Here is a 251,287-nt window from a genome sequence, read left to right on the forward strand (position 1 = left end):
CAACACTTGCCCAGATGCTCCTTGGGATTTTTCAAACTTGCTCATTCCAAGGAGGAATTTAAAAATCGGCAAATACATAATGTTGACATTCAAGAACTCCTATTAGAAGGCCCTATTATAATAACTTCATGTTATTGTCCCAAGTAGAGATCAGGAATGTGGTAATGATTGGGCTGCTTGTGCTCACTAGGTGGTTCCCCAGAAACTTGGACTATATGCATTGTGGACTTGAAATTGTGTTTGTGGATGTTTCAAGCACATTTGTGATTATTAATATAAAGTTTATTTATTTAATTTGCTTTAGCTTTCTTTCTTTTTTTTTTTTTAGTATCTTTTAGTTGTCTTTTGATATTTAATTTGACATCTTTTAGTCCAATGTGAAATTCCTACAGGATACCTGTGCCACAATATGGAACAAGGTAAATGGTGATTTGGAGATTCACAATTTCAATATCCCTCCAGATGAATAATTCCTCTGGGGGAAACTGTGTACTAAAGTACTAACTTGACTTCTCTGCTGTGCTCAGGGGCGTATTAGCCGCGAGGCAAACAAGGCATTTGCCTTGGGCGGCATTTTCCAGGGGGCGGCAAAAAATGCCACCCCCCAAATGCCCAAGGCAAATGTCTTGTTAGCCTCGCGGCTAACAGACATGCTGGGCTGCTGGGCGGTCGGGCGGCGCTGGTGGGCGGCTGGCGACGGAGCACTTCCTCTGAGCTGTCTGCTCAGCTCCCTCGCGCGCCGCACAGTGAGGCTGGGAGCCGGAATATGACGTCATAAATCCGGCTCCGCCTCCCAGCCTCACTGTGCGGCGCGCGAGGGAGCTGAGCAGACAGCTCAGAGGAAGTGCTCCATCGCCAGCCGCCCACCAGCACCGCCCAAACGCCCAGCAGCCACTGGACCACCAGGGAAAAAAGATGACCCCCCCAGCATTCCCAAAGGTAAGGAGGCTGGGGGGGGGGTGGTTAAAGTAAAAAAAAAAAAAAAAGTGTTAATGTGAGTGAGTGTGAGTGTCTGTTAGTGAGTGTGAGTGTCTGTTAGTGAGTGTGAGTGTGTGTGTGTCTGTTAGTGAGTGTGAGAGTGTGTGTCTGTTAGTGTGAGTGTGTGTCTGTTAGTGAGTGAGTGTGTGTCTGTTAGTGAGTGAGTGTGTGTCTGTTAGTGAGTGTGTGTGTGTGTGTGTGTGTCTGTTAGTGAGTGTGAGTGTGTGTCTGTTAGTGTGTGTGTGTCTGTTAGTGTGTGTGTGTGTCTGCTAGTTTGTGTCTGCTAGTGACTGAGTGTGTGTCTGTTAGTGAGTGTGTGTGTCTGTTAGTGAGTGTGTGTGTCTGTTAGTGAGTGTGTGTGTCTGTTAGTGAGTGTGTGTGTCTGTTAGTGAGTGTGTTTGTCTGTTAGTGAGTGTGAGTGTGTCTGTTAGTGTGTGTGTTTCTGTTAGCTAGTGTATGCGTATCTGTCAGTGAATGTGTGTGTGTGTGTATTTAGAATGCGGGGCGGGGTAAAGGTTGGGTGGGGGTGGCGCGCGGGGGTGGGGGCGCCTGAGTTTTGTCCTGCCTAGGGTAGCACAAAACCAGGATATACCACTGGCTGTGCTTATTCCAGAGGGCCAACTGCAGTTTACTTTTCCTGAATGATTGTCTTGTTCCAAATTGGGCCTTACTATGGCCTGTATTGGATATGCAGTGTCTATCATACCCCATAACATGTCTGCAACTTTTTTATGGAAATTATGGCGACTGCATAACACATTGATTGCTCTCAGGACCTGTTTGAAATTGTAGGACAATAAACCCCACTTCTCGCACTAGCCCTATTACAGCTGATTCAAAACAAGGTACATAATCTAAAACAAACAGGCAGAGAATTCTGCATCATTTTCATGTTTACTGTATAGAGCCCTTTAATTTGCAGTAGGTGTTACTATATTTTCATATGTAATCATACTCCATTGAGATGCATTTTCTTTTCTAGCAAACGTTTACATTCCTCTAATTCATGTTGCTGCTTGCATCTGCACTTTTACTTGATCTTTAATATTTTTATTTTAAAAATATATATATTTTTGGGGTGGGGCTTGATAGCCAAGATGGCCAGATGCGTTTCTACTTAGCTCTGACCTGTTGTGCACAAAATCTGTCTTCACTGCTCAAAAGCTCCAGGATTTAAGCCACACGAGTGATCTGGCCTGACATGTACCGAGTGGGAACAAGATAATGCCTGATTTCAGCCAGTACTCTGCGTCGTCCGACCGAGAGGCCTGGTACTAGTTTTCTTTTACATGTGTTTTATATTAAGTACTAGCTTTTTCTATTACTGTACTTTTATTCATCCCATTTTTTATAAATTATTTTGGTTGAAATGCTTTTATGAAAATATTTTTTTTATTTTCAAAAGAATCTCATGTTTATTTTATGTATTTTTAGCTTTTCTTTTAAACATATAAAGCATTCATTTGTTTACTTTTTAATACCCATGTGTCAGGTCATATCTATCGGCATCAACTTTTTCCAGGCATTTCCGCATAGACGGAGCGTAGCCATGCCCCCTTCTCTGACGCGGTCTCCTCTCGCTACATAACGAGACCGCGCCAGATTCAAAATGCTGGATTAATGAAGAGACTTTCACCAAGTACCTCTTGCCGGCTCCAACAACTACAAACTAAAAAGATACCGAACCGGACTGGACATCGTGACCTACCTTCTCCACTCCTTGACCTTGGACTGAACAGGATCTCTGCTTGCTACATAAGGATCTCCTCGTGCTGCATACAGCTCAATTAAGAACTCCGGAACTCCTCCATTGAACGCTAAGTATCATTCAAAAGTTATTTTGGAATTGCCAACGCACTGCTTTCCTTTGCAATATAAGCTTGCAATCTCTCCCCTGCAAAATTATTTCACCTAAGGAGCATTGGATCTATCATCCACTAAACGCTGAGTTTCACTTATGTAAATTGGGACTTTGTCTGCTTGCTTTTGCAACCGCTAACTTGCTACTGTCAAATAAAATTCTTACTGTTTCCTGCTAATATAACAATACTGGAAATCACTCCTTACAATTAGAAGTGTCTTTATTACTACTGCTACTCTGTAACAAATCCACTTCTGCTTGCACTATTTCCATCAGCAACGCCCAAGCTAAGATTTAAAGCTACAGTAACTGCTCAAACCAATTGTAATTCCTTTGGCAATTAATTAAAATATCTAATCAATATTTCTGCAGTTGTGTTCCATCCATTAATTGAATCATAATAAGAGGCATTACAGATTAATCCAGCCTTTATTTTATATGGATCCAGCAGAAATCAACTCACAAATGTCTGTTTTAACTCAGAGTAGATACAATTGCCCAAGGCTTGCAAGATTTACAGATTACCAATGAAAGAATCCTGGCTTATGTCAGAGACTTACAAGGTCAACCCCCACAACCTGTTCTGCAATCTACTAGCGATCCTGCTGTCTGCAATCCTGAAAAATTCTATGGAGACCGAACCAAATATAGGGAATTTTTGAATTCCTGTAAATTATTAATATCCTTAAAACCCAGATCTTAACCCACTGAAAGATCCAAAGTCTGTTCTGTAATCTCTTTTTTAAGGGGCGAGCCTATGGCCTGGGCTCACTCCTTTCTAGAGAGTGATGACCCCATTTTAAACTCACTGGATGAATTTTTGAAGCTATGTCTCTCCTATATGAAGATCCAAATAAACAAGCTACAGCAGATCTGACTATCAGAACCTTACAACAACAAAAATAGACCTGTAGAAGATTATATAGCTGAATTTAAAAGATGGGCACCAGAAACCCAATGGAACGACATAACCCTACGCAATCAGTTTCGTCTTGGATTATCTGAACCAGTAAAGGATGAACTTTCGAGAACTGAACTCCCTCCTACTTTAAACACACTGATTCAACTTTCCATCAGTATAGATAGACGTCTTAGGGAAAGAAAGGCTGAAAAGGTCCTTTCCTGTTCATCATGGAAAAAAATAATGTACTCCTCCAAAACTACCTGAAAAGACATCCCCACAAACAGAACCTATGGAAGTAGGTATAATAAGAAGTCCTCTTACTCCCGAAGAAAGAACAAGAAGAAGAAATCTAAACCTCTGCATGTATTGTGCCTCCCAAGAACATCTAATTCCAGAGTTTCCTCTACTGAAACGATCAAAAGGCGGTAAGCATAATTCTATAACATCTGTATTGAACGTACTCCCCTCAAAAAGAAAATCCACTCACTTTTCCTTATCTCTCATATTACAGTGGGACAAAGAAAGAATTATGACTGAGGCCATTATCGATTCTGGTGCTAATGGGGTGTTCATTGATTCATCCTTTGTAACAAATAATAAAATCCCTTGTGTTCGAAAAAGAACTTCCGCCTCTGTTAGAGTTATTGATGGATCCCTCATATCCTCTGGACCCATAAGAAATGAAACAATCCATTTAACAGTGACTTCCAACAACATTCATTTCTGAAGTTTTTGATGTTATCAATTCTCCTCTTTAATCCAATTATTCTAGGAATTAATTGGTTAAAAACTCACAATCCATTAATTAAATGGTCTCCTTTCTCTCTCACTTCCATCTCTAAATATTGTAAGAAAACATGTTTACAACATATTCCCATTCTACAAATTACTACAGAACCGGTTATACCTATACACTATTCAGAATTTGCAGATGTTTTTAGTAAAAAAAGAGGCTGAGACACTTCCACCTCACAGGATATACAACTGTCCAATAGATCTCATACCTGGTGCTCCTATTCCCTATGGACACATCTAACCTTCTCTTGGAAACAGAACTAGAAACCCTAAAAAATTACCTGGATGACCACCTACGTAAGGGGTTCATTAGACCCTCCACCTCACCAGCTGCTTCTGGCATATTTTTTGTAAGAAATAAAGATCAAACCATACGTCCTATCATAGATTACAGGGCATTAAACAAAATAACTGTTAAAAATCGATACCCACTCCCTCTGATAAGTGAACTAATTGAAAGATCAAGAACTGCCACTGTGTATACTAAACTTGACCTCTGTGGGGCATATAACCTGATTAGAATAAAAAAGGACGATGAATGGAAAACCGCCTTCAGGACCCGTTACGGTCTTTATGAATATCTTGTCATGCCATTTGGGCTCTATAATGCCCCCGCTACCTTCCAACATTTTATAAACGATGTCTTCAGGGATTTACTGGACATTTACGTTATAATATATCTGGATGATATCCTGATATATTCCGACAATCTTGAAGAACATCGGAAACCCGTACGATTGCTATCTAGACTGAGAACTCACAAATTATATGCTAAGCCAGAAAAATTTATTTTCGAAGTCAATGAAATCACTTTTCTTGGATATGTTATTTCACCCAATTCCATAAGGATGGATGACTCCAAAATAAAATGTTTACTTAATTGTCCTACCCCTCATAATACTAAGGAATTACAATGCTTCCTCGGGTTTGCCAACTTCTACAGAAAATGTATTAAAAACTCTGACATAACTCATCATCTCAACCTCCTTAACAGCAATAAATGTCCATTTAACTGGAATGAAAAATGCTCAATCAGCCTTCAACGAATTAAAAATATTTACATCTGCTCCTATCCTTCAACTACCTAACCCTGACTTCCTATATGTCCTAGAAGTGGATGCTTCAGAAACAGCTATTGGAGCAGTCTTTTTACAACACAAAACACCTCAAGATCCTCTGCATCCAATTGCTTTTTTTTCACGAACACTGACATCTGCTGAAAAGAATTATCCTATCGGTGAAAAAGAATTACTAAGTATGAAGGCAGCTTTTGAAACTTGGCGTCATCTTCTTGAAGGAACAAAACTCCCCATAGTGGTTTATACAGACCACAAGAATCTCAAATATATCTACTCTAACAAAACCCTTTCAGCTAGACAAGTAAGATAATATCTCTTCTTTAATCGGTTTAATTTTCAAATCATATATAGACCAGGATCCAGAAACAAAAAGGCCGATGCTGTTTCCAGAATCAATCAGAGCCTCTCTCCAGATGATCCTCCTGAGTCACATAATCCTCCCAATAAAATTATTGGGATTATTTCATCCCTATGTGAGGACATAAAAAATCTAAAGGAAGAAGATCTCGAACTCCCCACTTCACCTAAATTAACAAAAAACAAATGGGTTCTACGATTTTAAAAACAGAATTTACGTTCCCCCCCAGATTTAGGGAAAATTACTTAAATGATTCATAATTCTCCTTTGGCTGGACATCCTGGTATGAAGACCCTTGAATTATCTAAACGACACTATTGGTAGCCACGTCAGGACAAAACCATTGAATCCTATGTTAAAACATGTACAACTTGTCAGAGATCCAAACCCGAACATCATCAACCTTTTGGACTATTGATTAATTTACCTATTCCAGAAAGACCATGGCAATCCATCTCTATGGATTTCTTAGTAGAACTCCCTCCTTCCCAACATCATACCACCATTCTTGCTGTAGTAGACCGCTTCACGAAAATGTCCCATTTTATTCCTTTAAAGAAATTACCCTCATCTTCTGAACTTTCTAAAACCTTCATCAATAATATTGTGAAACTTCATGGACTTCCTAATGAAATCATTTCAGATAGAGGAACTCAATTTACCTCCAAATTCTGGAAGGAGATGTGTTCTTCCCTTCAAATCCAATGCAAACTTTCCTCTGCTTATCATCCACAAACCAATGGACAAACAGAGTCAATCAATGTCTAGAACAGTATCAAAGATGTTATTGTTCATACCTGCAAGATGATTGTATTACATGGTTACCTATGGCTGAATTTGCTTACAACAATTTTGTTCATACCAGTAGCAAAATGACTCCATTCTTCTCAAATTATGGATTCCATCCTTCTTCATTCCCCAACCAAACTATTCCATCTTCTAACCCCTCTGTTTCAGATCGTAACACTTTCATGTCCTCTCTATTCCTCAAATTACGGAAAAATCTTAAACTTGCTCTGGAAAACCAAAAGAAATTTTTTGACACCAAGAGAAAATCTCCTCCTAGGTACAAAATTGGTGATCTTGTATGGCTTTCTTCTAGGAATATAGCCACCAATCGTCCCTCAAAAAAATGTTCCCTCTTCCTCATTCCTTTCCAAATAATATCAGTTATCAACGACAACGTTGTTAAATTGAAACTACCTCCAACTGTCAAACTTCATCCTGTCTTCCATGTGTCCTTACTAAAACCTATCATAGTTCAGGGTGAAGAGGAATATGAAATCCAGAAAATTCTAGATTCACGTCTCCATAGGGGCTCTTTACAGTACCTAATTAGATGGAAATGTGGTGGAATCTTGGTAAAAATAAATTTAGTAGGCCGAGATTGCCACGTGTTATGTGTGCGCGCATATACTGATGTATCGGTCGGTTGGTTGCACGTGGCAAAGATACAATCAGTAGTGTACGGAGCATGTGCAAGGAGACAGGATATAGTATTCCCCTCCTCCATTGTGCTGGGCAAGCCATGTGGTCAAACAGGAAGTTAGTCTTTGTTCGGTTGATTGGGTAAGAGTATGTGTGGGTGGAGCTTATTATGGGAGGAGTTACATGCCTATATAAGGGACCAACACTGTTGTTTGGGGCTCAGATCTTGTTGTATTTTGGTGACATTAGTCCCTCTGAGTCCCGGTCGGTGAATCGAATAAAGAATCTCTTCCTTCCTGAAGAAACCTGTGTCCGTCTCTCTGTGCTCGGCTTCCATCAGTTTCTCCGGTATCAGAAAGGGTATGGAATCGATGAAGACACATGGGAAGATTCTTCCGTTGTTCATGCAGACAGATTAGTTTCTGCATTTCACAGACGTTACCCATCCAACCAAGATAATAGCACCCAGAGGTTGCTCCTTGTGAGGGGGGTACCGTCAGGTTATATCTATCGGCATCAACTTTTTCCAGGCATTTCCGCATAGACGGAGTGTAGCCATGCCCCCTTCTCTGACGCGGTCTCCTCTCGCTACATAACGAGACCGCGCCAGACTCAAAATGCTGGATTAATGAAGAGACTTTCACCAAGTACATCTTGCCGGCTCCAACAGCTACAAACTAAAAAGATACCGAACCGGACTGGACATCGTGACCTACCTTCTCCACTCCTTGACCTTGGACTGAACAGGATCTCTGCTTGCTACATAAGGATCTCCTCGTGCTGCATACAGCTCAATTAAGAACTCCGGAACTCCTCCATTGAACGCTAAGTATCATTCAAAAGTTATTTTGGAATTGCCAACGCACTGCTTTCCTTTGCAATATAAGCTTGCAATCTCTCCCCTGCAAAATTATTTCACCTAAGGAGCATTGGATCTATCATCCACTAAACGCTGAGTTTCACTTATGTAAATTGGGACTTTGTCTGCTTGCTTTTGCAACCGCTAACTTGCTACTGTCAAATAAAATTCTTACTGTTTCCTGCTAATATAACAGCACTGGAAATCACTCCTTACAATTAGAAGTGTCTTTATAACTACTGCTACTTTGTAACAAATCCATTTCTGCTTGCACTATTTCCATCAGCAACGCCCAAGCTAAGATTTAAAGCTACAGTAACTGCTCAAACCAACTGTAATTCCTTTGGCAATTAATTAAAATATCTAATCAATATTTCTGCAGTTGTGTTCCATCCATTAATTGAATCATCATAAGAGGCATTACACCATGTTTTTATTTATTATTGAGGGAATTCGTTGGTGTGTGGGTTATTTTCTTTTTTAACTGTCTACTAAGGTGGTACTGGATTGTGGGGGAGGTGGCTATCGAGTGGAACGCATCCATTCCTGAGTGCGTTCCACCCGCGGACTACATTGTTACTTATAGAACAAGTTATGCCCAGTACTTTTTCGGCATTATGCCGTTAAATAGATTCAATTAGGGTGCCGTGTACACACGGGTTAACACGCCGCCCAGCCTACTTATGTTAGATAGCTAAGGGGGCGTGCCTTCTCATGCTGACCCCCTTGCTCAGCAATACATCTCCCAAAGATCATTGGGGCATAACACGTGATCACGGCAGATCACGATCACGTGACCAAAGTCTTTTTTTATTTTTTTAAATAGTTCTTAAAAGAAAATACTTGTTTTTTTAAGATGTAAGTATATTACAACTATACAGTTAGCCTTCACAATACTCTGTTCCTATTATATCTATAAAGCAATAAAGGTACCCAACCACTAAAATACAGAAAGCAGCAAACCTACTAAATAGTGTGCCCTCTAAAACACCAAAACAATAATACAACAAATAAGGTAGGTAGGAATGCAAACAGGAACGCACTACATGACTTTGGTGCTTTTACAAGCACAGTTTCCGCAATGAAAGAAGCCTTTCTGTTTCTTAGACCAATCTTCTAAAAATGTATGTTTGTTTTTCTTCAGCATTAATAAAACTTGAAGTAAAAATTTGTTTTACATTTCTGGCACCTCTAAAAATGAATTTTGTTTTTTCCCCTAAAAATTCTTTAATATCATGTTCTTGGTTTAAGAATGTGCCAGTTTTTGCCGATGGTCTTTTTTAAAACACCAATATTGCTTGCATAATTAAAGAGGAACGGAATTTGATTTGATTTTGGGCTTCCTTTTTTCTCTTTATATTTAAGCAAATCAGACCTTTCCATAATGTCTACATTTTTAAAATCTCTCTCAAGTGCATCCTCATTGTAACCCTTACTTAAACATTGTTGTTTTAAAAATTCTGATTGTTCTTTAAAATCCTTTCGTTCTGTACAGTTACGTTTTAAACGTAAAAATTGCCCTTTTGGTATATTCTGCAACCAGGGGTCATGATGACAACTTTTAATATCAATAAAACTGTTGATATCAACTTGTTTAAAAAAAGTTTTCATTTTAACCTGATTATTGCTAATAAAAATTTTAAGATCTAAGAAATCTATAGAAACCGGATTAATATTTTTAGTCAATTTGATCCCCCAATTATTAGAATTTAAATGGTTAAAAAAAAATTGGTAAAATAATTTTCCGTTCCCTTCCATATAATAAAAATATCATCTATATATATTTTGTAGAGGACCAAGTTTGCCCCAAATTCATGTCCCTGGTACACGAACGTATTCTCCCAAAAGGACATGAAAAGATTAGCGTAACTTGGGGCAAACTTGGTCCCCATAGCTGTGCCTCGTATTTGAAGATAAAAATTGTTTTGAAACCAGAAGTAGTTGTTAGTTAAGATCATTAAAAAATACCTTGAGTTAAAAACGTAACTTGTGCTTCTGTAAATTGTTTGGATTGCTTAAGATAAAATTCTACCGCTTCCAATCCCTTTTGGTGTATAATAATGGTATATAGACTAGTTATGTCACACATGACTAAAAAATATCCCTCTTCCCATTTAAAATCGGCCAGAATATTTAAAAGGCTCATAGAGTCCTTTAGATAAGCTGGACATGACTTTACTAGAGGTTGTAAAAAATAGTCTATATATTGGGATAATTGGGTTAAAACTGAATCTATTCCTGAGACTATTGGTCTTCCAGGTGGGTTTTCTAAACTCTTGTGTATTTTAGGTAGGACATAGATTACCGGTATACGTGGGTGTTCTACTTTTAAGAAGGAGTATTCGTTTTTATTTAAAACATTGTTATCAATTCCTCCTTTGAGAAAAATATCAAATTTTGTTATTATTTCCATCATAGGATTTTTAGTTAATTTCTTATACGTATCTGTATCATTAAGCTGTCTTACAATCTCGTTTACATATGTGTCTTTATCCATGATAGCTACGCCCCCACCCTTATCGGCTGGTTTTATTACAATAGAATTATTTTGTTTCAGATCCTTAATGGCTTGTCTTTCTTTAAAGGTTAAATTCTGCTTATATTTATTAAGAGGTTTTATTTTATACAAATCTTCCAAACATGCTTTTTCAAACACCCTCATGCTTTGGGTTTTTAAAAACTGAGGATAAAAAGTGGATTTTTTCTTAAAATTAGTGTGTTGTATTATGGTCTCCTCCTCATTATGATCTACTACTTCCTGTTTCTCTTTAAAAAAAAATTTAAGACACAATTTCCTGGTGAAACGGTTAATATCAATAAAAGCTTCAAACTTATTTATTGGGCAACTCGGTGCATATTTAAAACCTTTACTTAAAATTTTAGTTTGTGTCGGGGATAAATTAATTGTAGATAAATTAAAAACCCTTATCTCATTACTGTCTTTTTCTTTTTCTGACTTATTTCTCCCTCCTCTATTTCCTCTTCTAGTATTCTTTGTCTTTTTGGTGTTTTGAGGGTTTCTTTCCCCCTCCATCCCTGATCTAAAAAAAATTTCCTCATCATTATCATTTCTCAGTTTTTCAAATCTATTCCTAATTGGAAGACGGAAAGATTTTTCTTCAGCTCTATAATCTCTATTACTCCGCTGTTCACGTCTTGGTTTAGGGTCGGATTTAGGTGAAGCCCTTTGAAAAATTTTGGGTCTAGTTGATCTGGGCATTTGGGAGCTTTTCAACCCTCTTTGTACTGCATTTGAATACGTTCTACTCTCAGCCCTGACTGGAGTTTTGGGTTTCTGTTGTGTATACTGGATTATGTGGTTTATAGTACACAATTGTATTCGCATAATCAGGTTCTATACATGCAAAATATTATGCCTAACCATGTTGTCACAGCTTATTACTACTGGAATACTTTGATTTGAACAGTTACCTTTACTCTGCGTAGGATACTTCATCTTTTATATACTTGTATCAATAAAGATTTATTTCACACACATATACACACACTTGCAAACATGATACGATGGCAAATACCTACATCTATACCCACACATACACAGATTCATACATATGCCCAAACACAGGTACATATACTCCCTTACAGACAGACACACAGGCATAGACAAGCACAGTGGGATAGATACACAAATTAATTGTGGTGGTGGTCATTCATTCAGCCCCTGCTGGAGTCCACCATAGATGTTCCAGAGCTCTCAGAGAGAGCTCTGTTAAAGCTCGCTATTCATGTGGAATTTTCTCATATGGACTAAGACATTATTGCAATGTGATTCACAGAGTACAAGAAGCTTAATTGTTATGGTTGGCACATTAAGTTATACAATATCTGAATGTTCATATAAGTGCCTTTATATTTTTCACCTTTTGCATTCTCAATAGCCTCTCGATCTTAATCCACTGCAAAACATTAAATTCATATTTAAGCTGCAATAAATATGCTCATAATTTTCTTCAAATTAATACAATGTGTGACTTTAACAAAAATGGTCTACTTAAACATTTAAAATGTTAGAGGATATTAATTATAGGATTACCTGCACAAACTGACCTGTCAAACTGCATTTTAAGGATCTAAAACAGATCCCCAAATTAGGCATTACAAATTAACCACTTTTAGTCCAAAATATGTATGGCAACCACAATGCCACATGTATGGCAACCACATGCCTATATTTAAATAATTAATAACAACAATACATGAAATGTATTAGGAGGGCTGTCCCTTTCCAGCGCGCTTTTAATTCTTTCGATAAAGAAATTTGGTTTTTATTTAACATTTTTAGCTAATGCCTGAATGTTGCACTGTTGGATTTTTTTTATCTTACTTTTGTAGAAAAGATGGGAGGGCGAGCGAGCTATGGGGAGAAGTAATATATAACAGGAAGCCTATAGCAATATTTTTAACTAGTAAGCTATTTTGTTGATTTTATATACATTTGTTTAACCCCTTAAGGACACATGACATGTGACATGTCATGATTCCCTTTTATTCCAGAAGTTTGGTCCTTAAGGGGTTAAAGTGGCAATGGATACCTCTCTTTCTTTAAATGCATTTTTAATGTATAATTTTTAGCCAAGTATCTCCACCTCTCCTACCTTCTAATCTAATTCTAAGTGAGTCACAATCTTTCCTTGCCAGAGACCCCCTGGGCAGAAGTTGTACTTTGAAAACCTAAGTGAGTATTTAGGACTTCTGTATTTTATCCTTTTTGTTTTTAATCTGTTGTCGGTGTAATTAATTTGTATATCATATATTTTTATATGCACTGTGACTATTTTTGCTCATAATAAACATTCTTTTTTTAAGTTCTGCCTTTGTCTGGTTAAGAATCACGTTACCTGAAGAGACTAGTAAGTATTTTTGCAATTCCTTAAATATTGTGCTAAGTAATATTTGGTGGGTTTTATTATTGATTTACCTGGGGGACCAAGGCACCCCATTTATAAATTGTCTTGGTGGTGGCAGCGTTAAAATAGTTATATTATTATGTTTAAGTGTGGGTGGTGTTGAAGGGGGATTTTGTCATTATTTCCGGTCTAGTGCAGACAAATAGTGTACTTTAACCCTTTCATCATCACAACTACGTCACGCACACCCTTGAAGTAGGGTGCGTTCGTGACTAATTGGTGGCATAGCGGTGGGATAACTAAAAGATTTTTCATCTTTTTGTACCAGATTTTAGTGTTGCTGGATTTGTTAATTTATCTAAAAGAAATTGTGTCTCAATTTCCAAAGGCTGAACTGAATATAATATATTTACACCTCAACAGTCCCCCCCACAATCTCTGTTTTTTCTTTGCTTTCTTTTATTTACCAAATGGAGTACCAGGCGCAGTCCAAGGCAGTGCTAGATCAGCTTTGCCGGGAGAGATATATTCCATGTCGGGGGGAAAACCAAAGAGGAGCTATTACAAGCACTGGTTACTATGATATGCAACAAGGGGGATTTTGTCATTATTTCCGGTCTAGTGTTGACAAATAGTGAACTTTAACCCTTTCACCACCACAACTACGTCACACACACCCTTGGAGTAGGGTGAGTTCGTGACACTCTTGACTTTGTCTTTTTCACTCTAGCTTATCCTTTTAATTTACATATTTTTCTAATGTTTTTATCTGACCCTTATTTAGTGTAGGTTTCCCTGCAACCCATATAGCTAGGATTTTCACCTGAATCTTCACAGGCACTTTACCACATAGTACAACCTGCTCATTTTAAGATAAGATTCTTTACATTTTTTTTTTTTTTGGTATACAAGTGTCGGGAATGGCATTACTAATACCAAATCTACAAAATGTATTTAAAAGAAAAAAGGCAAAGTTTTATAAATACATTTTTCATTCAAAGTTATTTATGAGGTTCTACTCTCTTTGATATGTGAGCTTGCATAGAGACTTCTAAAAAATACAATTTCAATGCATAAGGGTAATTTGAATTTTATTTCCTTCTTGTTGTCTCTCCAGTCACTTCTCCATTAATTCCATGTGGGTTCAGTTATTATCACTTTTTATGAGCTGCAAGTTGTCTGGACAATTTTGCGTTCAAAGATCCAGTGTGTAGTAGTACATGAGAATTTTACCAAATGTGAATTCTGTAAATTCAGCACTGTTCTTCCACAGTCTCTGGGATTTCTCCAAAGTTGCCTGAAGCCCCGGTTAGAATAGACTGCTTTGCATTTTTGACAACTGCCTCTGATATTTTCAGAGAGTAAGAAACTGAATTGACTGGTTTATCTTCTAGATACTTACATGAATCCATGGATATTTGCTCTTGTATGACTTGCTCAAATATTTTATGCTTGTTTCCAAATTCTATGACAGTTTTAGTATAAGAGTTCAGTGTAGTAACAGAAGCTGCCATACAGCAAGTGAAGGAGCACCATGCAAGGCTGGAAATGGAGAAAAAATAAGTATATTAGATATAAATTTGCAAACAGACTTTCATTTTTTACACCATATAGCAATTCACATCATGCAACACTTGAAACAGTCCCTTGTTCCTTCACCCCAGTAAATATTACATTGTGAATAATGCAGTGTATGTAACGACAAAACATACTTACCTCCGCTGCATCTCTGCAGGAGTGGGCCCTCTGCCATCCCATAATACTTCAGGTGTACACATGCACATTTGCAGATTATTTCAGCAGTGCTTTTACTACCCATGTGCTTTGCGTATTGCACTGCAAGAGTTAACTAATTTACATAATTTACACAAACTGGGGCAAGTATTCTAGCTGCCTCTTTAACAGCTCGGAGGGTGGTAGCTGTTTTACAAACCCCTGCATTTGCACATTTTAGATCTGATTCAGCCATCAGATATTATTACTGTTCACAGAGCTATTTTGCTAATGACACATACATTGAGCTGTAGTTGGTGTGGTGACTATAGTGTCCCTTTTATTGTGAGCTTATTTTGGCAGGTCCCTCTTCACCTACTGTTACGGTATGTTATACATGTTTTGTTATAATGAAATGTTTGTCTTGTTTCCTATTGCATAGCGCTGCAGAATATGTTGGTGCTATATAAATAATTGTAATTGGTATTTTGTAACCTATGACCTTCAGCTTGTTCCTTATGCTTACTCTGCAAACAATGTAATACCTTTTGGACGTTACTCTCACCTTTCTTTTTTATTACATTCAGAACCCAGCAGTACATGTATAGTGAATTGTAATAGTAAACTCACTTGAAAGACCCCTGATTTGTATCATACTGCATCTCCTGAGTACTATTGCCAATACATATACCATTAAGGCAAATTTTGTGTATTTGAATGTTATATATTTATAAAGTGGCTCGCAGACAAGTAGTGGATATAGGAGTTCTCCTTTACTTCAGCACACACACAATAATAAGAGTACAACATAAGACACACTAATACAAACAGGAACCAAGTGCATAAATTCACTATGCTGCCATCTGCTGGGAGGTGGACTGCATAACACCTCAATACATAACACTCCTCCCCCCAAACCTCAAAGTCTTTGAAATAACTGGGAGGGTGTATATTTCCTCTTGGGTGCCCAGGGGGCAAGTTTGAAACTGCTTCACTTGGACCTTCAGTTGTGCCCATTCCTTCTTCCTGTTATCTGTCAGATGACCCGCAAGGAAGTGGTTCTGCAACAACAACTCCTGGAGAACTGACACCATTATCCTCCAGTGGTTCACCATCATCCGGCATCACAGAAAACATAGTATGACTTGGACCGGCAGCAGACACAATCTCATCACTCCGTTCCCGGATCTGATCAACATGCCTTCGTAATATTCTACCATCAGGAATTTGTACTTTGTATGACAAAAGTCCTGTGGCCACAAGTTCTTTTGCAGGTATCCATTTAGGCCCAGAAACATAGTTTCTGACATAGACAGCACTGTCAAGTGCAAATACTCTCACAGTAGAAGCATTATAGTTCTTATTGAATTGCAATTCTCACTTCTCTTGTAAATCAGAAGTCAAATCAGGATGTAAACGATCCAGACAAGTTTTAAGACGCTGGTTCACAAGGAACTCTGCTGGGCTACTACCAGTGCTTGAGCATGGTGTTACATGTTGTTGCAGAAGGAAATTTGCAAGTATACGATTCCAATCTCCTTCAGTGACTGCTTACCCATATTCAGTGAAAATGGTGTTCAGACTTTAGGATGCCATCTTGTCCTAGGTTAGTGTAATTCCCCCAAGTCAGGGAATTTCCCATGTTGTTTGCACCCGTACATTTTAGTCTAAACATAGATAAGATGTTCCCATTTGAAATGACCAAGTTATGGCCTCGTATCAAGTTATGGTCAAGTTAAGGTAGATCCTAAAATTACCTTTTAGAACATATAAGGCATAAATATGTGTACTTATTAATATTAGGACACAGAGGAGAGATTTTGGAGACAGAGACGCTGCTTCATTTTATCATGACTGAGAGAGGTTGACATTTACAGGAGGGTATGTTATTCTATTTTACTGATATTGCAAGCATATACTTTAATCTTATAAATTCTGCTATAAATTATTGTAATGGATTTTAAGTCTATATTTATATTTTTATTTAGTAAAATATTTAAAAAGACAAAACGTTATTGTTTCCAAGACACTCCCTATTTTATATTGTATTCTCAATTATTTATATATTTTAAATAGGGGAACTGGCTTCGGTTACAATTGGCGTCCAACATGGGGCTGGTACTTTGGAAACTTTAACTATAAAATACACCTAGGTAACCTCTTATATGTAAGAGAAGACCCAATACGTTGTCATGGCACAAGTCTTGAAATATCAAGAATTTAATTAGCTATTTGTAACCCAGACACAAAGAGTGATCTTCATCAGGGAGAGCTGATTTTATATAAACTTGCACAAGGCACTTGGAATTCAGGTTCTAGGTACATTGTAATTAGCATACAATGCTGCAATTGTGGATTTTAATGGATATGACAAGAGAGACATATATAAATATTTGGTGAATTCCCTAATATGTCTAATACACCAGCACAGCATTAGTTCCAAAACAGTTGGTTGTAGGCAGGGGGTCATGTTCTCTCTGTAACTGCATAGTTTGCACTCTCAAAAAGACTTATTAATGCAAGATATTGTTGTCATGAGAAAAGTGATAAGACATCCTTGTTATACATCCTTTACTTTACTAAATGCTCTGCAAAAATAAATATTTATAAAATAATTAATAATGAGGGGCGGGGCCTGACAACTGAGAGCAGAGGACCCATACCTGGTTAGCTCCTGCTCTGCAGCAACAAACAAGCTATTTTAAGCCACAAAATCAGGACCTAATCAGCCCAAAAAGACCACCAGCCAGAAGGTGACAAGCAGTGGCACACAACGATGCCAAACAAGCAACAAATCTGGTACACTGCACTAGCCCTGCCTGAGAGGCCTACACACGTGGTCGGCGTGCGGGAGACTGCCGCACCCCCGCTGACAACCACGGCTGACAAGCGGGGACCAGACCCTCGTTGCCCCCCCCCCCCTGGACCGGTGGGGGTTATCCCGGTCTACCTTCGGGAGACCCTGAGATGACCTGGCAAGACTGCTGAAGCGACACAGGGGCCTGTAACAAACGGAGGCACTACACCCAAAATGGCGGAGGCAGCTTGCTCCCACAGTACCCACAGCGAGCAGCCAGGAATAAAGCATGGGCTGGACAGGGCCTTCCAAGCTTTCTGGGACAAGCTGGAAGCTCTAATGTTCCTGGAGAATTCAAAGGCAGTGCCTGTCACCAAGCCACACACTCACCCAAGCGGGATTAAACAGGTGAAGGCACAGACACCTCGAGTACCAATCCGCCCGGAGAGTCGAAAGCAACGAGACACCCACAAGCGGCAGGAGACAGAAGACCCACCGTTGCTGCAACAGGAGCATGCCGACAGCCCCAGGGAATCAGCAAGTAAACCGACGGACGCACATCAGCCGGACCTCCCACCAACCTAACAGCGAGGGCTTACCCACAAGAGGTCAGAACCACCTGACACACAGTCTGCCGGTGAAGACCTGATCCCTACCCGTTCAAGGCATAGGCTGACCGGCAAAACAGGAGAGAGGATGGCCCTAATGGAACAACGGTACCCACCATTCACACAAAAATTGGACACTCACGCACTCTGTTATGCAGATACATCCTAGGGGACTCACCTTTTGTTGACTAGACTGTCTTTTGCTACCGCATGCAAACACCCCCCCTGGAAAGCCCAGTTAAGCCCCTTGTAACACAGCATTTTAGCAATCCTTTGGGACATGCTACACCAATTGCCCTAACTTCAGGACTAAGCCTATCAATATCCACCAAGCGGTAAACCTAACGATTTGTCTACTACGTAAATATAAATATAAAATTGTGCATGTACTTTAATTATCCCAATTGTTCTAGCTATGTACTAAACACGCTGGAGGATTGCCGTTGGGGTACCTCATGCGTAGATGTAAAACGAATATGCACTCAAAAAAAATAATAATATATATGTAAGATCAGGGTAAAATAAAATTGTAAGAATGGGGGTCAAGGGCTGCGCTTGAACAAAAGAAGTAAAAAGTGTATAAAAATATATATAGATAAAATAAGCAATAATAATAAAATCAAGTAAAGTTCATCCGGATGTATAGAAAAATAAATATAAATGAAATTGAAACAGTCTCACTGGTGTGTAATGATACGGTAATAATCCTCAAGTGTTGCTCCGTCCGTATGGTAGGTAGTCCATATATGTGAAAATAAAAGAGAAAAGAAAAAGCTGCCAATGGTGAAATATTGTATGACATACAATATTTCACCATTGGCAGCTTTTTCTTTTCTCTTTTATTTTCACATATATGGACTACCTACCATACGGACGGAGCAACACTTGAGGATTATTACCGTATCATTACACACCAGTGAGACTGTTTCAATTTCATTTATATTTATTTTTCTATACATCCGGATGAACTTTACTTGATTTTATTATTATTGCTTATTTTATCTATATATATTTTTATACACTTTTTACTTCTTTTGTTCAAGCGCAGCCCTTGACCCCCATTCTTGCATTTTCTTGTTTTCAATAAAGGGTTTCCCAAGGGATCTCCCTTTTAGGGTTGCTGCTTAATTGAATTAGCGCAGACTCTTCCTCCTTTTTGTTTTAAAATAAAATTGTAAATATACAGGATCTCTAAAAACGTTTAATACTACATTTACAGCTTTAAATGTAACCAAAAGATACTAAATGATGTGTTAAGCAGCCAGCCCAATTAACTAGCTCAATTTACTAGAATAGCACAAGTATTCTACTATTAAAAGTGCACATCTCCTGCACATAATGACCTTGCTTACTCGGGTACAGAATTGAGTCTATTGCAATGGCAGAAGGATTAAAGATGACTATTTGAAAAGGGAAAGCTTACTTAAAGCAGTGGTACTATACCACTGTACCTGCAGTGGTAGCAGTAAGAACATTAGAGCAATGATACTGTACTATACTGACTGCAATCAGATCAGACACATGTAATCTCAGTGGATTGCTCAAGCATAAAATAAAATATCAATGTTGCATTTCTTTAAAACAAAAGAATTAATAAATATGCGGTACCAGGCTGCATTCGGAAGCCTGCTGTCTCAGAGAAAAGAACTGAGTTTAAAAGTCTAGTGAAAAGCCCACAGTCAACCACACATGATGGGTAAAATAATTGCTTCTATAAAAGCCATATGCTACAACAGTTATGTATATAAATACAGATTAAGGAACAGCACACAAATAAAAAAAACTTTTCAAAATTTGTGAGGATGCTAAAGATAAGCTATTTCAGCAAACTAATATGGGGATTCAGTTCCACCATATGTTCATATATGTACAGTATCCCAATATCGGTGGGTCCTACAGTAATTCTAACAATAGAGGTAGTGCTAATGCTAAAAATTTAATTTTAATGATATGTTAGAGCATTTGTGAATTCAAAATTAATGGGATAAAAATCTGCAATATTGTAAAAGCAATTAAAAAGAAAATGCAGTGTTAAAACTAGTAGACATGTGTAATTCGTTTCGGTCCGAATGTTAATTCGGCCGAATTTTGGGAAATTTGGACATTCGGATACGGATAGCTGAATTGCCAAAGTGCTGAATTTCGGGAGTGGCAAACCAAACCAAACCAAACTGCCGAAGCGCTGAATTTCGGATTTGCTGAACCTAACTGCCGAATTTCAGATTTACCAAAGTACTAATATACCCAGTGGAAGAATGAGGAATGTTACACTGTCTACCAGTTTAAATATAAAGGTAGCCAGGATTCAGCTGTAAGCATTTGCAACACTTACAAAAATCAAGTAACACGTTCATATAAAATGTAAGTTACTTAGCCAGTCAATGGATGGGAATGAGTAAGTAGATAGCTCCCTAATACCATGGGAATTAGGGAGTTATCCACCAAAGGATGCTAATTAACGAAATTAACGAATGCTGAGTAAAAATTACTTGGTATTAGTAAACTCTGCCCCTACTCGCTATACCACAAGTAGGGGCATGTCTAGTAAACAGTGAGCAGCCTGAGAGGTGGGTGCCCTAAAGTAAAATAAGGGGGGGTCCTCCCCCCCGACCCGCACCCCTGAGCGTAGGGTGGGGGGCCCTAAAGTAGAATAAAGGGGGGGACTTATTGTCCTCCCCACCCCTGAATGGCAGGTGGGGGTCCTAAATAAAAATGTTACCCCCCCAGGTGACTAGTGGTCCCCAAACCCCTAGTCACCCCCTCCCAAAAAAAATGAATAAACCCCTACCTACCTCCCTCACCCTAAAAATAGTGAGGGGGAACAATAACTAAGTACCTGGAAAAAAAAATACAAATTACCATTTGATGTCATCTTTTTTTCTGAAATCTTTTTTCAGCCCCCAAAAAGGGCAAATAAAATACAATACCCGTCAAAAAAAAAACCAGAGCGCAAAAAAAAAAATCCAAAGAAAAAAATAAACCAGACACTGAAAAAGTAATCCATCTTCACTCATGGAGGGCACCATGCCGCCTGAGTTCCGCATGGTGGGGGAAGGCTTATAAAGCCTTGCCCTGCCCTGCAATTAGGCTCAGAGCACTCTGATTGGTTGGCTTAAGCCAACCAGAGTGCTCTGACAGGTAAATGAAGAGACTGACAGGTAGGTCTCTACATTTACCTGTCACAGCACTCTGATTGGTTGGCTTGAAATCTGATTTTCCCATGCTGTGTAATTTGACTCATAACACTGATTGGTTGATTGAAAGCAACCAGAGTTATGAGTCAAATTACACAGCGAGGGGAAATCCCAAAATAACTTTCCCATGCTGTGTAAAATGACACAGAGCACTCCGATTGGTTGGATTGCAAGCCAACCAATCAGAGTGCTTTGACAGGTAACTGTAGATACCTACCTGTCAGTCTCTTAATTTACCTGTCAGAGCACTCTGGTTGGCTTAAGCCAACCAATCAGAGTGCTCTGAGCCTAATTGCAGGGCGTGTCAAGGCCTTATAAGCCTTGCCCCACCCTGTGGAGCTCAGTCTGCGTGGTACCCTGCATGGGTGAAGATGGATTACTTTTTTAGCTACTGGGTTTTTATTCTGTCTTTTTTTTGCGCTCTGTTTTTTGATGTTTTTTTCAAAGTGCGACGGGTATTATGTGTTTTTTTTTTGCCTTTTTGGGGCTGAAAAAAAGAAGATTTTAGAAACAAGAAGGCATCAAATAGTAAGTTTTATTGCTTTTTTACAGGTACTTAGTTATTGTCCCCCCCTCACTATATTTAAGGTGAGGGGGTAGGTAGGGGTTTATTATAATTTTTTGGGAGGGGGTGACTAGGGCTTTGGGGACCCCTAGTCACCGGGGGGTAACATTTTTTTTAGGGCCCCCACCCGCTGCTCAGGGGTGGGGGGGGAGGACAATAGGTCCCCCCTTATTTTAATTTAGGGCCCCCATCGCCACTCATGGGTGGGGGCCAGGGGGGAGGACAATAGGTTCCCCCCCTTATTGGTATTTAGGGCCCCTACCCGCCGCTCAGGGGTGGGGGCTGGGTGGGGAGGACAATAGGTTCCCCCTTATTCTAATTTAGGGCACCCACCCTCATTCTAATTTAGGGCCCCCACCCGCCGCCCAGGGGTGGGAGTCGGGGGGGGAGGGCAATAGGTCCCCCCCTTTATTCTAATTTAGGGCCCCCACCCACCGCACAGGGCACGGGGTGGGGGCTCGGGAGGGCAGGACACTTGTTTTTTTTTTTTAATGGTGAGCACATTCGATTGCACGCGCAGTGCCCCAAATTTGAAGTAGGAGGACCGACCAAGCATCTTTTTCCATCTCCCGCTTCCTAAAATCGATGCCTTATATACACGTCCCCTGATAGGGGATGTAACAGGGATTAAACTGATAGGAATAGTACTACTTAACACAACACTCCGATCTGGTGGCACATTAGATTGCAGGCGCAGTGCCCCAAATTTGAAGTAGGATGACCGACCAAGCATGTATTTCCATCTCTCGCTTCCTAAAATCGATTTTAGGAAGCGGGAGATGGAAAAAGATGCTTGGTCGGTCCTCCTAGTTCCTTGACTGGGTTTCGATGTGGACCTACAAGGTCAACTGCTACCTGACTGAAGGGTTCGTCAATGATAGGCATAGATACGAGATGGGCTTTAGGGTGGTCTCCTCTTTTCCTTAATCTTTGAGAGACATTGCAGGTCCTGCAGTATTGTCGCACATCCCCAGAGACCCCCGGCCAAAAGAAGTTCTGAGTCACTCGGTGGGAGGTGCGCTGTACTCCCAGGTGTCCGGCCAGAGATATGTCGTGTCCGATCCGCAGAAGCTCCAACCATTATTTCCTAGGAACTAATAGTCGCTTCTGGGATGGGGCGGCTCCTGTTTTGTGAGTCTCACTTAGGCTGCATTGCCTATCTTGTTCCCAAATAAACCTTTCTCCCTCCAATCCCCCTTGCTCGGTCTCTGCCTTGGCCCTATACTGGAGTAGGGATGGGTCCCTGGTCTCCCTTCCAAACTCTCCTGGGATGTCCCAGTCTAATGGGGTGATTGTCTTACCTGTGTCTCCCTTTTTTTTTTTCATTTCACATTTTTTTTTTATTAGTACCAAACAGCAGTACATCACAATATTACATGTTATCCAATGCTCCTGTAGCAGTTAAATCTACATGCAGTTTACAAAAACTAAAACCAGCTTTCTTGCTTAATGGAGTACTACTTTATCGCCATATTGCTTTATACATTTATCAAACTAAGGATAGGGGAAATGGGTACAGAAAAAAAGGGGAGGATTAGGAGTAGGGGAAACCCTCTTTTACTCTCTGTTAACTTAACATTTTCCATTTTCCGTTTTTAAAGGAATATCCCTCTTTTACAATGATCCCAGTTCCACCAAAGCTTTTGCCCTTTATAGTCCTATTGAGTTGCTTTTCCTTAGGGCGTCCTAACTCTAAATGTCCGTTCTGTAACCTAAAATTAAACTTAAACACATCTTTCATCTTAGTCAGACCGTCCTACATTATGTGCTTATGTTGCTTGTATTGGACCCCTTTGAAGCCGAATGATTGCTAGTCCAACTGAGCCATTCTTCCTGATATCTATCTATATATCCATTTGCTTCGCTAGCCATCTTCTCGTATGCGCTTATACAATTCATCCTAGTATATATTCCCTCTAATAAGGGTATTACTTTGCTCTTCCAATTACTAGCCAGGGCTATTTTTGCGACCTTTCTATGAGGGTGTACATTAATTCCGGAGATAATATGAAGTAAATATTATTCTACATCCAATGGTATTAAAAACTCTGTCTTATAGAAAATTGTGCTTTGGATACTTTTCCAAGGCACAGTCCCAGAACACATGCGTCATAGTTCCTGCTGCTGTATCACACCTCCAACATAGCCCTGTTGTACCAGCGTACATTCGTGCTAACCTTTGAGGCACCAAATACCACCGCATTGTTATTTTGCAGTAGGCCTCCCATAGCGAGAGGTTTCGTGAAGCTGGCTAAGTACTAGTCATGGCTAAGTACCAGTCTGCTCTGGGGATCTCTTTCCCTATTTCCCTCTTCCATTGTGTCATGTATATTAATTTTTCAGGAGCTACACTTTCTGTCAGTACAGTATAGCACAAGGATAGTGGTTTAACATTTGTGTATGATAGAATACCTCTAGGCGTAAGTGAATTATTTACATTAAGGGGTGGGTTATCAGAGGCGTGTGCTTGCACAATATTCTTAATTCTTAAAAATAAGTACATATCTCTAGGTTCCAACTCTAGTTCAGTTTGGAGGTCTGGGAAAAGCTTTAGTTGTGTCCCATACATAAGTCACCTACTTGTCTTGCACCGTTATTCTGCCATCTCTTTACTTGAAGGCCTGGGGAGAGGGCCGCTAACGCGTAATTGGTGCGGCTCTAAGTAGTTAGGTCGGATTTATCACATATGAGCACCACTCCTTCCAAACCTTTAGTAAAGTCTTTGTGCTATGTAAGATGAATTTAGTGGGAGTCTTTGGAACCGAACACGTCCATAAGTAGTGTATTGCATTATTTGTATCTAGACTTATGTTTTCTAAAGATAGCCAAAGTGGGTATTGGGCAGCTTTCCTAAGTCTCAGTAGCCTAATTGCCTGTGCTAAAAAGGAGAATGTATAATAGATTTTTATATCTGGTAACCCTAATCTGCCTTTTTCGTAAGGTAATCCTGAACTTCCCCGTGCTACTCTAGGAGGCTTCCTCTTCCAGAGCACACGCTGAAGGCCTGACACCCACTTTAAGGACACTGACTGCTATTAGCTTACACTGAAAAACTTTTTTTCTTTGTAAAGGCACGCTATAGAGACACCAGATATGAGTGGCAAAGTACACTTGCTGAGGTTGGCAGAGCACACGCTGAAGGCCTGACACCCGCTTTAAGCACACTGACTGCTATTAGCATACACTGAAATACTTTTTTTCTTTGTAAATGCGCTATATAGACACCAGATACGAGTGGCAAAGTACACTTGCTGAGGTTGGCAGAGCACACGCTGAAGGCCTGACAGCCGCTTTAAGAACACTGACTGCTATTAGCTTACACTGAAAAACTTTTTTTCTTTGTAAAGGCACGCTATAGAGACACCAGATATGAGTGGCAAAGTACACTTGTTGAGGTTGGCAGAGCACACGCTGAAGGCCTGACACCCGCTTTAAGGACACTGACTGCTATTAGCTTACACTGAAAAACTTTTTTCTTTGTAAAGGCACGCTATAGAAACACCAGATGTGAGTGGCAAAGTACACTTGCTGAGGTTGGCAGAGCACACGCTGAAGGCCTGACACCCGCTTTAAGGACACTGACTGCTATTAGCTTACACTGAAAAACATTTTTTCTTTGTAAAGGCACGCTATAGAGACACCAGATATGAGTGGCAAAGTACACTTGCTGAGGTTAGCAGAGCACACGCTGAAGGCCTGACACCCGCTTTAAGGACACTGACTGCTATTAGCTTACAGTGAAAAACTTTTTTCTTTGTAAAGGCACGCTATAGAAACACCAGATATGAGTGGCAAAGTACACTTGCTGACGTTGGCAGAGCACACGCTGAAGGCCTGACACCCGCTTTAAGGACACTGACTGCTATTAGCTTACAGTGAAAAACTTTTTTCTTTGTAAAGGCACGCTATAGAGACACCATATATGAGTGGCAAAGTACACTTGCTGAGGTTGGCAGAGCACACGCTGAAGGCCTGACACCCACTTTAAGGACACTGACTGCTATTCGCTTACAGTGAAAAACTTTTTTTCTTTGTAAGAGCACGCTATAGAGACACCAGATATGAGTGGCAAAGAACACTTGCTGAGGTTGGCAGAGCACACGCTGAAGGCCTGACACCCGCTTTAAGGACACTGACTGCTATTAGCTTACACTGAAAAACTTTATTTCTTTGTAAAAGCACGCTATAGAGACACCAGATATGAGTGGCAAAGTACACTGGCAGAGGTTGTCAGAGTACACGCTGAAGGCTTGACACCCAGACGCTTGCAGACAACTAACTGCTATTCAATATATTACAGTGAAAACATTTTTTTTTCTTTTTAAATGTCAAGCTTAAGCTATTGTGACACCAGATATGAGTGGTGGCACTGGGCAAATGGGCACAGTATCCAATGTGAGCCTGACACAGAAGCTGGCAGGCAACTAACTGCTATTCAATCTATTACAGTGAAAACATTTTTTTTCTTTTTAAATGTCAAGCTTAAACTATTGTGACACCAGATATGAGTGGTGGCACTGGGCAAATGGGCACAATATCCACTGTGAGCCTGACACAGAAGCCTGCAGGCAGGCAACTGCAATTACATTACACAGAAAAAAAAAAAAAAAAGCAGACTGATGTTCTAGCCCTAAAAAGGGCTTTTTGGGGTGCTGTCCTTACAGCAGAGATCAGATGAGTCCTTCAGGACTGTAGTGGACACTGAATACCCTAGCCTAGCTATACATTTCCCTATCTAATGAGCAGCAGCTACACTTTCCCTCCTCTCACTAAGAATGCAGCTTCAGAATGAATCTAAAATGGATGCTGGGAGGGAGGTGGGAGGGTCTGGAAGGGAGGGTCTGCTGCTAATTTGCTGGAATGTGTCTGCTGACCGTGAAGCACAGGGTCAAAGTTTGCTCAATGATGACGAATAGGGGGCGGATCCAACCGCGCATGTGTTCGGCCGCGGCGGCAAACACGCTATGTTCACCGGGAACTATTCGCCGGCGAACAGTTCGGTACATCACTAATCAGAAGACATAACCATTGATAAATTAGAAGAAATTATGTTAAAATATTTTGAAGCCCTAGGAATAGAAGTGTCAAAATACAATTCTACAATGGCATGCCAAAACTGCACCTACGATTTCAAGAGATGTCATTATTAATTCTCAATCTTTCAAATTTAAGGAGATTATATATTCATCAATTAAAGAAAAAAACTCATAGAAGAATAATTCAGTTCAATAAAAACCTTTTCAGATTTTTCCTGGATCACAAGATTGATCTAAAAGATCAATTACAACTATTTTAAGATCACGTGAGATCAAATACAGATGGGGATTTCCTACAAAACTATTATAATTTCAAAACAAAATATTGTTAAAAACCCTAAAAACTAAAGAAACATTATGAGATATAATTGCTAATGACTAGAAGGGAGGTGAAGTTAAGAAATTTTTTCTTCTCCCCTCTCTTTTTCTTCCTTTGGCCCTCTTCTTCCTCATTTCTCATTGGTTGTGGAATATGGTGACGTGAGGGAAAGAGAAGGAGAGAAGAAAAACTATCCTATAATAGAAATTAAGTTTGGCATAAGCTGCTTAAATTTTTTTTTTTTATTAATATTATTTTTTTTTATAGAGGCTAGATTAATTATTTTAATTTGTAAACTGAATGATTATATCTTCACTTTGATAAATTTGTACGCCCCAAACATAGGTCAAATAACATTTTTAGAAAAACTCTTTAACAAAGTAGATAAGATTGCTAAGGGCAAGTTAATATTAGCTGATGACTATAACTGCGTAGTAAATGTGTTATTCGATTAGAAGCTTAAAGCGAGACAAAATAGATAATAGAACAGCAAGACTTTCCAGATCTCTGCTAATGCTACTAAAAAAGTTTGGATTCTTCGATATTTGGCTTCCACTACACACAAAAACACCCGCAAGACAAGGACTACACGCACTTCTCAGCCAGCCATTGCTCCTATGCAAGAATAGACATGATTATGTGTAACTTCATTTCAACACAGACTATAAGAAAAGCTTTAATAAACACGATCACATGGTCAGATCACAATGCCATCATATGGTCTCTTAAAGAAAATTTGACAACTAAAGCCATATCAGATTGTAGGATAAATTATTACATACTACACAATGCTGATAACATAAATCAATAAAAAAAAATGGTAGATTCTAATTTGGTTCTCTGGGCGGCTTATAAGTGTCTTATACGAGGACATATTATCAAAATGAGTGCAATCGAAAATAAAAAAATATTGATTAATATGTCAAACTTATTGGTTTCCTTATATCATTTAGAGAATACTAATAAAGAAAATCCGTCAAAATACAATTTCGCCAGGATTAAAGCTCTAAAAAAACAAATAAATAGTCTAAATATTGAAAATATAAGCAGAAATCTGGAAATTCTAAAGCAAAAATGGTACCATAAAAGTAAGAAAGCAGATAAAATACTAACAAATAAGCTAAAAAAAGGAATTTGTAAATAAAAGAATGTATAAGATAATTGATGATAATAACAAGAGTTACCTTTCCTCAGAAGGTATTGGCAGTACTTTAAATAAATATTACTGTAACGGAGCTCCGCGTACTCCGACCGAGTACCCTCCGTTGATGGACGCTTCCTAGCTTGCGCCGAGGACCACAAGCACCGCACTGGACACCACAGCCACCGCAGACTCCACAACCGCCGTAGCTTAACTTGAGCCTCGCCGTCTTCTGTCCACCCTGGATCGGCTTCTGTCCTCCAGGACCATGTGGGGAAGACCTCTCCTCCAGGAGAGTGTAACAGGAACAGCTCTTAAAAGAGCTGAGTGATTAAAGCCCAAGGGAGTATGTAAAACATAGCAATCCCCAGTGTGATATAGCAGTTCCCTCCAATAACGAGACAAGGCTACGTATTGACGGTCAAAAAGAACTGAACTCTAGATTTATTCACACACTGTCTTATAAAGGATTCTCCCATGTAAGGATGGGATTTACAGTACACCAATCAATCCGTACAATACACACAGACACTCCCACACAAAATCCTCCCCTTTGCCTGTAATATGATTACTGAACACAATGGGTAATCTCATTATCACAGGCAGAGGAATACAGTTTTATAAAACACATCACAGGGACCCCAGAACATGCAATAACCCCATATAAAGTATATCCTCAGACCCGGGGGATCTGGGTGAACCACATATCCAAAGTTAACCCAGATCCATTCAGTAGTTTGGAAGATACAGTTTAATGCAGATTCCGCAGAACATATACAGATTATATAAAAAATAATTACTGTATAATGTGTCCCCTGTCTGTGAGTTAAAATGGCCGCCATCCATTGTTCTCACCATGTGCTTCATCCATTGTTCTCACCATGTGCCTCTGATACATGAAATGATGGCCACCCAGTAACTCCACAGTATGTCCCCAGATGGTTCTTAAAGGGCAATGCATCCCAGGGCCATAGTCGCAGGGCAGGAGGCTAGCAATCAGTCCTCTCCAATACCCAGTGGCAAATGGCAGTTTGTCACAATTACCAAGACCTATATAATCTCTCGCAGGCTCATGAGCATAAGGATATAAAACAATTTCTGAGCAAAATTAACACCCCTACAATCAACGAAAATGACCTAATTAATATGAATAAACATTTTGAAGTTGAGGAATAATTTTTTTCAATTGATAAACTAGACAAACAAAAAACGCCAGGCCCAGATGGATATAGCGCAACATTCTATAAGACCTTTAAAAATTAAATCTCGGAACATCTTATTTCCACATTTAATGAAGCTAATAATACTTAAAATTTTCCTAGTGAAATGCTTAAGGCAAATATAATTCTAATACCGTAGCCAAATAAAGATTTAACAAAAATACAAAATTATAAGCCATTATTTATGAAAGACTAAAGCAGGTCGTTTCAAACATTCTACATTATCAAATTGGCTTTCTCCCAAATCAAACTTCATACAACAACTTCAGAAGATTAATAGATCTTCTAGATATAACTGATAAAGAATAAAGACAAATGCTGATTATCTCTCTTGATGCTGAGAAAGCATTTGATCGGGGTAAGTTAGGACTTCATGTTTCAGTCTTTAGAAGCAATAGTTTTAAAAGGTTTCATTTTTAACTCAAAAAAGCCCTATATTCCAATCCATGAGCAAAAACAATCGGCCAAAACATAAAATCAGACTGGTGATAAAGATCCAAATATTGATCTTTCTTATATTCAGAGGAAGCCAAATTATTATTATTTCAAGTACACTTGGAGGAGTGTGAATTCAGACACCAGACAAACTGTCGGTATTCAAAATAAGCCTCTGACCTTTATTTTGTTAGTTGTGTTTTTATACATTAAAAAAGTAAGTGCTTATGTGCAAATACTCATAGGACAGTAGTATGAAGGGAGTGAAATGGTGAAAGGAGTACAGATAAGACATAGGGATGATCATCATGTACATATAACAAATAAGTTCAAAGAAAGAGAAAGAAGAGACTGATTGAGAAGAGAGACAGCTCAGGAAGGGGGTATCTGCTCCTGGAACTAAACATAGATGGTCTTAAGTGCCGTTTTAAGCATCAAGCATTTCCTGAGTCCAAGTTAGACAATTTTAATATCGGATATTTAATATGACACCTATAAGCTTGAACCTTGGAATCAGAGTAAATTCTATCAAACTGGTTCGATATTCACAATGGATATATATATAATATATTGTTATATATTATATCCATGGAAATATTAGCAATATACATAAGATCAAACACCTCAATCAAAGCATATCCCATTAAACAAGAGGAGTACAAGATCAGCTTACATGCTGAAGACATACTAATAACAATTACAAACCCAATATCCTCATTACCAAATCAAATGGAGGTTATCGAAGATTATTCATTTGTTTCAAACTACAAACTTAACATAGATAAGTCCTCAGTTATGCCCAAAAATTTAGACTACGTTTCTTTAAACTCTCTTAAATCTCATTTTAATTGCATCTATGTAGACAAGTTTTCTTATTTAGTCTTAATAATAACCAATAAAGTTGAAGAATTAATGGAAAGGAATTTCATGATTCTTTAAAAAAAAAGAAACTAATCAATTATTAAATAATTGGAAACCCTTGGAAATTTCTTTGATAGGTAGAATTAACACAATAAACTCTTATATTATCTCTAAATGGTTATATTTATTCAATAACCTACCACTTAAAGTTTCAACCCATTGGCTTCATTTATTCCAGACTTCTTTTTCTAAATTCGTCTGGTTGGGAAAGAGGGCTAGATTTTCTATCTTAACTTTGTCTTAAAAAAAGGAGGACTAGGATACCCAATTATTAAAAAGATCTATAGTTTTGCTTTAATTAAACATTATTACTCAATTTGAAGCTTCTTTTTCTCAACCTTGGTTCAAGATGGAAAGTGTTTGTTCAAAAATCTATAACCTATCAAGTATTTTTTTGATTTGTCACCCTCACGGAGAGAAATTCAGATATATAGGAAAAAATTGTTCTGGATAATATCGTAACTTGGCGTAGCTTGGAATGGAATTAGGAAATTAGAGGGGTTTGATGATTAAATCTTAAAATTTAAGGAGATCGAGGTGTTGCGATATAACCTGCAAGATAATAACCTCACCTCGCAGGTATCGCAAACATTGATGACCTTTTAATTGATAATGTCATCAAACCGGGACAAGAAAATGAGGGGGGATCCCCCCACGATCAATGGGTGGAAACCACTCTCATTCACAAATACCTCCTAATAGAAGTCACATACATTAACGTAATAGGAACCTTTATTAGTACAAAATACAGAAAAAAATACCAAAAACCCATCCCCTACACACTTTAAATGTGTATAAAATGTGATAAGGTGAAAAAACAGGGTCCCCTTAAAAAACCTGAGTAATAGATCATTAAATACAACAAACGAGTCACGGAGGCCAAAAAGGCGAACAGTATATGATCCTTCTAATGAGGACCAAATTTCAATCAGAAGGGGGCCCTAGGTCAGTGGTGAAAGAGCTAAAGTTAATGGAATATAATGAAGTCCATACAGGACTATTAACGTATAGAAATGGTCTGTGAATAGAAAGTATAACTCACTGGGACCAGCAGGCATATAGCGGTAAACACAGTTCCAGTACCCACTGTGGCTATAGTAGAATAATATCTACAGACACAATATAAGAGGTATGCCCATAATCAATAAATGTGTCCAGATTATTCCCTTAAATAATCTGAGCGATCTGGTAAAACATAAAAAAAGTGTATAAAAGTGCCAAGTAGTGGCTAGGTGTGCTCACTACAGTCGCTAGGAAGGAGACTCATAAAGTCAAAGACAGATAACATTCCCTATAAGATCCCTCAAGCAGTAGGAACAGTCCCACCAAGTAAATCAGCCACCCCCCTTACTTGAAAATAGGAGAGGTGGGCAAGGATACTGTGGAAAATGTCCTAAAAAGAGCGTCCCCCAGTCACAAGTGAATGGGGTAATGGGGACAAGGAGAGGAGGCAGAGCATAACTTAGATAAGCAAAGTAGATAAGCAACACCCTAGTGCGCCCTAGACTGGCTATCTAGCCCAGAGGTAAACTGGAATAACTGACTGCTGCTTCAAGGCAGCCCGACGCTGTCCCTATAGATCTAACGATCTATCGAAGTGCAAACTGGAGTCACAGACATCGGGGGTGAATTTTTTTTGGTGGATCAGCTAAACAGCAGACTAAACAGCAGACTTAGATAGTAGAAGTCTAACGCAGAGATGGCCTCTAAAACACAGGAGAAAGTTACTGTAAAAAGGGATAAGAAAAACCTTAAAATGGGAAGAGAAGTAACTAATTTTTTCTCACCAGAAAGTAAAAAAAAAGCAGAAGAGGATGTTTTAACAATTTCAAGATCAGACCAGACACTAAACAGCTCAGAAATCTGCGCGAATAATCAAATTTCGGCGGAATTTCTGGAGAGTTGTCTAAATTCTCAGTCAGAAACACTAATGAAGCAAATAAATAAGAATTCAGAGGAGATTCTAAACCAAGTGAAACTCCTAACTGAGAAAATAAATATGGCTGAAGAAAAAATAAATTGTCTGGAATTTCAAGAGAAAATATTGAAAGATCAACATACCCATATGGAAAATAAAATTAAAAATTTAGAGACAAAAGTAGGAGATCTAGAGGATCGCTCTAGACGAAATAACCTGCGATTAAGAAATATCTCAGAAAAAATCACCCAGGATAAGATCCCAGAATTTCTGGATAATTTATGGAAAGCCTGGGGGATAGAGAAAGAGAAATTCACCCATTCCATAGAAAGGTGTCATAGGCTGTACAGAGCCAAAAATATCCCAGAAACAAAACCAAGAGATATAATCTGCTGTTTCCAATCATTCCAATTCAAAGAGGAAATTTTAAAAACAAGCAGAGTCAGGAAACCACATGGGGAAGAATATAAGGATATAATTGTATTTGCAGACTTATCTTATTTCACCAGAATGCAAAGGAAAGCATTCGCCCCTGTTACAGAAACTTTGAGAGCTAAGAAGATCAAATATACATGGGGGTTCCCCACTACAATAAGATTATACATATACGATCAGCTAGTGGTCCTAGACTCTGTAGAAAAAGCAGTTATTTGGTTAAAAGATAAGAAGCTGATGGATTAGGTTAAAGCAAGAAGGATGGGGAAGAGAGGGGGGGGTGGGAGGAGATAGAGGGAAGGGATAACAAATGAGAGTTGCTATTTTTTTTTTTTTTTTTTTTACACATGTATATAGACTTTCACATGTATATAGAATAATATAGAATTAATTTCACCACATCAGGAAACTGAGCCAACATATAGAAGCAAGGGTAATTTGAAGCAATTGGTACACCTATAAACTATGTTACTTAGTAAGTACAACAGAGAGAGATGGTGATGAAAGGAGAGATATCACACTATTACACTCACCCATAATAAATAGAATCAGCTTAAATATATGGAAAGTAGACATGAGTAATTTGAACCAATAAGGCACATTTAAATAACAGGAGAGAGGCACTATCACCTGACTATAAATGAAATAGAATTAATTATAAAACCAAAAGGAGTGAGGCACTATAAGAAGTTAAGAAAGATTATCACTTGATTAATAATGAAATAGAATTAACTTTTAAGTTAAAAGTATAGAGGCACCACAAGAGGTTAAAGAAGATTATCACTTGATTAAAAGGAAATAGAATTAACTAACAAGTTAAAGTTAAGATTTAGTTGGGTTTTTTTTTTTTTTTTTTTTCTCCCCTCTTTCCTTCCAGTTACCCACACCACCACGGTGGCCCAACACAGCCCGCCCATAAGTTCTAAATAGAACTTAGTGATTGCCTTGATAAGGCAACCAAGTATGTGCAGAAGACAGTCCCTTATAATTAGAGACTCCAGTATAAAAGTTAGTATGAATGTGTGTGACTGGTGTAAGAATATGAAAGGTGTATTGCTACGAGTTTATAGAATCTTCCGGAAAAAAGGCAAAGAGTTAATGAACCAGAATAGAGTATGGTAAGATTTGCTACGATTAACATACAGGGCTTAAATATCTCACATAAGAGAGCGGCCTTCAGAGAATATTTAATGACAGAGAAAATACAAGTATTTTTGATACAAGAGACGCATTGGATATTAGGAGACAGTATTGGGTGGCTTGGCAATAACTTCCCTCTAATAGTAGCTGCCTCTAAGAAGGAGGAAAAAAAAGCTGGTGTGGCTATAGGTTTTTCCAAAACACTCCAAGTAGAAATCAAACATAAGGATATCGATATAGAGGGTAGATATATAATATTGATCTGTGAAATTAACGGGGAACTATATACAGTGATTAATGTATACTTACCGAATGTAAATCCGATGAGAGTGTTCTCTCACATATTAGAAAGAGCGGATAGAGTAGCCATGGGCTGTGTGATAATAGGGGGAGATTTTAACTGTGTTTTCGATTTTGAGTTGGATAAATCTAATATTAACAAGATCTGTGTGGATAAAAATGCCTTGAGAAACGCTAGGTCCTTTCAGAATATAATTCATAAAAATAATCTCTATGATATTTGGAGGGTCAGGAACCCGCTCGCAAAGGAGTTTACATTCTACTCTTGGCCGCATAATACTCATTCAAGAATTGATTTTTTTCTAGGAGATCCAAAAATAATAGATAAAGTAATAGACATACGTATAAATATAATGATTTGGTCAGATCATAATAGCGTTATAATGGATATAAAGGACGGGATACGTCCCTATCCTAGAACTACTTGGAAATTAGATGATTCAATACTTTATAACAACGAAAACCTAAATTCATTAAAATTAGGGTCACAACATTTTCTAGAAGATAACAGACCTGAAGACACCTCAGAATTAAATAATTGGTGTGCATACAAAGCCTTTATTAGGGGACAATGTATAAATATTAAGAGTAGAGTTAGGAAAAAAGACGGACCGGGTTTATCTGAATTATATATTCAGTTGTACAAAGTCTTCAGAGAACACAAATTAAATCCAGATAAAGAAGGACAAGTAAAGATCACTAATCTCAAACAAACTATTAAGAAAAAAATATTAGCAAACATCGAAAAGAAAATGATCAAATTAAAAATCAGATATTACTACCGACAAAACAAAGCAGATAAAATCTTATCAAATCAACTGAAAAAGAGAACGGCAGATAACCGCATAGATAAAATGGAATATGAAGGAAATATATATAGAGCCCCAAACGAAATTGGAGAGATCTTTAATCATTTCTATAGATCACTCTATAATTTACCAGACAGATCTACGGAGGAATCCATAGACAGTTATATAAAAGATCTTGAACTACCAAAAATATCCCCAGATCAGCTAGACTCAATAAACAAGGACATCTCAAAAGAAGAAGTAATTGAGGCAATAAATAACTTGGCGAACTATAAAACTCCGGGACCTGATGGTTTTAGTAATAAGTTTTTTAAGTTAATGAAAGATATAATTGCTGAGCCACTAACAAGATCATTTAATGAAGCCGTAAAAGAAGGAGCATTTCCACAAGAGATGCTAAGAGCCAACATCTTACCAATTTTGAAACCAGGCAAAATAGCAACAGATGTCAAAAGCTACAGACCGATCTCATTGATAAATGTAGATGTTAAGATCTTTGCTTCAATCATCGCAAAAAGATTAAAAACAGTTCTGCCTAAAATTATCAACCCAGATCAGGTTGGATTCGTTCCTGGCAGAAATTCAGGAAATAATGTCAGAAGGCTATTAGACTCAATGGACCTGTCTGATAAGACATGTAATCCCCTCCTGATCCTGTCATTAGATGCAGAAAAAGCGTTTGACAGGGTCAGTTGGGGATTCATGTTTAAAGCGCTGGAGGCCTTTAATATAAAAGGATGGGTCAATGAAGCGATAGGTTCCCTGTACAAGAAGCCAGTAGCAAGATCCATAGGCCAAAACATATGTGCAAATTGGTTTAGTCTGGAAAACGGCACAAGGCAAGGGTGCCCCTTGTCACCAATTCTGTATGTTATAACAGTAGAAATTTTTGCTTCAAAAATCAGACAAAATTTACTAATCAAGGGTCTACCAATCTCAAAAGGGGACTTAAAGATCTCTCTATACGCGGACGACACTCTATTGTATATCGTCGACCCAGAAAAATCCCTCCCACATGTCATAACAGAAATAGAACAGTATAGCACAGTATCTAATTATAAATTGAATCTCTCTAAATCTACCGCAATGTATAAGAACGTGTCATCAGATAAGATAATCAAACTACAAAATGAATATAACTTTGCCCAACCAGAAGAATTTACTTATTTGGGGATAAGAATAAATAAAAAATTAGAAAGAATTATGGAATCTAATTTTATCCATCTTTTGAAAAACACTAATAGAGATTTAAAGGAATGGCGTCAGGTAGAGATATCATGGTGGGGCAGAGTGAATACCTTGAGGTATTATGTGCTCCCTAAGTGGATTTACCTATTTAGGATGCTACCATTATCTATCCCTAAACCTTGGATAAAAATGATTAAATCTTCTTTTGCTAATTTTGTGTGGAGGGGAAAAAAACCTAGAATTAAATTAAAAACAATGAGCTGTAATATAGACAAAGGGGGACTAGGTTTCCCAGATATGGAAAAATTCTATGAAGCCGGAATAATCTACCACACTGTAATGCTACAAAGGGAGATATATCAAAAGGAGGCCTGGGGGAGGATAGAATTAGAAGTATGTCAATCCAAAAACTTATCTAATATCATATGGAACAACAAAGCATACGACTATTCGCTTTCATTCGTGTTAAATCAAATTATCCCTACATGGGAAAAAATAAAGAAGAAAGCAGATATTAGTAATAAGATTCTGGGGTTCCAAAATATAGAGAGCCTGGAAATAGACATAAGCAATATCTCTTTAAAAACATGGAGAGAAGTAAATACTAGGAAGGTAGAAGACTTAATGCAGAATGGTGAATTAAAAACTTTCGAGACATTGACAAGGATATTTCCCCTCCCAGATAGAGAGGTTTTCTCTTATCTAAGAGTTAGGAATTATATGAAGCATAAAATCTTTTTAAACAGCGGAGATACATACAATGCCTTAAAAGGGATATTCTCTCAAAAAGAGTGTAAAAACCTTTTCGCTAAATGTACAAAAGTATGTGATACAATACAAACAGAGAACCGCCCAACAGCAATAAAAAGCTGGGAAAAAACTCTGAAATGCACTATAGAGCTAGAAGAATGGTACGATGCTATATCAAAAACAAATAAACATGTACACTGTCTCTCTCTGTTGGAAACTCACTTTAAAGTGATCAATAATTGGTATCTGGTTCCTTCAAAAATATCAAAAATGTTTAATAACAATAATGATCTTTGCTGGAGATGTGGAAAAGAGAAAGGAGATTATCTCCACATCTGGTGGAGGTGTAAAAAAGTAACTACCATATGGTCTATGACAAATTCATTATTAATCAGTTTAAATGGAGTAGGATTAAAAGTCAATCCAGATATGATGTTACTCCATATAAGGTGGCCCGCTCTTAGTAGAATGAACCAAATTTTGACAACTCATGCCTTAATAGCAGCAAAGATCATTATTGCTAGGAATTGGAAAAAGACACAAATATTTACAAAGATACAGATTATTCAGCAATTAAAATACCAGATCCAAATGGAAATAGGGATGAATAAAATTAAAAACCAGCATAAAGAACTTGATAAATGGGAAGAGTGGCTCAAAAATTTGGAGAAACTAGAGATAGAACTCTCTTGGCAATAAGCCAGAAAAACGAAAGATAAGAGGACAAACTAATAAAAAGAAGGGCACAAGAAATAAGAAAGCTGAGAAGAGGAAAAGAGAGAAAGAAAAGGGTAAAGAAAAGGAGAAAGAAAGGTAGCAGTACTGTATGGTGTGAATGAGAGTATGAATGAGGTTAAGATGCTGTTTTTCTTTTGTTTTTGGCAGTTTTTTCCTCTTCGTTCTTTCAATTTCCCCTCGGCTGGTCCCGTCCCCTCTCTAGATAGAAGATCTCTGAATAAATAATGACAAATAATAGGAAAGGAAGAAGAGAGGGAGGCAGGGAGAGGGAGGAGGAGTAAGAGGGGGAGGGGAGGGAGGAAGAGGATAGGAGTAAATAATAAAAGCTCAACCTGGGTTATGTAGTTAATTGCTTGTTTTTATTAAGTAGAGTTGAGCCAGCAAATGTTTATGATGACCAAGATACCCGGCCATATATGAAGATATATCTGAATTACAAAGAGGCGGGTACAGTCTGAAACAAAAGAACAAAAAAAAAAAAAAATAAAAAAAAAAATAAATAAATAAAAGAAAAATAACTCTAAATCAAGTTAGTGCATCGGCATATTCGCGCTCAACGTGCGTTTCGGCGTTAACACACGCCTTTATCAAGAGCTAACTGGCATGCTGCGATAGGGGCTTCTAATAAAGGAACATTAAGACCCACCCCTTGTCACGATCGTAACTAATTCTCATTGGCGAACCCCTACGGGCTGACCAAAAAGCGGACAGGTGTACTCCCCTTAGCCCCTCAACCAATCAGGGAGGAGTAAGCGTGAAGATACCCCAGTCTAGCCAATGGGAAATATCAACACTATATTTAGTGATACTAAACACGTATTGGGGATAAGTGTGCTAATGATCATTTCATATGTCCAGAGGATATAGAGAAAAAAAAATGTGTGTGTGTGTGTGTATATATATATATGTATGTGGGGGGAGGAAAAAGAGACAGGATTCCTAGAATCATATGACTTCAGAATATGATTCTTCGGATACTGACTCCAGTACTACATCCCTTAACTCACCCTGACTCTGGCGGTCGGACTGCTATAGAGCGCGGTGATCCAGGTGAGCATACCCATGCCTGTGGTGCGTAGCGTTTCCAGCATAAAGACCCAGTCCACCCGGTCGAAGGCTTTCTCCGCATCTGTGGAGAGGAGCAGCAGTTGCGATGTCTTGCGTCTGGCCAGATGTTGGATGGCGAACAATCTCAGAGTGCAGTCTCTTGCCTCTCTCCCTGGTATGAAGCCTGTCTGGTCTGGGTGTACTAATCGCGACATCTGGGTTTGCAGTCTCAATGCCAAGATCTTAGAGAAAAGTTTTATGTCCGCGTTGAGGAGCGATATGGGACAATAGTTGCCTACAAGTTCGGTGTTTTTTCCGGGTTTGGGGATCACTGTGATGATAGCTGCCAGTGCCTCCCTGTGAAAGGTGTGTCCTTCTCTTATGCCATTGAGTGCCTTGGTCAGGTACGGTAGTGGTATATGTCCAAATTTCTTGAGGTATTCCACCGGGAAGGTATTCCACCGTCTGGTCCTGGGGCTTTGCCCGATTTTGCTGTTTTTAGTGCTCTTCGTACCTCTTCTTCGGTAATAGGTGCATCCAATTCCTCTGCGTCAGCCGGCGCAATGGTTGGTAGTTGTAGGTTAGTCAGATATTCAGTTGCGGCTGCCCGCCTCCTGTTCGGGGAGTGCCCTTCGTTCCCATCATGCACATTGTATAGCGTCTTGTAGAATCTCTCAAATTCATCTGCGATTTTCATCGGGAACTGTGTTGTGCCACCCTGTGCCGTTCGGATGGTGTGGACTTGTTCCCTACGTTGAGTGTCTCTCAGCATCCGTGCAAGGAGTCTGCCCCCTTTATTTGCGTGCCTGTAGAAAAATGCTCGTGAGCGTTGTATTGTTCTGGCATGTCTATGTTCAAGGAGATCAGCCAGTTGTCGCCTGGTGGATAGTAGTTCCCCGTAGGTGTGTTCCTGTTGGTCGCGTTTGTGCGTAGTTTCTAGTTCGCTAATTTTCTGTGAGAGGGCTACGATCTGGTGGCTAGCTTCCTTCTTTCTTCGGGTGGCAATTCTTATGAGGTGACCCCTGATGACGCTTTTATGAGCTTCCCACACCGTCATGTCCGATACTCCATCTGTGGCATTCTCAGCAAAGTATTGCGTGAGGTGGTCAGCTATCTGCGTTTGTATAGCCGGATCTATCTGCAGGGAGTCGTTTAGCTTGTAAGTGGGATGCCACTAAAATCGACGTCCCCGCCTTTCGTGAGGTCGGATGGTTGCTATAAAAGTTTGTTTGGTAACAGTTGTCCCTTAGCAGTTTGTTGGTTTCCGGTCTGAGGTGTGTTTCCTGTAGTAGGGCAACTGCTACGTGTTGTTTGAGGTTGCGTAGAAGGTGCGACCGTTTCTCCGGGGTGTTGAGTCCCCTGCAGTTTTGTGTTCGAATCACTAAGGGTGCTGGTGTGTACGCCATGTTGTCAGGGCCCCGGGCTTCCACCCAGTCGGCGTGGTGGGTTCTACCTCCCCAAGCGTTACTGGTTCCCCGTCGGGCAGGCAGGCACGGGCGCTCCTCCGAGTGTGGCTGTTTGGGGCGGGGAGACCAAGCAGGGGAAGGGGAGCTAAAAGTTCAGGAGCTGTGTATGGGTGTGTATGTGAGTGCTGAGACTATGTCAGGGTTGTAAGGTGTGTCAGCAGCCGTGTATGTTGTTAATCCGCTGATTGTTCTAAATTACGTGTTTCGTGTGGTCGATGTGTTGGGGGCAGGGTGGTGCCCCTCGATAAGGTGGCTCCGTGTGTCTGGGTGGATTTCCGGCTAGCCGGTCAGATTTCCGGCTAGGCTGCGGCAGTGGTCCCCCAGTGGAAAGTCTACACGGGTTGTGAGTTGGGTGGTGGCCTGTGCCTTTCTGGACGTATCTCTCCCGTTATATCACTTATTGTGATGTGTGATGAACTATTTGTGTTCCGCCAGTCTGCGGTCCCGCTATATTGGTAGCTTGTTAGATGCACTAATGTTGTCTTGTTATATTGTCTGAAGTATAACCTGGTGGGTGGGGTCGTCGTCTGGTACGTCCAGTGTGTGTGGAGGTCTGTCTCTGCCGTCAGAGGAGATCGTTAGTGAGGTGTCGCCACCCTCCGTGTCAGTTCGTCGTCACATGTGGAGCGCATGTTAAGTGGGTTACCTATGAGAGGCATGGGATCCAGATCGCATGGGAGGCGGCACTTATATGTGTGGGGTTTCCTTCGGTGCTGGCTGAGCTGTCCTGGGTGACGAGAAAGCTCATCCTTGGGCTACAGGAGTGTTAGGTGCAGAGTGACAGCTATTGCTCACGGGTAGTCGGTCAAGCTTCATAGGTGTGTCTGTGTCGGAGTTGGGTGGCAGCCCAGTGCGCTTACACTGTAAGAATTTGCATTAGTTTGTGTATACATTTCAGCAAATGGTGCAAATATTAAGTATGACATTCAAATACATTCCATGTTACATTCTCCCTCCCTCCCTTCCTCCCCCACCCTCCTTCTTCCCTCCCCTCCCCCCTAGCATTGGTACGTTGACCTTTCAATTTGTCGTATTATGTGGGTCCCCATTTCCCTGGTTCACTTTCTGCGTCCTATCAAATCTCTCCCCCCCCCCACCCACCGCCCCCTTCAGCTACTCAGGCAAACAAGATTAGTTACTTTTTGAGGTTCCATGTCTGGTCCTTTTTCCCCCCTCTGCCTACCCCTACCCCTAGCTCAGAGTCTACTCCCCATTCTCTTTCAAACTCAATGCGCCCTAACCAACGGCCGGCCGCCTATTTCAGGTGATGGGTATCCTTCCCTCATGTCCCCCACTCCCCTATCTCCTCGCCTCTCCCATAGCTGGCCTGATGCTGCTTGGGTCCCCGTCCTACCCCCCCACCCGCCTGCGTCTCTGGTCTCGGATCCCGTTTTGCACACGCTTTCTGTGTCTTCAGGCAATGTGGTAATGACACGTGAACCCTGCTCGGGGGTTATGTGTTCGATTCAGAGTGCAATCAGTGCATGCATAGTGTCCATCTGCAGCAGTCCCAATTTACCCCCCTGTCCCGTCCCCCCCAACCTGCTGAGGTTCCCTGGGGTAAGTCGGGGATTGAGAGTTCAAGGGGCTAGCCGTGGTTCAGTGTCCCAGTGTCTCTCTCCGCTGGGTGGAGGGTGGTGCTCATGGCTTCGTGCGTCTAGGAGTTTTTTTTTGTTTTTTTGGTTTTTTTTTTTGCGTGTTTGAGTCATATGTCATTGTCTCTGTCGTCGAGTGTCTATAGGTCCAAGCGTGTGTGGTACTTATCTGTGAGTCTTGCGTCGTGGTCCGCTGTCTGCTGCGGGAGAACGTATACCTCTGCTGATTGGAGTCAATAGATCAGACTCCTGTCCATCTCTGCGGTCTAGTCTGCTGCGGGACGTGCTTGGTGATGTACTGGCTGTGGAGGTCTGTGTGCCTGGCGTCCTTGCGGCAAATCTTCCCTGCGGCGTCTGTGTGCTCTGGGTGCCATTTGGCAGTTCACCTGCTCTGATGGTCCCAGGACCCAGTCTGTCACTTCAGTGTGAGGGAGACCCATGGTCTGTAGGAAGGCGGGTACCTCTTCTGGCCAACGTAGGGATTTCCAGTCATTGCCCTGCTTGGCGGTCAGGCAAAAGGGGAAGCCCCATTTGTATGGTATATTCCGGTCTCAGGGCTCTTCTGGCTTCGAGCGTGAGGGGTGACAGGTCTTGAAAAAGTGACACGTCTGCTCCTCTAAATCTCCATGTTTGTTTGGTTCTAGCTTTGTTCATGATAATTTCTTTTATCTTGTATTCATGTAGACAGCATATGACGTCTCTTGGTGGATTTTCAGCAGTGCGGGGTCTCAGGGCCCTATGCGCCCTGTCAAAGTCGAAGTGTTGTGGTGCGTCAGGACCCAGGATTTCCCTGAATAGGTCTGTCAGCATAGCACTGACATCTTCCTCCCCAGGGGCTTCAGGCACATTGCGGATTATTATGTTGGATCTGCGCCCCCTATTGTCCAGGTCTTCAGTCTGCCTTCTTATCTGAAGTAGCAGGGCTCCCTGTCTGGCAATGGCAGTGTTCGTGGCCTCCCTTCTAGCTGCAGCCACATGCTGTGTGTTCTCTAAGGCCTGTATGCGGCCATCTTGGGCTGTGAGGTCTCTCTGCAGCGTGGCCACCTCTGATCTAATGGCCTCATGCAGGTTGGCTGACAGGGCTTGGAGGTCTGATTTTGTGACCATGGCTGTGGTGAGTGCCCTAATATCTGCCCTGATGTCTGCTAGGGAGGGTTCTTGCGGTTCAGGTACCTGTGTTGTGGGACGGCCGTCAGCCATCTTGGAGCCCGGTACCGCGCGTGGTTGCCTGGCCGGTGTTCTCAGGTAGCCGTCCAGTGTACCAGCGTTCTGTGCCTGTTGGGGTCCTGTGTCCGTCGGGTGTGTGTCTGACTTCTTATTTCGGCCCATCGGTAGGTTATTCTGGCGTGCACTTTCAGTTTAGAATCTTAGCGGGACGGAGCTCCTCTGCTATGCGGCCATCTCCGTCGGCGTTCAGGCCACGCCCCCCAAAAGTAAAAAACTTGAATCTTTTCCTAGCGATAATATCGCTAGGAAAGAAGAAGCAGCACTTACATCACTTAGAGTCAACAGTGATCTCATTATTAAACAGGCGGATAAGGGGGGCATTCTCTAATTATGTGAGAATGGTTCAAAGAGTTCAGAGCAATGGGGATACTTATAAGATCCTGGACTCTGATCCAACTAATATCTTTTTGAACCAATACAAGGAGATCCTGGACGAAGGGCACAGTGGAGGGTTGCTATCCGATGAGGAATATGGATGTATCCTCAATCGCCACCCTAGGATAGCAACCTTCTACTGCCTGCCTAAAGTCCATAAATGCTTGCAGGATCCACCCAGCCGCCCTATTGTCACGGGGGTCGACAATTTAACTCAGAACGGCAGCCTTTACACAGACAAGATCCTCAGACTTTTTGTGGAATGTTTGCCCTCCTACATTAGGGATACAAAGCAGGCTCTCTCTTGCCTTCCGAGACTTTACATTGAACCCACAGCCAACCTTTGTAGCCTGGACGTTGAGGCACTATACTCGTCTATAGAGGGGGATTGAGCATGTTAAATATTTCCTGGCCAAAAGGGGTCCCGAGTACCAAGCACATGCTGCATTCATCCTGTCACACAACTATTTTTTGTTCCATAATAAGTTCTACCACCAGGTGAGAGGTATGGCAATGGGCACGGCTTGTGCACCATCGTATGCCAACCTCCTGGGTTGGTGGGAGGAGCACATCAGGACACTGAATGTTCTGTCCCCCTTTTTCACTAAGATAAAATCTTGGTACAGATACATCAATGATGTCCTGATTGTGTGGCAGGGGGACAGTGAGGACTTTAACAATTTTGTCTCGCTACTCAACACTAATGAAGATAACCTTAGATTTACCGCTGAGTTCGGGGGGTCATCCCTGAATTTTTTGGATCTTACTATCTCGATTTGTCAAGATGGCTCCCTTAAGGTTCCTCTTCAGAAGACCATCTGCCTCAAATTCCCTTCTCAAATGGGACAGTTGCCACCCACATACTCTGAAACAGGGCATTCCAACAGGGCAATATTTTAGACTGCGGCGCAACTGCACGGATTTACAGCACTTTCAAGTTTAAGAGAAAGCCCTGAAACAAAAGAGCCTTGACTACCAATAGGGCGGACCTCCTATCTGAGTTTCAAACACCGAAAAGTACCCCCAATAAAACCATCAGGATCATTGGGACTTTCAATGCGGGATGGGATGAGGTTAAAAGCTCTATACAAAAATTCTGGCCGATCCTACCTAGAGACACCCATCTCAAAGAGGTTTTGGGCCCCCAGGTTACCGTCACAGCACGGAGGGGAAGAAACCTCCGTGATATTCTTGTCCCCAGCCACTTCACGACCAAACAGAATCAAACAACCACCTGGCTTGGACACAAAGCCCCTGTAGGGTCCTACAGTTGTGGCAGATGCGTAGCCTGTAAACATATACTTAGAGATTCTTAGCGAGTGAGTGATAGTGAGGGGAAGCAGTCTTTCAATATCACTCATTTCTTCAACTGTAACTCTGCAGGATTGGTGTATCTCCTTTCCTGCAGCTGTAAACTAATGTATGTAGGCAAAACTTTCAGGCCGTTTAAAGAGCGAATTAAGGAACATGTTAGACCCATTAGAAATTGTCTGGACACTCCGGTTTCCAGACAAATTACAGAGTGTCATGGTGGCTCATCAAAGGATATACGTTTCTGTGGGTTGGAATAAGTCAAAAGGGATCAAAGACGGGGTGACTTTGACAAAATCCTACGCCAGAAGGAGTGCATGTGGATTTTTACTTAAAACGTTATCGCCTGGGGGCCTTAATGAACGTTTCTCCTTCTCCCCCTTTATTTAATAGTAAGGTTTTTTCTTCTGTTGTATATAGTGTAAATATAGCAATATGCAGTGTAAATACTTCTCCATATTGTTTAAAACATATTCTTTTTTCGCTAGCCTGCTAGATTCTCTTTTGACTGACACTCTTATGATGCTGTGACAACTTTGTAAACTTGTGATTTGATTATGCACACACTGCTTCAATATTTAGGAACCTTATGTAATAAGGCACTGACTTTAGGATAAGTTTTGTTCCTATTAAATTCCTAAGCATTATGTCTCAGGACATTTTACTGGTACCCCCTCCACCTCCACCTCCACCTGGGGACTTCCATTATGAACAATATGACTGTATTTTATATATATATATATATATATATATATATATATATATATATATATATATATATTCCACCTCTGTGGAGACCCTATTATCACCTCCTACACTATTTCCATGTACTTCCTTTCATAACAATGGGGGTCTCACCCCACTAGACTCCACCCGCCTTATCTCTCTTGGTGGGCTGGATATGAGCTATTGCAAAATAGGTTGGGAGTGATAATGAATATGCGTATCCCTTACAAGTCATTTGGAAATACTTTTCTTTACACACTAAAGCCAAGCCCCAATTTATTTTGATCTATTTACAGATTTCCCCATTTAGATAGGTCTAACCTCGTAGTATTCGGTTCACTAAATGTATGCCCGGGCTGTGTACTGTTCCCCACTGTAACGGATTGACAGGCACCCCGACTGGGTACCTCTGTTGAAGGATGCTCCTAGCACTTCCTGAGGACTCCAAGCACTGCAGCAGACACCACAACCACCGAACCGGAGCAGCATACAAATGCTCTCAAGCATAGGAATGCTGTAAACAGCTGAACAGAAAAAGCATACAATCAGCTTACACTCCTGGCAATCAGCATACAATCCAATTCCCCCAATAACGAGACAACACTTCGTTTTGAGGGTCAAGCAGAACTGAATGTACTGGCACATACAGCCTCTTTTATTCACAATCCACAAACATAGTACTGCCCACAGGGTTTTGAAATACAACCAATCAATCCGTACAATAGACACAGAAACTCCCACACAACATCCTCCCCTCTGCCTGTGATATGATTACTAAACACAATGGGTAATATAATTATCACAGGCAGAGAAATACAGTTTTATAAAACATATCACAGGGACCCAAAAACATGCAATGACCCCAAAAGGTCATCATTGGAACCGGGGGATCTGGGTGAACCACATATCCAAAATTCACCCAGATCCGTTCAGTGGTATGGAAGATACAGTTTAATGCAGATTCCGCAGAACATATACAGGCTGTATAAAAAATAATTACTGTATAATGTGTCCCCTATTGTATAGTTTAAAACTACTGCACGGTGTCTTTGTGACCCAAATACCGGTGAGATGGCACGGTGTAGAAAAGTCCAAACAGTGTCTGTGAGTTAAAATGGCCGCCATCCATTGTTCTCACCATGTGCTTCATCCATTGTTCTCACCATGTGCCTCTGATACATGAAATGGTGGCCACCCAGTAACTCCACAGTATGTCCCCAGATGGTTCTTAAAGGGCCAGCAGCAGCATATTAAAATACAATATGCCCAAATACTGTATTTAAAGGGCCAAATCTCCCAGGGGCCATAGTCAGCAGGCAGGAGGCTGGCAAACAGGCTTCTCCAATGCCCAGTGGCGAGGTTGGTTTCGCCACACCCACTTTATGTGGAGGGTTGTCTGTCCACACTAGACTCAGTTTCCGGAATCTGTTACTTTCTCTGTTGGTGAGACAATGTTATTCTTTTTTTTTTTTTCTCCTCTCCACGGGCGGCTTGTCATCATATTTGCTTACATTTGTGAACAGAGTTACCTGACCTTCCCCATTGGCTAGATGGGGATATCTGTTCACGCCCACCACTATCTGATTGGCCGATGGTGACAAGGGGAGGGATTAGCCTTCTGGTGCATTTCAATTGTGTATTTGAACTATTGACCTTATAGTTGCGGGGCATCTACGGCCCCCCTCTTTTATATATCCTCTGCACATATGAGACAATCATTAGCACACTTGTCTCCAATACATGTCACTAAATATAGTGTTGATATTTCTAGACCAGGGTATCTTCACGCCTATTTCTCCCTGATTGGTTGAGGGTCTAAGGGGAGTACACCTGTCCTCTTTTTGGTCAGCTAGGGGTATGCCAATGGGATTGGTTATGATCGTGACAAGGGGGCATGACGGTTAGCTCTTGATAAAGGCGTGTGTTAACGCCGAAACGCGCGTCGAGCTTATTCCGCGTTATTCCGGTTTACCAGTCTAGGGTGCACTAGGGTGTTGCTTATCTACTTTAGTACATTGGAAGTTACTCTCTCCCTCCTCTCCTTGTCCCCACTACCCCACTCACTTGCGACTGGGGGATGGACATTTTCCACAGTATCCTTGCCCACCTCTCCTATTTGCAAGTAAGGGGGTGGCTGATTTACTTGGTGAGACTGTTCCTACTGCTTGGCACTTGTATACACCTTTTTATGATTGCTCAGATTTATTTAGGGAACAATCTGGACACATTTATTGATTATGGGGATACCTCTTATATCTCTTGTTTATAGGTGTCTGTCGATATTATTCTACTATAGCCACAGTGGGTACTGGCACTGTGTTTACCGCTATATGCCTGCTGGTCCCAGTGAGTTATACTCTCTATTCACAGACCATTTCTATACGTTAATAGTCCTGTATGGCTGAGGCTCCATATTTAAACCCCGCAAGGCTGGTTCTCGTTGTCAGGTCGTGTTTCCTGTTCCTGTTTGGTTTCACTGCTATTAATTTGACTGCTGGTTTTGATCCCCTGCTCGTCTACCATTTTTGCCTGATTGCCGCCTGTCCTGACTTCTGATTCTGTTACTGACTACTCTTCTGGATATCCCTTGTCTGTACTGCGTTCCAGGAAGCACTGGTTATTTTAGCCCCAGCGTACTGTGTCACAGCTTTGGGGATTTCTGTCTTGAGTCCCCTCGGTCTTTGTCGATTTGCAAAGGGTGCTTTAACTCTGCGTACTGGACTCCCACTCTAGGTAAGATCCTTGACAGTACGATCTGACCATATGGAGTCTGCAGAGTTGAAGATTACCGTTGCAGCTTTGACCCAGCAAGTTTCCCAGCTCACCCAGGCTTTGCAGGGCTTACAGCAGGAGCTGGCATCCCTTAAAGGGAGAGTAACCTATGACTCTGGACTCTCTGAACCGCTGTTTGCTCTACCCGAGACATTTTCTGGGATCTGGTCTAAATATGATACCTTCAAAGTCGATTGCGAGGTCCTGTTCTGCCTGAGACCACTTATGGACGTCATTAAAGTGAGGACAGCGATTGCCTTGTTGTCAGGGCACCTTATGACTATAGACTTTTTGGACTTGACTTTATATATAGAAGTTTAGATTCTCCATACTAAAACTTTTTTTTAAAAAAGACTGACAGTAATACCGCTATAAAAAAAGACATCATCCAATATGGCTCAACAATGTTCCGAAGGGCCAAATAACCCAAATGAGGAGAAACTGTTCTAATGTTCAGATGTTCGAAGAACAATCTAAATGAATACAGAATAGATATGTAGAAAAAGGTTATAATGCAGACCAAATAGAAAAAGACATCATAAAAATAAGAAATAGAGAACGCACAGAATTTTTAATGGATAAAAATAAAAATAAAAATATTGGATGTAAAAATCGAACCATCGGCGGACATATGGAGTTTGCTTTCATTACTAAGTACAGTTCTCAGGCTAAGAAAATAGAAAAAATCCTTAAAAAACATTGGGCTATTTTAAAACAACAGAGAAAGAGAGAAAGAGAGAGAGAGAGAAAGAGAGTAAGCGCTAAATAACAAAAAGGCAGCAACACTATAAGGGAATCCCTCAAAAACCCTTAAGAGATAAGACAACGGAAATAACAAAAAAAAAAAAGGCTGCACCAGGGGAAATCAATATATAAACGACAATTAATAGTATAACAAAAGTGTTCTGTGTTTTCAGGCGCTTTGCATAAATTATATCAAGTGCTCTAATATGACAGCTGCTCCCACACAAAAACCAGGAACTCTCCAATCCTGTCGTAATTCAATGTGAAATAATACACTAATTTACATACACCGTATGAAATAGTGAGAGTGTGTAGCGCTTGATTTTGTGAACTTACTCCACAGGAGATCCCTCAGAGTATGAAGGGTTGATAATGTGGTTTAGAGCCTATTGAGGATTGGCTCTGATCACTTTCGCCTTGTGTCCTTTTAGGTGACACACACCTTACTCTCCAAGTGAAATTTTCCTCAAAAGAGAGAGAGAAAGACAGGGGAAAATCGCCCTAGTATTGAAATCTTCAATGTAATCTGACAGCAAATTTAAAAGCACATAGGTGAAGATTGCTTCTCACCTGAGAGAGAGCCTGTGACCTGGCTCAAAGTAGATCAGCATGTGAGTCCTTTTAGGGATGACTCCTTCCCTCTTTGGTAGGATGGAAAATGCACCAGATATGTATTCTAATAAAAATAACTATTTATTACATAAGCTTTAAAATCAAATGATACATACAATATAAGGTGAATCCGAAACGCGTTTCGCCGGTTCCGTCCGGCTTTCTCAATCAGTATTTTCCATCCTGCTTACTTCCTGATTATAAACCCCGCCTTTCGTCCTGATTGGATGCCGGAAATCCAGTGTCATCCAATCACGGGCGTCGCTGCGAGGGAGGGCAAAGTGTTCCAACTGTATTGCTTTATCCCTTAATGCGGACGTCGTCACGCACGCACATATGATCGTGCGGACGGCGTCACTTCCGGGAATGTGAAAGGGTAGTATTTCTCCTATTAGTCTTTGGGATCCAATCCGTTACTTTTTAGAACGATATGTGTCACTTCCGGTCTCGCAGGTTTTCTCCTTTAGTCTATTATGAAAGTTCAAACGTCCATTTTAAGTGGTGGCAAAAGTCCTGGAAGACCGGAAAGGTCATCCATAGCATTATGAATATTCTTCAATCCTAAAAATGTGCTCATAATGAGCATAGATAACAAACAATAAAGTGCATCAATAGACTATAAGTATACAAAGGTAACAATACACATCTATACATAGAGGGGAGCATATTATAGATTAAAAGATTAATAATATGGTACATATGTGTTAATGATGTTTTATAGATTTAAGCCACTAAAAATCTTAAAAATAGAAATATAAAATATATATAGAAAAAATGTATAAAAATGTATAAAATGTGCAAAATTGCAATTTCATATAAATAAATTATATATAAAAATTATAAAAAGTGGCATAGTTCGAAGTCATCATTAAGACCATATGGTTGCATAATGTTCAAGTTAAAAATCCATTTCATCTCTGTTTGTCCAATTTGTTTATTGAGATCGCCGCCTCTCCAATTACCTACTATTTTTTGAATTCCCATAAACTCCATTAATTGGGGATTACTATTATGTTGATTCTTAAAATGCAGGGATACACTATGATTTAGGAAACCTTTCCTGGTATTCCTAATATGTTCTTGAATCCTAGTGTTCAGAGTTCTATTGGTTCTTCCTACATAGGCTAATCCACAGGGACATGTAATCATATAGATTACTCTGGTTGTATGGCAGGTGATTATTTGTTTAATCTTGTAATTTTTGTTTTCATCTTGTGGGTGACAGAATTCACGTACTGTCCTCCTATTGTTATTGGAGCCCTTGCAGGCCCCACACATACCGCATCCATAGAATCCAGTTTTTTCTTTAAAAAACTGGTTTCTTAATTTCCTTGAAGGTATATGATTTTTTATCAATGTCCTTCTAAGATTCGGTACCCCCCTATAAACAATATCCGGCGTATCTGGGAGTATTGAGTTTAATACAGGGTCATTTTTTAGGAGTGGCCAGTATTTTTGGATGATTTTCTTTAAACGTCTGTTGTTATGGTTAAAATCACAAATGAACTTTACATTCTGTGGTTCTATATTTTCTTTTTTTCTTTTGTACTCTATCAATTTTGTTCTATCTACAATTTCTACTTCGCTAAGGGCTTGTCTTAGGAGTTCTTCTTTATAACCCTTTTCTCTGAAGTCTTCCATAATTTTTTCCGACTGTTCCTGAAATTTATGTGGATCAGTGCAGTTTCTCTTCATTCTCAGTAGCTGCGCCTTGGGGGCGTTTAACAGCCAAGGGGGGAAATGGCAGCTATTCTCCCCTATATAGCTGTTTACATCCACCTTTTTAAAGTGGGTGCAGGTCTTGAGTATATTCTGTTCAACATAAATATTCAGGTCTAAAAATTCCACAGAATTCCTATTAAAATTGCTTGTGAGTTTTATGCCCCACTCATTGTCGTTCAAGTGGTTTAAAAATGACGTAAGTGATGTCTCATCTCCCTCCCAGATAAAAAATATATAATCGATGTAGCGGCGATAGGTCACGAGGTTCGCATCCCATCTATGGTCACCATAAATAAATGTTTCCTCCCAGTACGCCATAAACAGGTTTGCATAGCTGGGCGCGAACCTCGTGCCCATCGCCGTACCGCAAATTTGTAAAAAGAATTGATCACCGTACCAAAAATAATTATTCGTTAAAATCAAATTGATCCCCTCTATGATAAAATCTATCTGTTTTTGTGGAAATTTTTTGGAGACTTCCAAAAAGTGCTTAGTTGCTTCACAGCCTTTTGTATGAGAGATTATTGTGTACAAGGAATTAACGTCTGCCGTTACTAAATAGTAATCCTCTTTCCATTTTATATCTTTAATTACTTGTAATATATTAATGGTATCCTTCAAGTAACTGGGACATGTGCAAACTATAGGCTGTAGACACCTATCTATATATTGAGATAGTTTGCTGGAGATTGACCCTATCCCAGAGACTATTGGTCTCCCTGGAGGTCTATCTTTATCCTTGTGAATTTTAGGTAAATAATAAAATACCGGGATTTTGGGGTATTGTACGTTTAAAAATTTATACTCCTTTTGATTAAAAATCTCCATACTTTTACCTTTTTCAATCAGATTATTGTAACTGAGTTTAATTTCTCTAGTAGGGTCTGTTGTTAAAGTGCAATAAGTGTGTTTATCATTCAGAAGTCTCCATGCTTCTTTATTATAATCTTCCATATTTAAAATTACAATCCCCCCCCCCCCTTATCAGCCGGTTTGATTACCAGAGATTCATCATCTCTCAGTTCTTTCAAAGCCTGTCTTTCTTGGATGCTTAAGTTATAGTTATTCATTTTAGGTTTCTTCTTCCGAAATGAAATGGTGAAATGGCGAGGAGTATACTGGAATCTCCTTGTGTCGGCCTTTCGTCTGTCTGTGCCAAAAATCCTCATCTATCTGAGGTGTAGAGAGGACTTGAAATCTATTGTGTATGGCACCTTCATCTTGTTTATGGGGAGGTCTATAGGTCATCCCACGTCTATCATTAGTGGTAGCCAAACTCGATCTAGGTGTTCTTGTTTTTTCTTTCGTTGGGGATGTAGGTTGTTTTCTTCTAACTACCCTTTCCCATCCATCAGTTGTACGTATGGGTGTTTTTTGTACCCTCCATGGTGGTCTTTCCCTCTGAGAGCGTTCTTTGCTCCTTCTACGGGTGGGAGTCCCTCTCATTTGGTCTCCATCTGCCCTTCTCTTATTTCTATGGAAATCAAATTTATCATTCCTATTCCATTCATTATTCCTGTTTTGCCTTATATTACCATAGGGTTGATTCTTCCCTTTCGCATATGATCTAATTTGGTTTCTTGCATAATCCTCTTTATCTCGTAAGTACTTCCTTTTCTTAATCTCGATAGTGTTTTTTTCCACTTTTTCTAAATTTATTTGAATTTCATTCATTGCACTAATATATTGTTCCTTTGTCATATTTTCAACTAGAAATTTTTTTATCTTAATTATCTCTGCATCTAATTTTGGTAGTGAGCCATTCCGTCTTTTGATAATCAGGCTCATCATCCCAAAGGAAAAACTCTCCAAGAGGTCCGTCCATTCTTTTATAAAGTCTTCCTCTTCCTGATCGAATGAGGGACTTTTGGTAAAACGTAGGCCTCTTGGAGTAATTTCTTCTCTAACATATTTATCTAGTGTGGCAACTTCCCACTTTATCTTAATTTCCCTCATTAATAATTTTTCCAATTTATAACATGAATTTCGTATTTTTACTCTTAATTCCTGTCCATTGTCCATATTAGGTGTCAAAGGATTATTAAATAGAGCATCTATATTTTGTCCATATTTGGACCTATTCTCAAACAGAGACATTTACAGTTTAGCAGCACACACAGAGATGAAGAGTTGTGACAATAATTAATAGTATAACAAAAGTGTTCTGTGTTTTCAGGCGCTTTGCATAAATTATATCAAGTGCTCTAATATGACAGCTGCTCCCACACAAAAACCAGGAACTCTCCAATCCTGTCATAATTCAATGTCAAATAATACACTAATTTACATACACCGTATGAAAAAGTAAGAGTGTGTAGCGCTTGATTTTGTGAACTTACTCCACAGGAGATCCCTCAGAGTATGAAGGGTTGATAATGTGGTTTAGAGCCTATTGAGGATTGGCTCTGATCACTTTCGCCTTGTGTCCTTTTAGGTGACACACACCTTACTCTCCAAGTGAAATTTTCCTCAAAAGAGAGAGAGAAAGACAGGGGAAAATCGCCCTAGTATTGAAATCTTCAATGTAATCTGACAGCAAATTTAAAAGCACATAGGTGAAGATTGCTTCTCACCTGAGAGAGAGCCTGTGACCTGGCTCAAAGTAGATCAGCATGTGAGTCCTTTTAGGGATGACTCCTTCCCTCTTTGGTAGGATGGAAAATGCACCAGATATGTATTCTAATAAAAAATAACTATTTATTACATAAGCTTTAAAATCAAATGATACATACAATATAAGGTGAATCCGAAACGCGTTTCGCCGGTTCCGTCCGGCTTTCTCAATCGGTATTTTCCATCCTGCTTACTTCCTGATTATAAACCCCGCCTTTCGTCCTGATTGGATGCCGGAAATCCAGTGTCATCCAATCACGGGCGTCGCTGCGAGGGAGGGCTTCCGGTCTTCCAGGACTTTTGCCACCACTTAAAATGGACGTTTGAACTTTCATAATAGACTAAAGGAGAAAACCTGCGAGACCGGAAGTGACACATAAAAAGAAACGGATTGGATCCCAAAGACTAATAGGAGAAATACTACCCTTTCACATTCCCGGAAGTGACGCCGTCCGCACGATCATATGTGCGTGCGTGACGACGTCCGCATTAAGGGATAAAGCAATACAGTTGGAACACTTTGCCCTCCCTCGCAGCGACGCCCGTGATTGGATGACACTGGATTTCCGGCATCCAATCAGGACGAAAGGCGGGGTTTATAATCAGGAAGTAAGCAGGATGGAAAATACCGATTGAGAAAGCCGGACGGAACCGGCGAAACGCGTTTCGGATTCACCTTATATTGTATGTATCATTTGATTTTAAAGCTTATGTAATAAATAGTTATTTTTATTAGAATACATATCTGGTGCATTTTCCATCCTACCAAAGAGGGAAGGAGTCATCCCTAAAAGGACTCACATGCTGATCTACTTTGAGCCAGGTCACAGGCTCTCTCTCAGGTGAGAAGCAATCTTCACCTATGTGCTTTTAAATTTGCTGTCAGATTACATTGAAGATTTCAATACTAGGGCAATTTTCCCCTGTCTTTCTCTCTCTCTTTTGAGGAAAATTTCACTTGGAGAGTAAGGTGTGTGTCACCTAAAAGGACACAAGGCGAAAGTGATCAGAGCCAATCCTCAATAGGCTCTAAACCACATTATCAACCCTTCATACTCTGAGGGATCTCCTGTGGAGTAAGTTCACAAAATCAAGCGCTATACACTCTCACTATTTCATACGGTGTATGTAAATTAGTGTATTATTTCACATATAAACGACAATTAGTCCAAATAAAAAAGAAAGTATTATCTAGAATATGCTCCTATGGAGAATGAGAAATCTGTAGATCCACGGTCAGGGGAAAGTTATTTTTTAGTTTTATTTCCCTGGACTCCAAGTAATCCGAGGTGGGGATAATACCACCAGCGCTATCTTCAAAGAGCAGTTGGTCTGCTCCTCTCTTGTGAGTACCATTTTATACGTATTTTTTATCACTATTTTACCCAGTGAGCACTATTGGTTGTTTCTCTTTTATCTTTGAGCGTGGAACACATCACTGACGGAGGAAATTTTCCCTATATCCCATAAGCGGGGATTGTACCGCTGTACAACAAAGAAGTGGAAACCTCATTCAATAAGCATACAAAAAATACAACCTGGAAAATATAACCAAAGTAGGTCTATTTTCTATAGGAATAGGATAAAGTCTAAAATGACAAAAAATAAATACAAATCATAGCGTAACACAATTAAAATATTAAGTGAAAAATGAGATGTTAGTAACAAACTCACAAACAGCGGTGATAATCAGGCCTCTCACCCCCTTGGGGTATATGGAATATGGAACTTGATAGTAGATTCAAGTATATAGAAGTCTTCAGAGAAATGGATAAAAAGAGCCATACATGGTGAAGTATGTAAAAAAATAGAAAAAGCACATTTATTGATTGCACTTACAAACAGAGAAGAATAATAAGCATGTCTCCACTACAAGTGGAACTGGATAGCAGCGTGGTAGATTGGAGCCAAATCCCAGCTTGAGAACTCAGCAAACAGATTAACAAATAAAATATTAAAATGAAACAACAAAAGTTCGATATCCAACGCGTTTCGTCAGACAATATCTGTAAGGGACTTCTTCAGGGATATGTGTGGAGCCTTGTGTAGAAGTGCTTCTTATACCCAACGTAATTCTTCATAATGCCATTCACCGGCAGTGTGCGTTCCAACGTGGAACGCAATAGTGTATTTCCTCTGACGTCTGTCCGGTATTCGGCACATGCGCCCGGGAAACTAAAGGTCCATAGCACTAGAGTACTAAACGTGCTGTGACATGTGGTACAGGAGATCAAAACACAGAAGAACAAAGTACACAACCAGCGATATGTCGCCAAATAGACATAGAAAAACTGAATCCTAGCAACAGTCTAGCACATACATATAGCAGCTAGAAAAATAAGTGATCATATATAATATAGAATACAGAATACAAGAAATTAATTAATTAATAAAATGAATACATTGATCAATAAACTAACTATCAATCTATCAGTATATATATAACTATTATTATATGAATAAACCAGTCAATGTATATATATGGAAAAATCCAAATATGTATAATATACAAAAATGGATTAGAAATGTATATTAAACTGTTATGCAAAGTGGAGGGAAAAAAAAGAGAATTAATATGTATAACAAAATTCAATTGTCTAAATGATTATAAAATGCAAGATGAGAGAGAAAAAAGAGGTAAAAATGAATATATATGAGATCCAAATAACAAATCCAATGTTCTAAAGTATGAATTCAAATCAGACCTTGTAGGTCTATTTCTGCATTGAGTCCATGCTGTAGAGTCTTAAGGGTGTATATCCAAAATGCTTCTTGGCGAATTAATTCCTGGAGTTTGTCACCTCCTCTAACACCTAATGTTATATGTGCTATGCCAAAAGCTAAAAAAATTTACCAACAAAAGAGGGGACATGTATTCCAAAACATTGCAATACATGTCCCCTCTTTTGTTGGGAATTTTTTTTAGCTTTTTTCTCTCTCATCTTGCATTTTATAATCATTTAGACAATTGAATTTTGTTATACATATTAATTCTATTTTTTCCCCTCCACTTTGCATAACAGTTTAATATACATTTCTAATCCATTTTTGTATATTATACATATTAGGATTTTTCCATATATATACATTGACTGGTTTATTCATATAATAATATTTATATATATACTGATAGATTGATAGTTAGTTTATTGATCAATGTATTCATTTTATTAATTAATTAATTTCTTGTATTCTGTATTCTATATTATATATGATCACTTATTTTTCTAGCTGCTATATGTATGTGCTAGACTGTTGCTAGGATTCCGTTTTTCTATGTCTATTTGGCGACATTGGTTGTGTACTTTGTTCTTCTGTGTTTTGATCTCCTGTACCACATGTCACAGCACGTTTAGTACTCTAGTGCTATGGACCTTTAGTTTCCCGGCGCATGCGCCGAATAACGGACAGACGTCAGAGGAAATACACTATTGCGTTCCACGTTGGAACGCACACTGCCGGTGAACGGCATTATGAAGAATTACGTCGGGTATAAGAAGCACTTCTACACAAGGCTCCACACATATCCCTGAAGAAGTCCCTTACAGATATTGTCTGACGAAACGCGTTGGATATCGAACTTTTGTTGTTTCATTTTAATATTTTATTTGTTAATCTGTTTGCTGAGTTCTCAAGCTGGGATTTGGCTCCAATCTACCACGCTGCTATCCAGTTCCACTTGTAGTGGAGACATGCTTATTATTCTTCTCTGTTTGTAAGTGCAATCAATAAATGTGCTTTTTCTATTTTTTTACATACTTCACCATGTATGGCTCTTTTTATCCATTTCTCTGAAGACTTCTATATACTTGAATCTACTATCAAGTTCCATATTCCATATACCCCAAGGGGGTGAGAGGCCTGATTATCACCGCTGTTTGTGAGTTTGTTACTAACATCTCATTTTTCACTTAATATTTTAATTGTGTTACGCTATGATTTGTATTTATTTTTTGTCATTTTAGACTTTATCCTATTCCTATAGAAAATAGACCTACTTTGGTTATATTTTCCAGGTTGTATTTTTTTTATGCTTATTGAATGAGGTTTCCACTTCTTTGTTGCACATTTTACTTCTTTGGGTGTTCGTGAGGTACACCTGGGACCCTTTCAATTTAGCAGATTTATTATCTGTGGTTAGTGTGTATACTATACTCTTTTTCACATTGTACCGCTGTACGCCTTCAACACTAGAGCGAGTTATAGCTCTTATAAATGTGAGTTTTATACCAGCTTTTAATTTTTTATCCACTTTACTACCAGACGTATTGCACTATCCTGTTTTGTATCTGCTTTTTCCACATACGAGCGAATTCCTAAGAAGGAGATCAGCGAGGAACTTTCCCCTGACCGTGGATCTACAGATTTCTCATTCTCCATAGGAGCATATTCTAGATAAGACTTTCTTTTTTATTTGGACTAATTGTCGTTTATATATTGATTTCCCCTGGCGCAGCCTTTTTTTTTTGTTATTTCCTTTGTCTTATCTCTTAAGGGTTTTTGAGGGATTCCCTTATAGGGTTGCTGCCTTTTTGTTATTTAGCGCTTACTCTCTTTCTCTGTTTTACTTTGTTTTAATTCCCTCTCGAGTCAGCTGCTTTTTAACTTTTTTAATATGTCTATTTTCAATTTTAGAAATAATTATATTATTGATGTAGAAAATGTTTTTGACACAGAAGTTATTAGTCCTGTCCAAATAAGTTACCCCAATGCTAATCAAGAAGAATTATTTATCAAATTGGAAAAAGCACTAAGTACAGAAATCAAGCTAAAATGGGAGATAGCCACTCTAAAAAAATACATTGATGAACAGATTACTCCCCGTGGTCTTAGGTTACTCAAACTACCCACCTCGGATCAAGATGATTTAGAGTTTATGGAAGAGTGGAATAACAAGCTTGAGCTCTGTACTTTGGGCCTTATGAAAACCATAACTATAAAAAAAAAGTAAAAAACTGTCCACTTTAGATATAGAGATCAATGGTCTCAAAGACAGACTTTTGCCATTCACTGAAACAAAAGCATATCAACAGAATTCTATATTAATTCAAAGTAAAATTGAAAAGGTCGAAATTGAAACAAAACATATAAAAATTAAGAAGTATATTAGAGACAAGACCGATTACTCCAATAAACAGGTCAGAACCTACCATCTAAATAAAAAATATACCTCGCAATATCAGAGTCAAAGATACAATTACGCAAGAACAAATACTCACCATGAGCCAAGGAATTACGAAAATTCCGAGGTACATTACTCAGAACACCCACCTCACCAGCACCAAAATCCTAACATTAAAAAGTTCTCACACTCACCACCAAACACACGTACATATAGGGCACCAACAAATCACTACCATGGCCCTCCACAAAGACCTCACAATCCCAATACCAATCAATACTGTTCATTCACACAAAGAAACCGCAACAATTCATACCGGAATCACCACAAAATTCCAACATCACCAATATATCGCAATACGTCAGGACCCCAACACAAATACCCATCCCCTAAATCACAAAGATCCAGATATATTAATGACCACAAGGAATATTCTAACTATTTTAAATCACCCACGATCCCTAATCACCAAAACAGATATCAATTGTTATCCTTAGATTAGAATTTGAAAATGAGGATCATTTTTTAGAGATCAGAACCCACCCCACTACACTAGCCCAAACACCATACCCCTCACGATCACAAAAAAGGATTTTAAATTTAGAGGAAGAAGAAGTGGCAGGCGCGAACAAAAAAGAAAGATTAGAAAGATAATAGTTCCTCAAGCAAATACGAATAATGGCATTTTTAACCTCTCACAAAAATGTTTAACTAGTGCACAAATATCAGTTTTAACAAAAGGTCTTAAATTTGCCCCAACTAATTCTTTTAAACCGTTTGAAGCTTTTCTCGATGTCAATAAATTTGTTCGATAAGCCACTCTTAAAAGATTCTTTATAGATAAAAATGAAGATAATCTTATTTTAAATCCCAATCCACCACCCCACACATCTCCCGAAAACCACTCTATTATCAATACACATTTAAGAGAAAAATCAACTTTCTATCCTGCCCATTTTAAATCCGCTCCAATCACTATGTTCGAAAAACTAGTAGTAAAAGATTTAGAAAAAATTAAGAACAGAAAATACGACCCTCAAAATCTCACACATACGGAAAAATTGGCACTAAAAGAACTTCAAGAAGATAAAAATATCGTAATTAAGCCAGCCGACAAAGGAGGGGAGATAGTTATACTATCCAGCCAGATGTATATAGAAGAGGCACATAGACAATTAAATGATATTAATGTGTATGAAAGACTCACATCAGATCCAACCGCAAAAATTCAAGTGGTTTTAACCCAATTTTTAAACAAAGGCCAAGGATTTTAAATAAACATGAATTCAATTTTTTAAACAAAAAATTTCCTATAATACCCGTCATATACTTCCTCCCTAAAATTCATAAAAATGAAACCTCACCACCTGGAAGACCTATTGTGTCTGGCATAGGCTCCCTCCTATGTAACCTCTCACAGTACATAGACACTCTTTTACAACCTTTAGTCAAACTCATGAGATCTTACCTGCAAGACTCTATGGCCCTTTTAAAGTTTTTAAACAATTTTATATGGAAGCCGAGTTATTTATTAGTTACATGTGACGTCCAGTCACTACACACAATTATCCCTCATGAGATAGGCTGTCAAGCTATTAGAGATATTTTAACAAAAGAGGGCAAAATTGCTGATATACAAATTGATTTTGTACTAGAAGGCATTAATATTATTTTAAAAAATAATTATTTTTGGTTTTTAAACTCTTTTTATCTGCAGAAAAGAGGCAATGCGATGGGGACTAGGTTCGCTCCCAGCTACGCCAACTTATTTATGGCGGATTGGGAATCCCAAGCTATTTTTAACGACCACCAGTGGAGAGCGGACCTAGTCTCATTTTTTAGATATATTGATGACCTTTTTTTTTATCTGGGAAGGTACTGAAGATGATCTTAATTCCTTTATGAATAATCTTAATATAAACAATAAAGGTATATTTTTAACTTACGAATACAGCAGGGAACAAATTAATTATTTAGATCTTAATATTTTTATAAAAAATGGGAAAATACACACTAAGACGTTTTTAAAAAAAGTTTGCGTGAACACTGTCATAGACAAAACTAGTTGCCATTATCAACCTTGGCTCGATAGCGCTCCAAAAAGTCAAATGTTAAGACTTCGGCGAAACTGTTCTGAAATAAGTGATTTTAACCAACAAGCCAAGCTTTTAAAAAACAAATTTATTGAGAAAAATTATTCTGAAACAGTACTTAGGGACACTATCGAAAATACCCCCAAAAAAGATAGAAATTAACTTTTAAAATACAAGTTGAAAAATACTGATAATCCTATGCCCTTGCCTATCATTTGTAATTATAATAATAAAAGCAACAATGTAAAAAAAGTTATAAAAAAACACTGGCATATTTTAAAGCAAGATGAAATTCTTAATAAAATCATACCAGAACGTCCTAACATAGTTTTTAGGGGAGCACCCAATTTTAAATCAATATTAACTAACTAAGAATTTTACTAAAGAAACAACCAATACAACCCCGTTATCTTTTTTCCCACAAATTAAAGGCTTCTGCAAATGTAAGATGTGTATTGTTTGTAGAAGTACTGATCCTACTGTTCCTCACAAAGTTACTCAATTTATTTCTAAAGTTACAAACCAGGTTTACAAAATCAATGATTTTATTAATTGTTCAACTAAAAAATTTATTTATCTGCTTGAATGCCCTTGTGGCTTCCAATATGTTGGAATGACCACTAGGTGCTTAAAGGGACACTATAGTCACCTGAACAACTTCAGCTTAATGAGGTTGTTTAGGTGAGTGCTACAGCTACCCGGAGCCTTTTTCTTGTAAGCACTGTATTTTCTGAGAAAATGCAGTGTTTACATTGGAAGCTTGGAACACCTCTTGTTGCAGTCAATCAGACGGCCACCAGAGGGACTTCCGAGTTCAGAGGCCCTAAAAAGGCCTCTCGTCCGATGCATTCTGGGTGAATGCATCAGACGGGCTATCAGCACACAAAGCACTGACAGCTGAAGCCCGAACCCACAGGGATGCTGTCTGGCCACAATAGTGGTTGAAGGGGGGGGGGGACCTACTCTCCTCCCCCCCCCCCCGGCCCCCACCCTGAGCGGTGGGTGGGGGCCCTAAAAATAAGGGTGGCACATACTGCCCCCCCGGCCCCCACCCCTGTGCGCACCCTTATTGTGAATTTTAGGGCCCCCACCCGCCGCACAGGGGTGGGGGCCGGGGGGGGACAGTAGGTCCCCTCCCTATTGTGAATTTTAGGGCCCCCACCCACCGCTCAGGGGTGGGGGCCGGGGGGGACAATAGGTCCCCCCCTATTGATAATTTTAGGGCCCCCACCCACCGCTCAGGGGTGGGGGCCGGGGGGGGGCAGTAGGTCCCCTCCCTATTGTGAATTTTAGGGCCTCACCCACCGCTCAGGGGTGGGGGCCGGGGGGGACAATAGGTCCCCCCCTATTGATAATTTTAGGGCCCCCACCCACCGCTCAGGGGTGGGGGCCGGGGGGGGGACAGTAGGTCCCCCCCTTATTTTTTATTTTAGGGCCCCCACCCGCCGCACAGGGGTGGGGGCCGGGGGGGGACAGTAGGTCCCCCCCTATTGTGAATTTTAGGGCCCCCACCCACCGCTCAGGGGTGGGGGCCGGGGGGGGTTCAGTAGGTCCCCCCTTATTGATATAGTTTTAGAAAGCGAGCTGAGCTGTCAGTCAGACAGCTCAGCTCGCGAACGCGCATTCCGCGCACATGCGCGGTAAAGCGCTCAGGTTCTTCATAGGGCGGCTGTCAATGCCGCTCTATGAAGAACGCGATTGGTGCAGCGCGAAGCCGCGCATGCGCACCACATCGCCCTCTCCATTGGGCCCCGCGATTTCGTCATTTTGACGAAAAAGGGGGCGCGGCCTGGCTGGGAGCTCGGCGCTGGAACGGAGGTAAGTTTTTAATATAAAAACACCTCGAATTTTTTTTTAATTAAATGTAAGTTCATATAAAAGCAAGAAGGAAGGCTGGGGGACCTGTCTTTCTTGCTTTTATATGTAGACTATAGAGTCCCTTTAAAAACACAATTAAGCGAACATTGCAGAAATATAAAAAATGGGTACCTAAATCATTCAGTATCCAAACATTTTATTAAACATAATAAAGATCCTAGATTGTTGAAATGTATTGGAATAAATAATAATGTACGATTCCATGGAGGGGCGGAAACATTAAAACCATTTTAGGGAAAACTGAAATGGAATGGGTTTACAAACTCCAAACCCTCACTCCTTAAGGTCTTAATGTTGACTTTGACTTGTTTAACTTTTTATAAGTATGTGACCCTCACATGTTTTTATCCCCTGTGTTCTTATGTATTGTTAACTTTGACTTGTTTTACTTTTTATAAGTATGCGCCCCCACATGTTTTTATCCATTGTGTTCTTATGCATTGTTACATATTCATCCCTCTGTCTTTATTTTGGTATTCATTTTTATCCACTTAGATTTTATTCCATTCTTCTGACTATGCCTGATGACACTTTTCAGTGTATCAGGCATAGTCATATTTTATTTCTTCGTCGGCCACACTCTGAGTGTGTTCTGACATCTATTTCTATTTCCCTGACGACGGCCGCAGCTTTGTGCTGGCCGTCGTTCCTTTGTATAGCTGGTTTCCATGACGACGACCGCGGCTTTTTCGCGAGCCGTCATCATGGTTTACTCCGCCCCTCCTATATCCTTGTCGGCCGCAATCATATGCGAGCCGACGTCCTCTTTCCCCTAGACGCCGGCGGCTGCGCAGTGCGCGCCGATGTCTAACTACACATCCCAGCATCCAATGCGATCTGATTGCCGGTCACGTGACCGCACTACTATTGTAAATTTTACGTTAAATACACCTCATTTTAAATTCTCTTTAGCTTAAAAAGCCCTAATAAGTGAATCTAATTGTATATTTATTATCACCATTCTATTTTTATATGCATACTTTTATCTGTTCATAATTTGTATTCTGATTGGTTGTCCCCAATTGTGGCGCCAATTTTAAGTTTCTATTTGTTATTTAAACCTTTCTCTGCCAGGTATCAGGCTCTTAATCCATATTGATAAAGCTGTATTGGCGAAACGCGTTTGTGGAATTTTACTGTGTATTTTAATATTAAAGATTTTTTGGACACTTTTTATTTAGTGCCATTTATCTTTTTTTACACTGTATATTATTTTGTTACCTGGCATTTTTATTTCCCTGTACTCCAAGTAATCTGAGGTGGGGATAATACCACCAGCGCTATCTTCAAGGAGCAGTTGGTCTGCTCCTCTCTTGTGAGTACCATTTTATACGTATTTTTTATCACTATTTTACCCAGTGAGCACTATTGGTTGTTTCTCTTTTATCTTTGAGCGTGGAACACATCACTGACGGAGGAAATTTTCCCTATATCCCATAAGCGGGGATTGTACCGCTGTACGCCTTCAACACTAGAGCGAGCTATAGCTCTTATAAATGTGAGTTTTATACCAGCTTTTAATTTTGTATCCACTTTACTACCAGACGTATTGCACTATCCTGTTTTGTATCTGCTTTTTCCACATCCGAGCAAATTCCTAAGAAGGAGATCAGCGAGGAACTTTCCCCTGACCGTGGATCTACAGATTTCTCATTCTCCATAGGAGCATATTCTAGATAAGACTTTCTTTTTTATTTGGACTAATTGTCGTTTATATATTGATTTCCCCTGGCGCAGCCTTTTTTTTTGTTATTTTTTTTTTTTTTTTTGTTATTCCCTTTATTTTAAAACAAGATGAAATCTTAGGAGATAGGATACCAGAAAAAAACGGTAGTCATATATAGAAAAGCAGACAGCTTAAAAAATAAATTGGCACCCAGTCTTTTACCCAAATTGATAAAAAGTCCAAAATCAAATTTTCTTCACTCCCAAAAAACTCCAGGCTTCCATAAATGTGGGGCATGTTCTACATGTACCCACCAAAAAAGAAGAACTATATCTTTCATAGGATCTTGCACTAATAAAACATATAACATAAAAAAATGTATACATTGCACATCCACATGTAATTTATCTCTTACAATGTGGATGTGGTGCCCAGTATGTAGGACGGACTACTAGAACTTTACATACTCAGCTTCGTGAACACTTTAATAATATTAGGACACATAAGGTGGAGCATAGTGTTCCTAATCATTGTAATTCTTGTAGTATGTTTAAATGGTCGACTTTTATTGCTATTAGTATAGATCAGGTCACAATAAATTGGAGGGGAGGAAGCAAAATCAACGACTTAGCTAAAAAGGAAGCCTTTTGGATTTATACATTGAAAACTTTAAAGACAGGCCTTAATCAGGATATTGATTTGGGGGGCTCTTTTAGTTAGAATCCACACCCCTTCCTATGGCCTAAGTGATTTCTTGTGTCTTTAGACATCCCATTTTTTAGATATCCCAATTTTTAGGTCACACTATTTTATATTGTTTTTTATTTTTTGCCCATGTGTGCCATCTGTGTTTTTTGTGGCATATATGTGTATATATTTGTCCATCGTGTGATTTATTTGCTATTGTATTGTTTATTGTTTTTTGGTTTAACGCTATGTATATGTTTGGGCAGAGTCCATGTGGTTCTGATGTATTTTTGATTATAGATAGCCTTTCTTTGTTCCGCTCTGTGACGCTCGTTTTTCTCTGCAACCTATTGGTTGCCGAGATTACCGTGCGTTCCACAGTGGAACGCGGAAGTGTCTTTTCAGGTAAAAGGACGGCATGCGTTCCAGAGTGAAACACGGAAGTAGCCCTCCCCTTCACAGACGACCGAAAACGTCATCACGTTCGGCCAATCAACAACTGGCAAAGACGGAACCCGGAAGTAGGAATTTCTTTTGCGGCAAATTCAAGATCTTCTGAGGCTTATATAAGGAAAGGACTGTTGAACTGTACGATATATCCCTGAAGAAGTCTTTAAGACGAAACGCGTTGGATACAAGCTAGAACTTTTTGTTTTTGGCTCTTCATTGTGTTTATTGTTTGTTTTTACCACAGAGGGACTTTTTTCTCCTGGGTACCACTTGTTAGTGGAGACAAGTTGTTTTAATCTTCCATTGATGTAAGTGTATTTTGTATCAATAAATCCTCTTTTTGTTACAATACTGCTCTATATATCTTTTTCCTTTGAGGATTGGATGTTCTGAATATATGCTGCTGTGTTACACCGCAAACTCACCTTGAAGGAGACGCTGTCCTAAATATATATACCCTATGGAAGGGAGACAGGCGCAGATCTTCAGCATGGTCTTGTAAGTTCTCTACCTTCGGGTCTGAACTATTCATTTCCGTATATACTTCACTATTGTGTGATTTTTTTATATTTTAGATCTCCTGGAGAATTGTGTTATTTTATACACAGGTTGTATTTTTCATGAAATTTGTTTGCTACCCCTTTTATTTATACTATTACTTGTTGGTGTAGTATAGATTTACTTCTTTGTCGCCTTAAGATTTGGGCCCACCAGCTGTTACTCGTCAAAAGCCCAGTCCTGGATTCCTGGGAGTCCTTTATTCGGTCCCTGGGTTTACAATGCAACAGGACACAAAAGTCCTATGTACATAGATCACCTCCTGTTGCTTCACATATATTGCAACCCGGACTGGAGATGGACTACACTACTCCTTCCACTCGGACTGATGTTACAGCTAACCCTACTGCTCCCAAGTCTCCCGAAGCACCTGAAACATCGTATACATCTGGCAGGGAGGCCGAGGAACCCATGGAGATTGGACTGGTAACGTTCCGTCAGTCATCTCAAGAAAGGGCAAGAAGGAGGACGCATGGACTGTGTTATTATTGTGGGGAGAGGGGACATTTAAGATAATTTTGTCCCATTCGTCCATCTAGGCCTCAGGTTCTCCGTCTGGGTACTACTCTGGCATATGCTATGAGGCCTGTCTGCCAACATGCTGCCTGTCCTTGCTTGACCACTCTGACCAATCCTCAGCCTTCTACAGTCATTGCTCCTGAGCAGGGCTCGAGTCCTGCAGGAACGCGTGGGAATGGCGTTCCTGCACTTTTTTCACAGGAGGAACGCCGTTCCCCCTGCAGGCACTCAGGGGGCGGCAAAAAATGCTGCAAAAAATATAGCATGTTACATTTGAAATTGAAATTTGCGAGATTGATTACGTTGCCTTTGAGACTGTATAGTAGCCCAGGAATTAAATTTACACCCATAATGGCCTACCATTTGCAATAGTAGACAACCCAAGGTATTGCAAATGGGGTATGTCCAGTCTTTTTTAGTAGCCATTTGGTCACAAACACTGGTCAAAGTTAGCGTATTTGTTTGTGTGTGAAAAATGCAAAAAACTCAAATTTTGGCCAGTGTTTGTGACTAAGTGGCTTCTAAAAAGGACTAGACATACCACATTTGCAATACCTTGGGTTGTCTACTATTGCAAATGGTATGCCATCATAGGGGTAATTTTCATTCTTGGGCTACCATAGGGTCTTAAAGCAACGTAACCAATCTGGCGAATTTTAATGTGAAAAAAATGAAACACAAGCCTTATATTTGACGCTGTAACTTTTGAATACACCATAAAACCTGTACATGAGGGGCACTGTTGTACTTGGGAGACTTCGCTGAACACAAATATTTGTGTTTCAAAACAGTAAAAAGTATCACAGCAATAATATCGTCCGTGTAAGTGCTGATTGTGTGCGTAAAAAGCAAAAAACTTCACTTTTACTGGCGATATCATCGCAATACATTTTACTCTTTTGAAACACTAATATTTGTGTTCAGCGAAGTCTCCCGAGTAAAACAGTACCCCCCATGTACAGGTTTTATGGTGTCTTGGAAAGTTATAGGGTTAAATATAATGCTAGCAAATTAAATTCCATATACTTTTGGCATGGGTTGTCAGGCAGGTCCCGCTAATTGTAATTAATTAAGATACCTAATTATGTAAAAATATTACATAAATATATATGTAGAATTAATATATGTATATATCAGTCTACGTGTAATTTGATATTAATATATATAATTATATATATATTATTAGTAAAATATACCTAGACAGTGTATGTGTGTGTGTATGTATATGTGTATATATATATACTTATATATAGTATATATTTTTTTTTACACAGATTTTAATTTCATTTTATTTCCAGCCAGCAAGGGGACTAACTGTCATTACAGGCAGTCCCCCTGCTGGCAATGCAGCAGCCAGCTAACCCGGCCATGTGATTGTGAGGTCCTTGCCAAGACCTCACTCTCACATGGCCAGGGGGGGGGGGCCGGAGGAGGCAGGATCGATCGCCGGCGTGGAATCGCCGGCGACCGGGTAAGTAACAAAAAACGGAGGGCGTTCTATTACACCCTGCGGCATTTAGAGCCACTTAGAATAGGGCGTAATAGTACACCCTCTGGTTTTAAGTGGTTAACAAGCTGAAAACATTTGCTAAACTCAACTTAGAAATAAGACCAGAGATTGCCTTGCTGCGATTAGATTTGTATAGAGTTTCCAAATTAGAAACAATGATAATTATGCATTTTTTTATTGTCATGATTTTGTTAAAAAAAATAATTTATTAAAGGTTATATATTTAAGAAAAAAAAAAGAATACTACCCTCACAGTATTGCAATAAAAAAAATTAATGGGTGAAGCAAGACTGGGGTTGCTGAGAACTCCTTCAACCTTTGACTACACTGCAATTCTCTCCTTCCAGGCAGGTATCATCCTCTCTGTCTTTGCATTTCCAGCTCTTTTCCTAGGCAAGTATCCACACTTCTTGCAGCACTGTAACCAGCTACTGCCTTTACACACATACTTAAGGACAAGTCAGCAAATGCTAGCATTTGTGGGTTTCAGGCCTAGCTCTTTTCAACTTGTGCTGGGATCCAAGGACCAAGCAGCCAGTCAACAGGTCCGAAGACTGTTACTAGGATCCTCAAATAAACCAACCAGGACACACAGTTCCAGATGAAACTAACACACTTTAACAAGTCCTAACATGGACTAGTATTTGCCGACTTGTCCTTAAGCATGTGGTAAAAATCATAAAAATATAAACAAATATACATAACTTGAAAAATAAACAACGTAATACTACATCAAATATATAATACAACCACAACTTTCCAAATTATGGAAAAACACAGATGTAAAGATGAACAACTGTAAAGTTTTTAGAATTGTCCTAATTTGCATATTATGATTTCTAGTTTAACCAACAGAGGGCAATGGAGAGTAATCGCAAGTCTGGAAAATTCCCTATTTAAAACAAGGGCATCCCAACTTTACTAACCTAATTAGGTGGGAAAGCAGTCCAAATGGCTCCTGTGTGCCTGCCTTCCCAAAACAGAATCTCATTACAGGCCAGGGCCCATAGGCAGTGGGAATGAGGGTGATTTGCAGTCCTCTCCAACTGTCAAGGTAAATGAGGATTCCGTTACAACAATGTATAGATTAAATTTAATTTTCTATCATTTAAATTTAATTTGTATTGTTATGACATGCACCGTTTAAGTTAGCATATTTTTTTGTATCTCCTTTTGAATGTTGATGGTAAGCAAATAACCAAATTATGTACTGCACTGAAGTGTTATGCTCCTGTATTTGTCAATAATAGTATTTAACTTACCAGAAGGACCACCCATAATCCCAAGAATGAGGCCTCCAATCTTCAGGACCCAGACTCACAGTAACTTGGAGAACTTGAGTATACATCATGTGAGCCACCATGCCTAGAAGACCTAGAAATGTAAACATACATTGGGTGAACAGAGTGTAGATTTTTATAAAATTATTAATGTCTTTATCCAAAGCACAATATGTGTGCTATTTTTAGGGTCATCAGTTTAACGTAATTTAGCATTTTGTATTTTTTTTATTGGATATGGGGCAGTTTATTGGGAACTTTTTGGCACTGATATTAAAGGGACTCTCCAGTGCCAGGAAAACATATCATCTGCAGTGCCCCTCTCCCTCCCACCCCCAACCCATGTTGCTGAATGGGTTAAAATCCCTTCAGTGAATTGCCTGAATCCAGTGCCGATGTCCCTCGGTGCTGTGTCAGGGTCCGCCCACGCTTCTCCCCCACCAACGTCAGCCGTCAAGGGAGACCTAATGCATATGCGCGGCAATGGCCGCGCGTGCGCATTAGACCTCCCTATAGGAAAGCATTATTGAATGCTTTCCTATGGGGATATTGGTGATGCTGGAGGTCCTGATGCATAGCGTGAGGACGTCCAGTGTAGTTTAAAACACTTTTCATGTTCTAAGAACACGGAAGTCCCTCTAGGAGGACTTAACCCTGCAAAGTAATTATTGCCGTTTATAAAAACTGCAATAATTACACTTGCAGCGTTAAGGGTGGTGGGAGCTGGCACCCAGACCACTCCAATGAGCAGAAGTGGTCTGGGTGCCTGGAGTGTCCCTTTAATAAAAGATGGAAAATGCAAACTGTTCTTATCTCCTTAACTAGTGCTCTTGCAGAGAGCAATGCTGACAAGACAGAATGTTTTAGCATTTTTTTTTTTAACAGCCTTAAATGTTATCTACCTTGTTTATTAAAGGGAAACTATAAGCTAATTGAAGTGGTCTGGCTGCAGTGTCCCTATTGCACTTGGTGTTGCAATGTTAAACACTGCAGTTCCAGAGAAACTGCAATGTTTACATTGCAGCACTAAGTCTGTCTCCCAGCCACACTTTAGCTGAGAAGGGGTTAGGGGGGAGGTGGGTAAGGGGGTAGAGGTGTGAGGCAGAGAGCTATAGTGCCAGGAATACAGCTTTGTATTTTGGTTTGAATCCCTTAAGGCTCTGTCCTTTGTCCCCTTCTATTTTTTCCTTATACTGCCTCTCTTGGCAAACTTATTACCTCATTTAAATTCCACTATCACCTGTACGCTGATGTCACCCAGATATCTCTCCTCCCGGAACCTTTCCCCTGCCTTCTTGCAATGTGTCACTGCTTGCCTTTCTTCCATCTTTGACTGAATGACCTCCCCCTTTCTCAAACTCAATCCCTCTAAAACTGATCTCCTTGTCTTTCCTCCTCCTAATACTGATCCTCCTCTGTTGCTCTCCCTTTAAGTTAGTGGGACCCACATTAGTCCATCCTTGCAAGTGCACTGTCTAAGCATTATACTTGATTCTGGCCTCACCTTTGAGCCTCACATGCTGTGACAAACGCTCCTTCCCACAAACGTCTGCCACGGACTCCTGGAGGAGTGTGGAAGCCGGTCTCCTGCCCAACGACTATGGTCGAGGTCTGGAACACCATTTGAGAGTTACCCTGTCCAGCCGCCATTAGCAACTTTTCCTGGGTGCCCCTGGTTCGGCACGGCCCCCAGGGAGCTAGTGTTCAGTTCCATTTGCAAGAAGGGAATGTGCCAAACCAGGGGCACCCAGGGAAAGCTGCTAATGGTGGCTGAGCAGGGTTACTCCCAAGCATGTCCCAGACCTTGACCATAGTCGGTGGGTAGGAGGCCGTCTTCCACACTCCTCCTGGAGTCCATGGCAAATGTTCGTAGGAAGGAACATCAGTCACCCAATTGGCCTGGGTCTGTGTTAGTCTGGTCACCTTTCCCAAAAGGTTCATTTGTCCAGAGGGCAATCCCAAGGGTAGATGCAGCCTTTCCTGGGTAAAACAGGAACTCAGCAGATCTGAGGGCTTATTCAACAGCTTGGTCTTTTATACAGTTTTCCCCACAAGGTTACTACCCAGGTGGACGTTGTGGGACAGGGACACAGGAACAACAAGCCAAAAAAAAACATAGTTTTAAATTCAGTCACTCCCATACAGTGTACAAAATCCCTCCCCTCTGCCTGTGATATAATTAACGAAGACAATGGACTAACTCAATTAACTCTAAGCAGAAAAAACATAAATTTTTACAAACCCCAAAAAGTACCCCAAAATACAACATATCCCCACACAGTCACATCCCCTGGGTGAATAACATATCCAAAAATCACCCAGATCAGCTCAGAAATTTCCTGGAAGTCTTATTTTTGCCCCACCGTGCACATGGTCCCATGTCCAAAACAGTTGCATACACTCGATGACAAAACACTGCTGGACAATTTAAGGTGGCTGCCGCCACAAGTTTGAATCTGTTCCAGTTAGAAGTCCAAGGGGCAGAAACAGTACTTTTGAACATGGGTTATCACAGGGCCCATTGTCACAGGGTAGGGAGGCTGGCAAACAGGCCCCTCCAAAAACCAGTGGCGAGGTTACTTTCGCCACACTTACAACTATTTATATTTTATTGAGAGCACTATTGCTACCTTTTACTTTTGTCGTTTTGGGTTCTCGACATCTTCATCTCTGAGAACACTCACATCATATCCTTTAAGTGGGGATTATACCACTGTATGCTATACACACCAGAGATAACTTAAGCTCTACTAAATGTGAGTGTAACCCTATTATTATCATTACCGACTGTTCATATTTTAATGAGAGCACTATCGTTGCCTTTTATTTTTGTCATTTTGGGTTCCCAACATCTTTACCTTTAAGAAACACTCACATCATATCCTTTAAGTGGGGATCATACCGCTGTATGCCACATGCAACAGAGCTGGCTTAAGCTCTACTAAATGTGAGTGAAACCCTATTATCTTATTATATCTATACCTAGTGAGATCAGCTTCTTCACCTTTTGTCACCCTTCTCTACATATATGGATATCAGAGAAGTAAAAAAAACTACCTCCTACTGGCTCCAAAAGATCCAAAGTACTTGTAGATACAAATATCCATTTTGCCATCTATCCTAGCTGTTCATATAAGGGTTAATTTGAAGCAAGAATAAATTTGGCATTTTATCTCCTATTCTCGTAAATAGGATTTATATAAAATCCTAGTTACGGGAAAAGTACTGATTTCAAAATAACTTGTTAATTGTTCAAGATATCGGTATTTATAAATATCTGGTTTTAATCAAATCTGTAATGCGTTATATAACGAAAGATTATAACTAGAAACAGCTGTTTATAACTTGTGAAAAACAAATTACGTAATTAATGCTCATGACCCCCACCGACATGAAAATGGGATATAAATGCTACTGACGTATAATTAAAATTTGAATTGGTTATTGAACACGTCTCTGCTATATATGAGTTGGCAAATATCCATCATCCACAAAGGGTCCGGGCTGATTTAATCCCCAACAATTTTGTGTCAGAAGTGGGATAACTGTATGGAGGTTCCACCATGTATTAAACATAATCACACACATACAGAACTGGTGGCTTTTTGGACATTGGGATCTATAAAAGGTTTCGGTTTCAATAAAATGTTATCGGGGTCCACAACATATTTGACAGAATTCAGCATTCCAATTCTATTAAAGTAATTAATTGGGATTATCAAATTAAGGTTTAAAGTTTAAGAACAGTATTTTATTGGGAATTATTCCAATATGTATATGTTAGTGTTTTAGTACTCAACAAGCATTTATATAGAATGAGTGCTTCTCTCATCCATGCAAAGGCATTCTAAAGGGAAATTATGTATTAAAATTGCATAAAGGACAATGCAATGAAATATAAGCAACACTGAGAGAAGTACATGTTACACAAGTTAAGGATTTAACTTTAGTCTCTAATTTGAGTTTAGCCTAGATAATTCATTTATTGATGTCGTACTGATCCTTGTGTTTGTATGATTATAGAGACCATACTGGAGTATTTGTGCCGCCTGATATTTGGGACTATACACCAATCTCTCTGGCTGACTTACCTGCCTACCTACCTGTTTTGCAATTAAATCTGTTTGGTCAAAATCCATGCTGGCCGAAGAAACCGAGATGCTTACTTAATGAGGACATAAACTAAGTTGGAAAGTCCAAAAGGTGCAGTGCTGTCTAATGCCGCTACTTCTTTATTAACCCTTTCAACATTTGGGGTGTTGCACAGAGCATTGTGGTGAACATCGAGCAAACAGAAGAAAAGAAAAAAAAAAAGGTGGAAGCTACAGGAAAGACACTCAAAAGATGGGGTTAACCCACAATGGACTACCAAGGTAGTAACCGGAAAGAGGAGACAAGCTATGAGTGCCCTTAGTGGATCAAAATAGCATTAAAATGTAACTTTTAATAGTACGAAAAATATAAAACAATTGGAGGAAAAAATAAAAAATGTTGAAAATAACTTTTAGTGAATTTACAGTAAGTGTAAATGTATGTACAGCAAAACAAAAGAAAAGAAGCAAAAATACGTGCTAATCAAAATCTGTAAGCTAGATAGTGAATACACTTATACCTATATTATAATTGTATATTTGTGCACATAGTATCGCAGCACATCTACCCCAAATTGCAATGTGGGTGACATTTGATACTTCAAGTAGTGTGCAATTCGGAGAACACTGAATTGGGGTCTAATGGGCAGCTGCTGCCGAGTTTCTGAGCATGAATCAGCCCTGTGACCTATGTAAAGAGAGACCTTCAATCGCTGATAAAATGTCCAGCGTATTTGACAGGTCTGTTATACGATCACAGTCAAGATGAGGATTAATCTTTCTAGTGATAAATCATAATTAAATGAAGTGCTGTACAAATATACACAGAAGATATGGTAGCTGTATGCAACTGATAGTCCAATAGCAATCAGTGTAACGTGTGAACGACCAATTAGACAAAAAAATCGAACACTGAAAGTGCTGGTAATCAACCCTGTGACCTATGTAGAGAGAGACCTATACTCGCTGTTAGGATATCCAGCATACTTATTGACAGGTCTACAATGGTCACAGTGCAGATATGGTTCCTTCTTTATAGTGATAAATTATACATAAATGAGGTGCTATACAAATGTTCACTAAAGATATAGTTGCTACATTCTTTATAGTGATAAATTATACATAAATGATATGCTGTACAAATATACACTAAAGATATAGCTACATTAGATACATAAAAACACAGAGGACCTGTTCATAAGTTTTCAGGATACCTCTGGCATAAGTAACTTGCAACAAAACAAAGTTGCAGTTAGCTTGCAACAAGACAAAGTTGCAGTAAGAACTGAAATAGTAACAGTAATAATTTACTTGGTAAACGGAGTGGAATGTTGCCACCAACTGCATATAAGTAATGGAGCTAAAATAGCCCAAACTAAACCACAATAACTGTTATAGCCAGCAGACACAGAGGAGGGGGGGGGGTCGATCTGAGGACCACACACTGAGCTGTTGCACTGAATCCGATGGCCCCTGACGCGCGCGTTTCATCACAACTCATCAGAGGGGAACCGATGTGAGGTGAGTATCAGCTATTTAAAGGTAATAGGTAGAGCTGATAGGTGGATTCAAACGAGACCCGCTGATTCTGATTGGTCGGTCACTAATTGTCATTAATGACGATCACTAATTGGATAAGTATCATCATTAACCCTGTAGTGTCTATAGAGGAAACAAATGAATATGATAATACATAGGAATAGATAAATGTTGCAGTTGAAGACTGATAAACTGCCACAAACTTATGAGCGAAAATGACTACAAAAAGTAGAGACAATTAAATATCGATGGAGGACTTAAGACATAGTAAAAACACTAAGAAATAGTGTATATAATGTCTATATCCCTGTGATCATGGAGGGCTGAAAAAAATCGGTTTTAACCCCTTCAATGCTGATCAAGGGGTGAAAAAACATAATACAGAAGAAAAACCAGACTAAGATAAAAGATAAGACCATATGTATAATATAATAGGGGATTCTTAGTCACAAGGGGCAAATCTTGTCATGAGCATTAGTATACAAAAATAAATACATATGCTCTATTGACTAAATAAATCCTAATGTGAATGAATAAATGGGGTGAAGTTGAATTCTTCATTTAGACCGCCTGGAGTGAGAGTTTTAAATTCATAAATCCACCTGGACTCTTTACGAAGAAGTATGTGATTGAAGTTGCCTTTCCTGGAGTTTCAATTAACTCTTTCCAAGACCTGAAAATAGATGATTAGGGTTTCCATCATGGAAATTTCTGACATGCATGGCCACTGGAGTACTCAGATGAAGATTTTTTTTTTTTTTTAATTCTTTATTTTTGCAGTGCATATATTAATCACAGGCATACATATGGTACCCCAACGGCAATCCATATGCAGGTTTCAAGACATTAGTTACAGTGGGGAATAGAGAAACAATGCACTTTTTTTTTTTTTGTATACATACGGTTTGACATCAGGTTGGATATAAACATGGCTTAAGAATAACTTGCTCATTCTTGCAATATGACATGTCAAAATAATTATGCATTTAACTTCGATAATCATAGATGAGCACACTGGTGCTCATATTGAGAATTGCAGGCCTCTTGTAGTACGTAGGAGGAAAAAATAAGAACAAAAAAAAGAATAAGAAACAAAAGGGAAAATAACAATATAGTCAAACGTACGTTTGTGACAGATTAAAGCTAGACACAGTGAGACCCCATTAGCAGTGCAAGTATACATCTCGCCAAAAATCTCAGACTAATAGGACCTGCTAAGATGAGCATGCGTAGGACCATTGGGTCTGCCTATGAATGGGGTGTAACGACTGGCATAGCTGGGCGATAAGTAATCATGCTGTGACTTAGCGTTAAGTACACTACCCGATTTAAAGTACCGTTTATGATTAAAGCTGCCTAGTTACTACATTATAATAAGGATCTTTAAGAACATCGCTTAAGATGCTTTAGCGTATCGAGCAACTGCACAGCTCATCAACAGTATGTGGCAGGAGAAGAGGATGCACAATAAATGCTGCAAAAAATAAAATCAAAAAACTTGTTGGACTAGGTGGAGAGACAAAAAAGCATATTAACTAGGTGACTTATACGTGTAACAGTTATATACATGAGTGGGTTGAAATATTTGAGCGTTATCGGGGCTTGCTAGGCAGGTTGATGATAAGATTTACTAAGAAGATATGCCTCCCTGCGCAAATTCTGTCTAGCTTATACTAACTGGACTCAATGATAATTATGTGCGAGTTTCGCTACACAATCTTGGCTCTGAGAGATTTTCATAGGAATAACATGAACTCAAGAAAAACATAGACATCGCTTATAGCAAACTGGTTGACAGTCTTATCTGGTAAACATTGAGCCTTAAGGGAGTCGCAGTAGGTATCCCAGCAGGTTCCGTGTGGTGTATGCTGCTTGGATCCGCTGCAGGAGGGTCGCCTGTACTGCTTCCGTGGGGCTGCCAGTCTTTTTTGATAGGGCGTTCAGCCGATGCCCTGGCTAGGCGTCATGTAAGCAGTGTCTCTGCCCCTTCGGGATCGGTAAGTGGGTAGATGGGGTGGGTTGGTCGTGCCTTGTTGCTGGTGTGCACCGATGTCCAGGGGGTTGTTTTATAGGTTCCACTCAGGGCCTCCTCCATGTTGCCGCCATTTTCCCCACAGATGAGGGTCAGTGTGCTGCGACATGTGTATTGCCTTCCTGGGTTTGGGCGTTGGCACCAAGGGGCCCCCTCTGCTCTGTTTAGCGTGGATGGTTTGCCTGAAGCTCGTGTGTGGGTTACTCTGCTGCCGGTGAGGCTTACTCGCCTTCCGCTGTGTTGCTCGGGAGTCCTGGCGCCGGGTCACCGGCCGTCCGGTCGGCCGCGGTTTCTGCATGAGCGGGTTGGTGCTGCGTGGCTGGGCAGGTTGGTGCAGCCTGCGCTCCAGCTGCTTCCAGAACCGCTCAAAGTGCCCGTTGATCCTTGCCAGGACATCAGATACCGCGTCTGTGGGGCTCTCAGCGCCTGCAGAGTCCGCCATCTTGGGCAAAGCTCTGCGCTCGACTGTCGTTTGCGAGATTTGGTTTGCTTTTTCTCCGCTGGGTGGACCGGGATCTCCCCCGCCGGTCCAGAGGGGGGGGTAACGAGGCTTGCTCATCCTGTCGCCTGAGCGTCTCCGGGTCGGGAGAGCGGCCATCTCTCCCGCCCGTTGTGTGCTAGGCCGCGCTGACTGTCGTCGTGTCGGCGGGTCTCGAGTGGGTCTTTCACCCTCACCCTCAGATGAAGATTTTTAACATAATTCACATGTTGCAAATTGCGCCTCCTGAGTTCTTGGTAGGTCTTTCCAATATATTGCATGCTGCAAGAGCATGTGATGACATATATGACGCCTGTAGTACTGCAGTTTATGAACTGGTTGATTTTAAATTATTTTTGTGTATTAGTGCACTTAATCAATTTGGACTGGTTTATGAAAGGGCATGCCTTACACAGTCCACATTTATACATTCCCACGGGTGCAGTGAGCCAGTTCTTGGAAGGTTTTTTTCTCTCAAAATGACTGTGTACCAGAAAGTCTCTGAGGTTTTTTGACCTACGAGCCGTGATGTTGGGATATTCCACTGCTTCTGATTTTAAGTCAGTGTCATGTTGTAGGATTGGCCAATGCCGAGTAAATATCTCTTTGATAGATTGCCATTGCTTGTCGTAGGTTCCTATACACCTAATCAATTGGTTGGGTGAAGTGACTTTAGTAGAATGAAGGCTGGAACTTCTGCCTTGAGAGAGAGAGCCCTCTGAAAGGCCTTTTTGAGGATCTTATTGGGATACCCTCTGCTCTTAAAGCGTGTCCTCAAAATATCTGCCTCGGCTTTAAATGACACTTCATTAGAACAGTTTCTCCTAGCTCGGAGATACTGTCCATATGGAATTCCAGCTTTCAGGCGGTAAGGGTGGAAACTGCGCCAGTGGAGAAGGTTATTGGATGCAGTGCTTTTCCTATACAGCTCAGTATATATTGTGCCATCCATGTTCAGTAAGATTCTGAGATCTAGAAATACCAGTTGTGTTTCATGGATGACGTGTGTCAGTTGTAAACCAATATCGTTGTTGTTTAACACCTTCACCATGTCAGAGAAGCTAGAACAAGAACCGGTCCAAAAGATTAAAATATCATCAATATATCTCAACCATTTGTGTATATATTGAGAAAATTGGTTAGTAGTTGTGTCTTTGAAAAGGTTTTCCTCCCACCATCCCAAATATAAGTTCGCGTAGCTGGGGGCACAAGCCGTGCCCATAGTCGTACCGCAAAGTTGTAGGTAGTACAGACCGTCGAACACAAAGTAATTATGTGTTAAAACGAACTCCAAAAGAGTTAAGATGAATTCAATTTGCTCGGGGTTGTACTTAGTAGATCTGTGTAAGAAGTAGGAAGTGGCATATAATCCCTTGTCATGGGGGATGTTATTGTACAATGCAACCACATCCAGACTGGCAAGGAGTGAATAGGGTGGAACCTCTAAGTTTTCCAATATCAACAAGGTATGTTTTGTGTCTTGTACATGCGACTCAAGTTTTGTAACAAATGGATGGAGGAGTTGTTCAAGAAATTTGCTAATTTTTTCAGTTAGAGAGTCATTCCCAGAGACAATGGGTCTCCCTGGTGGGTTAGTTAGGGATTTATGAACTTTGGGGAGACAGTAAAAGGTTGAGATAGTGGGATTGTTGGTCGGAATCATAAATTGATATTCCTCCTTTTTGATTAGTTCATCCTCCAAAGCTTGAGTGAGCAAGATTTTTAATTCGGTGAGGAAAGTAGCTGTAGGATCCTGAGGCAGAACTTGTTATTGAGTATTATCTTTAAGATGTTCAAGACACATATCGATGTACTTATCTTGGTCCATAAGTACTATATTTCCTCCTTTATCCGAAGGTTTTATAACCACATCATTTTTCTTACTGAGTTCTCTAAGTGATTCACGTTCGGCTTTGGTTAGGTTATCAGGAGCTTCTGTAGGAGGGGGGAGGGAGTCCAAGGCTTTGGTAGTCATTTTTACAAAGAGGTCTATATTTGATACATCTTTAAAATTAGGGGTGTACCATGAAGGGGGTTTACATGTAGTAAGGGGTGGGTTGTCATTTTGTTCCTCCAGGAGCGATATCATCGTTTGAACGTGTTGATAATCTTCCTGAGTGATACCCAATTCCCTGGCACGTTTGTGCTCCTGTCTTGTATGGATAATGTTAAGGGCGAGTTTGCGTCCAAAAAGATTTGTGTCTTTCGCCCAGTCAAACATATTAGTCGTAGGGGAAGGAACAAATGATAGGCCCTTGCTCAGGAGAAAATTATGTTTCTTAGTGAGTTTGAAGGTGGACAGATTGATGACAAGATTCTCATCAGTACTGTCGTGATTTATTGGTTTTTGTATCCTTCTTTGCTGGTCTTGTACCCCCATCTTTTTCTGTCCCTGAGTCTGCCTCTCTGGGGTAGAGGCCACTCCTGTTCTAAAAAAGAAGACGAGGAGGAGGAGGCTCCAGGTTGAGAAGAGGTAAGTAAAGTGGAGACGTTAGTATTAGTATTTGAGGGGGTGTAATTTTGTGGATCTGGAAATGAAACATTTCTCTCTGTTTGTTTTAGTATGCCTTTCCTTAGTATAGGGTTTCTATTCCTGGTCGAATATCTGTCCTTCCTCTCTAGGCTCTGATCTGAATTGGACCACTCTGTGTCCCCTGAAGTGGAACTCTGTCTGCTATTATAGCGTTTCCTAGTATTTCTCAGTCTAAAGATAGTTCCCTCCTTAAAGTCTCTATGATCTCGTTGATATTTGAGATGTTTTTTCTCTCTGAAGTATTTTTTGAAATTTTCCAAATTATTGTTCAATTTGGATTTCATTTGTTTCAAATCCAAGTGAGTTTGAAATGTTTTAATATTATTGATTTCTGTCTGCAGATTCTGATTTACAGTTTCCAGATGAGATTCCTTGAGTTTGATTAAAAACTCCATTAGTCTTAAAGAGCCATCAATCAAGAGGATATCATTCCACTCTTTTATTTGGGTGTCAGTTTTCACTTTGTCTGGTCTAGATATATCTGACCTAAGTCCTCTAGGGACTAGTCTGTCCTCTACATATTTCCGTAAACTAGTGATCTCCCAATGTCCCTTAATTTGTTGTTTATACATATTCTGTATTTCGAAAAAACTTTCATTAATGTCATTGTTGTTAGATAATAAGCTTCCTATGAATGGGAATTGAAACCCTGTTGAAATTAGAAGAAAAGAAAAAAACGTGGAAGCTACAGGAAAGACACTCAAAAGATGGGGTTAACCCACAATGGACTACCAAGGTAGTAACAGGAAAGAGGAGACAAGCTATGAGTGCCCTTAGTGGATCAAAATATCATTAAAATTTAACTTTTACTAGTATGAGAAATATAAAACTATTGGAGGAAAAATAAAAAAAATTGAAAATAACTTTTAGTGATTTTACAGTAAGTGTAAACGTATGTACATCGATATGTGTCTTGAACATCTTAATACTCAATATCAAGTACTGCCTCAGGATCCTACAGCTACTTTCCTCACCGAATTAAAAATCTTGCTCACTCAAGCTTTGGAGGATGAACTAATCAAAAAGGAGGAATATCAATTTATGATTCCGACCAACAATCCCACTATCTCAACCTTTTACTGTCTCCCCAAAGTTCATAAATCCCTAACTAACCCACCAGGGAGACCCATTGTCTCTGGGAATGACTCTCTAACTGAAAAAATTAGCAAATTTCTTGAACAACTCCTCCATCCATTTGTTACAAAACTTGAGTCGCATGTACAAGACACAAAACATACCTTGTTGATATTGGAAAACTTAGAGGTTCCACCCTATTCACTCCTTGCCAGTCTGGATGTGGTTTCATTGTACAATAACATCCCCCATGACAAGGGATTATATGCCACTTCCTACTTCTTACACAGATCTACTAAGTACAACCCCGAGCAAATTGAATTCATCTTAACTCTTTTGGAGTTCATTTTAACACATAATTACTTTGTGTTCGACGGTCTGTACTACCTACAACTTTGCGGTACGACTATGGGCACGGCTTGTGCCCCCAGCTACGCGAACTTATATTTGGGATGGTGGGAGGAAAACCTTTTCAAAGACACAACTACTAACCAATTTTCTCAATATATACACAAATGGTTGAGATATATTGATGATATTTTAATCTTTTGGACCGGTTCTTGTTCTAGCTTCTCTGACATGGTGAAGGTGTTAAACAACAACGATATTGATTTACAACTGACACACGTCATCCATGAAACACAACTGGTATTTCTAGATCTCAGAATCTTACTGAACATGGATGGCACAATATATACTGAGCTGTATAGGAAAAGCACTGCATCCAATAACCTTCTCCACTGGCGCAGTTTCCACCCTTACCGCCTGAAAGCTGGAATTCCATATGGACAGTATCTCCGAGCTAGGAGAAACTGTTCTAATGAAGTGTCATTTAAAGCCGAGGCAGATATTTTGAGGACACGCTTTAAGAGCAGAGGGTATCCCAATAAGATCCTCAAAAAGGCCTTTCAGAGGGCTCTCTCTCAAGACAGAAGTTCCAGCCTTCATTCTACTAAAGTCACTTCACCCAACCAATTGATTAGGTGTATAGGAACCTACGACAAGCAGTGGCAACCTATCAAAGAGATATTTACTCGGCATTGGCCAATCCTACAACATGACACTGACTTAAAACCAGAAGCAGTAGCATATCCCAACATCACGGCTCGTAGGTAAAAAAAACCTCAGAGACTTTCTGGTACACAGTCATTTTGAGAGAAAAACACCTTCCAAGAACTGGCTCACTGCACCCGTGGGAATGTATAAATGTGGACTGTGTAAGGCACGCCCTTTCATAAACCAGTCCAAATTGATTAAGTGCACTAATACACAAAAATAATTTAAAATCAACCAGTTCATAAACTGCAGTACTACACGCGTCAAATATGTCATCACATGCTCTTGCGGCATGTAATATATTGGAAAGACCTACCAAGAACTCAGGAGGCGCACTTTGCAACATGTGAATTCTGTTAAAAATCTTCATCTGAGTACTCCAGTGGCCATGCATGTCAGAAATTTCCATGATGGAAACCCTAATCATCTATCTTTTCAGGTCTTGGAAAGAGTTAATTGAAACTCCAGGAAAGGCAACTTCAATCACATACTTCTTCGTAAAGAGTCTAGGTGGATTTATGAATTTAAAACTCTCACTCCAGGCGGTCTAAATTAGGAATTCAACTTCACCCCATTTATTCATTCACATTAGGATTTATTTAGTCAATAGAGTATATGTATTTATTTTTGTATACTAATGCTCATGACAAGATTTGCCCCTTGTGACTAAGAATCCCCTATTATATTATACATATGGTCTTATCTTTTATCTTAGTCTGGTTTTTCCTCTGTATTATGTTTTTTCACCCCTTGATCGGCATTGAAGGGGTTAAAACCGATTTTTACAGCACTCCACGATCACAGGGATATAGACATTATATACACTATTTCTTAGTGTTTTTATTATGTCTTAAGTCCTCCATCGATATTTAATTGTCTCTACTTTTTGAGTCATTTTCGCTCATAAGTTTGTGGCAGTTTATCAGTCTTCAACTGCAACATTTATCTATTCATATGTATTATCCTATTCATTTGTTTCCTCTATAGACCCTACAGGGTTAATGATGATACTTATCCAATTAGTGATCGTCATCACTGACAATTAGTGACCGACCAATCAGAATCAGCGGGTCTCGTTTGAATCCACCTATCAGTTCTACCTATTACCTTTAAATAGCTGGCACTCACCTCACATTGGTTCCCCTCTGATGAGTTGTGACGAAACGCGCGCGTCAGGGGCCATCGGATTCAGTGCAACAGCTCAGTGTGTGGTCCTCAGATCGACATGACCGCACTCTCTGAAGGATCCTGTTCACCACTCCTGTTATGACCGGAGCAGACTATATTGTGGGGTAGATCTATGCCACTGTGCATTATTCTTTCACCTTCAGTACACATTCGATCATGATACTACCCCCTCCATCTGTGTCTGCTGGCTATAACAGTTATTGTGGTTTAGTTTGGGCTATTTTAGCTCCATTACTTATATGCAGTTGGTGGCAACATTCCACTCCGTTTACCAAGTAAATTATTACTGTTACTATTTCAGTTCTTACTGCAACTTTGTCTTGTTGCAAGCTAACTGCAACTTTGTTTTGTTGCAAGTTACTTATACCAGAGGTATCCTGAAAACTTATGAACAGGTCCTCTGTGTTTTTATGTATCTAATGTAGCTATATCTTTAGTGTATATTTGTACAGCACCTCATTTATGTATAATTTATCACTATAAAGAATGTAGCAACTATATCTTTAGTGAACATTTGTATAGCACCTCATTTATGTATAATTTATCACTATAAAGAAGGAACCATATCTGCACTGTGACCATTGTAGACCTGCCAATAAGTATGCTGGATATCCTAACAGCGAGTATAGGTCTCTCTCTACATAGGTCACATGGTTGATTACCAGCACTTTCAGTGTTCGATTTTTTTGTCTAATTGGTCGTTCACACATTACACTGATTGCTATTGGACTATCAGTTGCATACAGCTACCATATCTTCTGTGTATATTTGTACAGCACTTCATTTAATTATGATTTATCACTAGAAAGATGAATCCTCATCTTGACTGTGATCGTATAACAGACCTGTCAAATACGCTGGACATTTTATCAGCGATTGAAGGTCTCTATTTACATAGGTCACAGGGCTGATTCATGCTCAGAAACTCGGCAGCAGCTGCCCATTAGACCCCAATTCAGTGTTCTCCGAATTGCACACTACTTGAAGTATCGAATGTCACCCACATTGCAATTTGGGGTAGATGTGCCGCGATACTATGTGCACAAATATACCATTATAATATAGGTATACGTGTATTCACTATCTAGCTTACAGATTTTGATTAGCACTTATTTTTTGGTTCTTTTCTTTTGTTTTGCTGTACATACGTTTACACTTACTGTAAATTCACTAGTTATTTTTAACATTTTTTATTTTTTCCTCCAATTGTTTTATATTTTTCGTACTATTAAAAGTTAAATTTTAATGATATTTTGATCCACTAAGGGCACTCATAGCTTGTCTCCTCTTTCCAGCAAACAGAAGAATTAAGAACTATGTGGAAGACTTTTGAGATAGAGATAGATAGGTGTATATCTACACTCTACTCATTTACTGTGGCAAAGCCCTACCCTACCTTTGTGTTACCCACCTTGTGACTATCTTCAAAGGTTTTTGAGGGACCCCTTTAGTGATGTCGCTAACACAACATTTTCGGTTCGCGAACGGCGGACGCGAACTTCTGCAAACGTTCGCGAACCGGAGAACCGGGCGAACCGCCATTGACTTCAATGGGCAGGCGAATTTTAAAACCCACAGGGACTCTTTCTGGCCACAATAGTGATGGAAAGGTTGTTTCAAGGGGACTATCACCTGGACTGTGGCATGCCGGAGGGGGATCCATGGCAAAACTCCCATGGAAAATTACACAGTTGATGCAGAGTCTGGTTTTAATCCATAAAGGGCAGAAATCGCCTAACATTCCTAAATCACAATGGATATGGATTGACAACTGACATATGACATATTGACACCTTGACATATGGATTGACACCTGTCCTCAGAGACCCTGATACACACTGACACAGAGCAGAATAGGGACTTTTCCTCCTACATAGGGTCACTTGGCAGATATGGATTGACACCTGTCCTCAGGGACCCTGATACACACTGACACAGAGCAGAATAGGGACTTTTCCTCCTACATAGGGTCACTTGGCAGATATGGATTGACACCTGTCCTCAGAGACCCTGATACACACTGACACAGACTGACACAGAGCAGAATAGGGACTGTTCCCCCTACATAGGGTCACTTGGCAGATATGGATTGACACCTGTCCTCAGAGACCATGATACACACTGACACAGAGCAGAAAAGAGACTGTTCCCCCTACATAGGGTCACTTGGCAGATATGGATTGACACCTGTCCTCAGAGACCCTGAGACACACTGACACAGAGCAGAATAGAGACTGTTCCCCCTACATAGGGTCACTTGGCAGATATGGATTGACACCTGTCCTCAGGGACCCTGATACACACTGACACAGAGCAGAATAGGGACTGTTCCTCCTACATAGGGTCACTTGGCAGATATGGATTGACACCTGTCCTCAGAGACCCTGATACACACTGACACAGAGCAGAATGGGGACTGTTCCCCCTACATAGGGTCATTTGGCAGATATGGATAGACACCTATCCTAATGATCCCTGATACACACTGACACAGAGCAGAATAGGGACTGTTCCACCTACATAGGGTCACTTGGCCGATATGGATTGACACCTGTCCTCAGAGACCCTGATACACACTGACACAGAGCAGAATAGAGACTGTTCCCCCTACATAGGGTCACTTGGCAGATATGGATTGACACCTGTCCTCAGAGCCCCTGATACACACTGACACAGAGCAGAATAGGGACTGTTCCCCCTACATAGGGTCACTTGGCAGATATGGATTGACACCTGTCCTTAGAGACCCTGATACACACTGACACAGAGCAGAATAGGGAATATTCACTAAATGCCAAACATTGTTATACATGGGAATATTCAGTAAATAAGGATAAAGGGGGGGGGGGGCTACTGTCCTCCCCCCCATCCCCCACCCCTGCGCGGTGGGTGGGGGCCATAAATCACAATGGATACCTACTGTCCTCCCGCCCCCCCCACCCGTGAGCGGTGGGTGGGGGCCATAAAAATAATGAGGGGGGGGACCTACTGTATGATGGTGTATCGATCAGGTAGTGTAAGGGTTACGCCCGCTTCACAGTGACAGACCAAACTCCCCGTTTAACGCACTGCAAGCAACCGCAAACAGTCCATTTGCACAACCACAAACTCCCCATTTGCACAAGGTTGGATACCAAGCTAGCCATGTCCGTTCCTTGTCCTCACTGATGTCATTGAAGGTCTCTTCCTCCACCCAGCCACGTCCAACACCAAGGGTCCCCGAAAGTATGCTAATAAACTGAAAAAAGAAAAAATCTCCCAAGAAGGAGATCTAAAACTGGCATAGGAAAAGGTTAGACAACTATAATAAAGTGATACCTACAAATCCTAGTGGACATAGGTGTATAATAGAGGGAGAAAGGGAAAGCAGAGTAATGCTTCCTAATACCGTGGTTAGTACCCTTTGTTAAAGTAAATTGAGTAATGGACAAAAGTCTTTATTGTATCATTTATAAATAATAAAGGGATACTATACTTATTCCCCTATAGTGGCTAATTGTGTAATAATGGTAATACTATTACCTATTATATAATATTGGCAGGGGCAAGGAAATTCCCTCTAAATAGATGGGTATAGGCAGAGAGTATGGAGACCGGAGTGATAAAGTGTCAATTAGGTGATATAAAGTTAAATGTATCACAGACACACAGTCACCCTTTCTCTTAGCTAGTTTCCAGAAATGCTGGATAGGTAGAAGGGCTATAAAGACTCAGAGAGGTCTAAGAAGAATCCTCTAAACTAGCCCTAATCTCCTTAAACACCTTCAAGGGTGTTCTAAGCTAAAGCTCAATCTAAACGTTTAGATGACTGCCTGATTTCCCATCACAGATGCTGGCTAGGAATAACAGTGTGCAAGACAAAGAGTGGGTCTAAGTGCCCATACTGCAGTAAAGTGTCCCTAGTGAAGTAAAAAAGAGAATAACGAGCTGGCGCCCAAGAGAATAACGAGCTGGCGCCCTATCAGGGGACGTGTATATGGCATCGATTTTAGGAAGCGGGAGATGGAAAAAGATGCTTGGTCGGTCCTCCTACTTCAAATTTGGGGCACTGCGCGTGCACTCCAATGTGCCACCAGATAGGAGTGGTGTGTTAAGTAGTACTATTCCTATCAGTTTAATCCCTGTTATGTGCCTTTTTTTTTGTTTGGTTTTTGAAGCCACAGTGCAGCACCAGAGGCCCGAAAAATGAGGCATGTACACATGCCTGAAAAATTAGGTATTGTTGCAGCCGCTGCTGTTGCAGCCGCTGCTGTAGCAGCGGACAGAAAAATTGATGTTTGTTTCCGAGGCAGAAAGTGCCCTAAAACATTGCGGCTTGAACCCTAGTTGGTGGCGGATAAGTCACGCAAGTCAACCGGCATTCAGAGCTAAAATACAGCAGCGTGTGGACCATTTTTAGCCCAAGGCAGCTCATCTCATCAGGCCTTTTTTAGTCGAATGTATCATCCACTGTCAGTCCCTTCGGGATCCATCCCTCATTCATCTTAATAAAGGTGAGGTAATCTAGACTTTTTTGACCTAGGCGACTTCTCTTCTCAGTGACAATACCTCCTGCTGCACTGAAGGTCCTTTCTGACAGGACACTTGAAGCGGGGCAGGCCAGAAGTTCTATCACAAATTGGGATAGCTCAGGCCACAGGTCAAGCCTGCACACCCAGTAGTCAAGGGGTTCATCGCTCCTCAGAGTGTTGATATCTGCAGTTAAGGCGAGGTAGTCTGCTACCTGTCGGTCAAGTCGTTCTCTGAGGGTGGATCCAGAAGGGCTGTGGCGATGCGTAGGACTTAAAAAGCTCTGCATGTCCTCCATCAACAACACGTCTTTAAAGCGTCCTGTCCTTGCCGGCGTGGTCGTGGGAGGAGGAGGATGACTTTCACCTCTTCCCCTGTTAGATTCCCGTTGTACTGTGACATCACCCTTATACGCTGTGTAAAGCATACTTTTTAATTTATTTTGCAAATGCTGCATCCTTTCCGACTTGTTGTAATTTGGTAACATTTCAGCCACTTTCTGCTTATACCGGGGGTCTAGTAGCGTGGACACCCAGGACAGGTCGTTCTCCTTCAGCCTTTTTATACGAGGGTCCCTCAACAGGCACGACAGCATGAAAGACCCCATTTGCACAATGTTGGATGCCGAACTACTAATTTCCCGTGTGACGAGACCAATCTCGCCACATTGCATTGCAGGAACCTGGTTGCCCGCCTGCTGCCTTTGGATTATGGACCGGCAGCTAAAGGGTTAATTTCACTGTGCAGAAAGATTTATTTTTCCCTTTCTGCACAGCCGTTCGGTAGATGCTATCTACCGAACAAACAGATGTTTTTCAGCCTCCCCAGAGCCGTGGGAAGCCGGCAGGCGCCGTTAATTGGCCACCCAGAAGCTGGAGTGTGCCTTCCATTTACCTCCCTGAAGCTGCGGTTAACCGCAGCTTAATTGATTGTTACTGGGTGGCCGCGGTTACACTTAGCGGACGCTAGATGGCGGTGTTCTGGAGCTCCCCGGGCAGGCAGCGCTTTTCTGCCCGGCTTTCATGCACCAAACCCAGACACTTTTACGTGCAGGCACCGCTGAACCTCCAGCCCCTGGTTCTAATTCGTATATATTTAACCGAATGCATGTAAATTCGGTAGTTTATTTTATGTGAATGTTAACCCAGATAGCTATGCCATGGAGCCAATTCGTGTAATTAAAGACTCTGGCTCCATGGCAATTAAACTGTATTTGTGTTTTCTGAGTGCCATTCACATAATAATGTGCACTCAGACCTGAGCTATCTGGGGATATAGTACATGTCTGTGTTTTATGTATAAAATGTGTCTTTATGTATTTTAAAGTGATAGTCTGTCTTTGTGTCCCCACGTGTGTAATGGAGATTTTCCTTTGTCCTGGGAGATAATTGAATTACTTCTCCAGGGCAGAGAGGAGGAAGCCAGGATGCATTGTGGGGATGTTGTACTGCTGTATGTCTGTAATTGGTACTTGTCTGTCCGTTGTTACAGTCTTCCATCTGGTCCCCTAGGGGACTGTCCACCAGGTGGGAGACCTGCATAAATACAGGGGCAGGTAGCCCTCAATAAACAGACCACTGCTTGACCCTCAACACGGAGCCTTGTCTCGTTCTTGGGGGGATTCACTGTATGCTGATAGGGACTGACTGCCAGGAGTGTTAGCCGCTTGGGAGCTTTTCCTGTTCGTCTGCTAGCAGCTATTCGTGAGGTTCCAGTTCGGGAGTTTGGAGTGCTACCTTATTCCCTTGTATGCAGTTCGGGAGTTTGGTGCATTCACTTATATCCAATTCATGAGTGATTCTACAGTAGCTGTGCCTGTCTTTGAAAAGGGGATTATCGCCTAAACGGATTTTAACCCCTTGTCTGCTGAAACGGTCCGTTACATCCCGTTCCTCCTCCTCAGTGATCTCAATGAAGGTATGTTCTTCCCCCAGCCACGTACAACACCACGGGTACCTGATAGGTGACAACGAGCACCCTGGGATGCCTGTTGTGGTTGGTCTTCCTCCTCCTCCTTCTCAGAGCCACATTCCTCCTCTGACTCCTCTTCCTCACAATCCTCTTCCAGCGTTGCCGCAGGTGCAGCAAGCGATGCTGATAAGGCTGTTTCTGGTGGTGATGGTGACCACAACTCTTCCTCTTCCTCTTCACGCTCATCTACGGCCTGATCCAGCACTCTTCGCAGGGCATGCTCCAGGAAGAAAACAAATGGTATGAGGTCGCTGATGGTGCCTTCGGTGCGACTGACTAGATTTGTCACCTCCTCAAAAGGACGCATGAGCCTACAGGCATTGCGCATGAGCGTCCAGTAACGAGGCAAAAAAATTCCCAACTCCCCAGAGGCTGTCCTAGCACCCCGGTCATACAAATATTCATTAATGGCTTTTTCTTGTTGGAGCAGGCGGTCGAACATTAGGAGTGTTGAATTCCAACGTGTCGGGCTGTCGCAAATCAAGCGCCTCACTGGCATGTTGTTTCGCCGCTGGATATCTGCAAAGTGCGCCATGGCCGTGTAGGAACGCCTGAAATGGCCACACACCTTCCTGGCCTGCTCCAGGACGTCCTGTAAGCCTGTGTACTTATGCACAAAGCGTTGTACGATCATGGCACATGTGTCAACTTGCCCAACTTCAATGCCGCCGACAAATTTGTTCCGTTGTCACAAACCACTTTGCCGATATCCAGTTGCTGCGGAGTCAGCCACTTTTCCACCTGTGCGTTCAGGGCGGACAGGAGTGCTTGTCCGGTGTGACTCTCTGCTTTCAAGCAAGTCAAACCCAAGACGGCGTGACACTGACGTATCCGGGATGTGGAATAGTACCTGGGTAGCTGGGGGGGTGCCATTGATGTGGAGCAAGACGCAGCAGCAGAAGAGGACTCAGCCGAGGAGGTTATGGAAGAGGATGGAGAAGGAGGAGTAGCGGAGGTGGCAGCAGGCCTGCCTGCAAGTCGTGGCGGTGTCACCAACTCCTCTGCAGAGCCACGTATTCCATGCTTGGCAGCCGTCAGCAGGTTTACCCAATGCGCAGTGTAGGTGATATACCTGCCCTGACCATGCTTTGCAGACCAGGTATTAGTGGTCAGATGGACCCTTGCCCCATCACTGTGTGCCAGACATGCCATTACTTCCTTTTGCACAATCGAGTACAGGTTGGGGATTGCCTTTTGTGCAAAGAAATTTTGTCCGGGTACCTTCCACTGCGGTATCCCAATAGCCACACATTTTTTGAACGCCTCAGACTCCACCAGCTTGTATGGTAAAAGATGGCGGGCTAATAGTTCAGACAAGCCAGCTGTCAGACGCTGGGTAAGGGGGTGACTTTATGACATTGGCATCTTACGCTCAAACATGCCCTTGACAGACACCTGACTGTGGGCAGATGAGCGGGGACTGCTCAAGGCGAGAGACGGAGTGGCGGATGGTTGAGAGGGGGCAAGGAGGACAGCAGTGGTTGACGTGGCTGAAGATGCTGGACCAGGAGGTGGATGGAGCCGAGGAGGTTATGGAAGAGGATGGAGAAGGAGGAGTAGCGGAGGTGGCAGCAGGCCTGCCTGCAAGTCGTGGCGGTGTCACCAACTCCTCTGCAGAGCCACGCATTCCATGCTTGGCAGCCGTCAGCAGGTTTACCCAATGCGCAGTGTAGGTGATATACCTGCCCTGACCATGCTTTGCAGACCAGGTATCAGTGGTCAGATGGACCCTTGCCCCATCACTGTGTGCCAGACATGCCATTACTTCCTTTTGCACAATCGAGTACAGGTTGGGGATTGCCTTTTGTGCAAAGAAATTTTGTCCGGGTACCTTCCACTGCGGTATCCCAATAGCCACAATTTTTTTGAACGCCTCAGACTCCACCAGCTTGTATGGTAAAAGATGGCGGGCGAATAGTTCAGACAAGCCAGCTGTCAGACGCTGGGTAAGGGGGTGACTTTATGACATTGGCATCTTACGCTCAAACATGCCCTTGACAGACACCTGACTGTGGGCAGATGAACGGGGACTGCTCAAGGCGAGAGACGGAGTGGCGGATGGTTGAGAGGGGGCAAGGAGGACAGCAGTGGTTGACGTGGCTGAAGATGCTGGACCAGGAGGTGGATGGCGGCTTTGAGTTTGTGTGCTGCTTGTACTCATGTGTTGATCCCATAGGCGTTGGTGATATGCGATCATGTGCCTACGCAAAGCAGTTGTACCTAGGTGGGTGTTGGACTTCCCATGACTCAGTTTCTTTTGGCACAGGTTGCAAAGGGCATTGCTGTTGTCAGAGGCAGACACACAAAAAAAATGCCACAATGCTGAGCTCTGCAATGATGGCATTCTGGTGGTGGACACAGCATGCGTTGATTGGCGTGCTGTCGGGCTGACCCCGGGTGCGGATGCATGCTGTCTGACTGTGCCACTAGCTCCTTACGATGACCTCCCCCTGCTTCCAACTCGTCTCCTCCTCCTCCTCTCTGTCTCCCCATCTGAACTTTCGTCCTGTTCTTCTTCTTGCCGAGCGGGTACCCACGTGACATCCATGGACGCATCGTCATCATCAACCGCTTCACTTGTATCTGACAACTCAGCAAAGGAAGCAGCAGCGGGTACAACATCATCATCATCACACCATACGTCCATGTGTGTAATGCTGCCTGCCTGAGACATATCCCTGTCATCTACATCCTCTGGCAATAATGGTTGCGCATCACTCATTTCTTCAAACGGATGTGTAAATAACTCCTCTGACATACCAAGTGAAGCGGCTGTGGTGCTAGTGTTGGTGGTGGCGGCAGGCGGGTGAGTGGTATCTTGAGAGGTGCCCGAAGCTAAGCTGGAGGAGGATGGTGCGTCAAGGTTCGGAGCGGGAGCTGTAGAAGAGTGGGTGTCCTGTGTTAGCCAGTCAACTATGTCCTCAGAACTTTTCAAGTTCAGGGTACGTGGCCTCTGAAAACTGGGCATTATTCTAGGGCAAAAGCACCACGACCACGATGGCCCCTGCGGGGTGGCCTGCCTCTGCCTGTCATTTTTTTGGGGATTAGTGGTACTATGCGTGCAAGCTACTGTGAGACCAGATATGAGTGGCAATGTGCACTGGCAGAGGTTGGCAGAGTACACGCTGTAGGCCTGACACCCGCTTGAAGACAACTAACTGCTATTCAATCTATAACAGTGGAAACAGTTTTTTGGTTTTAAATGCATGCTATAGTGACACCAGATATGAGTGGCAAAGTCCACTTGCAGAGGTTGGCAGAGTACACGCTGAAGGCCTGACACCCAGACGCTTGCAGACAACTAACTGCTATTAGCTTACAGTGAAAAACTTTTTTTGTTTTTAAAGGCACGCTATTGTGACACCAGATATGTGTGGCAAAGTGCACTTGCAGAGGTTGGCAGAGTACACGCTGAAGGCCTGACACCCGCTTTAAGGACACTGACTCCTATTAGCTTACAGTGAAAAACTTTTTTTCTTTTTAAAGGCACGCTATAGTGACACCAGATATCAGTGGCAAAGTGCACTTGCGGAGGTTGGCAGAGTACATGCTGAAGGCCTGACACCCAGACGCTTGCAGACAACTAACTGTTATTCAATCTATTACAGTGAAAACTTTTTTTTTGTTTTTAAATGCAAGCTTAAGCTATTGTGACACCAAATATGAGTGGTGGTACTGGGCAAGTGGGCACAGTATCCACTGTGAGCCTGACACAGAAGCTGGCAGGCAGGCAACTGCAATTACATTACACAGAAAAAAAAAAGCAGACTGATGTTCTAGCCCTAAAAAGGGCTTTTTGGGGTGCAGAGATCAGATGAGTCCTTCAGGACTGTAGTGGACACTGAATACCCTAGCCTAGCTATCAATTTCCTTATCAAATGAGCAGCAGCTACACTTTCCCTCCTCTATCTATGAATGCAGCTTCAGAATTAATCTAAAATGGATGCTGTACAGGAGGTGGGAGGGTCTGGAAGGGAGGGTCTGCTGCTAATTTGCTGGAATGTGTCTGCTGACCGTGAGGCACAGGTTCAAAGTTTACTCAATGATGACGAATAGGGGGCGGATCGAACCGCGCATGTGTTTGCCCGCGGCGGTGAACGCGAACACGCTATGTTCACCAGGAACTAGTCGCCGGCGAACATTTCGGTACATCACTAGACCCCTTGTTTAGGGTTGCTTCCTTACCCATATTATCCTGCTTTGTTTTTATAGCGCTGACCCCTATTGTTGTTTCTAAGTAGTTAAAAAACCCTCAAAGTTAGACAAAAACAGCGAAAATGAAAACCAATATTTTTTATGCAGTTTTCCACACATTCTTGTTCCAGGAATCATTACCCAAACATATTATTGTTGTGAAGTTGTTGACACACTTGCATGCATTTTAAATGGATGATAATTTTTGATGTCTGGCAAGTAACTCAGAATGTAACATTCTGAGCCCTGATAAACATAAATGTTAATGTATTTAAATATAATGTACTGAAGAATGTAATATAGCCATGTGTGACAGGCATATGGATAAATGTGTCTTGGACATTGTTTTGTAGTCACTGCTGGTCATAATGAATATTGTAATACCAGTCAATAAAATGTTACACATTGTTTGTAGTTTTATATTCTGAGAAAATGCAGCTAATTTTATTAAAGACCCCAAGGCTCCTATTGTGCTGCACTCTTTCTTTAATTCCCTCAGCAGCAAAGTAAAAACAAAATGAACACCGGGATAAACATCATAATGACAATATAGTAACATGAACATCCAATCAGCGACATCCTTAGACTATAGTAGGCGGAACATCGATGACCACTTCCTCTTTCTTTGCTGCTCCCTCAGTTAAGTAGATCTTTGATATGATCTTTATTATGATTATTGTACGATATGTTAATTGTATTTATGTCTCATTAATTGTGATTACATGCACGTCTGGGCGCTGATTTTGTTAAAGTTGTTATTTTTTTTTTTTTTATACCTATCATTATTGGTTTATGCCAAACTGTATTTCCCTCTTTAAGAACCATCATTTCACTTTCCCTATTGGGATTTCTTCCCCCTTTACAAAATTGTCCCTAGGACCTTACAAGTCCTGGAGAGGTTTTTCTCTACCTCTACGCTCTATTTGTTTCCTCTGCTGTTTTACGTTACCTGAGCACTCTAAGTCCTTTCCCGCGCATGTGCATTCCTTCAGGGGCACCTCCGGCAGCCATTTTGCGGTTCAGCGTTTCTTGCGCTCGGATCAAAATCGGAACGTGCATTCAGTCACATTCACTTGGTCCCAGGTTCGGCAGACTTGCGTTTACATAGCGCTGTTCGCCCTGATACTCTGTTCGGTTCCCAGAACAATATGCTTCATGGACTTTTACATAGCCTTGGCAGACATCTTTTTGGTGTCTCCACCTCGTGGCGGCCATTTCTTTTACACGCTTTTTGCGCCTTTTTACTCTGGACCACCACCTCCTTCCCAGATGTCCAGAATTAGTTAGTAGCGGACAGTTCACAGGCCTTTACACAGGCTTTGTTGCAAGCCCAATTGTCGGTTCCTCCAACCTCTATGCCGGCCGTGATACCTCCTACCTACCCCATGCCCCGGCTGCAAGGCCTCGGCTAAATCAAAGCACATCTCCAAATTTGGTTATGATATTCACTTCAAAACCTGTCAAAGATGGCGCGACTATACATTCACAGCGCAAGAGAGCCTCTAGCCGGGCAAAGGCAGCTAGACACTGGAAATGGGCTAAAGCCTAAACTGATTCCACTGAGTCAGATCGCAGCACAGAAGAGGAATGTGCCCATAACTTAGATTCAGACCAATCTAATGATTTATCCGACCTCGATTCGGATTATAGATTTGAGGAGGATCATAAACCCTCTACTGATGTGATTTCCACTTGCACTTCTGGCTCTGATTTGCAGGGCATTTTTTTTTGAGCCTGATGACTTATGCCTGGCTGTGGAAGAATCCTTGGCTCAAGACGATGTACTAGATTATCTCACAATTAGAGGCTGGATCCAGAGGTTGATATGCTTGATCGGCAATGCAAACAATTCACTTGCCACAGAGCGCCGTAAGTCACTTCTATTAAAATAGAGCCAAAGCTCATTAATATGGCGATTACAGAGCCAGGCACTCAAGCGAAAGGTTTCCTGTTTGGTGAGTCTTTTGTGCAAGACCTGGGCTCCGATGTCCAAATATTTAAAGCCTTAGACAAGGCACAATCATATATGAAAGGTTTTTACTGGGGCCAGCAGAGCAAGGGGCTGTCTGTCCGGCAGAGTTAATAGAGGTTCATGCCCGAAATAAGGCTCCTACATGGGGAGAACCCCCTTTCCTGAGCAGAGGTCCGCTCTAACCTTCTTCCTTCAACGAGGCAGGCCCTGGGTGTCAAGAGGCGCATGAGGCACTCCTTCAGGATGACGTCCTTACAGTAAGCTATTTAACTCCATTTTTTTCCCTGTTGGTAGTAGGTAGCAAACTCGCACATTTTTCCCATGTCTGGGCTTTTATTACATCAGATGCTTGGGTACTCAGGGCTGTCAATGGGTATCTAATAGATTTCCTACACAACTTTCCCCACCCAGGGAGATTGGTTTTTTTTTTCTCCACTAGACATGACCCTTGTTTCTGAGGAAGTAGGAGAATTGGCACTGAAAGGTGCTATCCAAGAAGTCTCAATGCATACCCCGGGTTTTGTGAGCAATGTTGTTTCTTGTCCTCAAAGAGAGGAGGCGGAATCCACCCTGTCATCAATCTGAAACAACTAAATACTTATGTAACTTACCATCATTTTAAGATTTACTCCAACCATCAGATTGGATGCTCAAACTCTACCTAAGGGACACCTACCTCATGGTGCCCATTGCAGATGTTCGAGATTTCCTGCAATTCACGTGGCAAGGAAGGAAATGGCGGTTCTGCTGCCTTCTCTTCTGTCTCTCTTCCGCGCCTTGGTGCGTCACCAAGCTAATGAAGCCCGTTATCGCTCTCCTCCGTAGTCGTGGGAACCGTCTAATCATTTATTTAAACAATATCCTGCTGTTTTTCCAGTCGTTCCCTCTACTTCATACTCATCTCGGTTGGATAACAACCTTATTGCAAAATCTGGGCTTCATAATAAATTGGGAAAAGTCCATACTCATTCCCACTCAACAGATAGTTTCTGGGCCTCCTAGTGGATTCGTCCCTGCAAACTCTATACCTACCAATGTCGAAACTGAAAAACATCAGAAAGGATATACAGTGCATTCTTGCCACTTCACAATTCTCTCTCAAGCCTCTGGCCTGCATGAACCGGCTCCTGGCTGCCTCCATACAAGCCATATTTTTGGGCCCCCTTCACTACAGAGCCCTTCAATGCCTAAAGGCGTCATACCTCAGGGGCGGCGCCTCATACAAAGATATTGTGACACTAGACGCAGAGGCAAAGGAGGAACTCCACTGGTGGTTACTACACATGGAGGCGTGGCATGGCAGAGACATTTTCGGCTCAGCTCCAGATGTAGTCAGAGTCGAACGCAAGTTCTTACGGATGGGGTGCATGCTGCGGAGTTGTCTCCACAGGTGGACGATGGTCAAACTGGAGTCAACATTACATATAAATTGCCTGGAACTCCTAGCAGGGTCCTTTGCGATTCACAGCCTCTCCCAGACCCTGTCCTAGTGTTTAATCCTATTGAAAATGGACAACATCTCAGCTGTCCATTATATCAATCATCTTGGAGGCAGGAAATTCCAAATTTGGCCCGAGACTTTTGCCAGTTTTGTCTTCAGCACAATATTGCTGTCCGAGCAGAATATATACCAGGGTTGTCCAATATTACAGCGGATTGGTACTCCCGCCATCTGCGAGATTCCAGTGACTGGCACTTCGATCCCCAAATCTTCCACTGCATTTGGGATCTGTGGGGTCCTCTGGCAATAGACTTTTTTGCCTCTCGCTTGAATGCCCAACTTCCAAACTTTTTCAGTTGGAGGACGAACCATACGGCATCGGCTACGAATGCATTCTCCCATGAATGGTCCATCGCCAGAAATTATGCATTCCCTCCACTTGCCCTCATCCCTCGTTGCCTCCTCCATCTGTGGTCCCAATCGGGTTGCCTTGTGATAATAACACCCCCCTTTGGCCATCGCAACCTTGGTTACCTCCTCTACTGGAGATGGGTATACATCGCCCACGTCTCCTCCCAGACTTCCAATCTCTCCTACAGGACCCCGATGGGACACTCCACCCCATGCCTCCTCTGCTGGTTGTTGTTTGGAGGATATTTTAAAAGCGGCTGATTGGTCTGCCGAGTCTACGTTCCGTAATTTCTACCTTAAACCAATCCAGCATTTTGCAGAAGTCGTGATATCACAGCTTTGAACTAGCATAATAGGAGCCTCCGGGTCTTCAATAAAATTCCAGGATTTTACAATTATCACGACGGAAAGTCATGATTTTATTAAAGACACGGAGGAGAGTATTATCCCACCCACCCCCCTTGGATGGCTCGCGTATAGGACAAGGTAAGTTACAAACATTTTGTTATTTCTTGAATGACCTGGTTTGGCGATATTGCTGTCATTATATGCCTGCATAGCTATAGGGTGCAGTTTCACTAGGGGACTTTGAATGTCGTCACTATCCTAAGACTGATAGGTTTCTTCCTATTACATTTTGTAAGAGTGATTGTCATTGTCTAGTCAGGTGATTAGGTGTCAGGATTACAGAATGATCCAGCACGTAGAATTGTGTAACTCAGAGGAATGATAGGTAACGTATACCAGACCTTAGAATGGCCGGACTAACGTACCAAAGAATAGTCAGGAATAGCCGAGGTCAAGGGATACAGAAAGAGACACAACGATAAGGAAAAGCCAGGAGTCAGGAATGCCAGAAAACAGGGAAGTCAAAAACAATGCCAAAGTCAAATAACCTGAATAACCAGAATCAATAACGCGCTCTCTGACAACCACAAGGGAAACCACAACAGGGCACTGAGCAGGATGAGAACTGGGCCTAAATACCCCTCCTCTAGGCCTGATAGGCTGTAACCGGTCTTTGACCCCAAAGGCAGTTACCAGGTTCCATTTGCATAATTGCTGCTCAGCATTAACCCTTCTGTGGATTTGGTTGCTGCTCGGCACAACTTTTCCTGTGTGGACAGTAAATGCCATTAACCACATTTTTATAAGCGGATGAATACGTGACATTAGGCTTCTACATTTGCTGCCATTCCATGATTTCAAGAAATTACCATATTTTCTTGTTTCTTTTAGCGTGAAGTTTTGCAATGCCTCTCTGGATCACATGCCCTAGTCCTGCTCGTTTGGGTTCTGACTTTTTTGGTTTTCCTGCTCCAAGTTTGAGTTCTTCTTCGGGATTCACAAGAAAGAGTAAGTGGTCATCGATGTTCTGACTACTATAGGACAAGGATGTCACTGATTGGATGTTCATGTTACTAGGGGGATATTGTCATTATGATGTTTACACTTTGTTTTTTCTTTGCTGCTGAGGGAATTAACCCCTTCAGGACGGAGTCAATAGTGCACGTTCTGATCAAAACAAAACGTAAACAAAAACTGGAATTTGCGCTATATGTCTGTTCAACCGTAGTTCCCCTCTTTCAAATTATATGCACCCACACTTATTATATATCATTTTGTTCAGGAGAAACAGGGCTTTAATCTATCATTCACTATTCATATATGGAACATAATTTATTATGAACAAAATTGAAAAAAATGTGAAAAAATAAGATTTTTTTTTAAATTTGCATTTCCCTCTGACATTTTAACTGTGAATGTCATAATACTGTTAGGTTTTACTGCAAATAAATGCACATATTTGTAATCAGCGATGTCTCACGAGTACAACAGTATCCCCCATTAACAGGTTTTATGTTGTTTTGGAAAGTTACAGGGTCAAATATAGAATATTCCATTTTTAAATTGAAATTTCCAGATTATTAATGTTACCTTTGAGACGGTGTGGTAGCCAGGAATGAGAATTACCTCCATAATGGCATAGCATTTGAAAAAGTAGACAAGCCAAGGTATTGAAAGTGGGGTATGTTTAGTCTTTTTTAGTTAGCGTTCATATTTGTTTTTGTGTGAAAAAAGCAAAAAACGAATATTTGGCCAGTGTTTGTGACTAAGTGGCTACTAAGAAAGATTGGACATACCCCACTTGCAATACCTCGGGTTGTCTACTTTTGCAAATGGTATGCCATCATGAGGGTAATTCTCATTCCTGGGCTACCATATGCTCTCAAAGGCAACATAACCAATCTGGCAAATTTCAATGTGAAAAAAATGAAATGCAAGCCTTATATGTGACTCTCTAACTTTCCAAAACACCATAAAACCTGTACATGGGGGGTACTGTTATTCTCCGGAGACTTCACTAAACACAAATATTAGTGTTTTAAAACAGTAAAACATATTACAACAATAATATAGACCATAAAAGTGCAGTTCGCTTGTAAAAAATGCGAAAAACGTCACTTTTACTTAAACTATCATCGTTGTAATACAATTTACCAGTTTGAAACACTAATATTTGAGTTCAGCGAAGTCTCCCGAGTAAAACAGTACCCCCTATGTACAGGTTTTATGTTGTCTTGGAGAGTTACAGGGTCAAATATAGTGCTTGCGAATTAAATTCTCTGCACTTTCTCCCTGTGTTGTCAGGCATGTCAATCAAATTTTAATTAATCAAATCACATAATTACGTTAAAAGATTATTTAAATATACACGTAGAATTTTAATATATATGCATTTAAAGGTATTTAAATTCTACGTGTATACTAATGTAATTTTTTATGTAATTATATGTATTTATCTATATATATATATTTGCGGTTATTTGTATTTTATATATAGATAGATATATATATATAGAATGTCATTCTAAGTGTATTTTGTTACCGATATATATATATTAATAACAAAATACAGTTAGAATGAAATTACATATGCATATATAATTTATATTAAATTTTGTTTCAATATTTTATTTATTTATTATTTTAATTATACGTATTTATATATAATATATACATATTATATATATGTAACGTCATTCTAAGTGTATTTTAATATTAATATATATACTTATATTAATATTAAAATACACTTTGTATGACGTTACATATATATAATATGTATATATATTATATATATAATATATATACATATTATATATATATAAAATTATATTTATTTTATTTTTACACATGTCTAATTAATTTTTTTTACACCTCCTACCAGCAGGGGGACTGTCTGATATTTCAAACAGTCCCCCTGCTGGCAGATCCATAGCCAGCTATAGGGGGCCATGTGATCGCTCTTTGAGAGCGATCACATGGCCCCCGGGGGCCTCATTTGCCGGAAGGGGGCTGCCTGGGCTGTCAGGCAGTCCCCCAGAAGAGGATCGCGGCGGAGGTAAGTAAATCATACCTTCTGGGGCTGCAAGCCGTTACGGCGTACCATGCCGTCGCAACGGCTTTAAAGCCCATTTAATGCGTGACGGCATGGTACGTCGTAACGGCGGGAAGGGGTTAAAGAAAGAGTCTTTAAAAAAATAATGACTTTCCGTCATGATGATCGTAAAATCCTGGAATTATCTATCATACTTTCTGCTTTTCTTGTATGCAAGCTACAAATTATGTTACCTGACAGCACAGTGAAGACGGCAGCAAATGCATTTAACTTCAAACCATCCACAAAATTATTTGACTGCAAAAATTCGAGGCACATAAGGATGAATCCCACGACTAAAAGCAAAATGAACAGAACTTCAGACACCACGGAGAGCCAGAGAACACCTGCAACATATAAAAATAACAGATAATTTTTCCATTGTAACCATTTAATAGTTAAATTAATTTAAAGTGGAACTTTTTCATAATCACAAACCTAACTAAATCTAAATAAAGGTTATATATGGTCTATGCTTTTTTATTTTTAAATAGTCTCACTGGTTTAAATGGACTTCTGGACACAGCTTGTAAAATAGATAAACACTTTTGGTGCCATTTTCAGCACTACTGAAGGAATGCCTGAGTGTGCATGTACTTCGATGGTATTTCTCTGTAGATTCCCCAGTGTGCATAAGCATCCTAAAGCATTATGAGCCAGTGAAATTGTTCAGAATGCTCAAGTACAGAGGGGGTAAGTACATTATGTTTGCCTCACTCCATTAAATATTTTAATAGCATTACTGACATGAGGGAAGGAAGAACTACAATTTCCAGAGAAATAACAGTACTGCTTTAAACTGTAGTAGCATTATAAACATTTAATATTTTAATTTGAACATTTGTGATTCTGCTTACACATTTTATAGCAAAGTAGCTAAAGGGACACTTTGAAGTGGTCTGGGTGCAGTTATTGATAATCTGCAGCATTTACCTTGCAGGGTTAACTTCACTTCTAGTGGCTGTCTACTAGTTGTTGGCAGAGGAGGAGTGGACGCGGAGTCTGACATCGACACTGGAATCAGGTAAGTTATAAAAGGGTTTTTAATTCCCCCTTACAGAATGTGTTGGTGAGTGTCCGTAGAAGATGGTGTCGTGGGACCCAAAATTACAAAACTGTAGAAAGCGGATAATAGTGCTCTCTAAAACAATAAAATTGGTAAAAATATGAAAAATAGTAAATACTCATAAAGGTGGAGCAGGCAAACTTCTCTATGGATAAGGCGCTGGTGGTATGATCACCACCTGGGATTTCCAAAATGGCCACCCGCTATACATTGTGGGGGCTATAATTCTATATCAGATGATCCAAAATGGCCACCCGGTTTGTAGTTCTGGAAACTGAATTTGGGTTTGGCCACATAGCTAAGCAGTAAAATAAGATAAGAGGGGGCCAGATGAAGGAGGTACAATAAATTGAGTAGTGGCCTCGATGGAAGAAGCTTATATTTGGTTACTGCACGCCATGTGATCATCTGCGGCAGCCATGTTTGGAGAAAAAAAAAAAAAAGAAAGTGAGAGAACTGGGCCAAATTGGCCAGATTACGAGGGGAGGAAAATAACTAAAGTAAAACAAAAACAGAAAACAGTTGGGATAACTGTTTACAGAAACAGAAAAAGAACTTCAAACAAACGATTATAGTAAAATATACTATGACAGTCTTAAAAGTACAGTAACATAAAAATAAATATACAAATTAGTATAGTGGAATACAGCAATATGTGAGACACGGAGGATGGAATAAAGTATTTTTTAAAAGATACTGACACAAAAAAACTAAAATAATAAATATTTTATATTAAAAGGTACAAAGTTAAATTAAATGAAGTTAAATGAGTCGAATTCGGCATTGAGGCCATTTGTGGCTAGGATTTTCAGATTAAAAACCCACTTTCATTTTGTTTTTGCCTAAAATATACTTTTCATTTCCACCTCTCCAAAGGACACTACATTTTTGAATGCCAATACATTGATTTTAAAAGTTTAGGGTTATTGTTATGTATTGTAAAGTGCTTGGAAACCGAGTGATTTGGATAATCCTTAATAATGTTGCGGCAATGTTCGCAGAGTCTTATTTTGAGTCATCTTGAGGTCATTGCCACATGGCCACAAGGGCACTCCAATATGTAAATTACGTTTTTGGTGTTACAGCTGATAAGTCTTTATGGGAAAAGTTTTATTTGTTTTGTTTGATGTGAAGTGAGTAACTTTAGACTGTACAGAGGAATCAGTGGTTTTACATACTGTATACTGACATTGATTTTCTTTTTTTTTTTACTTGAGTTCTCTAGTAAAATTATTCGTAAGGATAGACTTAAAATTAGGAGCTCTTCTAAAAACAATATTAAGTCTTTCTGGAATAAAATATTTTAGGGCATAACCTTGTCTTAGTATGTGCTAATGTTTCTTCACTACCTTCTTCATATAATTACTCTTATCATTAAAATAAAAAATAACAGGAATAGAAGGGGTATTTTTGTCCCCCCCTACCCTTTTTTTTTCAAAGCTGGAAGCTCCATTCTTTCTTTTTTCATAATGGTAATGGTATTGTTTAGTTTTTTGGGGGAGTAGTTCTTATCTGTAAACGTATTCTTTAAGGTTCTGCCTGATCGTTAAAATCTTGAATTTGAGAACAATTTCTTCAGAGTTGTAGGAACTGACTTTGTGGAGCACTCTCCAGTCATGGTTTGTAATGACAAGTGGTTTGTTCAATAGCCATGTTGGTACAGACTTTTTAAAAATGTTTTTGTGTTTATTTTACTATCATGAAAAAAAATCTGTAGATCTAAAAAATGTATAGATTCGCTACTGTATTATTTAGTTAAAATACTTTCTCTGTCATTGTTGTTAAGATGGCCAATGAATTAGTTAAGAGATTCTGATAAGCCTTCCCATAAAAAACTAGTCATCAATGTATCTAAAATAGGTTACAAGAATATTTTAGGCAAAAACAAAATGGAGTGGGTTTTTAATCTGAAAACCCTAGCCCCAAATGGCCTCAATGCTGAATTTGTATTATTTAATTTAACTTTGTACCTTTTAATATACATTATTTATTATTTTAGGTTTTGTGTGTGTCATTATCTTTTAAAAATATTTTATTCCATCCTCCATGTCTCACATATTGCTTGTGGCGGACCGCCTGGCACTGGCACCCTGACTGGGTGCCTCCGACAATCGCTACTTCCTAGCAACACCGAGTACTCCTAAGCACTCCACCAGACACCATAACCACTGTAAACCCCACAGCCAGCGTTACAGCTTGGTTGGGGTCTCGCTGTCCTCCACCCACCCTGGACCCAAGACCTCCAGCTTCCCATGGGTAGACCTCTCCTAATCCAGAGAGTAAAGCAGTATTGTAATCCAAGGGAGTATAAAGAGTATAGAAATCATCAGAGTGAATATAGCTGTCCCCTCCACACATGAGACGAGGCTCTATGTTGAGGGTGAAGAGGAACTGTTTTTTTGGCAGCCACAAATGGCCTTATATGCAGGTCCCCATGCAAGGGGTCTTCCCTAACATATTCCAGGAGCATTCCCCACTGGACCTGAGAGAAGACTACAGTAAAACACATAATTACAACTCGTAACGAGGTTCAGTTCGTCACATGGCTGTATTCCACTATATTAATTTCCCTATTTATTTTTATGTTAGTGTCCTTTTAAGACCGTCATTATATTTTATTATAGTATTTTGTTTAAAGTTCATTTATGTGCATATACCTTTATGTTCCTGTTTCTTTAAGACAGTTCTCCTAAATGTTTTTTATTCTTTTACTTTTTAGTTACTTTCCTCCTCTCGTAATGTGGTCGATTTGGCCCAGTTATCTCTCTCCCCCTCACCCCCCTCCAAACATGGCTGCTGCAGCCGATCACATGGCTTGCAGCAACCAATTATAATCCTCTTCCATCGAGGCCACTCCTCACTTTATTGTGCCTCCTTCATCTGGTCCACTCCCATATCTTATTTCGCTGCTTAGCTATGTGGCCAAACCCAAATTCAGTATCCAGAACTACAAACCGGGCGGCCATTTTGGATCATCTGATATAAACTACAGCCACCACAATGCATAGCAGGCCATTTTGGATCACTCATTTTCGAAAGCCATGTGATCTACGTTTAAACATTTCTAATTTCACCTGCACCCCTAATTTTTTTAATTTTTCCACAAGATTTAAAGGTGTATATTAATACATTTTAAAGGCACACTATAGTCACCAAAACAACTTTATCTTAATGAAGCAGTTTTGGTTTGTAGATCATGCCGCTGTAGTTTCACTGCTCAGCAGGGAAAGTCCTTGTTAGGACTGAGAGCCAGTTCCCCTTTCGTTTCCCCTGTTCCAGTTAGGAAGCGCTCCCTGTAACGGAGGTAACCGGTCAGGTTGCCAGAGGTGTCCGTTACAAGTGGTGGCAAGCGGTGAGATGGCTTCCTAGCCATGGGGAAATCTTCCTTCAGATCTTCGGGGACACCCACCTACATGCACTAGGGATATGGAAGGCCTGTACCGTTGGACAGTATCCCACTTTGATGAAAGGCTCCAGCAGAGGTTACAGGATGTTCTGCACTATAGTAATGACTGCATCCCAGAATGGAGGGTGGCCCTCCAGACTGATCTTTGGAAGAGAGACCTCAACAAAATGTGTGACCATTCCAGTACGAGGAGCTCCCGGCCACCGACCAGCGCCAATGGGAGCAACTAGAGCTGTGGATGCTGTACTTGGGAGACCAGCCCTTAGAGGAATGGGTGATAGAACTGGAGAGGCTGGTGAAGATCAAAGTGCAGTTGGATGAATCCTACCAGGCCCTGCGGTGGCATGTATCCTCCCTCTACCCGTGGTTGGTCAGGCCTGAGTAAATTGAGGGAGAGAACTACGATGGCCCTGGTCTGCTGTGGGAGGCTTCTGAGGGTATGGCGTTCAGAGACCCCGACGGTTCCAGCTTCTGGGACATCCAAGAGCATCGAGAAGGCAGCTTCATCCTTACCGAGATAGTGGAGCTGCAGCCAGACCTGACTAACCTGACTACCTTGTAGTGGGTACTCGAGCGAGACTACGTACGTCTGTTTCGCCGGTCCAGTCTCGTCCAGCGTTGTGAGGTGCAGGAACGTTCCATCCTTCCTCCCCAGCGGCAGTGTGAGGTCCAGGGAATGGAGACAACCGGTTTCATTCCCCAGCGGCAGTGTGAAGTCCGGGGAACGGAGACAACCGGTCTCACTCTCCAGCGGCAGTGTGAAGTTCAAGGAACAGAGACAACTGGTCTCGTACCCCAGCTGCAGTGTGAGTTATCAGGAGAGTTAACCACTGGTAGTGCGGGTGTCGTGGATGAGACTTCAGTCGCCATGTGCACCCTGCAGGTGGAAGTGTTGACTGGCCCCAGAGACCTGCTATGGTCTGGACAGCGGGTAGCAGGCAAAATTACAGCCACCGCTACCCCCTCCTTTAAGGATGCATTGGCATCCAAGCAGAGCACAGCCAACCTCTGCTCTCCCTTTCCCCTGGTTACCAACTCTGGTCACCTTGCAGGGTTCAGGGTGGGGGGAGGAAGAAAGGATTAATCCCTGGCCCAGCTTGTCGCAGATAGTGGAAGATACAGCAGAGAAAGTCCCTTTCGGTTACTCTGTTCCAGCTAGGAAGCAGTCCCTGTAATGGAGGTAACCGATCGGTTTGCCAGAGGGGTCTGTTACAGTGAGTATTTACTATTTTATTATTTTACCAATTTTGTTGTAAGAGAGAGCACTATTACCTGCTTTCTATATTTTTCTCATTTTGGGTCCCATGACACCATCTTCTAAGGACACTCACCAACACATCCTGTAAGTGGGGATTATACTACTATACGCTATCAAAACTGGAGCTGGTCATAGCTCCACCAAATGTGAGTAAGCTACCGTTGTTTTATTACCTATTACTTGTAAATATGTATGGTTTACACTAAGAAATCTTCTAACCATCATATTCTCTGACACAAGGAACTAATGCCTACCCAAGAATTCCTATTCCACTGCAAAATTCATTTTAAATGGGTACTCATGATTATTTAGAATGTTTTAGACTATTTTTAAGATTGCTTTGGACTATTTTATTTACCCACATACCTTCTGTATATTATTGAAAATAGCACTTTATTGTCATTCCTATACTTTTGTGGCACAGCCATTTTTTCTTGTTGTTCTTGTTGATCTCCTGAAGGGCTTAGAGGGACCCCCTTCTTTTGGTTTGCTGCCTTCATTTTGATTAATTAGCGCTAAACCTGCTCCCTTTTTTCCTGTACAGATGGATATTAGTATTTGTCTGCTCTTCTTTATTTATTCAAATATTTATTACATAGGGATCATTTAATTAAATGATTTCTGTCAGAAATTATGTTCATTATCATTATTTGTCTCCCTATTTTGAAAATGTTTACATTTATTATGAATTAATTTTAATTAATTTGACTTACCATGCCCATCGAGATACATTGTAACACTACAACAAGATAATTTTTCTTCATAGAAGCTGGGATTCATCTTCTGACAAAGATGAGATACTCATGGCTAAGTTCGATTCCATTGTTCATAATATTGATCAAATTAAGAACAAATTGGTCCAGCAAGCGATTGTATCAGCCATGAACATTCTGTTCTCTACTTTAGCCAAATCAATCTCCCAAGCTTTAATGCAAGCACACTCCTAAAGAGTCTATTGTATCCCCTAATCTGGTTGGGCCTCTGATATCTGCTTCCAAAGAAGACCAAAAATATAAAAAGTGTAACCTACAGGAGTGTGATGGATGAGTCTCATCTCATTCCAGATAGAGTTTCAAATAAATGCGCACAAGCTCATTCCCATCAGGCAGAATCTACATGACAATAGAAACATGCAAACGCACAGGTAGAGAGTGGTACAGACTCAGATGACTGTACAGAGGAGGAGGTTATAGCTTATTCTGACTCAGATTGTGTTCCTAATTCTAATCACTACCTACCCAGCCAAATCACTATCTTCAATTTCAGATTTAATTTCTGAAACTTTAACAAATCCTCAAGACAAACCTCTCTTTGATCCAAATGACCTTTGTCATCCAAGATCTGCAGAATAGTTCCCATCGGATCATATTACCAAATATCTATAGCACAGGGTATGTTGTCCACTGGACAAATAGGCTAGAAGTAATTTAAGAGCAGAATGCCCTAGAGGAATAGTGATGTCGCGAACATAAAATTTTTGGTTCGCGAACGGCGAACGCGAACTTCCGCAAACGTTAGCGAACCGGCGAACCGGGCGAACCGCCATAGACTTCTATGGGCAGGCGAATTTTAAAACCCACAGGGACTCTATCTGGCCCTGAGCGGTGGGTGGGGGCCCTAAAAATAACAATAGGGGGGGCCTATTGTCCCCCCCGGCCCACACCCCTGAGCGGTGGGTGGGGGCCCTAAAAATAACAATAAGGGGGGGACCTATTGACCCCCCTGGCCCCCACCCCTGAGCGGTGGGTGGGGGCCCTAAAAATAACAATAAGGGGGGGATTTATTGTCTCCCCCGGCCCCCACCCTTGAGCGGTGGGTGGGGGCCCTAAAATTAACAATAATGGGGGGACCTACTGTCCCCCCCGGCCCCCACCCCTGAGCGGTGGGTGGGGGCCCTAAAATTAACAAAAAGGGGGGGGACCTACTGTCCCCCCCGGCCCCCACCCCTGAGCGGTGGGTGGGGGCCCTAAAAATAACAATAAGGGGGGATTTATTGTCCCCCCCGGCCCCCACCCCTGAGCGGTGGGTGGGGGCCCTAAAATTAACAATAAGGGGGGGACCTACTGTCCCCCCCAGCCCCCACCTCTGAGCGGTGGGTGGGGGCCCTAAAATTAACAATAAGGGGGGTACCTACTGTCCCCCCCGGCCCCCACCCCTGAGCGGTGGGTGGGGGCCCTAAAATCAACAATAAGGGGGGACCTACTGTCCCCCCCCGGCCCCCACCCCTGAGCGGTGGGTGGGGGCCCTAAAATTAACAATAAGGGGGGACCTATTGTCCCCCCCGGCCCCCTCCCCTGAACGGTGGATGGGGGCCCTAAATACAAAGGGGGGGCCCTCGTCACCCCTCCCCCCCAAAAAAAATGATCTCCCTACCTGCCCCCCTCACCTTAAAAATAATGAGGGGGGGACCTTTAACTAAAAACCTGTAAAAAAAAAAATGAGATAAAAACAACTTACCATTCGATGTTTTCTTTCTTCTAAAATCTTCTTTTTTCAGCCCCAAAAAAGGCCAAATAAAAAACCATAATAACCGACACAATTATAAAAAAAAAACAAAAAACGAGCGCTCAAAAAAAAAATCCATGTTCACCCATGGAGGGCTGACTGAGCTCTGCAGGGCGGGGGAAGGCTTATAAAGCCTTGCCACGCCCTGCAATTAGGCTAAGAACACTCTGATTGGCTGGTTTAAGCCAATCAGAGTGCTCTTTGTCATTTTACACAGCGTGGGAAAATCCCAAAGAACTTTCCCACGCTGTGTAAAATGACACAGAGCACTGTGATTGGATGGCTTGAAATCCATCCAATCACAGTGCCCTGTGTCATTTTACACAGCGTGGGAAAATTGAACTTTCCCACGCTGTGTAAAATGTTATGTGTGGGGGCGTGGCCTGGAGCTCAAGCACAGAGGTCGCATGTTGGAGTAGCTCCGTGCTACCACGGCCTAAATTTAGCGGAACGAGCACCTGAAAAGCGGAAGAAACTGCACCCACGACGATGTCACAGACTAAGGGTCGCAGGCAGACTGAAAAGAGCGACAAAAGTGACTTCTTTACCGCTCGAAATGCCCAGGGGAAAATGCCGGCGAGACCGGAGGAATCCCAAGATGGCGCCCACGATGAAACCTCTGTACTGCAGGGACAAACAAAATCGGAAGGGCCAGCAACCCAAAGCATGATTCAAAAAATGCTGGACGATATGTACCAAAAGTTGCAACTTACCCTCCACACCTCACTTAACGAAATCAAGTCTGAGATCCATGATCTGGGCACACGCACGTCGTCATTGGAAGACAAGATGGCGGACCACGCTGAAGCCTATAATGTCATGCGGGCTGAAATGAACGAAATGCAAGACACAATGGTGGCCTATGAGAACAAGCTGGCAGACATGGAAGATAGATCCAGACGAAACAACCTGCGCCTGAGAGGGATTGCTGAAACGGTCAGCACAGCAGATCTGCACGCATACCTACAGGGGCTGTTTAAACTCCTTATCCCTGACATACATCAAGACATGCTCCTTCTAGACAGGTATCATAGAGTCCCTAAACCGAGGTTTCTTACGTCTGAAGAGCCTAGAGACACCCTAGTGAGACTCCACTACTTCCATGTAAAGGAAGATATCATGAGGGCAAACAGACAACGCCCGAACCTACCACCACCCTACCAGGGGATTACAATATATGCAGACATATCGGCAGCAACGCTGAAAAAACTTAAATCCTTCGCAAACATCACAGAGAGCCTGAGGCAACATAAGAAGCCATACAGATGGGGATTCCCAGTTAAACTATTGGTCATGCACGAAGGCAAGATGACAGCAATCACGTCTCCTGAAGCGGGAATTCAAGCATTGAAAGATTGGGGCCTACCACCGCCGAAGACACCACCCCAAGCCACAGGACGGACCACGCTACCTCCCGAATGGAAGAAGATCACCAGAAACAGATAAGGCCGTAGCCCGCACCCTAGAAATGTGGCAAATACCGCATAGAGACATTGGGACTGGGACTCTAAAGGGAAACTGTGCCCGCCAAGGGGCCCACGGTCGGTAAAAGCACCAAGATTTTAAGGTTACACTCCTAACCAACAAGGTAAAACCGGGGACCTGGGGGCAACAAAATGGACTTTCCCAGCCAGGGGACTCCTAATGTTACTGTTAACGTTAAAGCTAAAGGTAATTTTCATGTATAAGGTCACAGGTGCGATCACCATCGATCCACCCATTACAGGCCGTAAGACCGTTGTGGACAGGCATGGAAGAAAGAAACTTCCTACCCCACAGTGCCAAAGTTAGGCACCAAGCCATTACCATGGCAGTATGTTTAGTTTTATTTGTTTATGTTCATCTGTTAGACCACCATGTTTTTCAATGTATACATTCATTGCGGGTACCACCTCACACCTCAATACCCCCCATAGCTCCACTTTCTGACGGGAATAGCCCCAGACATTGCAAGCGTAATAGGGAGTGGACACCATGTTCGAGGAAGCTGGGAATGGTGTCCATCCCAACAATAGATAGCACTAACACGCCACAAATCGTAATACGACTTTACAATCCCCCATGAAAATATATTCCCATAATACAAAAGGGCTTAACCACCCAGCGAAGCGTGGGCTGCTTCGAAAAGATTTGCAACAACTAAAACCCGACATAGTGTGCCTACAAGAAACCCACTTCAAAGCCAATGCACATTCACCTCTATTCCGACAAGACTACCCCCACCAATTCCATGCCACGTACTCTAACAAATCGAAAGGGGCATCAATACTTATAAGTAGGGATGTGGCATTCACGTTAATTTGTTCGGAGATAGACCCAGAGGGCAGATATGCTATGGTGGTGGGGACATTTAATGGGGTCGTATATTCAATAGCGAGTGTGTATGCCCCGAACAAGGAACAACGAAACTTCCTCCACAAGGTGTTCAAAAAACTGTCGTCTATAAGCCAAGGCATAGGGGTGGTTTGTGGCGACTTTAATCATGTCCTAGACCCTTTGATAGACACCACTGGACCGCATACACCAGCCAGACTGAAACCGCTTAAGAGACAAGGCAGGGCAATACAGAAACTGCTCCAAGACAACCATTATTATGATGTATGGCGAGCATTACATGTGGGAGAAAGGGGGTATACATTTTTATCCACTGTGCACAACACCTACTCACGCATAGATGGCATATGGATTGCAGGCCAACATCTGGAGCAAGTCAGGGACTGTTATATAGCTCAATTAACATGGTCAGATCATGCGCCAGTAGTGGCAACATTGATAGACTTATAGGACTCCACACATAGAAGTCCTTGGAGACTAAATGCGTCGCTTCTCACAGACAGCAAATTCGGGAAAACACTGGAAACAGAGCTCGCCCAGTACTTTGCAGAAAACGATACGGGAGATGTATCCCAAAGCACGCTGTGGCAAGCACACAAATCAGTAGCCAGAGGCCTATTGATTAAAAGAGCATCATATTTAAAAAGGTTAGCGCAAACACAGATGCGGCTATGGCAAAGGGAGCTGCAAGACCTTAACACCCAAAACCAACAAGCCCCCTCACAGGAACTAAAGAAGCGCATTATGGAGATAACCCAAGCCATACACACAAAAGCTATAGAAAGGACAGGGCTACACCTGCAAAAACTAAAAGCCAACCAATATTCTCAGGGCAATAAAGCAGGCAAACTAACAGCTAACCTCCTCAAAACGAAGCAAGCACAACAGAAAATAGCGTACTTAACATCGTCAGAGGGACACAAAATAACAGCACCTAAAGATATAAGTAACACATTTGCAAAATACTATGCCACTTTGTACAACCTATCAGAGGATGCGAACACGCACCAACCCACCCCTCAAGAAATTAGTTCTTACCTACAAGACATACCCTTGCCAACATTCACACTGCAACAACAACAGGTACTCACGGCTAGCATAACTACCAAGGAAGTAGAAGAAGCTATCACTCTACTACCACTGGGTAAGGCACCAGGCCCGGACGGTTTCGCAAACTGCTACTACAAACAGTTCGCCCCCATCCTAACGCCTCACCTAACAAAAGCATTTAACGAGGCTACAGCAACACAACAGTTACCGGCCGAATCCCTGCTTGCACACATCATTACACTTCCAAAAGCGGGCAAACCACCCACATGCCCTCAGAACTTCCGCCCAATATCCTTGCTCAACACTGATGCCAAGCTGTATGCAAAGTGTAACGGATCACCTGGCACCCCGACTGGGTACCTCCGTTAATGGATGCTCCTAGTGCTTCCTGAGGACTCCAAGCACTCTGGCAGACACCATAATCACCGAATCCGAGAAACCTTTAAATTCTCCCAAGCGTATGAATGCTGTAGACCATTGAATAGGAACCATACGAATAGGCCTGTACTCCTAGCAGTCAGCTGGAACAGCATACAATCAATCCTTCCCCCAATAATGAGACGACACATCACTTTGAGGTTAAAACAGGAACTCTGGACTGTCTCATCCAGCCTGGCTTTTATTACAATAATACACATACAGGCCACACCCAGGGGGAGGCATAAAATAACCAATCACATACATGGTTCAGCCCACACATCCCCTCCCCTCAGATAACATTAAACCCAATTATCCGGTACACCTTTTCAGCCAAGTTCTGGATGTACCCCAAAAACAGGGGGTACACCTTTAAATCCAGCATCGCTGGATAGCCCTTATTCAGGGGGGAAACATATCCAAAATTCAAGTCATTCGGATGAACAGTTCGGGAGATATGGGGTTCCAAAGATTTGACCGACCGCATGGGTAAAGTATCCGAAAACAGTTCCATGCATTTTGGCCCTGCGGTCGGTCACAAACAAGGGAATGAAAACAGGCGAATTGCCTGTGTTATAGAGCCTGGAGAGGGTTTGAATGAATTCCCTTGTTTGAGGGGTTCTTTCTACCGAACAGCGGGCCATTCGGTAGTTTCTATACGAATTTCTGGAAGTATGGAGGTCTCAGCGGTGTTTGCCTAGTCAAGTGTCCGATTTTAGTTCCAGACACTCGACGGCAAAACACCGCTGTTCGGTAGTTTAAGATGGCCGCCGCCACGTGTTTGTTTCCCGAATGGCGGCCACCCAGAGGACAAAGACCACACTGCACTGATTGCCAATTACCTGTTTGCAACATTGTTGCAAACGGTAATTGGAGGCACACTCATTCCTGGGTGGTCTGGTTGTTCGGTAGTTTCACTCAATATACTGAATGGAGTGATTCTACCGAACAATCAGAATGCTGCATACAAATCACCCAGGATAAACTTAACACATCTATAAATACATATATAATATTACAGGCATTACACTTGAATATGCTTCACAATCTTAAAGGGACAGTAGTCCCAAAAGTCCCAATATGTCCATAGATGCTGTTAAAAGGGCCAGTAGCAGCAATATACAGTACAATATGCCCAAAATAACCCAGGGGCCATAGTCAGTAGGTAGGAGGCTAGCAAACAGGCTTCTCCAGGGCCCAGTGGCGAGGTTGGTTTCGCCACACTTCTCCCCTTTTCCAAACAGACTAACAGGGTACCTGACCTCTTGCCGGTCAGTGCCCTTGTTAGTCCAGCAGCCCACCCACAAAACAGAAACAGCAGTACAGCCCACCCACAATAAATGGTTACTACACCTGAGTAATGGAAAAACTTGTCCAGGTCCAGGTGCCTCACCCCGGCTGTGTGGGGGACTGGTAGGCTGTTTTGGTGGGTTGCTGAGTGGGCAGAGACCAGCGGTACTCTGCCCTGGTGCCAGCACTACTACAGGAGTAGTCTGGTTGGAGCCTGGTTGCTGGAGACCGACTGTCTCCCCTTTTGCTGCGCAGCTCTGCTGCTGGAGACCGACTGTCTCCCCTTTAGTTACACAGCTCTGCTGCTGGAGACAGACTGTCTCCCCTTTGGCTAAACAGCCCTGTTGTGGGGGGGCAGGACCGACCGTCCCTACCCCCTGTGCTGGAAGTGCAGAGACCACGGTCCCATCTGCACAGGTGTGGGGCTTACAGTCTCCCCCTGGTACATTAAGCTGCCGCTGGGGAGAGGTGGTAACCAGCTCCTCTCCCATTAGAACACTCTGCCCATTGATGATCCGCCGCTGGGGAGAGGAGGTAACAATCTCCTCTCCCATGCCTACTTTCAGTCTTTGTGGAGGGAGACCGACTGTCTCTCCTCCCAATTCAGTGTCCTGCTGCTGGGGAATAGAGACTGGGCTCTCTATTCCCAAAAAATCACGCTGCTGCTGGGGGGTAGGACCAACTACCTCTGCCCCCTGTAACTCAGCCTTCCGCTGGGGAGGGAGGACGCTGCTCTCCTCTCCCTGCACTTCACACTGCCTTCCCGGCATATCACTCTGCTGCTGGGGGGTAGGACCAACTACCTCTGCCCCCTGTAACTCAGCCTGCCGCTGGGGAATGGAGACTGGGCTCCCAATTCCCTGCAATTCACACTGCCGCTGGGGAATGGAGACTGGGCTCCCAATTCCCAACAAATCACACTGCCGCTGGGGAGGGAGGACGGCCCCTTCAGCTCCCTGTAACTTGGGCGCAGAGACCACGGTCCCATCTGCGCTGGTGTGGGGCTTTCTGTCTCCCCTTGGTGTGCTAAGCTGCTGCTGGGGAGAGGGGGTAACAAACACCTCTCCCTTACACACTTTCTGCCGCTGGGGAGCAGGGCTGACCCTCTGTACTCCCTGTAGGCAGGGCGCAGAGACCACGGTCCCATCTGCGCTGGTGAGGGGCTTACTGTCTCCCCTTGGTGAGCTGTGCTGCCGCTGGGGAGAGGGAATAACCAACTCCTCTCCCTTACACACCTTCAGCCGCTGGGGAGAGGGGATAACAGGCTCCTGTCCCTGCAGCCTTGAATGCAGCTGGATAGCAAGAACGGCACCGTCAGCTCCCTGTAACGCACATTGCCGCTGGGGATCTGGGCCGACTGCCCAGCATCCCTGTAGGGCCGGTAGAGAGACCGCAGTCCCATCTCCACCTGCCATCTGTGGGTCTTCCCAGGACCAATCCGTGAGGCCCCTCAACATTTGTGAGTAAGGGCCACCTGCTTCCCCACCTGGCAACTCTGGCTGCTGCTGGGGATCTGGGCCGGCTGCCCAGCATCCCGGTGGGCCCGGTGGAGAGACCTTGGTCCCATCTCTACCTGCCTGTTGTGGTTCCTCACAGGACCAGTCTATGAGGACCCCCACTTCGGGTTCCTCCCGCCGCCTCAGGGAAAGACGGCTAACCTCCTCGGATGCAGCCTCTACCCGGCTGCTGTAACGCTCCTGCTGCTGAGCATACTTCCTCTCTTTTGCCAACCGGTATTCTCGGTCCAGCCTTGTGTTTCGCTCGGCCATGACCTGGTTCCAGATCACCCGGCGTGTCTCCATGGGTATATCATCCCCATACTCGGCCACTCGCTGCCTCACCTCGGCCAGCCAATCATCTCCAGAGCCAGAACCTTCCATACTTGTCTGCTCCCAGGGGCACTGCACGACTGCTAGCGTTGCCCTCAATTTGTAAATCCAAACGTACTGTGTCTCCGAGCTGCTTTACCTCGCACTAGGACGCTATCCCACCGCTGCCACCAATGTAACGGATCGTTTCTGCATACAAGGGGAAAAATGCGTTTAGGCGATAATCCCCTTTTCCATAGACAGGCACAGCTACTGCAGAACATCAGAACTCACGAGCTGGATACGAAATACACTCCGAACTGGAACAGCTGAACAAGAAAAGCATACAATCGGCTTACACTCTTGGCAGTCAGCTTACAATCCAATCCCCCCCAAGAACGAGACGACACTTCATTTTGAGGGTTAAGCAGGAACTCTGGACTGTCTCATCCAGCCTGGCTTTTATTACAATAATACACATACAGGCCACACCCAGGGGGAGGCATAAAATAACCAATCACATACATGGTTCAGCCCACACATCCCCTCCCCTCAGATAACATTAAACCCAATTATCCGGTACACCTTTTCAGCCAAGTTCTGGATGTACCCCAAAAACAGGGGGTACACCTTTAAATCCAGCATCGCTGGATAGCCCTTATTCAGGGGGGAAACATATCCAAAATTCAAGTCATTCGGATGAACAGTTCGGGAGATATGGGGTTCCAAAGATTTGACCGACCGCATGGGTAAAGTATCCGAAAACAGTTCCATGCATTTTGGCCCTGCGGTCGGTCACAAACAAGGGAATGAAAACAGGCGAATTGCCTGTGTTATAGAGCCTGGAGAGGGTTTGAATGAATTCCCTTGTTTGAGGGGTTCTTTCTACCGAACAGCGGGCCATTCGGTAGTTTCTATACGAATTTCTGGAAGTATGGAGGTCTCAGCGGTGTTTGCCTAGTCAAGTGTCCGATTTTAGTTCCAGACACTCGACGGCAAAACACCGCTGTTCGGTAGTTTAAGATGGCCGCCGCCACGTGTTTGTTTCCCGAATGGCGGCCACCCAGAGGACAAAGACCACACTGCACTGATTGCCAATTACCTGTTTGCAACATTGTTGCAAACGGTAATTGGAGGCACACTCATTCCTGGGTGGTCTGGTTGTTCGGTAGTTTCACTCAATATACTGAATGGAGTGATTCTACCGAACAATCAGAATGCTGCATACAAATCACCCAGGATAAACTTAACACATCTATAAATACATATATAATATTACAGGCATTACACTTGAATATGCTTCACAATCTTAAAGGGACAGTAGTCCCAAAAGTCCCAATATGTCCATAGATGCTGTTAAAAGGGCCAGTAGCAGCAATATACAGTACAATATGCCCAAAATAACCCAGGGGCCATAGTCAGTAGGTAGGAGGCTAGCAAACAGGCTTCTCCAGGGCCCAGTGGCGAGGTTGGTTTCGCCACACAAAGATCTACGCAAGGCGATTGAGTGGAATGCTAACACAGATCATCCATACAGACCAAGTGGGGTTCATAAAGAATAGACAAGGGAGTGACAATACGAGAAAGGTACTTAACATTGTTCACAGTATCCAAAAGCTAAAAGTGGGAGGAGTGCTGGTGTCTTTAGATGCAGAAAAAGCCTTCGACCGACTGGGATGGGAGTTCCTAGAGCAGGTCCTTAGGAAATTTGGGATACCTGAGGGATTCATCTCAGTGGTCAAGGCTCTATACCACACGCCAACGGCGAGGGTCATCAATGCAGGTTTTGTCTCGGAACCTCTCAAAATCACAAACGGCTCCCGACAAGGGTGCCCGCTGTCGCCCCTACTTTACGTAATGGCCCTGGAACCCCTAGCAGCAGCAATTAGACAACATTCCTCCATTCATGGGGTAACAATAGGAGATAAAGAATACAAGGCGAGTCTATTCGCGGACGACGTCCTTCTGACCCTGACACAGCCCCACATATCACTTCCCAACCTCATGGCTACCATCACGGAGTATGGGAAACACTCCTACTACAAGTTAAATGTCGCAAAGACACAAGCGATGGGGATGGGGATGCCGAAGGAAACACTAGCTAGACTTAAAAGCGCCTTTCCATTTGATTGGCTGGGGGACCACTTAACATACCTGGGCATACGCATCCCACCGAGTACTGACAAACTACTAGAACTCAATTACACCAAACTTCTGATGGAAACAGCAGCCACACTGGGATCATGGGAAGGGAAATACCTATCATGGGTAGGAAGAATTACAGCGCTAAAAATGATGCTGCTCCCAAAACTCCAATATCTCCTGAGAACCCTCCCCATAAAACTGCCACTTGCGTATCTAACCTCCTTCCAGAGACTGATAACCAGATATGTGTGGGCAAACAAAAAACCTAGGGTAGCCAACAGAACACTACAAATACCACTTAGAAATGGGGGATTAGGCATGCCAAATGTACAGGCCTACTATAGAGCGGCCCAACTATCAGCAATTAAAGTAGCCACGGCGGGAGGGGAGGCCCCACAGTGGACAACGATAGAATCATACTGGACACAATGTACATCCCTCAAAGAACTATTATGGCTACCACAAAAACTCCGACCCCGACACTTACTCCCATTAGCAACCACCCAACTAACACTGCAACTCTGGGACGAAAATAGGAAGCGGGAAGGGACAGAGGGGACACTCTCTGGGGACGCCCCAATCTCATGCATAGCAATAGGGATCCCGACGTTTGATGCAAAAAAATGGTCAGAAAGGGGCTGTTCTACGATTGCCCACATGTACCAGGGGGACCAACTAATGCACTTCCCAGACCTCCAAGCTAGATACGGCATATCCAACAATGCGCTATTTTCATATTTACAGCTGAAATCCTTCCTCACAGGGATACCGATAACCCACCAAGGGTCAGTCGCTAAACAATCTATAGAACATCTATGCCTCACTAGTAAACCCCCCAAAAAAACAATCTCCAAGATCTATAACTTGCTCATAGATGACAAGTCAGACCCAGACACGACATTCCAAAAGACATGGCATACAGAATTGGGGCAAGACATAGATGAAGAACAGTGGCAAAGGGCGTTTGCAATACACAAAGGTAACACACGATGCACATCGCATCTAGAAACTATCAGGAAACTGCAATATAGGTGGTACAGGGTACCCGAACAATTAGCTAGGATTTATCCGAACACTCCAAATGTATGCTGGAGATGCGGGGCAGACAAGGGTACAATGAGCCAAATCTGGTGGTCATGCAAGGTGATTAGGGACTACTGGGGAATGGTAGAGGAAATAGCTAAGGATCTAATGGGCAGGGAATGGAAACTATCCATCCAACAATGCATACTATTCATGCTACCACAGGCAATGACCAGAGTTGAGGTGGCTCTGCTGTTCCACTTACTGATAGCAGCGGTGACATTAATAGCTAGATTGAGGAGGTCACCATTACCTCCAACCAGGGAAGCTCTCATGCAGCAAGTATCACTGAACTGGCAATACGAAAAAATGGCAAACACGCATATCGGAATCAAAAAACACATAGGGCCAGCTGGCGAGAGATGGGCAGAGTATAGTAGGGAGAACAAGGTAAAGGACCGAGATGTGTCTTATGTGAATGGAGGGACAAATAGCTAAAGGAGAAAGAGGGAAGGGGGAAGCATGGAGGCGCTCACTAGATGGCACAATGCTAAAGTAGATGAAAACCCCAACTAACACGAGAACCCTTAAGGAAAAGGGCACAGACCATAACAACAGGAACAAGAATAGATAGCAGCTAGCCACCACACCAATCAGAAAACGCCGCAAAACGATCATAAGGGGCATGGAATGGTGATGATAATGTAATATTGTATTAGTGTATAATGTTAACGTATAATAATTCGAAATGACGGGGCACGATATGACAACACTCTAACCCTAACCATTTTCCCTTCTGTACCTATGTAATGAATGTAGTATGAAAGTATTACTTTACAATGTAACTGAACAACGCTTTTGATTACCATGGCATGGTATGTCACCAATTTAACCCCAATCCCTTTTTATTTTCTGTACCCTGAGTTCTTTTCTTTTGTGAAAATATTTGAAGCAATAAAAATTGTCAAATTGAAAAAAAAATGTTATGTGTAACATGTCCCCACCCCCTTATTGTTGATTTTAGGGCCCCCACCCACTGCTCAGGGGTGGGGGCCGGGGGGACAGTAGGTCCCCCCCCTTATTGTTATTTTTAGGGCCCCCACCCACCGCTCAGGGGTGGGGGCTAGAGGGGGACAATAGGTCCCCCCCTTATTGTTAATTTTAGGGCCCCCACCCACCGCTCAGCAGTGGGGGCCAGGGGGGACAGTAGGTCCCCCCTTATTGTTATTTTTAGTGCCCCCACCCACCGCTCAGGGGTGGGGGCCTGGGGGGGACAATAGGTCCCCCCCCTATTGGTATTTAGGGCCCCCACCCGCTCAGGGAGGGCAGCCACTTTTTAATTTTTTTAACAGTGAGCAGCCACAGACATGTTTAATAGACACACTATGTTCGCCGGGAACTATTCGCCAGCGAACCGTTCAGGACATCACTACAGACAACTAACTTCACTGTTTCACTGTTATTCAATCTATAACAGTGAAAAAAAGTTTTTTGTTTTTAATTGCACGCTATTGTGACACCAGATATGAGTGGCAAAGTGCACTGGCAGAGGTTGGCAGAGTACACACTGTTGGCCTGACACACCCGCTTGAAGACAAGTAACTGCTATTCAATCTATAACAGTGAAAAAAGTGTTTTGTTTTTAAATGCAAGCTATTGTGACACCAGATATGAGTGGTGGCACTGGGCAAGTGGGCACAGTATCCACTGTGAGCCTGACACACAGACGCTTGCAGACAACTAACTGCTATTCAATCTATTACAGTGAAAAAAAAGTTTGTGGGTTTTTAAATGCACGCTATTGTGCCACCAGATATGAGTGGCACTGTGCACACTGGCAGAGTACACGCTGTTGGCCTGACACACCCGCTTGAAGACAAGTAACTGCTATTCAATCTATAACAGTGAAAAAAGCTTTTGTTTTTAAATGCAAGCTATTGTGACACCAGATATGAGTGGTGGCACTGGGCAAGTGGGCACAGTATCCACTGTGAGCCTGACACAGAAGCTGGCAGGCAGGCAACTGCAATTAGATTACTTTTTGGGGTGCTGTCCTTACAGCTGTCCTTACAGCAGAGATCAGATGAGTCCTTCAGGACTGTAGTGGACACTGAATACACTAGCCTAGCTATACATTTCCCTATCAAATGAGCAGCAGCTACACTTTCCCTCCTCTATCTAAGAATGCAGCTTCAGAATGAATCAAAAATGGAGGCTGTACAGGAGGTGGGAGGATCTGGAAGGGAGGGTCTGCTGCTGATTAGCTGGAATGTGTCTGCTGACTGTGAGGCACAGGGTCAAAGTTTAGTGAAGACGAATAGGGGGCGGATCGAACCGCGCATGTGTTCGCCCGTCGTGGCGAACGCGAACACGCTATGTTCGCCAGGAACTATTCGCCAGCGAACAGTTCGGTGCATCACTATTCAATGCTATCATTGTTCTGTCCACCTCTCAATCTACCTTTCATTCTAGCTGTCCAAATCTGTTTCTCATTATCAGCCTATCCTTTTCAAGCTCTCTGTATGTATATCTATTTCTGTCAGCCTGCTTGCAGGGCCAGCCTTAGGCCTTTAGGTGCCCTGTGCAAAAAATCTTCACAGCTCCCCTCCCTAGTCACATACAGTGTGTGTATAAAGGTGTAGGGTTTGTAAAGAGGGCTTTATTAAAATTATTTTTTTTAAAACCCACAAATATTCTTTTCCCTTTTTCTGTTACCTTGCAGGGAGGGGGTGTGCTGATCTCTCGTCTTCTAGTTTGCTGGAAATCTGGTCTGTGCATGATATTTGTTAAGGGTATATTTACTGTTTGTAATATGCATGTAAGCCCATGTGAAAATGCAGATGTGTACTTTTTGCAGTGTCACATGCACACAGTCCCACTGGCAGATACACACAGTTAAACACATATATTGTCAAATACAGCCACATGCACAAAGTCCCAGGTACATAGTCACACACAGTTACAGACAGAGTCACACACAAGGTTAAAGGTGAACAATCACAAACACACAGTCACAGAGAGAGAATCACACAGTCACAGGCAGACAGTCACACAGCCACAGAGTCACAGGCAGACAGTGACACATACACTTACAGGAAGCATCAAACAGTCACAGTAAGACAGTCACACACAGGCCCTGGTATATATTATTTCGGGAAGCTTCCCCTCAGTGTACAGCAGTAAACAGACCCTTGTGAGTGAGCCGCCTGGTTCCCCTTATGCCTTGGTGTCCTGTGTGGGGGTAATAAATTGGGGTACATGACTAGGGGTAAATAATAATATACCCGGTGCCAAGTAACCTAGCTATGTCTCTGGGGAAATGTACTAAAGGCAATGTGTAACGTTTAAGATTATATGTTTTACTGTTTAAGAAAGATAAGAAAAGTAAAACATATGTTAAAAGAGATGGTTAGCCAAATCTACTAATAGACTTCCTAGTGATAATATATCATTTTGCCAGTAGAAAATTGCAAAAAACATTCTTTGTTCACCAAGAGTGGCTAGGATTACTATAAGAGACTGCCCCCTGCCCCACAATTACTTTGGTGCCTACACTGAAGAAATGAGGTGCAAGGAGGGATAAATATGGGAGGAACTATACTGGGGGACTAGTTAAGTGATGAGGGCTGTTCTCCATATCACAATGGGTTCAGAATATATGGTGTGAATACAGAATTTTGTCCTTGGCAGCACAATGTATAGTGCCAGCTCTGTAAATTAAAACACAAAGATAAGTTTGTCTATGGATAAAGAGTTAACTTCAATTCTAGTGGGAAAGACCCTATCCTAACTGGATATTTCATATTAAACATGGGTGAATTTTTACAGCATGTAGGATAAACCACATTTGTTTAACCTTTAAAAAGTAAAACTGTATAAATATTTTACTACATTTAGACATGCAGATATGACCACGGGGAAAAACATTTTGGTTTTGTTTAGTTTAGTGTTGGCAATTTGGTTTCTGTGAAATTTGGTCATTAACAATTTGGAACAAACCAAAATACTGTTGAAAATTTGATGAAACATTTGGAATTTGGACAGCCATTATTCTCTATAGGACACTGTTTAGTAAAAATACTTTTTTGTGGGATTGTCCTATTTACGTTAATCAAATTAAGCTACTGTTTAGAAGATTGCTCGCATAATTTGGCACGAAGGGTGACAAAGCCACATTAATTAATTAAAAAAAGAGGGAGATCTGGAACTCATTTTAAGTGCAATTTATTTTATTTTATCATCACTACATCCGAAGTACTATGCTATATTTAGTTTTTGGCCTTTTATTTTCCATACTGCTCAACTGGAATCTGGAACTGAGGACTTTGTTTGGAAGCACTGCTTCCTTGCATTCCTATCCCTACATGAATTAAGTGTCATTAGAAAAGATATTCAAGAGTTATGAATATTGATATGATTATGTTGTTTTTTTAAATGCAAATTAACAGTTATTGATTTACCTTTTTCAGATTCTGGGGCTAGATCGATGAAACTTCGACATTTTTCACCTGGAACAAAAAAAGATTGAAATTTATTACATTTAGCAAACCTAATTAATTGACTTATAGTTCATTGTTCCTATTTTAAAGAAACACTCTGGTAACTTCATCTAAATAAAGTTGTCATGGCACCTGGAGACCCCATGACAAGAGTATTTTACTTTAAGGGGTTAAATCATTCTCGCTGATTTACTAGAGCGGCCAGCTGACACTCTAAGCCAATCAGTAGCTCCCTATTCATAAAAAAGTATATACACCTTTTTATGAATGGGGAGCTACTGATTGGCTCAGGTGACCATGCTAGGCAATCAATGGCACTTCACGCTTCCTGTAAAACTCAGATTAAGGAGCCAGAAGGTGCCTGGAGAACTTGGAGATCAGTGGTGGAGGATCTTTGGGGTGAGACCCTTAAGGTAAGAGAGTACCCAGGGGCATCCTCGTAACATACCACCTTCATTGGCATTATGTTGCCTAAGCTGTTTCTTTAAGTTGCATTAGTAATTAACCCCTTAAAGACCGGACTTTTTTTGCGATGTTGTACATTTGCGACCAGGCATCTTTTTGACACTTTTGTGGTGTTTGTGTTTAGCTGTAATTTTCCGCTCTCTCATTTACTGTTCCCATACAAATTATATATTGTTTTTTTCAGGACAAAAGGGGCTTTCTTTACATACAATTATTTATATAATCTCATGTAATTTAATTTAAAAAAAATGAAAAAATATGATGAAAAATTGAAAAAAATACACGTTTTTTGAATTTTATGTGAAAAATATTTTACTCATCTACAAAAGCGAATGAAAAAAACTGCTAAATAGATTCAAAATGTTGTCCTGAGTTCAAAAATACCCAGTGTATAGTTACATGCTTTTTGCTATTTTTTTGCATGTTATAGGGCTATAAGTACAAGTAGGATATTGCGGTTTTTCAAAACATACATTTTTAAAATGTATCAATAGTGACATTGTAACACTATTATCTGTCATAAATTGCTAAATAACACCCCACATGTACATATTTTTTTAAAAGTAGACAACCCAGGGTATTCAATATGGGGTATGTCCAGACTTTTTTAATAGCCACTTAGTCGCAAACACTGGCCAAAGTTAGCATTCATATTTGTTTGTGTGTGAAAAAAGTAAAAAACTAAATTGAACGCTAATTTTGGCCAGTGCTTGTGACTAAGCGGTTACTAAAAAAGACTGGACATACCCCATTTGCAATACCTTGGGTTGTATTCTTTTGCAAATGGTATGCCATCATGGGGGTAATTCTCATTCCTGGGCTACCATACGCTCTGAAAGGCAACGTAATCAACCTGGCCATTTTCAATGTAAAAATATTTGACACATATATTTGACCCTGTAACTTTCAAAAACGCTATAAAACCGGTACATGGGGGGTCCTGTTCTACTCAGGAGACTTTGCTGAACACAAATATTAGTGTTTCAAAACTGGAAAATGTATCACAACAATTATATCATCAGTAAAAGTGCTGTTTGTGTGTGAAAAATGCAAAAAAAGTCACTTTCACTGACAATATCATCGCTGTGATATGTTTTACTGTTTTGAATCACTAATATTTGTGTTCAGCGAAGTCTCCCGAGTAAAACAGTACCCCCCATGTACAGGTTTTAGGGTGTCGTAGAACGTTACAGGGTAAAATACAGTGATAGCAAATTAAATTCTCTGGACTTTCGGCCTGGGTTGGCAGGCAGGTCCCTTAAATTGCAATCAATAAAATAACTTAATTATGTAAAAATATTACATAAATACGCACATGGAATTTAAATATATATGCATATTTATATATTTGAAGTCTACGTGTATATTTATATAATTATTTATGTAATTTTGTATATGGACATAAGAATAGTTCGCATTCTTTTTATTTATTTATATATACATAGATATATATACAATTTCATTCTAAGTGTATTTTGATATAAATATATATATATATATATTAATATCAAAATACACTTAGAATAAAATTTCGTATAGATATATAATTTTTTTTAATTTTTATTATTATTTTTAATTTTTTTAATTTAAATTATTTATTATTCATATTTTATAATAATATATATATATACAATATATATAGTTATTATATATATTATATATACGTGTGTAAATTAATTATAAGTGTATTTTTATATTAATATATGTACATATTAATATAAAAATACACTTAGCATGACATTATATATATGATATATAGACATATATTATATAGGTATAATATATGTCTATATATCATATATATACACATATATAATAATATTTTTTTTTAATTAACTTTCACTTTACATTTTTTTTTTTATTTTACAGTTGCAGGGAGACTGCCTGTCAGCACAGACAGTCCCCCTGCAGGCAGAGACTTGGACACCTATTGTGGCCACAGGGGTCCTAAACCGCCATGGGGAGACTGTCTGGGCTGCAGGCAGTCTCCCCACACCGGGAGCACTGCCGATCGCCGCCGGGGGAACGACGGCGATCGGGTAAGTACATTGGACGGTTAAGGGGTTAAAGTTTGAGGTTAGAAGATTTCACCCACAACAGTGAAAGAATATAAACTATACATTTTATTAGGCAACAAACTAGCAGAGACATATCGATTTTAGTTGATGGACATCATAAAACCTGGACAGTGCATCACAATTTAACCTAGAGAGGTAGGATTCTTGACAGACAAAGTTTCTGTTTCTATATATTTAGAGACAATGAACACTTCTATTGATTCGTTTTGAATATTAGTTTGTTGAAAAAGTGGCAAGAACTAATTTGTTTGTGTTAGATTGAAGTGACACTCCACTATCCAAACACAAAATAAATAAAAATCACTGTTTAGTAGATATACCCCAGATGAAAACTGGCATGCATTTAATTTTTTTTTTTTTTTTTTTTTTTGGAGTATCTAAATCAGCTTGAAAAACCTGAAGTTATCTTGTTTGCTGCCTTTGCAAACTCTCCCCTTCTAACCCAACACAGACAGATACATTTATAAAAGTGTAAATTTTATTGAAATCGGTACTTTTTGCAAAATGGGGAAAAAAAATGGACACTTCACACAAAGCTTTTAAGCAAACTAAAGTTGATTATGGGTCTGGAGTGACACTTTAAGCACTGTTAGTTTTGTTCTATTAAAATATTAATGGCTTACGGGATCACTGTAGGCATTCTAACGATATTATGTAAGTGCTTCATCTTGCTGTCTGCCAGGTGCTCAGGTCTGTCATGTTCCTGACAGAGTGGATACATTATTGGGAGGGACTGGGGATGACCAGGCTGGCATGGTCCATACTAGTACCAGTGACAAAGAAAAATAAAGGATCCTAAAGAAAGAGTTCAGGGAATAAGAAAGTAAACTTGGAAAAGGAATTCCAATGAGATATATTACCTGTGCCGCACACTACAGTAGAATGGAAGCGATAGATTAGATTAATGCATTGCTAAAGTCATGTTGGCTTTTTTTAGTACTGGACTGATTTTGCACTTGGGTACACTCTTTATAGCCATAATGGATTGCACCTAAACAGCAGAGTGACTGCTGTGCTGGGAGACCGGATGACTAAAAGGTTGGAGGAGATTCTAAACTAGCGGCAGAGGGGATGGGACATCTACAAAATGTAGATGGACAGAAAGGAAATGGGCTTTATTTCACCACAAGGGGGTGTAAATGGGGAGAGGCAATATCAGAAAAGAAAACAAAGTGCAAGAAACTCATGATAATAGTAATTGTATGCTTACTAATGCAAGGAGCCAAAATAACAAAATGGGGAAACTAGAGGCAATATGACATAATAGAAAAATGGTGGGATGTGACACACATGACTGGTCAGTTAACTTAAATAGTGATATCGCGAACATGAAATTTTCGGGAACTTCCGCAAACGTTCGCGAACCGGGCGAACCGCCATTGACTTCAAAGGGCAGGCGAATTTTAAAACCCACAGGGACTCTTTCTGGCCACAAAAGTGATGGAAAAGTTGTTTCAAGGGGACTAACACCTGGACTGTGGCATGCCGGAGAGGGATCCATGGCAAAACTCCCATGGAAAATTACATAGTTGATGCAGAGTCTGGTTTTAATCCATAAAGGGCAGAAATCACCTAACATTCCTAAATCACAATGGATATGGATTGACACCTGACATATGACATATTGACACCTTGACATATGGATTGACACCTGTCCTCAGAGCCCCTGATACACACTGACACAGAGCAGAATAGGGACTGTTCCCCCTACATAAGGTCACTTGGCAGGTATGGATTGACACCTGTCCTCAGAGACCATGATACACACTGACACAGAGCAGAATAGAGAATGTTCCCCCTACATAGGGTCACTTGGCAGATATGGATTGACACCTGTACTCAAAGCCCCTGATACACACTGACACAGAGCAGAATAGAGACTGTTCCCCCTATATAGGGTCACTTGGCAGATATGGATTGATACCTGTCCTCAAAGCCCATGGTACACACTGACACAGAGCAGAATAGGGACTGTTCCCCCTACATAGGGTCACTTGGCAGATATGGTGTGGTCGTGGGAGGAGGAGGATGACTTTCACCTCTTCCCCTGTTAGATTCCCATTGTGCTGTGACATCACCCTTATACGATGTGTAAAGCATACTTTTTAATTTATTTTGCAAATGCTGCATCCTTTCTGACTTGTTGTAATTCGGTAACATTTCCGCCACTTTCTGCTTATACCGGGGGTCTAGTAGCGTGGACACCCAGTACAGGTCGTTCTGCTTCAGCCTTTTTATACGAGGGTCCCTCAACAGGCACGGCAGCATGAAATACCCCATTTGCACAAGGTTGGATGCCGAGCTACTCATTTCCCGTTCCTCCTCCTCACACAGAGCAGAATAAGGACTGTTCCCCCCTACATACAGGGAGTGCAGAATTATTAGGCAAATTAGTATTTTGACCACATCATCCTCTTTATGCATGTTGTCTTACTCCAAGCTGTATAGGCTCGAAAGCCTACTACCAATTAAGCATATTAGGTGATGTGCATCTCTGTAATGAGAAGGGGTGTGGTCTAATGACATCAACACCCTATATCAGGTGTGCATAATTATTAGGCAACTTCCTTTCTTTTGGCAAAATGGGTCAAAAGAAGGACTTGACAGGCTCAGAAAAGTCAAAAATAGTGAGATATCTTGCAGAGGGATGCAGCACTCTTAAAATTGCAAAGCTTCTGAAGCGTGATCATCGAACAATCAAGCGTTTCATTCAAAATAGTCAACAGGGTCGCAAGAAGCGTGTGGAAAAACCAAGGCGCAAAATAACTGCCCATGAACTGAGAAAAGTCAAGCGTGCAGCTGCCAAGATGCCACTTGCCACCAGTTTGGCCATATTTCAGAGCTGCAACATCACTGGAATGCCCAAAAGCACAAGGTGTGCAATACTCAGAGACATGGCCAAGGTAAGAAAGGCTGAAAGACGACCACCACTGAACAAGACACACAAGCTGAAACACGTCAAGACTGGGCCAAGAAATATCTCAAGACTGATTTTTCTAAGGTTTTATGGACTGATGAAATGAGAGTGAGTCTTGATGGGCCAGATGGATGGGCCCGTGGCTGGATTGGTAAAGGGCAGAGAGCTCCAGTCCGACTCAGACGCCAGCAAGGTGGAGGTGGAGTACTGGTTTGGGCTGGTATCATCAAAGATGAGCTTGTGGGGCTTTTTCGGGTTGAGGATGGAGTCAAGCTCAACTCCCAGTCCTACTGCCAGTTTCTGGAAGACACCTTCTTCAGGCAGTGGTACAGGAAGAAGTCTGCATCCTTCAAGAAAAACATGATTTTCATGCAGGACAATGCTCCATCACACGCGTCCAAGTACTCCACAGCGTGGCTGGCAAGAAAGGGTATAAAAGAAGAAAATCTAATGACATGGCCTCCTTGTTCACCTGATCTGAACCCCATTGAGAACCTGTGGTCCATCATCAAATGTGAGAGTTACAAGGAGGGAAAACAGTACACCTCTCTGAACAGTGTCTGGGAGGCTGTGGTTGCTTCTGCACGCAATGTTGATGGTGAACAGATCAAAACACTGACAGAATCCATGGATGGCAGGCTTTTGAGTGTCCTTGCAAAGAAAGGTGGCTATATTGGTCACTGATTTGTTTTTGTTTTGTTTTTGAATGTCAGAAATGTATATTTGTGAATGTTGAGATGTTATATTGGTTTCACTGGTAAAAATAAATAATTGAAATGGGTATATATTTGTTTTTTGTTAAGTTGCCTAATAATTATGCACAGTAATAGTCACCTGCACACACAGATATCCCCCTAAAATAGCTCAAACTAAAAACAAACTAAAAACTACTTCCAAAAATATTCAGCTTTGATATTAATGAGTTTTTTGGGTTCATTGAGAACATGGTTGTTGTTCAATAATACAATGAATCCTCAAAAATACAACTTGCCTAATAATTCTGCACTCCCTGTAGGGTCACTTGGCAGATATGGATTGACACCTGTCCTCAGAGACCATGATACACACTGACACAGAGCAGAATAGGGACTGTTCCCCCTACATAGGGTCACTTGGCAGGTATGGATTGACACCTGTCCTCAGAGACCATGATACCACACTGACACAGAGCAGAATAGAGACTGTTCCCCCTACATAGGGTCACTTGGCAGATATGGATTGACACCTGTCCTCAAAGCCCCTGATACACACTGACACAGAGCAGAATAGAGACTGTTCCCCCTACATAGGGTCACTTGGCAGGTATGGATTGACACCTGTCCTCAGGGACCCTGATACACACTGACACAGAGCAGAATAGAGACTGTTCCCCCTACATAGGGTCACTTGGCAGATATGGATTGACACCTGTCCTCAGAGACCATGATACACACTGACACAAAGCAGAATAGGGACTGTTCCCCCTACATAGGGTCACTTGGCAGATATGGCGTGGTCGTGGGAGGAGGAGGATGACTTTCACCTCTTCCCCTGTTAGATTCCCATTGTGCTGTGACATCACCCTTATACGTTGTGTAAAGCATACTTTTTAATTTATTTTTCCTTTCTGACTTGTTGTAATTCGGTAACATTTCCACCACTTTCTGCTTATACCGGGGGTCTAGTAGCGTGGACACCCAGTACAGGTCGTTCTCCTTCAGCCTTTTTATACAAGGGTCCCTCAACAGGCACGACAGCATGAAAGACCCCATTTGCACAAGGTTGGATGCCGAGCTACTTATTTCCCGTTCCTCCTCCTCAGTGATCTCAATGAAGGTATGTTCTTCCCCCCAGCCACGTACAACACCACGGGTACCAGATAGGTGACAACGAGCACCCTGGGATGCCTTTTGTGGTAGGTCTTCCTCCTCCTCCTCAAAGCCACATTCCTCCTCTGACTCCTCTTCCTCACAATCCTCTTCCAGCGTTGCCGCAGGTCCAGCAAGCGATGCTGATAAGGCTGTTTCTGGTGGTGATGCTCATCTACGGCCTGATCCAGCACTCTTCGCAGGGCACGCTCCAGGAAGAAAACAAATGGTATTGTGTCGCTGATGGTGCCTTCGGTGCGACTGACTAGGTTTGTCACCTCCTCACAAGGACGCATGAGCCTACAGGCATTGCGCATGAGTGTCCAGTAACGTGGCAAAAAAGAGGCTGTCCTAGCACCCCGGTCATACAAATATTCATTAACGGCTTTTTCTTGTTGGAGCAGGCGGTCGAACATTAGGAGTGTTGAATTAAAACGTGTCGGGCTGGCGTGGCCTGGACGCCGGACGAGATGGCGGCGTGAAACGAGGGCTCCCTCCAGGCTCACAGCTAAAACCCGCTAAACAAGCACTAAACATCGGAAAAATGGGGAAAAACACCAAGCAACAGCAGGCTGCCTCAACCACCGGCACACCGAGGAACTCTCAACCGGCAGGTATGCGCCAATACCTTACTACCCCGGCCGACCACACCGCACAGGCCTCCAGCGGCGCAGAAGCCTCGGGCCTACCACGCCCGTCCTCACCGCAGGGCGAACACTCACAACAGGTACAGCCCGGAATTAATCCACCCCAGGCCCAGTTCCAGCCAGACTGGGTAGCACTAATTAGCAGCTTACCCACTAAAGCCGACTTAAAAGAGGCCAACACGGCACTACATAACTCCTTAAAGGGTGAACTTCAAGCCCTAAGAGAGGACATACAGGGAATCCATCACAAGCTAAACAAACTGGAGGCAGAGTGTGACCAAGTAGTGGCAGCGCAAAATACAGCCGCAGACATCATACAGAAGCAAGCAGCCCAAATCCGCCAAATGGCCCTCCACGTTGAAGACCTGGATAACAGAGGGAGGCGGCAAAACATAAGAATTAGGGGCCTACCAGAAGATCTAGACCAAACTGCCCCAATACGCGACACCCTAACTGAAATATTTAACTCCCTCCTGCAGAGGCCAACCGAGACGCCCATCATCTTTGTCAGGGCCCACAGAGCCCTCCGACCTAGGGGACCTCCAGATTCCCCCCCTAGGGATGTTATCTGCTGCCTACAACACTTTCAAGAAAAGGAAGACATCCTGAGAAGCGCTAGGGACAAGAAACAAGTCTCACATAATGGCCACGACATACAGCTATACCCTGATTTATCGCCGGCAACATTGGCGTACAGGCGGGCCATGCGCCCACTCACACACGTGCTACAGGCCAACCGGATCAGATACCGCTGGAACTTCCCAACAGGACTTCAAATCGCCACACCGACTGGCCCTCTCACGGCGAGGAAAGAAGAAGATCTAGGGGACCTCATGAAGGAACTACAACTACCCCCACTACACATGACTTGGCCGGACCCACTGGCCTTCTATAACTTTGCTCCTGAGACACACCGCCAGGCACAGCAACCTCCCAGAACCCGGAGGACGAGGCAACAGGCTACTCGTCCCTCGGGAGCCAACGCATAAGAAGACAACCGCAACCCTCCACCTCCGGATCCCACGGGAGACCGACCGCAACCAAGCTCACAGTCGCCCACCCCCGCTTCAAGAGACTAAAGAAACCCCGCACGTCTGAAACGCAAGTATACAGCCCAACGGGCGATAGACACTCAGAACTTACAGGGCCACAGGGAACTAGAGACACAGGCGGACATGTTCTGCCCGCAGAGTATAAAGGACAATGCGATACCAGGACATTGCTCCGGACTCCAGATTCCACCACTTAGCTGAATAGTCAGGGACAACAGGGTCCAACTGGGGAGGGCCACTATTGGGAAGAGAACAAGCTCGCAAAATTATCCAACCTTAGATGGCATAACACAGGGCGGCCCCGTATCCCGGCTGGGCCCCACCGCCGGAGCCCGCCCGACCTGTGACGAACCTCGGGGAGCAGGCGGGGGGCTCCGCTGGTGGGGCACACCTGGGAGGGGAGGAACAAACGACCAAACTCTGTAGAGCAGACGATGAGTAGACGGGTGATACGGAAGACCCAGAAGGGGGGATTGCAAGAATATCTGCTTTATGAATGTGGGAAGGGGACGGGGCCAACAAAGGGCATGCACCCTGGTGATCATCCTCTTAGCATAGCCAAACCACCCGTACTGCTTCCCTACTAAAACCGCCCTGGGTCTCAGACACCCATAATTCGGTCCCAACCTTCCACACGCATAGACCCAGTCGGGGGTGCCACTCACGACACGGGATAGAGAGGCCCAGAACCTCGAGCACTACCTGACCCAGACGGCCTTGTTATGTTCAATCACCGGGTGGGGGAATTGTGTGGGTTTTGGGGGAGGGGGGGGGCGAAATGTACACGATCTAGTGAAGTTTACAAACTGTTTAGAACTGTTTAGACCTGTTTTCACCTGTTGTGATATGTAACCTGTTATACCACTGCTATATTAATGCGACCTTATTACAAATGACAGACCAGCCACACGCTGACTTAAGGCACTCAACGACACGCACCCATACAGGCCTTAAGGCCACTACACCCCGAGGCGGGGACGACAGAAACGCACATATCAAACGAACAAAGACGAGCCACATAGGGAAGCCACGTGACCCGACGCGCCACAGGGACACCGACTCGACACACCGGACGCCCAACCGACGCCCTACAGGGAGGCGCCAACCAGGTAACGAACCGCCCACTGACACCTCTGGAGGTGCGGTGGAGTGAGGCTCACCGACGCCTATACCTCATCGTCATTAGGTAGTGACGAGACTCCCGGAGGCACTTCCACACCTCCACCACTCACCCTTCCACCCGAACCCCCATACCACCTCCATCCCCACCCTAACACCCACTCCTCTGACCGTACCCTCCCCGACACACCCGAGACTCGACGTGCCTACCCGACAGACAGAGACCTCGGACGGAGACACCCCCCTTAAACCCGTCCGGACACGGACCGACCACACGACATGACGCTGACTCCCGACCAACTACGTGTCCTCACAATAAATGCTAAAGGACTGAACAAACCGGAAAAGAGGACGGGGGCCCTACGAGACTTCCACAGACACAGGGCCTCAATAGTCATGATTCAGGAAACCCACTTCAAAAAAGGGGCAAGACCCAAACTAACAAACCATCACTATAGCCAAGGGTATTACAGCGACTACCATGGCGGTAAGGCCAGGGGGACAGCGATACTCCTTCACAAAAGGCTGCCGTTCCAGGAGGGGGGATGCATGACCGACGACGAAGGTCGATACCTATTCCTCAAAGGGACGATTGCGGGACACCAATACACGTTCGCAAGCATCTATGCACCAAACAAACAACAAGCGCGCTTTCTCAAACAGACACTACGCAAGCTCCAACACTTCACGGCAGGGACTCTCATTCTAGGGGGGGACTTTAATATTGCTCTAGAACCGGCATGGGACACTTCATCGGGCGTCTCCCATGTCCCCACACAACACCTACAACACATCAAATCCCTTCTCCGTAGCCAGCGCCTAGTTGACTGCTGGAGAGCCCACCACCCAGATGAAAGGAACTTCACTTTCTATTCCCAACCACATAACTCCTACTCTCGGATAGACCATGTCTATACCACGCACCACGACCTTCCCCTGGTGACTACAGTCACAATCGGTGGGGCCACTTGGTCGGACCACGCCCCAGTATTACTGACCCTGACATCACCACTTTACCGTCCCACAAACCCGAAATGGAGACTCAATGAGTACCTCCTAGCTAACCAGGAGATCTCGGGCTTCATAGGCGAGAAAATAAAAGAATACCTCACACTCAACACGGCCGAACAGACCTCCCCGACAATCCGTTGGGAAGCGCACAAAAGCGTGATAAGGGGACACTACATACAACAGGGGGCACTACTAAAGAAACGGACCGAGGCACGGTTAAACGACCTACTGTCCAATATCCACAAGGTTGACGAACAAAACAAACTAACACCTGACAACACACACCAATCACGACTTCTTCAACTAAGGAGAGAGCTCGCCACCCTACTACACACCAAACACCACAGAGAAGCAATAAGACATAAGGCCCTCTTTGCACAACAGGGAAACAAAAGCGGCAAGCTCCTAGCTGCGATGCTAAAAAAACAGAGACAACACACTTACATTGACAAGATTCGAGACAAACAAGGGAAATTACACCATCTCCCGAAAGACATACAAAACACCATCCGCACATATTACTCGGACCTGTACACGCTGCCACAACCACATACTCAAAAGGCGAAAGCCCGCCTGCACGAAGCGATCAGGAAATACCTGGCTGAACACCCACTGCCGACCTTGGACCCAGACATAGCAGACATGATAGACATGCCTATCACGATAGAGGAACTAGCGATGGCAATTAAGCAAACTAAGACAGGTAAAAGCCCAGGGCCGGATGGCCTGCCGACCAAATACTACAAGACCTATGCTGAAGACTTATACCAACCAATGGTAGAAGCCTTTAATGCAGTCAGGGAGGGACACAATATCCCTAAACAAGCCCTAGCGGCGCATATCTCCATAATCCCCAAAGACGGTAAAGACAGGGAACAATGTAGTAACTATAGGCCCATATCGCTCATCAATTGCGACATCAAGCTACTGGCCAAGATCCTGGCCACACGGCTCACAAAACATGTCCCATCGCTGGTCCACCCGGACCAGGTAGGGTTTGTGGCGGGACGTGAGGCCCGCGACAATACCATCAGAGCGCTTACCCTCATGCACGGTAGTACAGGTAAGAGGGAAGGCCTTCTTCTCCTGTCAACTGACGCAGAGAAGGCCTTCGATAGGGTCTGTTGGGTATACCTCTTCGAAGTGCTGGCCCAAGCAGGACTAGGACCCCACCTGAGAAGGTGGATAGAGGAACTTTACCGGGAACCGACAGCCCAGGTAATAGTTAATGGAGCACCCACGGAGACCTTCACCATACACAACGGCACGAGACAGGGTTGCCCCCTCTCCCCGCTCTTATTTGTTCTAGCACTAGAACCGTTCCTCTCACACATTAGACACAACACAGACATCACCGGAGTGGAAACAGGGCAAGTGCACCACAAGGTCGCCGCGTACGCGGACGACATGCTCTTTGTGGTGACCAAACCCGAGATCTCCCTTCCAAACCTGCAGAAAGAACTAAGGGAATTCGGGAACATATCAAATCTAAAAATCAACCACGGGAAATCATTCATTCTCAACGTCAGTTTAAATGCCACACAAACAGAGCCCCTACGAAACAGCTTCCCATACCAATGGGCCGAACACAAAATTAGGTACTTAGGGATATGGCTGACAAGACATAGTGAGGACCTGTACAAAGAAAATTTCACGACCACACTACAATCATTCCAAAGAGACATGCGAGAATGGTCCTTCCCACACATCTCCTGGCTGGGAAGAGTCCAGGTCCTGAAAATGAACTTCCTCCCACGTCTCCTCTACCTCCTCCAGGCCATCCCCATAGCGATCCAAAAGACATTCTTCGGGTCCCTTAGATCGGAGATGACCAAATACGTATGGAACGGGGGTAGACCTAGATTGAAATTCACCACACTAACTCGCCCCAAAAACAGGGGGGGAATAGCCCTCCCAGACTTCTACCAATACTACGTCGCGGCGCACCTACTGCGGATCGTGGAGTGGTCAAAGGATACCGTCGGGAAGCTCTGGAAAACAGTAGAGGAGGCAGAAGTGGGCAGACCGCTCTCCGGACTACCCTGGGGCCGGGAGGCAGCGGATGGGAAAGACATGTCCATATACACATGGCACACTTTGAAGGTATGGAGGAGAGCCTCCAAGACCGGTAACATGTCGCCATTCCCCTCCCCCCTTCTGCCCCTTACATATAACCCCGACTTCCCCCCGGGACTAGACCCGAAAGCACTTCGCAACATTCTTCCGGACGAGACCCCTCGCTTACGCCACATCCTCCAAGCAGGTGAATGTAAACCACTGACAGCCCTACTAGGGGAGACACCTATGACATTCATGCACAGGTTCAGACACACCCAGCTGACTAACTTTATCCGAACGCTACCGCAAGGCCCGGCGCTTACTAGGGGCCTGACCACAATAGAAGCGGTCAGCGCAAGCCCAGAACCACTCCCGCATGGAATATCCTATCTATACTCCATGCTACAACTAGAAACCCCATCCGACACACCACTTTACATGGGTAAATGGGAGACGGCCCTACGCACCACACTCACGGATAAGGAATGGGAGTCCATCTGTTACCTAACACACCACTGCTCAACGCACAGTAAAACCCAAGAGACAGCATACAAATTATTAACACAATGGTACAAAACACCACACCTCCTACACCAAATTGACCCAACACACTCTGACCAATGCTGGAGATGCGAAAAAGAGGTGGGAACCATTAAACACATATGGTGGGACTGTGAGAAAATCAAAACATACTGGGAGGGAATACACAAGGTCCTGGAGAAGTTCTCGGATGCGCCCCCCCCCCTGGAACCGGCTGCGATGCTCCTACACCATACTACTGTCCCACACTCCAAATACAAAAAATCTATAACCGTTAGAATACTCAACACAGCCAAACAGGTGCTCCCCCAATTCTGGAAGCAAACTACAACACCCCCGCTACTGACATGGTTTAGCCAAATGGAAGACCTTAGGAAAATTGAGGAACTGACGATGACGGCCAACCAGACCCATAAGACCTACCTAGACATTTGGACACACTGGATCCTTGAGACAGCAAAAGAAGGATTCCAACAGACCATCAGAACTAACGCCAACTGAGACACAGCCAGACTAGACCAACCCACAACAAACACGACTGAGGACGACGGACGAAGGACGCACCCGACCCCCCTCTTCTACCCGACATACCTTCAACCCACCCCCCTCCCGCCTCCCCCCCCCCCCCTGTTGACCTAGCTACACTCCTGCCTCAGCCCCCAGGAACGCACCAACACAAGGGAAAACGACAGACCCTAAACAAGAGCTTACCCAGCCACCGTAGACCCCCCGCCAACACTACATACAACCCTGAAATCTAAGGAACCAAACAAGTTTCGGACTTACCAACTCACTCAACCCCTCGGGGGGACAGACATAGCATAGGAGGGTCCAACCACAGTAAGGGAATAAGGAAAACAAGGAGGGGAAGGAGCTAACTCACACACCTACTGAAGAAAGCTACCCACAAACTACGCTCCAACAGCTATGGTGGCGCTCACTCTACCTGACTCCCAAACACAACCAAACCACACAGACACTGGGGGAGACACCAGCTAACACACACTTGACTACTTACCCAACCAGAAACGTGACTGAATTGACATTAGTGATTTGCGAAACCTACAACAATGCGGGCCTGCGTGCCCAAACTGTTAATGTTGATTTAAATTGTATATAACTCATTATGGAGACCTGCGAGTCTCACAGCTTCAAACGTCTTGATTGAAAAAACAAAAAACAAAAAGAAAAGAAATAATGAACACAAAATCTACAAAAAAGAGGCTAACACCGTACAGGGATGATATGTATTGCATGGTATTACCCCCGTATTGTTTGAAAACCTTATTGTCTCCCTTTCTACATTCTGTACCCACATGACTTTATGCCTCAATAAAAAAGAGATTTACAAAAAAAAAAAAAAAAAAAACGTGTCGGGCTGTCGCAAATCAAGCGCCTCACTGGCATGTTGTTTCGCCGCTGGATATTGGCAAAGTGCGCCATGGCCGTGTAGGAACGCCTGAAATGGCCACACACCTTCCTGGACTGCTTCAGGACGTCCTGTAAGCCTGTGTACTTATGCACAAAGCATTGTACGATCAGATTACACACTTGCCATGCACGGCACATGTGTCAACTTGCCCAACTTCAATGCCGCCAACAAATTTTTTCCTTTGTCACAAACCACTTTGCCGATATCCAGTTGCTGCAGAGTTAGCCACTTTTCCACCTGTGCGTTCAGGGCGGACAGGAGTGCTTGTCCGGTGTGACTCTCTGCTTTCAAGCAAGTCAAACCCAAGGCGGCGTGACACTGCCGTATCCGGGATGTGGAATAGTACCTGGGGAGCTGGGGTGGTGCCGTTGATGTGGAGCAAGACACAGCAGCAGAAGAGGACTCAGCCGAGGAGGTTATGGAAGAGGATGGAGTAGGAGGAGTAGAGGAGGTGGCAGCAGGCCTGCCTGCAAGTCGTGGCGGTGTCACCAACTCCTCTGCAGAGCCACACATTCCATGCTTGGCAGCCGTCAGCAGGTTTACCCAATGCGCAGTGTAGGTGATATACCTGCCCTGACCATGCTTTGCAGACCAGGTATTAGTGGTCAGATGGACCCTTGCCCCAACACTGTGTGCCAGACATGCCATTACTTCCTTTTGCACAATCGAGTACAGGTTGGGGATTGCCTTTTGTGAAAAGAAATTTCGTCCGGGTACCTTCCACTGCAGTGTCCCAATAGCTACAAATTTTTTGAATGCCTCAGACTCCACCAGCTTGTATGGTAAAAGCTGGCGGGCTTATAGTTCGGACAAGACAGCTGTCAGACGCTGGGCAAGGGGGTGACTTTCTGACATTGGATTCTTCTGCTCAAACATGTCCTTGACAGACACATGACTGTGGGCAGATGAGCGGGAACTGCTCAAGGCGGGAGACGGAGTGGCGGATGGTTGAGAGGGGGCTAGGAGGACAGCAGTGGTTGACGTGGCTGAAGATGCTGGACCAGGAGGAGGATGGCGGCTTAGAGTTTGCGTGCTGCTTGTACTCATGTGTTGATCCCATAGGCGTTTGTTATGTGCGATCATGTGCCTACGCAAAGCAGTTGTACCTAGGTGGGTGTTGGACTTCCCACGACTCAGTTTCTTTTGGCACAGGTTGCAAATGGCATCGCTGTTGTCACAGGCAGACACACAAAAAAAATGCCACACTGCTGAGCTCTGCAATGATGGCATTCTGGTGGTGGACACAGCATGCGTTGATTGGCGTGCTGTCGGGCTGACCCTGGGTGCCGATGCATGCTGTCTGACTGTGCCACTAGCTCCTTGTGACGACCTCCCCCTGCTTCCAACTCGTCTCCCCCTCCTCCTCTCTGTCTCCCCATCTGAACTTTCGCCATGATCTTCTTGCCGAGCGGGCACCCACGTGACATCTATCGACGCATCGTCATCATCAACCGCTTCACTTGTATCTGACAACTCAGCAAAGGAAGCAGCAGCGGGTACAACATCATCATCATCATCACACCGTATGTCCATGTGTGTAATGCTGCCTGCCTGAGACATATCCCTGTTATCTACATCCTCTGGCAATAATGGTTGCGCATCACTCATTTCTTCAAACGGATGTGTGAATAACTCCTCTGACATACCCAGTGAAGCGGCTGTGGTGCTAGTTTTGGTGGTGGCGGCAGGCGGGTGAGTGGTATCTTGAGAGGAGCCCGAAGCTAAGCTGGAGGAGGATGGTGCGTCAAGGTTCCGAGCGGAAGCTGTAGAAGATTGGGTGTCCTGTGTTAGCCAGTCAACTATGTCCTCAGAACTTTTCAAGTTCAGGGTGCGTGGCCTCTGAAAACTGGGCATTATTCTAGGGCCAGAGGGAATCACAGCACCACGACCATGGTGGCCTGCCTCTGCTTGTCATTTTTTGGGGGGATTAGTGGTACTATGCGTGCAAGCTACTGTGACACCAGACATGAGTGGCACTGTGCAGTGGCAGAGGTTGGCAGAGTACACGCTGTAGGCCTGACACACCCGCTTGAAGACAACTAACTCCTATTCAATCTATAACAGTGAAAAAAGTATTTTGGTTTTAAATGTCAAGCTTAAGCTATTGTGACACCAGATATGAGTGGTGGCACTGGGCAAGTGGGCACAGTATCCACTGTGTGCCTGACACAGAAGCTGGCAACTGCTATTCAATCTATTACAGTGGAAAAACTTTTTTTCTTTTTAAAAGCATGCTATTGCAGGGCCGGTGCAAGGATTTTTGCCGCCCTAGGCAAAAAAAATTTGCCGCCCCCCCATATGTCCAGCCCACCATGTGACATCACAATGCCCCGCCCATATGCTCTGCCATATGGGCCAACGCCAGTCTTCACAAAGTGTCTTATCTGAAAAGACAGTGTGTTTACATTAGAAAGCCTACAGGCACAGGCTATAGACACCAGAACCACTACATTATGCTGTAGTGCTTCTGGTGACTATAGTATCCATTTAATGTGAGGTAAATTAGAGATTAGTGCCACTAATAATATATTGGATTGCCTACTTACCACCAGATGAGGACAAGAGGCTGATGATGGGCTCAGTCTGGCTCCACAGGTCTGGTGTAGAAGAGGCTCTCTAGAGACTGTTTTTAACAGTGCTCACAACAATTAACGAACAGGAAGCAGCTCCAATTTTTAGGGCCCCTTACACAGCTCAAGGTCTGGGCCCCCAGGGGGCATACGCCTACAATGCCCACCCATAAATCCACCTACATGGCCCATCCGTGAGTTGGGGATGTTTTATGTGTGCAATTTGTGTAAGGGATGTAGTGTGTTTATAGGGGATGTAGTGTGTTTTTGCTTGTAAGGAATGCATTGTATGTTTCTGTGTGTGTGTGTGTGTGTGTGTGTGTGTGTGTAAGGGGTGCAAGGTTTGTTTCTGTGTATGTAATTGAATGCAGTGTGTGTCTGTAAGGGGTGCATTAATTATGTAAGAGAACGTAAGGGATGAATTGTGTGTTTCGGGTGTGTCTGTGTGTGAGTAGGAATGCATTGTTTGTTTCTGTGTGTGTGGGGGGGATGCATTGTGTATGTGTGTAGTGTAAAAGAGAGGGTTTGTGGGGTAGGATAGGGTCCTTATCCCCCCTCCCTCCTATAGTGCTCCTTATCCCCCCCTCCCATAGTGCTCCTTATCCCCCCCCCCTCCCATAGTGCTCCTTATCCTCCCCCTCCCCTAGTGGTCCTTATACCCCCCATCCCTCCCCTAGTGGTCCTTATACCCCCCTCCCTTAGTGGTCCTTATACCCCCCCCTCCCCTAGTGGTCCTTATACCCCCCCCCTCCCCTAGTGGTCCTTATACCCCCCCTCCCCTAGTGGTCCTTATACCCCCCCTCCCTTAGTGGTCCTTATACCCCCCCTCCCTTAGTGGTCCTTATACCCCCCCTCCCTTAGTGGTCCTTATACCCCCCTCCCTTAGTGGTCCTTATACCCCCCCTTAGTGGTCCTTATACCCCCCTCCCTTAGTGGTCCTTATACCCTCCCCCCCTCCCCTAGTGGTCCTTATACCCCCCTCCCCTAGTGGTCCTTATACCCCCCCCTCCCTTAGTGGTCCTTATACCCCCCTCCCTTAGTGGTCCTTATACCCCCCCCTCCCTTAGTGGTCCTTATACCCCCCCTCCCTTAGTGGTCCTTATACCCCCCCTTAGTGGTCCTTATATCCCCCCTCCCTTAGTGGTCCTTATACCCTCCCCCCCTCCCTTAGTGGTCCTTATACCCTCCCCCCCTCCCTTAGTGGTCCTTATACCCCCCCTCCCTTAGTGGTCCTTATACCCCCCCCTCCCTTAGTGGTCCTTATACCCCCCCCTTAGTGGTCCTTATACCCTCCCCCCCTCCCTTAGTGGTCCTTATACCCCCCCCCCTTAGTGGTCCTTATACCCCCCCCTCCCTTAGTGGTCCTTATACCCCCCCCTCCCTTAGTGGTCCTTATACCCCCCCCTCCCTTAGTGGTCCTTATACCCCCCCTCCCTTAGTGGTCCTTATACCCCCCCTCCCTTAGTGGTCCTTATACCCCCCCTCCCTTAGTGGTCCTTATACCCCCCCTCCCTTAGTGGTCCTTATACCCTCCCCCCCTCCCTTAGTGGTCCTTATACCCCCCCCTCCCTTAGTGGTCCTTATACCCCCCCCCCTCCCTTAGTGGTCCTTATACCCTCCCCCCTCCCTTAGTGGTCCTTATACTCTCCCACCCTCCCTTAGTGGTCCTTAAACCCTCCCTCCCTCCCTTAGTGGTCCTTAACACCCCCCCCCCCTTAGTAGTCCTTAGCACAGCACCCCCCCCCCCCCCCTTAGTGGTCCTTACCCTCCCCTCCTGCCCATGTAGCATGGCCGGGCGGCGCGGAACGCGGGACAGGAACCATTGTTTCCTGTACCCGGCCGCCGGCGGAATGACAGGAAATGCTCACTGAGTGAGCACTTCCTGTCATTCCGCCGGCGGCAGGGTACAGGAAACAAAGGTTCCTGTCCCCGTTCCGCGCTGCCCGGCCACGCTACATGGAGACCGGCAGGAGGGAGCGCTCTGCGCTTCCCTCCTGCCGGTCACTCAAACCCGGCCGCCCTCACACAGCAGTGCTGCGCCGCCTGGGGCTTGCTAAAGCGCTCAGGCGGCGCAGCATGAGGAGGCGCACCGGGGACAGGGATCCGGCGCCCCGTAGTAAGTTGCGCCCTAGGCGGCTGCCTAGGTCGCCTTACAGGTGGCGCCGGCCCTGTGCTATTGTCACACCAGATATGAGTGGCAAAGTGGACTGGCTGAGTTTGGCAGAGTACACGCTGAAGGCCTGTCACCCACTTGAAGGACACTGACTGCTATTAGCTTACACTTTTCTTTGTAAAGGCACGCTATAGAGACACCAGATATGAGTGGCAGAGTACACGCTGAAGGCCTGACACCCAGACGCTTGCAGACAACTAACTGCTATTCAATCTATTACAGTGAAAAAAAAATTTTTTTCTTTTTAAATGTCAAGCTTAAGCTATTGTGACACCAGATATGAGTCGTGGCACTGGGCAAATGGGCAAAGTATCCACTGTGAGCCTGACACAGAAGCTGGCAGGCAGGCAACTGCAATTACTTTACACAGGAAAAAAAAAAAAAGCAGACTGATGTTCTAGGGCTTTTCGGGGTGCTGTCCTTACAGCAGAGATCAGATGAGTCCTTCAGGACTGTAGTGGACACTGAATACCCTAGCCTAGCTATCAATTTCCCTATCTAATGAGCAGCAGCTACACTTTCCCTCCTCTCTCTAAGAATGCAGCTTCAGAATTAATCTAAAATGGATGCTGGGAGGGAGGTGGGAGGGTCTGGAAGGGAGGGTCTGTTGCTAATTTGCTGGAATGTGTCTGCTGACCGTAAGGTACAGGGTCAAAGTTTGCTCAATGATGATGAATAGGTGGCGGATCGAACCGCGAATGCGAACACGCTATGTACTTAAATGGTTACACATTATTTAGGAAGGACAGAACAAAACCAGGAAAGGTGGTATGGTATGTTTGTATGTCAACCATAACCAAATGGACTGTGACAAATAAAACATGTATATTTTATGGGTGGATATCTGTTGTGGCAAAAGAAGAGAAATCAATGATTAGTTTAACCCCTTAACACCGCAGCCAAATGTACAAGTTGTGAACGAAACAAAACGTAAACAAAACCTGGCATTTGCGCTATATGTCTGTCCAACCGTAATTCACCTCTTTCATATTAAATGCACCCCCCCTTATTATATATCATTTTATTCAGGGGAAACAGGGCTTTCATTTAATATCAAATATTTAGCTATGAAACATAATTTAATATGAAAAAAATGGGAGAAAATAAGATTTTTTTTGATTTTTTTAGTTCTTCATGACATTTTAACTGTCAATGTCATAATACTGTTTGCTTTTACTGCAATAAAATACACATATTTGTATTCAGCAAAGTCTCACGTGTAAAACAGTACCCCCTATGTACAGGTTTTATGGTGTTTTGGGAAGTTACAGGGTCAAATATAGCGTGTTACATTTGAAATTGAAATTCGCCAGATTGGTTACGTTGCCTTTGAGACTGTATAGTAGCCCAGGAAATAAATTTACACCCATAATGGCATACCATTTGCAATAGTAGACGACCCAAGGTATTGCAAATAAGCGATGTCCAGTCTTTTTTAGTAGCCATTTGGTCACAAACACTGGCCAAAGTTAGCGTTTGTATTTGTTTGTGTGTGAAAAATGCAAAAAACGCCAATTTTGGCCAGTGTTTGTGACTAAGTGGCTACTAAAAAAGACTGGACATACCCCATTTGCAATACCTTTGGTTGTCTACTATTGCAAATGGTATGCCATCATAGGGGTAATTTTCATTCTTGGGCTACCATAGGGTCATAAAGGCAACGTAAGCAATCTGGCGAATTTTAATGTGAAAAAAATTAAACACAAGCCTTATATTTGACGCTGTAATTTTTGAAACCACCATAAAACCTGTACATGAGGGGTACTGTTGTACTCAGGAGACTTCGCTGAACACAAATATTCGTCCCTGTAAATGCTGTTTGTGCGTGAAAAATGCAAAAAACGTCACTTTTACTGGCGATATCATGGTTGTAATACATTTTACTGTTTTGAAACACTAATATTTGTGTTCAGCGAAGTCTCCCGAGTAAAACAGTACCCCCCATGTACAGGTTTTATGGTGTCTTGGAAAGTTATAGGGTTAAATATAGTGCTAGCAAATTAAATTCCCTATACTTTCGGCATGGGTGGTCAGGCAGGTCCCGCTAATTGTAATTAATTAGGATACCTAATTATGTAAAATTATTACATAAATATATGTGTAGAATTAATATATGTATATATATACATATGTGTATATATACGTATATATATATTTTTTTTTTTAATATTTTTATTTATATATAGGTATATATATAGTGATATATACGTATATATTTATGTATATAGATATATATATTATTTCGTTATAAGTGTATTTTGATATAAATATATATATATTAATATCAGAATACAGTTAGAACGAAATAAAACACATCTATATATTTTTTAATATTTTATTTTTAATTATTTTTTTTATTTAATTTTTTTACGTATTTACATATTAATTTTTTTTATATTATTTATAAATATATATATAACAATAATTATATATATATTTAATCAGTATCAGTTTACGTGTAATTTGATATTAATATATATATATAATTATATATATATTAATATTAAAATACACCTAGACGGTGTATGTGTATGTGTGTATATGTGTATATATATACTTAGATCATATATATATAATATATATATATGATCTAAGTATATAATTTTTTTTTTTTACACTGTTTTAACATTTTATTATTTTATTTTCAGCCAGCAGGGGGACCAACTGTCATTACAGTTGGTCCCCCTGCTGGCAATGCAGCAGGCAGCTATACCGGCCATGTGATTGTGAGGTCCTCGCAAGGACCTCACTCTCACATGGCCGGGAGGCACCGGAGGAGGAAGATGTGCCGCGGGGGGGCTCCCTGGGAGTCCCCCGAACCGCGATCGCCGGCGTGGGACCGCCAGCGACCGGGTAAGTTACTAAAAACCGGAGGGCGTACTATTACGTCCGGCGGCGTTTAGAGCCGCTTTTAAAAGGACGTAATAGTACGCCCTCCGGACTTAAAGGGTTAAATGTGTTTTAAATGTTTTATCACCTAATGTTGATATTGATAAGGAAGAACAGTTTGAGCAAATTGGGAAAGCTGCACATCTGGGTAACACATAAATTGGCATAGGGTGATGTGTATTTCAGCAAGGGGAATCAGGTTTTTGAACCTGTTAAATGATACTTTGTTACAATTGGTACAAGCATCAACTAGAAAGGCTCTGGTTTTATCAAACAATGTTGATCTTTTATAAACAAATACAATGCAAGTGAATAAATGGTGTTTCGGGTAATTTACTATACAGAAAATATAAAAGATTGCTAAAATAGAGCTGCACCTTTATCATGTGAATAAGCTCTAAAACACATGAAAAAAAAAATATATATAAAAGGTGTGCTATGTCTTTAAGACCATAAAAATTACATACAAAACTTCTCTCGTGGATATGTGCAAATATGCAGAAAGTGCCAAATTGTTTGTGCAAATTTTCAAAATTGTGCCTATAACACAAACAAGTGCAAAATATGCAAACTTCTTCATAACATTTCTAGAAAGTAAAACTGAAGAGACCGGACATCCGGCATCTGTACTATACTTCTACGTACTTCTTCGTGGAATGCAATCAAGTTAGATTGACATAACCTTTGTCTCATAAAACCATGCAAATTTTTGTTATAACCGTGTTCTTCCCAACAAATTTCTGAATATTAACACTATATACTCTATTTATGAGATAGTGTGAAAACACAACCACAGTATATGTGAATTATATAAATGCACAGCCTGAATATGAGTCCAATATAATCTGTGTATGAGCTATTGTAAAGAATTATATACGTCTAACACAAGCTCTGTTTATGGGCTGCTGTTAGTCACAGCTTCAGTATTTGAGAGATGTGTTTTACAACCCACCTCCTATAGAATGTAAGCTCAATTGAGCAGGGTCCGCTTCAACCTATTGTTCCCGTAAGTTTTTTGTAATTGTCCTATTTATAGTTAAATCCCCCCTCTCATAATATTGTAAAGCGCTACGGAATCTGTTGGCGCTATATAAATGGCAATAATAAATAAATATATAAAATCTGTGTATAAAGCGCTGTGAAAACACAACCTCAATTTATCATATAGCCTTAGTATATGCTCTGGTGGAGAGACAGTGTCACTATTTATAGCAGATGAAGCATCTTGTAAGATGTTAAAATAGAGCTATAGTATATATGTGACTATTATATCTGTATATGAGGTGCTGTCAGGGCCGGTGCAAGGATTTTTGCCGCCCTAGGCAAAAAAAATTTTGCCGCCCCCCCCATATGTCCAGCCCACCATGTGACATCACAATGCCCCGCCCATATGCTCTGCCATATGGGCCAACGCCAGTCTTCACAAAGTGTCTTATCTGAAAAGACAGTGTGTTTACATTAAAAAGCCTACAGGCACAGGCTATAGACACCAGAACCACTACATTATGCTGTAGTGCTTCTGGTGACTATAGTATCCATTTAATGTGAGGTAAATTAGAGATTAGTGCCACTAATAATATATTGGATTGCCTACTTACCACCAGATGAGGACAAGAGGCTGATGATGGGCTCAGTCTGGCTCCACAGGTCTGGTGTAGAAGAGGCTCTCTGGAGACTGTTTTTAACAGTGCTCACAACAATTAACGAACAGGAAGCAGCTCCGTTTTTTTAGGGCCCCTTACACAGCTCAAGGTCTGGGCCCCCAGGGGGCATACGCCTACAATGCCCACCCATAAATCCACCTACATGGCCCATCCATGAGTTGGGGATGTTTTATGTGTGCAATTTGTGTAAGGGATGTAGTGTGTTTATAGGGGATGTAGTGTGTGTTTGCGTGTAAGGAATGCATTGTATGTTTCTGTGTGTGTGTGTGTGTGTGTGTGTGTGTGTAAGGGGTGCAAGGTTTGTTTCTGTGTATGTAATTGAATGCAGTGTGTGTCTGTAAGGGGTGCATTGATTGTGTAAGAGAACGTAAGGGATGAATTGTGTGTTTCGGGTGTGTCTGTGTGTGAGTAGGAATGCATTGTATGTTTCTGTGTGTGTGTGTGGGGGATGCATTGTGTATGTGTGTAGTGTAAAAGAGAGGGTTTGTGGGGTAGGATAGGGACTGAGATGGGAACAGCTTTCTTTTTTTTTTTTTTTAATTCATAGTGCTCTCCCCTCAATTATTGATTTCCCCTTCCCTTCTGTCCCTCCGTGTTCTCCCCTTCTGTCACTTAGTGCTCTCCCTTGGCCCCCTGTCCCTCTGCAGTCCCCCTTGGTGGTCTTCTCACTCCCCCCTCCCCCTTTAGTGGTCCTCCCTCTCCCAAACCCCTTAGTGGTCCTCCCTCTCCCAAACCCCTTAGTAGACCTTCCCCTACTCCCCCCACCCCCTTAGTGGTAATCACCCTCCTCCCCTCTCCTTAGTAGTCCTCCCTCCTTACCCCCCTTAGTGGTCCTTATCCCCCCCAACCTCCCATAGTGGTCCTTATCCCCCCCAACCTCCCATAGTGGTCCTTATCCCCCCTCCCTCCCCTAGTGGTCCTTATCCCCCCTCCCTCCCCTAGTGGTCCTTATCCCCACTCCCCTAGTGGTCCTTATCCCCCCCTCCCCTAGTGGTCCTTATCCCCCCCTCCCCTAGTGGTCCTTATCCCCCCTCCCCTAGTGGTCCTTATCCCCCCCTCCCCTAGTGGTCCTTATCCCCCCCCAACCTCCCATAGTGGTCCTTATCCCCCCCAACCTCCCATAGTGGTCCTTATACCCCCCATCCCTCCCCTAGTGGTCCTTATACCCCCCCATCCCTCCCCTAGTGGTCCTTATACCCCCCATCCCTCCCCTAGTGGTCCTTATACCCCCCCTCCCCTAGTGGTCCTTATAACCCCCCCATCCCTGGTGGTCCTTATACCCCCCCTCCCCTAGTGGTCCTTATACCCCCCCCCCTCCCTTAGTGGTCCTTATACCCCCCCCTCCCTTAGTGGTCCTTATACCCCCCCTCCCTTAGTGGTCCTCATACCCCCCCCCTCCCTTAGTGGTCCTTATACCCCCCTCCCTTAGTGGTCCTTATACCCCCCCCCTCCCTTAGTGGTCCTTATACCCCCCCCTCCCTTAGTGGTCCTTATACACCCTCCCCCCCTTTGTGGTCCTTATACCACCCCCCCCCTTTAGTGGTCCTTATTCCCCCCCCTTCCCTTAGTGGTCCCGATACCCCCCCTCCTCCCTTAGTGGTCCTTAATACCCCCCCCCTCTCCCTTAGTGGTCCTTAATCCCCCCCTCCCTCCCTCCCTTAGTGGTCCTTAAACCCCCTCCTCCCCCCCTTAGTGGTCCTTAAACCCCCCCTCCCCCTTAGTGGTCCTTAAACCCCCCCCTCCCCCTTAGTGGTCCTTAAACCCCCCCCTCCCCCTTAGTGGTCCTTAACCCCCCCCTCCCCCTTAGTGGTCCTTACCCTCCCCTCCTGCCCATGTAGCGTGGCCGGCCGGCGCGGAACGCGGGACAGGAACCTTTGTTTCCTGTACCCGGCCGCCGGCGGAATGACAGGAAATGCTCACTGAGTGAGCATTTCCTGTCATTCCGCCGGCGGCGGGTACAGGAAACAAAGGTTCCTGTCCCGCGTTCCGCGCCGCCCGGCCACTCTACATGGAGAGACCGGCAGGAGGGAGCGCTCTGCGCTAACCTCCTGCCGGTCATAAACCCGGCCGCCCTCCATGCAGCAGTGCTGCGCCGCCTGGGGCTTGCTAAAGCGCTCAGGCGGCGCAGCATGAGGAGGCGCAGCGGGGACAGGGATCCGGCGCCCCCTGGTAAGTTGCGCCCTAGGCGGCTGCCTAGGTCGCCTTACAGGTGGCGCCGGCCCTGGGTGCTGTTCAGACACAGCCTTAATATATGTGAATGATCAGAGGTGAAGCTATAACGTAAGTGTCAGCGCTCCCGTGTGACGTGGCAGCAAGACCACACTAGGAGGGTATGCTGGGAGAAACGCGGGGCAAGCAGTAAATGGCCGTGAGGAGAAGGAGAGACGTTACGGAGATAATACATAGGTTGTAAGCTCAAGAAGAATCGGAAGTCTTCAGGAGATATGAGACCTGGCTGTTGCTTCTGTAGCTGCTGTTAAAACCCTTAAGGAAGAAAGACAGTTAGTTCAAATGCCAATAAGAGATAAGCGGAGGACAAAGGAAGGGGAGAAGGAGAGGAAAAGGGGAAAGAAAAGATAAAATATCTTGTCGACGGAATGCCGAAGCAGTGTTAATTACTTGCCATTAAACAGCTGAAAACCAGGTAAAGACAACTTACTATAACATTCAAGTCTATATCACCTGAAATATTGTTCTTGTTTCCTCTCCCTTATTACAAGTGTATAACTCATTCAGAAGAAGCAAGGTACCGAACTTGTGTGCAAAAACAGTCCATTTCGGGGGCGGGGCCTGACAGCCAAGATGGCCGGACGTGCTCTCTGAGAACTCTCACACCAGCGGGCACAAAAACGTCCTGACCATCCTAGCCATGCCAACAACACAAGATTCCCAGAAAACAACACAGGACCACACTGGGAACAAGTTGATACCCGTCCCACACCAAAACTCAGAACGAGCACCTGAACCGGCCATGAGGCCTAAACTGGAGCGGAGCCTGAGGTCCGGGGGAGGTGGACGATCTCCCGGCACGGGACCTGCTCAAAAGCTTCAACCAGAAGCTGCCCTGCTACCCCCCCCCTCTGGACCAGCGGGGGATATCCCGGTCCACGCTAGGGACTACTGCCCCTGCAACGCGGCACACACAAGCGACTGAAGCTACAATCAAACGGGATTACAAGGGCCCAAGCAAAATGGCGGCAAAAGGCACCCTCACCAAACCACCCAAGCAAACCCTGGAGTTCTTTGACAGACTATATACCATCATGGGGACAGGACTCCATATCAAGGGTCGGCACTTCAAGCTAGCAATGCGAAGAGTGGCGGCGTGGATCCGCCCGTCCACCCGACGCAACCTGATTAGATGCCCACCCCGAGCACCCAAAACGGCCCCCAGGCGGAGCCTGACTTGGATCTCCAAATGGCGGGAATCGGAGAATTGCCTCTCAGAACTCAGCACTCACCCTCACACGCAGCAAAGCAAGATCACCAAGCCTGCCTGACTCCCTCACATCTCAGCAATGTTGGAACCCTCCGGCCAGCACAGCACGTCTCAGCACTCACAGACTCGAGCTGACAGCCACAAGGCCTACCTACGTGAAGTACAGCTCTCTACCGGCAAAAGACGTGTGCGAAGAGCCCCTCCAGATCAAACAGGCGGTGGAACATGGCCGCAGCACCAACCCTGCACATGGCTCATCTGTCCAGCCTCCAGAGCCGGAATCGGCTAACCAGGGCCGTCTACACCGGAGACGGACTGCGGTCCTGCATGGAGACAATGCACGGTCCTCCTGAAAGGGCTGTAACTATCAATGCCATTCCGTTTGTTACTTTTACTCTCCACCGAAATATGCACTGCCTGAACATTATACTTTATGTTCACCGTTAACCATGCTTTTTTATTTTCGTTTACATAGCATATTCAAGAGTCAAGCATGCATGCCAAGCACTAGAAATGCTTAACTAGTTTGTTATAACTTTGTACCACGCAGGCACACATGATATTTAAACAGCAGCTTATGACACTTGTGTGTATAATATACCCACTTGTCTCATCACATACAGGCTGCCTACTACTGAAGCATCTACATATTATGTCCATTCTATACATACCTAGTGCCTGCTGAAATCCTCCCCAGCTATACAATTCAGCAGCTTTACAAAGAGATGCTTACACTCCTCCAGCATAGTGCAGATTAGTTTGCCATGTTAACGCCTATAAAGTGAAGTCTTCATTGTTTACTTGTTTTGTGCCAGCAATTACTTCTTGTAACGAAAATATACCCCAACTCGCAGGATTCAACTCAACAAAAGACAACACACAGGAGAGATACGTCTACCGGACCTTAGAATGGCCGGACTCAACGTATATGAGAGGAAAGGAAAAGAATGAGCTAGAAGGCCACCATACATACAAGTATGAGGGTGGAAAACTGCTCATTCAATAGACTATACCCCTAAAGTGATTGTACTTGTGTGAGGAGGGAAAACAAACAAACAATAAAAGAAAACATGGGTATTTGTACCTTTTAATAGAACAGAAGATACACAAATAGTAATAAAATCTAACTGGCTCTATATATGGCCAGGAGGGAAATATCCCTTACAAAAAGTACAGATTAGTGAGATATAAACTCACAGATCCTGACTAAGACAAACACAATTGCAGAGTACTAGAGACCAGAAATGGTCACTGAAAAGAATATACAAATATAGTGTTAGTCTTAACAAATCAGTCCTGCCAGAGATCTGATATAGGGGCAGAGGGGTATTGTAGATAGGGATATGAAGGGAGCCTTGGTAGTGATGGTGCCCCTGGAGGGCGCAAAGTAGTTGCTAGTGCAGGCTAACAGATAGGTGTATGCAGAGTGGACAGTTAATCCAGATGGTTAATTCAGGAGATATAAACACGCCCACCTGAGCATGAAAAGGCATACATATAGATGTAGCTTATTGCCAGAAACCTCCAGACAATGTCCTGTCCACAACCTAAGTAGCCCTGAACTTACTGACTGTCTCCCATAAACACAGGGTGACCAGATACACTACCTGCTACTTCGAGGCAGCCTCAAGGCTATCCCTATCACTGAACCCCCAAACGAACCCTTACAGGGTCATAGAGATACTACAGTACATCTAATGAAAAAAGGAAAAAAAGAAAAAACGGAAAAAAAAAAAATTATAATCAAAACTGAAAACAAAAAGTCAAAGAGAATGCATCGGCATTCTGTAATGCTTGACGCGCGTTTCGGCGTATAGGAACGCCTTTATCAAGAGCTAAAGAGTGTCTGCCTACCTGGCCGTGTTAAAAAGGGGGGAACGGCCCGCCTCTAAAGTCACAGCCACCAATCACCGTCCTACAACCCGCCCTTCCTGGACGCATCAGCCCGGTGTCCAATCGAGCTAGGGAAGGAGGTGGAGAGGGGAGGGGGCATGGGAGCACACCAGCCCACGTGTGCCCATACAATCCCCACGGGACAGATCAAATCCAGAACCAACGTCTCAATGAATGATGAAAGAGATGAACACAATGAATGGAAATTAAATGTGACTATCTTAGCCTTAGATTGTAACATATAAGAAATGTAATCAAATTCACTGAGGATATGCATAATCCCAACTATAGTACTTATTAATTATGGAGTTGGTAAATTTCAATGGGACATGATTAATGGAGAAAAAGATGGGGAGATTCAAACTGTATACTCATTGGGTAGCAGGCAGGATATTCAGTCCATTCAGTCCATAGGAAAGTAGAATACACGGAAAAAAGATTCAACAACTTAGGAAAGACACTCCTATTAAATAATAATAGAAATAATAATAATACTGATAATAAAAAATAAAAAATAGAAATAAAAATAAATTAAATTAATAAAAATAATCACTCTAAAAATAAAAATAAACATACAAAAATACACAGTACTAATGAATAGTACAAACTAATAAATATAAATAAACCGACAGTACAGTAAATAGTAAAAGGAAACCAAAAAAGGAGACAAAATAATGTGTAAATAAGTGATTATTTTTATTTTTTATTAACCCCTTAAGACCGCAGCCAAATGTACAAGTTGTGATCCAAAAAAAACGTAAACAAAACCTGGCATTTGCGCTATATGTCTGTCCAACCGTAATTCACCTCTTTCATATTAAATGCACCCACACTTATTATATATCATTTTATTCAGGGGAAACGGGGCTTTCATTTAACATCAAATATTTAGGTATGGAACATAACTTAATATGAATACAATATAAAAAAATGAGAGAAAATAAGATTTTTTTTAAATTTTCTTAGTTCTATGTGACATTCTAACTGTGAATGTCATAATACTGTTTGCTTTTACTGCAATAAAATACACATATTTGTATTCAGCGATGTCTCACGTGTAAAATATTACCCCCTATGTACAGGTTTTATGGTGTTTTGGGAAGTTACAGGGTCAAATAAAGCATGTTACACTTTTCAGTTTTTTCACATTGAAATTTGCCAGTTTGGTTACGTTGCCTTTGAGACTGTATGGTAGCCCAGGAATGAGAATTACCCCCATGATGGCATACCATTTGCAAAAGTAGACAACCCAAGGTATTGCAAATGGGGTATGTCCAGTCTTTTTTAGTAGCCACTTTAGTAGCCACTTGGCCAAGCACTTCTTGGAATTCAATCATAGACTACCCACCTTGAAATTTATTGCCATCGATGTGATACCAACCCTTATGAGAGGTGGTGACCGATCTAAATTACTGCTCCAGAAAGAGACCTTCTGGATTAAGCAATTGGACACCCTACAACCCAGGGGACTTAATGAATATATCTCATTTTCTTCATTTTTAGAAACTCGCTAGGTTATCTAGATTTTCATTGTTCTCTCCTGTTTAGATTTAGATCTATTGATTTAGAGCTTATCGCTATGAGGTATTGGTTTGTAGTCCAGATTTAGATGAGTTTATCATCAGGGCCAGTGGGAGCTGGCTCGTGGCTTGCTATACGTTAATGATTAGGACGTATGTTTTTGTATATTTGTATATTGTAAATTTTTGTATATTTTTTTGTACATATCTCTATCGGCCATGTCCTGGTTTGTAGTATTTTTATTTTTATTTTTTTGTAATTTTGTTTTTTCCTTCTTCCCTATTGTATGTAGGTTTAGGAGGGTAGTGAGGGTCAACAATAGAGATATATGACATGTTACTTTGTTAATATGGGTTATCCCCTATTCCAGTGACAGGGGGTTAGCATGATCTCCACGGTTGTTTATATAGATGAGGCTTATAGTGAGGTTGACCATGTGGTTATAGCTACGGATTATTTAGTCTTGGGATGCATACATTCTTGCGTTGTCCTATGTTGTCTTTTTGCATTCACTGATTTTTTTGTGTGGATTGGTGTATTTTCATTTTTTTATCTTTTTATTCTTTTCTGTTTCTCTCTGGTCTTTCTTCTTCTTCTTTCTTTTGCTTTTATACACATTTTCTCACTCTTAGTGTAGTGTTTATCCTATTCATGTTTCACATATATCAGATTTCACTCTCATATTTACACATACATCTTATTCAGATTTCTCACACTCATCTTACACTTATATTTACACATATATCCTATTTGGTCTTGTTGCTATTCTTTGTATTGTATGATTTTACTCTGGTTTATGTCTCATTATCTGAGGACTTACTCTCCATATATTGTGCTTAATACATCGCACACATTCACTCTATGTCCACACTCTTTTCGGTTTGCATGCCTCAGGTACAATATCTGGCTTCAGTTTATGTTGTGGCTCTTACATGCTTATATATCTCTCTCCCTCACCAACTATGTATAGGTTTTCAATAGTTTGTTCCTCCTTGAAATGGTTAGCTACACGGGGATCGTGTGGTTACCATGGTTACGTTGTACATTACCCGTGGTGATGTCATCACGCGGGGGGGCACGTTTTACCGCACGCACGTCATCACGCACGCATGCACGTCATCACGCACGTATGAACGTCATGATGCGGACGTTCTCATTTCTATACACACACTCCGTCCGGCTAGTTTTACTTCCGGAATCACTTCACACAGGTGGGGTAAGTTAATCAACTACTATTTTGTATATATTTGTATTTTATGTGCATTATCACTATCTTGATAAAGACCCTGAAGGGTCAAAACGTTGATGCTGAAGTTGTGATTAAACACTTTATTCACTTTTGAAAAATCCAAGCGAGTGCTCCTGATTCTCACCTTTTAGGTATATACATATATATATTATTTCGTTCTACGTGTATTTTGATATCAATATATATATATTAATATCAAAATACAGTTAGAACGAAATTACACACATATATATATTTTTAATTATTTTTTTTAAATTTTTTTATTTATTTTTTTAACGTATTTATATTTTTTTATTATAAAATATATATATATAATTATAATTATGTATATATTTAATCAATATCCTTCTACGTGTATTTTGATATTAATATATATATATATATAATTATATATATAGAAATATTAAAATACACTTAGTGTATGTCTATATATATATATATATATATATATATATACATATATATATATATATATATATATATATATATATACTTAGATCATATATATATAAATGATCTAAGTATATTTGATGTGTAACTGTAATTTATTTTATTTTTAACTTTAAGGGGTTAAGAGGGGAGCAGAGGGGCAGAGACAGTGTCAGCCAGTGATTTTACATCACTGGCTGACACACAGGATCAGTGATCACAGTGACAGGCTGTCACTGTGATCACCTCCTGCAGATCACGGTAATTGGCCACAGGGGGAGTGCCTGGGTGGCCAGGCATGCCCCCCACCGTGATCTGCAGGGGGATCCTGCCTGCAGTTACTATGGGTCAGCCAATAGGCTGACACATAGTAACTTCTGATCGCAGTGACAGGCTGTCACTGCGATCAGATCGCAGGGAGAGGCTGTCTCTGCATTCAGATCGCAGAGACAGCCTCTCCCTGCGATCATACTCTGCAGATCGCGGTCACTGACCGCAGGGGGACTGCCTGGGGGGCCAGGCATGTCCCCCGACCGCGATCTGCAGATTGAAAATGCCGTAGCTCCATGTGTCAGACGATTTTAAAATCGTCTGACACATGGTAAATACCGATCGCAGTGACAGCCTGTCACTGCGATCGGAAGCTGCAGACCGCGGTCCCCAGGCACAGGGGGGCTGCCTGGGGGGCCAGGCATGCCCCCCGACCGCGATCTGCAGCGGCCATGTGCCGCCGGCCACGTGGGGGGTAAGACCGCCCAGGACGTACTATGCCGTCCTGCGGCGTTTAGAGCCACCCAAATAAGGACGGCATAGTACGTCCTGCGGTCTTAAGGGGTTAATTTAATTTATTTTTATTTCTATTTTTTTATTTTTTATTATCAGTATTATTATTATTTCTATTATTATTTAATAGGAGTGTCTTTCCTAAGTTGTTGAATCTTTTTTCCGTGTATTCTACTTTCCTATGGACTGAATGGACTGAATATCCTGCCTGCTACCCAATGAGTATACAGTTTGAATCTCCCCATCTTTTTCTCCATTAATCATGTCCCATTGAAATTTACCAACTCCATAATTAATAAGTACTATAGTTGGGGTTATGCATATCCTCAGTGAATTTGATTAATTTGATTACATTTCTTATATGTTACAATCTAAGGCTAAGATAGTCACATTTAATTTCCATTCATTGTGTTCATCTCTTTCATCATTCATTGAGACGTTGGTTCTGGATTTGATCTGTCCCGTGGGGATTGTATGGGCACACATTAGACTACACTGTATACATCTCTATTGACAATTTGTCAATTAATAATTCAATCTCCGGTGTGGTTTTGGTATATTTTATGTGATTCTAGCACCCACGTACTTCCACCACGCCCCCTCTGTGTCTCCCAACTAGCTATTGGGAGCTCAAGACATGACGTAATTTTGGAGGTCGGCCCAATGACGTGTTAAGGTGAATTACACGCCCGCTACCCACGTGGGCTGGCGTGCTCCCATGCCCCCTCCCCTCTCCCCCCTCCTTCCCTAGCTTGATTGGACACCGGGCTGATGCGTCCAGGGAGGGCGGTTGTAGGACGGTGATTGGTGGCTGTGACTTTAGAGGCGGGCCGTTCCCCCCTTTTTAACATGGCCAGGTAGGCAGACACTCTTTAGCTCTTGATAAAGGCGTTCCTATACGCCGAAACGCGCGTCAAGCATTACAGAATGCCGATGCATTCTCTTTGACTTTTTGTTTTCAGTTTTGATTATAATAATTTTATTTTATTTTCCGTTTTTTCCTTTTTTCATTAGATGTACTGTAGTAGGACCGCGGCCGGCCCCTGGATAAGGTAAGTAACGCTACACTTCTACTCATGTGACTTATAGATCTTTCTATGCCTGACATTAGAAGCGACAGACATGTAACTTTAAGCGAGCTATACTACTTTAGCTTAAACCATACTGTTCAAATCTTGTTTATGTTATTGTCACCTTTTTTTATTTAAAAATGTATGCATACCCAACATGCCACATTATTGTTCTAATATGACTATGGAAATCGAGCCTGCTGACGCTGTTGTGGCGATACAGACACTGTTGTACCTACCTGCATACCAAAAATAAATTTTTAAAAGAGTCCATTGCATTACCAGCTAGTTATTCCCCATATTGAGAACTACAAGCTAGTCTGAAAATCAGATGACACTGCATATATGCTTGTATATCTTGCATATTCTGCATAATACGCTTGAAAGTAATTTTACATAAAAGATATTCTACAAATTAAATGAGTATTCAAAATACTATAAAGGTATAATACTGAAAAGAGCCTGAACATGATGAGGAAAAAACAAAGGCCCCTTCCTTTCTCTCCGATCTCCCAACGAAGGCTATCCGAGGCCTCTTTAGAAATATCAGAAATAAATTAAACTAATCCCATGACACAATCAATAGCTGAAGAATCACAACTACGAGCTAATGAAGAAAGGACCAATACATTTATCTCAGAGTATTTAAATAGTCTAGCAAAATTACTTTCTCAGATAAAATCAGAAATACAGCAAAATTATAAAGGGGAAAAAAAAGAACGACATATCCATTGTAAAATAAAGTTCATACTTTTGGAAGAATAAAATAGATCTAACTATCCAAAAGGAAAAAATTAACCAAGAACAACTGAATAAACTAGAAGAAAAATCGATCTTTCTAGAGAAAAATATAATAGATATGGAGGACAGAGCAAAGAGACAAAGTTTACGTAAATGAAACATTCCAGAATCGATAACACATGAGAAATTGGAAAGTTTCCGGTTATAATTTATCGAGGCAATTGGGCTTTACTAAATAAAGAAACAACAATTGATCGATGTCACAGAATATACAGACCCAAATCTATTCCAGAATCAACCCCACGATTTGTTATGGTCCTTTTTCAGTCATATAAGATAAAAGAACGGGTCTTAAAACCAGCAAGAATAAGTAATATCAAAGAAGAAAAATATGCAAAGATTCTTGTATTTCCAGATCTGTCTTTTCAGACAAGACAACTAAAAAAGACATATGCACAAGTAACCAAAGAGCTAAGAGAAAGAGACATACAATACAAATGGGGATACCCAGCGAGCTTAACAAAGAAAAGTATAAAAGACATTTATTTAAAACTCCAGAAATGGCCAAAGAATGGTTAATAAACAAAAGATGATGGGCTTCCGGTCGACAACTCGAGGTGATCAGACGCACTACTCAGGGGCTCCGTGACAAAATCTGAGAAATCTCGCCTAAATATCGCCATAACCGCCACCGCTCACCGCTGCCTGCACGCAAGTACCGCACAAGCCAAATGGGACGCAAGCATAAGAAGAAGGCGGCAGATATAACAACCCCGGGGCTCACAATCGGGGAAATGTGGAGGAGAGCATGCGGCCCGAGTGAAGCCAATATGGCGGCGCTCCATGGCGGCTGCACGGACTTCTCGGACGACTATTCCGAGGAAGCAGAGGAGGAATACCTCCCACCTCCGGACCCGAAACCAAAGAAAACCTCCAGCAATACGAGAAAAGACCCTGATGCCGACCTAGTGACCACGGGGGTGCTTAAGGCCCTCCTGGCAGACCTGCAAAGCAATATCCTCACGGACGTCACGGCCCTAAGGGGAGAACTGCGAGGTCTGACAGGCCGCATCACTGAGCTAGAGGCCTCCTCTCAGGAACACAAGAGCACCATTGCTACTCTGCAAAGTGAAATGCGGGAACTGCACCGCAAAAATGCGCTGCTGGAGCGGCGCCTGGACGCCCAGGAGGACACGAAGAGACGATTTAATATCAAGGTCAGGGGGCTGCCAGCGGAGCTACCGGAGACAGAAGTTCCGCACATGGTCAAACGCCTTCTGACCAGCATACTACCTCCAGGTAATACTGCACCTATCGTGCCCACAGCTATTTTCAGGATCCCAAAATCTGCCAAAGCCCCTACCTCAGCCACGAAGGACACTATCCTCACCTTTCATAACGGAGCGGACAAAGCGACGGTCCTTACCGCACTCAGGGGAAAGACCCCCTTACAATTTGAGAATACCAAGCTGACCTTCTACGGGGACCTGTCAGGGGGCACCTTGGCGTGGCGTAGGTCACTCCGACCCCTCACCACCACACTCCAGCAACACAACATTCCGTATCGCTGGCGGACCCCCAACTCACTCCATGTAATGCACGGGGAGACAACCCACAAGATCCAAAACCCGCAAGACTCAGCAGAACTACTACAGACCTTGGGTCTCACATGGGACTCAATCCTTCAGGCGAGTCCCGCAGCCTCCACCACACCGGCTCACAGCTGGAACCCAGCGGGCAGTGCCCCATTTGTACCTCGAAACCTCACGCCAGTTACATACGCTGCAGTTACCACCTAAACCGAAATGAGGCGCATTCACCTCAACCCCGACAGAGCCCTCACCTGACAATACCGGGCCCCACCACCCACCTCCATCGAGCAACCTAAAACCTCTGGGACTTTATTGATCACCGTCCAGATTGGTATCCCGCCCTTTGCTGGGCCCAAACGCGGCTATCAAGAGACCACAACTCGTTCCAGCCAACCAGCCACAGACTCTCACAAAGGGAATAGATTTCTGTGGGTGGTCGAGACGCCCGACTTACCATCCACGCCGCAGCCAACGGACTACTCTGGAATTGTGTTCGATCCTGAAGCGGACTGCAACCATGTCGGCCCCAATACCGGGACATTATCTGATGTACATAGTTCCAACTGTTTGCAAAACTATTGCCCACCCATATGCCTATATAATGTGATCCCATTTACTGTCCCAACTACAGATGAACGATAGCGCATTGACATGCTACTCGCCCAGGCAATGCATACAGCCAACACAGCCTCACGAACCCAACAGACACTCACCGGATTAACTGACAGGCTAGGCTTTGCCCTTAGCTCGACACATGCCAAACGCTTAAGAGTATGGGATACCCACATACATAAGGTTTAGCACCCACACTATATGTCCGCCTCAACAGGAATATCGACCTCCCATCTGTCCCATAGCAATACAGTACACCACCGCACATAGACCACATCTTAGCGCGACACTTGCTTCTGCTATGCATTGTTCACACATTCCGGATTACGACATACTAAACTCAAACCGGACCATTGTCGAGAAAAAAACCCAGACGGCCTGACTCTTGTCCACCTTTACTTATATCCTTACCCCTATTACCGTACAATTATGCAAGCTTAATACGATGCCCCATATGACCACATGACATTCACTTCGACGATTGCTAACATGACGCTTCGACACTGTATATTTTTGCCTCAAACACGACCTGCTAACACTGTCATTGGATTAACAGCAGACATATATAGGCCGGTCAACATGTAAGCTTTACTTTTATATTAATGCCTCACTAAACACAAATTGTTTATATAAAATTGTGATTACTAACCCTCTGCTTGAGCTAATCGAGAACACTGTTGCAACATAACTATGTATATACCAAAAATGTGCCAGCTTACCGCATGCTACAACTTATACGAATTGTTTACTACTCTAATTTGATGTCGCTGTTGTGGCGCACCAAAGTTTATTGTTATTCTTGTGCACAACAAAAATAAAGAATTAAAAAAATAAAAAAAAAATAAACAAAAGATGATAAGAATGAAGAAGCGATGGGGGGAGAAGGGAGGAGGAGAAGTGGGGTAGAAATAGAGATGTATAAATAATGAGCAATTACTCACTGAGAAGTCGACACTTTAAAGCTAAATATATGAGGTAGAGATTTTGTTTATAAGTTATAAGGAAATATAGAAAGTAATCGAGTAATTGGGCAAGATAGTCAAGATAACATTTCCTGATTAGTTTAAATGACATATAAGGATAGAAGATAGAAACACTGAATACAGGGATAATAAGAATTTTTTTTTTTTTTTTACTGTTGTTGTATACAAGATATGGTAAGACATAAATAAATCTGCTACATTCACTAGGGGTATGGATAACTAATACGATTGTCGTATAGACAGAATTTGATATTAGGCGATGAGAATTACAAAGTTATTGATATATAGATAATTAAATTAGATATACTAAACACGAGTGTTTGACAAGAAATATTTATTTATTTCTTCTTCTCTCTCCTCTTTCTGAAGTACTGAACCAAATTGGCGAAGTGCCAAATTTTCAGAAGTGCCAAAGTGCTTCAGATTTCTGAAAAGTAGCAAAACAGGAGAGGGAGGGAAAATAAAGGGAATGATGACAGGAATCTAGGTCTAGGGTTAGGGTATTGCTGAAATTCGGAACTGCCGAAGTCCCAAATTTCCAAAGTGCCGAACCGAACCAAATGACAGGAGGCTTCATATTTGCTTAAGTCTCTCTTTACTAGAACTCCACAGCAGCAAAAAACACAGAGTAAACAACCAATCAGAAAACAGTAAGGAGACATATAACTCCCTTCTCAACATTCCACTCCCTCTTTCTCTGCTGCTCCGCATCAGTACAGGTCAGAGTACCACTGCCTCCTGCTATTATTAGTTGGTGGCTGTATGATTTTATTATTTACAGTATAATTGATTGTATTATTATTATATTTACTTCATTTTACTTCATTAATTATTTGGGGACTGTTAGTGTTTCTGGTTTAGGCTCTCTGCCTTCTCTCTCCCTCTGGGATTGTACGGAGTTCATTTCTCTGTCTCCTACTTTTTCCTCCCTGGGGTTCATTCCCCTTAATCTGTACCCTCTATTTTCACCCGTTTTCCGACTGCACAGGTATTGTACTGCTCGGGGGTTTCTGGAGGCCGGCCTGTTGCTGCCTCCTCCGATCCCCCCCCCCCGAGCCCCAGGACCGCGGAGTATGTCTTAAGCGGTCCCATGTATCTTTCCTCCTCCGGTCGCCGGGTGCTCGCAATCGAGCGCACTACCCGCCGACTGGAGCTTCGTCGCGGCCAGCTCGATCCGTGGACCGTGTGTGTCCACCGGGTGGAGGAGGGAGCGCTAAAAGCACGCTCCCTCCCCCACCCATTAGATTGACTTTGTATTATACGTACATGGTGTGCCTTCCTCAGTGGGGTTCCTATGCTAATAAAGACCGCGGCCTGAGGCCTCTCTATGTCCTGGCGGTCTGGGAACACCCCTTACTTCCCTACACTTAACCCTAGCACTACTCAGATGTAATTTGTGCTGGGGGTTATTCACTGCTGAGTTTTTCTACACCAGCATTTATGTGCTTTATGGGAGTTTCACTGCTTCTGCCACTATACTATATCTGAGACCTGCATTAGATTTTTAACACAAGATCTGCCAGGATCTCTATTTTGCTAAATAGACCTTTATACTGTCTTACACCACTCATACGTGACCTGGTCTGCTCTGTCTGTGCCACATGGACTGGCCTGCTATGTCTGTGCCCCTATGACTTGGCTGCTATGTCTGTGCCCCTATGACTTGGCTGCTATGTCTGTGCCCCTACGACTTGGCTGCTATATCTGTGCCCTATGGCTGGCCTGCTTTGTCTGTGCCTATAAAATTTGCCTGCTCTGTCTGTGCCCACTGACTGGCCTGCTCTGACAGTGCCCTTTTGATAGGCTGGCACTTGTCCGTGCCTAAATCCTTTACGGCCGCTGGCCTAGGATATTAAATGGTGAGAATTTTTACTGTGTCCACATACTTTGCTCCCATAATAACTGGGTGACACCTGTCATTTCTACCCCCAGGGTCACGCTACAGTCAGGATATGGACGCTCCAACTCAAGAGAGCCTGCAGGCAATGATCAACACGGCCATTGCCGCTTCTGTGGAGAAAGCGCTCGCACGCGCACTGCTCCGGTCATCCCAAGATAGGGATATATCGGACACTCAGCGCACGCTGATAGTCTGGCCCTGAATCACCGAACAGGGACCAGTCACGTGCACCTAAGCGCTACTGGAAGGGTGAAGGCCCTGAGCCAGCTACCCAGAAGGGTAATGCTCCTGCAAAACAACCCAGGCGGGCGACCGCTTAAAAACTGGCACGCCCAAGATACTTCCCTGAAGAGGAGGAAGAATTCATCCTCCCTGCACCCTTGTCCATACTGGATAAATGGCGGGTGGATCAATCCCCCTCGGAGGACGAAGGTGGGAGGGGTGAGGAAGAACCGGATGAGTTGGCGTATCAACAGGACACCGGTGAAACCACTTCGCAACACCTACACTCCTCCTTTGGGCAACCCCTATTCGACCCACTCACCATCCGGCACCCCCGGTCTCCTGAGTGGTCCCTGCCCGAACATCTGGACCAGTTCGGCCATTATTGGGTTTGCAGACCCCTCGATTGGGCAGTTCGGAAGAGGTTGAGGGCTGAGTGCCGCAGACCCACCTTACCAGATAAGGTCGCTATGACGCCTGAATTCGACCCGATGGTCTTCACCTATTTGACCCAAACCGGTCGCAATCCCAAGAAAGGGATCGAACGCAGCCTCTGCCTTGCGCAAGATAAGGTGCTTGGCATGTTTGGGCCGCTGGCCTGGGTCCTTACCATGGCGGACAAGGCTGTCTCACAGGGCTCGTCCCTGGACCCTGCAGCCATCAGAGATTGGGCATTATGCTCTATTTGCCTGCTGGGCAACTCCAACGTGGCATTATGCACGGAGTGGAGGAAGGTCCTCATGCACATGGACACTAAATTATCAGATTTGGGGTCCAAGAAGCTTGGACCGTTGGCCAAAGGGCTACTATTCTGAGAGCCCTTCATCAAGGAGCTCCAGAGGCACGTTAACGTCTATGTTACTCTGAACAAGGCGCAATCATCAATGAGGAGGGTGTTCCACTCTCACACCTCTCGTGTTTTTGGCAGGGCTGGAAGGCAGCGGGGTCGTGCCTCTAGCCGCTTCTGGCCATCGAGCCACCGAGGATCCCGGACACTATCCTTTTTTCCCAGCTACCACTCTGGGTCCTTCCCCTCCCGGAGGTCGGACTGTGGCAGAGCAAACCGGGCGTGTGGAAGAGGCAGAATGCCCACAGGTGAGACAAATTATACCACATGTTTTTCCCAGGGCTTTGCATGCCGGCAGGTTAAGTTTTTGTCTCAACAGGTGGAGGGACATTTTCTTCGGATGCATGGATTCTCCAAACAGACCAAGGTTACGTTATAGATTTCCATTCACCCCTGGTCCAGGAGGTAACCCCCCGGGCTCTGGTATCGTCAAGAGAACTACAGGTCCTGGTGTATGCCGAAATACAAAGGGGCAAAGGGGCAGTTCAGTGGGCACCGGATGAAGGAGGCTTCTTCAGCTCCATTATTTGAGTCAGGAAGAAAACTGGAGATTTCCGTCTGGTTATAAACCTGAGGAACCTGAACGCCTTCATTTCCTATCAGCACTTCAAGATGTAAGAGACTTACTGCGCCCAGGGGATTGGTTCACTCACCTAGACCTGAAGGACGCATATCTATCCGTTCCGGTGGAATCCGGTTGCCGATGATTTCTACGGCCTCAGCTCGGCACCATGGTGTTTCACCAAACTGTTAAAACTGGTAATGGCATGCCTGCACTCCAGGGGCATTCGATGCCTGATATATCTGGATGCTTTGCTTCTATTCTGCGAGGACGCCTCCCGGCTGAAATCTCAGATGCTCTACACGGTCTCCTTGTTTGAATCCCTGGGGTTTGTGGTCAACCAAGAGAATTCGGCCCTCACGCCGACGCAAGGAGTTTAGTTTTTGGGATTCTAAATAGATGCAACTCAGTGCATCCTACGCCTCCCTCAGGCCAAGATCACAGCCATTCGAAAAGAGATCCGACGGATCCTGCGCCAATAAATTATCCCACTCAGGGACTTGGCACCCAGGTTCCCTTCACTACAGGGCCATGCAGTGCCTGAAAGCACGCTTCCTACGCAGGAAACCCTCGTACGACCAGTTGATTCCCATCACGCAGGAAGTCAAGACCAAACTTCGCTGGTGGCTGTTACACATGTCAGACTGGAACGGCAAGGCAATTTTCGGACCTACCTCGGACTTTGTCCTAGAATCGGATGTGAGCCTGTGGGGCTGGGGAGCGACCTGCACAACTGCCTCCACGGGAGGCCCCTGGTCAAGCACTGAGGCAGAATATTACATCAACTGCCTAGAAATGATTGCGGGCTAATCGCTATACGGTGCCTTGTGGGTCATCTGTCGGATTGCTGCATTCCTGCTGAGAATGGACAATATATCAGCGGTGCAGTATATCAACCGACGGAAGTGACTAAGGAGATTTACAACTTTTGCCTTCAGCACAATATCACTCTCCAGGCAGAATATCTTCCAGGAGTGTCGAACCTGACGGCAGACTGGTTCTCCAGACACTGGAGGGATGCCAACAATTGGCGGCTAGACCGACCAGTCTTCCTCGAAGTGGCGCGTAAAAGGGGCCCATTCAAAGTGGATCTGTTTGCTTCCAGAACGAACTTCCAGGTCTTGAATTACTTCAGCTGGCTCCCGAATCCGACATGCACAGCAGTGGATGCTTACCTTCAGGACTAGCCGTCACAGGGAGCCTCTGTATTTCCACCGTTCACTATGATCTCCAGGGTCCTACTCCAGTTACAGCGTCAACAGGTATCGTTGGTGTTGCTGACGCCTCTTTGGCAGGGCCAAGCTTGGTTCCCAGAATTGCTGGAGCTGTCATGTCAGGACCCGCTTCTTCTCCCATCTCCGCAAATGCTCCTGTCTGATTCATGAGGCAACCATCAACCCCTCGTACTGGAAGGCCACCTCCACTTGGTGGCTTGGATTCTTTCTGGGGTACCTGAAATGTCAAGAGCTATCATGATCAGCTATAAGCCTCCTCTCGGACTCATGGGCCCCTGGAAAAAGGAGATGTTATTTGTCCGCCTGGAGAATTTGATGTCGTTGGTGCATGGAATGGAGTATCGTTCCCTTTACAGCACCTATATCCAGCGTACTGAATTTCCTTTCTCACCTCTTCGAACAAGGGAAGTCGTATCGTTCAGTTAACGCTGCCAGATCGGCCATTTCATTGGCTCATGTCCTGCTTCAGGGGATGCCCATTGGACAAGACCGTTTGGTTTGTAGATTGTTGAGAGGGATCAGACTGTCACCTCCTCCAGCTCCTAAATATACATTGCTCTGGGATGTGCACCGGGTGTTGGATTTCATTCAGACGTGGCCTGAGAATCTTTCTCTACGACAATTATCAGCCAAGTTTACACTTTTTTTTGTGTGCCTGGTATCGTTTTGTCGGGTCTCTGATGTCCGGGATTTTGATGTTAACACGTTCACTTTTCCCCCAGATGGGGTGACTTTCGTTGTCGAGACGTACCAAGTCCGACTCCACTGTCATTTTATATCCATTTTTTCGAGAGGCTCCTTAGCTCTGTGTGGTTTCTACTCTGTTTCGCTATGTGACAGTTACTACCCCGCTTCGAAGTTCCCAGTCAGGACAACTGTTGATATCTTATGTACGTCCACATAAACTGGTTTTCGACCATTACTTTGGCTCGTTGGATCAGATGGCTATTGTCGTTGGCCGGCGTGAAGTCCTCATTTGGTGCTCATTCGGTAAGGGGCGCGGCGGCATCAGGAGCCCTAGTAGCGGGTGCTTCCCTGTCCGATATTCTACGTTCAGCAGACTGGTCTCGAGAGGACACCTTCTGACAGTTTTATTTCAGAGCAACGGAACATGCATTGTTTGCCCTACTGGCTGAGCACTGAAACAGCAAATATGAAGCCTCCTGTCATGTTATAAAATTGTAGATTATGCTAGCTTTAGTGTACCTATAATCTTAATTTTGTTAATGACAGGAGGCGAATATTTCACACCCTTTTTGTTCCCGACCTTTGTTTGTATTTTTTATCTTGTATGTTGAATATTAATAAAGAGATATGTCTCTGGTCAGTATTCCTTATGGTTATTTATCTGTATGTTTTTCATTATTGCCTTTATTGGGGATCTGTAGACTTGGTGATGTTCACTATGAATTTGCACTGGGTGGCTGCATGCTTTTATACGTACCTTTCATTGGCTAATCACAATTTTCGATTCTGTTTATCTCGTTTCAGTGTAAAGTTTCCAGGATGAGATCACATTCAGGTTTTCAATTCGGTTGAAGAATCCTATGAGAGTCGTTATTTCTGTTAGAGATGGACTGTTATTGTTATACTATGTTTTCTGACTGTTTGTTATTGCAGCTTGAAAGAGGAAATGGAATGCTGAGAAGGGAGTTATATGTTTTTTGCTGTTTTGAAGTTCTAGTAAATATTCGCCTCCTGTCATTAATAAAATTAAGATTATAGGTACACTAAAGCTAGCATAATCTAAAAATTTTTGCCCATGCACATCCCTACTAAAGTGCATGTTAAAAAGTTTAATAGAGGTTAGGTACCATCTAAAAATTAATTTGTAATTGGATTACAAAAGGTTTGCATATTCAGTGATACCTTTTAAATGATAATAAAAATTAATTCCACTCCTCTGTGTACATCTCACCCAGCTCACTCTTCCACCTCAACACGTAATTTGTTTTATCACACGTCACCTGCAAAATATTGTAACACAAGGAGATGCTTTGTTTCCGACCAGGATCTAATAAATAAATTTTTTCTAATTTTGTCATTTCAAATTTCAACACATTCGGATCCTGATCAGAAAGAGCAAAAGGTTTTCCAATTGTTGTCACAAGTCTCTCATGTGTGGGGGCATCAAGTAAACTTAAATCAAATTCATCTTTCAATTGACCGAAAGGCAGAAGGCCATTGGAAGAAAATAGATCCTTAATATGGACAATCGAATGGGAGGCCCAGTAATCTACATCAAATTCAGGTAAAGCATAACATACTGCTGATAATGGTGTAGCTCTGGACCATGTGGCAGAAGGTTGAATTTTTTTGAATAGGTTCCACATTTTAAGGGTTAATTTAGTAGAGGGAAACATGTCCGCTGCCTTAGGGCATTGAGTTGAAGGCAAACATAATACATTTTTAATCCATCTCAAGCCATTGAGGCCTGGTGTTATCTTAATTAAATGTAAGTGCCATTTCTGCATTAGTAGCATAGTAGTAATGAATAGAATCTGGCAAACCCATACCTCACCCAACTCTGGGTTTTTGTAAAATGAAACAAGGGACAAGTGGACTTTGCTAAAAAACAATTATGCACAGATAAGAAATATAAGAGTCCCTCCAATCATTTACAGTTTCTTCATGGTATCCAAATCGAACCATGGTATAAAAAAAAACTGAAGAGCTTGAGTTTGTTGTATTTAATTTGCAATAGGAGATATTGCCAAATTATTGAAGAATAGACATCAATGGAGATATGAGGTCAACAGGTTTTTTTTTTTGGTTTTTTTAAGAAAGTAGGTTGTCATCTGCAAATAAACCAATGTTATGTTCTTTATCCCCTATAGAAATTCCCTCAATGTTAACTGTTTGGCGTATCATTTCTGCCAAAGTTTCCATTACCAACACAAATAAAAGTGGTGAGAATGGACATTCCTGTATCGTGCCGTTTGACAATTCAAATGCTTGGCCTTTTGCATAAAAAGTCTGCTTTAGTCTTTTTAGTATCAGGGCCATGTAATTCATCTGAAGTGTATTGATTTTGTGTTTAACATCAAGTATCTCTTCAGCAGGGGATGAAGAAGGATCAAATTTATTCACCACATTTAAATTATACAATTTAATGTCTTCGATCTAATTTCCTTTAAAAAGTAAGATTGCCGGATAAAGTGACCTCTTAAAACACCTTTATGAGCATTGCATAAAGAAGTAATTTCAAGATTTGGATTCGAATTTTCCCTGAAATAGTTAGAAAGTGGTGTTTCGACAAGGGATTTTTTTTCCAAGGTCAGTGATTAAATAATCACTGAATCTCCATTGCCTGTCTGGGTTCGACCGAATGGACTCTTCTAGATATAAGACTATGGGGGCATGATCCAGAATATCTGAACATATAATAAAAGGAATAACATTTTCGCTTGCCAAGAATCTGTCAATCTGAGAAGTAGAAGGTGGAGTCTCTCTCCTTCACGTAAAATGCGCCAACAGTCAAATAGGCCTTGTGGAAAGAGAAATTTAAAACAAAGATTCACCAATTTTTCACTACAATAATTTTTAATAGGGATGTGCATGGGCAACAAATTTGGTTCAGCACTTCTGAAATTTGGCACTTCCATAACCCTATCCCTACCCCTAACCCCAAACCTACCAGGGGTAGAGTTAGGTTCCAGTCATCATTCCCTTAATTTTCCCTCCCTCTGTTTAGCCACTTTTTAGAAATCCAAAGTACTTCCGAAATTCGGCACTTCGGCAATTCCGACATTCGGAAGCATCCGAATGTACGAATTGCCGAAATTCATTCGGACCGAAACGAATTGCACATGTCTAATTTTTAACGGTCTAATCTATTTGTAATTGCGCATCTGTAAATGAAGGTTTAATCGATTTCATGATTGCCTTCATATAGTCTAATTCATTAGGTTTTATGTTAGCAGGTATACCTCTTATTCTGATATTGTTCCTTCTATTGCGGTCTTCAAAATCTGCTTCTTTAGCAATTAGTTTTTGGTTTTCTGACTTAAAGTGCATTTCTAATGCTCTCATCGATTCAACTAAATCATAATGAATATCTACGTGTTGCAGAAGTGTTGATTCAATTTGCTCTGTCTTAGACTCAAATATGGTTACTTAATTTTTTATGAAAGTAAAGTCTTGTACCTTGCAGTTTGTTGGATGGTAATGAAGATTTAAATCCTGGTAGATCCAATGCTGTTCTGTGTTCTGCAATCATTTTATGTTTCTTGCTTAGAATGGCCTCAGGTGAGTGTTGAATATTTTTATCCAGGTTAGTTATGTCCCAATCAATAGATGAAGAATTCTGTTCAAGAGTATCCATATCTTCAGAAAGTAATGTGCTCTGAACTTTTTTGTAGTATGTTCCTTTAATTATATTACTATTAGAATAATAATGTAAAGTAGTAGCGTCATGTTTGTTTGCATTGTTTTTATATTCGTTTCGAATAAGCTTCATTCGCTAGATTCATAATTTCCCTATGTTCATCATAGGATTTAATTTGTGAACTAGCTTTCATGTTAATTTCTGTTACGTTAGTGCATTCAAAATCTACAAGCTCATCACCAACTGTCAAATCTCTGTGGGATGATGGTTTATTAATAGAGACATCATATTTTTCCTTATTTTTTTTTTTAAGGGGGATTTATAGTTTTCTTACTTAAAGATGATGTAATTTTTCTTCAGTTAATGTAGGGTTAGTCACTTTTTTTCAGGGGTCATAGACGTCATTAGTGACTTACTGTGGGTTGCTCCTGGATTAATCTGTTTAGCTTTCTGCATAATGTCCTATACAAAATCTTCTTTCCATCTCCTCACTGGATGAGTAGTTTATTTAGTATAATTTTTTTATTGTTAAAATTTAGTGATGTCCTGAGTGGTTCGCTGGCGAATTGTTCCTGGCGAACATAGCGTGTTCGCGTTCGCCACGGATGGTGAACATATGCGATTTTCGGTCCGCCCCTATTCATCATCATTGAGTAAACTTTTACCCTGTACCTCACAGTCAGCAGACACATTCCAGCCAAAAAGCAGCAGACCCTCCCAGACCCTCCCACCTCCTAGACAGCATACAATTTAGATTAATTCTGAAGCTGCATTCATTTTTTGTGTGTTTATTATACATTATCCTCCCATAGCCAGTAACCTGTGTTTATTATACATTATCCCCCATAGCCAGTAACGTGTTTATTATACATTATCCTCCCCATAGGCAGTAACATGTGTTTATTATACATTATCCCTCCATAGCCAGTAACCTGTGTTTATTATACATTATCCCTCCATAGCCAGTAACCTGTGTTTATTATACATTATCCCTCCCATAGCCAGTAACCTGTGTTTATTATACATTATCCCCCCATAGCCAGTAACCTGTGTTTATTATACATTATCCTCCCCATAGCCAGTAACCTGTGTTTATTATACATTGTGACGAAAGCAATCTTGCCACATTGCATTGGAGAAGCCTAATTGCCCATCGGCTGCCTTTTAGACTATGGACCAGACTTTAAAAGACTTTATTTTTCCTGCAGAAAGGCTTATTCGTGCCTTTCTGCCGGGGTGTTCAGTAGATTTTATCTACCGAACAAACTGCCGAAGGAGCGACCACCTGGGAGCTGGAGTGTGCCGCCAATTTACCTCCCTGAAGCTGCAGTTAACCGCAGCTTAATTGACGAATACAGGGTGGTCTTTGTTCGTTTACCAAACACGTGGCGGCGGCCATTTTAAAATTCCCGTACGGCCTGCGGTGTTCGGCACTTAAACTATGGAACTAAAAACAGACACTTATTTGCATGAACACCGCTGAGCCGTCTGCCGCCTGGTTCCTGTTCGTACAGTTTAACGAATACATGTCTATTCGGTATGTTATTTTATGTGAATGTGTTAACCTAGATAGCTATGCCATGGAGCCCATTCATGTAGTTAAAGACTTTGGCTCCATGGCAATTGAACTGTGTGAATAGGATCCGAGCGCTATTCGGTAGTTTTGTGCGCTCAGATCCCGGCTATCTGGGGATATGTGAAATGTCTGTGTTTTATGTAGACAAGGTGAATTTATGTATTTTAAAGTGTTTTACTGTCTTTGTGTCCCCACGTGTATAATGGAGCCTTGCCTCTGTCCTGGGAGATAATTGAATTACTTCTCAATTATCTCCAGGATAGAGGGAGGGAATTAGGATGCATTGTGGGGATGTTTTACTGCTGTGTGTCTGTAATTGGTGTATGTCTGTCCCTTGTCACAGTCTTCCATCTGGTCCCCTAGGGGAGTGTCCACCAGGTGGGAGACTTGCATAAATACTGGGCGGGTAGCCCATAATAAACCAGACCACTGCTTGACCCTCAACACAGAGCTCTGTCTCGTCTTTGGGGGGATTCACTCTATGCTGATAGAGACTGATTGCCAGGAGTGTAAGCCGCTTGGGAGCTTTTCCTGTTCGTCTGCTAGCAGCTATTCGTGAGGTTCTGGTTCTGGAGTTTGGAGTGCTACCTTATTCCCTTGTATGCAGTTCGGGAGTTTGGTGCATTCACTTGTATTCAATTCGGGAGTTTGGTGTTCTACAGTAGCTGCCTTTATATCTGAAAGGGGAAGATCGCCTAAACGGATTTTAACCCCTTGTCTGCTGAAACGGTCCATTACATACATTATCCCCCTATAGCCAGTAACCTGTGTTTATTATACAGTATCCCTCCATAGCCAGTAACCTGTGTTTATTATACATTATCCTCCCATAGCCAGTAATCTGTGCTTATTAAGTGTTCTTGCATAGCAAGACCACTTAATGTTATCTCGCATATATATTATTAAGTGTTCTTGCATAGCAAGACCACTTAATGTTATCTCACATATATATTTAAGTGTTCTTGCATAGCAAGACCACTTAATGTTATCTCACATATATATTATTAAGTGTTCTTGCATAGCAAGACCACTTAATGTTATCTCACATATATATTATTATTATTATTATTATTATAGCCAAATTTGCCACCCTAACTCCTCCCACAGTTTTTACACTACATAGACAAAAATTTACCAAAACGTGCAGATTGTTCCCGATCGCGTTGCTATTACTTTTTGGAACGTTTCGCCAGATGGTTCACGGAATATCGTCGTTCTTGTGGCGAAATTTGTCCCATAGGAATGAATGGTAAAGCTAGAGTGGGAGCTGGCAAAAGCTGAAAAATCAGGACATGATTTCTAAACTGCCACCACTCCCTCATTTTCAAGCCCACCTACACAAATCTTATATCAAAACGTTCAGCTATCCCTGCTGCCACTAAAAATGTCCACGGCTAAGCCATAGTCCTGATTGTTTTCGCAATATGACCATTTGTTTGCAACTCACGCCACCCATTGACATTCATTGAAACTCCACTCTGCAAAGCTCACATTTGAAGGACAATTTCTAAACTGCGACTGTGCCTTCATTGTTAATATTGCAGAAACATACTATGCATCAAAATGTAGGTCTGGGTCTTGTGATTCTCACAATATAAAGCTCTTCACTGTAGGATTTATAGTTTTTAAAATACGACCGTTTGAAGATAGCAACTGCCAAAATACTCTGACCTGTGAAAGGCTGCAGAAGCAAGTGATGTCATAGACAAAGCCTTTTTCACCTGCTAATGTTTTTATAAATGTATGTTTTAATGTAACTGTGCAACAATGTTGCAATTAAATGTGCTATATAAATGATAAGTTACTCCGCCCACTCCAGTTGTAGACTACTGGTGGAGGCAAGAACACTTCACACAATTTCCCCAGAAATTGTAGCTTTTCTAGTTATTATTATTAAGTGTTCTTGCATAGCAAGACCACTTAATGTTATCTCACATATATATTATTATTATTATTCTTATTATAGCCAAATTTGCCACCCTAACTCCTCCCACAGTTTTTACACTACATAGACAAAAATTTACCAAAACGTGCAGATTGTTCCCGATCGCGTTGCTATTACTTTTTGGAACGTTTCGCCAGATGGTTCACGGAATATCGTCGTTCTTGTGGCGAAATTTGTCCCATAGGAATGAATGGTAAAGCTAGAGTGGGAGCTGGCAAAAGCTGAAAAATCAGGACATGATTTCTAAACTGCCACCACTCCCTCATTTTCAAGCCCACCTACACAAATCTTATATCAAAACGTTCAGCTATCCCTGCTGCCACTAAAAATGTCCACGGCTAAGCCATAGTCCTGATTGTTTTCGCAATATGACCATTTGTTTGCAACTCACGCCACCCATTGACATTCATTGAAACTCCACTCTGCAAAGCTCACATTTGAAGGACAATTTCTAAACTGCGACTGTGCCTTCATTGTTAATATTGCAGAAACATACTATGCATCAAAATGTAGGTCTGGGTCTTGTGATTCTCACAATATAAAGCTCTTCACTGTAGGATTTATAGTTTTTAAAATACGACCGTTTGAAGATGGCAACTGCCAAAATACTCTGACCTGTGCAAGGCTGCAGAAGCAAGTGATGTCATAGACAAAGCCTTTTTCACCTGCTAATGTTTTTATAAATGTATGTTTTAATGTAACTGTGCAACAATGTTGCAATTAAATGTGCTATATAAATGATAAGTTACTCCGCCCACTCCAGTTGTAGACTACTGGTGGAGGCAAGAACACTTCACACAATTTCCCCAGAAATTGTAGCTTTTCTAGTTATTATTATTATTATTATTATTATTATTATTCTTATTATAGCCAAATTTGCCACCCTAACTCCTCCCACAGTTTTTACACTACATAGACAAAAATTTACCAAAACGTGCAGATTGTTCCCGATCGGATTGCTATTACTTTGTGGAACGTTTCGGGGAATGGTTCTCGGAATATCGTCGTTCTTGTGGCGAAATTTGTCCCATAGGAATGAATGGCAAAGCTAGAGTGGGAGCTGGCAAAAGCTGAAAAATCAGGACATGATTTCTAAACTGCCACCACTCCCTCATTTTCAGGCCCACCTACACAAATCTTATATCAAAACGTTCAGCTATCCCTGCTGCCACTAGAAATGTCCACGGCTAAGCCATAGTCCTGATAGTTTTCACAATATGACCATTTGTTTGCAACTCACGCCTTCCATTGACATTCATTGAAACTCCACTCTGCAAAGCTCACATTTGAAGGGCAATTTCTAAACTGCGACTGTGCCTTCATTGTTAATATCTCAGAGACATACTATACATCAAAATGTAGGTCTGGGTCTTGTGATTCTCACAATATAAAGCTCTTCACTGTAGGATTTATAGTTTTTAAAATACGACCGTTTGAAGATGGCAACTGCCAAAATACTCTGACCTGTGCAAGGCTGCAGCAGCAAGTGATGTCATAGACAAAGCATTTTACACCTGCTAATTTTTTATAACTGTATGTTTTAATGTAACTGTGAAGCACTTTGGGCAACAACATTGCAATTAAATGTGCTATATAAATAAATACTAACAGTTACTCCGCCCACTCTAGTTGTAGACTACTGATGGAGGCAAGAACACTTCACACAATTTCCCCAGAAATTGTAGCTTTTCTAGTATTAAGTGTTCTTGCATAGCAGGACCACTTACTGTTATCTCACATATATATTATTATTATTATTATAGCCAAATTTGCCACCCTAACTCCTCCCACAGTTTTTACACTACATAGACAAAAATTTACCAAAACGTGCAGAAAGTTCCCGATCGGATTGCTATTACTTTGTGGAACGTTTCGCCGAATGGTTCACGGAATATCGTCGTTCTTGTGGCGAAATTTGTCCCATAGGAATGAATGGCAAAGCTAGAGTGGGAGCTGGCAAAAGCTGAAAAATCAGGACATGATTTCTAAACTGCCACCACTCCCTCATTTTCAGGCCCACCTACACAAATCTTATATCAAAATGTTCAACTATCCCTGCTGCCACTAAAAATGTCCACGGCTAAGCCATAGTCCTGATAGTTTTCAAGATATGACCATTTGTTTGCAACTCACGCCGTCCATTGACATTCATTGAAACTCCACTCTGCAAAGCTCACATTTGAAGGGCAATTTCTAAACTGCGACTGTGCCTTCATTGTTAATATCTCAGAGACATACTATGCATCAAAATGTAGGTCTGGGTCTTGTGATTCTCACAATATAAAGCTCTTCACTGTAGGATTTATAGTTTTTAAAATACGACCGTTTGAATATGGCAACTGCAAAAATACTCTGACCTGTGCAAGGCTGCAGCAGCAAGTGACGTCATAGACAGGGCCATTTGCACCTGCTAATGTTTTTATAACTGTATGTTTTAATGTTACTGTGAAGCACTTTGGGCAACAACGTTGCAATTTAATGTGCTATATAAATAAATAATAACAGTTACTCCGCCCACTCCAGTTGTAGACTACTGGTGGAGGCAAGAACACTTCACACAATTTCCCCAGAAATTGTAGCTTTTCTAGTTATTATTATTATTATTATTATAGCCAAATTTGCCACCCTAACTCCTCTCACAGTTTTTACACTACATAGACAAAAATATACCAAAACGTGCAGATTGTTCCCGATCGGATTGCTATTACTTTGTGGAACATTTCGCCGAATGGTTCTCGGAATATCGTCGTTCTTGTGGCGAAATTTGTCCCATAGGAATGAATGGCAAAGCTAGAGTGGGAGCTGGCAAAAGCTGAAAAATCAGGACATGATTTCTAAACTGCCACCACTCCCTCATTTTCAAGCCCACCTACACAAATCTTATATCAAAATGTTCAGCTATCCCTGCTGTCACAAAAAATGTCCACAGCTAAGCCATAGTCCGTATAGTTTTCACAATATGACCATTTGTTTGCAACTCACGCAGTCCATTGACATTCATTGAAACTCCACTCTGCAAAGATCACATTTGAAGGGCAATTTCTAAACTGCGACTGTGCCTTCATTATTAATATCTCAGAGACATACTATGCATCAAAATGTAGGTCTGGGTCTTGTGATTCTCACACTATAAAGCTCTTCGCTGTAGAATTTATAGTTTTTAAAATACAACCGTTTGAAGATGGCAACCGCGAAAAAACTCTGACCTGTGCAAGGCTGCAGCAGCATGTGATGTCATAGACAAAGCCTTTTTCACACCTGCTAATGTTTTTATAAATGTATGTTTTAATGTAACTGTGCAACAATGTTGCAATTAAATGTGCTATATAAATGATAAGTTACTCCGCCCACTCCAGTTGTAGACTACTGGTGGAGGCAAGAACACTTCACACAATTTCCCCAGAAATTGTAGCTTTTCTAGTTAAGTGTTCTTGCATAGCAAGACCACTTAATGTTATCTCACATATATATTATTATTAAGTGTTCTTGCATAGCAAGACCACTTAATGTTATCTCACATATATATTATTATTATTCTTATTATAGCCAAATTTGCCACCCTAACTCCTCCCACAGTTTTTACACTACATAGACAAAAATTTACCAAAACGTGCAGATTGTTCCCGATCGCGTTGCTATTACTTTGTGGAACGTTTCGCCGAATGGTTCTCGGAATATCGTCGTTCTTGTGGCAAAATTTTTCCCATAGGAATGAATGGCAAAGCTAGAGTGGGAGCTGGCAAAAGCTGAAAAATCAGGACATGATTTCTAAACTGCCACCACTCCCTCATTTTCAGGCCCACCTACACAAATCTTATATCAAAACGTTCAGCTATCCCTGCTGCCACTAGAAATGTCCACGGCTAAGCCATAGTCCTGATAGTTTTCACAATATGACCATTTGTTTGCAACTCACGCAGTCCATTGACATTCATTGAAACTCCACTCTGCAAAGCTCACATTTGAAGGGCAATTTCTAAACTGCGACTGTGCCTTCATTGTTAATATCTCAGAGACATACTATACATCAAAATGTAGGTCTGGGTCTTGTGATTCTCACAATATAAAGCTCTTCACTGTAGGATTTATAGTTTTAGAAATATGACCGTTTGAAGATGGCAACCGCAAAAATACTCTGACCTGTGCCAGGCTGCAGCAGCAAGTGATGTCATAGACAAAGCATTTTACACCTGCTCATTTTTTTATAACTGTATGTTTTAATGTAACTGTGAAGCACTTTGGGCAACAACATTGATATTAAATGTGCTATATCAATAAATAATAAGTTACTCCGCCCACTCCAGTTGTAGACTACTGGTGGAGGCAAGAACACTTCACAATTTCCCCAGAAATTGTAGCTTTTCTAGTTATTATTATTCTTATTATAGCCAAATTTGCCACCCTAACTCCTCCCACAGTTTTTACACTACATAGACGAAAATTTACCAAAACGTGCAGATTGTTCCCGATCGGATTGCTATTACTTTGTGGAACGTTTCGCCGAATGGTTCACGGAATATCGTTGTTCTTGTGGCGAAATTTGTCCCATAGGAATGAATGGAAAAAGCTAGAGTGGGAGCTGGCAAAATCTGAAAAATCAGGACATGATTTCTAAACTGCCACCACTCCCTCATTTTCAGGCCCACCTACACAAATCTTATATCAAAACGTTCAGCTATCCCTGCTTCCACTAAAAATGTCCACAGCTAAGCCATAGTCCTGATAGTTTTCACAATATGACCATTTGTTTGCAACTCACGCAGTCCATTGACATTCATTGAAACTCCACTCTGCAAAGCTCACATTTGAAGGGCAATTTCTAAACTGCGACTTTGCCTTCATTGTTAATATCTCAGAGACATACTATACATCAAAATGTAGGTCTGGGTCTTGTGATTCTCACAATATAAAGCTCTTCACTGTAGGATTTATAGTTTTTAAAATACGACCGTTTGAAGATGGCAACCGCAAAAATACTCTGACCTGTGCAAGGCTGCAGCAGCAAGTGATGTCATAGACAAAGCCTTTTACACCTGCTAATGTTTTTATAACTGTATGTTTTAATGTAACTGTGAAGCACTTTGGGCAACAACATTGCAATTAAATGTGCTATATAAATAAATAATAACAGTTACTCCGCCCACTCCAGTTGTAGACTACTGGTGGAGGCAAGAACACTTCACAATTTCCCCAGAAATTGTACCTTTTCTAGTTATTATTATTATAGCCAAATTTGCCACCCTAACTCCTCTCACAGTTTTTACACTACATAGACAAAAATATACCAAAACGTGCAGATTGTTCCCGATCGGATTGCTATTACTTTGTGGAACATTTCGCCGAAAGGTTCTCGGAATATCGTCGTTCTTGTGGCGAAATTTGTCCCATAGGAATGAATGGCAAAGCTAGAGTGGGAGCTGGCAAAAGCTGAAAAATCAGGACATGATTTCTAAACTGCCACCACTCCCTCATTTTCAAGCCCACCTACACAAATCTTATATCAAAATGTTCAGCTATCCCTGCTGTCACTAAAAATGTCCACAGCTAAGCCATAGTCCGTATAGTTTTCACAATATGACCATTTGTTTGCAACTCACGCAGTCCATTGACATTCATTGAAACTCCACTCTGCAAAGATCACATTTGAAGGGCAATTTCTAAACTGCGACTGTGCCTTCATTATTAATATCTCAGAGACATACTATGCATCAAAATGTAGGTCTGGGTCTTGTGATTCTCACACTATAAAGCTCTTCGCTGTAGAATTTATAGTTTTTAAAATACAACCGTTTGAAGATGGCAACCGCGGAAAAAACTCTGACCTGTGCAAGGCTGCAGCAGCACGTGATGTCATAGACAAAGCCTTTTTCACACCTGCTAATGTTTTTATAAATGTATGTTTTAATGTAACTGTGCAACAATGTTGCAATTAAATGTGCTATATAAATGATAAGTTACTCCGCCCACTCCAGTTGTAGACTACTGGTGGAGGCAAGAACACTTCACACAATTTCCCCAGAAATTGTAGCTTTTCTAGTTATTATTAAGTGTTCTTGCATAGCAAGACCACTTAATGTTATCTCACATATATATTATTATTATTATTCTTATTATTCTTATTATAGCCAAATTTGCCACCCTAACTCCTCCCACAGTTTTTACACTACATAGACAAAAATATACCAAAACGTGCAGATTGTTCCCGATCGGATTGCTATTACTTTGTGGAACGTTTCGCCGAATGGTTCACGGAATATCGTCGTTCTTGTGGCGAAATTTGTCCCATAGGAATGAATGGCAAAGCTAGAGTGGGAGCTGGCAAAAGCTGAAAAATCAGGACATGATTTCTAAACTGCCACCACTCCCTCAATTTCAGGCCCACCTACACAAATCTTATATCAAAACGTTCAGCTATCCCTGCTGCCACTAGAAATGTCCACGGCTAAGCCATAGTCCTTATAGTTTTCACAATATGACCATTTGTTTGCAACTCACGCCTTCCATTGACATTCATTGAAACTCCACTCTGCAAAGCTCACATTTGAAGGGCAATTTCTAAACTGCGACTGTGCCTTCATTGTTAATATCTCAGAGACATACTATACATCAAAATGTAGGTCTGGGTCTTGTGATTCTCACAATATAAAGCTCTTCACTGTAGGAATTATAGTTTTTAAAATACGACCGTTTGAAGATGGCAACCGCCAAAATACTCTGACCTGTGCAAGGCTGCAGCAGCAAGTGATGTCATAGACAAAGCCTTTTACACCTGCTAATTTTTTTATAACTGTATGTTTTAATGTAACTGTGAAGCACTTTGGGCAACAACATTGCAATTAAATGTGCTATATAAATAAATACTAACAGTTACTCCGCCCACTCTAGTTGTAGACTACTGATGGAGGCAAGAACACTTCACACAATTTCCCCAGAAATTGTAGCTTTTCTAGTTATTATTATTATTCTTATTATAGCCAAATTTGCCACCCTAACTCCTCCCACAGTTTTTACACTACATAGCCGAAAATTTACCAAAACGTGCAGATTGTTCCCGATCGGATTGCTATTACTTTGTAGAACATTTCGCCGAATGGTTCACGGAATATCGTCGTTCTTGTGGCAAAATTTGTCCCATAGGAATGAATGGCAAAGCTAGAGTGGGAGCTGGCAAAAGCTGAAAAATCAGGACATGATTTCTAAACTGCCACCACTCCCTCATTTTCAGGCCCACCTACACAAATCTTATATCAAAACGTTCAGCTATCCCTGCTGCCACTAAAAATGTCCACAGCTAAGTCGTATTCCTTATAGTTTTCACAATATGACCATTTGTTTGCAACTCACGCAGTCCATTGACATTCATTGAAACTCCACTCTGCAAAGCTCACATTTGAAGGGCAATTTCTAAACTGCGACTGTGCCTTCATTGTTAATATCTCAGAGACATACTATACATCAAAATGTAGGTCTGGGTCTTGTGATTCTCACAATATAAAGCTCTTCACTGTAGGATTTATAGTTTTTAAAATACGACCGTTTGAAGATGGCAACCACAAAAATACTCTGACCTGTGCAAGGCTGCAGCAGCAAGTGATGTCATAGACATGCACCTGCTAATGGTTTCTATAACTGTATGTTTTAATGTAACTGTGAAGCACTTTGGGCAACAACGTTGCAATTAAATGTGCTATATAAATAAATAATAACAGTTACTCCGCCCACTCCAGTTGTAGACTACTGATGGAGGCAAGAACACTTCACAATTTCCCCAGAAATTGTAGCTTTTCTAGTTATTATTATTATTATACTTATTCTTATTATAGCCAAATTTGCCACCCTAACTCCTCCCACAGTTTTTACACTACATAGACAAAAATTTACCAAAACGTGCAGATTGTTCCCGATCGGATTGCTATTACTTTGTGGAACGTTTCGGGGAATGGTTCTCGGAATATCGTCGTTCTTGTGGCGAAATTTGTCCCATAGGAATGAATGGCAAAGCTAGAGTGGGAGCTGGCAAAAGCTGAAAAATCAGGACATGATTTCTAAACTGCCACCACTCCCTCATTTTCAGGCCCACCTACACAAATCTTATATCAAAATGTTCAGCTATCCCTGCTGTCACAAAAAATGTCCACAGCTAAGCCATAGTCCGTATAGTTTTCACAATATGACCATTTGTTTGCAACTCACGCAGTCCATTGACATTCATTGAAACTCCACTCTGCAAAGATCACATTTGAAGGGCAATTTCTAAACTGCGACTGTGCCTTCATTATTAATATCTCAGAGACATACTATGCATCAAAATGTAGGTCTGGGTCTTGTGATTCTCACACTATAAAGCTCTTCGCTGTAGAATTTATAGTTTTTAAAATACAACCGTTTGAAGATGGCAACCGCGAAAAAACTCTGACCTGTGCAAGGCTGCAGCAGCATGTGATGTCATAGACAAAGCCTTTTTCACACCTGCTAATGTTTTTATAAATGTATGTTTTAATGTAACTGTGCAACAATGTTGCAATTAAATGTGCTATATAAATGATAAGTTACTCCGCCCACTCCAGTTGTAGACTACTGGTGGAGGCAAGAACACTTCACACAATTTCCCCAGAAATTGTAGCTTTTCTAGTTAAGTGTTCTTGCATAGCAAGACCACTTAATGTTATCTCACATATATATTATTATTAAGTGTTCTTGCATAGCAAGACCACTTAATGTTATCTCACATATATATTATTATTATTCTTATTATAGCCAAATTTGCCACCCTAACTCCTCCCACAGTTTTTACACTACATAGACAAAAATTTACCAAAACGTGCAGATTGTTCCCGATCGCGTTGCTATTACTTTGTGGAACGTTTCGCCGAATGGTTCTCGGAATATCGTCGTTCTTGTGGCAAAATTTTTCCCATAGGAATGAATGGCAAAGCTAGAGTGGGAGCTGGCAAAAGCTGAAAAATCAGGACATGATTTCTAAACTGCCACCACTCCCTCATTTTCAGGCCCACCTACACAAATCTTATATCAAAACGTTCAGCTATCCCTGCTGCCACTAGAAATGTCCACGGCTAAGCCATAGTCCTGATAGTTTTCACAATATGACCATTTGTTTGCAACTCACGCAGTCCATTGACATTCATTGAAACTCCACTCTGCAAAGCTCACATTTGAAGGGCAATTTCTAAACTGCGACTGTGCCTTCATTGTTAATATCTCAGAGACATACTATACATCAAAATGTAGGTCTGGGTCTTGTGATTCTCACAATATAAAGCTCTTCACTGTAGGATTTATAGTTTTAGAAATATGACCGTTTGAAGATGGCAACCGCAAAAATACTCTGACCTGTGCCAGGCTGCAGCAGCAAGTGATGTCATAGACAAAGCATTTTACACCTGCTCATTTTTTTATAACTGTATGTTTTAATGTAACTGTGAAGCACTTTGGGCAACAACATTGATATTAAATGTGCTATATCAATAAATAATAACAGTTACTCCGCCCACTCCAGTTGTAGACTACTGGTGGAGGCAAGAACACTTCACAATTTCCCCAGAAATTGTAGCTTTTCTAGTTATTATTATTCTTATTATAGCCAAATTTGCCACCCTAACTCCTCCCACAGTTTTTACACTACATAGACGAAAATTTACCAAAACGTGCAGATTGTTCCCGATCGGATTGCTATTACTTTGTGGAACGTTTCGCCGAATGGTTCACGGAATATCGTTGTTCTTGTGGCGAAATTTGTCCCATAGGAATGAATGGCAAAGCTAGAGTGGGAGCTGGCAAAATCTGAAAAATCAGGACATGATTTCTAAACTGCCACCACTCCCTCATTTTCAGGCCCACCTACACAAATCTTATATCAAAACGTTCAGCTATCCCTGCTTCCACTAAAAATGTCCACAGCTAAGCCATAGTCCTGATAGTTTTCACAATATGACCATTTGTTTGCAACTCACGCAGTCCATTGACATTCATTGAAACTCCACTCTGCAAAGCTCACATTTGAAGGGCAATTTCTAAACTGCGACTTTGCCTTCATTGTTAATATCTCAGAGACATACTATACATCAAAATGTAGGTCTGGGTCTTGTGATTCTCACAATATAAAGCTCTTCACTGTAGGATTTATAGTTTTTAAAATACGACCGTTTGAAGATGGCAACCGCAAAAATACTCTGACCTGTGCAAGGCTGCAGCAGCAAGTGATGTCATAGACAAAGCCTTTTACACCTGCTAATGTTTTTATAACTGTATGTTTTAATGTAACTGTGAAGCACTTTGGGCAACAACATTGCAATTAAATGTGCTATATAAATAAATAATAACAGTTACTCCGCCCACTCCAGTTGTAGACTACTGGTGGAGGCAAGAACACTTAACAATTTCCCCAGAAATTGTACCTTTTCTAGTTATTATTATTATTATTATAGCCAAATTTGCCACCCTAACTCCTCTCACAGTTTTTACACTACATAGACAAAAATATACCAAAACGTGCAGATTGTTCCCGATCGGATTGCTATTACTTTGTGGAACATTTCGCCGAATGGTTCTCGGAATATCGTCGTTCTTGTGGCGAAATTTGTCCCATAGGAATGAATGGCAAAGCTAGAGTGGGAGCTGGCAAAAGCTGAAAAATCAGGACATGATTTCTAAACTGCCACCACTCCCTCATTTTCAAGCCCACCTACACAAATCTTATATCAAAATGTTCAGCTATCCCTGCTGTCACTAAAAATGTCCACAGCTAAGCCATAGTCCGTATAGTTTTCACAATATGACCATTTGTTTGCAACTCACGCAGTCCATTGACATTCATTGAAACTCCACTCTGCAAAGATCACATTTGAAGGGCAATTTCTAAACTGCGACTGTGCCTTCATTATTAATATCTCAGAGACATACTATGCATCAAAATGTAGGTCTGGGTCTTGTGATTCTCACACTATAAAGCTCTTCGCTGTAGAATTTATAGTTTTTAAAATACAACCGTTTGAAGATGGCAACCGCGGAAAAAACTCTGACCTGTGCAAGGCTGCAGCAGCACGTGATGTCATAGACAAAGCCTTTTTCACACCTGCTAATGTTTTTATAAATGTATGTTTTAATGTAACTGTGCAACAATGTTGCAATTAAATGTGCTATATAAATGATAAGTTACTCCGCCCACTCCAGTTGTAGACTACTGGTGGAGGCAAGAACACTTCACACAATTTCCCCAGAAATTGTAGCTTTTCTAGTTATTATTATTATTATTATTATACTTATTCTTATTATAGCCAAATTTGCCACCCTAACTCCTCCCACAGTTTTTACACTACATAGAGAAAAATTTACCAAAACGTGCAGATTGTTCCCGATCGGATTGCTATTACTTTGTGGAACATTTCGCCGAATGGTTCTCGGAATATCGTCGTTCTTGTGGCGAAATTTGTCCCATAGGAATGAATGGCAAAGCTAGAGTGGGAGCTGGCAAAAGCTGAAAAATCAGGACATGATTTCTAAACTGCCACCACTCCCTCATTTTCAGGCCCACCTACACAAATCTTATATCAAAACGTTCAGCTATCCCTGCTGCCACTAGAAATGTCCACGGCTAAGCCATAGTCCTGATAGTTTTCACAATATGACCATTTGTTTGCAACTCACACAGTCCATTGACATTCATTGAAACTCCACTCTGCAAAGCTCACATTTGAAGGGCAATTTCTAAACTGCGACTGTGCCTTCATTGTTAATATCTCAGAGACATACTATACATCAAAATGTAGGTCTGGGTCTTGTGATTCTCACAATATAAAGCTCTTCACTGTAGGATTTATAGTTTTTAAAATACGACCGTTTGAAGATGGCAACTGCCAAAATACTCTGACCTGTGCAAGGCTGCAGCAGCAAGTGATGTCATAGACAGGGCCTTTTGCACCTGCTAATGTTTTTATAACTGTATGTTTTAATGTAACTGTAAAGCATTGTGGGCAACAACGTTGCAATTAAATGTGCTATATAAATGATAACAGTTACTCCGCCCACTCCAGTTGTAGACTACTGGTGGAGGCAAGAACACTTCACACAATTTCCCCAGAAATTGTAGCTTTTCTAGTTATACATTATCCTCCCATAGCCAGTAACCTGTTTATTATACATTATCCTCCCATAGCCAGTAACCTGTGTTTATTATACATTATCCTCCCCATAGCCAGTAACCTGTGTTTATTATACATTATCCTCCCATAGCCAGTAACCTGTGTTTATTATACATTATCCTCCCCATAGCCAGTAACCTGGGTTTATTCTACATTATCCTCCCCATAGCCAGTAACCTGTGTTTTTTATACATTATCCTCCCATAGCCAGTAACCTGTGTTTATTATACATTATCCTCCCCATAGCCAGTAACCTGTGTTTATTATACATTATCCCCCATAGTCATTTATCGTTGGACCTGGGCAGCATGATGTCTTAGGCCGGCCCAGAGAGTGAGTGAGTGAATAATATAATATATGGGGCGTGGCCTGACCGCGGAGCTGAATGGCTGTGCACTAATTTGGCTCCCAACAACTCGATAGACAATCCACCGCAATCAGAGGCTAAAAACGAAAATGGTAAACCCCAAAAAGCACAATAACCCCCAAAGTACACCAGGGAAGACCACCACGCAAAAATCCGGAACCTTTAATGGTTATTTCAAAGACCCGATGGACCACAAGGCGGAGGCCGCAAACCGCAACATGGCGTCAGCAGACAATCAAACTTACTTGGACTCCAATTTTCAGAGCCCAGCGGCATCGGAACTCTCGATCAGATCCAACGAAGATTCCAGGGACCTGGAACTCAGAGATCTTATTAATAACTTACCTTCCAAAACAGATCTCGCCACCATGATCAACAAACTGGAGGCTTCATTCCACACGAAAATAGAAGCCATTAACTCAGACCTGCAACAAATGAATCACAAAGTCACTGATTTGGAGGAGGAGAAAGATGATCAACAATCTCAAATGCTTAATTTTTCCTCCATAATCGACTCTCACATGCAATATCTGACCGACATCCAATGACAACTAGATGACCTCGATAACAGAGGAAGAAGAAATAATTTAAGGGTGAGAGGACTCCCCAAAATACAGGGGGAAGATTTAATGAAAACGCTCACTGATCTGTTCAACTTAATACTGGGTATGGAGCCCAGCAACAAAATCAATATAGACAGAGCACACAGATCTTTGAAACCGAGAGGCCCAGTATTAGAGATGCCACGCAATGTCATTTGCAGAATACACTACTATGCAGAGAAAGAAAATATCTTAAAAGCTCTGAGAGACACCACTCCTCCTCTACTGTACCGGGGACACGCAGTGCAAATCTTCCCAGATCTGTCTTGGCTCACGCTTCAAGCAAGACGAGCTCTTAAACCAATAACAGAGCACCTCCGTAATCGAGACATCAGATACAGATGGGGATTTCCTTTTGCACTCATTGTAAACCACAAGGGAGCATCACATACTATAACATCTCACCTAGATGTGCAACTGTTCCTGAGAGCCCTGGACCAGATACACAAATTCAGGATTGGTACACTCTTTACCCACATCAGGAATCCACGCAGCGCACAAGAGGCATCACACCGATGAAGAAGAGAAAAACGGATCCGAGACTCACCTCTCCCCTAAGGACCCTGAGACAGGAGAGGAGACAACGAGCTGAGTAAAAGGAACTTATTGAATCCAATGTCTTCCCACTCCCCCTGCCTCTTTCTACCCCCCCCCCCCTTCCACTTCCCATATGTTACAGAACTCTCCGCTTTAATACTATACGAGTACAAGTAGCACCGGACACTAATAAAGAACGCATCCACATCCATGCAACCGGAGGATCAAGACAATTCCAGATATAGCTCCGGACATAGCAACCACGTCTCAGAGATCAAAAGTCGTTCTCAATTATTTGGACTTCCACACCCAACATCAGTACTGTTTACATCTAAAGTCTCCTCTTTTCCAAAAGTGCCAGGTCGTATGAATGAATATATGTATGCTCTGCTGCTAATGGCAACTAAATGTTATATGGGAGGGAAAAGCACTGGGATAAATGTGGATAAAACATTTGTGGTATAACCTTAAGGAGATATAGTACTTAGCTCACCTAAAATGTCAAACTAAATGCTTAAGATGTTTGCAGGTACACCTAATTCTGGTCTAAATGGGTAAAATTTAAATCTTCAGGTCCCGCCATCAGAATCCCCTTCCCACTCAAGCCCTTAACCCCCACCCGCCCCCTCCCCTTCCAACCCCTAAACGGTAATTGAACTATAGGTATATCATGTAACCATCGTATTTAATATTGTGGAACGTATCCAAAAATGCTCACTGTGGTTATGAGATGTTAGTTGTTCCCAGGCTCATATACCGGTACATCTATTCTATTCGGAAGCCATATCTCCCCTCCCATTCACCCCCCCCCCTTCTCCTTCCTAATCCCTATCCCCTACCAGGATTTTCCCTCCCCCAAAATTAACAGTCACGAAAAGTGGAAAAGCGACAAAACATCACCCCAAAACTGACTACCACCCTGAAGAATACATATTTCCAGGAAGTGTATCATATTAAACACCTTGTACGCTATTAATAAACCTTGAAGCTTATGGGTATTAAACAAAACAAAAAAATAAATAAATAAACACCCATCTCAGGAGAGCCCATATATTCCCGTACCCTATTCACCCATTTTCCCCACATTCCCTCCACTTCCCATACAATGCAACTTATCAATAATAGACAGGATTTCTCAACTGCCTGTCAGCCGCAAAAAATATTTAATATATATACACGGTGGATCACGTCCACTCGGGTTGTGAACAGCCCACTTATTCCCAACAAACAGTTTCTGTCTCCTGCACAGAGATAGGAAACGCACTACACCAACTTGGTGTTGTTTGCTTACTGCACGGGTCGGGGGGCCCGAGTTGAACAACTGGTCTCCTTCAGACCTGCGTGCCTGAGAGTTGCTGGATCTTGAGGCACCGCTCACACTCAACGGTGACTGACCAGTTGAAAATTGAGAAAGTCAGAATTTCCTACACCCAAAAAACTTGCCCCCTTCCCCCCCCACGGCCTGGGAGTGAGCATTGTTTTATTAATTTTATTCTAAAATCTGTTACCTTGTTAAATTTTGTATTTTACTTCACTGTATCCAACTGTATACAATTTTAGCCACGAACTTAGATTGACACAGAGTGGCACGATATCTACTGTACCTCAATTGTACCAAAACCATAACCCGCACGTATCACACTCAGAATGACCACGATCCGATTTCTATCACAAAACACAAAAGGGCTTAACACCCCTGAAAAAAGAACCTTAGCCTTACAGGATTTTCATAGACAAAAAGCAGGGATAGTGTTTCTACAAAAGACCCACTTTAGAAAAGACTCAGCACCCAAATTACGTAACCGGCATTATCCAATGGGATATTTCAGTCACTTCACTGGGGCTAAGGCTAGAGGAGTGGGAATACTAATAGGAAACCATATCCCTTTCACACTTCAGAAAAAAGAAACAGATGACGCAGGCCGTTTTTCTGGCAGGAACCATCGGCAACACTAAAATTACTCTAGCTAATCTATATCTCCCAAACAAATAAGCAATGCCGCGCACTAACGAAGATATTAACAAAACTTTCTATTTTCCAGGAGGGCATGCTCTTGGTAGGGGGCGACTTGAACGTTTCTCTAGATGGGTCTCTTGACACTACTGCAACCTCGAGTGACTATCTTACAACTATAAGAGAGAAAATGCGCAAAATACTATGACGCACAACTATTCGATTGCTGGCGAACTATACACCCCTCACGTAAAGACTTTTCCTTCTATTCCCCTCCTACAGGTACTTATACACGAATAGACATGCTGTTCACACAACACAGATCCCTACCACTGATCGCCTCCGCCTCCTATGGAGCGATTACCTGGTCGGACAATGCCCCATTGACTCTGGAGTTGACTATCCCCTCCCTCCCTCCTTTTCAGGCGCAGTGGAAGCTAAATGACCTTCTATTAAATGTGACGGAAGTAAATGCAAAACTACACGAAACAGCAAAATCATACTTTCATAATAACACAGACACCTCACATACTATAGTATGGGAAGCCCACAAGAGTGTTCTAAGGGGGGAACTCATAAAATTGGCAGCAAACCAGAAGCGAAAATGGGACGCCTTTATAAAGACATTAACCAGGGACATAAAAAATCTAGAAGACCAACCACACCGCTGACAACAACCTTACAACCTACAAGCAGTTAGTAGCCAAAAGAACCGGATTAAATACTCTACTACACTTACACTCTAAGCGGAAGATACAATTGACCAAACACTCCTACTACACCCAAGGAGGCAAATGTGGTAGAATTCTAGCACAATCTCTCAAACCAGAGAGGCAAACGACCTTCATACAGGGACTACGAAAACATGACAGAACGCAGACACACGTTACCCGAAATCACCGAAGAATTTAAAAAACTTTTACACACAACTTTATAACCTCAGGGACACCCCACCCTCTAATGCTGAGGTGCAGGCCTACTTGCAAAGAAGATTACGTACCGCACTACCTCACAACCTCAGAACTTTTCTAGACAATCCAATCACACAAGACGAATTTATCGAAACTATCAAACACATTCCGCTAGGGAAAAGCCCAGGACCTGACGGCTTCACCATAAAATACTATAAACTGTTAGCCTCTGTTTTAGCCACACCCTTTCTTAATGCCTACAATTCCCTATCCCAAATTCGACCACTACCCACACAAACCTTGGAAGCAACAATCGCACTTATTCCAAAGCCAGGAAAAGACCCCTTACAGTTCGGTAGTTACAGACCCATCTCACTGATAAATATAGACAGCAAAATATTCACCAAAATTCTTGCAACCAGACTTAAGAACCTCCTCCCAAACATAATACACCTAGACCAATCCGTATTCGTACTAGGCCGGGAGGCAAAAAATAATACCACTAAAATTTTGAATCTAGTACACTGGGCACAACGACTCGACACTCAAAGTGCCCTCCTAGCCATAGATGCCGAAAAGGCTTTTGATAGAGTGGATTGGTCCTTCATGTTAACAACAATCAGAGCACTTGGATTTGGGCCTAGATGGATTGACTGGCTGACTGCAATATACTCCACACAACAGCTAGAAGAAGAACGGGCAATTATCTACACCACTCACAATAACCAATGGTACTCGACAAGGCTTTCCACTTTCACCCCTGCTATTCATCTTGACATTAGAGCCCTTTCTACAAGGCATTAGAGATAATCCAGCAATACAGGGATTAAAAATCAAAGACTCAGAATATAAAGTATCAGCCTTTGCTGATGACATCCTTTTCTCAATCACAAACCCCATCCAGTCCATCCCATATATAATCCAAGAAATGCAGGATTACGGGGAACTCTCCAATTTTAAAGCCATTCTCACAAAATGCGAACTACTCCCCATACACACTACACGAGAAGTAGACACACAGCTCCGTAACAAATTTCACTTCGCTTGGGCCCCAATCTCAATAAAATACTTAGGGATACACATTCCACGACTACTGTCCCAAACATACAATCTAAACTTCCCGCCCCTACTAACAAATATAAACAAAGACCTGACAAAATGGCATAAACCTCATTTAGGATGGTTCAGTAGATTAAACATTTTAAAAATTAACATACTCCCACGCGTTCTTTACCTACTACAAACTCTTCCTATTCCCATCCCAAAAAAGTTTTTTGATAACTTAAAAAAAAACACATCATCATACCTCTGGAGGGACTCCCATCCCAGAATAGCCTACTCTCTTCTCACGAACCCTAGACAAGAAGGAGGCATTGGACTCCCCAACATAGAGACCTACCACAAAGCTACCCACTTAACGAGACTATACGAATGGACAAGACACATCCCGACCCAACAATGGGTCTCCATAGAAGAAGCCTCCCTGAAGGTTCCCATCTCCAAAATCCCATGGCACAAAAATGGACTTGCACAACTAATACACAAGCAACATCCAACAATCACAGCCACACTCAAAACATGGTCCAAAGTAGTCAACCGCCAACACCTAGCACCCTACCCCTCACCCCTATACCCACTAACACATAATCCTCTACTTCAAATCAGCGCCCCACATTGGACAAAACAGTTATCCAAGACAACCTCCTACCTACAACTGCAAGACGTTACCCAAGGAGACACAATTAGAGACATAAAAGCCTTACTTCCAGACTCCACCCTCTCAAGCACCCATCATCTGTTTCACAACCAAATGTGCAACTTTACTCGCACTCTTTCACTACTCCCGAAGGGAGCGAGAGATATCACACCGTTTGAACAAATGTGCCAATCACACCCACTGTCAACGATGTATAAACTCCTCCAAAAAGATCAAACCCAATCTCTACCAGCCTTCACAAACATTTGGTCAGCAGAGTTACCGATATCGCTCTCCAACTCCCAGTGGCAACACTTCATCACTAGGGCACACACAACATCATCGAACCTAACAACACAAGAGAGTAATTACAAGAGATTGACCCGCTGGCATTACACTCCGACAAAACTTAGCCAGTTGCATAAGAATTTCAAAGACGACTGCTGGCGATGCACGCAACAAACAGCACACTCATCACACATGTGGTGGTCCTGTCCGATTATATCCAAATATTGGAAGCGTATCCACACTCTAACACAAACTATAACAGGCATACAATACCCCTTCGCACCAGAACACATGTTATTCCTCCTGACCCCCCCCCCCCCCAAAAGTTCAAAGAATCAGAACTTTACTCTGCTCACACATTTACTAATAGCTGCCAACCTCCTAATTCCGATACATTGGAAACACACCATAGCTCCCCCTATCAGGGAATGGATCCAAAAAGTAGAAAATATCAGACAAATGGAAGAGATCACCTTCTCTAAATCTAAAAACATGATAAAACATACGCAAACTTGGCGGCAATGGGCCACGTTCATGACAAAAGGGGACATCATCTAGAAACAGCTACTCCTAAGCAGTAGACACAGACGACTGATTTAACGCCAAATACACTGACCATATTGCGAGTGTGACTAGTTGAGCCTGATTGGCTGCTGCCGTTTTTTTTATATTTATATGTTTTTATTATTTATTACTTGTCACCTATTACTCATTTTTTACGAAGCATAAGGTTAATTACTCGACAAAATATTTGTTACCACCTAATGATCCCAAAACTATCATTATCCATATTTGAAACGGTACTAAGCGGCACGATGTTAATCATAGCCATTAGACTCAAGACCCACTATTTATCGCTTCTGTGGTATAGCGGATGCATGAGTAGTTTGGTTCGTTTTAGAGGTTTGTAGAGAAAGTATATAGTGATCATGATTTTTAGCGATATACAATATTTTTAAGGTGGTCCCAGTGCCACCACTCATATGTCACAATAGCTTGCATTTAAAAAAAAAAAAAAACTTTTTTGACTGTAATATAATAGCAGTCAGTTTCCTTCACACGTGTGCATTTCAGGGCCTGCCAGGGAACAGTGTCACACCAGTGCAACTCATATCTGGTGTATCAGTAGTGTACATTTAAAAAAAAAATACAGGGGGCTTGTTGTCACCTTTCAGGGACCCTTGGTGTTGTACGTGGCTGGGTGGAGGAAGAGACCTTCAATGACATCAGTGAGAACAAGGAATGGGACATGGCTAGCTTGGTATCCAACCTTGTGCAAATCAGTGGCGGATCCAGAGCCTGATCTCGGGAGGGGCACTTGTAGATTATTTAAATAAATAATCCAGACACAATAACCACTACAGCTCAGTGTAGTGGTTATTGTGCTAATAGTGCCGAGACCCCCTCCCAGAGTAAGTAGTCAAACTGTTTAAGAACAGTTTGACAACTTACCTGAGGTCCTCGGGGAAATGGGGCTGTAGTAGGGCAGAGGAGCAGTGGTATGTGTGAGTGGTGCAATGTGTGAGGGGTACAGTGTGTGTGTGAGGGGGACAGTGTGTTAGCAGTGTGTGTGTGAAGGTTGCAGTGTGTAAGTGAGGGCAGTAGTATATGTCAGGGGTGCAGTGTGTGTGTGGGTCAGTATGTGTGTGTGACAGTTACAGTGTGTGTGTGTATTGCAGTGTATGTGTGTGTGGGGGGCAGTGTATGTGTGGGGGCAATGTGTTTATGGGTGGCAGTGTGTGTGTATGTGGGGGCAATGTTTGTGTATGTGGGGGCAGTGTATGTGTGTAGGGGCTGTGTGTATATGGGGGGACGGGGCAATGTGTGTGTTTATGGGGGGGAGGGGCAATGTGTGTGTGTATGGGGCAGGGGCAATGTGTGTGTATGGGGGGCAGGGGCAATGGGTGTGTGTATGGGGGGCAGGGGCAATGTGTGTGTGTGTGTATGGGGGGGCAGGGGCAATGTGTGTGTGTGTGTGTGTGTGTATGGGGGGAAGGGGCAATGTGTGTGTGTGTGTATGGGGGCAGGGGCAATGGGTGTGTGTATGGGGGGAAGGGGCAATGTGTGTGTGTGTATGGGGGGAAGGGGCAATGTGTGTGTGTGTATGGGGGGAAGGGGCAATGTGTGTGTGTGTATGGGGGGGAAGGGGCAATGTGTGTGTGTGTATAGGGGGAAGGGGCAATGTGTGTGTATGATGAAGGATGGGGGGGCTTATAATATGTGTTTTTTTTTAAAATTTAATTAAAATAAATATATTTATGTCCCCCCTCCCTTCTTACCTTTACTGTGAGGAGGGGGGACATCTTTCTTTCCCTGGTGGTCCCAGTGGGGATTCCCTGGTGGTCCCAGTGGTAGGAGTGAACTCTAGCCCGCGCTCCAGGGCTAGAGTTCACTCTCGCGAGATTTGGAGCGTTGCCGTGGTAACCGTGGCAACGCTCCAAATCTCGCGAGAGGAGGACCCGGAGGAGCTGCTGGCTGAGCTCCCGGGTCCTCTCTCCCTCCCCTGCCGGCTGTCAGCACAGTGCCTGCGGACCTGGGAGGGAGATCTCTGATCTCCCCGGTCCGCAGGCACATTGCAGGGCTGGCACTTGGGCAATGCCAGCCCTGCACTAGCCTGCGGGGGAGAATCTCGGGGGGGGCAATTGCCCCGTTGCCCCCCCCCCTGGATCCGCCACTTGTGCAAATGGGGAGTTTGCGGTTGTGCAAATGGACTGTTTGCGGTTGTTTGCGGTGCGTTAAACGGGGAGTTTGGTCTGTCACTGTGAAGCGGGCGTAACCCTTACACTACTTGATTGATACAACATCATACCTGAGGATTAAAACCAGACTCTGGATCAACTATGTAATTTTCCATGGGAGTTTTGCCATGGATCCCCCTCTGGCATGCCACAGTCCAGGTGTTAGTCCCCTTGAAACAACTTTTCCATCACTATTGTGGCCAGAAAGAGTCCCTGTGGGTTTTAAAATTCGCCTGCCTATAGAAATCTAATGCGGTTCGCCCGTTCGCGAACATTTGCGGAAGTTCGCCATTCGCGAATGGCAAATTTCATTCACTATTCGCCGTTCGCGACATCACTATTAAAATGATATATTAAGGTAAATTAGCACATTTAATTGCTTAGTGTTACAGGACCTCTGTTAGAAGGCAGCCATCTACATCACTAGCTAAGCCATGCCCCACGAATATACAATTAATACATATAGTTGTTCCAAATAGTAATACAGTTCCACCAAAACAAATGTGCTGTTGCACTGGATAAGTACCTATTGCATACTGTTGATTCTCTACACCAGTTTTGTAAATTAGGAAGATAAGAAAAACTCATCTGCTTAAATGCTGTGTTTTGCCTTTGCATTAGAGTTCTCCACCAACACTTGTGGTTCAGAATAAGCAATTAACCACTGTAGATGGACTGCAGGTGTTACTGAACCTGTCTGGGTACCCCTCCCACTGGAGAAGGAGATCTGATTTTCAAAATGGTAATGTTCATTAGCAACACTTATGCATATACATGAGAGAAGTTGCTACCAGAGTATTTCTATTGATCAAGACAAATGTGAAGGCTGGGCCTGCAGTTGTGGGAGGGGCATGTTACCTTCTTAAATCCCCTCCTCATCTTCCTCAGTCCCGTTCGTTTTTTCGGCGATTCACATGTCGGGTCGTCACGCCTCTCCTTTCCGGTTCCTCGTGGCTCAGTTGTTCAGGCTCCCCTGCTGCTCGTGGGTGCACGGTCCTCCTGGGCTCCGCTGGGTCTCCATGTTTGCAGGTTTTCAGGGGGGGGGGGGGGCGCTCTGCTGGCGGCTCGGCTTGCTGCACCTCTATTTCGGGCGTTCTGGACTGTCGGCCCCCTCGCTGCCGGCTGCACTGTCGCGGTTTTCGCATCCGCGCTCAACGATGGTCGCGCGTCTATGCGGCCGCGCGGGTGTGTGTCAGGTGCGGTTCTGGGTGCGGTGGGTGGGGGTGGAGAGCCCTTGGGTCTGTTTTGTGGGTGCTACCTCCTTTTTTTTTTGCTAGATTTTTTTTTTTCACTAGTTTGCCAAAGGCTGATCGTTAATTGAAAGTATATTTTTCTTACTCTGTAATGTGACAGTCCTTTCAGCAGAACTTTATATCTGTCCCCACTGCATTCCCTGCATCTGCTTATCCATATTCTCCCTGGTGTCTTTAAATCTCGTTTTTCAGTGTATTATGGCTCCTCTTGCCAAGAACTGGGTTAAGGCTAAATTCTGACCCGAATAGTTGAAAGGAGACAGCACGCATAACATTCGCTTAAGACCGCTTATGTTGGATAATTCCACAGTATATTCATGAAGCTACAGGGCAGCTGATTGATATTCCATCATTGTATGGCCTGTGGCACGTTATTCAATCTTGGTTGGAAACTTGTGCACACTTAAATGATTATAGGAGTGAGTCTCTACTCAGGTGATATCTATCACTTTTGTGTAACAGTTTTACTATGGAAGACTTGGAAGTGCGTCCTTAGTTAATCAAAGATTATAAAGATATAAAATGCTGAGATAAAAAAAAAAAAAAACACAGCTCTGTTATACACAGACACATTACTGGGAGTATTGTCGCTGTGGAGCTCTGTTATACACATACACGTTGCTGGGAGTATAATTGCTGTGGAACTCTGTTATACTCTCAGACACATTACTGGGAGTATTGTCGCTGTGGAGCTCTGTGGTACACAGGCACATTGCTGGGAGTATAATTGCTGTGGAGCTCTGTTATACACAGACACGCTATTGGGAGTATTGTTGCTGTGGAGCTCTGTTGTGCGTGCAGAGACACCAACAATATGGAGTTCCTAGAAGAGTGAGATCACATGGAACGCTCTTGAGGATCTGATCTTTCTCTTATCGCTTCAGGGGCATTTGGCAACATTCCTGCCATCTTTTTACCTACTCTGCTTCCCCTCTATTTTTCTGTTCCCTACTTTTCTCTACCTCTTTTCCCTTCTCACCCTCCTTCTCCCCTCACCCCCATTTGGTTTTGGCACGCACAGTGAGCGGTATTTCAACACTTTTCACCTATTCTCACCTGCTTAATTATTCTACCAGTCAGGGGGAGTTGAGCTCCTTTTCTTTCATAGATTTTCTCGTGATTCATATAGGGTGCCATGCCATTTATATGGTTCTGCTATTTAAAGTTAACTTGTGTAAGGGTTATGACCTCTTTATAATGCTTCCTCTTATATACCTTCACAGTGTTTTTTTTTATTTTTTTTTCTATGAAACGAAGCGCACCAATTATTCGCCATTAAAATGCCTCCATACGGCCTGTTTCACCTGGACTCTGTTGGGTTCACTCTGCCCTCTAGTTACGGTCGACCCACGGTTCTTCCTCATACCCCTTTTTTCACTCACACTGTGCGTCTCCTCTGCTCTGCTTTCGGTTACGGTCGGCCCTGCGGTATTTCCTTGTCTCACACTCTCGTCTCCTGTGCACTTTCAACAATTTATCCTCTCACACTACTTTCCCTCCCCTCTTAGTTAGCTGTGGCTGGCTATCAGGGTCCTAGGCGTCCACTAGTGGTAATTCCCCCTGGCTTCTTCGCCTTAGGTTAGTGGTCCCGCGAGGCCAACACCCATCCTTATACTCAGAGGTACTACGCCCCTTGGGCCAAATCATAGTTAGTCGCCTCGCATGTGGCATAGAGAGGGCCTCACCTGTCACTCCCATTCTGTCTTATGATTAACTGTCACCGAGAGGCCGACACCCCGCCACAACGTTCAGTGGCCACGTTATCCCCTCGTGCCAACGCATAGATAGAGCCTCTCACGCCGCTTGGCATCTAGCAGGGCCTCACCTGTCACCCAACCTAGATTTTAATTGCTTCGCCTTTTGGCATTAGCTAGTATGCCAGCACGCTCACTCACTCACACACTTTTCACACTCTTGCGCACATTGGGTCGCTTGTGAGCTGTTGTTAGTATCTTTTTCGTGCGATCGGTCCTGTGCCTCTTCCTACTCTTTCAAAGTGGCCCCTGCCTACGGCCTCTCCTGTAGCCGATACCTTTCCCGGCGTTTTTTTTTCGGGGCATGATCGCGGGCTGCTAGCCTCGGTAGCTCGGGGTCGTCATCGTTTCACGTCTGGCTCTCTCTCTTTTTCTAGCGGTCACGGTGCTCGTGTTAGGTCCGGTCTTCCCCTTGAGGCTCCTTTCCCACACAAACTGTTACTGTCTCTGTCAATCATGTTGTCTGTATTCGATTTTCGCTTCTTTTGCCACCTCTTACTTACTTCCACTCTACTTATCCAGTCTACAACTTCACATGTTGTTTCAAGTTTCATTCACACGCAGTTTCATCTCCTCATACCAGCTTTTCCCATACTCAAGGCATTTCAGGTTCCAGGAATTTTCAATTTACAGATATCCCATTAACATCCTAGTATTTCGATCACAATCAGTCCTAATCATGCTTGTCATCACGAACCGGGCATCAACCTTTCTATGTAGGGTGATATCTGCTTGATCCAAGGATAATCTGACCGCCATACTGGGGTCAAGAAGGAATTTTTTCCCTAGCTTGTTGCAAATTGGAAAGCGCATCAAACTGGGTTTTTCGCCTTCTTTTGGATCAACCGTTTAATCACAGATGTGAGGTAGGCTGGAATTGGGGGACCCTAGTCCTCGTCAGCCAGGTAACTAGGTAGTCTAGTTGTCAAGACGCTTTACAGGTTCTCACCTATTCCTGCGGTCTATTGATTACCTTCTCTCCCCCACATTTAGTCTGCGATAGATGGCCATACATGTTTTATTCCTTACTTCCCCTTGAACTAGTTAGACGGTCCATTATAAGCGCCGGGCACCTCATTTTCACAACTCAGCTGCCTCCATTCAGATAGATTTTTAGGTTGTTGATTGCTTTTATACAGGTTTCCTTTTGCCCTCTTTTATTACAGGCCCTACCACGACGTCGGTTCCGGCACACCACAACCGACTTATTCCCCCCCTTTTTATATCCTTTACGGCCTTATTTGCCCCTCACACAAATGTGAAGGCTGGGCCTGCAGTTGTGGGAGGGGCATGTTACCTTCTTAAATCCCCTCCTCATCTTCCTCAGTCCCGTTCGTTTTTTCAGCGATTCACATGTCCCCACCCTCCACTCCCTTTATTTATTCTTTTCATTACACCTCATGGGTGGGCCCTCTTTTATTACAGGCCCTACCACGACGTCGGTTCCGGCACACCACAACCGACTTATTCCCCCCCTTTTTTTATATCCTTTACGGCCTTATTTGCCCCTCACACAATTAATGTTTTTACTTTTGATGGCAGTGTTTAACCTTAGTGTATATTGCTTATTGCAGGTGCACAGCTTACAAGATCTTGCTGATTTCATGTGCACAGCTTGGGCTATTTATTAGCTGACTTTTCATTGGTATGCTTTAGTTTTTTCAATTTAATAAAGATTCTACTCTGCAAATTCACTACTCCTAATTTGGTTTAAAATTTGTATTCAGGTTTTAGGTTCAGTGTGCAAAGTTGGGTTAGAAATTCCTTTAGAACTTAATGAATTTTCCTAAAGTATAAACTGTTAAATTGAGAGAAAATTATATTTGTTATATTCAGTATTCTGTAATTAAATCTCTTGGTATTTATCCCCCTATGTTTGCCAATCCATTTAATGTATGTCAGGGACGGCATGCTCTTGGTTCTTGATGGGTTAAGGACCATAATTTTCCACAGTTTCCCCTGTTGTTAGTGTGTCAGGAGGAACATTATAATTGAATTTCTGTAAATAAAAGTTTACTTTCTTATGTTCATATTCTCTAATATAGACAATTGGTACTGCAAGTATCTTAATTGGCAGTGTGAGGTTTCTTCAGTCCCCAGACCATTCTACCAGGTGTAATCCTGTTTTGCAATATTTCACTTGATACCAGAACAATAAGTTAAATCATTACATAGTTACATAGCTGAAAAGAGATTTGCATCCATCAAGGTTCAGCCTTCCTCATAGGTTTTTGCTGTTGATGCAAAAGAAGGCAATAAAAAACTTAATCTGAAGCGTTTCCAATTTCACAACAAACTAAGAAAAATTCCTTCTTGACCCCAAAATGGCAGTCAGATGTTTCCTTGGATCAAGTAGCTATTACCCCACTGATTAGAAATTATATCTCTGTATGTTATGTTTTTGCAAGTATTTATCCAATTGCAGTTTAAACATGTGTATGGACTCTGATAAAACCACCTCTTCAGACAAAGAATCCAACATCCTTATAGTTCATTCTGAAAAAAAAACACTTTTCATTGCTCTAGGTCAAATCTCCTTTCTTCCTGCCTAAATGCATGACGTTGTGTCCTACGTATAGCCCTGTTTATGAATAGATTTCCAGATAATGGTTTGTACTGGCCCCGAATATATTTATATCCTGTTATCATATCCCCTCTGAGGCGTCGTTTTTCCAAACTAAAGAGATTTAATTTTTTTTTAACCTTTCTTAATAACTAAAATGCTCCATTCCTTTTATCAATTTTGTAGCTCATCTCTGCACTTTCTCTAGTGCCATGATATCCTTCATTAGAACAGGTGCCCAAAATTGCACAGCATATTCAAGGTGTGGTCTTACCAGTGATTTATAAAGAGGCAAAATTATATTTTCAGCCCGAGAATGTAGGCTCCTATTTATACATGACAAAACTGCAGATTAACATGGCATATTGCTACATAATTTGTTGTCTATAACAATTCTCAAATCCTTCTTATGTGTGGTAATCCCTAATTCACTACCATTTTGAGTGTAAGTTGCTTGTGCATTCTTGACCCCGAAGTGCATAACTTTGCATTTCTCTACATTAAATTTAATCTGCCATTTTAGTGCACAGTCCCCCAGTCTATCTAAATTATTCTGCAGCAATGCAATATCCTGCTCACATTTTATTACTTTACAAAGTTTTGTGTCATCTGCAAACACTGATACATGGCTTTCAATGCCCATTTCAAGATCATTTATAAATATGTTAAAAAGAAGCGGTCCCAAAACAGAACCCTGAGGGACACCACTTACCACTTTTGTCCAGCTTGAAAATTTACATTAATGACCACTTGTTGTACTCTATCCTTAAGCCAATGTTCTACCCAAGAACAAGAATTTTCATCTAGACCATTTCTTTTAGTTTGAAGACTAACCTATTGTGAGGAACTGTATCAAATGCCTTGGCAAAATCCAAGTAGATCACATCCACTGCAACACCATGATCTATACTTCTGCTTGCTTCTTCATAGAATGCAATTAGGTTAGTTTGACATGACCTATGTTTCATAAAACCATGCTGATTATTGCTAATAACAAAGTGCTTCCCAATGAATTCCTGAATATTATCCCTTAATAGCCCTTCAAATCTATATTCCCAGTCACATAAGTTAAGCTCACAGGTCTATAATTTCCAGGCAAGGATTTTGAACCCTTTTTAAATATAGGAATGACATCTGCCTTCCTCCAATCCTCCGGTACAATACCTGAAACAAAAGAATCTTGAAAGATTAAATACAGAGGTTCACTTATTTCCCCACTTAGCTCCTTAAGTACTTGTGGGTGAATACCGTCAGGCCCTGGAGCTTTATTTACATTAATTTTCTTTAACTGCTGTAGCTCCTTGGAGATAAAAAAAAAACCACAAGTAGCAAGAGAGGTGAGAACAGACAACAGATCAACTAGCTTGCCCTTCGGTGGGTCCCTGCTCAGATTTCAAGCTGGTTTTAGCTCAACTTATGCCATTACAGAGAGAACATATCTGAAGCATATCAGACTGGTCCCACCCATACGGACAGTCCAGATCCAAAATGCCAGCAGGTTCCCTCTGCACAAGAAACACAGCAACCCCAGATGATCGTTTCAACCTTGTAAGGTATCAGTTAGGTATAGACATTATTCCTCTAGGCACCATGAGCAAGGGGTCCACATCTGGATTGCCCTTTAAACTTAAGGAGAGAAAAAAAAAGTAGCAAGAGGGGCAGGCTATTTCAGCTGCTGCCCGTTCTCAGTGTACTCTTGCGCACCGTTTTTTTTTTTGCTCTCCATAAGTTTAAAGAGTAATCCAGACGTGGACCCCTTGCTCACGGTGCTTAGAGAGATATCAGCTATGCCTCACTGATGATGCCTAACAAGGCTGAAAAGATCGCCTGGGGTTGCTGTATCTCTCATGCGTAGGGAACTTGCTGGCATTTCGGATCTAGACTGCCCGTATGGGGGGGACCAGTCTGATAGGTTTCAGAGATGTTCTCTCTGTAATGGCACAAGATGAGCTAAAACCAGCTTGATATCTGAGCAGGGACCCACAAAAGGGCAGGCTATTTCAGCTGCTGCCCATTCTCTGTATGCTCTTGCTCCCCACCTTGTCTTGAGTCATCCAATCAAAAATTTTCTGCAGCAATCATTTGCATATCTCTTGCCATAGGATCCTCATTAATATATTCCAAAGAATAATAAATAGTTATTTAAAATTTCTGCCTGGTTTGGTTTTGCTTACTTTGGCTATCAATTTCTTATTTTCGAGTTTAGCCACTTATAATTGCCTTTTTACAAGCATTATTGGCTTCCTTATATCTTATGTAAGATGCCTTTGATTTGTCCAATTAAATGCTTTAAAATGCCCTTTTCTTATTTTTAATCTCTTGTTTTACTTCCCTACTAAGCCACATTGGTTTAAGGTTGTTCCTTTTATATTTATTACCCAATGGTATATACTGAGAAATGTACCGTTCCAATATTTGTTTTAAGATATTCCATTTATCCTCTGTGTTTTTTTTTTTTTTACTAAGGAATTTATACCAGTCAATATGTTGTATAGCTGCCCTAATCTTATTGAAATTGGCCTTTTTGAAATTATTTGTTTTAGTATACCCCACGTGCTTTTGTTGTGATAACTATTTACCAAATGCTCCCCTACTTGAATGTTGGTCAAAAGATCAAGATTGTTTGTTTGTTATAACAAGATCCAGACAACATCCTTTCTAGTTGGTGCTTGTACCAGTCATGAAGGTGTCATTTAACGCATTAAAAAATCTGATTCCCCTTGCTGAAGCATAATTCTCTCTATCCCAATTTATGTCCGGATAATCAAAACCTCTATTAATTAACGTGTTACCCTAATTTGCAGCTTTCCCAATTTGCTCTAACAGCTGTTCTTCCTCATTAATATTTACATTAGGTGGTTTATAACATATCCCAACCAATAATTGATTTTCCTTTGTTTGCCCCAAGCAGATATCTTCCACATGCCTAAGATTTGACTATATCTCATGGTTGACATACAAACATACCCCACCACCCTTCTTGTTTTTCCTATCCTTCCTAAATAACATGTACCCATTTAAGTTAACTGCCCAGTCATGTGTCTCATCCCACCATGTTTCTGTTATGCCTATTATATCATATTGTTTAGTGTATGCTATTGCCTCTAGTTCCCCCATTTTGTTATTTAGGCTCCTTGCATTAGTAAGCATACAATTAATATTATCATGAGTTACTTTGTTCAAATGTATATTACTGTTGTATACATTCCCTGTTCTAGTCTTGCCCCTCCCCCCATCTTTACCCCGCTTATGCTGAGCTAAAGCCCATCTCCTTTCGGTCATCTCCATTTTGTAGATTTCAATGTCCCTCCCTCCTATCACTTGTTTAAAATCTCCAACCTTCTAGCCATCCTATCCCCCAGCACAGCAGATCCTCTTCTGTTTAGGTGCAATCCATCACGGCTATACAGGTTGTACCAAAGCGCAAAATGGGCCCAGTGCTCTAAAAACCCCAAACCCTCTTTCCTGCACCAAGACTTCAGCCAATCATTGACTTCTCTAATCTTCCGCTGCCTTTCTGCTGTAGCGCGCAGCACAGGTAATATTTCTGAAAATATTATCTTGGAGGTCCTTTTCTTTAGCTTACTTCCTAGTTCCCTGAACTCATTCTTTAGGACCTTCCATTTTCCTCCAACTTTGTCATTGGTACCAATTTGGACCATGACAGCTGGGTCATCCCCAGCCCATCCCACCCCCAGCCAGACCCAAGCACCTGGGAGACAGCAAACTGTCCGGTTTAGACGATCAGATGGCAGATTACCCTAGAATAGAATCCCCTACCACCACAGCCTGTCTAGCCTTCCTCACACTCAAACCCACCTGTACTAGAGGGGCTGTTCCCACGGCTGTTTGAAGGAACAGCTTCCTGCAATACAGCTACTGCTGAGCTGATGCTCCCGACATCTTCACTCAAAGGGCAAATCTGTTAGGCTGCACATGATCAGGACTAGCTAAACCTTTCCTCTTCCCTCCCCCCACAGTTCGGTTTACCCCTTCATGTTTGGCTCATGTTTGGGGGATTGGGAGCTATATTCCCTATAATCACTTCTATGCTTGGATTTCGGGAGATTCTTCACGGATATACTCAGCCTGGTGTCGGTGAGTTATACTTTTGACAAGGTTTCCGATTTGAAGATCCTATCCATTGAGTATTTCCACTATGTTAGAGAAGGATATTAAAATCTATTTTTGTCAAAATATGTTTGTAATGTCTAGATGATGTAGTCATGTTTTTACAAAGTTCTTCTCTAATCTAGTTTATTATTCTCCATAGCAAGAAAGTTGTCTTATATTTGACATATTTACATTGGGCAGACTAGATGGGCCAAATGGTTCTAATCTGCCGTCACATTCTATGTTTCTATGTTTACAGCTATTTTCCTTGTATTAGTATAGACTTGCTCATTTTATAGGTTTGGAATTCCTTCCTGCACTAAAATTATCCAAAATATTCCCTATTCGAATACCAATGGGTTGATGACCAGCAGCCTTTGGGGTACAATGACTTGTCTGAACAGATATTATGACAATATCCTGTTGATTTTTTGTTTTGCTTTTGATAAAGCATATTTGGTTTGTGTAGTTCAGTAATAGTTTTTTAACTAAAAGCTGTGTGTGAACTCTGTCCATCCCATTATATATATATATATATATATATATATATATATATATATATATATATATATATATATATATACTTTTCAGAGAAAAGGCATAGTTTACATTGCTCAGACAGCCACTAGAGGTGCTTCCTAGTCCAGTGTGCAAGATTGTCATTCAGTGTTTCCTTCTTCTGCATAGAGCTGCTGAACATTCCCCATAGAGATGCATTAATTAAGTTTTTTTACTCACCTTTTTTTCCCACGCCATGATCAAATTGTAAAAAAAATTCCTTCTTTTTCCCTTTCTTTTTTTCCTTTCTTTCCTTTTCCTTTTTCTTTTTTTTTCTTTTCTTCTTTTGCTCGGATATTGGGACTACTTTATGCCATGACCAAATAGCATTATCAAGGTCCCATATCATCATATGCATATCAACAGGACAAGAAAGAAGAAAGAAAAAAAGGAGAAAAAAAGAGAGAAGAAAAAAAAGAAAGAAAACATTATAACTCTGCCTCTATTTCTATCATTAATGTTCTATTTTATATTAATATTTTATTTGCTCATCGTCAGTCTATCATAAGATAACCTTACTATGGTAGTCCTGCCCAATACTCTATCCAAGGGTCCCATTTCTTAACATAGTGATCACTTTTTCCCTGGGTAGTCCAATGGTTTTCTTCTAGTTCCCTTAATGAGTCCACTCTAAGAATCCATTGTTTTACAGTCGGGATGCTAGGTTTAAGCCAATACAACGGGATAAAGCATTTGCCTCATTCAATAAAAAACTTAACAATATCTGTTTGTTGTTCTCCTTAACCCCTTAAGGACACATGACATGTGTGACACGTCATGATTCCCTTTTATTCCAGAAGTTTGGTCCTTAAGGGGTTAAAAGAAGCTGGCCAGCCCAGTAAGATCTTAGATCGAGATAATTGATCTGACATTGGTAGAATCTTATAGATGACACTCAATACTTAGAGCCAATAGTTCCCAATAAGTTTGCACTCCCACCAAATATGTTCCATAGTTGCTCCCTTCTCACCACATCTCCAACATTCATCCAATGCATATACACCATGTTTCTTAAGTCGATCTGGGGTATTGTACGATCTAGTAATTCTTTTAAAGAAGATCATTTTCCTAGCAGTGCTGACCTGAGCTTTCATTCCCATTTTGAATACAAATGACCAGTCATTGCCAGTCAATTGGATGTTCAATCCTAGCATCCATTTCAACTGAAATGAGGGTACTATCTTATCCATAGAACCTCTCTGAATTAGATTATAGATACTAGACAAATATCGTTTTTTATCTATCCCGGTACCACAGAGTAATTCAAACTCTGTTTTATCTCTTGTCTGCCAGTATGGTAACACTTTTTGGTTCAAATTTTTTTAAAATAAACCATACCCATTTTATCTATAAGTGTTGTCATATTATCGCAACTAGGAAACTCTCTTAGCCTAGTGGGTATATCATATATTATTAAACTTGTTACTGGCGGGTCTGCTTCTCCCGTTAATGTTCTCAGTATGTTGTGGCTCAACCCATGCTGAAACTCGAAATTTTATGCAATTGGAAAAAATACTGATAATCCCGGAGATAGCCTCCAACTATCTTTAAGCCTTCTCCAGGTCTGTATTATATGATTTATAATTGGGTGATTAGAAGGAGATAATACATTTATTTTACAGTTCAGCCAGGGTAAGGTCTCCAATTTAGCCTTTATAAAATCTTGTTCTAAATCATACCAAGGCTTTTTTTTTGTCTATAGCTGTCCATTCTCTAATTCGCGCACATAGTGCCGCAACATAATATTTATAAATGTGGGAGGCCCAAACCTCCTTTCTCAACTGATAGTGTCAATGTATTGTACGCGATACGTGGGTGGTTATTATTCCATATAAATGAGAGCAATATAGATCGTACTTTCCCGAAGAAGGCTCTCGCCAACGAAATAGGCAATGTCTGGAATAAGTACAATACCTTAGGGAGTATCATCATTTTTATAATGTTAACTCTCCCTATCAATGAAAAAAAGGTCTGGTTCCATTTTTTTTTAAATCTTCTTCAATTTGTCTTAATAATTTTCCATAATTTAGTTTAAATAGATCTTTTAAATGGGCCGTCAGATGTATTCTTAAGTATATTATGCTAGAGTTATACCACTTATACCTATAGAGCTTCTGTATTTTCTCCTTAATTCCTATACTTATCCCTACTCCCAATATTTCAGATTTATCTGTGTTTATAAAGTACCGAATTTCTCCAATTCTTCCTGAACAAAAGGAAGTGTATCTTGAGGTTCTGTAAGCGTAAATAAAACATTGTCTGCAAAAGCGGTTAATTTAACCTCTCCTCCCTTTTACTTATATCTTTTAATATCAGTGTTTCTTCGTATAGCTTCTAAGAAAGGTTCAAATGCTAAAACAAAAAGAAGAGGGGACAACGGACATCCTTGACGGGTGCCGTTGTTAATAAAGAAGGGATTTGAAAGTAAACCATTAATCCGAACCATGGCTGAAGGGCCTTTATAAAGTATCTGTATCCAATTACAAAATGTCGGACCAAGCCCCCATGCCTCTAACATTGCCAGCAGATAGGACTGATCCACACTGTCAAAAGCCTTCTCAGCATCAACTGTTAACAAAACTGTAGGGCTTTTATTTACTATAGCTCCATGTAATACATTCAAGATTTTGGTAGTATTGTCTCTGGCTTCACGGCCATAAGGGGCTTAAGTCTGTTTTCCAGAAGTTTTGCAAATATTTTTAAATCAAGATTAATAAGAGAAATCGGTCTATAACTGCTGCATAATTCTGGATCTTTTCCATCTTTATATATCACAGCAATTACAGCTCTCAACAGTGAAGGTGGAATGTCCGTAGTTGACGACAATCCATTAAAGACTCAGGCCCAGGACTTTTATTAAGGGGTATTGCCTGAATTGCCATTGAGAGTTCCTCCGGGGAGAACATTTCCTCCATTTGAGCTGCTATTTCTTTTGAAATTTTTATTGGTATATTTTTGGATAGATATTGCGTTCTATCATAAGGGGTCTTTTCTGGGGGATTTAAATTGTAGAGATCTTTATAATAATTAATAAAAGTATTTGCTATTTCATATTTACATATTTTACCCTGTTTATCTTTAATTTTAGATATGTAAGTTTTTTGCAATTTAGCTTTGAGTGTTTTAGCTAAGAATTTCCAACTTTTATCCCCATATGTATACAATGTACTTTGAGTCAACTGGACCGCTCTTTGGCCTTCATAGTTCAATAATGCCCTTAACTTTGATCTAACTACAATTAAGCGTTTAAGATTCTCCTCTGTTGCAGTTTGCTTATGGGTAGACTCCATTGCCTCTAATGTTTTCATCAACCTTTCCATTTCCTCAGCACATTCTTTTTTACATCTAGCTCCCCACTTAATCAGAACCCCCCGGATCACACACTTATGAGCCTCGCATACCCACATTTCATTAATATCATCTGTACAGTTATCTAAGAAGTATTGGGATATTGTTTCTGTTAAATCCTTGATGACCCTTGGGTCATCCAGGAGAGACTCATTTAGTCTCCAGATGTTTTTACCCTTCATGTCGCCTTGCAGTTCGATATCTAAAAAATGGGGGCATGGTCCGACCATGTAATATTCCCTATTTTTGCTCCTTTAACTAAATGTAGATATCTATGATTTACAAAAAACATATCTATCCTTGAATAACTATCTGCAGGTGTTGAATAAAAGGTGTAGTCCCTCTCGTCCTGATGAAAGATCCGCCAACAGTCTATCAATTGATAAGAATGTAAAGTTTTTAATACTAACGACCTCTGATTCATTTGTGTTTCTCTAGTCTTTGAGGAGCTATCTACAGCATAATCCAGCACTATATTACCATCTCCACCAACTATAAAGACTTCTTCCTTAAAATCCTTCAATTTCCTCAGGCAAGTTCTCAAAAATAAAAATAAAGGTACGGGAAAAAGAGTAGTTTGGTGCTACTATCACCTAGTGTGAATCACTCAACCACACAAATTTAAAGTGCACAGAAAATATATAATGGTGAGAGCACTCAAATACATGCAGTTAGACTTTTTACCAGTACTGTCTTGGGTATTTATCTAAAACAACAAGACATACAAAAGAACCATAGGGTAATATTGCCATGAATGTATATAATGACCATAAGATACTGGTTAAACTCACATGCTTCTGAGTCACTTATGCAAGCTGACTCAGACTATGAACTTGTAATGGAGATAAAAGCCTTTTAAACTGGACGTCTGGTATTGATGTAGATGATATGGATGAGTCTTCCCTGGATGTAAACTTTACAATTATTCCAGGATACAGGATCAAAATAAAATTTGTTTATTTGATACAAAATCAAAGAATATTAAAACTCAAATACAAATTAAAAATTGTCCATAAAATGTACCACGACGCGTTTCGGCAAAGAAGCCTTTCTCAAGTCACTTGGTTGCTGCTCGGCACAACTTTTCCTGTGTGGACAGTAAATGTCATTAACCCCTTAAGGACACATGACGTGTGTGACACGTCATGATTCCCTTTTATTCCAGAAGTTTGGTCCTTAAGGGGTTAAACACATTTTTACAAGTGGATGAATACATGACATTACCCCCCACCTGAAGAATGCCCACCGGGCGGGCAGGACCAGGCTTGAGAGGAAATTTGGCGTGAAAATGGCTTCTTTGCCGAAACGCAAACGCATATCTTGTTTTAGATATATACCCAAGACAGTACTGGTAAAAAGTCTAACTGCATGTATTTGAGTGCTCTCGCCATTATATATTTTCTGTGCAAGTTCTCAAAAATGATGCCTGATTAACATTGGGTACATAAATATTTACAAGCGTGATCATTTGGTCATTAACCTTCCCTTTAAAAAAAATATATATTTTAATAATTTTATAATTTTAATAATTTTTATAATTTTACCTCATTACAAATTAATGGTAAGACCCCATCTTGAATAAGTGGTTAAATTTTGGGCACACATTTTGAACAAGGGTCCTACAGAAGCTCATACAAAATTATTCACGATTTATTTAGAAAAATTGCATTTGTTTACTATAGAAAAAAGGCATCTCACAGAAAATATGATAACGCTATACAAATATACATGTCCAGTACAAACTAATAACTGGTTACCTGTTCAGTAATAGGAATGTGAATCTTACAAGAGATCATCAGCTGAGGTTGGAAGAAAGTTTTTATTCGCTTGTAGCAGAGAGTTCTTTAGAGTAAGCACAGTAAAGATGTGGAATTATTTGCCCAAGGAGATTGTATTATAAGATTCTGTAGCTATTTTAAAATAGGCCCGAAATGTGCGTTCCACCACATGGAAAGTCCAGTGGAACCTCTTATAAATAACAATATGTTCCACTTAATGTAGGCACTAAAGAGGTATAAAAAGTCAGATGAATGAACCAAAAAGGCATGGAAAAATGAAAAGGAACATTTCAGAAATACATACAAAAGACAGACTAAAAGAAAATTGCAGATTCAGTTTGTTCACATTCAACAGCAGTACAAACACGTTGAATTCTTCTACTGAACCCAGCCATACTACGAGCACATCATCGATATAGAGCTTCCAACAATGTATTTGTGTTAGGTATTGGGTAAAACGCTCATCATTTTGGAATTATTTTCCCATGTGCCCAAATATAAATTAGCGTTAGGCGGGGCGCATGCGATGCCCATTGTCGTGCCCATAATCTGATGATAGATCACACCATTAAAAAGGAAGACATTTTTAGTTAATACAAAGCCCAGGAGTTTGCAAGCAAAGTATATGTACTCTGGAGAGAATTTAGGTTGTGACTGTAGAGTGAATCTAAGGTTCTCAATCCCTAGAATATGTGGGATGGAGCTGTAGAGGGATTCTACGTCAAGACTGCACAACAATGCCTCTTTTGGTACAATAATATTCTCCATAAGTTGCAGCATTAGTTTTGTGTCCCTCACAAAGGAGGGAAGTGTTGATACAATTGGGCCCATTATCTTGTCAAGGTATATACTCATATTTTGAGTCAGATTCCCTGTGCCAGACACTATAGGGTGTCCAGCAGGGTTAGTTATAGACTTATAAATTTCGGGAGACTGTAGAACGTGGATGTCATGGGTTGTCTGGTAAACATAAATTCAAACTCATCCTTTGTAATGAGTTTATTATCAAGTGCTTGAGATAGTAAAGTTTTCACATCGATAATGTAATCACCAGTGGGGTCATTTTGTAGTATTTGATATGTCTTATTGTCACTCAAGAGGCGGTTGACCATGGATATGTATTGTGGACGATCCATTACAACTATATTCCCCCCTTTATCAGATGGTTTAACCCCTTAATGACACAACTTCTGGAATAAAAGGGAATCATGACGGAATATATCCGTCGTCTGTCCTTAAGGGGTTAATAATTATATCCGTATTGGTGCGTAGGGATTTTAATGCTTTCATTTCAACATTTGTTAGATTTCCGCTAGAGCTAAAATCTAGATCGTTGGAATCTATTTGTTCAATGTCCCTACATACCATCTCCAGGAAAACTTTGACATTTTTATAGTCCTTGCAGTGAGGTGTGAATGTGCTTTTAGGTTTTAACCCCATTTGAGTGGGAATTTTTGAATTTTTCCTTTTGGGTTATCAGCTCTTATTAGTCTGCTCAGTTTAGGTTCTTAGAGATTTAGGAGTCTTTGCCTTCTATATTGAGAGGAGCATTTAGAGCCATCTACCTCTCTTTTTTTTCTCTCTCTGTGTTACTCGCTGTTGTGTACTTTGGGGAAGGGTAATTCCTCCCCTACAGTTAGCAAGCTTTCAATGGTCTTAAGGTGTAGATAGGGTTTCTTTTGTCTACTCCATCCCACCTTTACCATTGTATTACCCATTCATGTGTGTTTCCACCTTTTCCACTATTATCTGGTAACTACATATATGTTTTTCTGTTGATAAAGATATACATATTAAATCCTAATTAAAAACAATTATCTAAGGGAAAAAATTTTATATTAGTGAAAAATGCATGAATAAATATTTGTTATGTTATTTATAAGAGGTTCCACTGGACTTTCCGTGTGGTGGAATGCACGTTGCGTTCCAAAACATCTAGGTAAATAAAACATGCCCACTCACGTCAGAAGGTATGATGCGCAAGTAAGGAAGGGAGAGGTGGAACGCAAGGTGCGTTCCACAGCGGATGGGTGATTTGCGTCAAAGGATATGATGCATGCGTATGAGAGTGAGAGGTGGAGCAAAGGATGCGTTCCAAAGTATACGGACAGTTACAGGAAGTACGAAATGGTGAACTAATGGAACGCATGGAGCGTTCCACTGTCAGGATTACAGTATGATCCAGCACGTAGAATTGTGTAACACAGAGGACTGATAGGTAACGTATACCGGACCTTAGAATGGCCGGACTTACGTACCAAAGAATAGTAAGGAATAGCCGAGGTCAAGGGAAACAGAGACACAATGATAAGGAAAAGACAGGAGTCAGGGATGCCAGAAAACAGGGAAGTCAAAAACAATGCAAAAGTCAAATAACCAGAATTACCAGAATCAATAACGTGCTCTCGGACAACCACAAGGGAAACCACAACAGGGCACTGAGCAGGATGAGAACTGGGCCTAAATACCCCTCCTCTAGATCTGATAGGCTGTAACCGGCCTTTGACCCCAAAGCAGTTACCAGGTCCCTATTTGCATAATTGCTGCTCAGCATTAACCCTTCTGTGGACTTGGTTGCTGCTCGGCACAACTTTTCCTGTGTGGACAGTAAATGTCTTTAACCACATTTTTATAAGCGGATGAATATGTGACATTACCCCCCACCTGAAGAATGCCCACCGGGTGCGCAGGACCAGGCTTGAGAGGAAATTTGGCGTGAAAATAGCGAATCTTGTGGCCAGCATGTATATCAGATGCCGGAACCCAAGAACGATCAGCTGGTCCATAACCTTTCCAATCCACCAAGTACTGTACAGTGCCCCGAGAAAACCTAGAATCAATTATAGAGGATACATCATACTCTTCCTGTCCAGAAACAACTAAGGGAGGAGGAGGGACACTTGAGACAGCATATTTATTGCAAACAAGAGGTTTGAGCAAGGACACATGAAAGGTATTAGGAATTTTCAAGGAGGTCGGAAGGGCCAGAGAGTACGCAACAGGATTGATCGTACGAAGGACACGAAAAGGTCCAAGGAACTTAGGAGCAAATTTCATGCTAGGGACTTTGAGCCTGATGTTTCGAGAAGATAACCAAACCCTCTCACCCACTTGGTAAACAGGGTTGGCACCTCGACGTGTATCAGCAAAATGCTTGAAACGGTCAGAAGCAGTATCCAGCGCAGATTAAACTTTAAACCAGGTATCACGGATGAAAGCCAGACGGTCATCCAAAGCAGGAATAGCCGTATCAGAAAAAACAGCCGGTAGGACAGTAGGATGCCAGCCATTATTAACAAAAAATGGCCTATGCCCAGAGGAGTCATGGTCAGCATTGTTCCTGGCAAACTCGGCCCATGGTAATAATTCAGACCAATTGTCTTGAGTGCTATTAACGAAACAACGCAAGTATAATTCCAAAGACTGGTTAGCCCTCTCAGATGTACCATTAGTCTGGGGGTGATAAGAGGATGAAAAAGACAATTCAATCCCCAATTGCTTATTGAAAGCCCTCCAAAACCGGGATACAAACTGAGAACCTCTATCAGATACAATATTGTGAGTGTGACGAAAGCAACCTCGCCACTATGAGCTGGAGAAGCCTGGTTGCTCGCCTGCTCCCTTTGGACTATGGACCAGACTTGAAAAAGGTTTATTTCCCCTGCAGAAAGGTTTATTCGTGCTTTCTGCCAGGGTGTTCGGTAGATTTTATCGAGGGACCACCTAGGAGATGGAGTGTGCCGTCAATTGACCGCCCAGAAGCTGCGGTTAACCGCAGCTTAATTGACGAAGGCAGGGTGGTCTTTGTTCGTCGACCGAACACGCGGCGGCAGCCATTTTACAAGTACCGTACGGCCAGCGGTGTTCGGCACCTAACTTATGGAACTATAAGCGGACACTTATTTGCACGAACACCGCTGAGCCGTCCGTCTCCTGGTTCCTATTCGTGGGGATGTAGCCGAACAGCCGTTCATACGGTAGTTTGTTTCATGTGAATTGTAGTAACCCAGATAGCTATGCCATGGAGCCTATTCGTGTGATTAAAGACTTTGGCTCCATGGCGATTAAATTGTATTTGTGTGGTCTGGGTGCCATTCACCTAATAATGTGCATCCAGACCTGAGCTATCTGGGGATATGTAACATGTCTGTGTTTGGTGTAATAAAAGTGACTTTATATATTTTAAAACATAATACTGCATTTAGGTCCCCACATGTGTAATGGAGTTTTGTCTCTGGCCTGGGAGATAATTGGATTACTTCTCCAATTATCTCCAGGGCAGAAGGGAGGAAGCCAGGATGTATTGTGGGAATGTTTTACTGCTGTGGGTCTGTAATTGGTTTATGTCTGTCTTTTGTTACAGTCTTCAATTTGGTCCCCTAGGGGAGTGTCCACCAGGTGGGAGACCTGCATAAATACTGGGCAGGTAGCCCTGAGTTAATGAGTTCCTGCTTAACCCTGAAGCTGAAGTGTTGTCTCATTCTTGGGGGGAATTTGACTGTATGCCGACTGCCAGGAGTGTAAGCTGTTCGTATCGCTTTTCCTGTTCGGCTGCTTCCAGGGTTCGTGTGTTTGCAGTTCGGGAGATTGGTGATTGCAGTAGCTGCTGGTCTATGGGAAAGGGGATTATCGCCTAAACGGATTTTATCCCCTTTTGAGCGAAACGGTCCGTTACAGTGAGGAATGCCATGCAGATGGACAATTTCACGTATAAAGATCAGTACCAGGTCTTGAGATGACGGTAATTTCTTGAGAGGGATGAAGTGAGCCATTTTAGAAAAATGGTCAACAACCATGAGAATAGTGGTATAACCATTAGAACTAGGAAGTTCTACAATGAAATCCATAGACAAGTGGGACCATGGGACCTCAGGAACGGGAAGAGGTTGTAACAAGCCACAAGAAAGTTTATGAAGTACTTTGGAAAGGGCACAAACAGAACAAGCCTGCACATACTCCTTAACATCCTTCCTGAGGGAATCCCACCAGAATGACCTCATGATAGCAGAAGTGAATGTATTAATACCTGGGTGACCAGCAGACACATTGTCATGAAACATCTTCATGATATTAACCCTTTCCCCCAATGGAACCAACAATTTGTCATAAGGTTTACCACAGGGCGCCTGAGATTGAGCCTCCATGATGATGGAGCCAAGCAGCGGAGAGGACAATGAAAGGATAGTGGAAGCAATGATACATTCTGGGGGAATGATATGGGACTTTTCTTGCTCTTGTATAGACTCAGTATCAAACTGTATGGATAAGGCATCAGCCTTGACATTTTTAGAACCAGGTCTATAAGTAATAAGAAAATTAAAGCGAGAAAGGAACAGAGACCACCTAGCTTGTCTAGAAGACAATCGTTTAGCATCTCCTATGTAAGCCAGGTTTTTGTGATCAGTAATGATCAAAAGGGGGTCCTTGGAACCCTCTAAAATATGTCGCCACTCCTTGAGAGCTAGAATAATGGCCAACAATTCCCTATTGCCAATATCAGAATTGTGCTCGGCAGGAGACAACTTTCTAGAGAAGTAACCACAAGGATGCAATGGAGTATCCTGGCTCTCCCTCTGGGAGAGAACTGCCCTTACCCCTGTCTCTCATGTATCAACTTCCAGTATGAATGGTTTACTGGTGTCAGGATGTATCAATATGTCGGCTGAGGCAAACCGCTGTTTGAGAGTTTCAAAGGCTTCTATAGCCTCTTTAGACCATATTGTACTTCTAACCCCTTTGTGTGTCATATTGGTGATGGGGGCTATTACTGAAGAAAATCCCTTTATAAACCTTCTGTAATAATTGACAAAACCAATAAATCTTTGAATGGCTTTCAACCCAGTGGGTAAAGGCCATTGTAGAACCGATTCAAGCTTTTTAGGATCCATCTGAAACCCCGAAGCAGAGATATTATATCACAAAAACTGTACTTCAGATTGGTCAAAGATGCATTTTTCTAATTTACAATAAAGTTGATTCTATAACAAGGTCTGCAGAACTTGTCTAACGTGATCGTGGTGAGTCTGAATGTCAGGAGAATATTAAGGATATCATCCAGATAGACCAAGACAAACGAGTAAATGTAATCCCTGAGTACATCATTTATGAAATCTTGGAAAACCGCTGGAGCATTGCACAACCCGAATGGCATCACTAGATATTCATAGTGTCCACTTCTGGTATTAAATGCAGTCTTCCACTCGTGGTTTTCCTTGATTCTCACTAAATTTGTAAGCACTTCTAAGATCAAGCTTAGTAAATACTTTAGCGCCTTGGAGTCTATCAAATAATTCAGCAATAAGAGGAATGGGGTAGGCGTTCTTAATGGTGTTTTTGTTCAATGCCCTGTAATCAATACATAGGCGCAACACACCATCCTTTTTAGATACAAAAAATAATCCTGCACAAGCAGGCGAGGATGATTTTCGTATGTGGCCTTTATTCAACGAATCCTTAATATATTCCTCCATTACTCTACTCTCCTGAGGTGACAGAGCATAGACTGCTCCCTTAGGGGGCATAGCGCCGGGTAGTAAATTAATGGAACAGTCATATGGTCTGTGTTTTGCTGAATACTTCTTTAATGTCTTGGTACTGTACAGGGATTTCCGGGTTTTGAGGTGTACTCAAGGGTAATCCAATAGTGCCCACTCTTTTGGCAACATTCAGTATACACCTTTCATAACAATCCTTACCCCATTCTAATATTTACCCATTAGCCCAGTCAATATGAGGGTTATGCTTGTTAAGCCATGGAAAGCCTAATATGATCGGACAGGAAGGGGATGCAATAACCTGAAATGTAATCTCTTCCTTATGTAAGGCACCAATGGACAAATTAATGGGTAAGGTTTTGTGTGTAATCAATGGTTGTGAGAGTGGTCTCCCATTAATAGCTTCAACAGCTAGGGGTGATAGTCTCTCCTTGATAGGTATAGTATTACCTTTAACAAATTGAACGTTGAGGAAGTTTCCAGCGGCACCTGAATCCATCAGGGCTTTGCAATAGAAATATCAAGGAGAAACCGATTTTTATCGATTCCAGAGGACGTTTCCATTACACCTAAGACCTGTCCCCTTAAGGTGCGGTAGTTTTCCAGACGTATGGGACAATTGTTTCTCATATGTCCTTTTCTACCGCAGTATAGACATAGGCCTTCTTTTCTCCTATATTGTCTTTCTGTTTCCGACAGTCTAGTGACCCCCAACTGCATGGGTTCGGGTTTGGACTGTACAGAAAATTCAGGGACAATAGGTTTGGAGAAGTAGGGTGCTAAAGGCATATTCATGTGTCTGGTCTTGTTTCTAGTAGCTTCTCTGGTTCTCAATCTATAATCAATTTGCATGACAAAAGTGATAAATTAATTAAGCTTTTTGGGTAAGTCTTTGGCGGCAATCTCATCTAGCATAGTTTCAGATAGTCCCTTTTTAAAATGCAGAGATTAACCCACTATTAGTCCAGTCTACCTCGGAAGCTGGGGTACGAAATTCTATGGCATACTCCGAGATAGACCGGGGTTCCCTTGTCTGATATGCATCAGGGCAGTCTTCCTCCCTGCCTAATGGTTCAAACGTAAGTTTAAATTCCGTAATAAACTCCTGGTAATTGTGTGCCACACTCCTATTACTCTCCTATAATGGATTGGCCCAAGCTAAAGCTTTACCTTTTAATTGATTCATCAGGTAACCAATTTTAGCTCTGTCTGTGAGAAAAGATCCTGGTGAGGCCTCAAAATGATACTCTATTTGGTTAAGGAATCCCCGGCATTCTTGGAAATTACCATCAAAATGCAGAGTAGGAGATAGAGAGATAGTTGGTGCCTTTAATACTATAGGCGGAGGTACACAAGGCGGAGGTGAGACAGTAGGAGCAGCCGCAGGTTGCAGATGTGCTGTACAAGTAAGAAGCGTACTGAAAGCCTGGGCAAATTGATCCAAGCAGTGATCATTCTCCTCTAGTTTCCTTTCGGAAGCAGCTATGTGCTCACACAATTCTACAGGATCTATGACCATGTCATAATGTCAGGATTAAAGAATGATCCAGCAAGTAGAATTGTATAACACAGAGGACTGATAGGTAACATATACCTGACCTTAGAATGGCCGGACTAACGTACCAAAGAATAGTCAGGAATAGCCGAGGTCAAGGGAAAGAGAAAGAGACACAACGATAAGGAAAAGCCAGGAGTCAGGGATGCCAGAAAACAGGGAAGTTAAAAACAATGCCAAAGTCAAATAACCAGAATTACCAGAATCAATAACGCGCTCTCGGACAACCACAAGGGAAACCACGACAGGGCACTGGGCAAGATGAGAACTGGGCCTAAATACCCCTCCTCTAGATCTGATAGGCTGTAACTGGCCTTTGACCCCAAAGCAGTTACCAGGTCCCTATTTGCATAATTGCTGCTCAGCATTAACCCTTCTGTGGATTTGATTGCTGCTCGGCACAACTTTTCCTGTGTGGACCGTAAATGTCATTAACCACATTTTTATAAGCGGATGAATACGTGACATGCACTTAACGAAAACCTGGGAAAATCAAGATTTGGGAGGTATATAAAACACTACAGATACATCATACACCAACTGAGGAGCCAGAATTCAGGAAAACACGTCTTGGTGACTTGAACTACTGCTTTTATTATTGATTTTAAATGTTTATTTTATTTTGATTTAATATATTTGATATTTTTTTTACCATGGAACCATCTACTTCATAATTTTGAGGGGATACCATCCTAACCACCTTCCTCCAACTTGAAGTGGGGTTTTGATTTCCCTATGGAGATTCATACTTGATCCAGGTGACATTATGGCTCTATCCTTGTGAGTGTGCTCTTATCACATGATATATACCTATGGTTATATAAGGTTTAATCTGCACTATTGTGTATTCCCCTTTTATATTTCAGCCTACAATATTATACAAAGAAGAGACAAAGTATTTTAATTATCATCTGTAGCCCAAGTAGTTGTAAAGAGAGATTGAGCTTTCTTAATATTGTACAAAATTGATGGATACAATCAAAATGACTATCAGACCATGTGACATATAAACTGTTTGTTGCAAAAGTTGTAGCACATCTCTACTATTGCCCCTAGTTCAAAAAATTGTTGACTAGAAATTTGGGGTTTATGTGCATTTGAAAAAAAGTAAAATATTAATATTATTACTATTAAAAACCTGTTAGCGCCGTTACGGTGTTCCATACGGTCATATCATAAACTCCTAGAGGAACCTTGCTCAGTTTTGTTTAACATAATAGGACATTTATGCATGAGTAACATGTCTGATGTTACACTAGTAATGTTACAAGGCAAATTTATATAGATATGTAGGATAAACAGAATTTTGCACCTTAAAACATATTGAGCCATGTTGCATAGAAGGAAAATACAGACACCACACATCACGTTAGTGCTCCGCTCCAAACACACTTAGAATAAGAAAATTAAAATGACAGTGAGTTTAAGCTACACAACTGGCATTAAGAGTGAATCAGCAACAGGCATCATCAAATGGAAGTTTAGTTTTGCCAGCAGGCCTCTCAACAGGTTCAGCCAATTCCCAAGGAGGGCCAGATGGTTGTGTTTTCAAACAAGCCTGTTAGGCTGTGTTCTGTCATCACAAGGGGTTTATCAAAGGGTGATGCATAGTGGGAGCTAAGCATTGCATTCCTCTAGTCCTGGGTCAGTAGTGAGGCCAGCATCTTCGAGCCGCGGACCAGGAGGCTCAGAGCGTCCCAGTCTTTCCCATAGTGGAAGGCATAGTAGACCTTGATGGTCTTACGCTGCCAGCGATGGACAGCCCTTCATTTTCCCAGGCGATGGTGCAGGGTCAAGCCCCTGGTGGTCGGCCCACATGGGCCCTTGGGATTAGTAGTAGGTTGTATCGGTGAAGCTGTTCCCAAAGGAGATGTGCTCAACCCCTGGTAGTCACTCCCCTGATCACACGCCTGCCATTCTGTTGAAGCTCGGTGCGTGCAGGAGGTATAGTTGAGAGTCAGCTAAGGTAAGTGACCGAAGTAGCGTGACACTGTGTTGGCGCGGGCCGGGATAGCCCCCACCAGTCTATATATTAATACACATATATATATATTATAAATAAATAAAAATAAACATATGTAAAAATTGCTAATTACATAAATACACACGTATAATTAAAATACACATGTATGTATATATATTTAAATTCTACGTGTATATTTATGTAATCTTTTTACATCATTTTGTAATTTTATTAATTAGAATTTGAGGGACCTCCCTAACAACCCAGGGAGAAAGCCCAGATAATTTAATTTACAAGCCCTATATCTAACCCTGTTACTTTTCAAAACCAAATAAAACCTGTACATGTGGGGTACTGTTGTACTCAGGGGACTTCACTGAACACAATTATTAGTGTTTCAACAGTAAAATGTGTCACAACGATAATATCATCAGTGAAAGTGCAGTTTTTGTCTGAAAAATGCAAAAAACTAATGTGAACGCTAATTTTGGCCTGCATTTGTGACTAAGTGGCTACTACAAAAGACTGGAAATTTTGAATACCCTGGGTTGTTTACTTTTTTTTAAATAGTATGACATAATCGGGGTAATTATTATTCCTGGGCTGCTTTATGGTCTTAAAGGCAACATATCCAATCTGGCAAATTCTAAAGTGCAAAAATTGGAATGGGCAAGTCTTAAATATGACCCTGTAACTTTCCAAAACACCATGAAACCTGATCATAGGGGGTACTGTTGCGCTTGTGAGACATTACCAAACACAAATATGAGTGTTTTAAAGCAGTGAAATGTATATTGCTGATGATATCATTGGTGAAAGGGCAGTTTATTTGTAAAAAATGCTAAATAACAAATATGAACAGTAACTTTGGTCAGGGTTTGTAACTAAGTGGCTACTAAAATAGACTAGACATACCCCATTTGTAATTTGTAATACCCTAGGTTGTCTACTTTTCTAAATGATATGCCACGATAGGGATAATTTTCATTCCTGGGCTGCTAAATGGTGGGCACTTCCTTGGGCAGCACTTTCTGGGGGGGGCGGCAAAAAAAAACGCCCCCCAATCACCCTGGCAAATGCCTTGCCAGCCTCCTGTCCTGGGGGACCCATGAGCTGGCCAGGTGGCCACCTCAGGGCCCCCCAGGCTGGCAGCAGTGGAGCTTTATGGGCGGGCGGCGAGGGAGCACTAATCCTCCTGTTCAGCTTCCTCGCGCGCACCGCAGTGATGCCGTAGCCGGAATATGACGTCATTCCGGCGGCGGCATCACTACACGGTGCACGAGGGAGTCGAACAGGAGGATTAGTGCTCCCTTGCCACCTGCACTCACCGACCAGCCGGCCGCCCAGCAGCCCCACTGGACCCCAGGGAAAATGAGAATCCACCCCAGCATTCCCAAAGGTAGGGCAGCTGGGGGGATTAAATTTTTTAAAAATGTTTTGAAAAATGTGAGCGTGTTTGTGTGTTAGTGAGTGTGTGTGTGTGTGTGTGTCTATTAGTGAGTGTCTTACTACGTGTGTGTCTTTTAGTGTGTGTGTCTGTTAGTTAGTGTGTTAGCGTGTGTGTCTGTTAGTGAGTTTGTAGCGTGTATGTGTCTGTTAGAGAGTGTGTTACTATGTGTGTGTCAGTGAATGTGTTAGTATGTGAGTGTGTTAGCATGTGTGCATGTTAGTGTGTGTGTGTGTGTCTGTTAGTGTGTATGTGTTTGTTAGAGAGTGTGTGTGTCTGTTAGTGAGTGTGTGTGTCAGTGTGCACGTGTGTCTGTTAGTGAGTGTGCTACTATGTGTGTGTCTATTAGTGTGTGATTGTGTGTCTGTTAGTGAGTGTGTTACTATGGGTGTGTCTGTTAGTGAGTGTGTGTCTGTTAGTGAGTGTGTTACTATGTGTGTGTCTATTAGAGAGTGTGTTAGTGTGTGTGTCTGTTAGTGTGCATGTGTCTGTTAGAGAGTGTGTGTGTTTGTTAGTGAGTGTGTTACTATGTGTGTGTCTGTTAGTGAATGTGTGTCTGTTAGTGAGTGTGTGTCTGTTAGAGTGTTAGTGTGTGTCTGTTAGTGAGTGTGTGTCTGTTAGTGTGTATGTTGTCTATTAGTGAGTGTGTGTGTGTGTCTGTCAGTGAGTATGTATGTCTGTTAGCTAGTGTATGTGTGTCTGTCAGTGAATGTGTGTGTCTGACACTGAGTGTATATGTGTCTGTCAGTGAGTGTGTATGTGTATTTATAAGGTGGGGTCGGGGTGGGGTGGTGCCTGAGTTTTGTGATTCCTAGGGCAGCACAAAACGAGGATACACCACTGGTTTCAAAGGCAACCTAGGCCCAGCAAACTAACCTGGCAAATTTCAATGTGTAAAAACTGAAAAAGGGGAAAGCCCTATATTTGACCCTGTGACTTTTCAAAACCTCATAAAAACTGCACATGGGGGGTACGTCTGTACTTGTGAGACATCACTGAACACAAATATGTGTGTTTTATTGCAATAAAATCGGTTTTGACATTCACAGTTCTAATGCCACACAGAAATCAGAAAATAACTTATTCTAAAATTTCTTAATTATGTTTTATATCTAAATATTTGATGTGAAATGAAAGCCTTGTTTCTCCTGAAAACAATTATATATAATAAGTGTGAGTGTACTTAAAATGAAAGAGGTGAATTATGACCGACTTATAGCATAAATTCCAGGTTTTGTTTTGATTAGAACTTTTACAATTGGTTTTGTCATTAAGAGGTTAACATAATACTAATACTTTGATCAAAAACAAAAAAATTATTCAGTAACTACCCTATTTGGACATCTAATAACAGTGCAATTAAATGTAAGATGACAAAGAGGTCAATTATGACAAATATCTTTTAGGCTTTGAGAGTAACTTAGGACTTTTGAGTCTTTATTAAGATATAAAATCGGGGCAGTTCTCAGCCCAAAAATGCGCTTTGAGTGTGAAATAAATATACAAGACCGTTTCAGAAATGAAACACCAAAAATAAAGATCAGATAGATGAGAAATCACTCTGCAGTTGCCATGGCTAAGTCTAATATATTTAATGTGTAATGAGTAAACTGCATGTGTAATAAAGCTTGGAAGGAGTAAAATCTAATTTGTCCCCATTTCTAGTGTAAGCATTTTTTCACATTCCTGTGAAAAATATTGTTTGTTAGATCTTTATCCAAATTTCTACAAAATTAAATTGTAATTTCGCCAATAAAATACCGATTTACCATAATAATTCACAAGAAATCCATTTCCATTTACCTTAAAATACAAACATATAGGACAAAATCTAATTAAAATATAATTTTATAAAATATTTCCAATGACAAAATAATGCACCGTTGTTGGGTTTTATTTATTTCTTAAAAAACTAAAAACTTTGTTTATATCTGTATTCCATAGCTCAATAGGTATTTGCACTGCGTTTTTGCAAGCCGAGTGCTTTCAAAATATAATTACAAATTAATTCAAAAATTCAAGTAATGTAAAATAACTCACCTGCACCACTTATATTTTCCTCACATGAATACCATATTCCAGTATGAAAATATTTGAATAGGAATCTGTCATCTCCTGTCTCCCAGCTATAATGAACCTGGTTTGGGTTTGTTTCATTGTGTGCCTCATTCCCATTGTAGTTTATGCAGTTTGTCTTCTTGCCTTTTCCACAGTTCGGTTTGGGTACTCTCTGTGTTCCCTCACACCAGTATGTTGTAATAAAGGCAGTGGTGGAAAACAATAGAGCTATTAAGGTTAAGCACACAGAAAGGATGGCCCTTTGTTTTCTTTTTTCGTTCCTCATAATTCATTCGTGCCTACATGGCATCCACTTCAATTAATGACGATGAAAGGCATTCAGTCTTGCTAGCCTTCTTCCAACCATGCATTCGTGTTACTAGTAAAACATTGCTGTTATTTTTAGATTATAAAAACACTAGTACTGGTTAGGTACCGAAAAGTGTCATATGTGCATATAAGCCTGCTTTTCAAGAAGCCACTATGCTTTCTGAGCTAAATCTGTGCATATTAACATCAAATATTGAACAGGATAGAGAGCGTCCAACTAGAGACACCTACAGGCTGCTAGGATACACTGACATTGTGAACTATTTACAAAATAAGAACATCATTTGGCACATATTGAATTTAAATAACAGTGCACTAACCGAATAAATGTACAGGTTATAATAAATCAAAAAGATAGGGTTTTGTTTTGAAGATACAAATAACTACATCTTTTTTTTGTTTAATTTGCTGAATGTGTTATAAATAAGCAAATTAAAATCAAAATTAAAATATTCTGTTTGTCATTGACTGTGTAAATTATATTTCCTTGATCGCTTAAAATGTAGACAATTGTTGGCCCTGAAACCATCTAAAAAATATTTGCTTCATTTTGCGGTCTCACTTATTCCTATAATGTCAAGGTAATTCCACTATTTCAGAGTTTAAGAACAAACACAATATAACAACAATACAATTGTATTATTATCACTAATTCTTATGCTTGCTCTGTGAATAACAATATTTCAACATCAAAAAAAATCTAAATATGGAAAGAAAAAAAAGGTAGGGAATGTAGAATTTTCATGTTCGTTGTAAACCAATTCATGCTTCATTACCTTTGGTCACAAACACCTGTCAATCAAATAACTGTCAAATGCAAACACTATTGCCAGTTCTTGACTATAGTATGTATGCACAAGCTTAATAAAAATGTGCTTGTTCAACTAAAGTTTACCAGCATCCTGAAGATCTTTATGTGCATCATATAGGAAAATTAATATTACATGATGTCAGAGTAAAAGGGTCACTTGAACTAAGATGGATGCCACTGGAGTTTCAACAATCACAATGAACTTGTGTCACGGGAGTCGTACCCCAACACACAGGAAAGAGGAAACCCACAAAAGGTGGATCCAAAAGACGTATTACCAAGCCTTAGAATGACCAGACTTAACGTATAATACAACAAGCAACAGGGTCAAGATAACTCAAGGACAGGATAATAGAAATATGTGACAAAATGGCTTTTCTCACTGGGTCTGCATGTGACAAACTGCCCTACCCCCCTATCGCTTGGAGGAGCCGGATTGCTAGCCTCTTACCCTGGGATGCTGGCCCGTTAAGTCATGGGGTCTTAAGGCACTTGGGACAGAGCCCTCTGTCTCTGGATCACATCATTCGCCTTACTTGCTTGGATTGTACATTTCCCCTGTTACACTCGTATGTGGGATCGTGCAGTTTAACTTCCATTACAGCTGGTGAACTTAAACTTTACTCGACGTTATTGAAAACTGTGTTCGTAGGATCTGAGCGCTATTCGCCTATAATATGCGCTCAGATCCAAGCTATCTGGGGGTGTGTGGAACATGGGGACTTCGTTCAGCGAAACATGAGTTATTGATTTTAATACAGTTTTGTTAAAAGGTAAAAAGCACATGTTTCTCTCTGCCCGGAGATAATTAGGTTCTCTGCAACCACTTAAGTTAATTATCTCCAGGATAGAGAGGAGGGGTAAGTTAATTATCTCCAGGATACAGAGGAGGGTTACACTCTTCCTGTGGGTGTGTATAAGAATTGTACTGTATACTGATTGGTTCTGCACATTTTGTTACAGTCTTCCACAAGGTCCCATGTGGGAGTTCCCTTGCTTACGTTGCCTTTGTGACCCTATGGTAGCCCAAGAATGAAAATTAACCCTATGATGGCATACCATTTGCAATAGTAGACAACCCAAGGTATTGCAAATGGGGATGTCCAGTCTTTTTTAGTAGCCACTTAGTCACAAACACTGGACAAAATTGGCGTTTTTTTGCATTTTTCACACACAAACAAATACTAACGCTAACTTTGGCCAGTGTTTGTGACCAAATGGCTACTAAAAAAAAATGGGCATACCCCATTTGCAAAACCTTGGGTTGTCTACTATTGCAAATGGCATGCCATTATGGGTGTAAATTTAATTCCTGGGCTACTATACAGTCTCAAAGGCCACGTAACCAATCTGGCGAATTTCAATTTCAAATGTAACGTGCTATATTTTACCCTGTAACTTCCCAAAACACCATAAAACCTGTACATAGGGGTACTGTTTTACACGTGAGACTTTTCTAATTACAAATATGTGTATTTTATTGCAGTAAAAGCAAACAGTATTATGACATTAACAGTTAAAATGTCATGTAGAACTAAAAAAATAACAATATTTCTTATTTTCTCCCATTTTTTTCATATTAAATTATGTTTCATAGCTAAATATTTGATATTAAATGAAAGCCCTGTTTCCCCCTGAATAAAATGATATATAATAAGGGGGGTGCATTTAATATGAAAGAGGTGAATTACGGTTGGACAGACATTTAGCGCAAATGCCAGGTTTTGTTTACGTTTTGGGGTTAACACGTATAGCTTGTAGGAAATACGAGAAAGGGGGGATCTAATAGAAACCTTTAAATACATAAAGGTAATCAACACAGTAAAGGAGGAGACTATATTTAAAAGAATAAAAACTACCAAAACAAGAGGACATAGTCTTAAATTAGAGGGGCAAAGGTTTAAAAATTATATCAGGAAGTATTACTTTACTTAGAGGTAGTGGATGCATGGAATAGTCTTCCAGCTGAAGTGGTAGAGGTTAACTTAGTAAAGGAGTTTAAGCATGCATGGGACAGACATAAGGCTATCCTACCTATAAGATAAGGCCAGGGACTAATGAAAGTATTTGGGCAGACTAGATGGGCCGAATGGTTCTTATCTGCCGTCACATTCTATGTTTCTATGTAAGTGGCCTGCATGCGCTGTATTAACTGGGCACCCCTTAGACATTCTGGCAATTGGAGTATCAATGTCTCTTTATGGGCCAGCTAGCAGTAATCAGGGCAAGTGCTGTCGAATTGTTTTATCAGGGTCGGAGAATGTCAGGGAACCTGTGTGAATGTTTCTAAACGTGAAAGCAATGGGGATACAAATTGTAAGAAATCTATGTTAATATTTGTCCCAGCGCAGGGCATATATGTGTTAGAGATTAGAATCAACAAATGTATAAGAGCCAGCTGCAGCACTGGACCAGCAGGGAAGGAAGTTCCATGGGATGGACACAGGCTGCGTTGGAGCGAAACACTCTGAGGTCCAGGGATAAGTGCACAAGAAATAGATTCAGGCTCCTTTGGCTCCTTTTCCTGGTTTCCAGGGGGAAGGCAGTTAAAATGCACACTACAAAACCACAAGAGAGAGAGAGCTAGACTGAGAGGGAGGATGAGTGTGCCTATCTTTGTATTTGGCAGTATATGTATCTTTACATGTGTGTCAGTGTATGTGGATCTGTGTGTGTGTGAATCTGTGCTTATATATGTTAGTCAATGTAACTGTGTAAATGTGTCAATCTGTGTGTATCTCTCAGAGAGAATCCATGTGTATATGACAGTGGGCATCTTTGTGTTACAGTGCATGTGTGTTTCTGTGCATATGTATTTGTGAATACACATTTGCACGCAAGTACCAGTATTACAGACAAACACACCCCTGCATTTGCATGCCAACATTACAGACAAACACACCACTGCATTCATACACTAACACTATTTACAAAATATTGCATTCAAACACCTACACTACACACACCCCTGCATTTCAATGCAAACACTACACACCCCTGCATTCAAACATCAGCATTATACACAAACATTCACACAAGCAGGGCCGGCCCGTCCATTTACCCCAGTGGGGCAATGGCTCCTGGTGGCACTGTGACAGGGGCAGCATTTTGCTGCCCCTGTACCTTTAAGAAATTTGTGGTGCAGGGCCCAGACTGCCTATTTGCACATATATATAACGAGTACCGCTATATTTTTTTATTATTATTATTATGATATTTTATAGAGCGCCGTCAAATTCCGCAGCGCTTTACAATGGGTGGACGAACAGACATGTAGTTGTAACCAGACAAGTTTGACACACAGGAACAGAGGGGCTGAGGGCCCTGCTCAATGAGCTTACATGCTAGAGGGAGTTGGGTAAAATGACATAAAAGGTAAGGATAGTATTAGACTAGTGACAGTTGCAGAAGAGGAATCAGTTGGGAGCTATTAACAGTTTAATTGATACGCTTTTATGAAGAAGTGGGTTTTTAACGATTTTTTACGATCAGCAGATCGTAAGGGCCATACTTGTGTATAAGGGAGGATAGATAGGTGGGAGCAGCATTATGTAAAGATTTGAAAGCAAGAACCAGAATTTTAAAATATAGGTATGTGCAGTTCCAAGCTCCTGCTTGGCTGCTGCTGGAGGTGTAAAATCACTCTCAGGGCCCCCTCTTCACTGTCCTCGAGCTCCACTGGACCACCAGGGATTCATGTAACCCACCTCCCTGCCCACAGGTGAGAGACAGGGAGGGGGGAGGGGGGGAGGGTGGATAAGTTAAATATAAAAAAAACTGCTTACCCACACATTTAATTTATCACCATAGACACACTACAACACCACAAGCACACACTCCATGCACTACACTAACACAGGCACTGCATCCACTATACACACACACACACACACACTGCATCCACCAATCAACTATATACACACACACACATTGATTCCACTATACACACAAACTGCATCCACTATACACATACATACATTGCATCCACAATACATACACATACTGCATCCACTATGCACACACACACACTGCATCCACTATACCCACACACTGCATCCACTATACACATACATACATTGCATCCACTATACATACACATACTGCATCCACTATGCACACACACACTGCATCCACTATACCCACACACTGCATCCACTATACACACAGGGCCGGCGCGTCCATAAGGCGGCACAGGCGGCCGCCTTAGGGCGCACCGGCTCTGGGGGCGCAAAATTCCAGTGACCGGCAGGAGGGAAGTGCTCCCTCCTGCCAGGTCACCTCCTGGATCCCCTGAGCTGCGCGGCATGCAGCTGGAGTGGATTAGGAGGCGGCGAGGGAGCTCTCTGATCTCTCTGACCGGCTCCCTCGCGCGCCTTTTGCTGATGCCGCGGGAGCCGGAATATGACGTCATATTCCGGCTCCCGCGGCATCAGAAAACAGCCTGCAAGGGAGCCGGTCAGAGAGATCAGAGCTCCCTTGCCGCCTCCTAATCAACTTCAGCCACACGCCACGCAGCAGCCTCACTGGACCACCAATGAGAGACCCACGCCAGCACTCCAGGTAGGGAGGCTGGGTGGGAAATTTAAATTTAATTTATTATTAATTCTTTATTAATTACTGTGTGTGTGTATGTGTGTGTGCATGTGAGTGTGAGTGTGTATGTCAGTGTGTATGTGTGTCTGTGAGTTTGTGTGTCTGTCAGTGTGTCTGTCAGTGTGTGTGTCAGTATGTGTGTCTGTCAGTGTGTGTGTCTGTGAGTTTGTGTGTGAGTGAGTGTGTCTGTCAGTGTGTGTGTGTGCGCATGTGAGTATGTGTGTCTGTTAGTGTGTGTGTAAGTGTGTCTATGAGTTTGTGCGTGAGTGAGTGTGTATGTCAGTGTGTGTGTGCGCATGTGAGTATGTGTGTCTGTCAATGTGTGTGTGTTCCAGTATGTGTGTCTGTGAGTTTGTGTGTGTGTGTGTGTCTGTCAGTGTGTGTGTGTGCGCATGTGAGTATGTGTGTCTGTTAGTGTGTGTGTGTAAGTGTGTCTAGGAGTTTGTGTGTGAGTGTGTCTGTCAGTGTGTGTGAGTGTGTATGTCAGTGTGTGTGTGCGCATGTGAGTATGTGTGTCTGTCAGTGTGTGTGTGTTCGAGTATGTGTGTCTGTGAGTTTGTGTGTGTGTGTGTGTGTGTCTGTCAGTGTGCGTGTGAGTGTCTGTCAATGAATGAGTGTGTCAGATAAGTGAGTCTGGCTGTCAGAGACGTCTGTGTGTTTGTCATTGAGTGTGTGTGACTGTCAGTGTTGATACACCCCTGACTGTAGCGTGGCCAAGCGGAGTGTACCGTGGTACAGGAACTTCTGTTTCCTGTACCTGGCAGGAAGGACATGAAAAGCTCACTGTACCGGGATTCGCTCCGCTCAGCCACGCTACAAGAAAGGTAGGAGGCATACCAGGAAGGGGACCACTATGGGGGTGGGTGAGGAGGGGAGAAATACCCTGAGGTACAGGAAAAGGAGGGAGGGGGAAAGGAACACTAAGCGACAGGGAACAGAGGGGGGAGGGGAGAGGAACACTAAGGGACAGGGAAAGGAGGAGAGAGGGGAGAGGAACAGCAAGGGTCAGAGAAGGGAGGGGACCATTAAGGGACGGGGAGAGGGGCTGGATGTGAAAGAAACACACAGCGGGGCTTGAGAAGGAAAGAGACACACACAAAGGAGCTGGGAAGAGTAAAAGACACAAAAGGGCTGGGAGAAAAGAAGTCACACAAAGGGTCTGGGAGGAGTAAGACACACAAAATGTGGGAGGATGTAAGAGTCATACAAAGAGGAGACATAGGAGACACACAAAGGCAAAAATAGGAGATAAAATACAATGGAGTCAGATATTTAAAGACGGGATAAGAAACACAAAAGGGAGGTTAAGAGGCACACAGGTGCAGATGTTTTTGGGGGGCGGAAAAATGCATCTTCGCCTATGTACCCAAAATTCTTTGCACCGGCCCTGTGTGTATGTATTGTATGTATGTCTCTGTGCATGTATGTATGTATGTCTCTTTGTGCCTGTATGTATGTATGTATGTATGTATGTATTTCTCTGTGTGCCTGTATGTATGTATGCCTCTCTGTGCATGTATTGTGTGTATGTATGTATTGTATGCATGTCTCTGTATGCATGTCTGTATGTATGTATGTATGTATGCATGTATGTGAATGTGTCTGTATGTATGTATGTATGTATGTATTTCTCTGTGTGCCTGTATGTATTTATGCCTCTCTGTGCATGTATTGTGTGTATGTCTCTGTGTGCATGTATTGTATGTGTCTCTGTGTGCATTTGTCTATGTATTGTATGTGTCTCTGTGTGCATGTATGTATGTATTGTATGTATGTCTCTATGCATGTATGTATGTATGTATGTATGTCTCAGTGTGCCTGTATATATGTATGTATCTGTGTGCATGTATGTATGGATGTCTCTGTGTGCATGTATTTATGTATTGTATGGATATCTCTGTGTGCATGTTTGTTTCTGTGTGCATGTATTGTATGTGTCACTTTGTGCATTTGTGTGTGTATTGTATGTATGTCTCTGTGTGCATGTATGTATGGATGTCTCTGTGTGCATGTATGTATGTATTGTATGGATGTCTCTGTGTGCATGTCTGTCTTTGTATGTATGTCTCTGTATACATGTATGTATGCCTTAGTACGCATGTACGTGTATGTGTCTGTATGTATGTATGTATGTATGTATCTGCATGCCTTTACGTCTTTGTATGTATGTTTCTGTATGCCTGTATGCCTCTGTATGCCTGCATGTCTCTGTACCTCTGTGTGTGTATGTCTCTGTATGTGTGCATGTCTCTGCCTGCATGTCTGTATCTCTCTGTCTGTATGTCTCTGTATGATTATGTCTGTGTTTGTATGACAGTGTACCTGTATGACATTGTTTGATTGAGTGCCTGAAAAACAATGTCTGTGTGCCTCTATGATCGTGTAAGACACACAAAGGGATCTGGAGGGGAGGGACACACAAAATGGACTAAAGGGAGAAATAGCCACATAGAGGGACTGTGGTGGAGAAAAAAAACTAAGAAAGGGGCTGGGGGTAAGAGACACAAAAAGGGGATGGGTGTAAGTAAGAGACAAACAGGAGGCACTAAAGAGGGATAATACATTCAAAAGAGGGAATATGAAACAGTAAAGAGGGTAAGAAAGTAAGAAATTCAAAAGGGGGGGGTGGTTACAAGACACACAGATGAAGATGCACTTTTTTTGCGGGTTGGGGGAAGGGGGGTGGCAAAATGCATTGTCGCCTGTGTAGCTAAAAATCCTTGCACCGGCCCTGTATACACACACACTGCATCCACTATACACATACATACATTGCATCCACTATACTTACACATACTGCATCCACTATGCACACACACACTGCATCCACTATACACACACTCTGCATCCACTATATACACACATGCTCTGCATCCGCTATCCACACACTGCACCCATTACAAAATACACACACACTGCATCCACTATACAGACAAACAATGCATTCACTACACACACTGCATGGAATACACAGCCACTACTGCCACTACACAAATACACATTCTGTATCCACTACACAGACACTGCATTCACTAAACACACACTGCATAACATAGTGCATGTTAGCGTGTTTTGCTTGGTGTGATTTTGTTGGGGATGCGGGTGGGCAGCATTTCATCCTTTGACCCAGGCAGAACAATGCCTTGGGCCAGCCCTTCACACAAGTATACTCCATACAAAAACATTCATTCATTCACAGATACTGCATAAAATAGAACCTTGCAAGAATAGGTAAGAGCAGAATCACAACAGGCAAAGCATCATAGTATCTGTACGGCAGCTGAGGATCTACCTGTTTGCCACCTCTGCTCTACAGCGGATGGCGGGCCCTTAACAGATTCTTGAACCGGGGCGCTGAGGTTTCTAGTTATGCCTCTGCTAGGAGCACTAAACGAGGATCTAACAGAAACCACAATAGGGCGATGAATGGTGGCTAAAACAAGCCTTAAATAGGCTTACCTATGTTCTGGTCCATGTCATCACTGTGACCCAAAACAGATTAGGACTGCAATGATGACGTGGTCACTTTAAGAGTGGGCGCGATGTCACGCCCATATCTATTTAGAGACGTCCTGCAGACTCTGCACTTTTTAAAATGTATTTATAAAAGAAATACAAGAAAGGAGACAGTAAAGGAAAAGCAGAGTATGACTCCCAGGAGTACCTCTGTAAAGTATAGGCAAAACTGGATAGAAATCTAAGGAAGTATTACAAAACAAGATGAATTCATAAATGTGATAAGCATTGATACAGAAATCATCCCCATTTCAGTTATGGTGAAAAAGTGAGTAGCAACTCATGTTCACAAAACCTAGAGCCCTACTCAGCCTATGCCCTCCAAGGGCAATGAACAGTCCTGCAGTAGTATGGCACATGGCAAGGCATGGTGCCAAGACAGGAGCTGGTGGCTCCAGTTGCCTGAGATATGAGAGATTCCCTCCATCACCACTGATCTCTCTTGTGTTACGTCTTTGGTCGACACTGATGTGTACCCCTTTGCTGCCTTGTGCTTAGGCGCAGTACGATGCATGCACCGCCACCACGCTAGGACCCTGTTGCCAAGATGCATTTTTTTCTGTTAAAGGATTTCTCAATGTGTAAAATTCTGTCTTCCTGGTCCCTCTTCTTAAGACCGGAGTGTCTATGCCTTCTTTTTTTTTGTCAATCAAATTTTTTTATTGAGAAGTAAAGAATTGTTACATGCAAAAGTGCAATACATTTTGTATAGGAGTGATTGGACATAGTAGCGTTTTCATTGTACATGTTAAGTTTCTGCTTGTTTGTCCTTGTTCAGGTTAATCCTCTTAAGTATGTAATATCGCTTAAACTAGGTGATACAATAGATAGTGTATGCTCCTCGTACCTAAGAGAATCATCTGGGTTAGATCTGACGTCGGGCGTGTGTTCCCAATTAGTGTGAGGACCCCTGGAGTTATGAGATTGGGCCTCTGGGGTATTTGAGGTCTGGATACCCCCCTGTATCGGGATGACAGCGCACCCATCTCAAAGAAAGTGTATGTGACTGTGTTTTCTATCCTTCCTCCCTTCCCCCCCCCCCCCCCAGCATCCTCCACATCTGTCGTTATTGTCCAGGCTGTGCAAGTGAGGTTATGCGGGTAAGCCATGATGTGTGGTGAACCGTATGTCTTTGTCTTATGGTGTCTTGTAGGTATTGTGTTAAATTTAGTTTTTCATCCTCAGTGTTTATCCATGTCGTGAGCCGTGAGTGTTCATGTACCCACTTTTGCCTGATCTAAGCCCCTATTGTGACCATTCAGCCCTTGTCTGTCTGGTGCCCTTACGCGCACCGTCGCCTTTCTGGGCTGAGTGAATTCCTTCGTCGGTCCATGTGACCCTGGTCCTGTCCCCCACCCCTCCCTTGCCTTAGTACCCTTTGTGGTGTAGCACCTCGCGTTGTGGGTGTCGGAGGCAGTACGGTCACAGGTTTCCCTATTTAAGCACTGGGCGCTGGAGTCTGTTTTGTCGGTGGTGTCGAATGTTGTCTGTGGCTGGCCCCTAGTTTGTGTGCAACGCTTTGTTCCGTGGCAGGTGAAGCCTGTGTCCCTGAGTCATTATGTCTTAGGTCCCGTTCTGTGCCAGGCTGAGGTCGTGGTGAGGGGTTCAACAGTCTTGAGTTATGGTATGTCAGAACTATGTCCGTCATCAGTCTGGGGGGGTGGGGACAGGGGTTATTTTGATACCAGAAAGTTGTCCACTTGTTCGTGTGAGTCTGGTCTGTATTAGTCCCCAGCCCCCGGCCCCCCTGGAGCGGGCGCAACCGCCACCCCCCCCGCGTGGCCCTGCCACCGCAGCTGTCTTGGCCACATCCATCCACGGGAACCAGGTCAGCGCACACTTGTCAGCTCGTCCCTGCAGTGAGGCCGTCATAATTTCCATGTTGTAGATGTCTTCCACCCTGTCGATCCACTGCCCCAGGGAGGGTACTGTCGTGTTTTTCCAGTGTGTGGGGATGAGCGTCTTGGCCGCCGTGAGCAGGTGTATGGTGAGCCCTTTTTTGTATGCTTTCAATGGTGTGTGCGTATGGTTAAGCAACATCATCAAGGGTTGCAGTGGTAGATCGGTGTCTGTGATTTCTTTTATTGTGCGGTTCACCATTTGCCAGTATGGGACTATGAGTGGGCATGTCCACCAGACATGGTAGGCTGTACCCTTCTCAGTTCCGCATCTCCAGCATTCGCTGGGAATCATGTCGTGGATATGTCTTAAGATGTCCGGGGTCCTGTACCAGTGCGTCAGGATTTTATAGTTGCATTCTTGGTACTTTGAGCTTATGGTTCCTTTGTGCGTCAACTGGAAGATCTTGTTCCATTCCATGTCCGTGAGTTCAATCCCCGTTTCCCTTTCTCATCGCTCCATGAAGCCTAAAGCGCCCTTGTCTCCGCTATTCATTAGTGCTGAATACATAGTTGATACGCCGTGTGAGAGATGTTGCCTAGCTGTGCATAGTTGTTCCAGATATAGGAGGGGGCGGTGTAGATGATTCTTATCCTTGATAGCGTTATAGTAGGTTTTGAGTTTGAATTCATCCAGTCTGGTCACGCCACGATCCTGTGTCAGGTCTCTCAGGGGTTTAAGGTTCCGGCCACTACACCATTGGTGTAGGTAAACCCAGTCCGTCGCCTGGAAGTTTTTAAGGGCAGCAGTGTTTAGGCCACCCGCTAATTTTGGGTTGTTAGTTATGGGTGTGAGCGGATTGGGTGATGTGGTGAGCTGTTTGGCGTACCGTATCCCGCACCAGACCCTAAGAGTGGCGTCTATCATCGGGTTGCCTGTGCTTATTTCTCTGAGCGTAGCCTCACCCAGCCACAGTAGCGCTGGGATCTTCCCTTGTGCTTGTTGAAGCTCCATGTCCACCCATTGCTTAGTGTTTGGGTTGGCGTGCCAGTCGACCAGTCGATGTAGGTGGGTCGCCTGGTAATACATGAGTGCGGAGGGGAGTCCCATTCCTCCATCACTCTTTGGACGCTCTAGTATTGATCTCCGGACCCGTGTAGGCCTTTGGTTCCATACAAACCTTCTAACGTTGGTGGTTAGCGTCTGGAAGAAGACTTGGGGGATGGTGGTAGGCAGCGTCTGAAATAAGTATAGAATGCGCGGCATAATATTCATTTTTATAGCGCTTATGCGGCCAAACCACGATATGTACTTGGATGTCCATCGTTTTAAATCTTGCTGTAGCGTCACGAGGAGAGGTGCGAAGTTCAGTAGGTATATCTGCGAGAGATCTTTCGGCAGCCAGACTCCAAGGTATCGAAGCTTTGTTGTGCAGATTTTGAATGGGAAGTGTGCTTCGATATGTTGTGTTAGGGCTATGTCCTGTGCCAACGGCATCGCTTCCGATTTCTCTAAGTTAAGTTTCAAGTTAGAAACTTGTATTGTTTAAAGGCCTCTAGCAAGTTCGGGGCCGTTCTATGAAGAAGAGCATATCGTCAGCATATGCCGCGACCTGATGTTCCGCCCCACCCAGTCGGGTCCCCACAATGCCCCCGTCCCGTCTGACCGCCTCCAGAAAAGGTTCGAGAGTGAGGGCAAACAGGAGGGGTGACAGGGGGCAGCCCTGGCGGGTGCCATTGTGAATGCTAAATGGTTTTGTCAGTGCTCCGTTGACCAGAATGCGTGCCGTTGGGTTGGTGTACAGAGCGGCCACCCATGTTCGTAAGTTGGGGCCGAAACCCATATGGCGTAGCGTCTCCGCGAGGAAGGTCCAATCCACTCGGTCAAATGCCTTTTCAGCGTCTGTTGACAGGAGCATAACCTCCCGTTTACCAGACCTGGCCGCGTGGATTACGTTGAGGGCTCTGATGGTGTTGTCCCTGGCCTCCCTCCCGGGTATGAAACCGACTTGGTCTGGATGTACCAGATCAGGTAGAGCTTGGGTGAGCCGAAGCGCCATTGCCTTAGCAAATATCTTCAGGTCCGCGTTCAGTAATGAGATTGGACGGTAGCTGGCGCAATTAGTGGGATCTTTACCCTCTTTTGGGAGGACAGTGACGATGGCACTCAAGGTGTCCATGGGGAAGCAGCCACCCGTTAGGATTGAGTTGAGGCCTGTTGAGCGTCTCGGCAATAGTACGTCCTTAAAGGTGCGGTGGTACGATAGCCCGATGTGGCTTTGAGGCTTTCATGGCTCCGGACAGTTCTTCGATCGTCAGAGGTTGGTCTAATTCCGCCTCCTGCTCCGGGGTGAGTTTTCTAGCCACATGTCTTTCAAGGTATGCCAGAACTCTGTTTCTATGACGCTGCCCCGCGGGTCCCTCCCTTGCTCGTGCCTGTGCGTATAGCGCCGCGTAGTATTCTTGGAATGCCTCCAGGATGCCCTCCGGCAGGCGTCTGACGCCTCCGTCTCGTGTGTGGATCTTGTGGATGTGTTGTGTCCTCCTTTTATCCTGTAACATCCGTGCAAGCAGTCTGCCACTCTTATTAGAGTGTTTGTAGAAGAATCTAGCTGACTTTCTAGCTTCACCATTAAACTATGGGGAATTACGCTAAGGTGACAGGCCTCCACGTGTCCTCGGTTTGAAGCGTAGAGTTGTTGCAGCAGGAGCCGGCAGCCTCCAGGTGGGCGCTGTTCCAAGCGGGGCAGTGGAGCGGGTCCCGCGTGCGTGGGTGCCTCCCCAACGGTATCTATTCTTCGGGGCCCTCTGGGCCGCCCCTGCGCCCTGGTGGTCCGGAGTTTGGCCAGAGGTTCTGCGCTGCTTCTGTTGATCCTGTTGTTCGAGCCGGGGGATTGTCTAGGATCCAGTTCGGAATCGGCACATCAGGTAAGCCGGTCATCCGGAGGAAGAGGGGCACATCGTTGGGCCAGCGAATTACATGCCAGGCATTCCCCATTCTGGCCTGGAGGCTGAATGGAAACCCCCATTTGTAGAGGATTTTCCGTTCCTGTAGAAGGTGGGTAAGTGGCCTCAGGGCCCGTCGGGCATCGAGAGTGATAGTAGACAGGTCCTGGAAGAGGGTGACCTGTGCGTCCATATAGGATATATGCGGCCGTTCTCTGGCGGCTCTCATGAGGGCCTCCTTTAGCTGGAACGACACCAGTGAGCAGATGATGTCTCTGGGTTGGCCGTCTCTCCTGGGGGCCCTCAGGGCCCCGTGCGCTCTCTCTATGCCAAATTCTTGCAGAGCTGTGTCCCCCAGGAGGTGCGTAAATAGGCCCGTGAATATCTCCTGCAGGGCCTCACCCTCCGCCTCCGGCAGGCCCCGGATTCTGATGTTGTTCTGGCGGCCCCTGTTGTCCAGGTCTTTGATCTGCCAGCGGAGATCCAGGAGGATGTTGCCCTGCCTCGTGGTGGCCAGATCTGCGGCCTGCTGATGCTGTGCGGCCTGCAGGTGAGTCTCTTCAAGGGCATCCACTCTCTGCTCCAGTGCGTAGAGGTCGCTACGATCTGCTGCAATTTCTTCTTTGATGATTGAGCGTAATTCAGCCACCATTTCTGTTTTATCCCTGCGGGTCAGCATGCTTGTTGAGATCGCTGCAATGTCCGCTAATATCTGGGACATTGTGCCTATTGCAGGTGAGTCTTGTGTGGAACCCATCACGCTGGAGCCAGGGGATGAGGGTGCCCGTGTGTCCACCTCCCCAGAGCCGCGGAGGCTGGGCGGCACCGACAGAAATTCGTCCATCAGGCCCGGTGGTTGCCTTGCCGGGGCTGCGCTGGATGGTCCTGCGGTGGTGAGTCTCCTGTTTTTCCTCATTTGCGTGTGTATTTTAGGTTATTGAGGCTAATTTACTGGGCTTAGCAGGTTGGGGCCTAGGAGCTTGAGTTAGGTGCGTCTCACTCCATCGGTGGTCAGGCCACGCCCCCCTATGCCTTCTGGGTTAATTATCCAACAGCTGAAATATTTTTACTGGTGATGTTTATTGTGGGGAGATAAACTTAGTCTCTGCAATGTACACCCTGTTCCAAATTATTATGCAAGTTATATTTTTCTCATTTACCTAAATAATTCATGTAAATAACAGTCAGCATATTTCTCATGTTATCAACTATTAAAGAGTACAATTAAAATTTTATTGAACAAACCTCCTAATGATAACAGTATTTTTTTTAAACATAAAACACTTACAATGCACTGTTCCAAATTATTACGCACAGTAAGTTTCAAAACACTTTATAGGTTGTAAAGAACTGAAAATTGTCATTTGTTGTGTTTGCAGCATATATACTGAAATCAAAAGCTATTTCAATCAAACTTATAACAATATTTTAACTTTTTAAACATTTTAACAGGTCACGTTATATTTTAACATAGGACCCCTTATTTGATAGCAGCTTCACAAGTCTTGCATACATTGAACTTGTGAGTTTTTGGACAGTTTCTGCTTGAATTTGTTTGCAAGATGTCAGAATAGTCTCCCAGAGCTGCTGCTGTTTGGATGTAAACTTAGAAATTTACACATTTATTTTTATTATATAATTGTATACAGGTTACACTATGTTCTGTAGATTTGTGTTTTCTATTTAAGGTATATCTGAAAACATTGGGACTACATATAAGTGTATATGACCCCTTAAGGTATATCAAGGTTTTCCTTTTTTATATACCAGTATATCCACTTCTATTAGAGCGCTACACCTGATATTCCTTCTTCCCATAAAAAAAATGTTACCTACTTTTTTCAGCCTGCAGACTGAGGCAACCGTTTTATTCAAAGCTAAAGCATTTGGAAGACACAGATGTCTCAAAGTGATATGTCACATTAAACAATGTATATGCTTCCTGAATCAGATAGCTTTAATTTAATTTCTTGAAATCTAAATGTTACTGCATAAACATACATATTTTTAGATAAAGAGTGACCACTGATGGCGCACACTGTGATGTGTAACATTGTCTGTTGTGTCCTACATCTATACAAAATAACCCAGAATACTTTTTAAAATGTCTAATCTTTTGTAAAGAACCCAAACATGTCAATTTCAAGTAAGCACAGATGGGAAATTGTGATCCAGTAGCATCTTAATATTCTTATTTAATCATTGAAATCTTAAAGCTCTAAAGTAACAGTTTATTGGGAGATATATGAAGCAGTTTATGAGCAGATGTTCATGCTGAACATAGTTGTAAATCCAGATTTCAAGTAGCTACAGCTGCGTATTCAAAGCAATTTGTTTCTGTAATATCAGAGAAAAAGCAACATTTATATTCTACTGGAAAGTGTGCAGTATCAAGAAATGTTTAATATAGAATTCCATATTGCTCAAACCTGTATAAAATGTTCTACAATTCAGCACAGTTTATATCAAAATCAAATATAAACATTTTTTTTTTTTTTTTTACTGTATACTGACAACCTGGGGTCAGAATCCTCAAAATGTCCAGAATCTAGCTTTTAAAAGCAGCATGGAGTGATTCATTATACTCAAGAAAAAAAAATGATAGCACCTGGTTGATCTATTTTGCATATTTGTTGCTAACTTACAGAGTCTAAGCAAACATTTATATTGTTAAAGGGACACTATAGTCACCTGAACAACTTCAGCTTAACCCCTTAACGCCGTTACGACATGCTATGCCGTCACGGATTAAGTGGGCTTAAAAGCCGTTGTGACGGCATAGCACGCCGTAACGGCTGAAGCCCCTGGAGCGCCCGGTATACTCACCTTCCCGGCGCTCCGCTTCCGGAGGACTGCCTCACAGCCCAGGCAGCCCTCCCACGGCAAATCAGGCCCCCAGGGGCCATGTGATCGCTCTCAAATAGCTGGCTGTGGATCTGCCAGCAGGGGGACTGTCTAAAATATTAGACAGTCCCCCTGCTGGTAGGAGGTGTAAAAAAAAAATATTAGACAGGTTATAAAATTAATTAAATGCATTTTTATATATATAATATATGTATATATATTATATTATATATATTTAACGTCATACAAAGTGTATTTTAATACTAATATAAGTATATATATTAGTATTAAAATACACTTAGAATGATGTTACATATATATAATATACATATATTATATATATATAATAGATATATACACATATATTTTATATATAAATACGTATAATTACAATAATAAATAAATTAAATAATAAAATTAATAAATACAATTTTGAAACAAAATTTTATATAAATTATATATACATATGTAATTTCATTCTAACTGTATTTTGTTATTAATATATATATATATAGGTAACAAAATACACTTAGAATGACATTCTATATATATATATATATATATATATATATATATATATATATAAAATGCAAATAACCGCAAATATATATATATATATATATATATAGATAAATACATATAATTACATAAAAGATTACATTAGTATACACGTAGAATTTAAATACCTATAAATGCATATATATTAAAATTCTACGTGTATATTTAAGTAATCTTTTAACATAATTAGGTGATTTGATTAACATACCTGACAACACAGGGAGAAAGTGCTGAGAATTTAATTCGCAAGCACTATATTTGACCCTGTAACTCTCCAAGACAACATAAAACCTGTACATGGGGGCTACTGTTTTACTCGGGAGACTTCGCTGAACTCAAATATTAGTGTTTCAAATTGGTAAATTGTATTACAACGATGATATTTTAAGTAAAAGTGAAGTTTTTTGCATTTTTTTACAAACGAACTGCACTTTTATGGACTATATTATTGTTGTAATATGTTTTACTGTTTTAAAACACTAATATTTGTGTTTAGTGAAGTCTCCCGAGAATAACAGTACCCCCCATGTACAGGTTTCATGGTGTTTTGGAAAGTTAGAGAGTCACATATAAGGCTTGCATTTCATTTTTTTGACATTGAAATTTGCCAGATTGGTTATGTTGCCTTTGAAAGCGTATGGTAGCCCAGGAATGAGAATTACCCCCATGATGGCATACCATTTGCAAAAGTAGACAACCCACGGTATTGCAAGTGGGGTATGTCCAGTCTTTCTTAGTAGCCAGTTAGTCACAAAATGGAACGTTCTATATTTGACCCTGTAACTTTCCAAAACACCATAAAACCTGTTAATGGGGGATACTGTTGTACTCGTGAGACATCGCTGATTACAAATATGTGCATTTTTGTGCAGTAAAACCTAACAGTATTATGACATTCACAGCTAAAATGTCAGACGGAAATACAACTTAAAAAAAAATCCTATTTTCTCAATTTTTTTTTAAATTTTATTCATAATGAATTATGTTCCATATATGAATAGTTAATGATAAATTAAAGCCCTGTTTCTCCTGAACAAAATGATATATAATAAGTGTGGGTGCATATAATATGAAAGAGGGGAACTACGGGTGAACAGACATATAGCGCAAATTCCAGTTTTTGTTTACGTTTTGATCAGAACGTGCACTATTGACTCCGTCCTGAAGGGGTTAATGAGGTTGTTCAGGTGAGTGCTACAGCTCCCTGCAGCCTTTTTCTTGTAAGCACTGTATTTTCTGAGAAAATGCAGTGTTTACATTGGAAGCTTGGAACACCTCTTGTTGCAGTCAATCAGACGGCCACCAGAGGGACTTCCGAGTTCAGAGGCCCTAAAAAGGCCTCATTCACGTCTGACGTATTCACGCACGGGTGAATACTTCAGTTGGGCTATCAGCACACAAAGCACTGTGAACGCGCTTTGTGTGCTGAGGCTGTCAGCACTGCTGTGGGAGTAGCTTCAGCTGACAGCTGAAGACCGAACCCACAGGGACTCTTTCTGGCCACAATAGTGGTTGAAGGGTGGGGGGGGGGAGACCTACTCTCCTCCCCCCACCCCCCGGTTTTTTTCAAAATTAAGATACCAGTATATGAAAAGCCCAAAATGCACAAGGAAAATGAAACAAGGAAAACATTAAAGGGTCGCCAGAACAATTATAGCATAATGTAGTTTTTCTGATGTTTATACGATGTACCTGCAGGCATTTTCAGTGTTTACATTACTCCATAGGGACACCTCCAGTGGCACTCAGACTGTCACTAGAGGTGCCTCCTGGTTCAATGCTGTGACGCTCAGTGTCAACGTTCTGCATGGAGACACTAAACTTTCCCCATCTAGATGCATTGATTCAATGCATCTTTATGAGGAGATGCTGATAGGTCAGTGTGGGGTTTTGACGTATGTGCGCATAAGCCTCCAATGCTTTTGTATGGGAGAGCATAGGATTGGCTGAGGTTGTCAATTCTGATAATCTCAGGCAAAGAGGCGGATCATCGGCAGGGCTAACACTGGCGAACCTATGCAGCCCTGGAAAAAAGTATGTTTTATACTTATTTAAGGACGGCAAGGCAGGGTTGACCATGTAAATAGTGTACACTTTGTATTCCTGCCCTCATGGTGTTCATTTAATATTTGACAGGTAAATCAAAGAAAACAATACAGCCTTTTCATAAAGCGTGGAAAGTTATTTAAATTTTTTTTGCACAAAAGCAGGATACTTGACATTTTATGTGAAAAAATGTTCATGGATCACTTTAGAATCTTGATCAATGACTGAGTAATTATCTTGCTCCGGTCTGTTGAAGTCAAACTGTCAGCCTTCCATTCTGGAGCTAAGCATGTCAGCATTTTTTCTCCATATATCTTTCTCTTCATTGTTAGTGCCATCTTCTGTGTGTTTGTCACCGGAAAAGGCCACAGGCATGTGGCAGAGGTTGGCAAGGTGCTAGTTTTATTGTATTGTTTTTGTCTTGTTTGTTTCATTGTTATACACAGACATATACAGTATCATATTGCAAGAGAGATACAAGATGATAAGGAGGTTCATTAAGGCAATACAGCTCATAGTGTTGTCAAGAGCCATATCACTTGCAGGGGCCTTTTTAACACTGTGAGGCACAGTTGGGGAGATTGAAAACTCTTTATATTATAGTGCCTCTGACAAGAATGGTTTGGATTTATGCCTTGCTCAGTAGTACTGGGAATGGGAGGAAGTGATTACATATCACTTCCTCCTAGCAAACCTCAAGCCACATACAGGATATAAGGCAGATGACAACCTACCCCAGTCCATTCCCACTGGACTCCTGGAGGGTCACCTTCCAGGAAATAGTAGATATGGAAAAAGGGTGGCTGAAGTATGCATTTATTTGTTTATGTGTGTCTATCTGTGTGTGTGTGATGTATCTTTTTGTAGAAGTGTATGCCTATAGACCTAAAAGTTGCAATTCATATGTCAGTTCTCCAAAATTCCTTGAGTATATCCCTTGTTTAGCTGATTTTCATCATATTTCTCTTCATCTGTACTCTGTACAATATAAAAAATAATAGTTAAACAAAGACTAAACAACAGTCACTAGTTTTGGTGTATAGACATATGTGCCCAATTAATCCTAATGAATATTAGTACAAATACATTTTTATTCAAACTAACAAATTACAGTTATATTACTTCTTTATTTAAGAAGATTAATAAATCATATAAATAGTAAATATCAAAGTGGTGTAAAGACTTTGTGTATTAGTTAATCCCACAAACTCTAAGGATTATTCTAAAACCTTTTGCACAGATTTTGACTGTGACCTTTACTACCAAGTGTCAATCAATCATTTGAAATTGTTCTAGATCTTATGCTCATATTAATCAGGGCTGAAAAATCCAATTTAGATAGAATTTAAGCTTTATTGGAAATTAAATTGACATAAAATCTACAGTGAAAGGAAAAAACTATTTGATCCCCTGCTGATTTTTAATGTTTGCCCACTGACAACAAAATGATCAGTCTATAATTTTAATGGTAGATATATTTCAACTTATATAGATCAAGGCTGAAAAATCCAATATAGAAAAAATGTAAGCTTTATTGGAAATTAAATTGACATAATTTTAATGGTAGGTGTATTGCAACAGTGAGAGACAGAATAACAACAGAAATAAAATCCAGAAAAACGCATGTCAGAAAAGCTGTAAATTGATTTGCATGTCAATGAGTAAAATAAATATTTGACCCCTTCGACTTAGGCAAAACCCTTGTTGGCAATCACAGAGGTCAGACGTTTCTTGTAGTTGGCCACCAGGTTTGCACACACAGGGCCAGATTAAAAGCCCAGTGGGCCTGGTGCTGACAATTATGATGGGCCTAATTACAAAATCCTATTGACCAAAAACACTAAAACAGTCCTACCTCCTCAGCATCATATATCTGATGGAGATGGTGCTGGAGGGAAACTCATAGGATGCAGTTATGAGAAAACACATACCCTATGCTAATCTCACGCTTTCGTCTTTCAAGTAATCCCATACCCCCTAACAGCAGTGTACAGTAAAGAAGGAAGTCTATGGATGGGGTAAAAGGGTGGGCCACTGACACAAATCACATAACCAGAACTGCCGAAAGGGGCGAACATGTCCCCATGTCTCCCAGCCCCACAGTGTCTGTGTCCCCATGTCTCCCAGTGTTCCCATGTCACTAGGACACTAAGGGACATTGAGAGACATTGGGACACTGGGAGACATGGGGACACTGAGATACTAGGGATCACTGGGAGATCTGGGGACACTGGGTGACTTTGAGACATGAGGGGGCACTGGGAGATATGGAGCACTGAGACACTGTGATATATAGGGACACTGGAGACTTGGTGTTGACCTGGATACAGGTCAAAACGTTGCGGTGTCCAATAAACCTGCTTAAATCTATCACAGTGAGTGCCTGAGATTTTTCTTTTATACTAGGGGACACTAGGGGCCCACTTGTGGGCCCTGTGAGACATGGGGACACTGGGAGACTAGAGGATTCTGAGAGACTAGGGGACACTGAGACACTAAGGACACTGAGACACTACGGACACTGAGAGACACTGGGAGACTCTGATACATAAGGGACACTGTGATACATAGGGGACACTGGAGACTTGATAAAGACCTGGGTACAGGTTGAAACATTGCGGTGTCCAATAAACCTGCTTAAATCTATCACAGTGAGTGCCTGAGATTTTGTATTTTATACTAGGGGACACAGACACTTGGGGCACTGTGAGACATGGGGACACTGGGAGACTAGAGGATTCTGAGAGACTAAGGGACACTGAGACACTAAGGACACTGAGAGACACCAGGGACAATGGGGCACTGATACACTCTGATACACAAGGGACACTGTGATACATAGGGGACACTAGAGATTTGATAAAGACCTAGGTACATGTTGAAACATTGTGGTGTTGTCGCAGTTGCCGACTTGCCGCGTGGCACGGCTGTGCCAGACCGGCACAGCCTCGCCGGCAGCACGAGCTTACCTGCTCGTCAGCGAGCCGATAGCCGCTTTCCCGCATCCTCCGGCCGTCGTGCCCGGATCCAAAATGGCGCTGACCGCGTGGTCGCGCCTAAACGTAGCTCCGCCCCCGAAGTTCATACTGACGTGCGCGTGACGTCACAACATCAACGCGCACGCACATTTTGGGGTCAGTGGTCGCCCTTTGACCAATCAGACCTTAGAGAGGGATATTTAAATCCCTAGCTCACCTCAGTACCTTGCCCTGTCGTGGTTTCCTGTTCCTGGTTTCCTGAGAGTGCTTTATCTTTGTGAATCTGATTTCCTGGTATCCTGATCTTGGCTTTTCCCTGGTTATTCTGAATTCTGGTTTCCCTGACTTGGCTTGTGTAAATGGTATTGTGCATTTTCTGGCTTCCTTGACCTCAGCTTTCCCTTTGACCATTCTCTGTCTCTAGCGTATTAGTCCGGCCATTCTAAGGTCCGGTTTACGCTCTGTCCTTTTATTTTCCTTTTTCTTGCCTATGTATATGTTTACATAGTTTCTGCATGCTGGACCACACTAGTAGTCGTGACATTACGACAGGGACCTCCCAGCAACTCCTCCAGCTCCCCAGTGTAAACCTCGCGAGACCCACGGCCGTCAGAGCGTTACCATGGCAACGCTCCGCATGGCACGCTGGCCGCGAGAGTTACACTGGGGTGCTGGAGGAGCTGCTGGGAGGTGAGTAAACGCTTGCTGGCCGCCCCCAGCTCAGCCAATGCCACTGGACCACCAGGGTCTGCTATATCCCCCCTCCTTGGTCCGGCAACAAGCAGGGAGGGGGGACAACAAAAAAATCAATAATAATTAAATATATAAAAAAAAAAAAAAAAATTAATATAAAAATTAAAAAAAAATATTTAATAAAAAATGCCCCCTTACACACACACTCCATTATTATACACACACACATTACACAAACACACTGTGTATATAATGCAGTGTTTATACAATTCAGTGTGTTTGTATAATAATGCAGTGTGTGTTTGTATAGTATGTGTGTATATAATGCAGTGTGTGTTTGTATAGTGTGTGTATAATGCACACTACACAAACACACTGAATTATATACACACACTATACAAACACACACTGCATTAGATACACACACTATACAAACGCACTGTGTATATAATGCAGTGTTTATATAATGCAGTGTGTTTATAATGCAGTGTGTGTTTGTATAGTATGTGTGTATATAATGCAGTGTGTGTTTGTATAGTATGTGTGTATATAATGCAGTGTGTGTTTGTATAGTATGTGTGTATATAATGCAGTGTGTGTTTGTATAGTGTGTGTGTGTGTATATAATGCACACTACACAAACACACTGCATTATATACACACACTATACAAACACACACTGCATTATATACACACACACTATACATACACACACACACTGTATTATATACACACACATTATACAAACACACTGCATTATATACACACTATACACACACTGCATTATATGTGTTTGTGTAGTGTGTTTATATAATGCACACTACACAAACACACTGCATTATATACACACACTATACAAACACACACACTTTGCATTATATAAACATACTACGTTCACTATACACACACTACACAAATACACACACACTCTGCATTTCTTATATACACACACTACACAAACACAAATACACTCTGCATTTAATATATACAGCATTCACTTTACACACACACTGCATCCACTTTACGCACCCTACACAAACACTCTGCTTTCATTATATACACACTAGACAAATACACACTGCATCTACTACACACACTAGACAAATACACACTGCATCCACAACACACACACACTACAAAAACATACACTGCATCCACAACACTCACACTACACAAACACACACTGCATCCACTACACACACACTACACAAACACACACTGCATCCTCTGCACACACACAAACAGCTCCCCTGTCTAAACACACTGCATCCACTACACGTGGCATTTATATTTTGTGCATTTACCTTTAGAAATTGTTTTTATTTTCCAAAATGGGAAATGTACAGAATATCGGCGAATTATATCGGCCTGAAAGTTCACAGAATATCGGTATTATCGGCTCTAAAAAATCAATATCGGTCGATCCCTAGACACTACTATACACACACTGATTTAGACAGTATATACACACACACACTGCTTCACATACACAATGCTAGAAGCACAATCACACAAAGTACACATATTGTAAGTAGTTTTTTTTTTGTGA

At 42.2% G+C, this 251,287-nt stretch overlaps 1 protein-coding gene across 1 annotated transcript; it reads right to left on the bottom strand.

Moving 5' to 3' along the window:
- Nucleotides 1-14,383: 14,383 nt before the first annotated feature.
- On the bottom strand, nt 14,384-226,998 carry GSG1L (GSG1 like). Its single transcript, XM_063429465.1, has 5 exons — nt 226,568-226,998; nt 125,024-125,071; nt 102,456-102,608; nt 70,313-70,424; nt 14,384-14,672 (listed from the first exon to the last, which is right to left on the bottom strand). Exons 1-5 carry the CDS (start codon nt 226,869-226,871, stop codon nt 14,384-14,386), a joined length of 906 nt encoding a protein of 301 aa, XP_063285535.1. The 5' UTR covers nt 226,872-226,998.
- Nucleotides 226,999-251,287: the final 24,289 nt, after the last annotated feature.

This window comes from Pelobates fuscus, chromosome 8 (genome assembly GCF_036172605.1).
Source record: "Pelobates fuscus isolate aPelFus1 chromosome 8, aPelFus1.pri, whole genome shotgun sequence".
Classification (NCBI taxonomy): Eukaryota; Metazoa; Chordata; class Amphibia; order Anura; family Pelobatidae; genus Pelobates; species Pelobates fuscus.

Bases quoted from the DNA above. Each gene is read 5' to 3' on its own strand.
- GSG1L (XM_063429465.1), bottom strand. From the start codon at position 226,871: ATGAGGAACGAAAAAAGAAAACAAAGGGCCATCCTTTCTGTGTGCTTA. The intron at 102,609-125,023 runs GTAAATCAATAA...TATATGTTGCAG, and splicing joins AGCCCCAGAATCTGAAAAAG to GTGTTCTCTGGCTCTCCGTG. The intron at 70,425-102,455 runs GTAACATAATTT...TTACATTTCTAG, and splicing joins CGTCTTCACTGTGCTGTCAG to GTCTTCTAGGCATGGTGGCT.